Below are 272,608 nucleotides of genomic sequence, written 5' to 3' on the forward strand. Positions count from 1 at the left end.
GTACAATGTACAAATACTTAGTCCCATTTTGTGGGTTGCCTACTTACTCTTGATGGCGTCCTTTGGTACACAAAATTTCTAATTTTGATGAAGTCTGGTTTGGCTATTTGTGTTGTCGTTGTTGCCTGTGCTTTTTGTGTCCTATCCAAGAAAGCATTACCAAATCCATTGTTAGGAAGATCTTCCTATGTGTTTTCTTCTAAGAGTGGTTTTAGTTCTTTACATTTAGGTATTTGATCTATTTTGAGTTTTGTGCATGGTAAAAGGAAAGGATTCAGTTTTGTTGTTTGCTTTTGGATATCCAGTTTTCCCAGCACCATTTGTTTGAAAAGACATGCTCTTTCTCCATTGCATTGTCTTGGCCCTCTTATGTGAAATTAATTGACCATGTATGCAAGGGTTTATTTCTGGGCTCTGTATTCCATTGATCTATATATATGACTGTCCCTTTGCCAGTAGTACAGTTTCGATTACTGTAGCTTTGCTATAAGTTTTACATTATAATTTTAAATTCTTTGAACCTTTGAAGAAGATCATGTTTCCCTTGTACATTTTAGGAAATTGAGGTTCAGGATTCTGATTTGGATAACTAAACATGAAATAATTGAAATGCTAGATGAGAAAAGGTGTTTTTTTTAAATCCCTCATATTTCTACTTAGAAACACTTTTCTAAAAATAAAATAGAAGCATAGTTTTAAGAAAGGAATATTTGCGTGCAGTTGTTGTCACTATAAAAATTACTTCCTTGAGAATGCTTCTGAATTAATGGAGTAAGGACCTCTGAAAAGCTGTTCTTCCATAAAAGTGATGAGAACACTGTAAAAGTTGTCAAAATCAAGTTTTTCAAAACTAAAACTGAACTAAGGGCTTTCAATAATCTAAATATTTACCAGTAATAACTATAATACAACTTCCATAGCATTATCGATTGCCCTACCCCCTTCCCCCTAGTTCCTGGATAGCCTTGAAAAGGAATAGCCTTGCAACTATGGTAGCAGTGAAAATCAGCAGCCTTGTAACCACTGGAAGGAGCTTAAAGCTCCCTAAAAAGCCCATCCCAGAGAATAATCACTATTTGACTTGTCTGTCCTTCACTGAATAGCTCTATTCCCAGAGCTTGTCTTTACTTGATCTGACTCTCCCCATGTGTTTAGAGCCCCATCTAGAGCCTGTTTGTTTAAAAACCGCTTCAGTTGTTTAACGTAGCAGGTTTTTTTGAGGCAATGATACCAATTGGGACTAAAAAGAAGGTGGCCAAAAAATAAAAGGAAAAGCTGAGGAATGACATGTCCATGTAGGATTTGAAAAGCGTCAGCATATTCCTGTGAATATCGAAGGCAGATGCATGTGCAAGGCTGTATGTGTTCCCAAGTGGAAAAAAACAGGAAGTCACTAATAGCACTTGTGGCACAACGTGAGCCTCTAAGCAAGCAGGAAGTGAAGGCTAAGGTAGAGTTGAAAAACAAAACATAAAACTACATGTTGTGGTGTTGAAGGCTTATCCCAGCACATTTACAGAGTACTTCAAAAAGGCCGAGGGAATTATGTCATTGTTTCAAGGCATTTAAGCATTAGCATTAGCTGACCTCTAAGTCAATGAATTAGAATATAGTGGTCACACATGGCAAAGAATGCAGTGTCTTATTAGAATTAGTCCAAGAAGGTCACTCAGCAAACCACAAACACAACAGACCTTGAGGTGAAAGGGTTCTGTTGTCCAGAGTTGCCTGTATTATTTTAAATGGCTAGTTTCAACAAAAATTTACAATACATGTGAAGAAGCAGGGAAGTGTGAAGATACCCACATGTTGGACTTACTAAACAAAGACTTTGTTAATCTTCTAAAATTGTGTCCAAAGAACTAAAAGAAACCATATCTTAAAAACTAAATATGAGAACAATTTTTCACCAAATAGAGAATAACATTAAAGAGGTAGAAATTATGGTAAAAGAACCATATAGAACTGGATTGAAATAGTACAGTGAAATAAATTCATAAAAAAAATCCTGGGATGCCTGGCTGGCTTAACCAGTAAAGCATGTGATCTTGATCTCGGGTTTGTGAGTTCAAGCCCCACATTGTGCCTAGAGCTTACTTAAAAAAATTAAAAATAGAGGAGCTAACAGATGTGAACTGGTAGAAATATTCAACAAATGTGAACACAGTCCAATTGAGAGTATCCTGTCAGAAAAAGAAATGAAAAAGTGCTGCAGAGACCTGTGGGACACCATCAAGTGTATTAACTTGCATAATGGGAGTCCCAGAAGGAGAGGAAGAAAAGGGGCTCAAAGAGTATTTTAAGAAATAATTGCTAAAAAATTTTAAAATTTGATGAAAACCGTGAACCTGCACATCCAAGAAGCTCAACAAATGCTAAATAAATAAGACGCTTGGAAGCAGCAAGAGGAAAGTAATTCATCACAAGGGATTTTTAATATGATTAATAGCTTCCTTATGTGAAGTCACAGAGGCTAGAAGGTAGTCAATGACAGACATTTAGAGTCATGAAAGAAAAAGTCAACTAAGGGGGGGCGCCTGGGTGGCTCAGTCGGTTAAACATCTGCCTTCGCTCCGTTCATGATCCCAGAGTTTGGGATTGAGCCTGAAGTCAGGCTCCCCACTCAGCAGGGAGACTGCTTCTCCCTCTCCCTCTGTCCCTTCCTCTGCTCTTCTTTCTCTCTCTCTCTCTCTAATAATAATAATAAAAAAAAATCAACCAAGAAATAATCTATATGCAGCACAATTATTCTTTGGAAATGAAAGAAATTGAGGTATTCCCACATGAAAACAACAAATTTGTCTTAAGCATACCTGCTCTTTAAGAAGTACTAAAGGGAGTCACTTAGACAAAAGTGAAAGGACATTAGATAGTAACATGAATCCACACAAGTAAGTAGAACTGGTAAAGTTAACTATGTAATTAAATAAAAAGGAAGGTATAAATGTATTAGCTTGGGTCACAATAACAGAATACCATAGTTTGGATGGCTTAAACATCAGACTTTGTCATAGTTCTGAAGGCTGGGAAGTCCAAGAACAAGGTGTGGATAGGTTGGTTCCAGGAGGTAAGGGCCCTCTACCTGGCTTGCAGATAGATGCCTTCTCACTGTTTCCTCACATGGTAGAGGGAGGAAGAGAGGTCTGGTTTCTTCCTGTTCTTACAAGGACACTAAGGAGGCCCACCTTTATGATTCCATCTAAAACAAATTACCTTCCATAGGCGCATCTTCCAAATGCTACCACATTAGGGTTAGGGCTCACGGGGATTCAAACGTTCAATTATAACTGCTTGTTTACACCTCCGATTTAGAAAGAAAACTATAAAGTAATAAATGTAGAACTGTTGAATGCCTTATGTATAAAGCTGTAATCTGTATGGCATAAAACATCAAGGAGGGAATGGGGCAATATTGGAGCAAAGGTTTTCTAGACTATTGAAATTAAGTTAGTATTAATCTGAACTAGAATATTTCAAATTAAGACGTTAATTGTCATCCCTAACACAACCACTAAGAAAATAAATCCCCCCAAAATATAGTAAAAGAAACAAAATGGCATAGAAAATAACATTTAACACAAAAGAAGGCTGTTGTGGAAGAATAGAGAAATAAGACATAACAAACTCTCAAGATTGTAGGTCTTGTTACCCTTAACTATGTTAGATGTGATTAGACTGTATACTCCATTAAAAGGCAGATATGGCAGATTAAAAACACACATACTTTAGTTTCAGAGAAACAGATTGGTTGAAAGTAATAGAACATAAAACAGTAACCAAAAGAACCCAAGTAGCTATACTAATATCAGACAAAATAGACTTTCAGACAAAAATTGTTAGAGACAGATTGTATTTTATAATGATCCAAGAGTTCGTCAGGAAAATGTAATAATTATAAACATGTATTCAAACAACAGGACCTTAAGATATATTGATGAGGCAAAAACTGGAATAATTGAAGGGAGAAATCAACAATGATAGTTGAAGATGTTAATACGTCTTGTCATAAGGGACAGTTCAACTGGGCAGAATACCAGCAAGGAAATAGAAGACTTGAACAACACACAGTAAAACCAAGTAGACCTAACATACCTGTAGCAAATTTTACACAATAGCAGAACACATGGAATGATCTCCAGGGTGGGCAGGTTTACATCAAACAAGTCTTGGTAAACTTTAAAAAATAACACATGCAGATATGCACAAACACAGCAGCATACTCTGGGTATAATGGAGTAAATTTAGAAATGAATAGAAGGAAATTTGGTTAACTCACAAATGGAAATTAAACAGTAAACCTAGAAAAATAATGTCAGAAAAAGTAAAAAATAAACTAGAAAATACTTTGAAGTGAATGAAAATGATGCAACATTGTCAAATTTACAGAATGAAGCCTAAAGCAGTGCTTAGAGGGAAATTTAGCTGTGGATATGTATATGAACAGAAGATCTCAACATAACCTTCTACCTTAAGACACCGTGAAGAGCAACCGCAAAGCAAAAAGGACTTAAAAAAAAAAAGGTGAAATGGGTAATAGGAAAGCAATAGAGAAGATAAAACTAAAAGCTGGTTCTTTGAAAACAATAAAATTGATAAACTTTTAGACTGATCAAAAACCCAAATACTAAAATCATGAATGAGTAATTACTATCAACATTATAGGAAAAATGATTATAAGGGAATAATAACATCTGTATGCCACAAATTAGATAATCTTGATCAAATGGACAAATTCCTAGAAAGACACAAACTCTAAAATTGGCTCAAGAACAAGTTGAAAATCTGAATAGACCTAGAATAAGAAATTGAATTAGTAATAAGACTTGCCACAAAGAAAAATGCTCAAGCCCAAATATTATACTGGTGAATTCTACCAAATATTTACAGAAAAATTAAAAACCTTTCCTTCATAAGTTCTTCCAAAAAATAAATGAGGCTCATTTTATGAGGCTAGTATTAACTCTGGTACCAAAACCAGACAAGCATCACAAGAAAACTACAGATCATTATCTCGTGAATGCAGAGATTCTGTATTGTCTTTTTACATATAAAAACAAACCCCCCTAACATGCCAAATCCAATAACATAAAAGTTAATATAGGACTTCTTCCAGGAATATGGAGTAGTGTTCTCCCCGAATAGGCTACGGAAAGTAGTCATTGCCAGTGGTTGGGGAAGGAGTGAATAGGGAGTGACTGGTTGCTAATGGGTATGGGTTTCTTTTTGGGGTAATGAAAATTAGTAATTCTAAAATGAGTGGTGATACTTCCACAACTCTATATATTCTAAAATCTCAGAAACCATTCCTTAATACTTTAAAAGGGTGCATTTTATGGTAGGTGCCTTCTCCCTCAGTGAGGTTATTTTTTATTTTTATTTTTTTTCCTTTAAATTTGTTTATTGTTATGTTAATCACCATACATCATTAGTTCTTGATGTAGTGTTCCATGATTCATTGTTTGTGCATAACACCCAGTGCTCCACGCAGAACGTGCCCTCTTTAATACCCACCACCAGGCTAACCCATCCCCCCACCCTCCTCCCCTCAAGAACCCTCAGTTTGTTTTTCAGAGTCCATCTTCTCTCATGGTTCATCTCCCCCTCCGACTTACTCCCCTTCATTCTTCCCCTCCTATCTTCTTCTTTTTCTTTTTTCTTAACATATGTTGCATTATTTGTTTCAGAGGTACATGTCTATGATTCATCAGTCTTACACAATTCACAGCGCTCACCATAGCCCATACCCTCCCCAATGTCTATCACCCAGCCACCCTATCCCTCCCATCCCCCACCACTCCAGCAACCCTCAGTTTGTTTCCTGAGATGAAGAATTCCTCATTGAGGGTATTTTTTAAAACGTAGAAGACAAATGGGTCTTCTGTTAAACTTTTTCTGTCATTTAGCATACTCTGGTCTAACCAGCCTAGCCCTTTGGGCCCAATAAGTACTAGTGTCTAAAGTTGCTTCCAGTTTAAACATTTAATGATGCACTCTAATGCTTATAAATAGAATGTCTTCATATCACAGATTTATTTGGTGTAAAACTATGACCTTTTTGAATATGGCTATATATTTCCTTCGTATTAAAGAAATTCTCCCCAAGTTGCTATACTTTTGGAAATTTAAAGCTAGAAATCACAAATTTCCTTTTCTAATTATAATTAGGAGTTGACTTCAGAAATAAATTAGTTGTATAGCTAAACTGTGGTTATTTTAGCAGATTGTAATTGGAGAGTTCAGTGTTAAGTTACACTAAATTTCAAAGGAACCCCTCAAAATCTTAAGTGATTTTTTTTTCATTATATATATAACATTCACTACCAATTTCCACTTTAGATGGCTGTATTAGTTTGCTAGAGCTGCCGTAACAAGTATCACATAACAAGAGATATTTATTTTCTTACAGTTCTGGAGGCTGGAAATCCAAGATCAAAGGTGGTGGTGTTTCTTTAGAAGCCTCTCTCCTTGGCTTGTAGATGGCATTTTCTCCTTTTGTGTTCAGATGTTGTTCCCCTGTGCATGTGTATGTCTGAGAACACCAGTCATATCAGATCAGGGCCCAACCTCAGTGACCTCATTTAATTCAGATTAACTTTTTAAATACCCTACTTCCAAATACAGCCACATTCTGAGGTACTCAGGGTAGGGCTTAAACATGAGTTTCGGGGAGACAAAAATACCTATTATGGGCCTAGACAAAATTTAGCAGGCAACTCCTAAGGTAAAGATGAAAGTATGCTACTCTGTTACACTAAATTAATCTCTTAGCAAAAAATAAGATGGCTAAATTTTATTTGGTGACCAGTAATAAAAATACACTGAAGGAGGTACTATTGAATTGGCAAAAGATATTTGCTAAAAATGTACTTTTTCTCTTTAGTCTTTGGATTAAAATGTAAACGGCCCAGTTTAAACCAAACCCCATTAAGATGATGCCAAAGGAATAATTTTATTTTTTCAATGAATAAATTTGACAGGTCAAAGGCAAGGATTGTTGAGATAGATAATAGATGTTAGTTGTCAACACCTTGGGAAGGTAGGTGTTTACACACAGATGATGAACAGTTGATGGTAACTGATTTAGGATGAAACAAGATCAAAAACATCACAAAAGCCTTAACAACTGGAGACTTTGACTTACTGGAAAGACGAGTGTGTAAAATGGGTGTGAAAATGAGATAGGTTAATGGTGTGTCTAAGGAGTATTTGGACCCACAGAAACATTCCTTTACCACCAGATCACTATCCACTGATCCAGCAGGAGAGGGGCAGTGAGTTTTCTACAGAAAATGAACCAGAGCTGTGTGAGACTTGGGATACCAGGCATAGTGGAGGGGGCCCCATAATTATGGTGAGATGACTGGTCCCTTCCAACATAAAGTCCCCAGAATGCTGGTGGTGTAGTTTGCAATGATTTTGCTATCAGTCAAAAACTGTGTTCTGGGAAATTCTTGGTGGTAGAAAATGGAAATGAAGCTGGAAGTACTTTCTGCATCTGCATAGATAATTATCGAGTATAAAGTATACTGGTTCAAAGGGTTTCAGATAGAAAATGTATGGTAGACCAGTGGTTAACCATAATTTTGTAATCTGTACCAGAATTTTCTCTGGGACTGCCTTTGGTCAAGTTTACAATTAAACTTTTTTTTTTAAGATTTTATTTATTAGAGCAGAGGGAGAGGGAGAAGCAGACTCCCTGCTGAGCAGAGAGCCTGATGTGGGGCTCCATCCCAGGACGCTGGGATCATGACCTGAGCTGAAGGCAGCCGCTTAACTGACGGAGCCACCCAGGCGCCCTAAACTTTTATGTATGCATTTCCTTTACTAAAGACAGATCACCAAGTGGCTAAAAGCAAGGGCACTGAGGTGAGCCTGATATGGATCCTGGCTCTTTCACTTGCCAGTTTTAGAATGGCATTGGATAAATTAATCTTGCTTAGCCTTGCTATAAATTATAGGATATAATCTATGTGAAAACAACACTGTGTTGTTCTAAGTCTCATATAAATAATGTTATTGCAATTAATATGCCACTACCTAGGAAATGTTTTAATTTGGCAAATTTTATTCTCTGGCCTACCTGATCTAAAATTCTCATTCCATTTCAATCGCATAAAATAGGTTGAAGAGGTTTGCAGTTTGGGGATTTCAAATATACAGTTTACTCACATTTTAAAGTTAACAGTTTTGTCTCTTCAGAGCTGGTAAAGGATCTTTGGACTAGAAGAGGGGTTCTTTCTGGGTGGGGAAAGGATGACAGCAAAGAAAGGGATCATATGGCTGTGGATGACAAGGCCTTATAGATAAATGTATAAATGTAGACACTTTTTTTTTTTTTAAGATGTTGAGCCTTTGTAACCTCTTGTGGGCTTTGTGAATTCCCTAATGAGGGAAAGTCATTCTGTGTGGAGACTAAAATTGTGAGATGTTCACTTTTCAACCTCCCCTGTAGCTTTTTTTTTTTTTTTTTAAGATTTTATTTGAGAGAGAATGAGAGAGGGAGAACACGAGAGGGGGGGAGGGTCCGAGGGAGAAGCAGACTCCCCGCTGAGCGGGGAGCGGGATGTGGAACTCGATCCCGGGACTCTGGGATTATGACCCGAGCCAAAGGCAGTCGCTTAACCAACTGAGCCACCCAGGCGCCCCCCTCCCCTGTAGCTTTAAGGCCGAGATACTGGATAAGAAAGTTTGCTCCTGTGAATTGGCTGAATTTGCTATGTTGCTGTCTTTCAAGCAAGAGTAGAGACGCTGGTCAGGAAACAGGAGCATTCTTTCTTTTCTTTTTTAAGATTTTATTTGAGAGAGAGCGAGCACAAGCAGAGTGAACAGCAGAGGGAGAGGGAGAAGCAGGGAGCCTGATGCGGGGCTCCACCTCAGGACCCTGGGATCATGACCTGAGCTGAAGGCAGACGCTTAACGACTGAGCCACCCAGGCGCCCCAAACAGGAGTACTTTGAAAATTGGAATAAGAATTTTGGAAAGGTTTAGATGAATGACTATCCTAAATCTTAAACTCCACTGAGCCTCACTTAAAATGGAAGAAAGCTCTTAGATGTCTGCTGCTTTGGCATATGACCTCTAACCTCACTAATTTACAGAATTCCCTTGGAAAAAGCAGCCCATCTGCTGTACCCTTACAGTCCTTTACTGCCTGCAGGATATAATTAGAGTCAGATCCCAGCATGTCCTTGGGAACAAGTACAGAGTGTGACCTGAAAAAATGCTGTTTTGATCAAATATACTAATGGTATGTGGAGTATACCTGTGTAATAGGTTATGTTGGATCTTGTAGGAACGTAATTTTAAATTGGGTTAAATTATTGATAAGAATACACTTGTACCAGAAATTTTGGCTCAGTTTGTCAGCTTGAACAGCAGGATGTCACTCTGTTTACTTGGTTGAAAGAAAAACTCAGCATTGGCTCATCTAAATTGAAGGTAAGATGCTAGAAATTCTTTGATATAATGTAGAGAAAGGAAATCAAAGACTTAGAGGAATGTTGGAGAGAATGGAGAGGTGATCTCACTGTCTCACTATATATCCTATGAGAGCCTGGTTAACTCTTTACATAGGCGTTGGGAAATACGGTGGTGAGCAGAGCATCCTTGAAGAGCTTTATAGGATGTCGATTGGCCAGGGATGCTGTGGAAGATGCTTCTGTTGCAGTGGCCCTTTTTCAGTGGGCATTGCCCAGGCAGCACTTTGTCAGAAACCTAGTTCCCTTAACTGCTAGACCAGAAAGGTGGACATAATTTTAGTTGCTGTAATAGGCAGTAAGACTGACAGGATGATCAGTATAGTCCAACAGGGATTTTTTTGGTCTTGGCTAATTGGTCATGTGAGTCAAAGGGCCAGTATGGTCCTATTTGATTTATATAACTGAAAACTACAGGTCTAACCTGAGCCACTATGTTTTTAAATTATTTTTAAAAAATATTTAAATTCAGTTAAAATATAATGTATTATTAGTTTCAGAGGTAGAGTTCAGTGACTCATCAGTCTTTTGTAATACCCAGTGGTCATTACATCACGTGCCTTTTTTTTTAAAAGATTTTATTTATTTGAGAGAATGAGATAGAATGAGCATGAGAGGGGGGAGGGTCAGAGGGAGAAGCAGACTCCCTGCTGAGCAGGGAGCCCGATGCGGGACTCGATCCCAGGACTCCAGGATCATGACCTGAGCCGAAGGCAGTCGCTTAACGAACTGAGCCACCCAGGCTCCCCTTCTTAATGTCATCACCCAGTTACCCCATCCCCCACCCACCTCCCCCTCCAGCAACCGTTTGTTTCCTATGATTAAGAGTCTCTTAAGGTTTGTCTCCGTCTTTGATTTTGTCTTATTTTTTCCTCTCTTCCCCTATGATCCTGGTTTGTTTCTTAAATTTCACAAGTGAGATCATATGATCATTGTCTTTCTCTGACTTATTTTGCTTAGCATAATACCCTCTAGTTCCATCCATGTCATTGCAAATGGCAAGATTTCATTTTTTTGATGGCTGAGTAGTATTCCATTGTGTGTATGTGTGTGTGTGTATATATATACACACACACCCCCATCTTTTTTTTTTTTTAAGATTTATTTGTCAGAAGAAGAGAGAGCAAGCACAAGCAGGGGGAGCGGCAGGCAGAGGGAGAAGCAGCTCCCTGTGTAGCAAGGAGCCCGATGCTGGACTTAATCCCAGGATACTGGGATCGTGACCTGAGCCACCCAGGCGTCCCCATACCACATCTTCTTTATCCATTTATCTGTCGATGGAGATCTGGAACCATTGTATTAGTCATGATCCCTTAGCAATTCCCAGGGCTGATTTAATTCATATTCCCAGAGCACTTTGGTGTAAAGGACCCTGCCATAACATCACAAAGATGTAATATGTATCTTCCTCTTAGCCTTCTCCAAAGTAACTTGTGGCCATTTAGCAGAACAATAATGCACTGAGGAAAGAGATTCCTAGGCCTTTGGGATTACTAAACTGGTCTCCAGTTCTTTCTGGAAACCAGAACATCATCATACATTTGTTCAGAGTGGAGTCTTGACTGAACTCAAGTGATAAATGGAGTTTTAATGCAATTCTACCACACTGGCTCCCAAACCAATTTCTTCTTTCCTTCTCCTACTATATCCCAAGTGTATGGTTAGAGTAGTAATGTAAGCGACTAGCAGAGTCAACACACTGGTTTCCTGATGGTAGAGTAAAAACTGGTTTCTTGTGTTAATCAAATTTTAATGGAGGGATACATTCATGTTACTTTACAATGCAGTCAACATTTGTGTGTCCTAAGCTAATACAGTTGTTATGGAAAGGAATAAGGTGCTAATGTGGCATTTGGAATTTTAAAATTATTTCCTCTGTAGGTTGATATGTTACCTTAACAGAGTTCTTAAAACTACTTCCCACCATACCTTCTTTGGAAAATATGTGTATGTGAAATTAATAGATGTATTTTAAATAACAGTAATTAATATATCAAATTAGGCTCCTGGCATAAAACCCAACTTTATCACTGATCAAAATGTTATGCTGATAAGCATTTAGCAAACTTTGATAATTCAATTTAACAATATGTACTAAATCAGATGGTCCACGTGCTGGTTTGAATTCTGGATTTATAGTAATTTTTAACTACATAAACCAAAGTAACTAGTAACTTTTATTTCTTTTTGTGCTCATTTGTGAGTAATAATTTGAATTGGCAGGAATTAGTTGTTTTTTTAAGAATTAATTTGCGAGAGAGAGAATGAGAGAGAGCATGAGAGGGAGGAGGGTCAGAGGGAGAAGAAGCAGACTCCCTGCTGAGCAGGGAGCCTGATGTGGGACTCGATTCCAGGACTCCAGGATCATGACCTGAGCCGAAGGCAGTTGCTTAACCAACTGAGCCACCCAGGCGCCCAGGAACTAGTTTTTTTATGGTCATTATAGAAACTAACTTGCATTTCACCTATTCCTTTAAATAAAACATGATTCTGTTAATGGGAGAAAAGAAATATTCTGCTAGAACTATGCTGTAATAACAGATTTTTTTTATTTCTGCTAATATACTGTGTTAACCTCACTCCCTGGATTTTTGTGTATGTCATGGGTGTTTTTTTTTTTTTAAGATTTTATTTTATCTGAGAGAGAGAGCAAGCATGAGCGGGAGGGCACGGAGAGGGAGAGGGAGGGGCAGGTTCCCAGCTGAGCAGGGACCATGATGTGGGGCTCGGTCCCAGGACCCTGGGATCATGACCTGAGCCAAAGGCAGACGCTTAACTGACTGAGTCACCCAGGCGTCCTTGCTTTTTTTCTTATATAGTGTTTTAAGATCTTTGTTCTAACTCCCTCTTCCATCCCCCCAGCCAATAATACTTGTAAAAAGTTACTTCCTCTAAGAAATACTTAAGGGGAAACAGGGATTAAGTCCTTGAGAAAAACCTAAACTTTATACCAAGTCCTTTTATCCAAACTCTTACATTCAAATGAAGCAAAAACAATATTTATTAATGGAGTTTCTACCAATTTTCATAGTCATGTTAGCCTGGGCTACTTATACAAAAAAAAAAAAAAGCACATACACACACCGAAAACAAATCTATCCCTCCCCACCCCCCCAAAAATCCTCACTTCAAAAGTTCATACGCTGACAAGTTTTACTTCTGAGAGGTAGCACAACCAAATGAATATTGTACGTGCATTAACTGAGGCACTTGAGATCACCCAATTTTACAGTAAAAACTCTCTTCAGAATTTCAGTGCTTATGAACAATTATATTAGAACAGTGGTCTCAATTTACTTTGACAAAATCATACTCTGACTTGAGTCATCTAGACCTAACTTATAAGAAAAATGTATTTCTATCTCAGGCAAGTACTTAAATTCTCAAAAGCTAGTAGTAAGTTAAAAAATGGAAAGAAGTATGATTTCTTAAAATTGGGAACACATTTTAGCTTTGTAATTGTGAGATAGCATTAGTGATGTGAAAGGACATTGTTCTATTCAGGGTAATTTTATATGTAAAAGGCTTCTGGCTTCATTTTGTGTGCTACAAACAAAAACAAAGATGAATCACCTTAAGTAGACGTGTGATTAAGAACAGTCAAGGATGGCTTCCATAACAGACCTAAAATTCCAAACACTTTGCAAGGGCAAGTTTTCTGCATTACTAAATGGTGGGGTGATCTCAGTCATAAACCTGGCTTCATATGAAATGTTTTCATTAAAATTTTTAAGTTTTCTTTACAGTAAGAAAAACCTGGAAAGCGTAGCTCCCAAACTAAGTTAGAAACTGCTAATTTTCTGAATGAAAACAGCACTGTTTTTTATTTTTACACCACTGAATTAAAAGAATAGAAAAAGAACTACAGTTGGTATAGAGAACTATGAGGGCATCTATACGGACATCTGAATAACTCCTCTCCATTTACCATCTTCCGCAACTGTCTGCCTCTGCTTTGTCATTCACTGACATTTCAACCCTGTCAGCTACTGTATCTTCGGACGCTGACTGGACATGGCCCTCCGACTGTCCTCCAGTGTAGGTAGGGGTGCTGTACTTTAAAAGGATTGATTTAAACTGCATCAGGGGTGCATCTGTACGAACACCCATTGGGTCAAAATGAGTTCGGCTTACTCGAAAGCCTGCTTGAGAAAGATAGCACAAAAACTTTTTTAACCTGCAGCAAGGAAAGGGAAAAAAAAATGAGATTCTGTATCTTATTTAAATCATAATGTCATTAAAATATGAAATATATATTTTGCCATTCACTGGCTGTCTTACTTTGGCATATTCATTCCTTTAATGCTGTGTCTGTGGATGTTGTAATAAAAGGGAGGATGTTCAGTACTGACATCAGTCTTTTGCCTTTTGGCTAAAGTTGTGATTGTTTCATTACCTTTTCTCTTTCCTGAAACACATATACACAAAATCAGATATAATACCTTTATAATGACTATTTTTAGCCTGATATTTTTTATCATGAAAGGTTTAAATGTTGGTCAGTCTTAGAATAATAATTTTAGAGCTATAGAACTCACAGAGATTAGTCTAATTCCCTTAATCTATATATAAAAAAGGCTCAGAGACTTTAAAGATTTTAAAACTTACGTTTTACCTTACTCTAAAGAGGATTTAAGACACTTTTGCTGAAGGTGAGTGGCCTGGCTGAAGTTATACAATAAACAGAAGTAAAATGATGCTCTTAAATCTAACGCTTTTTGCAATGTACCATAACCTTTTCCCTCCAACAGAGAAATTAAGTAGAAGAATCATTTTAGGTAATTTGAATGTTAGAAAACTAGTTGAAGATGCCAACTGAACATGACTCTTGGAAAGAGCATATAGTAGTTATTAAACCATATATATTTTTTTAAAGATTTACTGGAGAGAGAGCAGGGGGAGGGGCTGAGAGAATCTCAAGCAGACTTCATGCTGAATGTGGAGCCTGACATGGGGCTCGATCTCATGACCCTGAGATGATGACCTAAGCCAAAACCAAGAGTCAGACACTCAACCCACTGAGCCACCCAGGCGCCCCCTAAGTTGTCTTTTAAAAAGCAAAACAAAACCTTAGACATTAAGGCACTGACATTTTATATAAATCTTAAAATCCTTTTGAAAGGAAATCTGCAGTGCCTCATATAACCGTATTTTAAAGTGTACATGCACACATCTGAAATTATAAGGCCATACAGTAAATTCTTATGGCTAGGGAACAGGGTTGTCTAGTTAATTAATGGAATTATTATAAATCATATGTTGAGGGATGCTTGGTTTGCTCAGTTAAGCGTCTGCCTTTGGCTCAGGTCATGATCTCCAGGTATTGGGATAGAGCCCAGCATCAGGTTTCCTGCTCAGCGGGGAGTCTGCTGCTCTCTTTCTCCCTCTGCTTGTTCTCTGAACAAACAACTAAATACATACATAAAATCTTAAAAATAATAAATCATATGCTGATGAGAAAGTTTAAAGAATTAGAATAATTAATCTTTATAGCTATCAAATATAATTTGGTCTCAGTTTGGTTCACATGGTTCTTCAAGGTCCTACAGTTCTTTCAAGGGGATCACCATATATTAGAGATGTGAACAAGTACATGTTAATAGAAATTGTGAACAGTGCAAATGCCAGATAAACAAGTTTTACTATAATTAGATTGTCCGTATAACGAAAAAGCATTTTAGAGTAGGCCACCAAAGCAATCTCTTCTCTTCCTGCCCTTTTACTGTGTTTTTGTACTGATAGATACATATTTACATATATACACACACATACATACATACCTTGTGCAGTGTAATTATCTGTTGTGGTATCATCTGTAGTTTTAATAAACACACCATATTCTTCTAAAATAAAACAAATGGGAATAACAAAATATTTTACAGGATAACATTAAGCAACAATTCAAAGTTTAAATAAAAGCTTATTAAATTCTATAAATTCTATCCATATTGCTTTTATGAAATATGAGACTGTGTAAAAAAATTGTAAGAATTTTTTTTTAACCATCTAACAATAACTGCTGCTTCTAACGACTTAGGAGAATACTAGAATGTCTAATAGTTCCACCCTTTTATCAACAGCCCAATAAAACTACAAAAGCCTATTTATACTAAAGAGAAAATAAAGGACAAAAAACAGCTTTAATGAGTAGTAAGTGTAAACAGCCTCCGTGTCTCAGTGGATATTATGAAATTTTGGCCACACTACTCTCAGAATTACCTATGGTTTCTCTTTCTAGAAAGCAGATACAGGGTAATAAAATCACAACAGACTTTTAGTTTTTTTAATCTACTAAAATTAGGGGAAAAGTATGTATATACACGTATCAATAAAATTGTTAATTCATTCAGGCCTTGAATATAAGTTAATCACCTTGCTTGTTGAGATTTGAAGGTGCATGAACTGAAAACTGACTTTGAGGAGTACACTCTGATTCAAAGATTAATGTCTTTATTAGGGTCTGAATGTCATCTAAACCATGGTGAAAAGATTCAAATAGCATTCTTTTGAGGAATCCAGTATTGAAAAGGGAACTTGACCTGAAAAAAAGAAAATATAGAGAACTGAGTATGAGAAATGTCTATTAAAAAAGTATAATTTAACTACAACTAAGATATTAATTACAGGATGGAGTAAATACTGAAATTAAAAAAATTTCTATTTTCCCACTCCTTTTATCATGTTAGTTCTCTAAATTAATGGGATTATTCATGGAAATTTCATTCAAAGTAAATCAACAAAGAATTTATTGAACTCTCATATACAGTGTAAGGTATATATAGCCCTGTGGTACATGGGGACGTGTGGGATATACCAAAGTATAAAATAGTGTTTGCCCTATAAAAGCCTATGAATCTAGACAGGCACATAGTGTGATACAGAAGTTTTCATAAAGCATATTCCTTTCAGTAAAATCTTAATCCATTGTGTACATGTAGGGTGGGGTGGGCAGGAGTAGATATAGGAGAATGAGATGTTGTAATGGTGATTTTGTTAAAAACATGGCACAAGGGTAAGTCTGATAAAACCTTGATTCTCGGGGCGCCTGGGTGGCTCAGATGGTTAAACGTCTGCCTTTGGCTCAGGTCATGATCCCAGGGTCATGGGATCGAGCCCCACATCGGGCTCCTGGCTCAGCAAGGAGCCTGGTTCTCCCTCTGCCTCTCTCCCTGCTCTTGCTTTCTCTCTATCTCTGTGTCTCAAATGAATAAATAAAATCTTTAAAAAAAAAAAAAAAAACCTTGATTCTCATCCTGGCTCCACCACTTCTACCTATGTAATCTTGAGTAATTAGTGCTTTTGAGTCTTATTCCTCATCATAAAATAGAAAAACGTCTCAGAATTGTTATGGGAATTAATGAGATAGCACACATAAAATCATTAGTCCAAAGTATATCCTCAATGAAAGATATTAGGCTAGCAAATATATAGAAAAGGATATACGATTTTAAAGTGTCAAACGAATGATCAATGTAAGATTTACTAAAATGGAATTTTGAGATAATTTTGGGTTAAAGCATTGAAGAGAGACTTCATGAAGAACACACTTTTTTTTAAAGATTTTATTTATTTATTTGACAGAGACCGAGTGGAAGAGGAAGAAGCAGGCTTCCTGTGGAGCAGGGAGCCCGATGCGGGGCTTGATCCCAGGGCCCTGGGATCATGACCTGAGCCAAAGGCAGATGCTTAACGACTGAGACACCCAGGTGCCCCAAGGAACACAATTTTAATTGGAACTGGAGAAAGGGGAAGAGACTGCATGAGAGTAAAGACATGAACAGTGGTTTTGAGTGAGGAAATCCTATGACATGGCTTACAACTCGGTGCTGGAATCAAAAAACCTGAGTTCTGGCCTTGCCTGTACTAATTTTGGGGGGTCAGTTTCAGCCAGCACTTAAAAACTGCCATAATCTTCTCATCTGTAAAATGAGGGAGGTGGGCTAGATCTTCCATCTGGATCCAGCAACTTGCTAATTTCCCCAGTTCTGAGATCAGGAGATTAAGAACAACATATAGCAGGTGCTATAGGAAAGGTTAAGTCATTCTTAGTTTAAGAATATGTACATGAGATAAAGATAAAATAATGGGCATCAGTACAAACATTTACCATTTGAGTTAATTTTTAGGTTTAGTGGATGACTAAACCTTGAACTTATAAACAAGGTAGAAATCTGCAATGATTCTTGTCACGGTATTGTTAGGAATTCCAAATTTCTATCGGAATCTCTAGTAACAACCTGAAAGTAAGGATTCTGATTAAAAACAATTCAACTTTAAGTCACTAAAAACACAACAGCTAGTTTACTAATGATGCAAAAACACAAATATTTGCAGCTGAGTCCCATCTAAATAGCTTTACCTAAAACAAAGGCAGACATTTACTTTCACAAGCCCTTCTCACTTAAAACTACTTTCTTGAAGACCTCTCTTATTAGTTGACTCTTCTATAAAAAGTTATGGTGATTACTTCATAATCACACCCTAGTTCTACAAACTCAACTGAAAAAAGCCTCATTCTTATCATTCAGAAATGAATTATCTACTTTGCAGATCAGCCAGGCTTCTCTCTTTGATCCCACTGTCTCTTAGCACTATTGCAAACTTGTGAGAATAATGGTATAGAAAAATCTGAAAACAAAAAACACCTCAGGTTCATAGGGGTAGAAGAGTCCTAATTATTTGACTAGACTTAAAAATTAAATTGAAATTTGCTTGTCTTTTACTACACATAATCAAAAATCAATCAAATCAATATATAAATCAATTTTGGATACAGATCTTCCTCAACCTACGATGGAATTATGTAAACCCAGGTAAGCTGAAAATGTCTTAAATTGAAAATGCATTTAATAGGGCGCCTGGGTGGCTCCGTCAGTTAAGCATCTGCCTTCGGCTTGGGTCATGATCCCAGCCAGACTCCTGGGATGGAGTCCCGCATTGGGCTCCTTGCTCAGCCGGGAGCCTGCTTCTCCCTCTCCCTCTGCCCCTCCTCCCTGCTTGTGCGCTCGCTCTCTCAAATAAAATCTTAAAAATATTTAATAGACTAACTGAACATCACAGCCTAGCCTAATCCACCTTAAACGTGCTCAGAAAACACTTTAATTAGCAAACAGTTGGGCAAAATCATCTAGCACAAAGCCCATTTTATAAAAAAATATTGACTAGTTCATGTAATTTACTGAATATTATACTGAAAGTGAAAAACTAAATGGTTGTAAGTGTACTGGTTGTTGACCCTCATGACTTGACTGGCTTCCTGTTACTGCCCAATATCATGAGAGAAGACTATCGCATTTTGCTAAGCTTAGGAAAATTTCAAAATTTGAAATCCACTTTCTGTTGAATGTGTACTGCCTCTGCACCACTATAAAGTCGAAAAATCCCAAGTTGGGGACCATCTGTATATTACTATGCTTAAGCACATACCATAGTGGTCCAAGTTCTATCGCTGTCTTTCCAGGCATGCTTCCATGACAGTTACAGGGCAGCTGTCTATATGGGTTTTCTGTGAAAATATTATAAAAAGAGAAATCAAAGGAGAAATGACAATGTAAACAGTAATTGTTATATTTATAATAATTTGCAGCCACTACATAATGAGGATCTACTATGTGCCAGGTATTATGCTAAGTATTTTATATGCAGTTAAAAAATTTAATCCTTACAACTCTCTGAAGCAGACACTGTTAAAATCTCAATTATCCAGACCAGACAATTAAAGCTTAAGAGAAGTCACAGAAATCCATGTCAAATGGCTTATTAGTGGCATAATTTTACTAGCTTTTAGTCACTATGCTACATGAAGTAATTTAAGTAGGAGAAAATCTTCAAAAGTCCACAAGATATCCATTTAAAATCACCTGATGGGGGTATAATTTACATGCAATAAAATGTATGCATGTTATGTGAAAAGGTTGATGAGTTTTAAGAAATGTATAAAGCCATGTAACCAACATCCCATCAAAATAAAGACATTTCTCATTAGTTACTTCTTCTGCAAAGGGGAAGAAAACAAATGACTCCCTAGGCTTGATTCATATTCAGCCTAGATATATAAATATATCTAATACAGGCTAGAAGAATCTTAATTCAGTTTAAAAGATCAGTGAGAGGCCTGATATAATCCCAAGGAAATTGAGTAAGTATTACCATTATTCTTAGTTTCCAAAATGGGGCAATATCCTACTATGGACTGTTTGGTTCACTAAGCCCTAGAACAGTTATTTTAAATCACACTCTCCCACTAATTTCCCTCAGGCCATTCTTGGGTTATTATTCACTTTCTTGAAATGGCCTGATATGATCAATCAGTCCTAGATATATCCAGAACTCAGAATTATGGTGGTAGGGATAAAGGTCTATATAGCCTACTGCTATTGGACATCACTGTTATTCAATGTAATTAAATGGGATAATGCACAGATGTGAGATCTTATTTTTGATTTACTTGAAGGCTTCTTCCTTCACTGTTTTTACGAGATCTACTTTTCAGTATTATTTAACTCTAAGCCTTAAAGAAGGGTGTGGCTATCATTAATATTAGATTTGTTAAGAACTATGTTCCTCCAACATTATGTGAATATATTCAAGAAGTCTTCCCTGGAACCATTAAATAAGTAAATTATAATACTATAGTATTACCCAAATTAGGGCAATTTATATTTATAGTTCTGTCAGTTACACCCACTTACCACAGGTAGGCAGCACACACATGAATTTTTATTAGTCGGTTTGTTTCTTGATGTATTTACAAAATGCTCCCATCATATCATTGTCTTTTCCCAAGCCCCTTGCCTAGGATTTCTCAGTGGTAGGCCAGCAATAGCAAATTCCCTCTTTGACAGGTCAGGACTATCAAGTTACCAGTAGCAAAAAATCAAGGGGTAAAGAAAGAAAACTAGTATGTCCATGTCATCGGTATATATGCTACAAAGACAATTCCAGATGAGGAATTAAAAAATAATTCGGAGACTTCTATTTAAATGCAATGGATTGAACATGTACTTTACCTCTGCTATCTCTTAAAGCATTACAATGAGAACAAAGGAATAAAAGTCAAACCCAAGGATAAATAAAATGGGAGCAGAGGTAACAGAAGATAAGAGATGTCAATAAAATTTTAGAAGTGGAAATAAGGTACACAAGGGATAACTGATTTAGCAGGCCAGACAATGCTAAAGCTAAGCCTGAAATGGGCAGACAGGCTACCAATAAAACAGCAAGCCCAGGAGTTCTGGGACCCCAGAAAGACCTGAGAATGGAAGGTACTGATCATCTTAAAAGATGGGTATAGGGTAGTTGTGCAAAAAAGAAGTCTGGCTAAAAATTTTTAAGAGGTCTGATTAAGACCCCTAGATTTCCTTCTTTAATACCCACAATCAGACTTCTGTTCTTCCTCATTCCAAAAAATGAAGTTAATCTTGGGTGAGGCTGAACCATGGAGGACCTGGAACCAGAAGCATCAGTCACAGCTAAGAATAAGATTATGAAAAGACAGGGATTAAGTAAAAGACATCATAAATGGTAAGTAAGACCTTCCAAGTCTCCTTCTGCAACACGGTTTCTAGAAAGCTGATGGAAGATTCAAAGATTTCTCTAGAAAAACTTACCAATCCAAGAGAAAAGACCTAATAAAACATTTCAATTTCATCTGGGGGATCCCCTAGTTGAAAAGGCAGATTGGTGCCTTCTCATTACAGTAAAATCTATCCGTCTATAAGCCCTGACTCCAGTGCTTCCAAAAAACTCAGTGTGGACAACCAAAGGCCATTAGCCATTTGAGATCTGCCATGACAGAGAACAAAATTACAACACAGAAAGAGAAATTGTTAGGAAACAGAAGAACTAAAACAACAAAATAACAGTAACAATACAAAAAACTAAAAAAAATCTATCCTCCCTTAAATAAAAATATACCCAACTATAACCAATATTCTTAGAGCTAAGACTAGATTTTGTATCTCTGAAACAAGAATAGGACACTATTAAAAAAAGAATGAGAAAATATGAAGTAACTTAAAAACAGGCAAAATATGACAAATCTAAAAAGGAAAGTTGGAAAATCAGCGAAATCTATAAAGTAGAACCAAACACCAAAGAAATGAAAAGACTGTCCAAATCGGGGCCATATTCCACTATGGACTGTTCAGTAAACTTAAGCCCCAGAACAGTTATTTTAAATCACACTCTCCCACTAACTTCCCTCAGGCCATTCTTGGGTTATCATTCACTTTCTTCGAATTCCACTGCTGGGTATTTGCCCAAAGAATATAAACACACTAATTCGAAAAGATACATGCACCCTTATACTTATTGCAGCACTACTTACAATAGACAAGATATGGAAGCAACCTAAGTGTCTATCAGTAGATGGATGGGTAAGGAAAATGTGGTATTTATATATACCCACACATAATGGAACATTATGCAGCCATAAAAAGGATTAGATTGTATCATTTAAGACAACAAGAATGGACCTAGAGGGTATTATACTAAGTGAAATAAGTCAGACTGAGAAAGACAAATACCATATGATTCCACTCAAGTGGAATCTAAAAAAAAAACAACCCCACAAATGAATAAACAAACAAAAAGTAGAGTCAGACCTATAAATACAGAGAAAAACTGACGTTTGCCAGAGGGAAGGGGAGATGGGTGAAGGGGAGAGGGAGATACAGGCCTCCAGTTATGGAATGAATAAGGGGAATAAAAGGCACAGCATAAGAAATACAATCAATGATATTGTTTTGTTTTGTTTTTTTTAAAGATTTTATTTATTTGACAGAGAGAGACACAGTGAGAGAGGGAACACAAGCAGGGGGAGTGGGAGCAGGAGAGGGAGAAGCAGGCTCCCTCTGAGCAGGGAGCCCAATGTGGGGCTCAATCCCAGGACCCCAGGATCATGACCTGAGCCGAAGGCAGACGCTTAACGACTGAGCCACCCAGATGCCCCAACGATCAATGATATTGTAATAGTGATGTAATGGGACAGATGGTAGCTATACTTGTGGCATAATGTATAAATTTGTCAGAATCACTAAGTTGTACACCTAAAACTAATGTAACATTGTGTGTCAACTATACTCAAAAAGAAAAATTGAAAAAAAAAGTGGTACATATATAATAGAATATTATTCAGCCATGAAAAGAGGGAAACCCTGCAAATTTGTGACAACATGAATGAACCTTAAGGGCATTATACTAACCAAATAAATCAGATAGAGAAAGAGATACTTTATCTCACTTATATGTGAAGTCTAAAAAAGCTGAACTCATAGAAACAGAGTAAATTGGTATTTGCCCAGACCTGGGGGTGGGGGAAATGAAGAGATGTTGGTAAAAGGCTATAAACTTTCAGTTACGATGATGTGGGGATCTAATAATGTACAGTGCGGTGACTATAACTAACAATGTTAGACTGTATAATTGAAATTTACTAAGAGAGTAGATCTTAAATATTCTCATCACACACACACACACACACAGGTAACTGTGAGGTGATGAAAGTGTTAACTAATCTTATTGTGGTAGTCAGTTCACTATACATGTACATGAAATCAATGATATGCATTGTACACCTTAAAGTTATGCAGTTTTTGTCCATTATATCTGAATAAACCTGGTAAAAAAAAGTAAGTTCCAAAGGAAGGACCTTACCTCTGAAAGAAAAGATAGAAGAGTTAAGAGAAAAACTTTCCCAGGTTGGGAAGGTGGAAATAAGAGGACCCTAAGCTCGCCTCGTCCCACGGATATAATTAGGTAACACTCATCATCATAAATAACCCAGAAAACAACCTAAAGACTGGCAGAACAAACTCCACAACTAAAGGTAGAGCAGCGACCACACTGAAGAGGGTAGGAAGGGCAGACATGCGGTGGAAAGCAAAACAGACAGCATCCTCATCTGCCGTAGGGAGGGAGCCACTGGGGTGGAAACGGGAGAGAAACAGATTAACATAGCTGGGAGCCCACAGGGCGAAGACAGATACCCATAAGTTTGGCTTTGAAAGGGAGAGGGGCTGAATTTCATGAGTTCTTACAACCAGTGGGGCTGAAAGCCTGGCATTTTAAAAATCAGTAGGCTCAGTTCCGGGAGAGCCTGGAGGGCAACAGGAAGCTAAGACCCTGCCCTTAAAGAGACAGCCTGACAAAGAGCCCACACCTATTCAGCAGAGAGGCAGCAATTTGAAAAATGCCTGGGACAGAGGGGACGGAGAGTAGTTTCCTCATTTCAGCTCATGTCCTAGAGGGACAGGGATGGCCGAGGGACTTCTCTAGAAACCAATGAGCTGGCAGGCGCCATCTCCCTGCCCCCCAGCGTAAACACATGGCCACCCGTGGAAACCAGTGACATTCACCACCTAACTTGCTTACACCAAACCCCACCCCCTCCAGCGGAGCCTGCCTCAATCCCAGGGCTGCAGGCACCCTCCCCCAGAAGACCACACAAACCTTGCCAACACCTGGTCTCCTGACCTGTGTGTTTTGCAGGGCCTCAGTCTAAGCGGCAGTGGCTGCGGCAGGCCCTCTGGAAGCCTGGTGTACCTTGTTAAAACTGTGTCCCACCCACACAGCCCCCAGTCTCTGCAGGTCTCATTCTGCAAGCAGACTGCCGCACATCTTATTAAAACCTCACAGCCCACCCTGGCTGGGGATGAAACACTGCCCATAACAGACAAAGAGAACCTCTGCAGACAACTGGACTGAAGGAAAAAGCGGCCAGGACACAACAGCAGGGCACACAACACACACAGGTGTGTGCCAGGTTCTGGTGAACAGGGGACACTACACTGCAGGGCACTATAGGACCTCTTCTTCATAAGTCCATTACTTTCAAGAGCAGGAGATGTCGCTGACTTTCCTAATACACACAAACAGACACAGAGCGCTACACGAAATGAGAAGACAGAGGAGTATGTCCCAAATAAGAGGACAAAACCACAGCAAGACATCTGCACAAAACAGATATAACTGCTCCACAGAGAATGAAAAATAATGATCAAGATATTCACTGGTATTGAGAAAAGAGTGAAGGACATCAGTGAGATCCTTAACAAAGAGATAAAAAAAGAACCAGAGATGAGGGACACAATAAGTGAAATAAAAAATACACTGGATGGCTAGACTAAACAAAGGAAGGAATCAGTGACTTGGAAAACAGAGTAATGGAAAGTAATCAAGCTCAGTCAAGCTGGTGAGAAAAAAAATTATGCAAATGAGAACAGACTTAGGGAACTCAGCAACTCTATCAAGTGTAAAAACATTCACATTATAGGGATCCCAGAAGAAGGAGAGAATAAGGGGCAGGAAATTTATTTGAGAAATAATAGCTGAAAATTTCCCTAATCTGGAGAAGGTACCAGATATCCAGATCCAGGAGGCACAGAGATTCGCCCAAGAAAATCAACTCAAGGAGGTCCACGCAAATACACATAGTAGTGATAAAGAGAGAATTTTAAAAGCAGTAAGAGCAGAGAAGAAAGTTACATACAAAGGAAACCCCATAAGGTTATCAGTGGCTTTTTCAGCACAAACTCTGCAGGCCAGAAGAGAGTGGCACGACATATTCAAAGTACTGAAAGGAAAAAAATCTGCAGCCATGAAGACTCTATTCAGCAAGGCTATCATTCAGTATAGAAGGACCGATAGTGTTTCTCAGATAAACAAAAGCTGAAGGAGTACATGACTACTGAGCCAGCCCTTCAAGAAATGTTCAAGGGGACTCTTTGAGAAGAAAGGACTGTAAGAATAAGAGATGTAGGAAACACAAAAGCAGTAAAAATAAGTATATCTGTAAAAATCAGTCAAGGGATTCACAAAATAAAAGAACATAAAATACGACACTATATACCTAAAATAGTGGAGGGAGAGGAGTAAAGAATGGGTTCAAACTTAAATGACCATCAACTTAATATAGACTGCTCTATGCAGAAGATGTTATATACAAATCTAATGGTAACCACAAATCAAAAACCACTAATAGATATGGACAGAATAAAGAGAAAGGAATCCAAATATATCACTAAAGAAAGACAGCACACTATGAAAAAGATCAAGAGAAGGACCAGAGAAGTACAAAACAACCACAAAAGAAGTACCAAAATGGCAATAAATAATCTATCAATAATTACTTTCAATGTAAATGGACTGAATTTTCCAATCAAAAGAAACAGGGTAATGGAATAGGTTAAGAAAAAAAAAACAAGATCCATCTACATGCTGCCTACAGGAGACTCATTTCAGAACTAAAGATGCATGCCAATTGAAAGTGAGGGGATGGAGCAACATTTATCATATAAATGGATGTCAAAAGAAAGCTGGTGTAGCAATACTGTACTCAACAAAACAGACTTGAAAACAAAGACTGTAACAAGAAACAAAGAATACTATATAATAATAAAGGGGACAATCCAAAAAGAAGATACAATTGTTTTATGCACCCAACATGGGAGTACCCAAATATATAAAACAGTTAATAACAAACATAAAGGAACTAATTGACAGTAATACCATAATAGTTAAGAGACTTCAACATCCCACTTACATCAATGGGCAGATCATACAAACAAAGTATTAGGAAACCGAATCCAAATCCAACAATACATTCAAAACATCATTCATGATGATCAAGTGGGATTTATTCCCATTATTGCAAGGGTGATTCAATATTCACAAATCAATCAATATGATACATTACACCAACAAAAGATAAAAACCATATGATTATTTCAATAGGTGCAGAAAAAGCAAGTGACAAAGTATAGCATCCATTCATGATAAAAACCTGCAACACAGTAGCTTTAGAGGGAATGTGCCTCAACATAATAAAGGCCTTATATGAAAAACCCATAGCTAACACCATAGCCAGTGGGGAAAAACTGACAGCTTTCCCCTAAGGTCAAGAACAAAACAAGGATATAAACTCTTGCCACCTTCATTCAACAGAGTACTGGAATTCCTAGCCACAGCAATCAGACAACAAAAAGAAATAAAAGATACCAGAATTGGTAAAGAAGAAGTCAAACTTTCACTGTTTGCAGATGAGATAATGCTATATATAGAAAACCCTAAAAATTCCACGAAAACCTGATAGAACTGATAAATGAATTCAGTAAGGTTACAGGATACAAAATCGATGTACAGAAATCTGTTGCATTTCTATACACTAATAATGCAGCAGAAAGGGAAATTAAGAAAACGATCCCATTGGGGCACCTGGGTGGCTCAGTGGGTTAAGTGTCCAACTCTTGATTTTGGCTCAGGTCATGATCCTCAGGGTCATGAAATTGAGCCCTGTCTCAGGCTCTGTACTGGGCATGGAGCCTACTTAAGAGTCTCTCTTTCTCTCCCTCTGTCCTTCCCCTGCTCTCTCTCTCTAAAAAAAAGAAAGAGAGAGAGAGAGAGAGAAAGAAAGAAAGAAAGAAAGAGAAAGAAAGAAAGAAAGAAAGAAAGAAAGAAAGAAAGAAAGAAAGAAAGAAAGAAAGAAAAAAACAATCCCATTTACAGTTGCACTAAAAGTAATAAAATACCTAGGAATAAACTTAACCAAAAAAGTGAAGAACCTGTACTCTGAAAAATATAAAAGACTGATGAAAGAAATTGAAGATGACATAAAGAAGTGGAAAGGCATTCCATGCTCATGGACTGAAAGAACAAATATTGTTAAAATGTCCATACTATCCAAAGCAATCTACAGATTAAATGCAATCCCTATCAAAATTCCAACATTTTTTACAGAACTAGAACAATCCTAAAATTTGTATGGAACCACAAAAGATCCTGAGTAGCCAAAGCAATCTTGAAAAAGAAAAACAAAACCAGAGGTATCACAATTCCAGATTTCAAAGCTGTAGTAATCAAAACAGTATGGTATTGACACAAAAACAGACACACAGATCAATGGAACAGAACAGAAAGCCGAGAAATAAACCCACAATTACAGAGTCAATTAATCTTTGACAAAGGAGGCAAGAATATGTAATGGGAAAAAGACAGTCTCTTCAACAAATGGTGCTGGGAAAACTGGAGAGCTACACAGAAAAGAATGAAACTGGTCCACCTTCTTACATCACACACAAAATAAACTTAAAATGGATTAAGGACTTAAATGTGAGACAGGAAACCATAAAAATCCTAGAAGAGAGCACAGGCAGTAATTTCTCTGAAATTGGTCATAACAACATTCTTCTAGATATGTCTGTCTCCTGAGGCAAGGGAAACAAAAGCAAAAATAAACTCCTGAGACTACATCAAAATAAAAAGCGTCAAACAGGGTTGCTGGAGTGGTGGCAAGTGGGAGGGATGGGGTGGCTGGGTGACAGACATTGGGGAGGGTATGTGCTATGGTGAGCGCTGTGAATTGTGTAAGACTGTTGAATCACGGACCTGTACCTCTGAAACAAATAATACATTATATGTTAAAAAAAAAAAAGATAGTAGGAAGGGTAAAATGAAGGGGGGGAAATTGGAGGGGGAGACAAACCATGAGAGACTATGGACTTGAGAGGGGAAGGGGGTGGGGAGATGGGTTAGCCTGGTGATGGGTATTAAAGAGGGCACATATTGAATGGAGCACTGGGTGTTATATGCAAACAATGAATAATGGAACACTACATCAAAAACTAATAATGTAATGTATGGTGACTAACATAACATAATAAAATTTAAAAAATTAAAAATTAAAAAAAATAAAAAGTTTGTGCACAGCAAAGGAAACAACCAATAAAACAAAAAGATAATCTGAGTGGGGGAAGATATTTGCAAATGATAAATCCAATAAAGGGTTAGTAACCAAAATATAGAAAGAACTTATATAACTCAATACCAAAACCCCCCAAATAACTCCCCAAAAATTAGCGGAAGACTTGACAGACATTCTCCAAAGAAGACATGCATGGACAATAGACACATGAAAAGATGCTCAATGTCACTCAGGGAAATGCAGATCAAAACCACAATGAGATAACACCTCACACCTGTTAGAAGGGCTAAAATCAAAAACTCAAGAAACAGCAAGTGTGGGTGAGGATGTGGAGAAAAAGGAACCCTTGTGCACTGTTGGTGGGAATGCAAACTGGTACAGCCACTGTGGAAAATAGTATGGAGGTTCCTCAAAAAACTAAAAATAGAGGAAGACTGGGTGGCTCAGCTGGTTAAGCGACTGCCTTTGGCTCAGGTCATGATCCTGGAGTCCCGGGATCAAGTCCCGCATTGGGCTCCCTGCTCAGCGGGGAGTCTGCTCCTCCGACTCCCCCCTCTCGTGCTCTATCTCATTCTCTCTCTCAAATAAAATCTTTAAAAAAAAATTAAAAATAGAGCTACCCTATGTTCACCCTATAATCCATTAATCGCACTACTGGGCATGTACCCAAAGGATATGAAAACACTAATTTGAAGGGATATATGCACCCCTATGTTTACTGCAGCATTATTTATAATAGTCAAACTATGGAAACAGCCCAAGTGTCCAATGACAGATGAATGGATAAAGATGTGGTAAACACACAAACACATGCAAGAATATTATGCAATCTCACTATTTGCAACCTGTATGGATTTAGAGAGTACAATTCTGAAGGAAATAAGGCAGTCAGAGAAAGACAAATATCGTATGATTTCACTCATATGTGGAATTTAAGAAACAAATGAACAAAGGAAGAAAAAAAGACCAACCAAAAAAACAGAATCTTAACTATAGAGAACAAACAGATGGTTTACCAGAGAGAAGGGGGGACAGGAGATGTATGAAATAAGTGAAGGGGATTAGGGGTGCACTTGTCTTAGTGAGCACAGAGTAATGTATGGAACTGTTGGATCACTATATTGTACACCTGAAACTAAGATAGCACTGTATGTTAACTACGCTGGAATTAAAAAAAAAAAAAATTTTCCCAGAACTGAAGAACTCAAGTTTCTTAAAGGTCTCACAGATTACCCAGGGACAGTGAACTAAAAAAGATGAATTAATACACATATTATCACAAAATTTTAGAATACTGGGTAAACAAAGGATATGTTAAGACCATTCATAGGAGAAAAAAAATCACAAAGGATTAGATATAAGAACAATAGCAAGGGGGTGCCTGGGTGGCTCAGTCAGCTGAGCGTCAGTCAGACTCTTGGTTTCAGCTCAGGTCATTATCTCGGGGTCATGAGATGGAGCCCCAAGTTGGGCTCCATGCTCAGTGCTGAGTCTGCTTCAGATTCTTCCCAGCCGCTCCACCCCTCACTCCATCATCTGCTCCTGTGCACTCTCTCTCTCAAATAAATAAATAAAATCTTAAAAAAAAAGAATAGTAGACTTCTCAATATCAATACTGGAGGCTAGAAGACATGAAATAATAATACCTTAAGCATTCTGAAGAAAAACGATTTACAACCTACAATTCTATACTTGGCCACACAATCCTTCTCAGGAAGCTAAGGGAAAAAGTGCTCATTCAAAACAAGAAAACAGAAAAAGATAATGGAAAAATATATAAGGTCCAGATACAGGAGATTCATCAGGAGGAGAAAGCCAAAGCACATTTCCAGGATGCCGGCTAAAGGCCTTCAGTGGACTTAAAAATAAACCACCCAACAGAGAGCAGGAGCACTGTCTCCAGGGTGAAACTGGAACCCAAGGTTACCTGATGTACTTACCCCATATAGAAAGAAGCACTGAAACTGTAGCAAAGAGTTTAGGAATGGATTATGAAAAGTGAACATATACAAAAAAGGAAACAAAAACAGTAATTATTAATTCCAGAGTTATCAAAGAGTTGCATGCAAAAAGAAACATTACGGCGGCATATTAACTGGTTCATCTGTGTTGAAGCAGCCTTCTAAGATAGCAGCAAATGACTTCTGTCGCCTGGTATTCGTATGCTTGTGTAGTCCCCTTCTTCCCCTTCTTCTCAAGTGTGAGATCACTAGATCTAGAGTTCATTGCTAATTACTAAAATATGGCAAAAATGATGGATAGTATTAGATTAGGTTATGAAAGACCATGACTTCTGTCTTGCTTTCTCTCTGGTTCTTGCTGGATCATTCTGATGAAGGAAGCTGCCATGTTGTGAGCTGCTGGATGAAGAGGAATGTATAATTAGGAACTGAGGAAGCCTCTGAGCAGCCAGCAAAGTGGTGAGGTCTTCAGTCTAACAACCTACAAGGATGTGAATCTAGGCCACAGCCACGTGAATAAGCTTGCAAGGAGCTCCTTGCCCAGTCAGGCTTCGATCGCAGCCTTGGCAAACACCGTAACTGCAGCCTTGTGAGGGACCCTGAGCTAGCGGACCCAGCTAAGCCATGCCCAGATTCTTAATTCAGCAAAACTATGAGATAGTACTGTTGTTTTAAGTCATTAAATGTTGGAGTATTTTTTTACACAGCAATAGATAACTAATACAACTTTTGAATAATTTTGTATTTATAAAAATATAAACACTGAATATTGATTTAGCTAACACTGGAGAGGGGAAGCACGTGCATGTAACTGGGTTGGTTTAAGAAGCTGAATACTCTTCTTCCATGGAAGGAAGTTATATATAAGCATGCCATTTAGAAACAGGGATGTAAATAGAAGAAACAGCTGTGAGATTTTAGCTGGCAACTTTAGGGAGTATGGCAGGGATCTTTATTTCATTAAGACTATGGAACTGAGGCACCTGGGTGGCTCAGTTAAGTGTCTGCCTTCGGCTCAGGTCAAGATTCTGGGGTCCTGAGATCGAGCCCCACATCAGGCTCCCTGCTCAGCAGGGAATCTGCTTCCCCTCTCCCTCTGTGCTCTCTCTCTCTCAAATAAATAAATAAAATATTTAAAAAGAACACTAGGGAACTAGTTGACTTTTAAAAGATGTGTTACAAGTTGATAAAATTATAGAAATTTCTACGTGAGCTTCTTTGAAAGACATACTCATTTACACTCTTTAAGTCCTATATGATTGCAAGCAAAATGCAGAAAATAAATCATTTCCTTACAGCAATTTATTAAGTCAAAAATCCTTGGGGTGCCTGGGTAGCTCAGCTGGTTTCTGCCTTCGGCTTGGGTCATGATCCCAGGGTCCTAGGATCAGGCCCTGCATCGGAGTCTTCCTGCTTAGCAGGGAGCCTACTTCTCCCTCTTCCTCTGCCACTCTCCCTCTCTCTCAAATAAATAAAAATCTTTAAAAAAATCCTTTAAAATGTTTGTTTAAAAAAAAACTACTGTAGGTGAAAGTATAAAGCAAAATGAAAGATTTCTGTCAGAGAAGGAAAAGGGTTAGATTTTTATGGATTCGGGATCAAATTTGAGCAGAGTGTATTTGACTTTAGCTACTTGTTGATAATGTAAAACACAATACAGTGAGAGATGAAAGATAAAAAATTCAATGTAAGAACTAATTCATCATTTCTAAGGCAAGAATACCATCAGTAACACTGAGTATGAGGTAAAATGAAACACTGAGATTCTTTTTTTAGTGTGAGGTGAAATCCACATGACTGCTATCCTTTTAAACACTTAGGATGTCTATTATTTTTTATATGAAGGAAACCTGAATTAGGAAAAATGAAAAAAGAAACCACAGGCCACTAAACCATTTTCTTAGTTATCCAAGAGAACCAAAACTTTCCAAAGTTTCATCAAAGATATTTCTGAAAACCAGCATTTTATTTTATTCATTTATTTTTAAATATTTTATTATTTTTTTTAAAGATTTATTTTGGAGAGAGAGAGAGCACACACCCACGTGCACAAGTGGGAGAGGGAACCCCAAACCTGCTGGACTCGATCTTACAACCCTGAGATCATGACCTGAGCTGAAACCAAGAGTTGGATGGTCAACCAACTGAGCCACCCAGGCGCCCCTTTTATTTTTAAGCAATCCTTACGCCGAACATGGGGCTCGAACTTATAACCCTGAGATCAAGAGTTGCAAGCTCCACTGACTGAGCCAGCCAGGCACCCCAAAAACCTGTATTTTAAAAAGCGAGAGTGGATTCTTTAACTCTTCTGATTCTGTTGTATTAAAAACAAGATTAGGATGGTGGGCTGAGCATTGAAACCCAACTTCTTTTTTTTTTCCCAACTTCTCTTCTTATTCTAAATCTCTAGATATGACAGAAAAGATTTTTTTTTTAAAGATTTTATTTATTTGACAGAGAGAGGGAGTGCGAGCACAAGCAGGGGGAGTGGCAGTGAGAGGGAGAAGCAGACCCTACCCCCCCCCCCCCCGGAGCACACAGCCTGATGACATGGGGCTCGATCCCAGGACCCTAGGGTCATGACCTGAGCTGAAGGCATCTTAACCGACTGGGCCACCCAGGTGACCCAGAAAAGATATTTTTATGAATAATTCCTAGATAGGGCCAGCACACATCCCAAATTGTTCCGTACTTTCTGAAAGCCTAAAAGCTGAGAGATCATACTACTGGAAAGAAAACCACACTGGAGAGAATAGCTATTAGAGGCAGAAAGAGCCTTAGGAGGGCACTCGAATTTATAAGGAAAAGATGAATGCAACTGGAGTAGCTCTAGAGCAACAGCTGCAGGGGTCGTTTAGAAAACTGTACTTGAAACAGCTGATTATATTACTCTAATTCATGATTAGTACATTACAGACAATATCTGCCTCCAGTTTGAGGTGATGAAGATGGGTTTAGGTTGGAGAAGCAAGACAGTGCCCTACATCTGATGAAAAATACTTATCTACAGACTCAGAAAGCTCAATGAATTCCAATTAGGATAAAAATAAAGAGATCCACTCAGACATATTGTAACTAAACTGCTGAAAGCCACAAAGAGAAAATCTTGAAAGCAGTAAGAGAAAAATAATTTATCAAGTACAAGGGAACAAAAATACAAGGACTGAATGACTTTTCATCAGAAATAATGGAGGCCAAAGGGCACTGGAATGCTATATTCAAAGTGCTGAAAGAAAGACTCCTGTCAACCAGTAATTCTACATTCAGAAAAAATATCCTTTAAAAAGGAAGGTGAAATAAAGACACCACCAGATAAATAAAAACTGGGAGAGTCTGTTGCAAAAATAGTAAAGGAGGTTCTTCAGATTGAAAAGAAATTAAATAGAGTAACTTTAATAAAATAGGACTAAAGAGCACTGGAAAGGTAATTATGTGGATAACTATAAAAGATGTGTGTGTGTGTGTGTGTGTGTGTGTGTGTGTGTGTATTCTCTCTTTTCCTGTCTTAATTTCTTTGAAAATCATAGTATTTAAAAAATAAATATAATACTATATTGTTTGATTGGATCACCACAGATGTAATTAATATAAGACAAAAATAGCCTACAAGGGGAGAGGAACATAAAATTACATGAGAGCAAAGTTGCTCGCTTTTGCCAGTCTTCGGTCAATATTAACCTGAGGTAGCTCAAGATAAGTTAAAGGTGTATACTGTTAATCCCTGGAGAAACCATTAAGAAAATAACTGAAAAATATATAGCAAAAAAATCAGAGGAAAAATCAGCAGAGGAATTAAGAGGACACACTAAAAATATGTCTAACATTAAAAAAGGCAACAAAGGTAAAACAGAACAAAAAGACATAAAAGACATAAAAACAAAGAGCAAAAGAGCAGACATAAAGCCAACCATTTCAATAATGACATTTAGTAGGAACTGTCTAAAACTCTCATCAAGGGGCGCCTGGGTGGCTCAGTGGTTAAGCATCCGCCTTCGGCTCGGGTCATGATCCCAAGGTCCTGGGATCAAGCCCCACATGGGGCTCCCTGCTCAGCGGGAAGCCTGCTTCTCCCTCTCCCACTCCCCCCCCCCGCTTGTGTTCCCTCTCTCGCTGTGTGTCTCTGTCAAATAAATAAAATCTTAAAAAAATAAAATAAAATAAAACTCTCATTAAAAGGCAGAAATGAGACTGGATAAAAAAGTAAGATCCAAGATGACACTTATGGATTGGAAGTAAAAGGATGAGAAAAATATATATGTCAATAATAACTACAAGGTCGTGTTTATATTAATATCATATAATATAAGCTTTCAGACAAATACCACAGAGATAAAGATGGACATTTCATAATGGTAAAAGGGCCATACATGAAGAATATAAAACAATTACAAATCTGAACATTTCTAGAGATAAAATGATAGTTCAAGACAGGCTAAGGAGATCTAGCATAGACATAATAATACAAAGGTAAGACAAATATTAGAATTAAATAAATATTAAAAAAAACTCTCTTAAAATGAAAGATTTGAAACTCTGAAGGGGTACACCATGATTTAGGAACACTTATCCCAAAAAGATATACCCTAGTGAAGTTACTGGACTTCAAAAATAAATATTCCTTTGGGCAGCCAGGCAAAATAATCATGTCACATAAAAGAAGGAAAAGTTACTTATATTTAGTGACAGACGACAATACACAACTTTTACAAGGCACTCAAAGAAACTCTAAACTCTTTTAAGTATAAAAGCTATGGGTAGTGAGCTTTAAACATGCAAGAAATTGAGGAGTATTCTGCCCACTCTTGACTAAACTCAGAAAGTTAGATTTAGTAAATTAAGAGATGGTTAGAGAAATTACGGCAAAAAGAGTGATGATGAGTATTAAACACGTTTAATGTACAGATTTTATTGGCAAAATAGAATATAAATGTTACATATTCTAATAACATATAAATGGTATAATGAGCACAAACTGGAAAGGGAAAATGGAAAATGCGAGGGTGATTACCTCATTTATGATGCCAAGAAGCCAAACTATATTACTTAAAACCAAAACAATTCAAATTTTGGAATACATATTTACTACTACAAAAGTAAAACATTAAGATAATAAATGAACAACAATAGGACTGATAAACCAGTATCTAAGGTAGTGAAAAGGCAGAAAGAACATTAAAAATTAAAAAAAGAGAATATAACCACAGAAACCAAGAAAATTAAAAAGGACCATTAGATACCACTTGGCTCAACTCTATGTAAATAATTCAGAAAAGCTAAAGCTATCCTGTTCCCAACAACTGAAAAGAAAAAAAAAGGGCAAAGTTGCAAATTCTTTCCAAGTTTAAACAGATTCCAAAGCCCAATCAAAATTATGCTAAAAAGGAAAACTATACACCATCTCATTTATGAATATTAAAACAAAGTTTAAAAAATTAACAAAAGAGAATCTATCTTAAGAAAATACTTCCTGACCGAGTAGTTTATTCTAGAAGGGCAGAATGGTTCAATACTGGGAAATTTTATTAAAACTAATCAAATCAATAGACCTAAGAAGAAACACCACATAATCATCTCCACAGGTGCTGAAATACATGACAAAATTCAGCATCTTTGCTAAAATACAATAAAACTGGAAATGAAGAATACTTTCTTACCATGAAAAACGATAGGTATCTCAGATCCATGCTTGAATCAGAAAGGACCAGAGAGAACTAAAGGAACATGACAGGATGCCTTCCATTCTCACTAACAATTAACACTGTAGCAAAAGTACTTGCACAAATGAAAAGCATACAAGGTTATTAGGAAATCTGAAAACCACAACAGTATCTATCCTCCTTAATAAAATCAAAATAAAATACTAGCTGTCTATTCATTTACTCTTTTATTAAGAAAAAAGGAAGATCCCTTATCAGGAACACTCCAAAAACAGAGCTTTGAAGAGGTACTGTGGTAATAGACACTAAACACTAAAGATCCTCTGTAATCAAAATAGTGCAGTAGAGGTGTATGAATAGATATTCAACCACTGGAAGAGAACAGAAAATCCAGAAACAAATTCAAATATATTCTTTAGTATAAGAAAGAGATGGTATTCTCACATTGGTGGAGAAAGGTGAATTATTCAATAGAACATAACCTACCCTGAATATAGAAACATGAAAATTCTTTCTAAATACAGACAAAATCCAGAATACATAAAATTCAATTAACTTTATAACAGCAACAAACTTCTGCATATGAAAGATTAAAAAAATAGATTTCAACAGAAGTCACAAAATGAGAAAAAATATTTGCAACTCATATCACAAGGGTTAAACTCTAATATCTAAGGAGTTCTTAAAACTCCATACTAAAACATGCCAAGAATCTAACAGAAAACAATGGGCATCTGTTTCTATGCCCCAGAAAAGCAAAACAGAAACAGCTTTATAAGGGCATAAGCTTCATCTTTTTCTTTGATCCCCATGCCTGGCATATAGTAGAGGCTCAGCAAATGTTTACTGAAGGAATTTTATATGGATGATTTTTATATTAAGCCAGAAACATAATTATTTTTTATAAAATTAGTGATTTGAAACACCCTAGACAAAGAAGTAATCTGACTTATGTTCCTAAAATTAGTGACAGTGGAAACTAAGTTATTTCTAGATGTTTCAAAAGAGGGCAGAGCTAGAGAGCATAAATCGTAGAGCATGAGTAAATAATTTTAATAAACTCACACGAATGTCTTGTCTGTTGATGAAAGGAAATCCAGTATAGGAAATAAAGTTAGCACTGTAATCTTTAAAATCAAAGGACAATAATATGTGTAATTAGGGATGTGATAAGGACTTATTCATTGGAGGCTTATATATAAACACAATATACAGTCAAGAGAAATTTGAATTTACCTTCTACCATATTACCAGCCTTCTGAAAAATTCTCTCTTCACACCACTGACAATGGATCAGGTACTGGATCTTCTTGGCTGTCTCATCTGCAGAGGTAGGCCCCCTCAAAACTCTCACAACAACCAACACAAAATGTTCCAGAGCCACTGCAAACAGTACCTCAATGCCTTTGTTACATCGGGCTGCAGCTCTGGAAAGAAATTTTTCAAATTATTTTGGGGGCTTATCATTTTTCTTTGTTTGGCATTATATTGACAATACTAACCTGGACAGGAAACCATGGATGGGTTATGGGAAAATAAGGAAAGTTCAGTTCTTAGTAGCAGTGTTTTTAAAAGATCATTACTGTAACTTTTACATAAACTGGAACACAGGTAATAAAGGATGCTTGGCAGAATCTTTAGCAACTAGACATTCTCCATTATGGTATCCTCTCAGTGAGACTACATCCTCTGATTTTCAATGTCATTTTGTTTCTTGTCATCACCACCACCCTTCTTCCTTTTTATCTACTTTTTTCTATAAAAGCTTCTTCCAAACAATGATTATTGAGGACTAACTACATGCAGGCTGGTATGTGCTGAATGTTCAGTGAAAAATATATAGGCAAAGTTTTTGCTATTAATTTTATAGACTTTTGGATTAAATTCTAATTGATATACCATTTATGTACTTAGTTTTCCCTCTGCAGTTGTATGTACTTAGTTCATATGTATTAATTTCAACTTGTTGATATTACATCATAAACAGTTTTAAGTATATACAATAGGTCCTTGGTGTGTATACATACTAGATATCAGAGTTTTCAGATAATTAGGAATAACACCAAAGGTATATGAAGTCTACTATAATCCATATTATGTTGAGGTAGGAATTTCAATCTAAATGCTGGGAATCCAGTGTTGGGGCTAGTGAATGAACTGGCTAATCATGCATTATCTATACTCTCAGGGTCAATTTATATAATATTATTCTTCTAGCAGAATATTCTGAATAAAGTGGGTGCTCAAAAAAAGAAAAAGCCTTTCTTTAACTGTTTAGAAATCCTGATGAAAAACAGAACTTTTTGTTTTGTAGGTAAGATCATTTTGCAGAATCAAGTTTATAAGCCATCATTTTAAAAGTTTACTTATGTTTATTTTTATTTTTGTTTTAGTAATCTCTACACCCAATATGGGGTTTGAACTCACAACCCTGAGATCAAGAGTTACATGCTCCATCGGTTGAGCCAGCCAGGCACCCCTATAAGCCATCATCTTATTCAAACTATGTAAATAAAGGAAATGAAACAGACATAAAACAATTTTTGGGGTGCTGGGGTGGCTTAGTCGGTTGAGCTCCAACTCTTGATTTCGGGTCAGGTCCTAATCTCAGGGTTGTGGGAGCGTGCCCCGCATTGGGCTCCATGCTCGGTGCAAAATCTGCTTGAGATTTTTCTCTCCCTCTGCTCGAGCTCTCTCCCTCCCCTCACTCTAAAATAAACAAACAAACAAATAAAATCTTAAAAAAACAAAAACAAATTTTTCTGGGCACTTAGGTGACTCAGTTAAGTGTTCGACTCTTGAGTTCAGCTCAGGTCTTAATCTCAGGGTCATGAGTTCAAGCCCTGTGTTGTGCTCCATGTTGGGCATGGCACCTACTTAAAAAATGAATAAATAAATATAAAACAAATCCCACCCAAAAACCCCGAATTTTTCTCAATCTAAAAACAACGTTTGCATTTTCTTTTCATGGTGCTATCCCCCATCTACCCTACATTGTTAAAATAACTGATTTGACATTAACTTTCATTTTTATCTCTTCTTTCTTAAAACTAATTTTTTTATTAACTTTTTTTTTCAATTAACATGTAACGTATTATTTGTTTCAGGGGTACAGGTCTGTGTACAGCTTACACAACTCACAGCACTCACCATAGCACATACCCTCCCCTACGTCCATCACCCAGCCTTACACAACTCACAGCACTCACCATAGCACATACCCTCCCCTACGTCAATCACCCAGCCACCCCATCCCTCCAGCAACCCTCAGTTTGTTTCCTGAGATTAAGAGTCTCTTATGGTTTGTCTCCCTCTCTTAAACTAATTTTAATAAAACTTTTCATTGCAGAGTAAACTATTTTAGGCACAAAACTTTTAAATCAAAGTATAACAAAAACAACCTAAGATTACCAAACAAATCAAGATTATGGACACAAATACAGAATTTGGACTTTGTGCATATTTTGAAAAATGCAACTGGCACTTTTTGTAATATTATCTCTATCATATACCCAAACATACTAGGTACGTTGTTGTTAATCTGGTACCTTGCCACTGCAGCTACAACGATTCTGGCTGCTAGTTCCTTGTAATATTCAGTTCGGACAATATTACAGCCGTAGTGACGCCGGGCAACATGCTGTGCCTTGGCATATAAAGAACTAATATCTGTAGAAGTCACTGAAACTATGCCAAGGTTTCTTATATTTCTGAATGCAGAATCTAGATAGTTCACAGATGTTCCAAAAGGGTCTAGGTGTCTAAAATCAGAAAGAATACAGACATATTTAAAATCATACTAGTAATCAAAATGATACCACTATCATTATGTCTAATGATAAAATTCCATGGATTCAAAAGTACTTTACAAATCAATTTTAAATATATAATTCTGTTTTTAAATTAAGTAATAAAATGATCATATGATATGTCAGACATATAAAAGTGAAATCAGGCTTAGAAGAAAACTGTCATGCCTGGGAATTTTATTTCAAATGCTAGAAAATGTTCTTATTGCATTCCTTAGGCCAATGGAAAAAACTGTATTAATGCAAATAAACAAACTACAGCCTTATAGCCCCCCACCAAAAATCCAGCCAAGTTTAGAAAGTGACAAACACATGCACACATACACAAGTGACACAGCAAATTTCTTTCACTTACATGAAATCAAAGGATCTCAAATGCATCAGTACATTGGCATCCATTTTGGTCACCTGAATATTACCAAGGTTTTCCTCTCCTTCTTCAAGAATATCATCACTCTCTTCCTTTTCCTTACTGTCCACCACCACTTTCAGTTTGTTTAAATGGCAGTTTTCCTGAATCAGTGTCACAGAGTTCTCATTCAAGTCATTAATTGTAACCTTAACTGCACTTCCAAGATGTTTTGCCCATTGTAATCCCATTATCCCTTAAGAGAAATGTGAAGGAAAATGAATTTTAAATTATAGTAATTAAAGAATAAAAACAATATATAATATTTTATAAAAACAAAACCAAATTGTTTCAAAATCTTAGTGTTTTTGTAATCTTTTTTACTTTCTCACTACAAAGCCTCTGAAGAAAAGTTACCACACACACACACGCACACACAAAATGTGTCTAACAGATTTTCATTAATACTTTTTCTAAAGCTTTTCTGTAACACATATTCAAATACAATAACCATGTTTGTTCTGATTATTTTGGGGACTAGGTTTTCTTTGTAAAAATTTCTTAAAATGGAATGCTTTTTTCAAACAAAATCTTACGGAGAAACCCAATATACAATATGAGTAAGAGTGGAGTTACTCTGCTTGGGGGATGGGAAGTTGAAACTCCTCTTGCTGAAGTTCACCTAATGCACCCAAATACGAAAACAACTTTAGTGGACCACCATTTTTTCAAACACTATACAACAGCATCATTGTGAATTAAACAGAACTACTCTGTATATGTAAGCAAATGATCAAGAATTCAGACAAAGAAAGCCTCTCCTCACAGGCTCCCTACACCTCCTGGATTAGTGCCGTAAGGGCCATTCGTTGCAATACAGGAGATGGTGGCACAGGCCCAGCCGCTGCGGATTAGAATCCTCTCTGTGCTACAAGTCTTGGCCAAAGTCTTCACTCACGTGGCTCATAAATGTAAACATTTAACATCTACTATGTGCCACGGTCTTTACAAATATTTTCAAGTTCTCATAACAAGCCTGTGATCAGTTCTAATATTCACATTTTTAGAGATGGGGAAGCATGCAAACTGACTGTTATGAACTGATTTAAGTTTACAAAGGAACATTACAAGAAAGGACTGAATAGCTCAGACATTAGCTTTAATGATTTCAGGTGACAAAAGAGTAGTTCATTGCAGCATTATTCACAATAGCCAAGACACGGAAACAACGTTAAGTGTCCACTGATGGATAAAGAAAATGTGATATAAGCACACACACACAATAAAATTACTATTCAGTCATAAAAAAGAAGAAAATCCTGCCCCTTATGACATCATGGATGGACCACTGGGGCACTATGTTCAGTAAAATGTCTGAGAAAGACAAATACTATATGATTGCACTTATATGTGGAATCTAAAAAAAACCAAACTCATAGAAACAAAGATCAGATTTGTAGGTTGCCAGAGGTGGGGGTGGGGGGGATCGAGGGTGGAAGAATTGGGTGAAGATGGTCAAGAGTCCAAAGAAGATATACAGATGGCCAACAGACATATGAAAAGATGCTTGATATCACTAATGATGAGTAAAAGGTAAATAAAAATGAGATATCATCCTTACACCTGTGAGAACAGCTGGAATCAAAAAGACAACTGTTGGAGGGAGGAGCAAGATGGCAGAGGAGTAGGAGACCTAAATTTCATCTGGTCCCAGAAATTCAGCTAGATAGTTATCAAACCATTCAGAACACCTACAAACTCAACAGATCGAAGAAAAGAAAAGCAGCAATTCTACCAACAGAAAAGCGACCACTTTCTGGAAGGTAGGACGTGCGGAGAAGTGAATCTGAGGCGATATACGGGAAGATAGACCGCGGGGGAGGGAGCCTCCGTCAGCCACTACTGGCAAGTGACAGAGCAGCGGGGCACTAAATTGGAACTTTTAGAAGTGCACTCCACTGAGGGACGTTGCTCCACTGGCTAAGCAGGGGGTGAAACCCTTGCTGGGACAGTGTGGTCTCAGGACCCTCGGGGTCACAGAAAGACCAGGGGTGCCTGACTGCAGCAGAGCTCCCAGGTATTGGAGCGGGGAAGCCGGCTGCAGAGACGGAGCCGAGGAGTGGGCTCTCAGCTTGGGGTTGCCATAAACCGTGATCCGCGGCACAGTCGGGCCACTGGTCCTCCAGCAGGGACCCAACAAGCGGTAGATCCGGGGAGACTCCCCTTCCTCCCCCCAGGAGAGCGGCGCAGGGAGCACACCACAGGGATCTGCTGGGTTTGGAGACTCCATATGGGGTTGGGTGCCAGAGATAGAGGGGTCGGGTGCCAGAGATAGAAACGCTTGGTCACAGGCCGGGGGAGCATGGAGTGCAGCCGGAGACCAGGGAGACAGGAGTGAATGACTGCTTTTCTCTGGGGGCGCACTGAGTGGGGCCCCAAGTTCCCAGCTCCTCCCAGACCAGAGATTGGGAGGCCGCCATTCTCACTCTCATCCTCCAAAGCTGTTCGGAAAGCTTGAAGGGAACAAAAGCTCCTGAGAGCAAACCCGAGCAGATCACTTAGCCAGACTCGACAAGGGCGGGGCAATTCCACCTCCCGCAAAGACATTTGGGAACCATGGCAAAAGGCCCCTCCCCCAGAAGATCAGCTAGAACAGCCAGCCAAGACCAAGTTTACCGATCAATGAGAATGGCAGAACTCCAGCCCTAGGGGAATACAGCACATAAAACTCATGGATTTTTTCCCATGATCCTTTAGTCTTTCAAAGTTAATATTTTTAAATTTTTTTTTCTTTTTCTATTTTTTTAGTTGGCTTTTTCTTCTTTCCTTTTTCAACCAACATCTTATCAATTCCTTTTTTAAAACCTTTTTTAATTTTCATTTTTACAGTCATATTCTATCCCTTCATTGTAGTTAACCTTATTTTTTGTATATATATATATGTTTTTGTTTCTTTAAAATTTTGGGATACAGTTTCCTCTAACAGACCAAAATATATCCTAAATCTAGTGTAAGACGTTGTCCTAGTCTCCTGCCTGATCATATTCTCTTTCTTCAACCAATTTCTTAACAATTCCTTTTTAAAAATTTTTAATTTTCAACTTTACAGTCATATTCCATCCCTTCCTCGTACGTACCCTTATTTTTATATATATATATGTTTTTCTTTCTTTAAAATTTTGGGAAGCAATTTCTTCTAACAGACCAAAACACACCCGAAATCTAGTATGTGGCTCTGTTCTATTAACCAGCCTGATCATATTCATTTTCTTTCTTTTTTTTTTTTTCCCTTTCTTTTCCCCCAGTTTCGGGTCTCTTCTGACTTGTTTAGTGTGTATTTTTCTGGGGTCGTTGTTACCCTGTTAGCATTTTGTTCTCTTATCCATCTATTCTCTGGACAAAATGACAACACGGAAAAACTCACCTCTAAAAAAAGAACAGGAGGCAGTACCGACTGCCAGGGACCTAATCAATATGGACATTAGTAAGATGTCTGAACTAGAGTTCAGAATGACCATTATAAAGATACCAGCTGGGCTTGAAAAAAGCATACAAGAGGAGCATTTGGGTGGCTCAGTCAGTTAAATGTCTGCCTTTGGTTCAGGTCATGATCCTGGGGTCCTGGGATTGAGCCCCGCATCATCCTCCTTGCTCAGCAGGAGTCTGCTTCTCCCTCTCCTTTTGCCCCTCCCCCTGCTTGTGCTCTCTGTCAAAGAAATAAACTAAATCTTTAGGGGAAAAAAAAAAGAAAAAGAAAAAAGCATAGAAGATACTAGAGAATCCCTTTCTGGAGAAATAAAAGAACTAAAATCCAACCAAGTCGAAATCAAAAAGGCTATTAATGAGGTGCAATGAAAAAATGGAGGCTTAACTGCTAGGATAAATGAGGCAGAAGAGAGAATTAGTGATACAGAAGACCAAACGATGGAGAATGAAGAAGCTGAGAAAAAGACAAACTACTGGATCACCAGGGCAGAATTCTAGAGATAAGTGATCCATAAGACGAAACAGTATTAGAATAATTGGGATCCCAGAAGAAGAAAGAGAGAGAGGGGCAGAAGGTATATTGGAGCAAATTATAGCAGAGATCTTCCCTAACGTGGGGAAGGAAACAGGCATTAAAATCCAGGAGGCACAGAGAACCCTTCTCAAAATCAATAAAAATAGGTCAACACCCCAACATCTAATAGTAAAACCTACAAGTCTCAGAGACGAAGAGAAAATCCTGAAAGCAGCTCGGGACAAAAGGTCTGTAACCTACAATGGTAGAAACATTAGAAGGGCAACAGACCTATCCCCAGAGACCTGGCAGGCCAGAAAGGACTGGCATGATACATTCAGAGCACTAAATGAGAAAAATATGCAGCCAAGTATACTATATCCAGCTAGGCTGCCACTGAAAATAGGGGAGGTAAAAAGCTTCCAGGACAAACAAAAACTAAAAGAACTCACAAACACGAAACCAGCCCTACAAGAAATATTGAAAGGGGCCGTAAAAGCAAAGAGAGAGCCTAAAAGTAACATAGACCAGAAAGGAACAGAGACAATATACAGTAACAATTACCTTACAGCAATAAAATGGCACTAAATTCATATCTTTCCATAGTTACCCTGAATGTAAGTGGGCTAAATGCCCTAATCAAAAGACACAGGCTATCAGACTAGATAAAAAAACAAGACCCATTGATACACTGTCTGCAAAAGACTCATTTTAGACCCAAAGACACCTCCAGATTGGAAGTGAGGGGGTGGCAAACCATTTACCATGATAATGGACACTAACAGAAAGCTGGGGTGGCAATCCTTGTATCAGACAAATTAGATTTTTAAACCAAAGACTATAATAAGAGATGAGGAAGGACACTGTATCATACTTAGATGGTCTATTCAACAAGAAGATCTAACAACTGTAAATATTTATGCACCTAACATAGCAGCCATTATATAAGCCTATTATAACAAAATCAAAGAAACACATAGACAACAATACAGTAATAGTAAGGAACTTTAACACCCTCTTCGCTGAAATGGACAGATCATCATCTAAGCAAAAGATCAACAAGGAAATAAAGACTTTAAATGACACACTGGACCGAATGGACTTCAGGGATATATTCAGACCATTCCATCCCAAAGCAACAGAATACACATTCTTCTCTAGTGCCCATGGAACTTTCTCCAGAATAGATCACATCCTAGGTCACAAATCAGATCTCAACCAGTACCAAAAGACTGGGATCATTCCCTGCATATTTTCAGAACACAATACTTTGAAACTAGAACGCAATCACAAGAGGAAAGTTGGAAAGAACTCAAATACATGGAGGCTAAAGAGCATTCTACTAAAGAATGAATGAATCAACCAGGAAATTAAAAAAGAATTTAAAAAAATTCATGGAAACCAATGAAAATGAAAACACAACTGTTCAAAATCTTTGGGATGCAGCAAAGGCAGTCCTAAGAGGAACATATATAGCAATACAAGCCTTTCTCAAGAAGAAAGATCCCAAATACACAACCTAACCCCACACCTAAAGGAGCTGGAGAAAGAACAGCAAATAAAGCCTAAACCCAGCAGGAGAAGAGAAATAATAAAGATCAGAGCAGAAATCAATGAACTAGAAACCAAAAGAACAGTAAAACAGATCAATGAAATTGGGAACTGGTTCTTTGAAAGAATTAATGAGATTGATAACCCCCTGGCCAGACTTATCAAAAAGAAAGGAGAAAGGACCCAAATCAATAAAATCATGAATGAGAGAGGAGAGATCACAACCAACACCAAAAGAATACAAACAATTATAGGAACATATTATGAGCAACTATATGCCAGCAAATTAGACAATCTGAAAGAAATGGATGCATTCCTAGAGACGTATCAACTACCAAAACTGAACCAGGAAGAAACAGAAAACCTGAACAGACCCATAACCAGCAAGGAAATTGAAGCAGTCATTAAAAATCTCCCAACAAACAAGAGCCCAAGGCCAGATGGCTTCCCAGGGGAATTCTACCAAACATTTAAAGAATTAAGTACCTATTCATCTGAAACTGTTCCAAAAATTAGAAATGGAAGGAAAACTTCCAAACTCATTTTATGAGGCCAGCATTACCCTGATCCCAAAACCAAAGACCCCATCAAAAAGGAGAAGTACAGACCAATATCCCTGATGAACATGGATGCAAAAATTCTCATCAAGATACTAGCCAATAGAATCCAACAGCACATTAAAATTATTCACCATGACCAAGTGGGATTTATTCCTGGACTGCAAGGTTGGTTCAACATCTGCAAATCAATCAACGTGATACAATATATTAATAAAAGAAAGAACAAGAACCATATGATCCTCTCAATAGATGCAGAAAAAGCATTTGACAAAGTACAGCATCCAATCTTGATTAAAACTCTTCACAGTGTAGGGATAGAGGGTACATACCTTAATATCATAAAAGCCATCTATCAAAAACCCACAGTGAATATCATACTCAATGGGGAAAAACTGAGAGCTATTCCCCTAAAGTCAGGAATGCGGCAGGGATGTCCATTATCACCGCTGCTATTCAACATAGTACTAGAAGTCCTAGCCTCAGCAATCAGACAATAAAAAGAAATAAAAGGCATCTGAATCGGCAAAGAAGTCAAACTCTCACTCTTTGCAGATGATATGGTATCATATCATCTGCAAAGAGAGTAAGAATCCTAAAATTTGTACGGAACCAGAAAAGACCCCAAATAGCCAGAGGAATGTTGAAAAAGAAAAGCAAAGCTGGTGGCATCACAGTTCCGGACTTCAAGCTCTATTAAAAGCTGTAATCATTAAGACAGTATGGTACTGGCACAAAAACAGACACACAGATCAATGGAACAGAATAGAGAGCCCAGAAATGGACCCTCAACTCTATGGTCAACTAATCTTTGACAAAGCAGGAAAGAATGTACAATGGAAAAAAAACAGTCTCTTCAACAAATGGTGCTGGGGAACTGGACAGCCACATGCAGAAGAATGAAACTGGACCATTTCTTTACACCACACACAAAAATAGACTCAAAATGGATGAAAGACCTAAATGTGAGATAGGAATCCATCAAAATCCTTGAAGAGAACACAGGCAGCAACCTCTTCGACCTCAGCCGCAGCAACTTCTTCCTAGAAACATGACCAAAGGCAAGGGAAGCAAGGGCAAAAATGAACTACTGGGACTTCAAGATAAAAAGGTTTTGCACAGCAAAGGAAACAGTCCACAAAACCAAAAGACAACCGACAGAATGGGAGAAGATAATTGCAAATAACATATCAGCTAAAGGGCTAGTATCCAAAATCTATAAAGAACTTATCAAACTCAACACTCAAAGAATAATCCAATCAAGAAATGGGCAGAAGACATGAACAGACATTTCTGCAAAGAAATCCAAATGGCCAACAGAAACATGAAAAAGTGCTCAACATCACTCGGCATCAAGGAAATACAAATCAAAACCACCTCACACCAGTCAGAATGGCTAAAATTAACAAGTCAGGGAAGGACAGATGTTGGTGAGGATGTGGAGAAAAGGGAACCCTCCTACACTGTTGGTGGGAATACAAGCTGGTGCAACCACCCTGGAAAACAGTATGAAGGGTCCTCTAAAGTTGAAAATAGAGCTACCCTATGACCCAGCAATTGCACTATTGGGGATTTACCCCAAAGATACAAATGTAGTGATCCGAAGGGGCCCGTGCACCCCAGTGTTTATAGCAGCAATGTCCACAATAGCCAAACTATGGAAAGAGCCTAGATGTCCATCAACAGATGAATGGATAAAGAAGAGGTGGTAGTATGTGTGTGTGTATACACACACACACACACACACACACACACACACACACACACACACACACACAATGGAATATTATGCAGCCATCAAAAATCTGAAATCTTGCCATTTGCAACGATGTGGAAGGAACTAGAGGGTATTATGGTAAGCAAAATAAGTCAATTAGAGAAAGACAATTATCATATGATCTCACTGATATGAGGAACTGAGAAACAAGACAGAGGATCATAGGTGAAAGAAGGGAAAAATGAAATAAGATGAAACCAGAGAGGAAGACAAACCATAAGAGACAATCTCAGGAAACAAACTGAAGGTTGCTGGAGTGGAGGGAGGCAGGAGGGATGGGGGGACTGGATGATGGACATTGGGGAGGGTATGTGCTATGGTGAGCACTGTGAATTGTGTAAGACTGTTGAATCACAGACCTGTACCCCTGAAACAAATAATACATTATATGTTAATAGAAATAATTAAGAAAGAAAAAAGACAACAGTTGGTGAGGATGCAAAGAAAAACGAACCCTCATTCGCTGTTGGTGAGAATGTAAATTGCTGCAGCCACTGTGGGAACCAGTATGGAGTTTCCTCAAAGAAAAAAAAATTGAATATGATCCAGTGATTCCACTACTGGGTATTTACCCAAAGAAAATGAAAACACTAATTCAAAAAGATATATGCATCCTTATGTTTACTGCAGCATTATTTACAACGGCTAAGATATAGAAGCAACCCAAGTATCCACTGATAGATGAATAAAGAAGACAGTATACATACACAATGGAACATTATTCAGCCATAAAAAAAGAATGAGATCTTGTCAGTTGCAACAACATGGACAGACCTGGAGAGTATAATGCTAAGTGAAATAGATAGGGAAAGGCAAATACAATGATTCCACTCATATGTGGAATTTAAGAAACAAAATACACAGAAAAAAGCAGACTCTTAAATAAAGAGAACAAATTGGTTGCCAGAAGGGAGGTGGGTCGCGGGATGGGTGAAATAGATGAAATGTAAAAATAAAATAAAAGAAAATAAAGAAAAAGGGTGTGTAAGAGAAAATGCTGGGAATTAAATTTGGAAAAGTAGGTTGGGATCAAATTATGCAAGATATTAAATTGCTTTTAACCACTACTTTTCCCTGCAAAGAGGAACTTAAAAAGCACAGTTAACTCCTGTTTTCATCCTTTTGTTACAAAATTCCCCAAAATATACTCTTAAAACCTGTAAGAATGACTTGGATTACATACAGATGGCTTCTTAGAAATTTTCTACCCTTCCTGTTACCTTTACTGTTAAGTTCTTTTGGGAAAAATGTTCTTAGTCTTTAAAATTCCCTCTCACCCCACAGCCGAATGACTAGGCAGTTTACTGCATCACAAAAAAAGAAAGACAACCAAACATCAATACTTCCTGATTGCAGGGAACAAGTATTCTTGAATAAAAGAAAATCTTATCTGAAACTGATCAAACCTGAAAATCCAATTACCAATTTACAGAAATACAGGAGACAGAGGAACATGTTATAAGAATCATGGAGATACCATCAGCAAAAATCTAGACTCTGGAAAAGTCTTCAAGGCAAACAAGCTGTATGTCAATAAATAATTATCACACATACAAACAAAATGATGGAAGTGAATATAGATTAAGAAGAGATTTAGACATATCAAACAATGAAATACAGTCTTTATTTGAATTCCTACTTGATTTTTTAAAACTGTTGAGATAATTGGGCATATTTAACATTTGATGATATTAAGAGTATTCTTAATTTTTTTAGATGTGATAATAGTATCATGGTTTTTTTTAAATCCTAAAAAAGATAAATAAAAATGCTTATCTTTTAGAGATCCAACTGAAATATTTACAGATCAAATAACATATCAGTGATTCGTATCAAAATAAGGGGGATAAAGGATGGTGGAAGAAATTATGAGGGAAAGTGTATGGGATACAGCTACAAGAACAAGCATAAGTTGATAATTTTTGGAGTTGAGTGATAGCAAAGGATTCATTTATTATGGTCTACTTTTGTATATATTCAAAATTTTTCCACAAAATTTCAAATATATGGGTCTTTAAGTTTTGGTTCTTAATCAAAATATTCTGCCAGATAGAATACCCATATAAATTTCTAAGAAAAAATACTGCATAAATCTGATAATTAAAGTGGGGTTCCAAAAAAAGCATTACTTACCAGTGGCTCCAAAGGCATCTAGACATTCCAAAGGTTTTCGTTCCTCAGCCAAAGCAGCCAATGTACAGAATATTAGCTGCCTAGAAGAAAGTATAATGATTTGAAACAATTTTACTGTACCATGGCTTCATCACTGTAGATTTTATTTTATTTAAGAATAGTGAGATGGGGAGCCTGGATGGCTCAGTCGGTTAAGCGTCCTAACTCTTGATTTTGGCTCAGGTCATGATCTCAGGGTTGTGAGATCAAGCCCCACACTGGGCTCAGAGGAGCATGTGAAGTCTGCTTAGGATTCTCTCTCCCTCTCCCTCTGCCCGTCCCCGACCTCGTGCTCATACATTCTCTCAAAAAAAAAAAAAAAAAAGAATAGTGAGAATTGGGGCTCCTATTTACTGTACGACCTGTTTTAAAAGAAGACCGAGTAATATATTCCTTTCCTAGTAGTACAAGAACTAAACATTTGTGAAATTAAACTATCAATCTAATTGGGTTTTATAAACAAGCATTCACCATGAATAATGATTTCATAAATAAAACTGCCTACAAAAGCACCAGCCTGTTCATTAATTATATAAAGTTAGGCCTATTTTACTCTGAGAAAGAAATTAGTTTGGTAGGAAAAAAGAAAACAATCATTCTGAGAAAATACTAAAACAGATGATTTTCACTCTGTACCTAGTTTTAAATTTCACTATATTAGAACATAAAGATTAAGGTAAGGTAATCTGTAATAATTTGAAACATCCCATAACCCTTTTTCCAATTTATCTTACCGATTTAGTTTCATTTTGGGATTAAAATAGGAATCTGTTTTTTGAGGTATAGAATAGTTAGGACAAACTTGTACATCTGTGTCTGCCTCTTTCAAAATTTCATTAGGTGGTTTTGCAGCAGAAGCTAAAATGAAAAAAAAAAAAGATTTCCAGTGAAATACAATAATTCTAAATATCTAAAACAATACACATTAAAAGAAATAACTTTCCTTTATAATACTTTGTTAATGTAATCAATTACGTAAATAACGAAAAAAGAAAAACAACCCAAAACTGATTTATTCAGTACTGTCTCTAGGAAAGAGTCGCACTCAAGTATTTGGTGAATTAAAGTTTATTAAGTTAAAATCTTATCTGCCAAGAACATCAATATATCTGTATTACGAAACCTAGTTAAGAACAATAAGCCTAAAATAACAAAATCTGGGACTCCTACTCCTGGGTGGGTCAGTCGGTTAAGCGTTTGCCTTCGGCTTAGGTCATGATCCTAGGGTCCTGGGACTGAGTCCCACATTGGGCTCCTTGCTCATCATGGAGCCTGCTTCTCCCTCTGCCTGACACTCTCCCCTGCTTGTGCGTGCGCTCTCTGACAAATAAATAAAATCTTAAAAAAAAAAAATAAAACAAAATCCTAAAATACCTTTATTGTTCATCAACCACTATACTGTGTTTACATAGGTTGGCTGCTAAATATATCTTACTGTGATATAATGGTTATAAAGTTAGGATCTCAGTTTCATTCCATAGGCCATCACGGATGACTAAGAATCACTATACTTCCTGAACATGCTTGATTTCAGAACACTTTCATATAACTACAATTATAAAACACAAATTATATTCAAATGGGTATGAAGTAATGGGGAAAAAAAAAGACTCTACATTTAGTATACATTAGAATCATTTAGATATGAACCCAAATGAAATACTGATGTGTTTGTGTGTGTATATTTTAAATATTTAAGAAATGAGACATATATATCTCTGTGGGGAAAAATAGATTCTTAATGTATGGATTTCTTGATAATATTATAATCAGAATGTTAACTACATGGCAACCATATTTCCCTTTTTACAGTGCCAATCAGTTAACATTCCCTAGCATTCTATTTTATATTCTTCTACACCTACCAAAGTGGCATGTGACGTATCTCAAAAGATCAGCCTTTCTCAAACCAGATTCTATGAAAATATTAAGCTCTATAGAAAATTATTTCAGTATTTTTTTCAATTCTTGAAAGAAAGTTACATAATACCATTCTAGATGTATATGAGAGAAATTAATTCATTACATACAATGGATACCTTAGGGCATGAGGTCTTATTTTTTTTTTAAAGATTTTATTTGTCAGAGAGAGAGAGTACACGCATAAGCAGGGGGAGCAGCAGGCAGGAGAGGTAGACTGCCTGCTGAGCAAGAAGCCCAATGTGGGACTCGATCCCAGGACCCTGAGATCATGACCTGAGCCGAAGGCAGATGCTTAACCAACTGAGCCACCCAGGCATCCCGTTAATTCTTAAGAGGGGCTGCTTCAGTAATAATAAGCTATTAATAACCTGATTATCACTTCAGGATAATAAATGGTCTTTATATAACTCTACTTCCTTTTTCGAGTGTTTTTCAACAGTAAGTATAACATAGCTATATATAATCTTTCATTAAGATACCTATGTTTACTTTGGCATCAATTACTTTTTTTACCCACATTAAATATATCTGTTAAACTGAGGACAGTTGAATGTTGTTGGGAGCCTCACAGAAAGAAAACGAAACCTGAAGTAATGGATTAGTAGTTAACTAAATGATTTGGTTAAGTTCCTATATTTTATCTACCTGATGTCTGAGAAGAATAACTGGACCACTGTTTAAGGATTTACTTATCAACATATGTTAATGAGATTGATCAACTTACCAGCAATATACCTGGATTTCGTCTCTCCTTTATTCACATGTCGCCTAACATGTCCCAGCATATCGGTCCTTCTGGTGATTGTTGCTGAACAAATGATACAATGATAATGGGCGCCCATTTTACTGGATATCTATCAAACAGAGTATTTAATTTAAATGTACAGATAAGTTACTAAGACAATGAAACAGAAATTTAAGATTGCAAATTTAAGTATTTTAGTCTATCTTGGGCTTAATGGTGTAGAAGATAGTATTAATACTGCCATCCGACTTTGAAGGGATCTTCACTTCCTTATCTATATTTATGCATGCTTTTTACTTACTTTATAATTGACCAAAACTTTAATTTGTTTTTCCCATTCATTCTAGTCAGCACCTAACTGTACTCTATTTTCTATAAGTAGCACCTATAAAAATGGCATAAAATTAGCAGCACTGTGTAACAATTTTCTCCAGGAAAATAACGTCCGTCCTGATTTATAACGTTTGCAGCTTTCTGTGGTATGTGTACTCTACCATGTTCAACTTTAAGTTACAATTGTGTCAGATTTCAAGCTACTGATGTGACATCACTGAATGTGAGTCTGGGAAGAGAAGTGTAATATCCTACTAGAGAGCATGGTTACCATGCAGATATAATATATTTATAAAGAACGCAGACAATAGTAAAATAAATATCAGGAAGTAATGAGATTTGAGTACTACCTTTGTTTGTAATATAATTTATGCACTTTGAAATTTATACAATTTAATTTTTAATGATGGCCATTTTTAACAACCAGCTTTCAAGGTTTCTAGAAATACGAGCTAGTTTCACCATACCACTGAATGTTAGAAATGTAATAAAAAGTCTAATAGTCCAAGTAAAAAATTTTCACTTTATAATTTCTCATTTAGCTGAGAATAAAAAGACTACTCCAATGGCTTTTTCCTACTTTTGATGCCTTTTACCCTTAGAGCTTCTACCTCCTATTTACTTGGGCTCAAACAGGAAATAGAGAATAGTCGAGAACATTGCATAGGGTTCCTTGTAGTACTGTCATTATGAGATTCAAAATGTCCTGGATAGGGTTGATGGACCAACCATTGTCCTGACTACTGCTTAAGAAATGCTTGGGTTTTTTTCTCCCAGCACTTTACTCTTTTTAGTGACCTGAAAAAAAATTAATAACGAGGACTTCTTAAGCTAATATGCATTCAGGATAGTATTACTAAAAAATATTTTGTAATTTGTATCCCCCCAAAGTTAAATGTATCCTAAAAATGAACATAAGTACTTTTAAAGATATTATTAAGATTTCAGAAAGTTTCTTGATTCTGTCCACTGACAGATTAAAAGAAAGAGCATAAAGAAGGTAAATACGAATTGACATACTAAGATATTTACTAAATCGCAGATATTGAAGGCTCTTACTCCATAATCAAAATTTATTTTAAAAGAAAAATATTACTTTTTATTTAAATTCTCCATTCCAAAATTAGTAAACAGGGTAACTTTCCTTTTGAACACAAGGGAAAAATTTATCTGAAAATTAAAAACTATAAAATGAAAAGTTCAACACAGCAACTTTTTTTCATATATCTCATATTTTTTATGCTATGATATTCTGAAAGCACTCAAGATACAAAATCTTAAAGTAAACCTCATTGCCAAATATACCCACAGCCTTAAAGCCAAGTAAAAATTGTGCTTTCTTTAAAGAGGGCTAAATTTAAAAAGAAATCTAACATCTGATTACCTGTTCTCCAATAATGTTTGGTTTCACTGGTCGACAAGGTAAGTGACAGATGCACATCCTGTAACCTAAAGTGAAGAATTGATGGTTGTCATATCATTGTTCATTAAATATTCAATTATCAGTAAAAATTATTAGCAAATTTTATTTTGTAAGAATAACTGGATTCTTCTTTTATTTATAAGGTCATAATTTATTTGAATGAGACTTAGTTTTATATATTTGTTATACAACATATAGTACAAAAACAAATATATGAGATCCAGGTTTGAATTCTGGTTCTGCCAAGACTGTGTTATCTTGGATTTGTCATTTAGCTTCTCTGGGACTCAACTTTATCATCTATTCTCTGACATTGTGACTTTTTCTTAGGCTTCACCTTCTTTGCCTCATACTACCTTTGCCCATTACACAGCCTCTTTATGATATGGCACTTAGTTCTCTCCCATCTTCCTCATATGTCCTCTTGTCTCTCTTCTACTCTAAAAGGTAGATTTTCTATAGGCTTGATCTGCTACATGACTTTTCCTCATTTCCTTGGTAACTTTAATGCCTTTTATGGTTGCAACTATCTCCCCTGGGGGAAGGAATTCCAAATTCTAGCTCTAGTTACTAACTCCTTCCTGAGGACTGGATCTCTATTTCTGATTGCCTGTTGAGGATGTACCACTGGGTTATCGGGTCAGTATTTCAAAATCAGTCAAGGACTAAATATATCATTTCGTCTTGAACCAGGTCTCTTTTTCATTTTTTAAATAAATGATAATGCCTTCCAGTTGTCCTAACTGTTAAGTGATCTCTAACTCCTTTCTTCTCATACCTTGCATCTAATTGTTTCTCTTACTTGTACGTATGGAAGTATCCCAGGACGCAGCAACCTTTTTTTTTTCTTCCCATTGATATGTACTCCTATGGTTATCCCATCCCATCTTTTTTTCTCAAGATTTTATTTTATTTATTTGAGAGCAAGAAAGTGAGAAAGAGAGAGAAGCATGAGAGGGGGAAGGGTCATAATGAGAAGCAGGCACCCTGCTGAGGAGGGAGCCCAATGTAGGACTAGATCCCAGGACTCCGGGATCATGACCTGAGCTGAAGGCAGTCGCTTAACCAACTGAGCCACCCAGGTGCCCTATCCCATCCAGTCTTATGGCTTTAAATACCATCTATATTCTAAGAATTCCCAAACGTATATCTCTAGTCCCAACCTTTCCCCCAAACTCAAGATTCTACAGGCTACGTGACATCTCCAGGAGATGCATCTAAACCTTTGCACGCCTAAATCTGCAGGCCTGGCCTTTTCCCCCATACCTGGTCCTGATGCAGTCTTCTCTGCTCAGCAAAGGATACCACCATTTTTATAGCTGCTCAAGTCTCAAGCTCAAGCATTATTAGCTTATTTCCCCTCACATCTCACTTTTTCTATTCCTTCAGCAGGTCTTATTGCTTCTACCTTAAACATATTTGCCAACTACTTGAGACTTGCTTGCTAAAACAAAAACTATGATACTTGCCATCTACCAGATCACCACCATGCGAAAAAACCCAACAATGTAATGTACTTAAGAAAGTAAAGAAATGCCATGAACCATTTAAGAGATGAGAATAACTCAGAAGACAAAGACTAACCTAAAGGTTAAACAATGGCTTAAATAAAGATACAAAAAGAACTTTTTGATAAAAAGACATAATTTACTACACTTTCTTATAAATAATTAAACATAAAAGACAGGATGGCCTCTGATTTAGTCTCTAATTCCCCTTTCCCTAAGTAACTAGTGGTAACGTTTTACCAGTACTACTAAGAAAATAGTTCTGACTTCTTTTCTGGGTGTCTCATACCGGCTATTTCATCCAGTTTGGTTAAAACTCCAGGTAACCACACTTAGCAACACCTATGCTCACAAAATCATATACAACTATAAGTATGCATATGCTTAACATGGATATTTAGGGCATTTTTTTTTATCTAAATGTAGTATCATAAAATCTTACACACACACACACACACACACACACACACACACACACACACGCTGTTTTCAATAGCAGTTTATAGTGGAAATCCTTCCAAGTAAGCTAGTATAGATCTAATATATACTCCTTACAATGGCAGCATAATATTTCATGGTATGTACACACCATAATACAGTCAACCAACCCTCTTTTATTTTAGTTTCAAGTTTCTGTCACTAAGTAAATGCTGCAGTGAATATTCTTGTACATCTATCCTTATCAACTGATTCTTTTACTCCCAAAAGAGGGAGTACCTGGTGGAGAGATAAGCGTTTTTTAAACTTTAAAAATGTTGCGAGATCTCTTTCCAAAAATGCTATAATAATTCACATAATTCACTCTCAGAATCTAATACCTGATTTTATCTAGGAAGTCTTTTAACTTGGCATGATCTCATTTTTTTTTAATTTTATTCTTTATGAGACCTCTTATTAAATTTAGTCCCCCAAATTGTGTCATTTTTGTCACTACTATAATTGGTGCTTTTTTCTAATTTCCATTTATATAGAGTAGAGAAAGGTTATGATTTCAAATATTTATCTTATATCCCACTACTCTTACTAACTCTAATCTTTTTCAGCCATCAGCAGAAAAAAAGACATTGTCTTTTTTCCAATATCCATACCATATATTTTATTTTGTTTTGCATTTATTACTCTTTCAAAATTATGTGTCAGATGGTAGTTATTCTAACATAAAAGAAAAAGTATAACTTTTTAAAACATAGTTCAGGGACGCCTGGGTGGCTCAGTTGGTTAAGCTCTGCTTTGGCTCAGGTTATGATCCCAGGGTCCTGGGATCAAGTCCTGCATCAGGCTCCTTGCTCCGTGGGGAACCTGCTTCTCCCTCTGCTTGTGCTTGCTCTCTCTCTCTCTCTCTCTCTCTAATAAAGAAATAAAAATCTTAAAAAAATAAAACATAGTACAAAAAGTTATGGGGACCCCCAGGACCAAGCAAAGTACCCAGTATGGAACAGAACCTTAAAAATGTTTGCTAGAGTAAACTACACTTGCAACATCCATCTACTGCCTAGAGAGTTACATGGTCATTTACTAAGAAATACATTAAAAGGACATTAAATCCCTCATAATTTTAAATGGAAAATATTTATGTTCACAATAAAATTCCAAAACTTCTATCAAATCTTGACTCATTTACTTTTTAGCAAGCACAAAAATACTAACCTTCAAATTCAACTGAGACTTTCCAGTGTAAATTTTGAAGGTGACGACGAAGCTTATGGCTATTACAAGCTCTGAATTTCTCCTTAGGGCACAATGGACAAGACTGTTTGTTTCCTGATGGGGGGGGGGGGGGGAAAGAACCAATAAAACACAGAATAGACTATTAATGCCTCGATTTAACTACAAAAGAAGTAGCAGGGGACTCTCTCCACCCAACACACACACTTCTCAGATAATGTCTATGTTAACATTAGGGAGAGTCACCTCTGCCTCAACAGGTAGTAGTTAATAATCAGCACATGGTCAGTGATTGATTTTTTTTACCCTAAAACTCTCCTCTCTGGGGCTAGCTGATATCTTTTTTGGGGGGGGGAGGGAGGCTAGCTGATATCTCTGTTGCCACTGGGAACAGAGAAAATGAGAAAGTGATAAAGTACATGATATCCCTCCAGCCAAAATGCCTGCAAGAGAGAGCATCACTGTGTACTTTGGACAGGGGAGAAGGCAGTACCGGTCACGTTCCCAGAGAGGCAGGAGCAGGGCAGACAGTGTAAGCACCTGCTCTGCAGCAACAAAAACAGTGAACATGCAGAGTAAGAAAAATGGAAGGAGTGAAAGGAGTAAGTGGGATCCCAGATAACTGCTATTCTGGGCCAGGGAGCATGGTTAGAGCCACCGTACCCTATTACTGAATTTCTAAGTTCTTCCTTCTTTATTAATGAAAAGATTATGGATTGTAAAAATAGAAGTCTTAATCAGAAATGTAATATATCTCAAATAAAAACTTTGATAGTAACAAAAAAATTAAAATCTCACATTCAGGTTTAAAATGATAAAAATATACAAAAATAATCAGCAACTCACTTAATTTTTAATCTAACAAATATCTTTAATATATAGCACACTGCAAGTATAGTCAAAATTAATTTTTCAATATACTCTGCTTACTTCAAAAAACCATGAAGTGATACTGAGGATGGAATTCAAGCACTAAGGATGGCAAGACAGTAAGAGAGGAGCTGGAGGAGCTTGAGGCCTGACAACAATGAGGAACTCTTGTTCCAGCCTTAAATTGCCCACCTGGGGACTTTGTTTACATGACCGAATATAAGCCTCTTGTTATTAAAGGCACTGTTTTTTGGATGTTACTTATAGCTAAATGCAATTCCTAACTTATAGAAGACACAGTCCTTATATATCCATGAAATTGTAATTTCCTTGAGGAACTGTGAAACAACTTGTCCCCACAGCACCTGTGAATGTAGAAGGCTACCAAATTCCTGAATGAAAAAGTTTTATTATTGCTCTAGTTCAGTGGCAATAAACAAGTCTACTCAGCAAATTTTCATGAGTTGAAAGATAAAAAGCCAACAGAAATTAAGGGGGAAAAAAACCTTAAAAATATGGAAATACCTGCATCAAGATTATCTGAGTTCAATGAACTGGCAGAGTCAAAATCTTCAGCTACGAAGGCTAACTTCTCTAGATCAGCAAGCTGCCTCTGGATTGAGATGTGTCTCTCTGAAAGGAAATTTTAAGAGTTAGAAGATTATGTGTTAACAGTCTGAATTCCAGTTCTATTTTTATTTGATCACGTCACAGACACTCCACTTTTATTTCCTGTAGCATTGTGCCCTAGTGCCTAGATGGGGTATACTGCTGCAATTCTGCCTATAAAATGACAAGCGTGTCTCAGAATGCAAAAAGTTGGGGAACAAACTCCACTGTGTAACTTCACACCTTTAAAGTTTTATCTAATTATTCAATATAATTCTACAAAAAAATGTTTTTACTCTGTACAAAATGCTGAAGTAAGAAACATAAGCCACATTTCCTATCTTTAAAGAACTTTCAACAGGGGCACCTGGGTGGCTCAGGCGTTAAGCATCTGCCTTCGGCTCAGGTCATGATCCCAGGGTCCAAGGATTGAGACCCGCATTGGGCTTTCTGCTCAGCAGGAAGCCTGCTTCTCCCTCTCCCACTCCCCCTGCTTGTGTTCCTTCTCTCGTTTTGTCTCTCTCTGTCAAAAAATAACTTTCAACAGGCGAGAGAGATATTGATATGTTACCTACTAATTGTAATACAATGCAGGATGAAATGAATACCAGGGGTAAAGTAATATGCTGTGGGCATACAGAGGAAGGAGGAATTAATCCCAACAAGTGTCTTTGAGAATGTCTTCACTAAAAAAGTGGCATTTGACTGTGATATAAGGTATGAATAGAATTTCAATACGCAGAGACTTGGTGGCTGGCCTTATAAACTGAAGTAATCTCATGAAAAGCATAAGGTGTAGAAAAAAATACAGCCACTTCTATCCCACCCCTGTTGGAATGTAGTATATCTGGAGAATGGAAGTGGTAGAAGAACAAGCAGCCAAAAATGTACAGATCATGAAAGGCTTAAATTCTATGTAAGTTAGTCTGGACTGTCCTCTTCCGCCAATGTGAAGTCTTTGTAGGTTTTTGAGGGAGTGAATGGTAGGATCTGAATGCATTTCAGGTTATGTCTGGCTATAGAACCAAAGATCAATAACTGAGGTGAGAAGTCAGGAATACAAAGGTACCGAACAGATGGTTTAAAAAAAAAAAAAAGAACTTTGGGTGTGAGAAATAACCATGAATGAAGAGTGCGTTCAAGAATGATTCTACGATTTCAAGTTTATACGGTTGAGAGTAATGGTACCATTAACCAATAAAGGAAGAGGAAAACACTTTTGGCAGAAAAAAAGAGGAAAGGAGAAAAAGGAATTTAGTTTTTGACATAGTGTGTTTGATGTACTACTAGTACTCATCCTCAAGTTCAGTATGCAGTTGAGTTGTTTTTGGAGTTCAGGAGGGATATAAATCATAAATACATGGTAGGTGAAACTAGGAGTTGAAGAAAGCCTAAGGAAAAAAACATTGTGAAAAAAAGAGAAGAAAAAGGCCAAAATTCAGTCCCAGTAACATATTTTTAGGTCTCTCAAACATTACACGTTCTTCAAATGACACATTTGTAAACTTTGGAATATATGAATAAATCTTTCCAAAGTATATTTAACATACTCTTGATTATGGGCATGGAGGATGCATTCCCTAATGCCACTAAACCCACTACTGATTAATATAAATGGTTACAATTCAGAAATGACATATGGAGGGATGTAGGTAATGTAAGAGACACTGAGGAAAAATAATGAGGGTAGATTCAAAAACAATAAAAGGTAAGGAGAATCAAGATAAGGCAGAAGCCAAGAAAAAAGAGAACATAAAAGATAACTGTTCAACATTAAGTATCACAAATAGTTGTAGAAATCAACAGAAAACTACTGGATTTAGTATTTATCAGGTCTCCAGTGACCTTTAAGAAAAAAGGTTCAGGGGCGCCTGGGTGGCTCAGTCGGTTAAGCGTCTGCCTTTGGCTCAGGTCATGATCCCAGGGTCCTGGGATCGAGCCCCACATCAGGCTCCCTGCTCAGCGGGAAGTCTGCTTCTCCCTCTCCCACTCCCCCTGCTTGTGTTCCCTCTCTCGCTGTGTCTGTCAAATAAATAAATAAAATCTTTAAAAAAAAAAGAAAAAAAGGTTCAGTGAGGTGTTCCAGAATACAAATGGGATTGGAAGAAGAAATAAAGTATAGAAAATCATAGATTTCAAAAAGTGTGGCAGTATAAAAAAGCAGATAGATCGTCCTTTTCTTTCTTTTTAAGGAGAGACGTGAATATCCATAACCCAAAGGAAAGTAATGTTTACAAAGTAGGAGCTTGAATATACAAATACAAGACTAGGAGCTGAAAATTGGCAGGAAAAGATCCCCAACCAGAGAGATGATGGTAAACCAAAGGGCTCTCTAGTACTCATTATTCAATTAGGTTATACAGTTTAGAACCTTAAAAACCTTTTAAATTCTGTTCTTGGTATTGCTACCTTCATGCCTATTCCTTTCCAAGCTTCGCTCCCAGTTCCTTTTTTTCACCCTTCTATATAATTTGTGTCCTTGTTTGTTTCCCGCACAAATAAACAGTAAGCGGCAGGCGATATGACTTCCTCATTTTTGTAATGGCTAAGTGCCTAGTACAGTATCTTGCACACAGCCGGCACTATGGTTTGTTAAATAATTAAAAAAAAAATCATTGGTCTTTTGGATGCAGCAGCACACGGAGCCAATAATTTTGGAATTCAGCACTATCGGACATTACTGCTGAAATTTATTAAAAGACAAATTTTTACCTCATTTTTAAATGAGAAAAACAAAGAGCAACAAATCTTGTTTAACTTGTCATACTAGGTATTATTCAAATAACTTTATAATAAGATATAATTTCTATAATAGGCAAACTTTTCCCTTATGAGCAAAAACTTAATTGCTAGGTGAGACCGCAAGATTCAGGCAATGAACCCATGTGTACAAATCAATCCTTTGAATTTGTAATCATAAAGGCTTTTGGCTTCCAGAGTTCAAAGTTCTGTTTATGTGAAATTATATAGTACTATATAAGCCTGTGCTTACTGAAATCATTCTAAGTTGTACAAAATAAGAGACAGGGGCCTTGTAAGTTAGAAGAGAACAATGAAAATCCTGTGGTCCACTATTAAAACTCTCAAAGATCTAAGGATTCATGATATGCCTATGTATGTATACCTCTCAAATCACCTTCTGTTTCAAGATAGTAGATATCAGACAATATGTACTTTTATCACTCAAACTTTTTGTAACATACTAATAATCCCGAAGTCAATAGGCAAACCTTTTGTTAAATCAGATGAATCCAAGATGCTAGAAGGTTCTTTTACAACTTCTGATACTTTTTCCTCATTTTTCAGTTCTATTTCAGATATGCCATCTTCATCTTGCCTAGTTAAGACTGATTTCAAAGGACTAACTAGACCACATAAAAATAATTTTTAAAAATGTGATTAATACATATTTCTAATGCATTTCAGATTTCTCAATCATTACATATTTGCCCCAGTAATGCATTTTTCAGGTTTCTCAAACATCATACATTCTTCAAATTACATACTTTAAATTTTGGAATATATATCTTCCCAAACTATGTTTAACATTCTTGCTGGTGGGGAGGTGGAGAAAGCACACATTCCCTAAAGCTGCTGAACTAATTCTGATTAATACAAACAAATTCAATCTAGAGGTGAGGAGGGCAGGCGAGTGTACCACTGCCCCCCCCCCCCCCCCCGTTGTTGTGGGTGAAGAAACTACTGTCCTTATTTTGCACCTACTAGCTCTGATCTTATATGAGGAGAGGCATACCTGAGGCATGCCTTCTTTGTCTTTTCTGTGATCAGCTCTACTCTTTTTTTAAAAAGGACTTAAATCATTTAATTAATTTCCCCATAATTTACAGATGAGGAAACTGAGACCCAGTCAGCTCTACTCTTTAATCTACTATAACAATTTTTATGTGGCTTTAAAATTTCAAAGTAACTCTATCAGACTACAACTACCCAAGTGTTGTATAAATATTAAATTCGCAACTGTCCCAGAAGTAGGAAAGAAAATGAACTAATTTATTTTGTTATAATTCAGAAAGAGCATAAGGGTCAATTTATGGACCACAAAATAATTAAAAAAAAAACTTTCTTAGACTTTACACTTAAAAGTGTTCAGAAGATTTTTAAGGGTTTCTCTTTATGGTCCAATAAATCACCACTTAGAAAACATGCAAACACATACATTAGCACAGTAACACGGGCTATTAATTTTCAACAGTCCACTTCTGATGGAACGGAGTGCAAAACTCCATTGATATTTATGACTAAGGGAAGACATCCATAATTTAGTCGATCTTTTCTTAAACTACTTATCAGCCTCAAATTCTTTTTGGAAGCAAGCTGCTAAAGAAAATTAAATAATAAGAAAAACCCATCTATTTGTGTATATCGAGCATAAAAACTAGTTGATAGCAATGGTTTCTAAGTCTTGGCAGCTAGGATCTACTATAGTAAACAGGCTGCCTTAGTTACCATGTCACATTTTGAAGGATTTTAGTGAACCATGGCAGACGGGGCTGAGAGGGAAACTACCAAATTAGTGTAATTTCTATCTTCGTAGCACAAAAAGACCCCCTTTAACGAAGAAGCCCTCAACCTCATTATTTCCTTTTATCTGCAGCACTCCTGGCCTCCACAAATCCCTCACCATGATGTCCTCGAGGTTTGTGCCTTCTCCCATTCTGTACCCGCTTTACCCACTACACGGGTCCCTCCTTCCTCCCCCCACATCCCTAAACCTGCCTTTCCCCATTAAACCATCCCAGTGAAGAAGGGCCTCCCCTACTCCCCAGCAAGGCGCACTTTCTCGCTTCTTTTGCGGCAGAAAGATCTAGGCCTCCTGCACTTACTGCTTTCAGCCTCGTCAGGGGCAGAGGCTAGGGACGGGGACAGGGCCGGAGCCTGGGCCAGGGCAGGGGCTGGGGCTGGAGCCGAGGCCGGAGTCGGAGCCGAGTCCGGGGCCGGGGCCGAATCCGGGGCGGGAGCTGGGACCCGAGCCGAGTCCGGGGCCGGGGTCGGGACCTGGACCTGGGCCACCTCCACCTCCTCCTTCTCCTGCGTTAGCAGCTCCTCCTCCGCCATATTCTCCATAGTTACCGCCTCCGTGCCAGGCCCGCCCGGGGACCAGGAGGGGCTCACGGCGGGGTGAGAGAACTGGCGTGAATGCCCAGAGGGCTGGATCCAAGGAGTGGGAAAGCAAATGGGAAGGGCTGGATGCGTGCAACAGACAAAAGATGAAGAACCAGTGACCAAATCCTGTCAGCAGAAAAATAAAAAGCCAGAGGCAGCGATTCGCAGTCCCATCCGCTTCCCTTTCCCCGAGGCGTTACGACGCCACCACAGCCTGCGCAGAAACGTAGTCGGGACGGCGTCCAATGAGATAAGAGAGTTCTGCTTCCGCGGTGCGTCTCCGTTCCAGCCGTCAACCAAGGAAGCGAATCAAGACTACAGTACCCAGGGTGCAGCGCGCCAGCTGGGGCGGAGCCGGAGTTCCAATCCTTGGAGGAAGTAAATGCAAAGCTAAACAAACGCTCGGAGCGTCGGAGTAGTAGTCTGGGTCCGAGTGCAGGACTACATTTCCCAGCGAGGATCGGGTCGGGGGGGGACCCTTTTTCTTGGTCTGGGCCTCCGGAGTCGCCACCGCTGCGGGCGCTGGTAAGGTAACTGGGGCGCTAGTTGACGTTTTGCTGGGCAGGTTCCCAACCTCTCCCTCCAGTATCCTAGCGGGGGGCCAGCCGGCCAGAGGATTCCAGAGGCCCCTCAAGCCTGGGCGGGGCGACTCTGTAGGCGGATCCGGGGTTGAGTCCGCTCAGTGAAGGGTGTGGTTCTGGTCGGCTCTGCCTCTGGAGTTGCCCCTCGCTCCGAGCGAGAGTCTGGTTCTTCCTGCGGAGCCTCGGCCGCTGTGGCTTACGAGCAGCTAACTAGCTTCCTCGCTAGTCTGGTTGATTTGGAATCGGGCTCCGCGCTTCCTTTCGCACCCTCATCCACACCGTGACCTGAACACGTCTCCTTTTGTCTTTATTTTGCTTTAACTTACATATTCCTGTTATCATCAGCACTGCCCTGTGGTTGTAGGGGTTCTGTGGGTAGAGAAGAGTCTGTGTTTGTGCGCGCGCCCTACGCTTGTAGTTAGACTTAATAACCAGAGCTCTGAGTGTGTTGAGCTTTGCGGCATCTGGTTGATGCGATTCAGATTCCACACGGCGTTTGCCAGTGAGTCCTCTGGCCCGCGTACTTCTCTTCCCTTTACTCTCCGGCCTGCTTGAACTTAAGTCTCACGCATTCACGCCCCTGGCGCAGGCAGAGGAAAACTTGAGTTTTCTGGCTGCTCTTTCTTCCCGGACTGGTCCGAATGTTATATGTTATAGGCAGCAGGGAAGGATGAGGGAAGCCCCTTTTAGTCTTAGGAGACTCACACTTCCAGCTGGGTTTTTCCTAGTTCATAAAGCTGATATTTAATGCCTACCTATATCATTGGTCTATTTCCTACTTGTTTCGGAGCCCAGGTGAGAGCAAGTGTGATTATTTGGCACTTTGAAAATGTAACAGAATTAGTTACCACCTCCCAACCCCCCAGTAGTTAGGAAGTGTACCTGTAGGCTTTCCCCCCTCCTTCCCTGGTGAGTTATAGTTCTAAAGTCCTCAATGCCTTCAACCTCAACTTTAAAAAAATATTTATTTATTTTAAGAGATAGCACGCGAGTGGGGGTAGGGGGCAGAGGGAGAAGGAGAGAGAGACTCCCAAGCCGCCTCCTGGACAAGTGCTGAGTTAGAGGCGGGGCTGATCCCACCTGCCCGAGATTAGGACCCCAGCAGAAACTAAGTGCCATGCTCAGCCCACCCCAACTTTTAACTAGTTTTCCTGAATGTATAACAGCCTCATTGCTCTTAACAGTCAGTTAAAAATGGAAAATGACACGTTATAATCTACGGGAATGAGTAGTGGCTAATAATATTTGTACATCATCAAAGCGTCATTGATTTTTTTTCTATTTCCAAAAGGCTAGATGGTTAATTGAAAGCTTGATTCACTGTATCACTCTCATTATTTAACGCCAGCTGGAAACCGGAAGATGAAAAGGGTTAGATTTTAGCGTGTGGATTCTATGGGAATTTTAATAAGAATTTTTAAGCATGGTCTATGCTCTTGAGACATTCTAAAAAAAGGAATCTTCAAAGTTTGAAGATTATGTTAAGTGACTGTATTACTCATCTATTGCTGCCTAAGGTATCCTAAAACTTAGTGGTTTAAAGCAACAATAAACATTACCTCACAGTTTCTGTGCCTTAGGAATTCAGAAGTGGCTTTCTGGGTGGACCTGGTTCTGAGTCTCAGGAGGTTGCAGTGAAGATATCAGCCAGGGATGCTTCCACTCAAAGGCTTGATTAGGGCTGCAGGATTAGCTTCAAAGCTGGCCCGCTCACATGCTTGGCAGTTGGTTCTTTTTTGGCAGTGGGCTTCAGTTCCATGGGCTACTTGATTGTCCTCATGATATGGTGGCTGGCTTTCCCTAGAGTGAGAGAAAAACACAAGCCACAGTGTCTTATATGACCTAGCCACATACTGCCATATGGCAGTTCCTATTGGTGTCACAGGCCAGCACTATTTAGTATGAGAGGACTCACCTGAGTGTAATTGGCAGCAGAGATCATCAGGAGCCACTTCGGAGGCTGGCCGACTCAGGAAGTCTCCCTTTTGAGTTGATACTTTGATTTTCATGAAATCACGAATTTCACACTGTTACAAAACATTTGTCATGGTAAACATATATGTGTTTTTCCTCTGATAGTCCACTATCTGCAGAGATTTTTTTTCAATTGGCTTATGGCTGAGAGGTTGAAATTTAGCCTTATTTTGTATTCAAAGCAACAACGTAAGATGAACGTGGATCAGTTTAAATTGTAGTAGTTAACATAAGTAGTCCATTGCCTCTAAACAGTTCATTTCATAGAATTTATTATTATTTTTATTGTACCTTTCCCCAACATGGAATAGAATCTTTGGAAGAAGAAGGAGAAAAGATTATTCCTCTAATCTGGAAGCTGAGCTGTGAATTCAGTTGTTGCCATACATTATCTTACAAAGCAAAATTTTGGGGTAAATTGGGATCGTTCTTAGAAGTGTATATTAAATATTCTTTAATTTTTATTAGATTTTCTCTTAGCTGTCAGCATTTTCTTTATATTCATCGAACCATTCTAAAAGTTTGATTTGATCATTCTTTTATAGGACTTCACTTACTGTGGTCACGACTGACCATGAGTTCTTGAAATTGCCTGTTTTCTAGCCTTTCTTACATTCCTAGTTTCCATATGTGTCACTATCAGCAATAAACTCTCCTTTGGGCTTTGCTGCTAGACTCCTTTTATATCTTCCCGTCCCAGCAGACCTGATGAGGTTCCCATTCTCTGGCCTTTCGATTCCAGCACAGTATTCTTCTGTAACACACTAAGTTGAATGGAGGGTGTGTCAGGAAAATAAAGACTTAGAATGAATTGGTTTTGGGGCGCCTGGGTGGCTCAGTTGGTTGAGCGGCTGCCTTCGGCTCAGGTCATGATCCCAGGGTCCTGGGATCGAGTCTTGCATTGGGCTCCCTGCTCGGCGGAGAGCCTGCTTCTCCCTCTGCCTCTCTGCCTACTTGTGCTCTATCTCTGTTAAATAAATAAATAAAATCTTTAAAAAAAAAAAAGAACGAATTGGTTTTGAGGCATAGGCTGGGCAAAATACAGCAGTCCTATAGGCAGTTGAAAATGGTGATCTGAAGCTTGAGAGAGAAGGTCAGGGCTAAAGGCACAGTTTTGAGAGGTCATTCCTAAAAAGGTGGTAGATGAAATTGAAGGAGAGGAAGAGATCATTATGAGGGAGACTGTAAGTGAAATAAAGTGGAACAATGAGAGAATCCTGTTGTCTTTGGAATGGTTATAAGATGGAAATCATTTTGTAAAACTCCAGTCTTTATAAAACTGAAAGAAGACTAATTTCTGATGTATTTTGTTGTGATGGTGGTTAAAACAAAAAACCCCTAATGTGTTTTTTTTATTTTAGCTTTTCAAAATGTCCAACAGAGAATCTTGTGGCGAAAAAGAGAAGTCTTGGAGAAAAGGCACCCCTGCATCACCCAACTTTGACTTAGAAGTAAGCATTTTGATTTACTGACCCAAAGATACCTTTTTTTGAGGTTCATTTTTATGTAATGAAAAAAAACCCCTCAGTTTTATGCAGATGTGTATGAGATATGTAAATGAGATACGTGAATGTTTTGTTTTGCCCTTCTGACCCAGGGGAAGTAATTTGTTTTTCCCATTCTCCCTCCCCCATTCTTTACTTGCATTTTATTGATTGCTCACAACTGTATGAGGTAGGTACCATTATTATCCCAATTATTACAAATGCCAGAACTGAGGCTTACGTAAGTAATTTGCCTAGGCATTCCTGACTTGACTCTAAGTCCCCCAGATTCTCCTTTACATAGAAATGACTCACCAGTAGACCTTTCTGCACATCACCTTTGTCATTTACTCAGCATTGAATAAGATTATATGCTCATCAGTCAGAATGGGCTATCCTGTTCAGGGGAGGCTAAGGGTAGGGAATGCATGCTTACACTGCTTTAAGAAGTATTTTACTAGATGAAATTTAGGATATTCAATTAATTGAGCTGAGTGTTGTCTCCAGGACGCAAGAGTGCAATGTGACTGATGTAACAAAACAAAAAAAACCCTGCAATTAGTTTTTTTTAAGGATTTTTAAACAAGTTTTTATTTATTTGACAGAGACAGCGAGAGAGTGGGAGAGGGAGAAGCAGGCTTCCCGCTGAGCAGGAAGCCTGATGTGGGGCTCAATCCGAGGACCCTGGGATCATGACTTGAGCCGAAGGCAGACGCTTAACTGACTGAGCCACCCAGGCGCCCCACCCCCTGCAATTAGTTTTATTATAAACTCTCTGAATAGTCTGTATAGTGCATCATCAGAATTAGACAATGTTCATGCTGTAATACCATCCACAATGAGAGACTAAAGTCTAGCAAAGGTGAATATTCCCTATGGAAGTAGGGAATGATTTCTTTGCTAGCAGATGAGTTCATGAGGCCTTTAGATGACCTGGATAAAGTATTCTAGGGATCATTACACTTTTTGGTGTTTGTTCTTTGCTTACTAACTTTCTGATTCTAATTTGGCCTCCCGGGTATAGAGATAATTGGAATGGTGACCCTTGGGGCGCCTGGGTGGCTCAGATGGTTAAGCGTCTGCCTTCAGCTCAGGTCATGATCCCAGCGTCCTGGGATCGAGTCCCGCATCGGGCTCCTAGCTCAGTGGGGAGCCTGCTTCTCCCTCTCCCTCTGTTCATGCTCTCTCTGTATCTCTGTGTCTCAAATAAATAAATAAAATCTTTAAAAAAAAAAAAAGGAAAGGGGACCCTGGAGTATGGCCATACAGTATCATGGTGTCTCTGATTTATATATTCCCCAGTTTGGCACTAATAATTGGCATGCCGTTTGCAGTTCGCCTCCGATTCTCTCCTAACCTACTTGAATAAGACTTTTTCAGGCCATCACTCCTCCACATATGCTTTCATCAAGGCCAGCAGCGGTTTCCATGTTGCTAAATCCATCGGTCAATTTTCAGACTTCCTCTGACTTGACCCATCAGCAGTATTTGACATAGCCAATTGCACCTTCTCCTTGAAACATTTTCTTCACTTTGCTTTTGAGATACCATATTCTCCTGATTTTCCTTTACATTTCCTTTACATTTACAGTGACTGCTTTGAAATGTCCTTTGCTGATTCCTCTTCATCTTCTTAAACTATAACCTTTCAAGTGCCCAGCTTCATTTACCCTATTTAGAAATTGCAATTCCATTCTTTCATTTGGTTGGGCCAAAATCTTGGTTGTCATCCCCTACCTGCATCCAGTCTATCAGCAAATTCTATCAGCTTTCTCTTAATAATGTAGAGTCCGACTACCTCCTCTGCTATCACAACGATCCAGACAATCAGCTTGCTTCCCCAGATTATTCCAGTAGTTTCCAAATTTATCTCCCTGCCTCCACCTTTGCCTCTCATTGTTCTCTTCTCAGCAAGCCCCCAGAATGATCCTATTAAAATGTAAGTCAGATCATGTCACTCCTCTGCTCAGTACTTTCTGGTACTTTCCCACTTCACCCAGAGTAACAGCTGAAGTCCTAGCTGGGGCCAGCAAAACAACTGGCCCTCCCCATCTGGCCTCCTTCTCATTCTCCCATTGCTTTCTCCATTTTGTGGTTCCTTGCTACTATTCCAGCAATAAATCCTGGCACATTCCTGCCTCAGGGGCTTTGCCCTTGAATGGAAAACTCTTTCCCTAGATAGTCACATGGCTTCTTCAGTTCTTCAGGTCTCCAGTTAGATGTCAGCTTATCAGTGGGGCCTTTTCTGATTACCCTGTTTAAAAGTGCAGCTGCCTCCATGCCCACCTCCGAGCCCTTCCTGTCCTCTTTCTCTGCTTTATTTTTTTCCAGCACATTGTCTGACTCACTAAATATATTACTTGTTTATTTGTAAATTCCTGCCCGATATTTTAGCCTCCATGAGGGCAGGGACTTTTGTTTTCATTAATCTGTCCCCACCGTCTAGAATGTCTTTGATACACGGTAGGTCCTCAAAATAAGTTTGTCCTGGGTCTACTGAAGCTTGGATCCCCTGGGAAATGACTGGATATATGGTTTTGCTTTGTAGAAGACTGAGTTCCACCACGGCAATGCCTCCTCCCAACGCCTTTATCTGAGCTGTCAGCTGGCCCTCTGCTGTAGCACCTGTGTCCTGTCTCCTCTCTAATTCAGGAGCGCCTAGATCTTCTGATTTCTACTTGAGTCTTCCTTCTAGTTGAGTTTCCCTCCCTCTTACCAAAGTTTGTGTGCCTTTAAACATTTCCCCCCACCCTTGAAGTTTATTATGAATGTAGAATGTTAGTTTATGATAACAATGGTTAAATAACACTGTCTTATGTGCTTTATTTTGTGCTTTTCTTTTTTCCAAATGACATTCTTAGGATAAGACAGAGAAAAAAACTTCAAGTTCTACTAGTTCAGCTTGTTGTGTAAGGTCTGTTTCATCAGAGAAGAGAAGACTGGTGAGTGTTTGTATACTATAACTAACTACATATTATTTATATTAGAGTTTTAATGTGTAATTAGAAGGTTTATGATATAAATTCCCCCATTACTTTTCTACTCGTCTTTTCTTTTTTTTTTTTTTAAAGATTTTACTTATTTATTTGACAGAGAGAGACACAGCAAGAGAAGGAACATAAGCAGGGGGAGTGGGAGAGGGAGAAGGAGGCTTCCCGCCGAGCAGGGAGCCCAACGCAGGGCTTGATCCCAGGACCCTGGGACCATGACCCAAGCCGAAGGCAGATGCTTAATGACTGAGCCACCCAGGCGCCCCTCTTTCTTTTTATACTTTGTGATAGCCAACAGAAAGAAAACCAGTGTTTGGTTTCTTCCTTCCTTCTACTCACCAAAAAGCATTTATCAAGTTATTTCTTTGTGCTGGTAGACCCTATCATGCGGGGTTAGACAACATGGATATAAATTAAGAGAGGTTTTTTTTTTAATTCAGTTAGCCAACATATAGTACATCATTAGTTTCAGATGTAGAGTTCATTAGTTGCATATAACACCCAATGCTCATCACATCACGTGCCCTCCATAATGCCTATCACCCAATTACGTCATCCCCCATTCCACCTCCCTCCAGCAACCCTCAGTTTGTTTCCTATAGTTAAGAGTTTCTCATGGTTTGTCTCCTTCTCTGATTTCTTCCGATTCAGTTTTCCTTCCCTTTCCCTATGATCCTCTGCACTATTTCTTATATTCCACATATGAGTGAAACCGTATGATAATTGTCTTTCTTTGATTGACTTATTTCGCTCAGCATAATACCCTTCAGTTCCATCTACGTTGATGTAAATGGTAAATATTCATCCTTTTTGATGGCTGAGTAATATTCCTGTGTGTGTGTGTGTGTGTGTGTGTGTGTGTGTGTGTGTGTGTGTGTGTGTATACACACACCACATCTTCTTTATCCATTCATCTGTTGATGGATACCTGGGCTCCCTCCACAGTTTGGCTACTGTGGACATTGCTGCTATGCATATTGGGTGCAGGTGCCCCTTCGGGTCACTACATTTGTATCTTTGGGGTAGATCCCTAGTAGTACAATTGCTGGGTCGTAGGGTAGCTCTGTTTTCAACTTTTTGAGGAACCTCCATACTGTTTTTCAGAGTGGCTGCACCAGCTTGCATTCCCACCAACAGTGGGAAATTGGAAAGGGTTTCCTTTTCTCCACATCCTTGCCAACATTTGTTGTTTCCTGACTTGTTAATTCAGCCATTCTGACTGGTGTGAGGTGGTATCTCATTGCACAATTTTCAGTGCAATCAGATACCATATCTCATTGCACAATGTCACTGCACAATTTCTGTTTCCTAAAGGATACATTTTTTTTTCTTTCTTTGATTTGTTTACTTGATGCCAAGTGTTGTTGAGCATTTTTTCAGGTGTCTGTTGGTCATTTGTGTATCTTCTTTGGAGAAATGTCTGTTCGTGTCTTCTGCCCATATCTTGACTGGATTATTTGTTTTTTGGGTGTTGAGTTTGATAAGTTCTTTATAGATCTTGGATATTAGCCCTTTATATGATATGTCATTTGCAAGTATTAAGAGAGTTTTTAAGTCTTTTCCCATATATGGTTATATTTGGCTTTATAATATCTTTTGCAGGTAGCCAAGGCAGATATGTAGTGTTTGTGCTTTCAGATTCAGAAATTAAGGTCCAGGAGGTTAAGTGACTTGTCCAAGGACACCAAATTGTTAATAGCAACAGAACCAAGTCCGGAGTCATGCAAATAATTAAAAAAGACATTAAGCTGGTGCAAGCTAGGGTGATTGGTGAAGAACTCACGACATTCAAGTTGAAGTTAGGTGTATGTCAGGATAGCTACATGGTCGGGGGTAATAAGAGAAAGTAGTTGTGAAGGTTGTGTGAATGCAGAATTCGGTTTTTTAAGGATTTGTTTTTGTATTTGTATAATGACACTGCTGTTTCAATTTATTGTTTCTGTATTAACCTTCTTAAAACACAGGTTTCAATATATTTCTCTCCGGTTGAAAAATCACTTTTTAGTCTGTCATTCCAGACGCTCTTAAATTTGGTCACACCTTAACTAGCCAGTTTTCTTTTTTCTTCCTGAAAACGGCCCTTCTGCTTCTAACTAGGCTGGTTTATTTTCTCTCTGCTGAATTTACACCAGTCATCTCCAGTATCTTAGAATGCCTAAGCTTTCTTAGCTGAGAAAAACTTTTTCTTTTACTTATTAATCTGTATTCAATCTTTAGCATATATTTTGTCCATCTTTTTTCCTAAGTGTGTTCCAACTTTTGGTGCTTGGTGTTTTGAACTCTTTTACAACTTATTGTTATTGCTTTGACACTTAGGTATGTCCTTTCATTAGATTATTCATACATATCCGTCTTCTCTCTATTCTTTAAGTCTTTAGGACAGGGGCTATATCCTGTTTCTCTCTTACTTCTTTTGTGCCTAGGCCTGTATCTCCAGAGCACATGGAGAGACAGACTGGGAGAGTAGAGATAGTAGAGAGAACTTGTTTCAATCCTGGCTCTGCTGCTGACTTGCTGTGTGTAACGTTGAGGAAGATAACTTTTCTCTGTTTGAGCCTTGAGTACTTTATAAAATGGGGATGATGATAATACCTGTCTCAGGGTTATTAAAAGATTAAATAAATAAATGTGTCAGTCTATTCAGTAACACATAGATGTGGAAAAATATATTGTCTCCCAGTCTCTTTCTCCTGTAACTATAGTGTCAGTGCACAATTTCTATTTCCTAAATGATACATTTTTTTTTTCTTTCAGAAATTGGATCATACAGACATTTTGTACTGTGATGTAAAAAGAAGACAAGAACTGAAAAGGTAAATTCCTCCTTTTTGTTGATATCTTTTACTTTGGGGGGCTTAGAATTGTGAGACTAAATATTTTGATTTGCAAAATTTTTTGTTTACTTTGACTAGTACTGATTTCATGCCAGTATTTCTAGCTCTAGCACAGGTTATGATCACTGAATTTTTTTTTTTTGAAGATTTTATTATTTGAGAGAGAGAGACAGCAAGAGAGCACAAGCAGTGGTGGGGGGGTAGCAGCAGAGGGAGATGTAGACTCCTTGCTGAGCAGGGAGCCCAACTCGACTCAGGGTACGATCCCAGGACCCCCGAGATCATGACCTGAGCCAAAGGCAGACACTTAACAGACTGACACCCAGTGCCCCTGACTATTGAATTTCCTTAATATTAGTGTAAATTTAATAAAAAGTTGAGTGAAATAAAAAGTCTATCACAATTCTGTGCTATGTAAATGACACTTTCAAGTAAAATGCAGATTTTTATCTCTGGTGATTTGATTTTGACACACCCTTATAAGATACATAACTCTGTTACAGATAATAATAGAAGAAGTTATGTGGCTGGCTTAAAAATGTTACAAAGATAAATTATCTTTATATATCACCTGTGAAGAGAATATGTCAATTATGGAATTGTTATGGTTTTAAAACTGTGTTATTTAAATAGGATATGGCTACAACTAGAGAACTTGGGGAAAAATGGTAGGAATAATGGGGATTATTTTTCTTTAGTTTCTGTGTTCTTGGATAAAAATTTCAGAGAACTTTGTGGTGAAGGCATTTCTTGCCACTAATGGGGTAAATATAAAGTATAACATATGATGAAAGTTGATGAGATGATAGTTTCTCTAAAAATAAAGAGTTATGAGAAAATGATACAGATGGCATTAAATATATACATAAAAGTTCTGCTTCCCAGGCAAGCTTAGTTAATATTTGCTAAAAACAAAAAATTCAGCTTGCCTCTGGCTTTTCTTTTGGTTTTTCTTTGTTTTTGTTTTTGAATCATCTCCTCCTCTTTCTTTGTGCTACTTTGCTCCTATATTATTACCTGTTGAAGTATATTCTGTTATATATTTCACATTACACTGACTATTAGTTTCTAAACTTTTTCAAAATGGATTTTTAATGCCTTTTTTCCTAGTATTTTTTTTTTTAAGTTCTAAAACACTGTGTGGTTTTTCACTTTAGCCTTATTAAGGGCACATTTTTTAGCCCTTGATTTTATATATACGAATAAGGGAATGAATAGACTTCTGATCTATATATACTACTCCCCTAGACTTGTCCACATAGTCTTTGGGAGGAAGAAATAGCAATATTGTTGAATTATTTTGAGAATAGGATCTAAACTATTCCAAGGATGCAATGAAATGCACCTTGGCTTCAGTATTTACTCCAAATCTGCTATTTGGCTTCATCTCTTGCAACACTGAATAGTCAAATGCCTACTGCAGCATTTTTGCATTCCTGAACCCATGTGTGATCAATGACCATGCCATTGTGTGGGTTATCATCATATCTACTGAGAGTAAGGACGTCAGTGATGTGAACAAGGCGTGGCATTTGGATTTATTGTTACTATCTGAATATTTGCTTTCAGCTATTGGTAAGCTCTCTAGATAAAACTTGTAGTGAAATTTTCTCTTGTCAAAGACAAACTATATGGCATACAAGATATTTTAAAACTGCTTTGTCATGTGTTTTAACAATATGGGATAGGAGCTATTATATACTGAAAAGGTTGCTTGGACAAAAGAAAGCTGTCCTACTGTGCTTTGCAAACATCAGTGTCAACAGTGCAGAACTTCTAACAACCATTGGTTGCCTGCATTGAATGTGGTTCATTTGCTGTTGTTGTTTATTCATTGGAGAAGTAAACAAACTTATTTGCCTAAAGGTTATAAGTATTTCTTTATGGTATATGGCATCTTCTGTAAAAATCTCCCTATTCAGCTCTAGGGATGGTTCCAAAATTGGTGTGCAGTGAAAGCTGAGGGTGCAGATGAAAAATCAGAATTTTGTCACCCTGAAAGCTACTTACATCGTTCCATTACCACAATTCTCAATCCGTGGTTTGAATACATACAGATGTATTAGCAATGAAAATATCAGCAAGGGCAACAATCTTTTTTTTTTAATTTAAAATCAACTTATATTATTAGTTTCAGGGGTAGAGTTCAGTGATTCATCAGTTGCATATAACACCCAGTGTTCATCACATCATGTGCTCTCCTCAATGCCCATCACCCAGTTACCCCATCCCCGACCCACCTCCCCTCCAGCAAACCTCAGTTTGTTTCCTATAGTTAAGAGTCTCTTTGGTTTGTCTCCCCCTCTGTTTTCATCTTATTTTTCCTTCTTCCCCTGGGTTCATCTGTTTTGTTTCTTAAATTAAGGGCAACAATCTTAAGTATGCTTTTGAAAATATTCAGAAAGCATTTCCCTGAGCAGTGCACTTTCAGTTTGTGGTATTTCTTCACTAAGTTGCATCATCACTGTTGATGATTGACCAGTGATGATTGACCACTTGATGATTAAAAAGACTGGCCAAATCTTTTTAAGCCCAGGAATTGAAGAGGTGAGAAGTTTTGCTTCAGTTACCGTTAGATAGTTGGCAACATTGCCACCAGCAAGACCCATTATTGGCAGAATTAGCCAAAAAGTAATTTATTCTTCAATTGAGCTAAGTTGAAACTAAGTATATAATTCAGTATCCTAAGTGAACATTATGATGACCAACAGAGCAGTCTAACAGCTGATAGTGTTGAGAAATTGTTCCTGAAGTATATCATATTTTAAAATGGCTACTAAATTTTTACATAGTCTAAGTATAATAATAAAGTTTTGACAAAATTTCACATTATTATATGACAAGAGTTCATCTAGGATGGTGTTTCAACTTCAGCTGAATATTGATTTTATACTGTCATTCATAAAAGATAAGTATTTAAAAAAATAAGTATTTGCTCCATGTCTAACTTACATCTAAAAAGATATCAGAACTTTAGTATTTTGGGTTACAAATATAAAACTGCTTTATCACAATCTAGTATTTTGCAAGACTAGTTGATAAGAGGTAGTTTTAAGATTTAATTTTGTTGGTCTTTTAAAAGGTATTGTATTACTGAGTTTTCATTAATTATGACCATACAGACCGTGGCGCATAGATGGCTATAAAACATGCAGCACAGCGTTGCTGTGAAGAACAAATAAAAAGGAATATGAAGGGGCACCTAGGTGGCTCCGTCAGTTAAGCGTCTGCCTTCGGCTCAGGTCATGATCCCAGGGTCCTGGGATCGAGTTCTGCATTGGGCTCTTTGCTCAGCGGCGAGTCCGCTTCTCCCTCTGCCCCTCCCCCACTTGTTCATTCTCTCTCTCACAAAAATAAATAAATAAAATCTTAAAAAAGAATATGAAAATGCTCAGAGAACTACAGGGTCCCATTAATATTTTTGAGTTACGTTTTGTGTGTTGTTCTCCTGGTTTTTCTTTAATACAGTTGACATCTTAAACGTGGTATACTATTAGAAGCCAGAGCCCTATTAAAATTTCAAGTTTTGTTTTATCATCATTTACTAACAGATAAATAATAATGGAAAGAAAATAAAATCCAATGAAGACTCAGGTAAAACCCTATAAAAACTCTGAGGTGTTTATAGTTTGCTCATATAATTATTTGAGAAATCAACTGTTTAGTGTCTCTTTCTCCCCTACCAGACTGTAAGCTAATTGGGTCAGAACTCTATTGGATGTGTCCTCCACGGCCTTCAGGTCCTAGCAGAGTGACAGGCACTTAGAAGGCCCTCAAGGATTTATTGATATAAATTAATGCATTGTGTTTCATTGAAATTTTTTCACCTTTCTTTCTGACTACAAAGTAGTATCTACTTTTATGAAGCAGGAAAATATCACCTCTAGCTATTGCTACTTCTAACATTTTAGCATATTCCTTTCTAAACTTTTTACTGTATTTGTTTAAATTGTTGAGACCACATTATATATACAGGTTTGTGCCCTGCTTGATTTTTGCTTAATATTATAACATGTTTTGTTAGATCATTGAAAACTTTCATAAACATCATTTAAAATGACCATGATATTCTATCATTTTGGTAGAATGGCATATTTCTTAGTCATTTCCAAAATTTTAGAATTTACCCTGTTATCTTACTTTTTGCTATTATAAATAATCCTAAATTTTAAAAAAGATTTTAGTCCATTTTTAATTTTTTTCACCTTGGTGTAGATTTCTAAAATGGGAATTACTAGGAAGTCAAAGAATATGAACATTTTTAGAATTCTTAATTATCAAATTCCTTTTTTTTTTGTTTTATTTATTCATAAGAGTCAGAGAGAGAGAGGGAGAAGCAGAGAGAGAAGCAGGCTCCCCGCCCAGCAGGGAGCCCAATGCAGGACTTGATCCCAGGACTCTGGGATCACAACCTGAGCCGAAGGCGGATGCCCAACCATCTGAGCCACCCAGGCACCCCTCAAATTCCTTTGTAGAACTCTTTTTTTTTTTTTTTTAGAGAGAGAGAGTGTACAAGCAGGGGAGTGGGGGCGAAGGGCAGAAGGGGAGGGAGAGAGAATTAAGCAGGCTCCATGCTGAGCCTGATGCAGGGCTCAATCTCACCACCCTGAGATCAATGACCTGAGCCGAAATCAAGACACTTCACCACCTGATCCACCCAGGTGCCCCACCTTTGTGGAACTCATATCATTTTGCATTTCTACCATGAAAGGGTCCATTTTTCAACCCCTCGCCAGTATTTAATGTTATTTTAAAATCTTTGCTAATTTGATAGAAGAAAATGGTATGCTGTTATAATTAGAAAGTCTGTGATTACTAGGGAAGTCAAACTTTTTCCCCCAAATATCTGTTAGCCAATCCCTTTTCCTCATTAGCAATTTTCTGTTTATGTCCTGTTCTAGAGTCAGTACTTTTTGATGAGCTTTTCATTTACTAAGGCAAATAAACCTTATAATATATATATGTACACACATATATATAACATAACATGATATATATACACATATATAACAACCATTTCCTAGTTTAAAAAATTTTATTTTTTAATACGCTAAAGTTTTAAAGTAAATAGTCATTTATTTATTTTTAAAATTTTATTTAAGTAATCTCTACACCCAACCTAGGGCTCAAACTCATGACCCCAAGATCAAGAGTCACATGCTCTTTCGACTGAGCCAGCCAGGCTTCCCCATAAATAGTCATTTATATTTATTTTCCTTTGTGATTTTTCCCACCACTCTTAAGTTTAGGAAGCTCCTTACTAAGAAATCAGGTAAATATTCCCTTTTTTCCCCTATGGTTTTTAAGGAATTAATATGAAGTATAGCAATTTTGGTAATTATTTTGCACTTAAGTATTTAATCTATATGGAATTTATGTTGCATGGTATTATATAAAGCTGTAAATTTGGTTTTTGTCCAAATAGACCAGTTATGCCAACACCATTTGTAATTCTTTCACTTCTTTCTTAACGTAGCCATTTCTTATTTTTTATGAAGTTGAATCAGACCAGTTCTGTCATTTCCTAACTGAAATAATACAGTGCAATATTATGTATAATTACGTATAATTGCAATGATAATATTTAATATAATAATTGGGTTTCTGTGCTGCTTTACAGATTGAATGTAGAAACCGACCCTCCAGGAAGGAGACCAAAAATCAATTCTTCATCCCAAGGCCCTGTTAAGCTCCAAGAAGTATCATATTCAAATGCTAATCAAATTATTTCACAGAGTCCTTGTTCACATGGAACTAAAAAAGACCTAAGTAAATGTGTAGATATTAAAGATATTAAATTGACAAATGTTAGGAGTAAGCCTGACCATGGAATTAAAAACCTTAGCAGTCCTAAGATGGCCAAAGATGTAAAACCTAAAACTGAAGTCCAGGCAAGTGAAAAACAATGGCCTCATGTACTCGCTCAGCGGGAGAAGGTGAAAGAACTCAAGAAAGAAAGGCACAAGAAATTTAGGGACAGTTCTGAAAAATGTGTTTCAGAGAAATTCAAGAGAATCCGTTTTCCTCAGGATTATAATTCCAACAAGATAATTAAGGAACCCCTTGAATCTAGAAGAAGGAAGATCAGTTTCAAAATCCCAGTAAAATCCCATGATACCCTCCAGAAGCTTGTAGAAGAAAATGTCTTCAGTTTAGAGTCTAACAAGTCAAAGTCTAAGCAGGAGAAAAAAGGCCTCGAAGGCTCCCAAGTTTCATTAAATTTGACCAGGCACAAAAGTGAACGTTTATTTTCAGATTCCACGTCTAAGCAGGCTGTTCATGAGTGGAAAGGAAAAAACCATCATGAGCATCAAGAAAGTGATTCAAATTCCAGGGAAAACTTAATCCAGGTAAGGTGGTGCAAAATGAGAATGTAGGTTTTAGGAAAGAATTTTAATAGTCAGGTTTGAGTTGTTTCTATTATGAGTAAGATCAGAGAGCTGACCAGTTTAGTCAGGAAGCTATATGTTAGTTCCTTTATTTTACCCCTTTAATGCCAAACCTCCTTAGGAAGATATCCTGGCAAGTATCAAGGATCTGTAATAGAAGATGATGTGTGAAAAGGTAGCCAGAAGCAGTTACAGACAGTCCTTTCAGAAAAGCACTGTGGCCGGGTGCCTGGGTGGCTCGGTTGGTTAAGCGACTGCCTTCGGCTCAGGTCATGATCCTGGAGTCCCGGGATCGAGTCCCACATCGGGCTTCCTGCTCAGCAGGGAGTCTGCTTCTCCCTCTGACCCTCTTCCCTCTCATGCTTTCTCTCATTCTCTCTCTTTCTCAAATAAATAAATAAAATCTTTAAAAAAAAAAAAAAGAAAAGCACTGTGACCATCTCTTAGGCTCTTCTGTAACCCTGGGTACTATAGAACATCCAGGGGTCAATATTCTGAATAGCTATTCCTTTGACAATTATTTTTGGAGTGCTACAGTATGCCAGGTACTGCATTCACGGTCTCTGCTTCCAGGGACTTCTTCATGTGAGGAGACACACAAGCAGTCGATCACCTTAAGTCTGATAAGTACCTATCACTTAACATGGGAATACAGAGCCGGGAGTAATGGCTTTGGTACGCTGTAGAAGGAATCCTTAAGAAAGGTTTACTGGAGGGGGTAACATTGAACCTGAGAGCTAAAGAATGAAAAGGAGTTAATCAGATGAAGGCCAGGTGGGGTGGGATGGGAGAAGCAAGAATGCTTCTGGCAAAGGGAACTGCATATACAGAGATCCAGGTTGGAAAACTTGTCACATCTATTTTGCTTTTAAGTTATGTAGTAAATCAGCATGTGGACTAATTTGAGAACCTCATCTCTAAAGCCTTGTTTGTGTGGCAAATAACATTATTTACCTTTAAGAGAACTTTTGAACCTTTGGAACTTCAGAACTTTTGACAGACTGAAATTTAGAGCCTGCTCTTAAACAGGGCTGGTTGAGGGGCGCCTGGGTGGCTCAGTAGGTTAAGTGGCCGACTTTTGATTTCGGCTTAGGTTATGATCTCAGGGTCGTGGGATTGAGCCCTGCATTGGACTCTGCGCTCAGTGTGGAGTCTGTCTCTCCCCCTCCTCTCCTCCCCTGCTGCTCGTGCTCTGTCTCTAAGATAAACAAAATCTTAAAACAAAACAAGGCTGGTTGAGCCCACCTCCTTTTAGGAATGAAGACTATAGATTGCAGTGTAAGATACTCTTAGGAAAAACAGAGGGATTGTAGCTAGGGAGGCTGGAAGAGCTGGAGAGAGTACTTCTTATTCAGTGAACTTGAAGGAGTCCAAAGAAGGAAACAATTGAGTTTGTTCTTTTTATTGCTTTCTTAAAGCTCCAGTTTTTCTGAGTTATAAGCAGTTCTCTAGTGTAAAATGTGAGAATAGAATTTGAAGTTGGGAGTATGTTCGTTGAACATCTTTGTGTCATTGCTTGATGTTCGTTACCCTGTACTATGTATCTAAAGAACAGCATGAGCAGTCCCCTGCAGTATACCATGCAGTTTCTTTCCTTTTTTTTTTTTTAAGATTTTATTTATTTATTTGACAGAGGGAGCACAAGCAGGGGAAGCAGCAGGCAGAGGGAGAAGCAGACTCCCCACTGCAGGTAGCCTGATGCGGGGCTCGATCCCAGGACCCCCAGATCATGACCCAAACGGAAGGCAGACGCCTAACTGACTGAGCCACCCAGGTGCCCCTACCTTACAGTTTTCTTTTAGTCTCTAAATAGAATTACCACATAAATCAAAAGAGGTACATAGCATGAATATTAAGTTGTAGGAGAAGCAATTTTTGCATGATTACTTTCCAGTTACTGGAATTAAAACTCCTTATCAACTGTTCCTTTGATACCAGTCTTATCGGACTTAAAGTCATTTAGACACAGGAACAGCAAATAAATATTGTTCTTATCTTGAATATATTCTCTTTAGCATATTATTGACAGTAGCTAATCTTCTTAATATTACATTTGTTGTTTTCCCCACGAGTTCCTCAATAGATAATTATCTTCCTAAAATGATGAGTGTACTTTATAAGGAAATAATAGTTATTTTCTGGATTTGGTAATCCTGTTATTTAGTAATCCTGTTATGCTTTCCTAAGAGAAAATAGCTTCTTTTGTTTCTTAAGTTTTATAGTCCTCTGTAGAGACCCCTTTGCACCCTCCCTTCACCGTTGCAAACTAATGTTCTAAGATTTATGGTTTATAGGACACTTTTATAAACAGCATCCCACTAAATCCTTACAGACCTATGAGGTAGCAATTCAACAGTTCATCATACATTAAAGCTACTTGTTATGTATTAGGTACATTTCTAGGTTCTAGGGATTTAGAGATGAATAAGATGATCTTTACCCTTAGGAAGTGCCCAGGGAGGCAGATTAGTAGACAAATACAGTTGCAATTCAGTGAAATAAAAGAGCACTAAGAATTGGGCTGGTGTTAGTATAAATTTGGGAGTGAGTTCAGGAAAGGCTCACCAAGGTGGAGATTCTTGCGCTTGGTAGTGAAGGGTGTGTAGAGCAAGGAATAAGAGTCCTACCAGGATAAAGGGCCAGCATCCTAATGGTACAGTCGTGAGGTTGCATGACAAGAGTGTACATGGGCACTTAAGTTGTTCCGTATGACTAGAGTTGAGATGTGTAGGAAATCTGTGTATAGGAGAGGAAGTGGAAGAGGAAGCCAGGGTTCAGACAATGGATTACTTTGTATCCCATGGGAAAGGTTTTGTTTCGTTTTGTATCCTGCAGAGGGTATGGAAAGCCACTGAAACATAATCAGGGAAGCAGGGTAATCTGGTTTTCAGGTCAGAATCACTCCAGTAGATAAAACCATTGTCACTCTCATTATTGATACTCCCATTTGCCATCCCCAGGGAGGGCTGTATCCCAATTCATTTATTTACTAAAGCATGGTAGGAGGAGGCAAACAGTTAAATAAATGCCCACTGAGACTTTCTCTTTTAATAGGGAGAGGTCTTCAGGAGCAACTGACAAGAACTTTCCTGGTTTGGAGGAGTGATAGAAAATTTACTGACGTCCCTGGAAGTGGCCTGTGGTCAAAGACAGTGAAGGGTAGTAATGACCTAAGTAAACAATAAGACTTCAAATATCAGGAGTACTGTAGGAAATTCTGATAATAATCTCTAGCTTGTTTGGCACTTCTTAGCCGGAGAGGACCTTAGGGATCTGGTGAGATTTAAAGTCAGAGGGAGAAGGGATTGTAAAATCCAGGGTCATGGGGACAGTAAAGCTATTAGGAACTTTTGTGTGTGATGTATATGGTGTTATATATACCATGCGAGGACTGATGTTGGGAAGTTAGGATGGCAGCCGAATTCCCAGGAAAGCAACGTATGATACACTTTTTTAAAGAGCGTATGTAATTTATACCATGTATAGCTGCCTGTAAAATATGTGTGAGTTTGGTGTTATGTTGGAGAATTCTTAGAAGATGATATGGTTTAGTAGTGGCTTTTTCTGAGTTCCCTATTACCTGTACAGAGGGTCAGGTAAGTCCCATCTTCTTAGCAAAAGTGCCAGTGAAAACTTGGAATTAGTAGATTTTCAACCTCTGCTAAAAGAGAAAATTAAAACACAAACCTCTGGCCCTCTACCCTTGTAGAATACAACTCTTGCAGTTTTCAGCTTTTTCCCTGCAGCCATCTCCTAATCTTCAGGTTCCCTTTTTTTTTGTCATGTCACTTTTAGAAATGGGTCAGCTACTTCTGGGTGAAAATTTCCCATTGAAGGTCAGCTTGTTTATCTTGGCCATGGTTCTTTCTGTTTCTCAGGGTGGCATGTAGTTCTATTCTTAGAACATGAATATTTTCAGGAATGTATATATGAATGAGTAAACTTTAAAGACTTTCCACCTTGTTTCATTGACTTAATAGAATGAGGCTTTTCTATTCTAGGGGCAGTTTCTCTTCTAGGGGCAATTTACCCGAGAGGGAGCATTTGGCTGTTGACTTGATGGAGACATTTTTGATTGTCAAGATTGGGAAGGAGTCGTGTTACTGGTATTTAGTGGGTAGAGGCAAGGGATACTGTTTAAACAGCATAATGCACATCGTATTCTCTAAAACAGAGAATTATCCAATGCCAAATGTCAGTAGTGCCAATGTTGAAAACCCTACTCTAGGTATATGCTTCATTCTTTTTTAACCCCCAAGGTTTTTTTGTTTGTTTTATACTGTTTTTTTTTTATGTTCAATTAGCCAACATATGGTACATCATTAGTTTTTGATGTATTCAATGATTCATTTAGTTGTGTATAACACCCAGTGCTCATCACCACATGTGCCCTCCTTAATACCCATCACCCGGTTACCCCATCCCTCCACCCCCCTCCCTTTTGTAACCCTCAGTTTGGTCCCTGAAGTCCAGAGCCTCTCATGGTTTGTCTCCCTCTCTGATTTCTTTTTTATTTTTTTTTAAAGATTTTATTTATTTGAGAGAGAGAGAATGAGAGATAGCACGAGAGGGAAGAGGGTCAGAAGGAGAAGCAGACTTCCTGCTGAGCAGGGAGCCCGATGTGGGACTCGATCCCGGGACTCCAGGATCATGACCTGAGCCGAAGGCAGTCGCTCAACCAACTGAGCCACCCAGGCGCCCCACCCCCTCTCTGATTTCTTCCCATTCAGTTCTCCCTCCCTTCCCCTGTTGTCCTCTGTGCTATTCCTTATGTTCCACATATAAGTGAAACCATATGATAATTGTCTTTATCTGCTTGACTTAATTTCACTTAGCATAATCTCCTCTGTTTCCATCCATGTTGATGCAAATGGTGGGTATTCATCGTTTCTGATGGCTGAGTACAGCCACTCTGGAAAACAGTATGGAGGGTCCTCAAGACGTTAAAAATAGAGCTACCCTACAACCCAGCAATTGCACTACTAGGTATTTATCCCAAAGATACAGATGTAGAGAAAAGAAGGGGCACATGCACCCCAATGTTCATAGCAGCAATGTCCACAATAGCCAAACTGTGGAAGGAGCCAAGATGCCCTTCAGCAGATGAATGGATAAAGACTATGTGGTTCATATGTACAATGGAGTATATGCTTCATTCTTAACTAATAAAATTACTTTTCATTTCAGAGTTTTGAAGCTCCATGTTCTTCAGCATCACTTGCATCTATTCAAGATACAGATCAAGAGGTTACTGATATACTTACTTACTTTGAATATTTCAATGAAATTAAGTCAAACAGTTCCTGTATAAATAATAAATAATGACTATATAAACCTTGGTAATATGAAAGTAGCAGTGATATCTCTATTTAAATCAATATGTAAGTTTTACAGAGTTATGGAAAATTACTTGGAAGATATTTACATTTAATTGATCACCTTTTTGTCTTTGTTTTTAGTAAGCTCTAAACTGTTTTGAATAAAGAGCGTGGAGCCTATAGCCTACAAGTTACATGAATTCTGATATAATGTTATCATAACTTCTGCATGCTTACGCCTAGGCTTACTAAAATTCAGTATGATAATAATCTGTTGGCCTTATTTTTCTAATCAGCAATAAGATGAAAATGTTATTCAGTGAAAATGAGAGTGCATGCATTTTTTTTTTTTTTTTTTTTTTTTTACCTGTTGCTTCATTTCCCAGCTAGAATCTCCTGATTGACCCTCTTGGAATTATTGCATAGACTTTTATGTTTCTTGGTCCTAAATTAAAATTAGATTCATGAAACACTTTGTAGTTTTTTATTTAAAGAAGACTTTAAAACCATATTGATTACTTTTTATTTGTGATAGTTGTATTTTTCTGTTCTGTGGGTCAGTGCTCCTTGATAGAAGAAAGATTTCTCATCCCTCCTCCAAATCTAGATTAGATATACAATTCTTCACATCAAAATATATCAGGGAACTACTTCCCTGATGTGAGAAGGGTCTTAAAATCTAGATTTCAGTTTTTGATGGCTCATAAACAATCTTAGAAATCTCAAGAAGAGGTTCATCATCCAGATAAAAAGTTGGCTCCCAAAGTACATTGAAGTGAAAATGGGATGTGAATGAACTTATTTTGAAGGTCTACTATGTACTAGGCTCTGTGCAGGGAACTTCATATTATTTCATTTAATCCTCACAAAAATACTAACAGGCAATAGTTATTTAACATTCCTATTTTGTGGATGAACAGATGGAGACCCAAGGTAGTTAAATAATTTCCTTGCCTAAGGTTACAGAGGTAGTAAGAGAAGAGCTACTTTTAAACCCTGTGTATGGGGGCACCTGGGTGGCTCAGTCGTTAAGCATCTGCCTTTAGCTCAGGTCATGATCCCAGAGTCCTGGGATCAAGCCCCACATCAGGCTGCCTGCTCTGCAGGAAGCCTGCTTCTCCCTCTCCCACAGCCCCTGCTTGTGTTCCCTCTCTCACTGCATCTCTCTCTGTCAAATAAAATCTTTAAAACAAAACAAAAAAACCTGTGTATGTTTATAAATCTGTATTCTTTCACCATTCTGCCTCTATATTTTTGTGACTTTTTTCCCCACAAACCATCTCAAGTGAATTTATTAGAATTAATTGCTTTCTAATCTTACTAATCTGCAAGTAGATAATCCAAAATATTTTATTATGGGTCTTTTATAATTTAGATGCAGATAGTGGAAGAGCTCCATGCTGCACGTGTGGGAAAAAGTGTGGATTTACCTGTGGTTTTATCTTCCGGAGAGTTAATGAGCATGGAGATTGACTTGGTGGAAGATGATGTACATTCCTCTGCTGGTATACCCTATCTGTAGATGATGATGTTTCTGATCTGCTATGCTTTCTCAGGAGTTAATGAGCCAACATTCAGTTTTTATAATATTTAGATGAAAAATGTTAAAATGTGCTCATTTGAAACAATAAGGTATGGTATATGTCTTCTAGTGACAAGAGTCAGGTCTAATATTTGTCTTACTGTTTGTTTTATACGTCTCACAGTATTAGGCAGTTAGACATATTTTCTCTTTCTCTTTTTTTGCCAAGGGTCAGTAATCAGGGTTATCTTTTATTCTGCTGTCAACTGTCAGAGCTGTCTTTTATTCTTGCCCTTAATCATAATTTTTGACAATTTCAACTATGTAAAGCCCTGATCAGAAATAGAGAACAAATTGAGACTTACTGGAGGGAAGGTGGGCAGAGGGATGGGTTAAATGGATGATGGGTTAAGGAGGGCCCTTATAGTGAGGAGCACTAGGTGTTGTATGTAAGTGATGAATCACTAAATTCTACATCTGAAACTGATATCATACTGTATGTTAACTGGAATTTAAATAAAAAAATAATGCCAATTGCTCAAAGGTATTATATTCATGGATTTCTTATTTATGTAGTAAAGTTTTGATCATTCTTCCTACTTGGAGAAGGTGATAGATATTACCCAAAGTCTGTTAGCATACAGTTTTGAATTGTATTTATAAAAATGTAATGCTACATTAACATTCATATTGCACTTTTCAGTTTACTAAGTGTTTTCCTGTGCATTAACTTATCTTATCCTCACAATGGCCCTATGAAATAATCTGATCTTACCTGTTTTTTTCATTTACACATTTATTTTTTCAATTATATTTCACTCACAGTGTATTAAAATTAGCTTATAAATCCTAAGTGTACCACTACTAGTGATGCAGAACAAGGTTTGGCAAACGTAGTTACTAGTGGGGCAAATTAGTTTGTGATTTAAAATCCACTCAAACAATTCAGGATGTTTTACTTGTAGATAGTTAAACATTGATTACTGTTCTTTAAAGGATTAGAGTAAACACAGTTTTGTTTTGGTTGTCTAAATGACTGCCTTCTTTTAAGAATACCATCAAAGTTCTATGATATCAAAACCTTTAGTTATTATACAAGTCTGTTATCAAGTGTCATGAAATGCTAACTTTGCTCTTTTTCTCTAGCAAATACAGCTTCAGGTAAAAAGCTTCTGATTGTTATTGACACAAATATTCTGATGAATCACCTCAATTTTGTTAGAATTTTGAAGACAACAGAAATTCCAGGTATTTATAAAGCATGATTCTGATTTTCTTAAGTTTTTTTTATATTAACGTTGATATGGGGTGGTTTTTTTCCCCCACAGATACATTTCCATTTAGATATGTTATAAAGTATATATCTTAAAATATATATATTAATAATCAGCATAAGTAAAAAGAAAAAAGCACCTTCATAGGTTAACTTAACAATCCAAAGTTACTCTTCTTTGAGCTCCTATAGTATCTATTTTTGTAACATTCATTTGATACTTATATGTTTTTGTTTTTCTTTTAAAGATTTAATTATTTGAGAGAGAGAGAGAGAGCGCAAGTGTGCACGGGGGGCTGGGGCAGAGGGAGAGAGTCCTAAACTGACTCCGCCCTCAGAGCTGGACGTGGGGCTGGATTCCTAACCCTGAGATCAGGACCTGCGCCGAAACCAAGAGTCAGACGCCTAACCCACCATGCCACCCAGGCGCCCCATACTTACATCTATTTTTAGTTACCATTTTTTATGTATTATCTCTTCATTTAGACTGTGAATTTCTTACTTAAAAACTTCCAGTGCTCCTACAACAGTTCAATTTAGGAGCTCAATAAATATTTGTTGACTTCTAAGAACTCTTTTTTATTTTTCAGGCTTTGACAGACTTGTGTTAATAATTCCCTGGGTGGTTATACAAGAGCTAGATCGTATGAAGGCAGGAAAACTGCTAAAACATGCTCAGCACAAAGCTGTGCCTGCAGTTCATTTCATCAATGACAGTCTCAAAAATCACGACAGAAAGCTATGGGGTCAGTCACTACAGCTTGCATCTCAAAAACTCTGTAAGTATTGTTCTCTCAGGGTGTTTCCTGATTCAGATTTGTTTGGGTGCTGACTCATTATTGGGGGGAAATGGTGCAAAACTTTAAAAAAATTTATAATCATTGGAATGTGAAATGGCCAGACATAGTGATGATTAGGGGTATTCTACTGGGCTTGGTTTAGGTGTTCTTGGATTTTTATTTTTCTGCTTCTAGACCTTCTTAGGTTATGTCTTTATTTCACAGATAGTGACTGTATAGTTCTGTATGCATAGTTTTCTATATTATAGTATTTTGGATTCTTTTTTTTTTTTAATACCATTGTTGAGTGACGAAGCCAGTAAGTAATTGAGGTTTCTAATCTGTCACTGATTAGAATCTGTCACTGTGCAGTTTGTATAACGCAGAGAGAGGCATTGTTTTCCTCTGGTTTGTCAGGATCTGTAATAAGGAGGTGTTTGTATAATAAAGGTCTATAGAGTTTCTCTTGATTTATTTTTTTTCATATTAGTTTCTTTTCAGTCATTTTTAAATCACTTTAGTTTTAGAACCTAAGTATGCTCTTTATGTTATATATATGTAGCACCTTGTGAAAAAAAAAATCCATGTGTAAAGCAACACTGTTGCCTCTGCAGAGTTTGTACATATATTTAGAGGATTTATTTCATTCTTTAAAACCTTGTTTTCTTCCAACTCAGTCATTTATATACGTACATTTACACTAACTTAAATATCATGGATTTATGTTGTCTACTCTACTCACATACAGTAAGATATGAAAGAATTCATCCTGTGATGAATCTAATCACGGTATTAACCCTGAGAAGGCTTTTGGCACAGTTGTTTAGTCTTAAATCTTTGAAGAAAAAGGACCTCCATAATTCATTCATTCATTCCCTTTACAAATATTTATTAGCTCTTAGTATGTTTTATATACAATCCTTATGCATTTTGAGCAGCTTTGTGTGGTATGTTTAAAAGCTTTTAAAGGAGAACCACAAATATTAAAGTTAAGAAAATACTAAAATGTTTGAACATTTATATTGAACATCTTAGGTGGTCCTTTTTTTTTTTTAACTACTCATTATGAAAAATTTCAAATGCAGAGGTCGAATAACGTACGACTCCTTGTGTACCTCTCACTCTTTTTCAGTAATTATCAACATTTTGCCATTCTTGTTTATTCTCTCATTTCCTCTTCTCCTCTTTCTACTCTTGGAACTCCTGCAGTAGTTTGAAGCAAGTCCCAGATACTGTATCATATCATTTTTACTCATAAATACTTTGGTATATGTTGCTAACTAAAAAGTATGTGATACTTTTTTTTTTTTTAACAGCTACACAATTAACAAAATTAACCCCTGATCTAAACCATCATGTCAGTAAAACCCCAAACCTTAAAAGGAGAGGAGAATTTTTTTTTACTCTTCTACTTTTTTTAGTTTGTTGATATAAACTATATTTTACTACTTAATAGTATGGATAAGGATAATAATAATGGATAACACTTATATAGTCATTATTCTCCAGACCCTTTTCCAAGTGCTTTGCCAGCTAGTATCTCATTCAAACCATACAGTACTTGTGGAAGTTATTAGCCCCATTTTATAAATGAGGAAATTGAGACAGAGAGGTTAAGAACTTGTCCTAAATAGCATGTCTATTTCTTCAACAGATTTGCTTTGAAAATTATTTTAGAGCTCATTTTAGAATAGATATTTTGGCCACATTTATTATTTATAGATGCTTGGTATATTTCCTTTGACTTTTCCATGTTCATATGCTTTTTTGATGCTTTGACTTCCTCAGTCCCTGCTTTTTTTGATGATTGAAGAGGATAAATCATAGTAGTGGTCTCAGATGTCTGTGTTGTTTCAATTTCTGGGTGTCTTCCTCGAAATCCATATTTTACTTTAATGTTTGAATGGTATTTGATTGTAGTTTTTATTAAATTGCTGAAATTGCTTTTAGTTATAAGGTCGTAGATAATAGATTATTTGTAATTGTCTATGTCAGGTAAGTCCTTTATGTGTTTCTCTGTATCACTGTTTACGTCATTGATCATTAAAAACATTCTTTATATAAAGTACAATGTATTTAATAGGTTTATTCTGTTGATAAGAATAATATGATATATTATTGATATAATAATATATATATGATATCCATTAGAAATTTTTATCATAAAATTACATTTTATATTCTAATGATAAACTAATATTCTTATGAGAAAATTCAAGATTACTGAGTAAAATTAAAGTTCCTGTTTGGAAAAAGGCAAAAACAAATGGACTTTTATTACACTTTACAAATGTCAAGCACATTTGCAACTAGCTCTTAATAATTGCTAATTTTGTGTGTATTATTTTCCTTTTACATAATCATTGAGTATTGTAACAATGTATTTTTTAAACAGGCATTTTTTCCATTAAAAAAAGAAATGTAGATAGTTCATGTTAAATTGCCTTTGTTGACTATAATTTTAGCCTTGTCCTTAACTCTTTTCAAAATTATATTTATTTGACGTAGTATTTAATATGGTGAGAGGAGAATAAGATTTGAAATCTGATTGATCTGGGTTTATAACCTGACCTGGGGAAAGTTAAAGATGAGGAAACTAAGTCAATGAAATGGGGGAAAATAACCTCCAGCTCAAAAAATGATTGTGAAGATTGGTTGAGTTAAATTAAAGTACTTGATGGTTTATGGCCTAGAATAGGCAATAATTCTCTTGTGTCCTTGTTATATGAAAAGCTTATACAGATTGACTAGAAAAACAAAAAATCCCTTTTCCCTAAATGGACAAAGATTATTAATAGGTAATTCACAAAAGAAGTACAACTAAGCAGCCCCTTGTTCACTGCATATATCCTCCTGTTTGCCATTTTTAATGTTAATTTCTGATGTATAGATATTTTTAGTTTAGATCTTTCACTTTTCCTTTCTTCTTTTTATTGCTTCTAAGTTTAGAAAGTTATTCTTTTGCATCATACCAGTGCTTTGAGAATATGAATTAGTAACTTCTCAGGAGAGCAATTTATCAGTGTGTTTCAAGAAACCTAAAGATACAATTTTCTTTCTAGAAATGTTTTCTAAGACATAAGCAGCGATGCTGACAGTGATTTATATAAATAAGGTTCATAACAGTATTATTAATACAGCAAAAAATTTGAAACAACCTGAGTGTCTAACACTTGGAGAAGTTGTATACAATACTATAGCTATGTGAGAAAATACTACTGTATTTCAAAAAATGTTAATGACAAAATAGGATTTAAAAGAATAAAAAAATCATCCCAAATTTGTTAGATCATGCATTATATACTTACAGATGGTGAATGTTGGGTATATTTAGCTGATGGAATTATGAGTTATTTTAATTTTCTTTATGTTTTCTGTATTTTCCAGATTTTCTAAATTATTTTTATAATAAGGGCAAAATAAAGTTATCTGCCACGCCCACACACACCATTTTTATATTTTACTGTATTTTTGTTGATTCATGTATTTGCCAAATACCTATACCAGACACTGTTCTGGAGCCTCATCAGTGAGAAGCTGTTGAGAAGCTTAAATTCTTAAATATTAAATATCATATTAACTATAATTTATACAGAATTTTGTGGGGTTTTTGGTGTTGTGAGTAGAGATCATGCTGTTGTGCCATTTAAGCTGAGTTTTAATTAATAAATATATATTACTTAAAAAGTAATTGCTATTACCTCTTATTGAGCCAACTGTTTCCTATAAATTTTCTTATTTCATTTTCCTGGTTAAGCAGTTTGCCCAAGATTACATGTCTAGTAGGAAAGCAGGGATTCAAACCCAGATTAATCTGTTTCCAGAGTCTTTGTTTTGTTCGCTTTTGAACAGTACCTGAGCAGGTGCTCAGAAATATTTGTTGAATAAATATTTCATGAATATTCTTGCAGTTTTAGGTGTGTTTTCAAGCCCCGCATATTCTAGAAAAAGTGACAGAACAGATAATCTTGAACTTTCATAACTTTAGAGCAGTACACTGTAACCTTTAACTTCATCTGCTGAGTTGTTTAAAGCTAATAATTTTTTGCTGCCCATTTTGCCTTATGGTGTGGTATTTACTCTGTGGACTAAAAGAAGGAAAATCGGCTACTGTAGTATATGTCTGCTTGGTTTACTGGTTGTCTGATAAAGAACTGAATCATATCTTTGGGCTTATGCTCTGAGATCAATTCAGTTCTGTCTAGACTTCACTGGAGATTGTGAGCTCCTCAAGAGTTTGTCCTTGTATATCCAGTTACTTAGCACAGGGGCTTGGGTACAAATTCAGCCCTATATAAAAATTTATTCCTTGAATGAATGAGTTTTCTAATTTGAATGTTTAGAGGACTAATTAATATAGGCTAAAAGTTGAGTTATAGTCTGGGAACAGAGTTGAGGCTCCTTGTCTAGTATATCGTGAATTTTAGTGTGTAAGAGACTCACCAAGGAGTTTCAATTCGTGTTTGGGTGCAGACTCCAAAGATTCTTATCCAGAAATGGGTCTGGGGTGTGGCCCTGAAATCTTATTATTAAGTACCCGAGGGAGTTTTGAGGCAGGCAGTGTAAGGACTTAGGAAAAACACTGTCTTTGGTCTTGTTTCTACACATTACATCATTTTCACAAAATCCAGACTTTTACATCATGCTTTAAGGCTTGCAGAATGCCAGAGGACGCTCTGTCAGCCATTTGTTAACACTTGGTAGAAATTTTTGTGTTTCCTACCTAGGGCCCATATTGCCTTTTCCTATGCATCTCTAAATGTTAATTGTTTAGAGATTAGGGAAAAGCAGACACATGAAAATGGTTCTGTTGCTGGTAGAAGAGTTACTCATTATTTTATAGACCTCTTTTAGGTGGAGGTCATTTTAAGCATGATATAATCCTATAATTTATAATCTCTAAGTGACTGAATTGAGACTAGAATTCATAGCTTTAGGTTTCTAGTATGGCATTTAACTTACTGATCACTTTCTTTTGTGTTTATTAATAGTCATATCCTATTTCATTTTAGTGGTAAACTAACTACTTTGGTAATTCTACCTGAATTCTACCTTCTTTGGAATTCTGCATGAACTCTAGATCCTGAATTTTTAAGGCATTGTTTTGCTGTGTCTTATTTTTCTCTTGATTTAAGAAGTGTTCTTTCTTTTAGATTTTTTTTGACTTGTAAATACTGTCCAGATTTTTAGTATGCTTATTAATTACCGCTTTTGGTAAATTTGCAGATGGACTGAGTGACGAGAACAATGATGATCGAGTATTAAAATGCTGTCTTCAGTACCAGGAATTATTCCCTTGTTCTATTGTTATTCTGTGCACGTGAGTTCCATAGTCATTTTACTCTTTTTTTTTTTTTTCTAAATAGCAACTATACCAGAGAATTTTTAGAAGTCATATTATACCCACCAGACTAAGGATCAAAAACGCACATGATTTTCGAAAACTGCCAGTAAGCATATTCAATTTTGTGTCACATTCTTATAATGTGTAAACTATAGAAGAATGAGATCTGAAACTTATGAATTCTTCAGTTTTATTTATATGACATTCAGAAACCTTTTATAAAAGCTGAGAATAGCCAATTTAATCTGTCCACAAAATAGTTCAGAAATAAAAGTCTGACAAATTTTTGGTCAAGAGGCAAGAAGGTTAATTAATTAATTTGTGGGGAAGAGGCAGTTTGTGTTGGTGGTACGCCTGTGGTGCCTGTTCATAGAGTGAGGGCTGGAGTCATGGGTCTCCCATTTACCAGCCTTGTGACCTGGGAAAGTTGCTTACCTTAGTTTCCTCACATGTAAAATATAGGGGGATACTAATACCTGCCTCCTGGAGTTATTGAGAGCACTTAGATAATGTACACATAAAGCACTTAGCGTAGTGCCCGGGACATAAAATGATCTCAGTAGGAGCCCTCTCGCCCTCTTCCCTTTCTCCTCCTTCCCCTCCATTCCCAACTAGTATTTTCATAACTTAGTTCTAAGGTAAAACTAACGTAACGTTAAGCAAAATTGAACCCGCCGTGTATGAGAAAAGGCTCTGAAGGAACCAAGAAGAGCAATTGTAAACTGTTTTAATCTGAGTTTTATTCACTGAAAAGTGGAGTTTTTTTACAGTTTCACAATCATGCCAAATTTTGTATGAAATGCAGCGATTAAAGAAATGAATAGCCCTAAGGTTTTTCTTGTAAGGCGGTTTGGTCAGTTATCATTTTAAATATATGGAAGCACTGAATCACTGTGTTATATACCTGGAACTAATATAATGCTGTATATTAACTAGAGTGGAATTAAAATAAAACTTAAAAAATATTTAAAAAATTCTCATTTTAGCTGTCTTCAAAGATGATGGTATGGTGTTCTATTGGGGATTAAAGGAAATATTAAAGATTTCTGTCTCTAGGTTATTTAAAATTATTTTTTGATCTAGGGCATAACATATCATCTTGGAGTTTGTTGAAGGCTGATACAGCATAATTAATATGTTATCATTTTGAATTTGATATAAGCTAAATTTGAGAGATAATTGCTATGTAATGGTTGCTTTTTTAGTTCAACTTAGAATGAAAATTGGTGAGACTTTATCAATTCTCCATTATTTCTGCAGTCACTGTTTTGGGATTAACGGATGTAACATTTTTAGTGAAATGAAAATTTGTAGTCGGACTTTACTTTTAATTCTAGCATTATGTTCTAGAGGAGTCTGTTTTTTATTTTTATTTTTTCCTTTAAAAGGCCGGAATCGTGTCTACTGCATAAGTCCCACCTACTTATTATGAAGATGCTGTTAAATGGATGATGATGATAATAGTGATAATGACAGGGCTAGGAGAACCCTTCTCCAACACTATGTGCTGTACCTAATTCTAAGTGCATTACTTAAATTTACAATCCTGAGTGTGGGCCAGCAACCCTTAGTTCATATCTCTATCTCTCTTCTGAATTCTAGACTAGTATATTCATCTATTTGTTTGCTTTTTCTACTTGGATACGTCATAGACATCTGGGACATACCATCTCCAAAAATGAACTCTTGATTTTTCTTTCTGCACTGTTCTCCATCTGAATAAAAAGTGCCACTTTCTACCCATTTGCTAGAGCCAGAAACCTAGGAGTCATTTTTGATAACCGCTCCTCCCTCATAATCTACATCTGGTCAGTTAACAGGTCCTGTGCGCTCTTTTCTTTATCTCCCCTGCCACCATCCTTGGTCCGCCATGCTGTTTTTCCACTTCCTTTTCGACTCTAAGACTAATTTAGTCTCTCTACTTCCACACTTGCTCTCCTCCATTTATTCTTCAATAAGTAATAATGGTAATTTTTTATTTTTAATTAAAAAAAGTTTCATTGTGGAGAATTTCAATGATAGTCAAAGTGAAGAAGAATTAATAAACTCCTAACTATTCAGCTACAATTATCAAAATTCTCCCATTCTTCTGTTATCTATATCTGTTTACTCCCTGTCCCCCCACATGATTATTTTTATAAGGTTTTTTGTTTGGAGGGAAAATGTACAATATTGAAATGCACAAATCTTAACTATATGTGACGATGGATATACTGGTATAGCCCACATCCCTCTCGATATACAGAACACTTCCAGGACACGTGGGTGGCTCAGTTGGTTAAACGACTGCCTTCGGCTCAGGTCATGATCCTAGAGTCCTGGGATCGGGTCCCACATCTGGCTCCCTGCTCAGCAGGGAGTCTGCTTCTCCCTCTGACCCTCACCCCTCTCATGTGCGCTCTCTCTCACTCATATAAATAAAATCTTTAAAAAAATAAAAATAAAAAAAAGATATATAGAACACTTCCATCACCCCAGAAAATACTCTTATGCCCCTTTGTGCCCTTTTTCTAGTTTCTTAAGTGGAAGCTGAGATCACTTGTTTGAGACTGCTATAAATTTACCTGTCAGCACTGTTTCAGTTGGATCCCACAAATTTTGATGTTCTATTTTTATTTTCATTCAGTTCAATATAACGTCCCTTTGACATTTAGATATTTGTTGTTTAATTCCAAATATTTGCACATTTTCCAGTTTTCTTCTTGCTATCAATTTGTATTTTAGTTCCACTTTGATTTGAGAACATTATATGATTTCTTTTAAATTTGTTTTATTGCCAAGAATATGGTCTTTCTTGGTGAATGTTTTACATGCAATTAAAAGAATTTATATTCTGCTTTTGTGGGTGGAGCATTCTATAAATTTCAGTTAAGTTGGTTGATAGTATTTTGTTCAGGTTTTCTATAACCTTACCAATTGTCTGCTTATTCTGTGATTATTGAGAGAGAAGTATTGAAATCTCTAACTATAATTCTGGGTTTGTTTAATTCTCCTTTCGGTTCTGTTTGTTTTACTTTATGTGTTATAAAAACTTTGTACTAAGATGCATACATTTTTAGGATTGTTTAGGATTGTCTTCGGGGAACTGACCCCTTTCTCATCTGTTCCTGAAAGTCTCCTTTGTTTAGTATTAATGCTACCATTCCAGTGGTAATGGTAATACTACCATTTGTTTTGGTTAGTATTTATATGGTATATCTTTTCCCATCCATTTACTTTTAACCTGTGTCTTTATATGAAGGTAAGTATTTCGTGGGTAGCATGTAGTTGGTACTTTATTTTTTGTCCAGTCTGACTTGTCTTTTTTTTTTTTTTGAGAGAGAGCACAAGCACGGAGGGGCAGAGAAAGAGAGAGAGAGAATCAAGTAGGCTCCACACTCAGTGTGGAGCCCGACACGGGGCTCGATCTCACCACCCTGAGATCATGACCTGAGCCAAAATCAAGAGTGAGACACTTAAACCCACTCAGCCGTCCAGGTGCCCCACAACTTCTGTCTTTTAAGTGATGAGTTTATACCACTTACATTTAATTGGTTGGATCAGATCTGCCTTTTTGCTATTTTCTATTTGTTTCATCTGTTCTTTTTCTTTCTTGAGTTAATTGTGTATTTTTTATGGTGCCATTTTATCTCCATTATTGAATATTTATACCTTTTTGAAAAAAAACATTTTAATGATTGCCCTGGCATTTATAGTATACATCTTACTTGATCAAAGTCTACCTTCAGATAGTATTATATTGCTTCATGTTAGGTGTAAGGATCTTATAACAGTTTCTTTCTCCCATCCTTAGTGCTCTCATTGTCATATATGTTACCTTTACAAAAATGATGATAAGCACGTGTTTTACTATATTTGCTTCCATCATTTGACATTTAAAGCAATTAAAAATAAGTGAATATTTTAAGTGAATATTTTATTTCCATTTTGTGCACTCTTAATTATTTTTATAGATTCAAGTTTCTGCCTGGTGTTATATTCCTTCTGCCTAAACAAATTTATTTGACATGTGTCTATTGGCAGTGAAATTTTTGGTGTTGTTTGTCTGATAATGTCTTTATTTCTTAATTTATTTTTGAAAGAATTTTTTGCTGGATATACAGTTCTGGGTTTTTTTTTCCTTTCAGTATTTTAAAGAGATCACTCCATTTTTTTCTAGTTTGTATGGTTTCTGATGAGAAGTCTGATGTAAAAGTTATCTTTGTTCCTCTATATGTAATGTGTCTTTTTTTTTTTTACTTTCTGCTTTCAAGGGTTTTTCTTTGTCTTTTGCTTTTTTAGCAGTTTATTTTAGCAGTTTTTAGCAGGTATGTCCAGGTGTTTGTGTGTGTGTGGTGCGGGGGTAGGGGGATGGGTAGAGAAGGATTTATTCTGCTTGATGTTCTCTGGGCTTCTCAGATCTCTGGTTTCCTGTCTTCAGTTTTAGATAATTCTCAGCCACCATTTCTTCAAATATTTCTTCTGCCCATTCCCTCTTCTCTCCTTCTCATATTACAATTATACTAGAGTAGCCAGTTTCCAAGATGACCCCAATGATTCCTGCCTCCTAGTATTAATGCCCTTGTGTAGTCCCCTCCCACATTTTACCAGGGTTGGTTGTACCAGTGACATACTATCACTATCAGATTAGGTTATAAAAAATTAGAATATTGAAGACTGAAACTTCCTTCTCGGGCACTCTCTTGCTTTCTCCTCTCTAATATCACTTGTTTTGTGGAAGCAAGCTGCCATGCTGTGAACAGCCCTATGGAATAGACCCGCATGGTGAGAAAGTGAAGCCTCCAGCCAAGAGCCAGTGATGGGCTAAGGCCTGCCAACAGCCACATAAATGAGCCAATTAGACCTTGAGATGGCTACAACCCTAGGCAACAGCATGTTCCAACTTTGTGAGAGACCCTGAACCAGAACCAACCAGTCTAGCTGCTCCCAGATTTCTGACTCTTAGAAGCTGTGTGAGATAATAAGTGTTTGTTTTAAGGTGCTAAGTTTTGGGATAATTATGCTGTATAACTACAGCAATAGATAACTAATACAGGCATGTATGTTGGACTGTTTGATGTCCCACAGCTGCTGGATTTTCTAAAAAAACTTTTATTCTCTTTTTATTTCAGTTTGGGTAATTTCTTTTGACCTGTCTTCAATTTTATAATTTCTTTCCTTGCCTATGTCAAGTCTGCTGAGGAGCCTGTTGAAGACATTCTTCATTTCTGTAACTGTGGCTTTTTTTTTTTATTGCTAGCAGTTACATTTAATTTTCATGCTTTTCATCTGTGCTGAAATTCCCTATCTGATTTTGCATGCTATTCACCTTTTCTATTAGAGCCTTTAATAAATTAATAAAAATTATTTAAAATTCCCTATCAGATAGCTTCAACATCTGTGTCCTATCGAAGTCCGGTTCTGTTGATTGCTTTGTCTCTTGGTAGCATGTTGTTTTTTTTCTGGGCAGAATTTATATGCAGATTTTAGGGTTCACCTGTTCTGTGGTTTCCTCCCTTCTTCAGTTCCCCCCTTAACTTTTTGTCTGCTCTGGCCAGCTCTGAACATTGTCTTCTTACATTCCAAGTTACCCTGGCTGTGCTTTCTGTTGTAGCCATTGATGAATTAGAGAATGCCCTTGAGCAAGCAGATAGACTCTTGTAGCTCTTACCAGAGCAGTACCTCTGTGTCAAGGGTGGACTTCCCTCCAGCTCCTACCTTCATTTTATTGCTCCCTAGTGCCTTCAGATAGCTTTTTTTTTCTTTTTTTGTCCAAATTTTCTAATCCTCATCTGTGGGAAGATTAGTCTGACCAGGCTACTCTACCATTAACAAAAGCTGGAAGCCTGTTGGATTCGAGAACAGCAATCTGATAAACACAGATGTGATCATGTCACTTACTCACTGCAGCCCTTAAATGTCTTTCCGTTGGGTACCTGGGTGGCTCAGTTGGTTAAGCGACTGCCTTTGGCTCAGGTCATGATCCTGGAGTCCGGGATCGAGTCCCACATCGGGCTCCCTGTTCAGCAGGGAGTCTGCTTCTCCCTCTGACCCTCTTCCCTCTCGTGCTCTCTATCTCTCATTCTCTCTCTCTCAAATAAATAAATAAAATCTTTTAAAAAAAAAGTCTTTCCATTTATTAATGCACTTCGCTTTCTCTATAGCCACATAAACTGGTCCCATGTACTATGCTCTAATCATACTTTCTTCTTTCAGCAAATAGCAAATTCTAACCATTTGTCTTGTGCTGTGAGTAAATTTGTAATTTCCTACCACGTGGAAATTATTTCTCTTACTATGGCTTTCTGTTTATTTCTCTTTGGATGATCATATTCCTGTGTTCAAATCCAGCTCCCCCTTACCAGGTACAGTTTTGGGCAAATTACTTAACCTCTTTACACCTCAGTTTTTCATTTGTGAAAAGGTGATAAAAATAGTACTACTCCTAACTACAAGGTTTACTGTGAGAATTGAATGGATTATATATATATATGTAAGTGCTTAGAACAGTGCCTGGTACCAGGAAAACACTCAATATATAATACTTATTATTTTCAAAAGCTCATATGCTATGACTCTACTGTGTATTAATTCCTTTGTCTTCCCTGTTTAAAAAAAAGCTGTTATCCTTTGTTAATATAAATGTTGAGAATCACCCACCTCTGATTAGATCCCATGTGTTTTGAGTTGTCATGTGATTTATCTTATAAAAAATAAAATATTTTTTCCTCCTCACCCCAACCTTAGGGATGATAGAAATTTAAGAAACAAAGGCCTAATAAGTGGTGTGAAGTCACTCAGTAAAGAAGAATTGAGTGCAGAGTTATTAAACTTATCTATGAACACAGATGTATGTCAGCAGCCTTGTATATCTAAGCAACAATTGAAAGCAGGTAGTATTCTTACTACAAATAATTAGAAATATATCTTTTATGTACTGACATTATTGATAACATTTGGAATTAATAGTAAATTTTCATCTTGTACATTTAAAATAACATTGAAATATTTGTCAGCACACAAATGGTTAGAAATAAATGAAAATTGAAAGAAAGAGAAAAAGAAAGAAGATTATAATGGTAATCCAAAAGACAACACAGTTAACATTATTGTCTTCTACATACGCTTTTACAAAATAATTTGAATTTTTGTCCATACACTCGCATACATTTTTACATGTTTATAATCACCATGCACATGCTATTTTGTATCTTTAAGAATAGCTACAGGATATATACAGGAAATATTCATTCAAGATAGAAATTTTTAGTTTCAATATTAGTTTACTATTCATAACCTTCTATTAATGCAATAAAAACGAGTAATAAGAGTTTGAAAGATTCTAATAATAGTTTTAATTTTAAACTAATCCTTAAGTAAAGGTAGTACAATTGTTTTGTCTTTTTTTTTTACCAGAATGATCTGTCCTATAGCTTGATATTTGATGGAATGTTATATTAAATTTAACATAATTTAAAAATACATTCCAAGCCTTCTCCCTGAGTTGGAAAAAAATAAATATTGAAATTTTTAATATTGTATGTATTTTTTATGTATAATTATATAAAAATTCATGTATATACTATTACTACTTTTTTGACCTTTTTGGCAATAAAATTTCTTTTGTCATAATATTTAAAATGACATTTAGATGGAGGAAGAGGATTTTTATGGTTTTTCAGAGGTCACATGCTTTCAGTTTGTCCATTCTGTTACTATCACTTTTGTCCATTCTGTGACTATCACTTTAAGTCCTTAGTTGGTATTTGTAGAGATAAGCCACTTAATATTTTGCATTTTGCCGTAAAGAAATTGCAGTTGTCTTCAGGTATCAAAATATTAATGTTAATGAGATGATATCAATTGAAATAATAAAAAATCACTTTAAAAGGGAGGGCATTAAAGGTAGTTAAACTAGAGATTTTGGTCCTTTCAAAACAATTTACTGATCTGAGCTGCAATTGGAAGAATATATTATTTTTGGAAGAAAACACACTTTGATCCATAATTCTTCATTTTCTATTATAAATTGATGCAAAGCATTCTTTTAATTTTTCCCTTTTTTGAGAATAATAAAACTAAAATTATGGTTAAAATAGTATACATTTCCTGAATTTCTCTTTTAGTAAAAATATTCTGTTGCCTTTCAAAAAGAAAGCATTTGCTAATGTGATATATTTATGTTGCTTCTAGAACAACTTTTCTATAGATACGTGTTTCTAAATACTGTTTAAAAAGTAAAGTATTGGTTTGGTTTCTGTGTAATTAAAGTACTAATTATATACATAAAATGTTTATTATTTATGGCCAAATACCAATTATATATGTAAAATGTTTACTATTCTATTGGTGTCTTAAATAAAGCCTATAACTATTTGTTTTAAAGAAACAACACTGTTAGAAGAGAGCTTTGAGGAAGAATCTGCACATTCTGGACTACCCATTATACTTGAAAGCATTGTATCTGATCTTGAAAAATCTCTTGGCACAGCTTTATCTTCAATATTAGAAACAGAAATGAAAATTGCTTTTGGAAATCTTTGGATGGAGGTGATTATTTCAACTCTGTTAGTTGAAAATTTCTGTTTCACTGCTAAAGATTTATGACCTTATCTTCGGAAATGTGACTTGTATAAAATCTGTAAGCTTCATTGTGATAATCTATATCCCATTTACTTTTTTTCTTATAGTTTTTGAAAGAACTTCTTGAACATTAAATGGTGGACATTTCCTAAAGATTAGAAATGATATTTTATCATTCATTTTTTTTCAGTGAACAAGTATTTATTAGGTATTTACTGTGTGTCAGACACATTGCCCCCATGGAGCTCAATTTGAATTCAGAGAAACTTCTGTCTTCTGTAGTTTATTTGAATTAGAATGTTTAGTATAGGGAATTCCCATAGCAATATATAGTTAGAAAAAGAAGTGTATATATTTGGCTCATATAAATATGAGAAAGTATAAAAATGATCATTATTAGCAAGACAGTTTATATTTTGTAGATTAATATCTTTTTTAAAAAATATTTATTTGACAGAGAGAAAGAGACAGCGAGAGCAGGAACACAAGCAGGGGGAGTGGGAGAGGGAGAAGCAGGCTTCCCACGGAGCAGGGAGCCCGATGTGGGGCTTGATCCCAGGACCCTGGGACTATGACCCGGGCGGAAGGCAGACGCCCAGTGATTGAGCCACCCAGGCACCCCCTAGATTCATATCTTTTCTACAATCAGTAAAATACCACATTTGGCAATAGTGGTCTTTTTAGTTTAATGTTTGTTTGCTGTTCATATCTATAGCCAGGAGAAATATTATATCCCCCTCAACTGTAGACTGTATTTATACCAGATATTCAGTGAGATTCTAATACTTGTCAATATGATGTATTTGCTGCTTGATTATATTATTAAGTACTGAACCAAGATGATGAGAAATGATCAGAAGATTCTAGGAGGGTTGACTTAAATTGGATATTTTATAATAGAGTCTAGGAAAGTCATTGCATATGAATGATTCAAAACAGGATGTGCTGACATCTTGTAGTACTAACTGATTAATTTCCTTTATAAACATGTCTTTGTAAGAGTGTAGCCAGTGTTATGGTAGTTCACATCTTTTTTCTATATAGATTTTCCTGCAGCTATATGAAATAATTAGATTGATTTCTTCCTAGAATTGACTACGTTGGGAAGTAAATTGACCACCTTTCCTGATTAAAACTATGCTCTTCTGATTAAAACAGTGCTTTTGCTTTGTGTATATAGTTTCAGAAATTATAAGGATTAATACTAATATGAATTTTACAAAAATAATTTGCAGTGATTTAAGATTATGATTGGCTTTTAATAAAACATCTTTTAATTTAAAAAGAATTCAGCTAACTGTATTTTGCCCAGAAATAAATGTAGGAATGCCTAAATAGGTACTTTTTAATAATAGGAATAATAAATAAATTAGTAGGTGGTAATTTTTTCTAAATACTTTTTAGATGCTGTACTTGAAACCACCATGGACTCTAATTCATTTATTACAGTGCTTTAGAAAACATTGGTTGGCTGTATTTGGATTAGTTATGGAGAAGAACTTGCTTTTAACCGTTGAGAGCCTATATGAAAATCTCTGTAAAGGTATGGATTTTTTATTTTGTCTTTAGCAATGTTGTGTTAAAGTCAGGCTAGCTGATATATTCCATGGAATGTGAAGATGAATTAATAAGCAATTGGTCAATTATTTTTTAATCATTTACACTTCTGATTTTTAAAGGGAGTTTGTAACAACTGCATGAAGGGATGCAGTTCACAGAGCTTATGACCATTAATGGTATCACTGTTGATGTTCCTGGACATAGTGAATATCTCATGTTTTATAATGTTTGAAAACTTTTAAAACCACATTTTATAGTTTATCAGGTGTATAATAAAATTTAGATTTTTAAAAATTTCTTGTGTTTAACACACAAACTTTGACCACATTTCATGTACTAATTTTAGAAATAGCATATCAAAGTATCTATCTAAAATATATGGTTAGGGAATAGGAAATGTTTGTCTTTGGGGCATAGTGCATTCTAAAGAACTGGAAGAGACTATAGTCAACCACTTAGTTGGTGATTTTTAATAAAGTCATGTTGCACAGAACCTTCTTGAAGTGCCTCTGGAGCTGCCATGGATTGGAAATGGAAGGATTGATGGGGAGCCTGGAAAGTTGGTGGGCCTACCTATGGAACCTCAAAACCACCATTAGCTGTGCAGTTTTCTTTTATCATTTTATGTATGGTGATTCTATGTAGGCTTTGGAAAAAAAGTTTCTCTATAAGAAGAAAAAGATGGGAAAAGCACTGATCGAATGTTATGAAAGCCCATGTTTTATGATTAGACTAGCCCTGAGAGGGTAAGGGATTTGTCCAAAGTCAGACAAGTAGATTTTTCTTGCTGTACCTTTAAAAGGCAAAGTATATGTAACAATTATTAGGATGTTCAGTTGGTCCTTGACTTTTTTGAACTTCTAACATCAAATGATCTGTTTATTATTTTATGTATTAGTTATATCCTGTCTACTTTTGAAAAATAACTGTGAGTATGAGAGGACCAATAAGTAAGAACCTGAGCACAAGATGGTTTAAGCCAAGTTTAAAGTCACAAGAGCCAGGTAATGAAGACTAAGAAAGATAATTTTACCATAAAACGTGCAAACAATTATTATAAAACTTGAACACGGATTTTAACACTAAGCATCCTGGAAGCTAAAACAAAACAAAAATAGAAACATATTCTATGGGAGGTATACCATAACTCTCTATCTTTCTCTTGAAATGTAAACTTTCGGAAAATGTTTTATATCTTTGAAAATTACCTCAGGATTTAAAGCACCTTGTTCGGTGCCTTATGACTTTTAAAAAGTTGCCAATTTTTAAAATAAAGACATTTTCCAGGCATTATCTTTAACTATAGAAGTTTATTTGTAAGTGGTATTATAGGAGGCGTGGAACAACCTGTGGGATACGTCTTCAAAGCACTTTTACAAGGTATATAGAAACATTTTCCATATCTTGAAGCATAATTTAGTTGGTTCTATCAAAAGAGAAAGTCCATAAATCATGTATGATCTTGAACAAGATTTAGTTTTAAAAATGGCGTATCTAGTTGCCATCTTCCATTTTTCTCTTTTTCCAGGGGTGGGCAGTGTTTGTCTTTTGCAAACGGCTTAAGAGGTCATAGGCAGCAGCTCTAACTGGGAATAGGACAGAAGTGAAGAGATGGTGACTCTTCCTTTTGCTAAAAAATCATTTTTGGAATCATTGTGTACATAGTTCATTGATCCTTGGTCTAGAAGAATCTGATGCCTAATGTTTACTGACTTGTAAAGAATATATAATAGAATTATAAAAGTGCCTTCTGCCCTAAAGTAATTTCAAATTAGAAAAATCAGTTTATGATTTTGTTTACTGTCTTTTAATAGTATCCTCAGCTGTTGAATTATGCATATGTGTTTAACTTCACTATCCCAAAGAATAGATTCTTAGATCAATTCATAGAAAATTGTGTGGAAAAATGATTAGTAGCTTTTTTTGATTTTGTTATCCATATTAACTTTAAGTGATTATTGATCTTATATAAGCATTAAAGTATTTCAACCATGTAGATTTCTTTTTATGTTGTGTCTAGGTACTGAATTTATCGTTATTTCCCTTTAGCACGTAATCTTAGTAAAGACTTCTTGTAAGACAGAAATCAGATGATTAATTCAAGGATATAAGCCCTATTGAACATTGACTGCAGTGGAGAAGCACCTTAAGAGAAGTTGTGCTCAATTTCTCCTCCTTAGGATATTTACTGGGTTTCATCAAATCTACATTCTGTCCTGTGTGTAGCATCTCTTACCTGTCTTTTTCCACAGGAATTTAGTCATTTAATTTAAAAATAAGTGCTTCATAAGGAAATACACTTTTCTCTGTTTGTTTGTTAAAGGGGAAGCCAGAATCCTGACTATAGCCATCACATTAGATTAGAATTTCTGAATATTATATAATTAATTACTAAAATCTACTTTTTATTTTCATTTGAGCTTTCAGTATTTCTAAGCAAATACTTGTATGAGTGATAGAGTTTTTTAAACTCTACCAGTGAAAAACCATGCTGGTGTTTTAGAATATGACAGAGTCTCTGAAACTGAACATTAAAAGAAAATAAAACAGGGCACCTGGGTGGCTCAGTGGTTATGTGTTTACTTTTGGCTCAGGTCATGATCCTGGGGTCCTGGGATCGAGCCCCATGTGGGGCTCCCCGCTCAGCAGGGAGCCTGCTTCTCCCTCTGCCTGCCCCTCTCCCTGTTTGTGCATGTGCTCTCTCTCTGACAAATAAATAAATAAATAAAATCTTAAAAAAAAATAAACACATTGTAGCACGGTTATTTTAAATGCCTTTGAAAACTATTATATGGCACTCTATCCTAATAATGGGAAGATTTCTTCTGTTCTGAGCTTTGGTGACATTAGAAATTTGCTTAACTTCATTGTTCATAACTTTTAAAATCTTTGAAATCATTATCACCACCTCTCCTAATTGGTTTGAGAATTTAATGTAATTTTTTTTATTGTTTATTTTTTTTAAAGATTTTATTTATTTGAGAGAGAGAGTGAGAGATAGAGAGCACGAGAGGGAAGAGGGTCAGAGGGAGAAGCAGACTCCCTGCTGAGCAGGGAGCCCGATGTGGGACTCGATCCCGGGACTCCAGGATCATGACCTGAGCTGAAGGCAGTCGCTTAACCAACTGAGCCACCCAGGCGCCTGAGAATTTAATGTAATTTTAGTTGAAAGAAAATTGTTACACCTTTAAATTATTTTTTGTAGATTAACTCACTTTGCTAATTTATAAGGAAAACATTCTCCTAGCTTGCCTTGCCCACAGCTCACTGTTACCCAAATTATTTATATTTTTGCTAAGTTGTGTTCAGAGAGAGGAAACATTATTTTCAACAAATCTAGTATTACATTTGATGTGATGGAATTTGAAGGCAAATCACTACACGATTAACTGAGTTGGTTATGGGAGGTACTGCATGTAACTTATGTGCTTCCCACCAAATGACTTTTCTCATGCCTCCATAGTCATCTGTATATAAAACAAAATCAGTCTTGAAAATCTGTTGTTTAACTTGTTTGGTAATTCTCTCTTTTCTGAAGAATACAGAGTACCTGAATCCACCCCAAGAGCATTGTCTTTAGCTAAATTTAACTGTAATGCTTTTTACACCACAGAGAAAAATGAGGAGTGGTGTGTAGGTATAAATGTGTACTTTTCTTAAATTTCATAATTAACATTAGATTGTTTTCCAAAGACATTTTTGTGTTGAATACTCATTCTTACCAGTTTTTTCCTTCTTAATTTCTCTTACCAGCTAACAGTGCAGTGGATTTTACAACAGTGAAATTTCTGCTTCAGGATTCTAAAAGTTTGTTACATGCTTTCAGTACGCGGTCAAATTATGATGGTGTTCTTCCACAGGCCTTTGCTCAAGTCAACGAACTACTCCAAACCTTTGCAGAGGTAAGATACCTTTGGAATGCCATTTAGAGGAGCTAATCACATATGTTCTAAAAATATATTAGCAGACAAGAGAGGTAAAGGATATTTTAATTCTAAACTTATTTTAACACATGAATGGCATTAAGTGATTATTAAGTGAATTGAAGGGAAAGTAAGCAATTCTTATTGCAAGTTATAAAACACATCCTTTTATGGAAGCACTGTCACAGAAGTTGTTGGAATTTTATATCGTTTCATTTATGGATGGAAGCAAGCTATGCCTTGTCGTTTGACTACTTATTTCCCAGTGCCCGAGAGCAGTGGATCACAACATCCATCAGAATACTTGGGAAGTTTTTTTTTTTTTAAAGATGCAGATGCCAAGCCCCTCTCAAACCTTATTGAATCAAACTTCTGGCCCAGTAATATTATTCTTTTTCACTTTTTATTTTGAAATAATTTCAAATTTACAGAAAAGTTGCTAGAAGAGTTCAAACAATTCTGATATATATCCTTTACCCAGAGTCCCCAGTGTTACCATTTGTTCACATTTGATTTATTGTTTTCCCTGCCTACCTATCTACCTACTTACCTGTCCACATTTTTTTTCTGTACTATTTAAGAGTATGTTGCAGGTACGATCCCCCTTTACCCCTAAAGACTTCCATATATATTTCCTAAAGAACAAGGATATCTTATGTAACTAATATTATTAATCAGGGATTTAGTATTGGTATAATACAATTATTTAATCTGTAGACCTTATTCAGACTTTGGCAATTGATGTACCAGTTTTTTAACAATCTCCCCCATGTGACCCTTATGCAGTCAGCCCAGCACTGATGCCTTTTGACCTCTTTTAACTGTGTAAGTTTTGTCTGTGGTAATACTCTATTTCTGCAGGCTTCTAATTTCAAATCTAGAAAATTCTGGGAGTTTTACGTGTCAGAAACAGCTCAAAAAATTCAGTATCACAATTACTAGATAAGACATTAATGGTACTTTCATCTGATATATATCTATATCATATTCTTTTTTTTTTCTTTCTAAGTTATGGAGTTGACCAGATTTTTCTCAGTGTTGTTTTGTGGTCACATAGGTCCTACTACCTGTGAAGTAATGAAAGGATTAGATGATACTAAACTTCGTCATAGCTGGTAGGGAAAGAACTTATTTGCTTAAGAGAGAATCTCATGAAGTAAAAGAAGCATCTCTTTTTATAAACTATTAAGAAATATGTGATAACTCCCGCTGAAAGAATTGATTTAAGGGGTGAAATGATCTTTTGGGTTAAGATGACTAAAACCTTGGTAGTTGTATTTTTCCATGGCAAATGTGACTTTGAGAACTATCTGTAGGATAGAATGGACCTGGGTATTTAGGGGATTGCAGCTTGGGTTTGTACTTGAATTGTGTAGGGAACAATATATAATCCTTTCCCATCACAGAATTGAGCCCTAAACCCTATCTTTAGTGAAACAAACATAGTAAACAAGATGGAAAATTCAGGTTACTCACAGCTTATCAGTCTTTGAATTAAGATTATTGAAAATAAAAAAAATTAGGATTGATTGTGATTAATAATGAATGTCCAGTTTTAAGGTCCTTTCATCAATTGGAAATGAAGAGATAGGAGTTACCATGAAAATGTGGCATTAAAATTTAGTGTTACCAGATAATGGTATGCCTACTATATGTTGTCCTCAGAGTATTTAAAAATATGAATTGTTGGGGCGCCTGGGTGGCTCAGTCGTTAAGTGTCTGCCTTCGGCTCAGGTCATGATCCCAGGTCCTGGGATCAAGCCCTGCGTCCGGCTCCCCGCTCTGCAGGAAGCCTGCTTCTCCCTCTCCCACTCCCCTGCTTGTGTTCCTGCTCTTGCTATGTCTCTCTGTCAAAAAAAATCTTTAAAAAAATAAATAAAAATAAAAATATGAATTGTTATTTATTCCTGGATCCTAATTTTCCAGTTGCTACATTAGCAATAGATTCATTAAGGCCATTGATGAATCTGCATCCTCATTAGTGCTTCTCCCTCAATACCTGGCATTAGTGTGATTGCTGGAAACAACCTGTGTTGTTTTCACAATTAGACCTCTGAAGTGTTGCTCCTTTATTTTCATATTAGAAGCAGTTCATTGTCTAAGTCAGCCAGGAACTTTGAGATTTAGCTTGGGCTTTTAAAATACACTTTCAGGGGCGCCTGGGTGGCTCAGATGTTTAAGCGTCTGCCTTTGGCTCAGGTCATGATCCCAGGGTCCTGGGATCGAGCCCCATGTCGGGCTCTCTGCTCAGTGGGGAGCCTGCTTCTCCCTCTCCCTCTGCTGCTGCTCCCCCTGCTTGTGCTCTCTCTCTGTCTGTATCTCTGTGTCTCAAATGAATAAATAAAATCTAAAAAAAATAAAATTCACTTTCAGTAGGAGTTGTTTTGTAGAATGCATTAGATATGGTATATGACCTAAATACTTAGTCCTGTCTTAGTAACTTGAGCAACAAATAGATTACCTCTAGGATAGGGTATCTAAATATGGTAACTTAAAAAAAAAAAAAGCCCCCAAACTTAATTTACCAAGTGTAGAAAATCAGGAAAAGAGGAATATTCACTTGTTTACTTCTGAAAAGGCTTGTGAGAAAACAAAATGGAGAATTAACCAAAATGATCATTTTCCAGATTTTTATATAAAATGGGTTAGGAACAGAAAAAGGATACATACATTTTTCTTTAATAAGCCTTCCAACCAAAAAAATAAGACTTGCTCTGTCAGGATGATAGAATAATTAAAGTCCATCTTATTAATAAACTTTAGACCTATATGCCCCAGGATCCCCATCCTGACTAGTTGTTTTATTTTTTTTAAGTTTTTTGTTTTGGTTTGGTTTTAGAGACAGAATGGGGTAAGGGAGCAGAGGGAGAGGGAGAGAATCTTTTCTTTTTTTTTTTTTAAAGATTTTATTTATTTGACAGAGAGAGAGAGCGAGAGAGGGAACACAAGCAGGGGTAGTGGGAGAGGGAGAAGCAGGCTTCCCGCTGAGCAGGGAGCCCGATGCGGAGCTCAATCTCAGGACCCTGGGATCATGACCTGAGCCGAAGGCAGACACTTAACGACTGAGCTACCCAGGTGCCCCAAGAGGGAGAGAATCTTAAACAGACTCCTCGCTCGCATGGAGCCTGACATGGGCTTGATCTCACGATCCTGAGATCATGACCTGAGCGGAAATCAAGAGTCAGATGCTCAACCAACAGAGCCACCCAGGTGCCCCTCACTAGCTGTGTTTTTAACCTCTGGTTGTTTAACCTCTCTGAGCCTAATTTCTTCTTTTGTAAAATGAGTATAATAATCTGTGCCTCAGAACTGTCCTGAGAATTAAATAAATTAACATTTATAAAGCACTTAGTACCTGGCACCAGTACGTGCTATGTAGGTGTTCGATAAAGAAGTCCATCTGCATAGTTGCATACACCGATATTTGAGAGCTGAGGAAAAGAGGCAGTATGTGGTGATTAAAAAATATATCTCAGAACAAAATATGTCTTTCCATCCATGTATATTTATTAATAGGCAAAAACAGGAGCAGGAGGAATAACTTTTTCTTCCTGCCCCCAAAGATAGAAAAGGGTAATATTTACTTTTATTGTTGGAGAGAGATCATAACCCCATTCAGAATCAGATTGCTGAAGGTCAAGGTCTGTTTATGAGTCTTACCAGCTATGTGACCTTGCATGAGTTATTTGCCCTTTCTATGTCTGTTATAAAATATGGATAATCATAGTAACTGTTTCATAGGGCAGTTGTGAGGATTAAATGAGCTAATAGATACAAAGTTCTTAGAAAGTTCCTATGAGTTAAGAAATGCTTAATAAATATTAACTGTTGCTACTAATAGTGTTGGAAATTTTTTATTTTTTAATAAACCTGAAACTAACAACCCATGAGCTAACTTGAAATCATACTGTTATCAACTGTTATCAACAAGGAAGCCTAGAGAAATGGGATGATTTTATTTAAGTTCACAAAGAAGTTACAGTAGAGCCAAGACAAAAAAAACCCCAAGGTTTTAAAGTCATAGTTAAAGTTTTTTTTCGTTCTATCAGACCTTTTTTTTCCACTTAAGTTAATATTTTCCCCCAAGGTGATTTAAAAAAAAATTATTTGAATCAATAGTATAGCTCTTATACTCTGCTGAGTATTTTTGTTTATCAATATTTAAAATATGCTCAGGTCCATATTCTTAAATACTTGTTACTGGCCGTAGTATTTACTGCACTAACTCCTTCCAGCAACTACCAAACTTCTTAAAGAGCAGTCTATAACCCTTGTTTCCATTTCTTCACTCACTTCTTCCTTAATCCTTTACAAGTAGAATTCTACTTCCACACGTTGTTAAGTGAATTAGGTTATCATTGATCAAATCCATGATCAAATCCACTCTTTTTCTCCCTCTTTCTAATTTCTTAGCCTTTTTCAACCCGATGTTGTCCACTCTTTCTTTCCTGAAACTTACCTCTTTTGGCTTCTCTTGGGTTCGAATACTTCTGACTCTTCTCATGTCTTGTTGGTCTCTTTCTTCTTGCTCCTTCCCTCCCTTCCTCCTTCAATTTGTCTACCCTTTAAGTTCCTTTTTTTTGCTATTTTCTTTCCTAACAGTCTCCTCTGCCTCTGAGGTTTGTCTGCATGGGAATGATTCCCAGCTGTATCTTTTAAGCTACAGCTCTGCATATCCAGTTACCTGCTAGATATCTTTACCTAAATACCTTTTTATTCTTTACAGTCGACATTCTAAACACAAACTTGTGGTCTGTTTCTCCTCTCTTCCGTAACCAGCCTTTCTTCTTGGCTTTTACTACAGGTGGCCGTAAAATCCAGGAATGTAGATAAATATACATTAAATGCCTTACCGCTATTACATTATAATACGTGATACGTTCAGTGTGTTGCTTCTCATCAGCAAGGCAGCATAATATGAAGTGCTGTTTAAGATTGCAGTGAATGTGGCACATTTTAAAAAGCATTTTCATCACTTTCTGCACATGTATCGGAGATGTGATGCTTTTAAGTGTTTGTGTTTATGTGTTTGACTATTACCAAATAAAACTGTGTCTTTACTTTCCTTTGGAGAAGTAAATCAAGGGGGTTTGATCTATTTTTACCTTATGGACACTGTATATTTCTATTATTTGTGCCGTTATTCTTCTAGGCATCCAGATTAAAAAAATCTTAGAGTCTCCCTCATTCCCTGAATCTAGACTTTGGCTAAGTCTTTAAAAAATTTCTTGCATACATTTTTTTCTTTTTCTTTTTATTCTACTGCCTTTTCCTACCTAATTCAAGTTCTCAGGACTACTCTCCTGGATTATTTCAGTAGCCTTCTAGACATCTTGCCTCTCTTGTTCTGGTTTGTCTTAGAGTACGGTTCTGGATCTATCACTTCCCAAGTTAGAAACCTTCAGTGGTTTCTTCAATGGCAAAAGGTTTACATTCTGTCTTGTTGGTTTTTTTTTTTTTAATAATCCTTTGCAATCTCATTCTTGTTAATGGATTGTAGGGTACTTGGAGGCTTGATTCCACATATTTATCATTGTATCCTAGGTGTACTCTGTCTTGTTTAATACCATATGTGGAGAAGTGTCCATACAGTATTCTTAAATTGATATTGGCATGTTAGCTAAGAAAGATCACTATAATAAATACATTGGAAATATTTTTTGATATAAATGAGAAGGAAAATATTTTTTTTAGCTCTGATGCTTTTCTGGGAATATTCTGTACATAATCAAGGACAAAGAGTAGTCAGCACTTCTTAGGAAGCTAGAACATTGTAAGCACAATTGGTATTGTTTCTCTCACTAGTGAAGGACTAGCTGAAATTTGTGTAATTCTTATTTTCCCAGGTCAAGGCAAAACTTAAGCAAAATCCTTCAGAAACTACAGTGGATAAAAAGCAAGAAGATATTTCTTTAATGAAGTCTAATAACCAAGAAATCACCATTTTCTCAGGTTCTCATCTTCCCCAACCCAGCAGACATCAAGAAATCTGGTCTATCCTAGAGAATGTTTGGATTACATTATATCAGAACAGGTACTAAGTTTCCAAGAATTTTTGAATTTTAGGCTTTTCTATCATTACTGTTATTCATTAAACAGTGTTTGGGTTGTGAGTTTCATGTATTAGATTATCTTACTGAGGGCCTTTTATCAAATTGGTGCCTTAGGAACAGTGATGCTTAAACAAGGGTGTAATCAGATTTATCTCGAGTGTTTTAAAAATATATTTGCCTAGGCTCTGTCCCTAGAAATTCTGATTCAATAGATCTGAGGTGACACTGAGATGGTGCATAAAAAAAAAAACTCTCCAGGTGATTCAGATGTGAAACCTTCATGAGCAGTATTTCCCATGTATGTCAAAACCAATGAAAGCCACCTAAATTGGCTAAACAAATTAGCAGGAGTCAAAGCCTTAATAAAATTTAAAATAATCTAAGAAAAGGTCATTTTGGATTAAGGAAAATTCATGTAAGACTTTTTAAAAAGAGATAAATACTTTTATTTAAAAGGAAGAAATGTTTTTATTCCTTTGATACACATGAAAGTACTACATTCCTGGTAAAATGAAAAGATAGAGACTATTTGTGAGTAGTTCTTTAAATGCTGCTGGAGTAACTTAAAAAAATAATTTAAGATAACTAATTTTAAAGTAGGCCAACCCTCCCTCCTGTACTTTTTCCCAAGCCCATAATCTTTATATAATTTTAAATATATATTTGCGGGTCATGATAGATGCTTTTTAGTATGATTTTGGTTCAAGGGCCCAGTATCACTGTTATTTTGGATTAAGATCATCTGTCCTAGCAGCAAAGAAATATGAGCACTCTTCTTAAACATCTCTTCTCTATTAGAATACTGTAGATTTTGGGCCCATTTTTAGCCCTTGGCTAAATTATATTTTCTTTCATACAATTATAATTTCTTTCAAACAAATGTGTAGTTTGTCATGCTAAAGAAATACCAATAGCTAAAGAAAACAATACTTAAAAATTTGTGTTTTCATATAAAGCATTTGTATTTTCATATCTTTTTGTCCAGTCTTAACGTATTTGAAATGTTTTGGCTAATCAGATATTCTTTTTTTTTTTTAAAGATTTTATTTATTTGACAGAGAGAGACACAGCGAGAGAGGGAACACAAGGAGAGGCAGTGGGAGAGGGAGAAGCAGGCTTCCCACTGAGTAGGGAGCCCTATGCTGGGCTCAATCCCAGGACCCTGGGATCATGACCTGAGCCGAAGGCAGACGCTTAACGACTGAGCCACCCAGGCGCCCCCCAGATATTCTTGTTAGCAGAAATTACCACATATACTAGTCAGAGATTATCACTTTCAAAATAAAATAGATTAAAGCCATTTCTAAGATATTTTAATCTTTTCTTTTAAAAAATATTTGAATACTTTATCTTAGAATTGACCTATAATATACATACATTTGTGTTGGATGTTAGAGTTCCATGTAATTTCTGTATAATAGATAGACTTTACTTTGTTGTATTTCAGTACATGAAAAATGCTTATATTGCTTTATCAATGCATAGTTATTAAGGCTTACTTCATTGCTTCTCATGCCTGATTGTATACCAGAGTCACTGTATAACTTTTCAATATATTCATGCTTGAACCCTTCATGTAGAGATCCTCATTTGAAGGTCTAGTAGGCCCTGTGTATTTTAGGTTTCAAAATACTTTTTCTTTTAGAAAAGTGAAACTATACTTATGAACCATTGTATTTCTTCAGATTCCCTAGTTTTCCCTTTTGCAGGCTTGTCAAAATGCTTTACCCCTTTCATATATTACTTGTAGGAATGTGGAAAAACAGTTTTATGGTTCCTCAACACATTAAACATGTTATCACCATATGACCCAGCAGTTCCACTCCTAGATTTATACCAAAAAGAACTGAACACAAGTGTTCCAACAAAAACGTGCATGAATGTTCACAACTATGTTCACAGTAGCCAAAGTGGAAACAATCCAATGTTCATCAATAGATGAATGGATACATGAAATGTGGTGTGTCATAAAACATGTATATCCATAAAATGGAATGTTACTCAGCCATAATGAAGTATCCACACACACTATGGCGTGAATAAACGTTGAAAACATGCTAAGTGAAGGAAGCCAGACACAAAAGGTCACATGGTATATGATTCCATTTATATGAAATATCCATAATAGGTAAATATGTAGAGATAGAAAACACATTAGTGGTTACCAGGAACTGCGGGGAGGGAGGAATGGTGAGTGACTGCTTAATGAATACAGGGTTTCCTTTTGGCATGATGAAAATGTTCTGTGACTAGATAGTGGTGATGGTTGCAGACATTGTGGATGTATCAAATGCCACTGAGTTGTACACTTTAAAATGTTAAAATGGTAATTTTTATTTCACCACAATTATTTTAAAAAAGCTTTGGAAAATACTGTGAAGTGAGAAACTTCCCTTGAATGCTACTACCTAAAGGTAACCAGTAGTTACATGGTTATTATTATGTACCCCCAGCTGTGGGTTTTTTTTTTTTTAAGATTTTATTTATATGACAAGAGAGAGAATATAAGCAGGGGTAGTGGCGAGCAGAGGGAGAAGCAGGTTCCCCACCGAGCAGGGAGCCCAATGTGGGGCTCGATCCCAGGAACCTGGGATCATGACCTGAGCCAAAGGCCGACACTTAACTGACTGAGTCACGCAGGCGCCCCCCCCCCCCTCGCCAAGCTGTCTTTTAAGGCATGCTTATTAGTTTCCTAGGGCTGCCATAGCAAATTACCACAAACTAGATGGTTTAAAATAACAGATTTATTCACTCATGGTTCTGGAGGCTGTAAGGTCTGAAATCCAGGTGTCTGTCTGCAGAGTTGGTTCTTTTGGGAAGTTCTGCAAAGATCCTATTCCAAATAAAGTCACATTCTGGGGTTCTGAAGGCACATGAATTTCAAGGGCATACTGTTCAACCCAATACAGCATATGTTTTGATTTTTTTATATGGTGGTTGTTATGTTATATAAATAAATATTGTATACCTTTATTTTTCCATCTTCTCGATGGCATAAGCATTATTTTAATAGTTCTTAGGTATTTCATCAGGTGGCTAAGTCACTATTAACACTTTTTACATTGTTGAACATGTAGGTGGTTACCAATTGTTGACCAATTGCAAATTATTAATAAGTGCTAGATTTCTGAAATTGGAATTACCAGAGTAAGATGTATGAACATTTATTCCAGTTTCAGCAAACACGTAAATCTGATGTCTTTTTTTTTTTCTTCATCTTTATGTACTGGAGTACTGTTAGTATTTTTGTACTGACTTGAATGTAGATTAGTAATATTCTGTGCCTTTATGGTCTCTTGATAAGAAAATTTATTCCCACAGCTTGTACAGTATTACTTTAGATTAGATGCACATAGTTGTTGCCCTAGATCCTTTGCATGAATGGTAGCCTGGATATTCACAAGTCACTGTCTCTTATTTCTAATTTAAATAAATCAGGATTATGAGAGAGGAGTTATAAATATTACCTCATTTTATATATTAGAAATGGAAATGCTTGAATTACAATAAATGTGCATGAGTATCTTTTCTTTTTCTCTCTTTTAGCATGGATGTATTTCAAAGATTGGGCCCAAATGCAGCTTTGACTTCTTCAAAAATAGCATCATTTGAAGAAGCATTTGTATCTCTTCAAAAGTTAATGGCAGCTGTGAAGGATATTCTTGAAGGAATTCAAAGGTAAACACTAATTTTAAATTTTCATTTATTACTTTTCTCTTTTTTCCAGGTTTATCAGCCTTTCCAGAGGTTCTGGGAGCCTTCCAACAAGTTTTATAAACTGATGACTTTTATACTTACCTTTTCCCTCTCCCTTGTAAAGAATCCCTGTTTGGAGTTTGGACCCCTAGAATGTTTCTAGTTTTTTCCTTTCTAGAAAAAATATACCAGGTTGTAAGCTTCATAAGGAGCTTTATTTTCTTTATTGTGCAACTCTAGCTCCCAAAACAGTGCCTGGCAGATAATGGGCACTCAGTAATTACTTGATGAATAAAATATATATTTAGGTAATTATCACTGCTCCTTTAAAAACAGATATATGTTAATATTTAGTTAACATGATTAATTTCCTCAAATACAGTCTCATTGGACCGCAAACTGAAAAAGTTTGAGAGGAAGCATATAGTCCTATGGTGCTTTGAGACTTCTACATATGTGTTTATTTTAAATATTTGTGGAGCACATAGAAACCACAGAGCCAGAAAGCTGTAGAATGGACCAGACAGCACCTTTGTAAGATAAAGTCAGATGTTTTCTTTTGTGGTGGTAAAGGAGAATACCAAACTTAATCTTGCGAGTGTTTGGCTACATACCAAAATTGCTTGACCTGAGTTAAATATGCAGCTTGCTCATGGAATACTATGCCTTATAAATTAAAAAGCAAAAACCAAAGAATCAAAATTGATTTGATTTTAGTATGTCCAAACTTTAAAAACTTGGATTTTTGAAACAACAGTAGTTTTTGAGCTTTTTTTCCCTTTCCTCTTAAGGATTTTTGGAAACTTCATCTCATTGTTAATACACAAAGCCTTTGTACTTCTTTTTGGATCACAGTTGGCTAGATGATTCTTAGAATAGCTTTTTGGTACTCTTAAGTTACTAATGAATTGAAGATGTGGCAGATTCCAAGGCAAGTGAAATTTATCATCTCTAAGTGCAAATAATCCCTTTTTTACTTACAGCAATACTAAATAAGAGTAGCTTTATGAGGGAGAAATATTCAGTTTTTTATTTTCATTATGCAAAATCTGTTTTCACATTCTAGGTTGCATACAAGCCATTCTTGACACTACCTTTTCTACAGAAAGTAGGGATAGCAATCTGTATTCAGTCAACAAATGTTCATTGAGCACCGCTTATGCTTGGCATCATACTAGGCTCTGGGGAATCAAGATAAATTAGGTGCAATCTCTGACTCCAAAGAGCTTGTAGGAAGAGTGTAAACAGCCATGTTACAACAGATAATTGCAATAGAGTTGTTAATATTTTAATAGGAACATATGCAGTGGAGGGAGGAAGCGTTTGGCAATAGATGAGGTTGGAGGGGAATGTCTTGTAGGCTACTCAAAGTCGTTTCTATTTTATCCCATAGGGTAGTGTTTCACACATTTATGTCTGTTAATTATGTGCCTGGACAGAAGTGTTTCTGATCCAAAAAGTTTTGGAGATAACAGCATACTATGCCATGCTCTTGGAAGATCACCCTATACCCATTTACATATTGATGGGTTTTATAAACCTTTTTAATTTTAGGAGCTTTAAACATATAGATGCCTGGGTCCCCCACACCGGAGACTCTGATGTAATTGGTCTAAGCGTGTACCTGGCTATCAGGATTTAAAAAAATTTCTCCAGGTGATCCTAATGTGTAGCCAAGGTTGAGAACCACTAGTCAACATTTCTTAATCAGTGGTTCTCAAAGTGTAGTCACAGAATCGCATCCTCATCTCCACCTGGAACTTGTTACAAATGCAAATTCTCAAACCCTGCCAGACCTTACTGAATCAGAAACTCTGGGAGTGGGCCCAGTAGTCTTTGTCCTCCAGGTGATTCTCTGCACATCATAGGCTGAGCACTACTGGTTTAAATGATGCTCAGCCTTGGTGGCTGATTATAATCATCTGGGAGCTTTGAAGAAAGAACAATGTCCAGGCTGACTCTGTACCTATTAAATCTGTATTTCTGAATGTGGGACCTGCGTATAAGCATTTTTACAAACTCCCCAGGTGATTATCATGTCAAGCCAGAATTGAGAAGTTATAGCATGTACTGCTTACATAAGCTGTATTTAAAGAAATAAATATTTGAATTTTAAGGCTGATAGAATTTTGTTATTCTTTCCTCTAAGGACACAATACCTCCAGGAATAAGAAAATACTAGTGGTTCTACTTTTTTGCATGTTACCTGGGGCAGTAAATTGTCTTGAGCCTCCATATTCATCTATAAACCCAGTATAATAATACCTTTCCAGAGTTTTTCACAAAGTTACTGTGCTTTAAAAGTCAGGTGTTGATATAACTAACCAAACCAGTGATTCTCCACTTACTTATTGGGGGACTTGTTAAAAATGCAGAGTTCTAGTTGTAGTGAAATCACAATATCTGTAGATATTTCACAGAGAGAGGGAAGTTGTATTTTTAACAAGCATCCAGAGGATTTATATGCAGGTGGTGGGGGACCACAGTGAGGAAATGAATCCAACTTCCTGTCATAAATATATATTAGAACCACTTTTGCCACCAGTAGGGGGCATTGTGAATAAAAAAGTTGCTCATTTCAGCATTCATTAATCTACAGGAAATTACTAACATCACAAGGTTTTTCTTTTTTAAGCCCTTCAGACAATAGACATTTAAATCAAAATGTAATAGAAGTTAATAATTATATTATTTTGTCAAGTGTTTATGTAGTCTTAAAATCTTTTAAGAGACAGTCATGTTCAATTCAGTTAAATTTTTTTGGGTGGCTAAATATGGGTAGATTTTTAAATTTTTTAAACACTGAAAAATACACTCAAACTTTGTAGTGACTGCATATCATTAGCGTTTTCTGATGCTTGTTAAAATGGAGTAGTTTCATTTGATTTTGAGATACATATTCACTGAATATAGCTCAACTCTATTTTATCATAGCAGATCATGTATGATATTACATTGGGAATCAGTAACAAGGTGACTTGCTAATCCAGTCCTTCCATTAAAGAAGCGAATGAAAATGTATTTATTAAACTAAGAGTTTGGGCTTCTAGTTCCAGATTTATCCCTTTGACTTTAGGCTTGTTACCTACCCTCCTTAAGCCAGTCTCTTTCCTTATGAAATGAGAATCCTGATGCCTTCTTCAGAATAAATGAGATAATGTATGTGAAAATACTTTGTAATCTGCAACATAACTGTTAGTCTTTGGTTTCTCCTTAAAGCTGATATGTTAAATTTGAAACGTTTAAAAATGTGTATTTCAATTTTAATAATGCTCTAAACATGATTGTGACAAATCAGGGTAGAAAATGTTGGTGGAGCGGTTGTCCACACAGTTATACAATTGGGAGAATACCTGAGCTTGCAAAAGTTGAAAAAGAGGTGGGACTATTGCTGATTCTTATACTTTCTACACACTTTCTTCCTGGGTGGGAGAGTGAACTTAATTTATTTGCTATTGGTCTAGAAATTGCTTTTCTCTTTCTCATCTCTCCTTTTTTGTGTGTGTGTATATAGGAATAATCTGAGCACTTTTGTTAATGGCCTCTTTATCTAAACACTGGAGAACCAGAGTCAGCACTCTTTCCATGTAGACAAAAGGACATTAAGGGTTTTGTTTTGTTCTGTTTTAGGTCTGTACTATCTAGTCTCATTTTATACTTTAGTAAACATGATCAAGTTACCCTCAAGATCACAAAAACCTTTTGCTTAGTAATTAAAGATTATAAAGTTTCATTTGGAGTGAAAAATTAATTGGGGAGTCATATGGAAAATTCTAAAGAGAAATTCTACTTGTACAGTAATAAAAAAAATTGTTATAAATCTTTGTGCTTCCACTGGCATCTCTACAAAGTTAAATAAACAGGTCATATAATCCAACTCCAAAGCATGCTGTAAATGTGTGTGTGCAGCTTTGACTTGAAAACTAATACTCAAAACAACAATGAAAATGTTTTAAGGATGGTTTTGTGTCTATGAAGTAGATCATGAGCTGCCTGGTTTGGAAGCAGAGAGGAGAGTGGAGAGTGAACGTAGGAAATTGCACTCTGCCTAGATTTTATAATCATGTTTATGTGTTTCATTTTATAAAATAAGCTTGAAATTATTTTTTAAAAAACAGAAAAATGGTAGTGTTTTGAATCCAAAAATATAAGTAGGTCATGCCTAAATATGCATATTCATTTTAACACTTGATTTAACACGTTAAACTACTTCTGCGTTAATTTAATGAACTCTAGATTTCTTGCTCAGGTAGCTTTAGATGAAGTTTGAAATAATGAATGTTCTCTTAGTTTCGTATTTGGAATCATATGCAGAGGTGGGAGAGGAATGTAAGTTCCTTGTAAGTAAGTTCCTTGTAAGTAACTTGCCACATTTTAGAGGGGGTATGTTTTTATATGAAAGTGTATCTCTTGTTTAGATAACATTTTCTTTCTAGCGGTGGTATTTGGTTTGGTTGTTTTTAAATGAAGATTAATTGAGTGCTAACTGATTTATTGGGCTTGGTCATATTCAGGCTCCATGCCTCATCATAGAGTATGATTTTGCAAGATGAGACTTGTGCTTAGGAAAGGAAGGTGATTAATTTTTATCATCTCCAAATGCTTTAATGATCTTCAAAACTTTAGTAACCTCTGTTAGAACCCTGTGGCTTTGATTTGAAATACTTTATAGAGCTGTTTTTCTAAAGCACAATAATATTCATGAAGTTTGGGATTTTTTTTGTGTGTTCTTTACATGTGTTTTTATCTTATTAAGCCTCTAAAAATGAATCTTCCCGTTACTCTCTTATGGCATGTTAGCATAAGAGGAAAACCTATACTGGTGTAACCATACCTGATTCTTGTGAAAAGGAATCCTATAATCACAGCAGCTTTTCAGATCTGCTCATGATTTAGTCACTTCAAAGAAGGTGGAGTTTGCATCTGTGAGAATATTTTTTTGACTTCATAGTGTATGTTTTGGTAGTCGACCTCTTGAGGTTTTTTAGAAAGGTTATTTAGAAAAGCTCATCCTTCGGTTGACACAAAGACAAACACTCTTTAGGCTGTTTTACAGATCAAGCTCATTGCTGAAACAAAAGTTTCTAATAGAGACATGTGTAGATTATAAAAACATTAAGAAGTGACTTTTCAACATCTCAACTCATTGCAGTATGCAAGTAGTTCAGCCATTGATAAAAATTGTCCTTATCTAGAGTGAAGAGGTTTGTTCATGCTTAGGTCTGACCTACTTTCTTTGAGGCTTGACCTTTCTGCCCTTCGATAATTGGACTGTACCTCCCCTCCCCCACTGGAGTTCTTACAACTCCCCAGATATCACTACACCTCTTTATCAAACTCTTCACACACCCCTTGTCCTGTCCAACACCAAGTGTATCAGTTGCTAAGTTGAATAAGAGAAAATAATACAAGCTATTAATTAAAAATGAAAGGACTTACTTTGCTTCACCCTCCATGCCATCATTTTGTACACAACTTTCTTATAATTTATTTCATAATCAGCTCCCTGAGATTTTGAACAGCTTTAGAGCAGAAACTTTACCTACTTTTCTTTGTCTTACTTTTGTATATCTAGATCTATACCCACATCACAACTACACATAATAGATGGTGGGGGGGAGTATCAAATGAGTTTTTATAGTCTTTCTGGTGGAGGGAAACTTTTTTAGGGCTAAATACTACTAACAGTACTACATTGTGACATTAGATGAATAGGTAAGGTCGAAGATTTAAAAGTGATACAGAGAAGAGTGCAAGCTAAGGAAGGGTAAAGAATAAAATCAGGAGGAAGGAGAACTGGAAGAAGGAGATTGAGGAGATAAAAAAGGTATTTATGTCTAGAACAGATGATGGAACCCTCAGTAATTTGCCCAAATGGTTGGTGGGGTCACATGTTATCCTTGATTGCTTAGTCCTGGTTTCTCTACCTACACTTTATAAATTAGGGTTAGTAGAAGGTAAGATGGGATCTAATGGGAGGGATTGAGATTCAGGGAATATAAGCAGGTATTTCTTATATAAGACATATAATGTCTTATATAAAACATAGATGGGGGCATCCGGGTGGCTCATTTGGTTAAGACTTGGACTTTTGATTTCCACTTAGGTCATGATCTCAGGGTTGTGAGATTGAGCCCCAGGTTGGGCTCTGCATTGGGTGTGGACCTGTTTAAGATTCTCTCTCTAACCACTCCCTCTGCCCGTCCCCCTGTGTGCTCTCTTAAATAAAAAATAAAAATAAAAAAATAAAACAGATGGTTATTTAATAAGTAAAAACTTTTTATGGTAACTATATTGCAGTTTGATAAACACCGCTCTAACTTAACATTTATATCAAATGTTATATATGATACATAATAAAATTTACATTTGCTGACAAAATATGTGGCATCCACATATAAATTTGACGGAATTATCCAGCATTAGCAGGTATTTTTTTAACCTGGCTCATTAAAGCTACTGAGGCTAACAGATTGTTCAGGACTTAATTTTTAGAATAACTAGATTTTATTTTACATATCTGAAGCTCTTACCTATGCTTCCCAGGATTTGTAATTCAATAATAGGGCATAGGGACCTTTATTTTTATTCTGAATACCAGTGGGTTGATTGTCACAGTTACTCCTTCCATCCCTGAAGCATTTCTAAGTGCCGGCGTTCCCTTGTTTTAGTCAATAAAATCCAGGTTTGGGTAAGAGAGTTAAATATTTCCCATCATAAAGTCCTTGATCACAGCAGAATTAAGCAATCAAGTATAAAGATTACTTCTTGAAGATAACAAATATTTTAGTTTGTTTATGGAGTTGTTTTTATTTAAAATCAATATTCTTTTAAATTGGACTTTTCTTTGTAGCTGGTTATTTCTACCTGATTTATTGATCTGATATTTGATTAAAATTCCCTGCTATTTAAGTCTTATGTTAAGAAATGCTAAACCCAGTTAAAACTACATTTTTCAATGAAGCAGATAGAGTAAATTGACTAAATCAGTGGGGTTAAACATTAGTGGGATAAATGAAATGGGGAAATTAATTAAAGGTGCTGAATAAGGGCTATTATAGTAATTTTAACTTAAATAGTAAATATATGGGATAAAGCCAGATGATCAGTTCTGTTTCCTTCTTACAGAGTAGTTGTACAACAGGTTTAAAGTTAGAAACTCTTAAGATTATTTCCATCTATTTTGAGAAATAGCTTCTTGTGCTTCTAAGTATCTTTTTACACGGTGGTAGGCCAACCATCTGCCTGTTTTAAGAAGTGATGCAATCAATATCCTCAAGGCTATTTCTCAATAATATAAAAGGTTGAGTCCACCTTAGGACAGTGTTTTCTACTTAGAAGACAATAAATATTTACTGTTTTTTTTTTTAAAGATTTTATTTTTTGTCAGAGAGAGAGAGCACAAGCAGGGAGAGTGGCAGGCAGAGAGAGAAGCAGTCTCTCCACTGAGCAGGGAGCCTGATGTGGGACTTGATCCCAGGACCCTGAGATCATAACCTGAGCCGAAGGCAGTCGCTTATCCGACTGAGCCACCCAGGCCTCCCTCAATAAATATTTATTGTATGTCAGAAACCCCTGGAATTATCTAACATTGTGATGTGCCAGTTCCTATTAATAAGGCATAATAAACCTTCTAGAGTCAACATATACTTGCCCTTAATAATAATGTAACTGGAAATATAAGTTGTAAATTTTCCAATTAATCTTTTTGCCAACATTAAGCTAATTTACTTTTTGACAGCATGAGCTATATTTTCCCCAACTTAATTGTTGAGCTAAGACAAATTATGAAAATCATAAAAATTATATATTCTATATTAAAGATGGTAATTTATGCAGATTTTATTTTAAACCCTTTTGATAATATAGATTAAAAAGTGTGAGTACTTTGGTACACTAGTGGAGCATAAAATAGTATAAAGAATGTACCCATCAGCCTTTTTCAAAGGATTTGCATTCATTTACTAGGGTGACTGCTGTAGAAAAAGTGAAATACTACGACCTTTTGGGGGATTGCTAGATACCAGCTCTGAGTTAATGCTAATTCCCGTGACCTGAAATTCCACTGTAGTTGGATAAATGGTCAGAGAGAGACTAATCCACCTTGACTAATAAACGATAACTACTGGTTTGTTTGAAAACTTGGGAAAAACCAGTATTGGAAGTTTGGTGACCGGGATGTCTGGAGAAGAGGTGGATAGATGGGCATCTTGGAATGGGCACAGAGTAGGAAGGTATTTGTGTCCCATGTGAATACTCATCAAAGGCTACCCAATGCAGAGGAGACTCAGTAATCAGATGGGCAAGACCAACCGTCCTATAGATGTCAGTCTCTCCCTAGCCATCCCAGTGTTTGGTCAGTGAGCTCTTATACAAAGGGACAACGGCAGCTTCTATAAGATGAGCTCAAAAGTGGGACTTCCCCTCCTGAAGGTTGCTCTGGCTACTATCTGTGCTGAGAGCCCAAACTGTCACCAGCAGAGGCAAATGCTAAGCATTCAATAAGGCACCATTCCCTTGGAGACCAGGAAGCCACTTAGTGGCAGAGATTTGCCCTCACCAGGAATAGGTACTTCTTTTGGGTACGTATTTGCTTTCCCTCACTGTAGTGATTCTGCCAGCAACTCCATCAATTGCTTTAAGGGATGTCTTGGCCACTGTCATGGTATGCCATACAACTAAGAAACGAATTTTATAGCAGAAGCTCATCTATGGCTACATGGAATTCATTGTCTTGATCATACACTAATCTAAGGAGCTGGCTTTGCAAAACACTGGAGTGACCTCTAAGAATGTTATTTACCATAGCGTGGTGAAGTTCGAGTGCTGTTTTCCCCTTGGTCAGGATGTGTAGAATTCAAGAATCAAGGGGAGCAAGTGGTAATGGTTTCTCTGTTACTATACTAAATAATCCTTCTCCTGGTAACAGGTATGTTTCAGTCATTGCTTGGTCAGGAAAACAGAAATGACTCCAGGTCTTTCAAACATAAAATTTAATATACATACTTAGTATTGTTGGAAGGACTGGAAGAGAAAAAGGGAGAAAGTGATCTTGTATCCTGGTGCCCTTTGTACCATAGGAACACAATGCATGATTACTATGACTTTTTAAAAAGTCGACAGTGAGCCTATGCAGTATTTTCTGTGCAGAAAAAGAGGCATTCAGTTCAGTGTGTTCCATTAAATGAAGCTTTGTTATTTTTGCTTTACATATTTAAGCTTAGGGCAGCCATCTGTCCTCAAAACAAAACAAAGACAACTTATTTTCAATACCATTAATCAGGAATTAGTTCTTTTCATAAATGTATAGATTTCCAGAGAAGTTCCAGAGAGATAATTGTATTATAACCTGAGCCAACATACTTTTTATACCCATGCATTTTCAACTTTCTATTCAAAGTCATTTTAAAGATTTTATCTATTTTATTTGAGAGAGAGAGAGAGAGAGTGTGTGCGAGCAGGGGAAGGGAGAGAGGAAGAGAATCTTTTTTTTTTTTAAGATTTTATTTATTTGACAGAGAGGGACACAGCAAGAGAAGGAACACAAGCAGGGGGGAGTGGGAGAGGGAGAAGCAGGCCTCCCACCGAGCAGGGAGCCCGATGTGGGGCTCAATCCTAGAACCCTGGGACCCTGACCCAAGCCGAAGGCAGACGCCCAATAACTGAGCCATCCAGGTGCCCCGAGAGGAAGAGAATCTTAAGCAGACTCCACGCTGAGCCCAACACGGGGCTCGATCTCACAACCCTGAGGGCATAACCTGAGCCAAAACCAAGAGTTGGAGGCTTAACCGACTGAGCCACCCAGGCGTCCCGAAAGTCATTTTAAATAGAATTCCATGTTCAGGAATGTATTGCCAGTTCTTGAACTTAGATACTTCTGTGATAATGACTCATGGGAAGGGACCATTGTTTATACACCTATTCCTTATAGATTTCTACCCACTGCCTCAGCTCTGTGTTTTACCTGGTCTCTAGGGTGATTGGTTCCTGCTGCCACTACCCTCTCTGTCTACCACCAACAGAACCACTGATCTCTCTTTTCTCTACATGCTGAGATATGAAAAATATTCTTTGTTCGACTAAGATACAATAGGACTTTATCGAGGGAACCTTCACTAAAAAGCTGATGAATATATGACTAAACAAAGAAAAAGACAAAAACAGTTTAACAATTCTTTGTGCTGAACCAATCAAAAGATTAACTGAAAAAGAAATTGTATGCTTTACAGTTTATCTACTTGATGGTTAATTTCCTCTACCTCACTCATGTTCTGGTACATGACAAATCTCAAAACTTACTGGCTTGAAACAGTGGCAATCAATTATTTTCTCTAATGGTTCTGGGGGTTGACTGAACTCAGCTGGGCAGTTCTCACTTGGGATCTCTTGTACAGTTGCAGTTCAGATGGTGTCTGGTGTCATCTCAAAGGCTGGCTGATACAGGGTGTTGACTAGAACACCACCATGTAGCATCTCCATGTAGCTTCAACGTCCTCACAGGCTGGTTTCCAAGAGTGTCCAAAAATATCAGGTGAAAACTATATTGCCTTTAATGACATTGCCTCAAATCCTATAGTGTCATTTTCCCTGTAGTCACAGACCTGCCTAGATCTAGGGGAAGGGAACATAGATGCTATCTGTTGATAGAAGGAGGAATGTCAATTATTACATTGTAAGAAAAACTTGTGGATGAGAGATCTTAGAACACAATGGTTTACATTCTACTAGCCAAATATACTCATCCCTCTTCTCAAGACCACCGTGTTTTATCCCATTATGACATTAGCTTAAAATCTAGGATCTTATCATTTAAATCAGGTCCACGTGTGGTTGAAGCAAGGCTTCTTTGGTGTGACTCCTTGGGTACCATTCCTCTCTATCTGTACTGTGAACTAAAGAGACAAGTTAGCTGCCCCCATCTCCCAACATATATAATATCAAAACAGGCAAGGATACATGTTACATACCTTCACATTCAAAATGAGGGGGTGGAGAAGAGGCACACAGAATTCCTAGCAGTTATAAAATCCAGCTATGCATGTGCTGCCACTCCCTTCATTAGGGCTCAGTCCTGCTGCCTGCAGATTATTTACAGCTGCTCTTGACTCTGTTCTCTGGGCTCTTGGTTTTGGCCTCTGAACTTTTAACATAAGAAAAGTAAGCTGCAACTGAGGAGCCTTCTCAGCCTGTCTCCTGTTCATTAAAGGTAGGGGAGTCCAAAACCTCTTTTCATTTTATATTGACTCTAGCCCATTTAGTCCAAGTAGTGGTACTTCTACTAGAACAATCCTCTAAAAAACTGTTTTCTTTGAATCTTCCTGGGGTTCACTCCATTAGGCAAAAATCATAACCAGTTTCTTTTGAAATAAACACTTGCACTTAAACCCTACCTTGGGCTCCCCGTGAAGCTGCTTCAGGGCAATGTCCTTAATATTTTTGGAAGTCCTGCTGTTGAACAGAATTTGTGAGGCACACTCTTAAGACCCTCAAAGGGCCTTTTGTCTATCTGAAAAATTCTCCAGGGCACCTTAGGTCTTTCTGAGGTCTCAGCAAAAGGTTTTACAGTAATGCTATTATTGTTTTCATCTTTAAACCATGTTTTCCTGCCAAACCTATTAAAGGTAAATATTGAATAATACAGTTCTAGCCTACTGATAAATTTGGTTGTTACTTTAGGAACTTTTGATACACTCTGTGCTTTGGCAACACATTTCCTAAGACTCACCACTAGATCCTTTCACCACCACCCTCCCCTCTGTATGTGCTCTTCTTTTGTGATCACATCTACTCCCAACCCCTTCATGAACATTATTTCAATCGTACTGTCCCCTTGGTTCAGTTGTGAGCTTTCCACTCCAACTCTAAATGTCTAAAACTGAGCTCATCATTTAAACTAGTGTCACCTGACTCCTTTCTGTTTTCTTCCTCTGTTTCTTAAGGTAGAGGATTCTCTGTCCATTAGCTCAAATTTGTTCATTGTATGTTGTTCATATTAGTATATGGTTACGGATTTTTGTCTGAGCAGTTCTATGATTTTTGTTAAAAATTTCCAACTGTAATTGTGAGCTTCTCAATTGTGAGGTTATGGTATATCTTCCTGGCGAATTGGTTTTCTTTGGTCTAATTTTTCCCTTCAAGTTTATTTTGTCATATGTTAATAATGCCAGACCAGCTTTCTATTTTCTTTTTTGCTAGTATTTTCTCTTTATTTCCAACCATTCTGGGTCATTATTCCTTTGATTTTTTAAAAAAATTTTTATTTAAATTCAATTTAGTTAACATATATTATTAGTTTCAAGGGTAGAATTCAGTGATTCATCAGTTGCATTTAACACCCCGTGCTTATTACCACCTTAATGTCCATCCCCCAGTTACCCAATCCTCCTTAATTTTTTTTTACATGAACTAAAGCTACACTTGTTTTTTTGATGGATAATAAGTAAAATCTATTTACATAAATATTATTGCTGGTATATTTGGACTTATTTCTACCATCTTTTATTTTTTAAGTTTCAGACAGGTTTATTAATCCAGAAATACCACCCTACATTTGCAAATGTTTAGATCTTTAAGGATAAACAATTGTTAGAGAAGCTATAAGAAAGCAGCACAGAAGGGCTTACTCATTGGGGTAGCAGACGTAAACCCACAGAATGAATGAACTAAAACAACAACAAAAAAACCTTTCTGAGTGCTATACCAATGGATATTTTATTTTATTTTTAAAGATTTTATTTTTTGAGAGAGAGAGCACAAGCAGAGCGAGTGGCAGGCAGAGGGAGAGGGAGAAGCAGGCTCCCTGATGAGCAAGAAACCCAATGTGGGACTTGATTCCAGGACCCTGGGATCACAACTCGAGCTGAAGGCAGACGCTTAACCGACGGAGCCACCCAGGCACCCACAAATGGATATTTTAGATGAAGGGAAACTTCTTGCTTATCATTGAACTGAAATCTTGGCTTGTGTTCATCTTATTAAACAAAAACTGTGTTCCCCAAACATTTACAAGTTCAGCTACTAAAATTCCTTTAAAGATCTTTGTGGGTGGTTCCATAGTAAGGGCCAGCCTGAAGTGCGCCATTGTGGGGCTGCACACTCTCACTTTACCTTTTGTATTCGTCATACTTTCCTTTGTTCTTGCTTGTCTTTTATTGGATTGAACAAGGTGTAATGTTAGTTTTTCCAGTCCTTCTTTTATTCCACTACTCGTTTGGAAGTTGCACATTTTATTTCTATTTTATATTGTTACCCTTAAACTAATAAATGCATACTTGAATATCTAAATATCATACTAAAATATCAGGATTGGGGCACCTGGCTGGCTCGCTCAATCGTTAAGCATCTGACTCTTGATTTCAGCTCAGGTCATGGTCGTGAGATCGAGCCCTACCTCAGGCTTGCCCTGGGCATGGAGCCTGCTTGGGATTCACTCTCTCCCTCTCTCTCTGCTCCTCCTCCCTATAAAAAAAAATCAGAATTATCCATATGCCGAGTAAAACAAGGATGTTAAAAACACTTAAATTCTGATCTCCCTCCTTTTGTCTTCTTTATCCTTATTTTCTAACATTATAGTTTCACATTGTTTTAAACCACTCCCCAGACTATTGTTATTATATAAAATAGTTTTTGTTTTTAGCCCCATCATATTTATTAGGTGTTTGGAACTTTGCTTCCTTGATCCTACTCTTTCTTTTAGGTTAAGTTTCCTATTTAATGAAGCAAATTTTTGAGTCGTTCTTTTAGCAAAGATCTAGTCATGGTAAATGTTCACCTTCTGACTCACAGTGTTGTTTTGCGTTCATTCTTAATTGATACTTAGCTGAGTGTAGATTCTATCTGTATCTTTGTGGTAGATACCTACTAGTGCAATTGCTGGGTAGCTCTATTTTCAACTTTTTGGGGAACCTCCATACTTGTTTTCCAAAGTGGCTGCACCAGCTTGTATTCCCACCAACAGTGTAAGAGGGTCCCCTTTTCTCCATGTCCCTGCCAACATCTGTCGTGTCCTGACTTGTTAATTTTAGCCATTCTGACCGGTGCAAGGTGATATCTTATTGGGGTTTTGATTTGTATTTCCCTGAAGCCAAGTGATGTTGATCATTTTTTCATGTGTCTGTTGTCCATCTCTATGTCTTCTTTGGAAAAATGTCTATTTTTGTCTTCTGCCCATTTTTCAACTGGATTATTTGTTTTTTGGGTGTTGTGAGTTTTATAAGTTCTTTATGGATTTTGGGTACTAGCCCTTTATCTGATAAGACATTTGCAAATATCTGACAAGACGTTTGGTTTTGTCAACTGTTTCCTTTGCTGTGCAAAAGCTTTTTATCTTGATGAAGTCCCAATAGTTCATTTTTGCCCTTGTTTCCCTTGCCTTTGGAGATGTGTTTAGCAAGAAGTTGCTGCAGCCAAGGTCATAGAGGTTGCTGCCTATGTTCTCCTCTAGGATTTTGATGGATTCCTATCTCACATTTAGGTCTTTCATCCATTTTGAGTCTATTTTTGTGTATGGTGTAAGGAAATGGTCCAGTTTCATTCTTCTGCGTGTGGCTGTCCAATTTTCCCAACACCATTGTTGAAGAGACTGTCTTTTTTCCATTGGATATTCTTTCCTGCTTTGTGAAAGATCAGTTGACCATAGAGTTGAGGGTCCATCTCTGGGTTCTCTATTCAGTTCCATTGATCTATGTGTCTGTTTTTGTGCCAGTACCATACTGTCTTGATGATTACAGCTTTGTAATAGAGCTTGAAGTCCAGAATGGTTGAGTCCAGCTTTGGTTTTCTTTTTCAGTAATCCTCTGGCTATTCGGGGTCTTTTCTGGTTCCATACAAATTTTAGGATTATTCCAGTTCTGTGAAAAAAGTTGATGGTATTTTGATAGAGATTGCACTGAATGTATAGATTGCCGTAGGTAGCATAGACATTTTAACCATATTTGTTCTTCCAATCCATGAGCATGGAACATCTTTCTATTATATCTTCCTCAGTTTCTCTCATGAGTGTTCTATGGTTTTCTAAGTACAGATCCTTTACCTCTTGGTTAGGTTTATTCCTAGGTATCTTATGGTTTTGGGTGCAGTTGTAAATGGGATCAGCTCCTTGATTTCTCTTTCTTCTGTCTCATTGTTAGTGTATAGAAGTGCTACTGACTTCTGTGCATTGATTTTATATCCTGCCACTTTGCTGAATTCCTGTATGAGTTCTAGAAATTTTGAGGTGGAGTCTTTTGGGTTTTCCACATAGAGTATTGTGTCATCTGTGAAGAGTAAGAGTTTGACTTCTTTGCTGATTCGGTTGCCTTTTATTTCTTTTTGTTGTCTGATTGCTGAGGCTAGGACTTCTAGTACTATGTTGAACAGCACTGGTGATAGTGGACATCCCTGTCGTGTTCCTGACATTAGGGGAAAAGCTCTCAGTTTTTCCCCATTGAGATGATATTCTCTGTGGGTGTTTCTTAGATGGCTTTTATGATATTGAGGTATGTACCCTCTATCCCTACACTGTGAAGAGTTTTAATCAAGAAAGGATGCTGTACTTTGTCAAATGCTTTTTCTGCATCTATTGAGAGGATCATATAGTTCTTGTCCTTTCTTTTATTTTGTAGTGTATCACATTAATTGATTTGCAGATGTTAAACCACCCTTGCAAGCCCAGGAATGGTCATGGTGAATAATCCTTTTAATGTACTGTTGGATCCTAATGGCTAGTACCTTGATGAGAATTTTTGCATCCATGTTCATCAGGGATATTGGTCTGTAATTCTCCTTTTTGGTGGGGTCTTTATCTGGTTTTGGGATCAAGGTAATGTTGGCCTCATAAAGAGTTTGGAAGTTTTCCTTCCATTTAGATTTTTTGAAACTGTTCAGGATGAATAGGTATTAATTCTTCTTTAAATGTTTGGTAGAATTCCCCTGGGAAGCCATCCGGCCCTGGACTCTTGTTTGTTGGGAGATTTTTGATTACTACTTCAATTTCCTTGCTGGTTATGGGTCTGTTCAGGTTTTCTATTTCTTCCTGGTTCAATTTTGGTAGTTTATATGTGTCTAGGGATGCATCCATTTCTTCCACATTGCCTAATTTGTTAGCATATAGTTGCTCATAGTATGTTCTTAAATTGTTTGTATTTCTTTGGTGTTGGTTGTGATCTCTCCTCTTTCATTCACAATTTATTTATAATTATAAATTTATTATTTTATTTATTTGGTTGTGATCTCTGCTCTTTCGTTCATGATTTTATTTACTTATCCTTTCTCTTTTCATTTGGTTAAGTCTGGCTAAGGGGTTATCGATCTTATTAATTCTTTCAAGGAACCAGGTCCTAGCTTCGTTGTTCTACTGTTCTTTTGGTTTCTATTTCATTGATTTCTGCTCTGATCTTTATTAATTCTCTTCTCCTCCTGGGTTTAGGTTTTATTTGCTATTTCTGTATCTCCTTTAGGTATAAGGTTATGTTGTGTGTCTGAGAACTTTCTTCTTTCTTGAGAAAGCCTTGTATTGCTATATACTTCCCTCTTAGGACTGCCTTTGCTGCATCCCAAAGGTTTTGAACAGTTGTGTTTTCATTTTCATTTGTTTCCTTGAGTTTTTAAGTTCATCTTTAATTGCCTGGTTGACCCATTCATTCTTTAATAGTATGCTCTTTAGCCTCTGTGTATTTGAGTCCTTTCCAAATTTCCTCTTGTGATTGAGTTCTAGTTTCAAAGCATTGTGGTCTGAAAATATGCAGGGAATGATCCCAATCCTTTGGTACTGTTTGAGACCTGATTTGTGACCCAGTTGTGATCTCTTTTGGAGAATGTTCCATGTACACTCTAGAAGAATGTGTATTCTGTTGCTTTAGGAGGGAATGTTCTGAATATATCTGTTAAGTCCATCTGGTCCAGTATGTCATTCAAAGCCCTTGTTTCCTTGTTGATCTTCTGCTTAGATGATCTGTCCATTGCAGTGAGGGGGGGGCTGTTAAAGTCCCCTACTGTTATTATTATCAATGTGCTTCTTTAATTTTGTTATTAATTGGCTTATATAATTGGCTGCTCCCATATTAGGGGCATAAATATTTATAATTGTTAGATCTTCTCGTTGGATAGACTGTCTAAGTATGATACAGTGTCCTGCCTCATCTCTTATTATAGTCTTTGGCTTAAAATTTAATTTGTCTGATATAAGGATTGCCACCCCAGCTTTCTTTTGATGTCCATTAGCATGATAAATGGTTTTTCACCCCCCTCACTTTCCATGTGGAGGTGTCTTTGGGCCTAAAATGAGTCTCTTGCAGACAGCATATCGATGGGTCTTGTTTTTTTAATCCAGTCTGATGTCTTGTGTCTTTTGATTGGGGCATTTAGCCTATTTACATTCAGAGTTAACTATTGAAAGATATGTGTTTAGTGCCATTGTGTTACCTGTATATTGTCTCTGTTCCTTTCTGGTCTATGTTACTTTGGGGCTCTCTCTTCTTTAAAGGATTCCCTTTAATATTTCTTGCAGGGCTGGTTAAGTGATCACAAATTCTTTTAGTTTCTGTTTGTTCTGGAAGCTTTTTATCTCTCCTTCTATTTTGAATGACAGCCTTGCTCGATAAAGTATTCTTGCATATTTTTCTCATTTAGCACCCTGAATATATCATGCCAGTCCTTTCTGGCCTGCCAGGTCTCTGTGATTAGGTCTGCTGCCAGTCCAATGTTTCCACCATTATAGGTTAAAGAGCTCTTGTCCTAAGCTGCTTTCAGATTTTCTCTTTGTCTCTGAGATTTGCAAGCTTCACTATTATATGTCGAGGTGTTGACCTATTTTTATTGATTTGGGGCAGGGTGGAGTTCTTTGTGCCTCCTGGACTTGAATGCCTGTTTCCTTCCCCAGATTAGGGAAGTTCCCCACTGTAATTTGCTCTAGTATACCTTCTGCCCCTCTCTCTCTTTCCTCTTCTTCTGGGATCCCAATTATTCTAATATTGTTTTGCTTTATGGTATACTTATCTCTTGAATTTTCCCCTTATGATCCAGTAGTTTCTCTCTCTTTTGCTCAGCTTCTTTATTCTCCATCATTCTGTCTTCTGTATCACTAATTCTCTCTTCTGCCTCTTATCCTAGCAGTTAGAGCCTTCATTTTTTTATTGCATCTCATTAATAGCCTTTTTGATTTTGACTTGATTGATTTTAGTTCTTTTATTTCTCCAGAAAGGGATTCTCTAGTAACTTCTATGCTTTTGGCAAACCCAGCTAGGATCTTTATACTCGTTATTCTGAACTCTAGTTCTGACGTCTTACTTATATCCATACTGATTAGGTCTCTGGCAGTCAGTACTGCCTTTTGTTCTCTTTTTTGAGGTGAGTTTTTCCATCTTGTCATTCTTGCAGAATGTGGTCACTTTTCTATTTGTAGAATTGCTGCAATTCCTTTCTTAGAGCTCTGTTTGAGTTCACAGGTGTTCAGCTATCATAGCTATCTAGCTGAATTCCAGGGACCAGACAAAACTAAAGTCTCCTACTCCTCTACCATCTTGGAAAAGTGTTTAATTTTTCTTGAGATGTGGTATGTTTTCTTCAGTCTGAAGACTCCTACCTTCGGTTCTAGAAATTCTCTTTCATTCTGTCTTCCATTATTGCCTGTCCCCCATTCTCCTTCTCTTATTTTGGAATTTCTATTTCTGCCTCTCCTCATTCTCTCAGCCATATCTCTTAACTCTTTTTCTTTTTGCCATCTCTTTCATCCTTCTGTGCCATATTCAGAATAATTTCCTCAGATTTTATTTTCACCAATTCTTTTTTTCCCAATTTTAAATAATTTTATTTAATCATTTAAAAATACAGAATATCTTCACATTGCTTAAAAATAATTCAAACGGCAAAAAAGGATATACAGTGAGTGAAAATTCTTCTTCCCATCCCTTTTACCTCAGCTACTTTGTTCTCTTCTTCAAGGACAACCAACATTAGTCACTGTAGATTCTCTCATTTATACTTTGTTTGTACTACCCAATTTAAAGCGAGACTAGATGGTAAGCTGTTTAAGGGCAGCAACTCTTTTGATTTTTAGTATATCCCCATCCCACATAAGGATTAACATGTGATAATAAGTACAGATATAAATAATTAGGAAGAAACTACCCAGCCACTTGGATCTTAATGCCATGATCGTGTAGTTACAGGGTACAGAATTCGATCCCCAAATTTGCAAGGTTAGGAATTTTATCAGTTTACTGAAACCTTCTCAGACTTAAGTAATCAAATTGAGAACAAAGTAAGCTGATATATCAGAATTCCCGTTTATTTATTTACATTGAAATTAGTAACAGAACCAAAATGTTTATAAACTGGATGACTCGTAGAGGAAAGTTTACACTGCAAACTAGATTATTACCAAGTTTTGTTGCTGACTCCTGAGGGTGTGGGCCTCAAGCTAAAGTAATCTCTCTTCTACTCTAGAGCTTCATCTGCCATGGTGGGGGTCAGCAGTGCCCCTATGCGGGGAAATTCTTTTCCTTTAATCTCTTTTTCCAAGTTCTATACTGACTACTACTTTTCGTTGACTATATCAATTCTGATAGTTATCTCAAAATTTTGAAACACAACTGGACAGACATCAGTGTTGTTTACATTGCTTTCATTACATTCCTGTTTCCTAAGGATATATCTTGATGATTTTGATTAGAATGTGATGATCGTTAAGGTTCTATCAGCTGTATATTTGCAAACCATATCTTAGGATGACTATTCATCATACAGGTTCTATATATCTAGAGTCATTTTGGGTGGGAATATAGACACTGGAGCCATCTTCCTTAGGTTTAAATCACTGCTCTTTTACTTCACAGACTGACTCCAAAGAGACTGAGATTATGACCATTATATTATTATGCTTAAATGCCAATGTAGAAAATACACTGGAGGTAGAGGCTAATGACCCAGATAAAAGGATGAGTGAAAAGTATATGGATATATAGTATTGTAACCTTCCTACAAAATTAACAGAAAGCTGTAGTTTTTGTCAGTATATTTTTATTGTATGCATATATACATCTAGCACATATGTAAGTCATATCTGTTCCTGTAACTATTGGAATTATATTTTCCTTCTGTAGAATTGTTTTTATAATTAAATTACAAATGTAGTCATTAAAATTACCTATAAACTCTTCTTGTCCTACCACCAGCTTTAGAAAAAAAGATTTCCAGTAGATCAAATTTTAATTATTAATTTTGGCCAAACTACTCAAAAGTTCCTATATTTAATACTTATATCTAATTAGTGTAATCAACTTGCAAAGTTCTTTGTCCCCTGAAGGGAAAACAGGAACATAAAATTTAATTTGTTTAAATTGTTTAATTTTTTTCTTTTTACCAGTTTTAATTATATACAGTGTTCTTTCAAAATTTAGGTCTCATGTATATCTCCCATTTGCATAGCTGATTTCACCAAATTAACTATAGAAAACATATCATTTTAATTTTACTTAAGTGGCCCAAAAAATTAAAAAGGTACCCTAGGATCTAAGACTTTTTTTCCCAGAGAGTGTTTCCTCATTGTTGATTTGATAAATTTTCACCCAGTTAATCAGTAATACATTTTAAACTCTCATCAGCAAAATCCAGTTTGGTAGTATTGATTGTCCAGGTATATCACTGTATTAAAATCAGAAGAGCAGAGCTTTGGGGGGTCAGAATAATAGGAAGTTGAATCCTAGTTCCATCCATTTGCTAACTCTGTCACCAAGATAGGTTAACCTTTTTGTATCTGTTTCCTGGTCTAGAAAATGGAGTTTGTAATAGTTGCTTTATTAAATTGCAGAGATTAGAGGTAGCATTTGCTCAGTCCCTGGCACTGGTTAGATGCTGAATAAATTATATTATCCCCAGTAATGGTGTAACAGCAGCTCATTATAATAACAACTAAGCCTTGAGTCAGTTCTTAGTTTTAGAGAACGTAAAATGAGTTTTTCAAATACTGCTGTAAACAAACATTTTCACTTCATATAATTACTTTTCTTAATCTAATTTTTTTCTTGTAAAATATACCATAAAATTTACCATTTTAAGTGTACTTAAAAGTATATTCATGTGGTATTAAATGCATTCATAGTGCACAGCTAAAGCACATTATCCATCTCTATAACTTTCATCCATCTCTGTAATTGAAACTGTATTCCCATTAACTCCTCATCTCCCCCTCCCTAGCCTTTGACAGCCAACATTTTACTGTCTATAATTTTGACTGCTCTAAGTATATACACAAAAGAATTGAAAACAGGGTCTCAAAGACGTATTTGCATACCCATGTTCATAGCAGCACTATTCATAATACATAAAACATGGAAACAACCCAAGTGTCCATCAGCTAATGAGTAGATAGGCATTATGGTATAATACATACAATGGAATATTAGTCAGCCTTAAAAAGGAAGGAAATTCTGGCATATGCCTCAGCATGGATAAACCATTGTGCTCAGTGAAAGACGTTATAAGTGAAATAAGCCATATAATTACTTTTTAAACTTATTAATTTTTTCCCCATTCTCAAAAACTATTTTAAATATGATATTAATGTAAAACTGTCTTGCCAGCAGGGAACATAATATATTCAGTTCTGTGGGATGTAAGTTATGATTTATAAATATCCAAGAACATGCTCTCCCTTCTTTTGAATTTCTAGAATTAGATATTAAACTTGAATATTCTAGACATCTTTTCCTGCTCCTAAGTCTGTTGCATTTTTTTTCCTAAATAGGAGAAAAGCTTTGTTTGAATTTTTAAAATTCTAATTTAAAAATGAGTCCATTTTAGTGCATTGATTTTTAATTTTAGATTATTCTATTAATTTTTGTCTTTTTAAAAAATTTGAGTGGCGAGGCTCCTGGGAGGCTCAGTCAGTTAAGCATCTGCCTTCGGCTCGGGTCATGATCCCAGGGTCGTTAAGCGTCTGCCTGTGGCTCGGGTCATGATCCCAGGGTCCTGGGACCGAGCACCACATCGGGATCCCTGCTCAGCGGGAAGCCTGCTTCTCCCTCTCCCACTCTTCTTGCTTGTGTTCCCTCTCTCGCTCGCTCTGTCTCTGTCAAATAAATAAATAAAATCTTTATAAAAAAAAAAAAGTTTGGATAGGGGCGCCTGGGTGGCTCAGGTGGTTAAGCGTCCGACTCTTGGTTTCAGCTCAGGTCATGATCTCAGAGTTTTGAGATTGAGCCCCAAGTTTGGGCTCCTTGCTGGGCATGGGGCCTGCTTAGGATTCTCTCTCTTCCTTTCCCTCTGCCCCTTCCACCCCTTCCTTAAAAAAAAAAAAAAAAACTGAGTGGATGGTCTTTTTTTTAAGGAGATCTACTGTTACAGGATGAGATGGAAATGAAATTTGTGTGATTCAGATTAACGTGTTGCTTACTTAATGCTAATTGCTCATAGATAAAAAAGAAAACTCAAAGTGCTTATGTGGTTAAGTGTCAGGACTTCTAGTGAGTGTTGGTTCTGCTACTAACTTCCTCTGTGGCTTTGAGAAAGCTGTAACAACTACAAAGATGGAGTGTTTGAACATACACAAAACAGTTCACTAGAAGCATTTGATGGAAGGCAAATTAAAGAGTTTCTTTCCTTACATTTAGAATTTTTTAACTATTTTATTTTTTAAAGATTTTATCCATTTATTTGAGAGAGCGAGAGAGAGAGAGAGAGCATGAGCAGGGGGAGGGAAAGAGGGAGAAGGAGAAGCAGGCTCCCCACTGAGCAGGGAGCCTGACTGGGGACTCAGTCCCAGGACCCTGAGATCATGACCTGAGCTGAAGGCAGACGCTCAGCCAACTGAGCTGAGAGGCACCCAGGTGCCTCTAAAATTCTTTAAAAGAACCTTATTTCATTTGACTTTGTAAAATCATTTAGAGGCAAGAAGATGGTGGTAGTTATCCTCTCTATTAGTGGAAAAAGCATGGGCTCCAGAGTTAAATCAATTGAGATTTAGATACCTACCACCACTATATGTGATCTTGGGCAAGTATTATATAACTCTGACCCTTGGTTTCTACATCTGAAAACTGGTTTTCATAGCAGCTAATATTTTTTGACATGTGCCAGGCATTGTGCTAAACATCTTAGATATATTTTATGTAGTTCATATAATAACCTTACACGGTAAATCCTACTCTCTCCTCATTTCACAGGTGAGGAGTGGAAGTGCAGAAAAGCAGGTAATTTGATCAAGGTCACATAACTAAATTTGTGGTGTTAAAAGAATGAGAGATGATGTATGTAATATGTGTGTAAAGCAGTGTCAGACTCTGAGTAAGTATTCAGCAAGACATTGTATGTTATTGTTGATGCTGTTCTAAAAGAAACCAAAGTGCATTTGCATCAGACTTGGTTTATAAATAATCTATACCTGAGGATTAAATACTATTTCAGATGTCTATTCCCAAATTCTGCTTCCAGAATTCTAAAGTGAAATTTCCAGATTATAAACAACATGAAGAGAGGCAACCATGTCTTTTAATTTTCTCTTAAGTTCCGTAGCTCTTAGTATAATACACATTTGAGAAAATAGTATGCATTAGATAAATACTTATTGATGATTATAAATTTCTCTCGAAAGGACAAATGTGGATGTATTTATAAATTAAAAATGGCCATTTTCTGAAAAGCATTTCATTTCCTTTAAGGGCTAATTCTTTCATTCTATTATTTAAAAAAGTTGCCATTGGAGGGTAATTTTAGGACTTTCATTATAAGAGTCTTTTGTTTTCACATTGGTATAAGAAAAAAAAATGAGAAAGCTATAGAGAAGGCTGACCTCTCAAGAATTTCTGTGTGGGGAATTACTAAGGCATGGAAGTCCATAAACCATTTTTCTCCATCTCTTTGTTTTGTATATTTTCAACAAACTGTACTTCTAGTTAGTGAAAGTTGGCAGTTTTTTTAGTATCAGGCCAAATTCCATTTTCATCAGCTCAGAGTTCACAGGACATAATGAAGTCTAAATTCAACCCTAAATTGAGTGTATTTTAATAAAGATGGCCTAGTCTATTTGGGGCTCAGTTTACCTCAAAACTGTCTTTTTTTTTAAGATTTTATTTATTTATTTGACAGAGAAAGACACAGCGAGAGAGGGAACACAAGCAGGGGGAGTGGGAGAGGGAGAAGCAGGCTTCCCACGGAGAGGGGAGCCCGATGCGGGACTCGATCCCAAGACCTTGGGATCATGACCTGAGCCGAAGGCAGACACTTAACGACTGAGCCACACAGGCACCCCAAAACAACCTTTAAGAATAGTAAATTTTATAACAAATCCTATAATGTATATCCTAGTTTTATTTTTTTTTAATTTTAAAGATTTTATTTATTTATTAGAGAGAGTGAGAAACAGCATGAGAGGGGAGAGGGTCAGAGGGAGAAGCAGGCTCCCTGCTGAGCAGGGAGCCCGATGTGGGACTCGATCCCAGGACTCCAGGATCATGACCTGAGCCGAAGGCAGTCGCTTAACCAACTGAGCCACCCAGGCGCCCTGTATATCCTAGTTTTAAAAAATAGCTTGTATATTTTTAGTATGATTATAACAGTACTATATCTGTGAATGATGCTGGCATACCAATATGCCTTTCTTCATTAGAATATAATTTTGTGGGGGCACCTGGGTGGCTCAGTTGGTTAAGTGACTGCCTTCGGCTCAGGTCATGATCCTGGAGTCCCGGGATCGAGTCCCACATTGGGCTCCCTGCTCAGCGGGGAGTCTGCTTCTCCCTCTGACCCTCTTCCCTCTCGTGCTCTCTCTCATTCTCTCTCTCTCAAATAAATAAAAATCTTAAAAAAAAAAAAGAATATAATTTTGTGATACTTTGTCAAATAATCAGATCTTTACATTTGGAGCAAATGCCTTCTTCCTTAGAAACTTAAAATTCTTGTGTTTCATCACTGGAATAACTTGTAAACTGGTTTGTTTACAAGTAGCAATTGACAAGTGGGAGGAGATTGTCAAATGGGTAACAATGAGATATTTTTCTTCCTTCATTATCTTCCTGTGCTTGGTCAGGATTTTTTTTTCTTTCACAAGCTCTTTAGAATTATGATGCTTTGGTCTACTATACATCTTCGTCTTTTTGTTCACTGATGTATCCAAGGGCCTGGAACAGTGCTTGGCTCATAGTAGGTCCCAAATATTTGTTGAATGAGAGAATAAAGGGTCTCTTGTTATGCTCTTGGGCATCTTTAGTATGCATCTTGCTTTTTTACTTACCAGATCCGTTCTGAGGTTTAGCCACTATCCGCTAGATTTTGAGTCATCCACTGGACTCTGTATTATAGTAGGATATTATTTATAGTGACAACTGTGCTTTGTGATGATAAGAGGGAAAGAACTTACAGACTGACAGCACTATAGAGACAGAAAGTAGATTAGTGGTTGCCTGGAGCTGGGATTGGAGGTGAGAACAGAAAGTGACTCAGATGGGCAGTAGGGATCTGTTTTGGGTGAAGGAAATGCTCTGAAACTGGATTGTGGTAATCGTTGTACAACTCTGTAAACTTATTAAATCACTGTGTTGTTAAAAGGAGTGAATTTACAGTATGTAAACTGTACCTCAGTAAAATTGTTAAAAGAATAAATAAAACCAGGTTGGGAGTTTAAAATTTTTAGAAAAATTGGGAAACTAGGATGTAATTATTTTCTTTATTTCTCACTTTAAGTATGACTTGTTGCTATAGATAAATGACTACCTCAAACCAATTTTCTCTGTGAAGTAATTCAGGACAGAGAGATGTTCATTTTATTCTCTGGAAAAGTACTTTTGTGATATTAGCGTGGAATTTATAAGGCTTCTGATATATAAAACATCTTGTTACATCTAATTTCCTAATCCTCTTTTATGGAAATAATCCAAAAGTAGAAAAGTGAATAGATGTAAATTTTTCCACATTGCTGATAGTTTGTTTACATTTGGTTAAAAATTAGGACACCCAATTTTTTTCCATTGCGTTTCTGAAAGATTAGTTTAACCTGCCTAGATTGCTTTCTTTTCATTTTCTTAAGCGAATTATTTATGGACTCTCTCTAATGTATTATCCTTCCACCTTTTTTTTTTTTGGTTGGGAGATTATTTATATTTTAAAATTACTTGTTGGTTGAAAGAAGTTTTTCCATGAAACTAGTATTTTTTGCGTTCTGTATGTGTCTCCTCCCAAGGAGTACAGCCCCCTAAAAAATCTGACTATGTCCTGAAAAATTATTTATAAAAGATTTCCCACAAGTCCAATAAATGCCAAATAGTTTAAAGATCTAATTAAGGTTATTGAGATTAGTTGACTCTCAAGTCCGAAGGAGTGAAGCATTGGCAAGGATGTGAGGACCTAGAGATATTGTAATTAAAAGGCACTTGTATTTTAAGAATGAATTGAGGTGGCTTGATTTCTCATTAGTTAAATCATTGTGCAGTTATTCTGTACTTTGAAACTATTAGATGATAATAGTTATTGTTAATATCATAATTGATAATGTATTTAGTGCTGACTGTATGTCAGACACTCTTCTAAAGACTTTTCTTAAGGAACTCATTTCATTCTGGTAAGAATCCTATGAAGTAAGCATTACTACCATCCTCATTTAACAGATAAAGGGAAATAAGTTACACAGAACTCACCCAGGGTCGCACAGCTAGAAAACCCAGGCAGGCAGGCAGGCAGGCATGGCTCATCATCACTATACCAAAATAAAAAGACCATTTTTCTTTTTCTTTTTCAAAAGCAAAAAAAAAAGATTCATCCTGAAAAGACCAAGAAATCCTTAGTATAAGAAAATAAGAACTAATACTCTACTGCTAGATGGAGAAATATGTTCTTCCATTTCCTTCTTTATTTTTATTTTTTTCCTTGTTTCCATTTGTATTTTTATGTTTTTGTTAATTATATATTTATATTTTTATGTCGTTTATGTTAGTTTCCATTGTTACTGTTTTTTTTTTTTTAATATTTTATTTATTTATTTGACAGAGAGACAGTGAAAGAGGGAACACAAGCAGGGGGAGCGGGAGAGGGAGAAGCAGGCTTCCTGCAGAGCAAGGAGCCCGATGTGGGGCTCAATCCCAGGACCCCGAGATCATGACCTGAGCCAAAGGCAGATGCCCAACGACTGAGCCACCCAGGCGCCCCTCCATTGTTACTTTTATGACTCAGTGTTATTCGCAATGATGGACATGCTCTGTTTACTCATGCTTTTTCATACTATGCTAGGCTGAAAGTTCAAACAGTATTATTTGACTTTAGTCAGAAATCTCTTATTAGGATTTCTTTTATGTGTCTGGTAGTTTAATCACTTGTCCACTGGAATTGTTTGATCATTTCTGTGGGAACTCTTCAAGCGTTAACTGCTGCTTAAAAGGTATGAACTGTAAATGCACCTCACATTTCTATCTACCTTTTGAGAAATCTGTATTATTGTAACTCAAAAGGTGAATTTCATGTAAGAATGCTTATGGTTGTTAAACAGTGATGTAAGTATCAATATAAATAAGCAAAGTTGAATTAAACTGTACAATAAATAATCTCACAGTTTGGATATGTTTTGAGGAAAAGTTCAAGGTATTATTATTTTTTTAAATCATTCATTCCCATTCCTTTGTTTTTATTTTATTTTTTAGGATTTTGGCCCCTAACAGTAATTATCAAGATGTTGAGACCCTCTATAACTTCCTAATCAAGTATGAGGTATGAGAAATATTTTAAAATGCTTATCATATTTCCACTGTAAACAAGTTTTACTATAAATAAACATGATAGAGGTCTAAAACCATCAGAATGCTATTTAACTGGCATTTGTTTTAAATTTTTAAAGGCCACAGAAGTTTGTCAAAGACAGATTAAGCTTTTTCTTTCATTCATAAAATAAAAACATGGAGTCCTATAACACACTTTCTCCAACACAGAGTTGTTTCTCACTAGGGGTGCGGTTGGCATTTCGGGACGGGTCATTTCTCCATTGTGTGGAACACTGCAGGGTGTTCAGCATTGCTGCTTCTCACATACTAAATCCCAATATCTGAGTCACTGTGACAACCAAAAATATTCTACCGCCCCACTGGAGCTCACGGAGCCAGATGGCCCCCAGGGAGAAAGAGCCACCTCTGTTTGAGAGCCCACGATTCATGAAAGGAAAGCTATAATTCTGTTTCCTCTGTAGCGGCAGCACACACCATTGGTGTGAGAGCTGAGGGCTGTGGTGAGGCTCTGGTGTGTTTTGTGACTTAACTTGCAAGCTTTCCTCACCAGCGCTGAGCCAGGAAAAATACTCTGTTGATCTTCAGTTTCTCTGCCCATGTTCCTGTATGTTCTTTCTTTTCAAGTGTGTGTGTGTGTGTCTTAAGTTTTCAAATGCTCCAAATGAAAGAATGTGACATATATTCACGTCTCACATTTCTTATGGAGTCCAACTTTTTAAAATATATTCACTTTTATTTCTGGTTTCCTCTTTATTTAACTCTTTGTGTGTATCATCTTACATTAGGAACACAGCCTGGGGGGGCGCCTGGGTGGCTCAGTTTGTTAAGCAACTGCCTTCGGCTCAGGTCATGATCCTGGAGTCCCGGGATCGAGTCCCACATCGGACTCCCTGCTCAGCAGAGAGTCTGCTTCTCCCTCCGACCTCCCCCCCTCTCATGTACTCTCTCTCTCAAATAAATAAATAAAATCTTTAAAAAAAAAACCCACACAGACTGGGGTCAAACTACCTGTGTTCAAATGTTGGTCCTACCCATTATCAACTCTATGCTTAGAAGAGTTATTTAATTATCTTTGTCTCAGGTTCTTCATCTGTAAAATGGGAATAACATCAGTAGATAAATTATAGATATTCTTTTTTTTAATTTATTATTGTTATGTTAATCACCATATATTACATCATTAGTTTTTGATGTAGTGTTCCATGATTCATTGTTTGTGCATAACACCCAGTGCTCCATGCAGAATGTGCCCTCTTTAATACCCATCACCAGGCTAACCCATCCCCCTACCCTCCTCCCCTCTAGAACCCTCAGTTTGTTTTTCAGAGTCCATCATCTCTCATGGTTCGTCTCCCCCTCCGACTTACTCCCCTTCATTCTTCCCCTCCTGCTATCTTCTTCTTTTTCTTTTTTCTTAACATATGTTGCATTGTTTCAGAAGTACAGATCTGTGATTCAACAGTCTTGCACAATTCACAGCGCTCACCATAGCACATACCCTACCCAATGTCTATCACCCAGCCACCCTATCCCTCCCACCCCCCACCACTCCAGCAACACTCATTTGTTTCCTGAGATTAAGAATTCCTCATATCAGTGAGGTCATATGACACATGTCTTTCTCTGATTGACTTATTTCACTCAGCATAACACCCTCCAGTTCCATCCACGTCATTGCAAACGGCAAGATCTCATTCCTTTTGATGGCTGCATAATATTTCATAGTGTATATATACCACTTCTTTATCCATTCATCTGTCGATGGACATCTTGGCTCTTTCCACAGTTTGGCTATTGTGGACATTGCTGCTATAAACATTGGGGTGCACGTACCCCTTCGGATCCCTACATTTGTATCTTTGTGGTAAATACCCAGTAGTGCAATTGCTGGATCGTATGGTAGCTCTATTTTCACCTGTTTGAGGAACCTCCATACTGTTTTCCAGAGTGGTTGCACCAGCTTGCATTCCCACCAACAGTGTAGGAGGGTTCCCCTTTCTCCACAACCCCGCCAACATCTGTCGTTTCCTGACTTGTTAATTTTAGCCATTCTGACTGGTGTGAGGTGGTATCTCATTGAGGTTTTGATTTGGATTTCCCTCATGCCGAGCAATGTTGAACACTTTTTCATGTGTCTGTTGGCCATTTGGATGTCTTCTTTGGAAAAATGTCTGTTCATGTCTTCTGCCCATTTCTTGATTGGATTATTTCTTCTTTGGGTGTTGAGTTGGATAAATTCTTTATAGATTTTGGAGACTAGCCCTTTATCTGATATGTCATTTGCAAATATTTTCTCCCATTCTGTCGGTTGTCTTTTGGTTTTGTGGACTGTTTCTTTTGCTGTGCAAAAGCTTTTTATCTTGATGAAATCCCAATAGTTCATTTTTGCCCTTGCTTCCCTTGCCTTTGGCGATGTTTCTAGGAAGAAGTTGCTGCGGCTGAGGTCGAAGAGGTTGCTGCCTGTGTTCTCCTTTAGGATTTTGATGGACTCCTGTCTCACGTTTAGGTCTTTCAACCATTTGGAGTCTATTTTTGTGTGTGGTGTAAGGGAATGGTCCAGTTTCATTCTTCTGCATGTGGCTGTCCAATTTTCCCAACACCATTTGTTGAAGAGACTGTCTTTTTTCCATTGGACATTCTTTCCTGCTTTGTCAAAGATAAGTTGACCATAGAGTTGAGGGTCCATTTCTGGGCTCTCAATTCTGTTCCATTGATCTATGTGTCTGTTTTTGTGCCAGTACCATACTGTCTTGAGGATGACAGCTTTGTAATAGAGCTGGAAATCCGGAATTGTGATGCCACCAGCTGTGCTTTTCTTTTTCAATATTCCCCTGGCTATTCGGGGTCTCTTCTGGTTCCATATAAATTTTAGGATTATTTGTTCCATTTCTTTGAAAAAAGTGGATGTTATTTTGATGGGGATTGCATTGAATGTGTAGATTGCTCTAGGTAGCATTGACATCTTCACAATGTTGGTTTTCCCAATCCATGAGCATGGAACATTTTTCCATTTCTTTGTGTCTTCTTCAATTTCTTTCAGGAGTATTTTATAGTTTTCTGAGTACAGATCCTTTGTCACTTTGGTTAAATTTATTCCTAGGTATCTTACGGTTTTGGGTGCAATTGTAAATGGGATTGACTCCTTGATTTGTCTCTCTTCTGTCTTGTTGGTGTATAGGAATGCCACTGATTTCTGTGCATTGATTTTATATCCTGCTACTTGACTGAATTCCTGTATGAGTTCTAGCAGTTTTGGGGTGGAGTCTTTTGGGTTTTCCACATACAGTATCATATCATCTGCAAAGAGTGAGAGTTTGACTTCCTCTTTGCCGATTTGGATGCCTTTGATTTCTTTTTGTTGTCTGATTGCTGTGGCTAGGACTTCTGATACTATGTTGAATAGCAGTGGTGATAGTGGACATCCCTACTGCGTTCCTGACCTTAGGGGAAAAGCTGAACCATTGAGAATGATATTCGCTGTAGGTTTTTCATAGATGGCTTTTATGATATTATTGAGGTATGTACCCTCTATCCCTATACTCTGAAGAGTTTTGATCAAGAAAGGATGCTGTACTTTGTCAAATGCTTTTTCTGCATCTATTGAGAGGATCATATGATTCTTGTTCTTTCTTTTGTTAATGTATTGTATCACGTTGATTGATTTGCGGATGTTGAACCATCCTTGCAGCCCAGGGATAAATCCCACTTGGTCGTGGTGAATAATCCTTTTAATGTACTGTTGGATCCTATTGGCTAGTATTTTGGTGAGAATTTTTGCATCCATGTTCATCAAGGATATTGGTCTGTAATTCTCCTTTTTGATGGGGTCTTTGTCTGGTTTGGGGATCAAGGTAATGCTGGCCTCATAAAGTGAGTTTGGAAGTTTTCCTTCCATTTCTATTTTTTGGAACAGTTTCAGGAGAATAGGTATTAATTCTTCTTTAAATGTTTGGTAGAATTCCCCTGGGAAGCCATCTGGCCCTGGGCTTTTGTTTCTTGGGAGATTTTTGATGACTGCTTCAATTTCCTTAGTGGCAATAGGTCTGTTCAGGTTTTCTATTTCTTCCTGGTTCAGTTTTGGTAGTTGATACATCTCTAGGAATGCACCCATTTCTTCCAGGTTATCTAATTTGCTCATATATAGAGTTGCTCATAATATGTTCTTATAATTGTATTTCTTTGGTGTTGGTTGTGGTCTCTCCTCTTTCATTCATGATTTTGTTGATTTGGGTCATTTCTCTTTTCTTTTTGATAAGTCTGGCCAGGAATTTATCAATCTTGTTAATTCTTTCAAAGAACCAGCTCCTAGTTTCGTTGATCTGTTCTACTGTTCTTTTGGTTTCTAGTTCATTGATTTCTGCTCTGATCTTTATGATTTCTCTTCTCCTGCTTGGTTTAGGCTTTATTTGCTGTTCTTTCTCCAGCTCCTTTAGGTGTAGGGTTAGGTTGTGTATTTGAGACCTTTCTTGTTTCTTGAGAAAGGCTTGTATTGCTATAGACTTTCCTCTCAGGACTGCCTTTGCTGTATCCCAAAGATTTTGAACAGTTGTGTTTTCATTTTCATTGGTTTCCATGAATTTTTTTAATTCTTCTTTAATTTCCTGGTTGACCCATTCATTCTTTAGTAGGATGCTCTTTAGCCTCCATGTATTTGAGTTCTTTCTGACTTTCCTCTTGTGACTGAGTTCTAGTTTCAAAGCATTGTGGTCTGAAAATATGCAGGGAATAATCCCAGTCTTTTGGTACCGGTTGAGACCTATTTGTGACCTAGGATGTGATCTATTCTGGAGAATGTTCCATGGGCACTAGAGAAGAATGTGTATTCCGTTGCTTTGGGATGGCATGTTCTGAATATGTCTGTGAAGTCCATTTGGTCCAATGTGTCATTTAAAATCTTTATTTCCTTGTTGATCTTTTGCTTAGATGATCTGTCCATTTCAGTGAGGGGGGTGTTAAAGCCCCCCACTATTATTGTATTGTTGTCAATGTGTTTCTTCGCTTTTGTTATTAATTGCCTTGTATAATTGGCTGCTCCCATGTTAGGGGCATAGATATTTACAGTTGTTAGATCTTCTTGTTGGATAGACCCTTTAAGTAGGATATAGTGTCCTTCCTCATCGCTTATTACAGTCTTTGATTTAAAATCTAATTTGTCTGTCATAAGGATTGCCACCCCAGCTTTCTTTTGGTGTCCGTTAGCATGGTAAATGGTTTTCCACCCCCTCACTTTCAATGTGGGGGTGTCTTTGGGTCTAAAATGAGTCTCTTGCAGACAGCATATTGATGGGTCTTGTTTTTTAATCCAATCTGATAGCCTGTGTCTTTTGATTGGGGCATTTAGCCCATTTACATTCAGGGTAACTATTTAAAGGTATGAATTTAGTGCCATTGTATTGCCTGTAAGGTGACTGTTACTGTATGTTGTCTGTGTTCCTTTCTGATCTATGCTGCTTTTAGGCTCTCTCTTTGCTTAGAGGACCCCTTTCAATATTTCTTGGAGGGCTGGTTTCGTGTTTGCAAATTCCTTTAGTTTTTGTTTGTCCTGGAAGCTTTTTATCTCTCCTTCAATTTTCAATGACAGCCTAGCTGGATATAGTATTCTTGGCTGCATATTTTTCTCGTTTAGTGCTCTGAAGATATCTTGCCAGTCCTTTCTGGCCTGCCAGGTCTCTGTGGATAGGTCTGTTGCCAATCTAATATTTCTACCATTGTAGGTTACATATCTCTTCTCCCGAGCTGCTTTCAGGATTTTCTCTTTGTCTCTGAGACTCATAAGTTTTACTATTAGATGTCGGGGTGTTGACCTATTTTTATTGATTTTGAGAGGGGTTCTCTGTGCCTCCTGGATTTTGATGCCTGTTTCCTTCCTCACATTAGGGAAGTTCTCTGCTATTATTTGCTCCAATATACCTTCTGCCCCTCTCTCTCTTTCTTCTTCTTCTGGGATCCCAATTATTCTAATGTTGTTTCATCTTATCGTATCCCTTATCTCTCGAATTCTGCCCTCGTGATCCTGTAGTTTATCTCTCTTTTTCTCAGCCTCTTTATTTTCCATCATTTGGTCTTCTATATCACTGATTCTCTCTTCTGCCTCATTTATCCTAGCAGTTAGTGCCCCCATTTTTGATTGCACCTCATCAATAACCTTTTTGATTTTGACTTGGTTAGATTTTAGTTCTTTTATTTCTCCAGAAAGGGTTTCTCTAATAACTTCCACGCTTTTTTCAAGCCCAGCTAGTATCTTTAAAGTCATGATTCTGAGCTCTAGGTCCGACATCGTACTGATGTCCGTATTGAGTAGGTCCCTGGCTGACGGTACTACCTCTTGGTCTTTTTGCTGAGGTGATTTTTTTCATCTTGTCATTTTGTCCAGAGGAGAATAGATGAATGAGAGAACAAAATGCTAACAGGTTAACAATGTCCCCAGCAAATATACTGTATACAAATCAGAAAAGACCTGAAACCAGGGGAAAAGAAAGGGAAAGAAAGAAAAAAGAAGGAGAAAAAAAAAAGATAAAAACAAAAACAGAACAATACAAAAAAAGCAGAATATGATCAAATATGATCAGGCTAGTGCATAGATCAGTGCCACACACTAGATTTTGGGCGTATTTTGGTCTGTTAGAAAAAAGTGCCTCCTAAAATTTTAAAGGAAGAAAGACAAATATGTACTAAACAAGGGATGGAAGATGACTGTAAAGATGAAAATTATGAAAGATTTTATAAAAGGAATTGATAAGATAAGTTGTTTGAAAAAAGAAAGAAGATTAAAAAAAAAAAGGGAGAGAATGTGATCAGGCAGGAGACTAGAACAAAGCCATACACTAGTGATTTAGGGTACATTTTGATCTGTTAGAAGAAACTGTATCTCAAAATTTTAAAGAGAGAACAACTTATATATATATGCCAAAAATAAGGGTAACTACTATGAAGGGATAAAATATGACTCTAAAAATGAAAAATAAAAAATGTTTTTTTTTAAAAAAGGGATTGATAAGATGTTGGTTGAAAAGGAAAAAGAAAAATTAAAAAAAAAACAGTTAAAAAAATTAACTTTGATGAACTAATGAATCATGGTAAAAAAAAGCCATGAATTCTGTGTGCAGTATTCCCCTAGCGCTGGAGTTCTCCCGTTCTCCTTGATCGGTAAACTTGGTCTTGGCTTGCTGGCTGTTCGTGCTGATCTTCTGGGTGAGGGGCCTGTTGCTGTGGTTTCCAAATGTCTTTGCCGGAGGCTGAATTGCCCCTCCCTTGTTGGTCTGGGCTAAGCAAGCTGCTCGGGTTTGCTCTCAGGAGCTTTTGTTCCCAGCAAGCTCTCGGTACAGCTTTGGAGGACCAGGGTGAACATGGTGGCCTCCCAATCTCCACCCGGAGGAGCTGAGAACTCGGGGCCCCGCTCCTCAGTGCACCCCCAGAGAAAAGCAGTCAGTCACTCCCGTCTCCCTGGTCTCCGGCCGCACTCTGTGCTCACCGGGCCTGTGACTGAGCGTTTGTATCTCTGGCACCCGACCCCGTGTGGAGTCTCCAAACCCAGCAGATCCCTGCAGTGCATTCCCGCACAGCTCCTCCCCGGGGGAGAAAGGGGAGTCTCCCCGGCTCTGCCGCTTGTTGGGTCCCTGTTGGAGGAGCAGTGGCCCGAGAGGGCTGCGGATCACAGTTTATGGCAACCCCGAGCTGAGAGCCCATGACATGCCTCGGCTCCATCTCTGCAGCCGGCTTCCCCGCTCCGATACCTGGGAGCTCTGTTGCACTCAGGCACCCCTGGTCTTTCTGTGACCTCGGGGGTCCTGAGACCACATTGTCCCGGGAGGATTCCACCCCCCGCTTAGCCACTGCAGCGACGTCCCTCAGCGGAGCCAACTTCTAAAAGTTCCGATTTTGTGCTCTGCGGCTCTATCACTTGCCAGAAGCGGCCGACGGAGGCCCCCTCCCCCGTCATCTGTTCTCCCGAATATCGCCTCGGATTCATTTCTCCGCACATCCTACCTTCCAGTAAGTGGTCGCTTCTCTGTTCAGAGAGTTGTTGCTACTCTCCTCTTCGATCTCCTGTTGAGTTCGTAGGTGTTCAGAATGGTTTGATCCCTATTCAGCTGAATTCCTGAGACCAGAGGAAATCTAGGTCTCCTACTCCTCCACCATCTTGCTCCGCCCCCTAGATATTCTTTAAAGACTAAATAGCTTCATGTATATGAAGTGTTCCAAACAGTACCAGACACAGAGTTAAAGGTTCAATAGCGTTACCTGTTTTGTGGAAGGAGTAGTGTTTATGTATGCTTTTGGAAAATCAGACTTAATACTGATGTGCTTATTAAGAGGATTTCTTCCTTGGGGGTGATTTGTATAATTATTTCATCATACTTTTTAAATTTCAAATGGAGTCATTGATTCTAACAATAAAAGTTTATTTGTGGAAACAATAGGGCAACTTTAAGATCACATATCCTGGAAAAGTCTGGGACATAGGTCTTTTTTGAGTTTAGCACTTCCTATTGCTGAGAGTATTGGGAGAAAATGCCAAACTCATTATGTATAAGATGATATGGATCTGATTCCCAGATTTTTAAAATCCTTTCTCTCAGCAGCACTTTCCCCGCCACACCAGTGACTACATTCGAGGTATTTCTCACATCATAAACATCACATTTGAGACCATCTAAATCTTTTAAGATGTTTAGCTATTTTAATACTTAACCTTAGCCTTTTGTTCTTGAATTTTTAAGAATTCAAAATAGTATAGCCATTTCTAGTACTTGGCATCCATTATAAACACTACAACAAAGAATTGAGGACACCAATTCCACAGTCGACTCTATAGTCATACCTCCATTTACTGACAAAGGCATCTTTGTAGCTCTTTTTCCCTTGGGAGTTAAAATTGTGCACTTGAGCGAGAAATGATATTTAACGGTGTAATTCAAAATGTCCTAATATGAGTAATTAAAAATGTATCAAAATTGATGAATATGATGAAAAGAGATACTTCAGGCTAGAACCTGTGATATATGTCATGAATTTGTACTGCAGTTTTTCTTTATTAGTAGTAAATTAGCTGCCTACTTTTTAAGTCATCTGTGACCTGGAGCCACACCACCCTTATACCTCAACTGTGGTCTGGATAAGTATCTAAATGTATGTGGTGATTGCTTTTATTCATTTATTTATTTTTAAAGATTTTTTTTATTTATTTGACAGAGAGAGAGAGAGAGAGCACAAATAGGCAGAGTGGCAGGCAGATGGAGAGGGAGAAACAGGCTCTCCGCTGAGCAGGGAGCTAGATGTGGGACTCAATCCCAAGACCCCAGGATCATGACCTGAGCCGAAGGCAGCCGCTTAACGTACTGAGCCACCCAGGCGCCCCTGGTGATTGCTTTTGAAACTAAAGTTACATCTAGATACTTTTGTCTTCTAAAAACCTAAAGGCTTAAGGATTTTGTATTCATATTTTTTATTCACATCAGGTTCAAAACCACTTCTTTAGCTGATTTTTCTCAACAGTTGATAGAGAACAGGTATTTCCCTCATCCTTTGATCAAACATCTGCAAGGTTGTTGACATTTGCCGGCCTTAAGTTTGCATACATTATAGGTCCTGGCATATTGGGACAATAATAGTGAAAATATCAGAGTCTTGTTGACATGAAAGTAGAACACGTAAAGAAAAAGGAATTGGACTGGTTAACAGTCTAACTGTAAATGTACATCTTAAACATTTTTAGAAGATCTTTTAATAAAAATTATAAAGTACCTAAAAATTAATTATAATTATATACCAATTTACACAGTCATTAAATATATTAAATATTATATATAATTAAATAGCGTAAACATATAATCCTAATTGTAAGCAAAAATTTAGGATTATATAGATTTAAACTATTGTAGTTACAAGCTATGGGGGGATGGGATGCCTGGGTGGCTTAGTTGGTTAAGCATCTGCCTTTAATTCAGGTCATGATCCCAGGGTCCTGGGCTCGAGTCCCGCATCTCCCTCTGCCTGCTGCTCCCCCTGCTTTGTGTGCTCTCTCTGACAAATAAAAATAAAATATTTAAAAAAAATAATAAAAAATAAAAACTGTGGGGGCACCTGGGTGGCTCAGTTGGTTGAATGTACATCCAGCTCTTGCTTTTGGCTCGGGTCATGATCTTGGGGTCATGAGATCAAGCCCTGCATTGGGCTTCACACTCAGTATGGAGTCTGCTTAGGATTCTCTCTCTCCCTCTCCCTCTGCCCTTTCTTCCTGCTTGCACAGGCATGTGTGCTCTCCCCCTCTCTCTCTCTAAATAAATAATCCTTAAAAAAAATAAAAACTGTATTTTTAACCTTTAGTGAATGAAACATTTTCTACACAATATAATTTCCTCACCAAAAAATGTATACCAACTATTTAAATATGTTTTTAAGTAAATTGAACAGAAGATAGTCTCATTTAGTTTTCCATCACTAATTAGAATTTCTGAAAATTTAGGCACTGTTTGTTATCTGATAAGAATTTATTAATATCCAGATTTTTCCCTGCACATAAGTACAATATAGCCTAAATCAATAGGAAGCCTCAAGAAATACAGGATTCCATCACTGTGTCTTCCACATGTGTGCCATGATGAGTCTTTGTATGATCAAGGACTTTTATATTTATAGTAGTATAAATTATATCTCTGAATTATATTATGAACTTACACATATTAGTTAAAATATTTAGACCTTGACAGTTTGAAAAAGACAATTCTTTAGAAAATGTCTGTAAGTCAAACTTTTTTTATAAACTTATTATTTAAATGAAAGTGAAAATTCTTCAGTACTAGTTTTTGCAATGGTCAGCTGTAGTATTCAAATGTTGTTAAAGTTGAATGCTTAATTTTTTCTTTCAGCTTGAATTATTTCTAATGTTCAGAATATAAACAAGATATGGCTGCTTCTGCTTTTAAAATGGCCTCCCTAGGGCTGCCTGGGCAGCTCGGTGGTTAAGCGTCTGCCTTCGGCTCAGGTCGTGATCCCAGGGTCCTGGGATCGAGCCCCACATCTGGCTCCCTGCTAGGCGGGGAGCCTGCTTCTCCCTCTCCTTCTGCCTGCCACTCCGCCTGCTTGTGCTCTCTCTCTGTCTCTCTGTTAAAAAAATAAATAAAAAAATCTTAAAAAAAAAAAAAGGGTCTATCTATATGACCCCAACTCTACTCCAATCCTTTAAATATAGAGTTATTTTAACCTTTTAACGTTTGCTTTTTTTAGAAAAATATTGAATATGTGCTTTAGAAATCTTCTAAAACTCTAAGCTAATTGAAGCTTGAATCTATTGATAAGAGCCAGTAGGAGTAAAATTTAGTGTTGCCTGGAGTACACATTTTTTTCTTTCCACTTGATCTACAAAGTGATTATCTGCTTCGTTGAGATTCCCACTAACCCCAGAACCCTTGATTACTTCTTCTGGTTCTATGAACGGATGAAGTTGTAACAATAGGACTAGTATTTTTACACACAGTTCAGTGTTGTGTAGAACATTGTGAGCACTGATTGTGATCTTTTTATGTGTTGTGATCACTGAACTTGTGATTGTTCTTTTTATGCAAACACTAGAAACTTGACATTCTCTTCCCTCAGAATATGGGTCACTCTACTTGTGCTCTTACTGCTCTTTTGACTTCATATGTATTTTTATTAACTACATCTTGGTTCTTTTCAGGTAAATAGAAATGTCCAGTTCACTGCCCAGGAACTTTATGATTGTGTTTCACAGTCTGAGTATCGGTAAGTCCCATCTGTAGTATAGATAATGCCGTTGTCATAAGCTCTTACCACATACAGCACCACTTGGAGTGCCGGAGAAGGATTCGTTTTATGTCTGCACTACACTATGATTTTTTTTTATCTTTATTAATATGAAATAGTTCATACATACCAAAAGAGTTCTGTGTGTGTGTACGCACACACACGTGTATAAACCCAAGTATAAGGTTTAAAGTGGTTCTCAATTTTTTTGTCCTCAAGACTCCTTTATACTTTACAAAATTGTTGAGGACCCTAAAGACCTTTTGTTTGTGTAGGTTGTATCTATCTATATTTGCTATATTAGAAATTAGAATTGAAAAATTTTAAAATACTCCTTTCAAAATAATAACTAATTACATGTTAAGATAAGGAACATATAATTATGACAATAATTTTTCCCAAACAAAAAGAGTGAAAGTCTACATTTTTGCAAATCTCTTAATGTCTGGCTTCATGGAAGACAGATGGGTTCTGATAACTGCTTTTGAATTTAGTCTGTTTTGATAATCACATGTCATGTATCACTGGAAAACTGTTGCTCGTTCTGGCAAGAATGAGAATGCAAAAGGCAAATCATGTCTTAGTCTTATTATTGAAAATAGCTTTGACCTCTTTGACCTCATAGACCCTTTGAAAGACTTATTTTCCCCAGACCATGTTTTGAAGACAAACTAGTACAAAGAATACTCATGCCTATCATTCAGCTGACAAAATAGACCTTTACCCATCCCTGTGCATACCCGCCCTTGCAGCCTCTCCGTAGAGATTTTGTGTTTATAATTTTCATCTTTATGGGTGTATGTACCAATAAAAATATGTTGATTAATTTCACCTGCTTTTGTACTCAATGGTATCATATATATTCTTTTAAAAAATAATTTAGTGTATAGCATTCATATGTAACAAGAAAGGAGAAGCAGTATAAATCGGATTCTTTAATATACAGGGTCTCTGTGTGAAGCCCTCCAGTCCTGAGCCCAGGCAAACAAATTCATGAGGAACAAAAACCCACTTAACGCTGTCATTGTTGCCCTCCAGTCTCATATCCCCCCTTCCCGCCATTCTTTTTTGACTCAGTGTCCAGATATACCCATGTTGTGGCATGGAGCAGTAGTTGGTTTACAGCCAGTCCTACATACTGTGACATGACCTATTCATTCCTAAATATCACCTCGTGCTATGCCAAATCATGCCAGAAAAAGGCTCTTGGGAAAAATGGGTCTGAGGCACATCACTCAAAAACTTAATAAGAGATACAGGGGCACCTGGGTGGCTCAGTTGGTTAAGCATCTGCCTTCAGCTCAGGTCATGATCCCACAGTCCTGGGATCGAACCCCACATCAGGCTCCTGGCTCAGCAGGGAGCCTGCTTCTCCCTTTCCCTCTGCCTCTCCCCCTGCTCATGCTCGCTCGCTCTCTCTCTGTATCTCTGTGTCTCAAATGAATAAATAAAATCTTAAAAAAATACTTAGATACATTAAAAAAGAAGATAGGAACCTAATCAAAATGGCACCAGTTTACACATGTTAAATGGTTAAGAAATATATCAACGTGATGAGAAATCTGACCCTTTCTGTTGAAATAGAGCCTAAGTGGAAGTGGTTCTTGGAAGGCTTGCAGCTTGTGGGTCACTGGGATTTGGTGGAAGGAAGGTTATCTGAAACTGAATGTAAAGTTTCAACACCCGATGTGAATGAGGTTCTGGTACATGTTTATAGTGTGTGCATATGTGTGTTTCAGCAAGCTAAGTAGCTTGCTTCAGCTGGGTAGTTTTCTCTGTTCCTCCGAAATTACATATATGAAAATGTGAAATTTGCACCATGCTCTGGTTGTTCTTTAATGGATCAGTGGTGTTGGAACAAGTTCATGCTGTAGCAGGACTGACCGTACTTTCACTCTGTGTGAGTTGCCACTGCTGTCACGGATCCACAGCTCAGCTGCGAGTTTTAACTTGCATACCAATCTGCGTTGCTCTAAAATTTTGAGCAGGTACAGCGAGTGTTAACAAGGTGCTTCTCTTAAACTCTAGATTGATAACTTTATTTGATATCAAGACACAAGGATTGATAATTATGCACAAATGTTACTAAGTACAGCTATGAAAGCTCATTTACTCATTAGATTAAGTTTTCCAGGAAAATCTAAAACCATTGGGCATGCGTAGTCTGTAGTGGCTGGGGGCAAAAATGATTTTTTCACCTTAATCTTCAGCCTGTCAATCAGTTACACTCTTCTTATAGATCTTTACAGATAGGCCACATTTAAAGGTTTGTGTAGATGAGATTTGTGTCAAAAATATAACATCTGTTGGGGCGCCTGGGTGGCTCGGTCAGTTAAGCATCCAGCTCTTGATTTCTGCTCAAGTCATGATCTCAGGGTCATGAGATCAAGTCCCACGTTGGGCTCTGCACTGGGCGTGGAGCCTGCTTAAGATTCTCTCTCTCCCTCTGCTCCCCACCCCTCCACTGCACCCCCTCCCCCACTCCCTCTCACCCTCCCATAAATAAATATATAAATAAATAAAATAACATCTGTCAAACTAAACAATACATTAAAAAAAATCATTCACCACGATCATGGATTTATTCCTGGGTTGTGAGAGTGGTTCAATATTCGCAAATCAACTTTTACTACATCACATCAATAAGAGAAAGGATAAGAACCATATGATTATTTCAACAGACACAGAAAAAGCAATTGACAAAGTACAACATTCATTCATGATAAAAACCCTCAACAAAGTAGGTTTAGAGGGAACATACCTCAACATAAGAAAGGCTATGAAAAACCCACAGCTAACATCCTCCTCAATGGGGGAGAAACTGAGAGCTTTACCCCTAAGGTTGGGAACAAGACACTTTTTTTTTTCTTAAAGATTTTATTTATTTGGGGGATGGAGAGAGCACGCACTGGAAGATGAGCAGGCAGAGGGGGAGGGAGAAGCAGGTTCCCAGGGAGCCAGATGCAGAGCTCGATCCCAGGACCCCAAGATCATTACCTGAGCTGAAGTCAGCTGCTTAACCAACTGAGCCACCCAGGCACCCCAGGAAAAAGACAGTTTTATTAAACATAGTATTGGAAGTCCTAGCCACAGCAGTCAGACGACAAAAAGAAATAAAAGGCATCCAAATCGGCAAGGAAGAAGTCAAACTTTGACTATTTGTGGATGACATGATACTATATATATAGAAAACCCTAAGGAATCTACCAAAAAACTGCTAGAACTGACAAATGAATTCAGTATAGTCACAGGATACAAAATCAATATACAGAAATCTGTTGCATTTCTGTACACTAATAAGCAGCAGCAAGAGACATTTAGAAAACAATCCCATTTATGGTTGCACCCAAAACCATAAGGTACCTAGGAATAAACCTAACCAAAGAGGTGAAAGACCTGGACTCTGAAAACTATAAAACACTGATGAAAGAAATTAAAGATGACAGAAAGAAATGGAAAGACATTCTATGCTCATGGACTGGAAGAACAAATACTGTTCAAATGTCTGTATTACCCAAAGCAGTCTACACATTTAATACAATGCCTATCAAAATACCAACAGCATTTTTCACAGAGCTAGAACAAACAAAATTTGTACGGAACCACAAAAGACTGAATAACAAAGCATCTTGAAAAAGAAAAGCAAAGCTGGAGAAATCACAGTTTCAGACTTCAAGTTATATCAAAAAGCTGTAATCGTCAAGGCAGTATGGTACTGGGACAGAAACAGACACAGAAATCACTGGAACAGAACAGAAAACCCAGAAATGAAGTAATATATGGTCAATTACTCTTTGACAAAGCAGGAAAGAATGTCCAATGGGAAAAAGTCTCATCAACAAATGGTGTTGGGAAAACTGGACCACTTTCTTACACCATACATAAAAATAAACTCAAAATGTGAGACAGGAAATCATAAAAATCCTAGAAGAGAGCATAGGCAGTAATTTCTCTGACATTGGCCTTAGCAATGTTTTCTAGATATGTCTCCTGAGGCAAGGGAAACAAAAGCAAAAATGAATTATTGGGACTACATCAAAATAAGATTCTGACAGGAAAAGAAACAACAAACCTGAAAGCCTACTGAATAGGGTAAGATATTTGCAAATGACATATCTGATAAAGTGTTAATATCCAAAATATATAAAGAACTTATAAAACTTAATACCCAAAAAACAAATAATCCAATTAAAAGATGGGCAGAAGACATGAACAAACATTTCTCCAAAGAAGACATACAGATGGCCAATAGACACATGAAAAGATGCTCAGTATCACTCAGGGAAATGCAAATCAAAATGACGAGATACCACCTCACAGCTGTCAGAATGGCTAAAATCAAAAATACAAGAAAAAAATCAGGTGTTGAGGATAGGGAGAAAAAGCAACCACGTGTACTGTTGGTGGGAATGGAAACTGGGTGCGGCCACTGTGGAAAACAGTATGGAGATTTCTCATAGAACTACCCTATGATCCGGTAATTGCACTACTGGGTATTTACCCAAAGAATACAAGGTCACTAATTCAAAGGAGGGATACATGCACCACCCCTATGTTTATTGCAACATTATTTAAAATAGCCAAGATATGGAAACAGCCTCAGTGTCCATCAACAGATGAATGGATAAAGAAGATATGTATATATATATATATATATATATTACTGAGGCATCAAAAAGAGTGAAATCTTGTCATTTGCAATGCCATGGATGGAGCTAGAGAGTATAATGCTAAGTGAAATAAGTCAGAGAAAGACAAATAACGTATGATTTCACTCATGTGGATTTAAGAAACAAATGAGCAAAGGGAAAAAGAGACAAATCAAGAGACAGACTCTTAACTATAGAGAACAAACTTGATGGTCACCAGAGGGGAGGTGGGTGGGGGAATGGGTTAAATATGTGATGGGGATGAAGGAGTGCACTTGTGATGAGCACTGGGTGATGTATGGAAGTGTTGAATCACTGAATTGTTCATCTGAAATTAATATTACACTGTATGTTAACTAACTGGAATTAAAATTAAAACTTAAAATATATAATGTCTGTAAAGCATGGCCAGTATTTCTGAGTTGGGCACTTAACCAACCGAGCCACCCAGACACTCCAACCTTGGCCATATTTGTGAAGGTATAGAAAGCTCACTGTGGATAACTTGGAGGGCAGAGTCCCTTGCAGGACTGTTCCAATCAGATGTCTAAAATTATTTTGACTTCACTTTACTGTTGGAATAGTTGGGAGTTTTTTTTTTTTTTTGTGGGGGTGGTACTGGGGTCAAAGTTGAATATTCAGAGTTCAAGTAATTGTACCTGGTTTTTTCTTCTTTGTTTTCTTGTCACTTATTTTGCCAGGGATTTGACCTATGATGTCAATTAATAAGCTCCCTCTTACACCCAAAAGGATGATTTTGAAGAGAAATGAAATGTATCTAATATCTTGAATGCACAGAAAAATGGCGATTGCTACTTAGCAGGCTTTTGGTGAAGACCTTTTAGATTTGTTACTCTGTTGTGTGTTTTGAAATTATGTGCTGTCTCCATAGTGACCAATAGCTCTCAGACTCGCCTCAGGTGTGCTCCAAGACTCGTGGTTTTCAAATAAGCTGCCAAAAGAGAGAGGTTCTTTTGGTTTCTGTGGCTCATACTAAATATAGGGCCAGATGCACCAGATGAAAGGTGGCAGAGTTTTCCTGGGACATGGAGGTGAAAACAGAAAAATGATTAACTTGCAGACAGCTGACCGCTTTGGGGGAATGCTGAGGAAGATGATTACTCACACATCGTCTGAATTTACTAATCTGTTTTTTTTTTTTTTATTTATAAAGTGTTTGTTGTGAAGGAGGAAACTGTTTTGATGTGCCCAACACCACATTTATTGCAACAGAGAACGAATTAAATAGCTCAAGAACAGAAAACTATCTCATAGGTTCAGATGAAGCAAGGAAATAAGGTTTCGGATTGCAAGTAGCTTTGATCAAATGTTGAATTCCATGACCCAGCAGATAGAACCTTGGTGTTTATATCTATAAATAAGTTTGTGTTTTGTCTTCTGTAGTTTGTAGAGGCTTCCACAGAGCTTTTATGCTTGTGCTGCTGCTTACCCTGAGCAGATGAGGAGCTGGCCTAGAAAATCCAGGATGGTAAATTAACAAGACTATCAAGTAGATGACCAAACAAGGATCCTGGGTGATAGATAGCTTTTATATATATGAGAAATAAGTTAGCTGCAGTATGTAATTCGCTTTGTTTGCCTTGAGAGCTCCTAAGCTGTGTGCTCTAGCATGTTGGTGAGGCAAGCCTCAAAGGTAATTTTTTCCTGTATGAAATGCCGGTTAGTTTGTGACATCAGTGTTTAAAGTAACTGGCGTAGGCAAACAGTATGCCACCTAACCCAGCCTGTGAGTCAGAAGCTGCTTGCTTTTCCTTGTGGCAGGTGCTTTTGGGAATGACTGCTTTCTGATGCCAGGAATCAACTCTATGGTAGTATCTTCTAGATTACAGTAGAGTAGTAGTGCACTTACATGCGGTTCCTGCACCTGAGTATCAGCATCACCTGGGAACTTGCAAGAAATGCAGACTTGACGGCTCCATCCTGGACCTTCTGCATCAGAAACTCTGGAGGGGGGGGAGCCCAGCCGTTTGTGTTGTCTGTCCCTCCAGGAAACGTTCAGGTTTGAGAACCCCTGCATTAAATTAATGACCTGGTCTGTCCAAGAAGCCTTAGAAAAAAGCCTTGGCCAAGAGCTTTTAGGTTTGTTACTGCATTTAGTGCGTTCACTCTCTTGTGCAGTGGTCACCTGTCCTGAGACATTCCTGTCGCCCCAGAGGGAAGTTCCTTGCCCAGCAAGCCGTCATCCCGTGTTCCTCCCTTCCCCCAGACCCTGGCAGCCTCTCGTGGACTTGTCTATTTGAATGTCTCTTACAAATAGAATCATACAACACATGACCTTTTGTATCTGGTGTCTTTGACTTAGCCTCATACGTTTTGAGGTTCATCTACCTCGTAGCCTGTGTATTTCGCTGCTGCTTCTGGCTGAGCGAAACTCTGTTGTACGCGCAGGCCACGTTTTGTTTATCCGCTCCTCTGTTGATGGACATCAGGATTGTTTCCACTTTGGGGCTCTTATGAATAGTGTTGCTATTTGTCTACAAGTATTTGTTTGAATTCTTTCAATTCCTTCACATTTGGGGGGTAGATCCCTGAGAGTGGAATTCTGTGTTTAACTTTTTGAGGAGCTGCTGCCTTTTTTCCACAGCAGTATTTTGCCTCCCCACCAGCAGTAGATGAGGGTTGCAGTTTTTCTGGATGCTTGACAAAATTTATTTTCCTTTTTTTTTTTTTTTTGGTTGCCAGCTGGCCAAATGAGTGTGAAATGTGACCTCGTTGTGATTTTGATTTGTAGTTCCTTAAATACTGATGATGTGGAGCGCCTTTCCATGTGCTTATTATTGGCTCTTTGTCTTTCTTTGGAGAAATGTCTCTATAAGTCCTTTCCCCATTTTTCAGTGGGTTGTTTTCTTGCTGTTGTTGAGTTATAAGAAGTCTTTATGAGGAATCTGGCTCCACGCCAAAATCCTATGTGTGATCTTCCAGGCCTGACCCTAGGCAGTTTAAAGGCTTTGTCTGGCAGGCTCCCCTGGGGAAAGCCGCCTTCCCCATAGCAGATTTGGCACACAGCCAATGTGTTGCTCTCTTCTGGAGGGGGTTGCAGGCAATGCTTAGGCCCCCTACCCCTGAGCTTACGTGCATATCCGCATTCCTAGCTCAGGCTTCCATTTGGTGGCCTCCTTATTGGGGGCTCTGGCTGAGGCACCTCTTGGGCACTTCTGCTGAGAATTTTTTGGAGGCCTTGGCTGAGGTATCTTTCTCCACTCTGACCCAATGCTTTTCTACTCCTAGCTCTTTTCCTTTGCTATTTTCTGAATGTTTGTATCCCTCCCAAATTCATATGTTGAAATCCTGTTGCCCAATGCCATGGTCTTAGAAGGTGGGGCCTTTGGGAGGTGATTAGGTCATGAGGGTAGAGCTGTCATGAATGGAGAATGCTTATAAAAGAGGGTGCTCACCAGAATGTGACCATGATGGAGCCTTGATCTTGGGCTTCCAGTCTCCAGAACTGTAGGAGAAATAAATTTCTGTTGTTTATAAGCCACCCCGTCTTAATATTTTGTTCTAGCAGCCTGAATGAACTACAACCCCCACCGCTTAGTCCCCTGGGTCCATGAAGAGATAAGAGCCTTAGCTTAGGGATCCTCAGCAATGAGTTGATGTCCCCCGCACTGCATATCATCTCGCCCTAACTCTGTGCCGTTCTATAAGGAAAAATGGAGCAAGAGGGAACTGGCACCTTTAATTTTTGTCTCTCTCTCTCTTTTTAAGGTTTTATTTATTTATTTGACACAGAGACAGAGAGACAGCACAAGCAGGGGGAGCGGCAGGCAGAGGGAGAGGGAGAAGCAGTCTCCCCAGTGAGCAGGGAACCCAATGCGGGGGCTCGATCCCAGGACCCCGGTTATTGCCTTACTAACCACCGTGGTACCTGGCAGCTTGACATGTTATATGTTAGGCCCCATCAGATTTATAATTTGCAAATATTTTCTTTCTGTACATTCTCTTTTCACTTCTTTGATAGCATCCTTTGACATACACGAGTTTTTAATTTTGATGAAGTCTAATTTATGTGTTTTTTTCTTGTATTGCTTGGGCTTTTGGCATAATGTCTAAGATTCCACTACCAAAGCTAAGTTCATGAGTGTTTTTTTCTTAGAATTTTATAGTTTTAGCTCTTACAGTTAGGTCATTGATGCATTTTTGAGCTAATTTTTGTATATGAGGTGAGGTAGGGGTCTGACTTCATTCATTTGCTTGTGGATATCAAGTTGTCCTAGCACTAAGTGTTGAAGAGACTGTTTTTTTTTTTCCATTGAGTGATCTTGGCACCCTTGTTGAAAATCAGTCGGTCATGTATGTGAGATTTATTTCTGGACTTTGTTTGTTCCATTGGTCTGTATGTCTGTCTGTATGCCAGTACCACTGTTTTGATTAAAGTTGCTTTGTATTTTTGAGTTTTCCAAAATTGGGAAGTTTGAGTCCTCTGAACATTGTTTTTCTTTTTCAAGATTTGACTATTTGGGGTTCCTTGCAATTCTTTGTGAATATTAGGATCAGTTTTTATAAAAAAAGATTGGGACTTTGATAAGGATTTCATTGACTGTGTAGATTGCTTTAGGGAGTATTATTGTCTTCCAGTCCCTAAGCATGGTATGCCACTAATTTAGGTCTTTCAATTTCTTTTGGCAGTGTTTTATGGTTTTTAGTGTACAAGTCTTGTGCCTCTTTAGTTAAACTTATTTCTAAGTATTTTAATTTTTTCATGCTATTGTAAATGGAATTGTTTTCTTCATTTCCTTTTCTAATTGTTCATTTCTAGTGTATAGAAATGCAGTTGGGGTGCCTGGGTGGCTCAGTCAGTTAAGCATCTGATTCTTGGTTTTGGTTCAGGTGATGATCTCAAGGTCCTGAGATTGAGCCCTGCGTGGGGCTCTGCACTCAGCACAGAGTCTGCTTGAGATTTTCTCTCTCTCTCCCTCTCCCCCTCCCCTACTTGCTCTTGCTCTCAGTAAAATAAATCTTTAAAAAAAGATGCAATTGATTTTTTTGTGTGTTGATCTTATATTTTGCAACTTCATTGAATTAGGTTTATTCTAACAGGTATTTTGTGGATTCTTTAGGATCTATAGAGATAATTTTACTCCTTTGTTTATAATTTGTATGCTTATTATTTGTTTTTTGTGCCTAATTGCTCTGGCTAAAATTTCCAGTACAGTGTTGAATAGAAGTGGTGATATGTGGGCATCCTTGTCTTGTTCCCGATTTTAGGGGGAAAGCTTTTAGTCTTTACCATTGAATATGATGTTAGCTATTATATACTATTTTTATATTAGCATTACATTGTATTCCATTTTTCTTTCATCTCAGATACACACTGCCAATAAATAGAAAAGTTCAGAGAGTTGTAAAACAAATATCCATTGTAGACTCTCTTCTTGTACCTAGAAAGAGTTTTGGAAAAACTGCATCAAATATTGTCATTAGATCACTTAAGGTCACTATTGCCATGCCATTTTGACAAAATTAGCCATGAAAAAGAATCAAATAACCACTAAAATTATTTTTAAATTGATCAAATTTCCAGTTTATTTTGACCTGAGATTTGGTCAAAGTGAGTTTGATACCCATGATAGGACGGACAATTTAGAGAAACTGGCAGTTTTGTAGAAATCTCATGAGTAACATAGAATTACAGAACTAGAAGTAACCTCTAGTCTTGAGCTCTGTTCAAGGACAGATTAGGAGTTGGGATTGTTTAGTTTGCAAAAGAGAAATAGGATCACTGTAAGAGAGAAAATATTTGTAGTATTAGAGAATGACTTTTTTTGTTTTAAATTTAGGCTACTCATGTCAGAAAATTTTTTTTTTTAGGTCCAAGGAAGAACTTTCTAGAAATTAAGAGATATGAAATGGGCTACCTCTCACAGTTGTGTTTGCTCTCACAACTTGGTGAAAGCCAACATGATATGACTCACCAGAAATGGTGCAGAGGGATTAAGGTGCCCCCACATCTAATATTCTGCCATTCTACATATAAGCCCTGGCGATAAGGAACTTAAGAATTCCTGTCATAATACAGTAGAGACCAAACATACGCGATGAAAAACACGTGATACTTTACTCAGTCAGCAATGACAACTTGCTGCAGGAGAGAGAATCTGGAGGTGATAATCCCCTGTGAGAATGCTGACTCACACAGATGAAGAAACAAGACGCCAGTTGGATGAAAAGAGAGATCACCTCTTAACTCTGAGGGGAGGGGAAGAAAGAAGACAAGACACAGAAATAGATTCAAGTCTAGTTACTAAAGGAGTTGTTTGTTTTTTGTTTTTTTTTTCCCCCCACACTGGAGTAAATCACCAAGAGCAGGAATGGGCCCTTTTTGTTTCATTTTTAAGTTTTTGAGAAAACTTATGTTAGATAAGTTATGAGAAAACTAATGACAATATTTGTTGCAGTTTTTCTAAAATTCTTTTAGGTACAAGAAGAAAATCTACAATGGTTATTTGTTTTACAACATCTCTCCTATTTGGGGATCTCTTAGGGTCTTCCAAAAATCATTTTCTGAGTAGTTAGGAAGAATTGACAGCAACAGAACACTAATTTTAAGCACTGTAAATATAGGAAACAGGACTAGAGCAACACAAAACCACAAGTCAGATTTTAATTAATGTCAAAGAAACCACACATCTTGAGGAAGTGAGGCTGCTCAAAATATGGTGTATTTCCTTTTGCTGTCACTACCACCTCTCATCCTAATCCCTGAGTTCTGAAGGGGGCATCAGTGGAGAGAAGTGACCAGTGGTCCTCCCCAACACCGGAGAGATGGCCCAGAGCACCTTAGAAGCCAAGGAAGTAATACAGTGTAATTTACATTTAAAAACCTGCCATTTTTCCAACACCTAATGTGCCAGGTGCTTCAACTGGCTATTCTTCGTGAGCTTATGTAGACCATCTCCCGGTAGATTTAAATAGGCTTCCATGAGATTTGGACTCCAGACACCAGATATAATGGGTTGGTGCTCTGAAGACTTACAGATCCCACAGTTTGTAGGCCCAAGTCAGCTTTTGAGAGACAGGGTAGGCTTAGGCTTAGGTAAAACTCTGAGTAGGCAAGGCGTATAATAGGCATCGCTCCCTGCTTCCCTACCTCTGGCTCAGAGTAATTAGCTAGTATTCATTTGTTAATTTAGCAGTTCTTTTTTAAGAATTGAAGCTCTGTCAACTTGCCATCTCCTCTCCATTATCTGCTCCGGTCAGGAGGTGCATTCTGTTAGTATCCTCCAGGCTACCTGTTCTTTAGTTAAGACAAAAACCTGTGATCTAGGCTACAGCATTGCTTATGCTTTGGATTAGAACACTGTGACATCAGCCCATCTCCTGCTGGGAGAAGTCCTTCAGAGACCATACAAAGGACTTTTTAAGCATCCAACCTGGCTTGTTTGCAGCAGGTCTGCCATGGGAACTCCTGAATTCTAGGAATTGCACCTAGATCTTCTCCATGTTGACTGTCTGAGAATCTGTGCTACTAAGTGCTTGTCTCCCCATGTTGTTTTGTCTGTGCTAAGAAACTACAACTCTCAACTATCAAAGAATGTATTTCAAATCCCAGTGTTCAAATCCCAGTGTTATCCTGTTAAGATTTTTTCATTTATCTGACTAGCTGTCTTGCAGTGATTTAACATTTCTTTATCCCCTAGGGAAAAGTTAACCATTGGATGCCGCCAACTGGTTGAGATGGAATATTCCATGCAGCAGTGCAATGCATCTGTCTATTTGGAGGCCCAAAACAGGGGATGGTGTGAAGACATGCTCAACTATAGAACCTAAATGCTGATCTATAACTTAAAAGGAATTGCATTTGTCTTCAAGAACAACAAGAGTAGCCTTCAACCTTTTGAGTCAAACCCAAGAGACTTGTAAAAAATGTCTTAATAGGTGCAAGAAGGTGATTGCCTATTGCTGAAAATCTCATTGAGGTTCTGAAAAGCCAAATGCATCCATTGTGGGATAAACTGTGGACTCAACTCACTGGAGTTAACAATACCTCCCTACCTCTACTCCTGACACTGAGCCAGTCTGTCTAGAAAGGAGAGCCATCTTTTTAATCATCTTAGGCCAGGAGCCACGTTGGCATCTGTGGATGGCCTGGGGGCACAGCATTTGCATCTCTCTCAACCCTAAGCATGGGTCCGTGACCAGAGACACTTCCAAACCTCAAGAAAGAATTAGGACATGGCCATGCTCACCCTGCTGCACAAATGAAATCTTACCCTGGTCTGTTTTATGATCAAACTGTCTTCCCTATCGACCTGATGAACTAAAACAGATCCCTTCCACTTCCCCTAAGGTAATGTAAGTAGAATTTTGACTTCAGCTCCTACTTGCTATATAGTTTCTTCTCTTCCCTGGGTTTGTCACTGTTCGGTGCATTTCTAATGGGAAGAGCAGGGGCGACCTCTATACTGATTTTTCCCTTACATGTGAAGCAGCATGGATTTATGGGATTAGGTGGCAGGGATTCATATTTGCCCCTAGCTAAACCAAGTGTTTAATTGATTTATTTAGTTGGAAATAAGTTGGAAATCCTTGTTTACTAGAGTATATTATGCTTTTGTTAATACATTAGATTAAATCTAATTTGCTATTCTATGATAAATGTTAATTTATTTTTTACAAAACAATAAATTTTATTTTTAGTAAGATTTTGCTTTTTCATTTTACTTCCAAATTGTGTTTCTGAACTGTGTACAAGGTATGATGATAAAAGCAACTCTCTCCAATAAAAGAGAATCTACCCAGTATTCTCAGAGTCAATCTGTGCAGGGCCCCCTGAGCTGTATGTTTGCAAGGGAAGCCACACCTCTACCTGGGGCTCCAATGACATCAGGGATATGAGCCCCGTGGGAGAAGCTTCCAGAGGATCTCTGCTTTCTGCAAAAAACATCCCCCCCACCACCCCGAAGTTTTTTCAGTCTTTATCCCTCAGCTGCTTCTGGTGGTTGTTACTGGGTTTTGGTTCCGCTCGTGCTTCCCTCTCCTCTTTCCTCTTATCTTTTTAATATAGGTTGTGATTTTTAGGAAATTTCACTCTTGCACACTTTCACATATGCATATAGATATTTTACCTTAGTCTATGTATCTTTTTGTTTATTTGACAGAGACACAGCGAGAGAGGGAACACAAGCAGGGGGAGTGGGAGAGGGAGAAACAGGCTTCTTGCTGAGCAGGGAGCCGGATGCGGGGCTCGATCCCAGGACCTTGGGATCCTGACCTGAGCCGAAGGCAGACGCTTAACGACTGAGCCAGCCAGGTGCCCCAAAATGACAGGTTTCTTTGTTGCTTTTTTTCTAATTGTAATCTTTTAAGATTTTTAATCTATCTTAATTTTATACTTTTATACTATTCTTTTCTTTTTTTTTTTTAATTTTTTATTGTTATGTTAATCACCATATATTACATCATTAGTTTTTGGTGCAGTGTTCCATGATTCATTGTTTGTTCATAACACCCAGTGCTCCATGCAGAACGTGCCCTCCTCAATACCCCTCACCAGGCTATACTTTTCTATTATACGATAGTATAATGCAGGACTTGGGGGTTCCCTCCCCCTCCCTCTTTCTTTCCTGGATCCCTCCTCCGGATTGAGATAACTCAGTTGACCCAAGGCTCATAAGCTCCACCTTTGCAAAACACACATTTGTTTTGATAGAGATCCTTGGGAGAGGAACTTAAGAGTTCTAAAGTCTCCATTCTTCAGTATGTATGCCTATTGTATTTTGGGCAGAAGCCATCATGGCTTCTGGCATGTATGCCAGTAGGGACAGATAAGGAAAGTCACACAGGGGAAGGGCTCTCTACATAATGCTCTTGGCCTTGTCTTAGTGAGGAGTCATGAGGGGCATCCATGAGGATTATCCCAGCAAAGTTTCTGGCACCGTTTTACACTAGCATTTTCCAATTTACTTTTACACAAAAGATCATCCACTTCCTTCCTGAGGACTAGGGAGGATCCTTTGGGTGTAGCCACCCCAGCAATTCCAGCATTCTGGGCCAAGGGAATGCTGGTTTAAGAATTGGGGTGTTGTGCCCTACTAGGATTTTGTTAGGCCCTGTAGCAGGCAATTGGGACTGCACAGATTAGAACCTCACAGATGATGGTGAATTTCACTTTCCTGTTGTGGTGTTGCCTGTCACCTGAAAGACAAACTTGAAGCTCATTTCCTTTATCTTTTGACCATCACCTTGAGGGAGAACAGAAATCTTTTCACTCTATGAGTGTTGACCCAGATTTCTTCAGATGGTGTCTTGATCTACCTTCACTCGATCACTTTGTTCCTACTTTCTGACAACTCTCCCTAGCCCATCCATCTGTTGGAACACTTTTCAAGCATCCTTTTTCATCCCATGAGTCAGGATTTACTACTTCTTCAGAGGGAATATCCCTATTGAAGAATCAAATACATCTTCCACTCTCAGTGATGCCACAGGCAAAGCCCTTTTCTGATTTAGATTGAACTGACAGGCCAGTCAGCCTCCCAGCTGATGGTTCTTTGGCTGTTTTACCAGTAAAACCCACTCCAGTGAAAACCCCATGAACTTGAACAGTTACCAGCTGTGAAACTGTAAGGTGAGGTGGCTCAGTGCCCCTACCTACAGACTGATGTCAGCATGCTGTTCTTTAGTTCTAATCTTTCCTTAGCTTTTGCAGTTCTACTGTAGGCTGATGGTATGGGCTAAACTACATTAGCTCAGTATATAATACTTGCAAGGCCAGTGGGAATCAGTGGTTCCCTGCTGGGATTTCCACCAAGGTAAAATATGGGTATGTCCTAGTCCCCCTTTTAGAGCCTTTTCCTTTAAAGGTTTGATACCCTTTGGGGGCACCTGGGTGGCTCAATTAAGTGACTGACTCTTGGTTTCAGCTCAGGTTGTGATTTCAGGGTCCTGGTATTGAGCCCCGTGTTGGGCACATGCTCAGCACCGAGCCTGCTTTTCCCTCTCCCTCTGCTCCTCCTCCTATGTGCTAATAAAAAAAAAAAAAAAAAAAAAAAGTTTTTTAAAGGTTTGGTACCCTTTTGGTTAAGCTAGAAGGACAAAACTGTTTTTAGGTGTAGTTTTGAGTTTTGTCAAAACACAATCACATTATCACCAGTGTGATCAAGGTATGAATTCCATTGCTCTGCAAAACTTCATCCTTTTTATTCCTAAGTAGTATTCCACTGTGTGGATGCACCAATTTACCATTCACCAGGTGGAAGGCTATTTGAGTTGACTTGGTAACTGAATAAAGCTGCTATATTCACATACAGGTTTCAGTGTTAACAGGTTTTCATTTCACTTGTATCAATACCTAGGAAAGTGATTATGGTGTCATAGGTTATTTTGTCAGAAACTGCCAGTTTTCCAAAGTGACCTTACAATTTTGTGATTTCTCCAGCAATTTGAGTTTCGTTGACTTACATCCCAACCAGAATTTAGTTAAGTGTGTAATCTTAAATTTTCCTAATGATTTAGGATAGTGAACATCTTTTCATGTGCTTATTGGAATCCATTAATTTTCTTTGGTAAAGGGTCTTGTTCCAATCTTTTGCCCATTTACTTTTTTTTTTTTTAGTTGAGTTCTGGGTACCAATTATCAGGCATTTTCTTTCAAGCCTGGACCTTTAAAGATGGTACCACCTTTGAGACAAAACACTTGGCTTAATGCAGGAGGTACCTACTTCAATTTTAAGAATTCTAAGATCTAGAGATCTTTTGATCTGGGAGTAGCCTTAATGGATAGCTGGCCTTGCTAATTACTGGACTAGTTACATTTGGTAGGTGCCTTTCAACCTTTTAATACAGCGACTCCTATTCCTAACGCTGTATATTTCAGTTCATCTTGTGTCATTCCCTCATTTCTCTTTCCTTCATCCAGGTTTGGTACTGTGTGTGCCTTTTTCCCAGGCTAAAATTACTCCCTTTGCTCACTTTGAGCAAATGTATTCAGATGTACACCCTTTATGGGTTCTTAAATTTCCACAAGATATCAACCCTATACACAGTAACTGAGCTTTTTGCTTCTCGCTCTTATTCAACCCTCAGTAAGGCATGGAGCTATTAATAGCAAAGTTTCAATATTCTGTTGGCCTTCGTGCTCGTACTTGTTGCTCAGTGCATCATTTTACAACTGAGAACCTTCTGGTTTTTACTATGAAAGAAACTGGTGCTTCAAAGAATTCCTTGTTAACCTACATATGATTCCACTATTTCTTGATTTTTTTAAAAATGAATAAATGTGGCATGTAACACTGTTAAGTTTAAGGTGTATAGCTTACTGTGATGCATTTATATATTGCAACATGACTGCGATGGAGTGATATCACATTACATAATTATAGCGTAACATTATTATCTATATTCATCATACCACACATTAGATCTCAGGTTTATTTATTACTCATTACAAGTCTGTACCCTTAAACACCACCACTCTTATCCAACACCCTGGTAACCACCATTATATTACATACATTGGTGTTTCCTTGTTTTTCTTTTTTTTTTTTTCCCCACCCAGTTAATTCATCCAGTCATTCAATGATAGACTCTTCAAATCCTTTTTTGGAACCAAGTAGGATACAAATAAATGACTAACAGAGACAAAACTTTCTGTGATCTCATATTCTTCCAAAGGCAACTTTGAAGTTGCAGAAATATCCTCCAGAGACTCTTTCTCTTACCTACTTCAGTTTTAAGTATTCAAAGATCTGGAGAAATCATAGGGTGCACACCTAGAGTAATAAGCAAGGATCCTAGGACTGTATCAAACTCCCAGATCCAGATTTTTCCCCTAAAATATAAGGAATTCTAAAACATGTTGAATGGGAAAGCATGTATGACATACTAGAAGCCAAAAATCAAAACCCTACATTGAATGTCACAATAAACGAAAATTCATGTGTGAGTATAACCAATTATTAATTCAAGCAGGTATTTTATAGTTTTGCTACTGTTTTAGGCATCTGTATGTTTTATGCATTACTACAATTGATCACAAGGGTGGTTATTACCAATGTTATTTCTAAACTACCCCAAACCCATACTGGTGGTAAAAACATTTTTAATTATGTTGAGGCTATGCCACATTTTCTCCTTCCCTCAAGAAAAACGTGTACCTTTTAGATGGAGATAAATATAAACAACTGGTCAATGAGCACTGTTTTTTTTTTCTCCCTTTATGGGAGGCTGCTGCTTATATTCAAAACATACTTAAAAAACATACTTTTAACCATCAAAACTACCTGTTTGGCATCCATAATACAGAAAACTCTGACCCAGAGTATTCACACCTATTATTTGCTTAATGCTACTTGGGAATTAGGTTACTTAGAAATTGAGAAGTAATTTCAAATATTTTATTGCTGAATCCCCAACTAAAATTTTATTTCCTTGGGCTAAATAAGACATATACGGATCCATTTAAAAAAAATAGTCATCCTATTAGGCAAATTCAAATCTGCCAACCTAGTTTTAGTCCATAACCAAACCAGCAATAAATAGAGTCAGCAACTACATAGCCACCATGTGAGCTTTCTTGATGGTTCTTCGTGGAATGAGAGAGGAGGTGTCTAGGTACCAGTGGAACAATTTTCTTCCTGATCCAAGTGAGCCACTGGTAGTCACCTTGTCCTAGTTGGCTCATTTAGCTTCCTGTGTTTGTCTTCTCTGAGAAAAAAATCTTACCATCAGTTCTTATTTCAGACATGTTATGTGACTATTTTCCCACAAATATTATTACTGGGGGAAAAAATTGTCCCCAAAGCTTTTAGTCATGAATGAGTACACAAACAACACTTGGATATTAATTCCATGGTGCAAGGATTTCCTGCAAGTACCTTTAATATGTTTGCATTGGCAGCAAGCATTAGGATGTGCTAATTTGGCACCGTAAGTTATATGTGTAGCACAACACATTTGATAAAGTCACCCCAACCAGTATTTATCCATATGAAGAGAAAAACCGAACAAAAACATAGTTCTGATAAAGGCTGCATTCATAAACCCAATACAGTTTAATTTTTTTTTTTTTCACAATTGAGGGCGCTATTTAGGACTGTTTTGTTAATGATAAATAAAGACAAGAATTATTTAGAAAATAAAGTACTTCACTGTTCTTTACTGTTATATATTAAGTGTCTTGCTATATAAAATATACCCTCAGGAAGTCAAAATATTTGAAATCACTGTTTCAAATAAAAATCATAGCTATGTTACTGTTCAGCAACTCCAAATAAACATTGGTACTGCATTCTCAAAAAAAAAAAAAAAAAGTAGCTGAGGCAAAAGCTTAGAAGTTTGCATTCTGGGCGTATAAAACACCTCACTCCGCATCCTTTTAAGACTGCCACTCTGCTCCATAATTTGAATCTGCCATATCTTCAATAGGTAAAGCACTGTGCTGAGAATATAAAAAGTTATAAAAAGGCAATCATAAAAGATTAAATCTTGGTAGGCATGTCAGTTTTTTTAATAAAAACAAAAATAGTCATTGTTATCTAGTTAAATAAGTCTCTTTTGTATAGAGTGTTCCAGTTATTGAAAAAGGGCCCTTAAAAAACCCAACTGCCTAGATCTTAAACCCTACCCCCTCTTGCCCCATAATACATGTTTGAGGGAAGAGTCATTCAATGTGCAAATTGGCAAGAACAAATGTGGAGGAGAGGGGACTTCTTGAAATGACATGCCCGATCAAGTCTTGGTTTATTCTTTTACAATATCAACTTCCAAAAAGTAAAATAACCAAAGTAGTCCTAAAAATACACAAAACAGACCTTCATCTTTGCATTCCTTTCCCAATAAACACAAAAAGTATGTACAGCATGTTTAATATGCAATATGCAAAAGCTTTGTGTTGCTGTTAGCAACATCTATACCCACCCACCCTCCTTATTCACAAGTGTACCTCTACTAAACACAATTACATCACTAAGCCTGTTAGTTTGAAAGGGCCTTAAATTTGTTAAAACTGGAAAATCTTTGTATAGGGGCTCCACTCATTTGACTCAAGGTTATAGACTTCCACCGTATTCAGAAATTCATTGCCATCAAATCCTCCCACTGCATAAATGGTGTTCCCTACAGTTGCAATCCCAGCATTGCTCCTTGGTGAAGTCATGTTTCGCATCATCTTCCATTCATTTCTAGTTGGGTCATACATCTCCACACAACTGATGGCATGAGAACCATCGAAGCCCCCACCTACAAACAATTTTCCTAAAAGAGAAAGGAAACAAGGTAAAGCTAGAGAGAATAAGAAAAAAACTAATCTGTTTTCTGGTAAAATCAGTGGTTCTTAGTAGAAATGCCTGCTCATTCTATCAGAAAATACTCTCTTAAATGCCTCACTAATGTGGCAAGCGCTCTCTAGGAACTATGGATACAAATAGAATAAAACTGATAAAAACCCATTCATACCTGGAACTCAGGCAATTTGAAAGGAGAGGGGTAGCATCTAACTCAAGTGTAATTCCCACAATTCTTTGTGGTAGCTACTATTATTGCCATTTTACAGATGAAATGAGGCACAAAGAAGGTGGACAATTCACCTAAAAATGCAGCTAACTAGTGGCAAACCAGAGTAGTTCTGTGCACTGGAAATTTTGTATTAGTCCTTCAAAAGAAGTTAAAGAAAAGCAGATTTCAGGTAACTGAATGTTTTCTTGAGCTTTCCAACTATATAAAATTATTTTGGTACAAAAACTCTTGGAAACAGACCAGGAGTTATCACTTGTTTTCAAATATATATGCAGAGCAGTTAATAAGTTATTTTCAAACAGATAAAAGGTTAGCATTAAAAAAAAATTCATGGGGGGCGCCTGAGTGGCTCAGTTGGTTAAGCGACTGCCTTCCGCTCAGGTCATGATCCTGGAGTCCCGGGATCGAGTCCCGCATCGGGCTCCCTGCTCGGCGGGGAGTCTGCTTCTCCCTCTGACCCTCTTACCTCTCGTGCTCTCTATCTCTCATTCTCTCTCTCTCAAATAAATAAAACCTTAAAAAAAAAAAATTCATGGGGCGCCTGGGTGGCTAAGTTGTTAGGCATCTGCCTTCGGCTTAGGTCGTGGTCCCAGGGTCCTGGGATCGAGCCCCACATCAGGCTCCCTGCTCAGTGGGAAGCCTGCTTCTCCCTCTCTCACTCCCCCTGCTTGTGTTCCCTTTCTCGCTGTGTCTCTCTCTGTCAAATAAATAAAATCTTTAAAAAAAAAAATTCATTATTTTCTCATCTGTCACTTAAACCTGTCTGCATCTATATATTTAGAGAAGAACTGACAAGGCTCGGGGAGTGCTGCAGGCTACAGGCCAGTAGGCTACTTGCTGGAATGTCTACACATCTGTGCTTTCAGCAGTTGAGCCACAGCTTAACTAAGATTCTGCTTTATTCCCAAGACAATGTTAACTAAACTCATTATTATAATTACATAATTAAACATGTAAATCAGTAAAATGGATGTGAAAAGAAAGCTGTGTCTATATAAAACCAAGTTTAATGTTTTGGACAGACTTTTTAAAATAGTCTTAAGTATTGCTTCCAATTAGGTATGGAGTAGATAATTAGAAAAGACTAGATCTAGATGATCTGCACTTATTTTTGCTTTTTGCAAATCAAATTCTTTGAATTCTTGCTCTAAAGGAACAAACTCCAAGATGATACATTTTGCATATGGTTTATGGAAGGAAAAGACTTAGACCTTCATTTAGTGAACTCACCAAAAGACTAGTGTTGATATATTAAGTACTGAGTCTCTATTAGAAAAAACTTCTAAAAGACAAACCATCAATCCCTACTGCATCAGAAAAGATGGCTGCTTCTGAATTCTAATTATACAAGTATATATAAAGTATCACTGACATTCTCTTGGAGTTTCAGAAGAAACTCATCACTCCCCATTCCTCACTTTTCCAAATCCCAACACTCACCATCAAGAACAGCTACTCCAGCTCCTCGTCTAGCCACATTCATGGGAGCGATTAAAGTCCAGGTGTTATTTTCAGGATTGTAACGTTCTACCGTGTTCAGGCAATTCCAAGACTCTGCGCCTCCAATTATGTACAAATAACCACCAAGCTCACAGACTGCAGCCTGGTGTCTACCTATAAAATCAAGTCGAACCAAATTACTTTATCTCCCAAAACTCTTAAGTTGTATACTATATATACTGCTGATTCAGAAGTTAACACACACACACACCCCCAAAGCAAAAAACATGACACAAAAAAACTCACGAATGTTAAGAGGAGCACAGCTTGTCCACGACTTTGTTACAGGATCAAATACATCACAATTTTTCAGTCCTTTTTGACCATATGGATCAGAGCCACCAACGATGTATAATTTCCCATTCAGAGCGCATACTCCTATGTGAGCATAAAATAAGATTATATATTGATAATTTAATTGTCATACTTAAATACTGATTATCCCAGAAGAAAAGTAATTTTACCTGCATTACAACGGTTAGTTCTCAATTCTGGAACAGGAGTCCAGTCATCTATGCTTGGATCATACATCTCTCCACAACTCAGGTCATCTGAGTGGCCATTTGATCCACCTACCACATAGAGTTGGCCCTATATCAAAAGTGAGAGATTAGAATTTCTGCCATTCCGAAGTATGAGAAACAGTTAAATATGGATTGCTTCTTCCTGCAACATAATGCACTTACCATGAGTACAGCCATTTGAAATCGAGCCCTTGGTGTTCTCATGGGAGCAAGAAAGGACCAGTGATCTGTATGTGGATCATAGCATTCAACTGTTCGAAGACACTCCTCTCTGTTATAGCCACCTGGTAAAAGAACCATCAAGATTTACATTTAAGATTATTAAACTGGACCAGGGTTTCTGGTCCAGAATGATTTAAGTAGTCTGCACGAGAAAAGGAATTTTTATCCATAAACTTAGTAAGGCCCCATTAGTTGATGTTTTAACTAACTGCTTACAGTAGCCAAACAACATTATCAGTATGAGTAAACTGCTTAGTCTTGGCTTGAAAATAAGGACAGAATATATTCAGCTACGTTATAGTTTAAGAATTAGAAACAAACATTTACTTAAAGGTTAGGAAACACAATAGTATTTACTTTTTATTTCTTAGTCTTTTTAGAACGTGGTAAAGTAGAATGCCAAGGAAGAAGGCACATTGAACCCTGTCTTCCAAAGTTCACATGTCACTAGCAAGCACAGACGTCCATTTAAGAGGCTCAGCCAGTTGAAAGTTTCCAGTAAGAAAACACTCATCCTTCTGTTCTCACCTGCTGCTATGAGCTTGCCGTTCATCTCTGCTGTCCCCAGACCAGATCGTGCATACTGCATGGGCGACATGGGCTTTTCTATGAGCTCATCTGGTTGCATCTCAAAGCTTAAACTTTTAATTAGTTTTGGAGTACTCGTTGGTGAGCTCTGTGGGCTGTTTCGCCCGTGAAGGAAAATTACACAGAATACACCATCCAGCACAGCCAGGCACAAGTAAGTGTTATCTGTAAGCACAAAAGTTCTATGTTTAAGATGCAATTATTATTACTTTTGGTTGCTGCGTGATCCTGAACTGGACTCCAGATTCCAGAGTGGAATGATCTGCTACTCTTTTCCAATTTAGTTGTTTCTCAGTTTTTTCTCCACAAACTGTCACTTTCCAAGTTATTAAATGGTTCCACTCAACACTCCTTCTTTAAAAATAAAAGACAATCTGACAAATGTAATGCACTTACTTGAAGTCTTTTCCGAAGCAATGATTTTCCACTCATGCTTAGGGCTTTGTACTGTAGCATTTGGAGAAGAGAGACATCCAGTGGAACTGCTACTTATCATCGGCTTATGGCCATTCTCACGTGGTGGCTTTTTCTGCAAAATCAAAAGGCAGCTACAGAAACCTAGCCAAAGACCATACCTGGTGTACCTTTGTTCCTGAGCTATTCCACAACACTGAAAAAACGGTATCTTTCACCTATGTATGACGTTTATAGCATACCTAAATTTAAAACCAACTTTCCAATTGACACAAATTACTGGCATGCTTCCATCTCCACTTGTAAAGAAACCACTATACCTACATAAGTAGCCTGGTCAGGAAAAGCTCCATTTAAACAATTAAAAAAACATGTTGTAGATCAAATATCAGATACCTCAATGGAGGGGGGGGAAAAGGAACCCCCCCAAATCTACATAAGCTCACATACTCTTTATACTAAGTATAGAATCATCTTCCAAAAGAGCTCATTAATTTAAAAGGGTGAATTATCTGAAATAATACATTTAACCCACTGTCTCCAAGGAATGGTCAAATGTAATTAAATCATATGTACTCTGATACCCTTCATACAATGCCAGCAAAAAGTGAGCAGACATTTATCCAATCCAGTCCCTCTGAGAAGTATTTTTCAGGACAAAAGTGGCAGTTACAAGAAACACTGAAAGGTATATTTCTTCAGGACCATCTTATAGGTATTATAGAGTGCTTTTCTAGACAAATCAAACTACATCAAAACACAAAAAATAGTAACCAGAAATGGAACAGTAACACTAAAAGAACCAAACATTCACAAAAGTAGAATACACAGGACCACTAAAAGAAGGAGAAATGGGCAAAGCTACAAATTTTCCAAATGACTGTTAAGAGAATTGCATTATGTTCTGGTGTATGAGTTCCCTTTGATGGTTTTCTTCCAATTACTTTAGCCCTTGACACTTTTAAAGGCTATGATCATATGGAATTAGAGGAGGCAAAGACACCCTAAGAGGAACTACCAAATGAACAGGTGCCACGCTGAGTACCTGACCAAGTCTGCTTATCCACTTATTTCAGTCCCCAGGGCCAGAGACACATGGGTGGGAAAGATTTATAGTAGAAATTTGTTTCTTGTGGAAACAAAAATCCATGTAACAACTCTCAGAGGAGAAGATTTTGGTAGCTACTTGAAGCTGTGAAAAGTTTGGTCTGGGCCGTTCAACAAGCGTGGTTCCAGCATATGGAGCCTATTTTGAGAAGAGGCAGAGAATGCACCATGTCAATGGTCACCATAAATTCTACTTAGACATTTATCATATACCTAGGTATTATTAGGCACTTCATTCACATCATCTCTTTTAATCCAGTAAGGGCAGTACTGCCCTTTTATCCATTTTATAGGTAACAATACTCAGAGAAGATATGCATTGCCTAATGCAATACAACTAAAAGAAAGATTAGAAGTTCTGAGTATAAAACCACTCTTTTTATACTATGACAGACTTGCGTCCTCTGCTACTAGAAATTACAAGTTACATAAAACGCCATCCCAACCTGTGGGAAGAAGGGATCCAAAGTATCACAAGTTGATGATGCTTACATTAAGAGCTTTTATCACAGTGAGAAAACTGTTCTAACATATGGACTATAATTGAGAAAAAGAAAAATCAACGTGAAAGAGAAAAGCATGGTAACAATGAAAACTATTTGGGTTTTTTTTTTAACAAGTCATACAGAAGTGCTGGTTAACTCCTTTATACTCCTTCTGGAACATTTTCAAACACCATCCTTTCCTCTCCTTTATCTTCAAACTTTCCTGTATCAACTCCTCCCACCCAGCCACCAACTGGCTCCACTTTCTTTGCCTCTGGCTTGCCAGGGGGTAATCTCTGGTGGCTGTTTCTTTTTCAACCACTATTACTTCTCACACTAAGGGATTCTTGACCTTAATACTCTTTGGAACTTACACCCACTAAAGGTTATGAAGTGGCCTCCCAAAACTAATGCAGAAGAGATGGTTATCTCTAACCTTCTTTTACATGACCTCCCGAAGAATGATTTGACACAATTAACAATTTATTGTCCTCCTTCAACCTTTACCGATGTTAGCTAGCTTTTTAACATATTTTGATTCTAATTTCTTCCTTCCTTTCTAATGGCTTCTTCTCAAACTCTTTTCCTATTCCTCAAGCCTGATGTGTCCCCTCATCCTGTTTTACTTCATGATTTTTATCCAGGGAACCACCTTCTAATGAGTCACATATGTCAGAATCCCATTTTCTCAAATTCCTTTTCCTTAACTTTCTTATTCTAAATGATTACTAAGAACTCACTCAACCTTTGAAACTATAAGTGTCTAGAGTCCACTCTTCCTCATGCCCTTGGATCAAGTCCTCGTCATTTTTTGTGTAAATTGGTCTCAAACTTTAATCTACCTTCTGTACTTGGGTCATAAAAATTGAAGGGTTTAATGCAATCATTTACTAGAATAAGAAAAACAAAAGGAAACAAACCACAGATCAGTCGAAGTCCCATGACCTAGAGACTGCCCATCTGATAAACACTTGTCTTAAATATGACTAATGTGTGGATTTTTGCTGTACAGAAATACAGTTAATTTAACCAATCCCCCTATTGTTGGACTATTGCCCCAGTTTTACACTATTACTGAATTTGTGAAATATCTCTCTTCATAGCACTCTCCTCCCTGGTCTAAAAATCTTTGGAAGTTCCTTATTACCTGTAGGATCAAGTGTAAGCCCCCATCAGGTGGCATTTCCCTATTTTCCCAATCTTGTGACCTGCCATTCTAAGCCTATCATCCTTGCACAGGTATTGTTACTTGTTTAAAGAGTAACTTTTAAAAAAAAATGTTAACACTGGGGCGCCTGGGGCGTTAAGCGTCTGCCTTCCGCTCAGGTCACGATCTCAGGATCCTGGGATCGAGCCCCGCGTCGAGCTCCCTGCTCGGCGGGAAGCCTGCTTCTCCCTCTCCCACTCCCCCTGCTTGTGTTCCCTCTACCGCTGTCTCTCTCTGTCAAATAAATAAAATCTTAAAAAAAATAAAAAAAATAAAAAATAATGTTAACATCTTTAGAGTTATGAGGAAAAATATTCTAAATGTTCAAAATGTACAACTATGAACAAAATTCTCAACTAACTCAAACCCTGACACTTTTTGTGAAAGTAAAGATATTTGGCCACTACTGCCACAGAATACCTGAGAATTTCACCAATCAGGTTTATCATTTACTTTCTATTAAAGAAAACCATCCCTTAAAACTCGGTTAACTCAGCCTACTCTATAGTTTATCCCTCAAAATACAACGTTCAGCTGAATGCCAAACAAAAAGAATGCATACTATATGACCATTTATGTCCACTTAAAACACAGGCAAACTAGTCTATTGTTTCAGAAGTTAGAATAATGGTTTCCCCTGGGGGATTGTGTAGGGAGGTGACTGGGAAGGGGCAAAGGAAGGCTTCCAGGATGGTAGAAATCTCTTCTTGACTCAAGTAGTGTTTAAATTAGTAGGTTCACTATTTGACACTTATGATTTGTATACTTTTCTCTAAATTATTTGTCCCTAGCCTAAAAAAGTTTATACCTGAGATTAAAAAAATAATAATAAAAAACAGAGTCTAACACTCTTCCTGTTGCAAACTATTTTTTTGTAATCTAACCCAAAAAAATCAGTTTCTACTTTGCTTCATCTTATTGTCCTTTCTTACTACCTGTAAATCCTATTTAATTGAGAAAAAAAAATCTAAAATGTGTTGAATTCATTTCTTTTTATGTGGCAAAAACAGCAGTAACTGTTAAGATAGGCTTGTTTTGTCCCCAAAATGTTTCTGTTCAGTTATACCAATGAAATTCTTCCACTTTCCTTTATTAAAGGAAAATTTCAGTATGCTATAAAATGCTCTAATCACATTTTAACCTGAGGTTACCTCAGATGTGCAATGTGTACCTGCACAAACTGAATGTGGTCATCATCACTGCCAAACACCTCAGCCTGTCCATCTAGTAGGTTCCCATCAAGCAGCTTGTGATCAGCTGAGTAGTACAAGGTTTGAACCTGCAAAACAGCAACAGAACACCCATGTGGCTACCGTCTCCATGGCTACTCCACTAGTATGCAGATCACACAAACGCCTCAAGGTAACCTCCAGTGTGCTTCTTGAACTTCTTGACATCTTGCTCTGGCAGGATCCCGAAGTAAAGAAAATACAGGTCATGGTTGTAAAAATTTAAAAAACAAAAATCAAATACAGAATCTTCTAATACTGGCCGGAAGAGTCCTTGGCTTGATTGGCTTGAAAGAAATCTTCATTTTCTCATAGCTTCTATTATATAGCATTAAGAAAAAAAAGCACTAGTACAATATATATAGGTAAAGAATATACATATTTACAATAAAATGTGGAGTATGGCTTACACCTTTGAAGTGGTCTGATTTGCATTAACATATTTCTGTCCTGTAGGTAATGTCAAGAAAAACAGATAAGCAAATGCAAAACGCAAACAAGCTGTAGAGATACCTCCCTTAGCAGATGCAAACACATGGTTAATGCACCTGATTTTCAAGTGGGAAACGATATAAAACTTAGGGATCACTTGTTGGCCTTCCTAGAACATGATAACAGTATGTTTCAAGGCCTAAAAGATCTGGTAAGCCTTCAGTGAGTGTGAAAGGCTCAAGTGGAATGACAGATGCAGCGTCACTCTACTGCTCCATCTGCATATGTTTTAATTCCCACCATTTCTCCATCCAGTTTTTCTTGTGTATTTTTAAAAAGTAGCCCAAGGTAAGTGAGTGACTATTATGTATGAACAACACCATTGAAAAACACAAAGCTTTAAAGAGAGAATCCTGTAAAGGAGTAAACACCATTAAATCATCATCGCTCTCTGCCCACAGCGGATTTTTCTTAGGAGAACTGGGGCAGGACTGCTGCTTCTTTACGTGTCAATACACTTGAGGTTTCTTCTTGTTTCTTCAGTCTTGGGTATCCTAGTTTTGTTAATAAACCTATGGGGAGATAAATCAATGGGGAGGAACAACCATTAGAAGCTTTTACCTACTTTCAAATTTAAAGCAAAAACCTGTGAAGAAAAATTTAGAATCTACAGAAAATTTCAGTACCACCTCCCATTTCTAAAGCAAATTACATGCTACTTTAAAGGAAGTTAACAGCACATAATAAGCGAAGAAATAAAAAAAGAAAAGCAGAAGACCAAACTGAACGGTTCATTCAGCTCACCTGGACACCCCCCCTGTTTCTCAGCTTAGGGGTACCTATAGCAAAATTTAAATTCTTTAGGGTCATGGTTATAAAATAAAAGTGAGAGGGAATCCTTCATGTTATAGCAAAATAAATGTTAAGAATTGTTGAATCCCATTTACTTTAAAACTAACCTCTTCCATCAGCTCTTCCAGACTGTCTCCATTCTCCCAGATGCTACGCTGCACCCAGTTGATTACCTTTGTATACAATTTGCCATTGCTGGGCAAGCAAACATTATCTTCAAGCATTACCTCCAACTAGAGTTAGGAAAAAAACAGTGACACACAGATCAGTGTTGAGCCTCTAATCCTCAGCTTAATGCTCAATTTCATAATACAACGGTCACAGATGCCCAAATCACATTCCATATATTTACTCTAAATATTTATAAGAAATAAGAAAATCAGTAGCCAAAAAATACACAAACGGGTAGGCAGAAAACTGTTACACTGCTAAAAATAACAGTATCATTTCGATGTACTGTCTTTTTCCCAACCATTACTTACATGCTTGAAACATGGACAGCGATTCCGTGCCTGGAACTAAGTAGTATATATCTCTCAATAGATTTTTACTCCTTACCTTTAGCCGTGGAAGTTTAAGAAACTCTTCCTCTTCTGAAATTTGTAACAAATGCTCCTGAATATAAGCATCAACCTTATTCAACAAACGGGAGTCTCCCATACAACTTGCAAAATTTCGGTAAGAGATGCAGCTGGTAACATCCATTCTAGATAGTAAATAATCACCACAAACCTTGGAAAAGAAATACACAAGCACCAACACTTACATATATTTTATTTAACGAATATTTAATACTCAATGCGTAAGCATTATGTGAAGATATAAAGATGAATCAAAAATCACTGCCTTAATCAAACAACTTTAACATTGGGAAGAACATATGTATACAAATAATAAACATCGAAGGATGCCATTCAAATGTCTAAGTTGTTTAAGGAAAGATGCAACAAACTGAAATGCTGTGATAATGCATATGAAATGTTCAAATAAGTATTTCCAACCAGAATAATTAGGTAAGACTTCAACGTGAAGGCAGTATCTGAACTGGGATCTACACAGAGATGATGCTGAATGCAGAACAGAGGAAGCAGGGAAGAGAGATGTTGTGAACGATTTAGTTTGGTTGGAGCAAAAGACAAGACAGGTAGGAAATAATTTTGGAAAAAGAGCAATGACATTAGGGAAAACCTGCAGTACAAACTTGAGGAATATGTGCTACAAATCATTGAAGGACGCAGAGACGGGACATTATAGGAGGGGCCAGGAAACTTCCTCTTAAGGCGAAATAGTATTTTAGGCTTTTGGACCACACTTTGTCACAACTACTCCACTCCATCACTACAGGTGGAAAGCAGCCAGAGACCATATGTAAATGAAAGCTGTGTTCTGATAAAACTTTATAACAGGCAGCTGGCTTACAGTTTACTGACGCCCAAATTAGAATTAAATGTTGCTTTAAAGATTTTATTTATTAGAGAGCGAGCATGTGAACGCACAAGCAGTGGGGAGTGGCAGAGGGAGAGGGAGAAGCAGGCTCCCCACTGGGCAAGGAGCCTGATGCGGGGCTCGATCCCAGGACCCTGGGATCATGACCTGAGCCGAAGGCAGACGCTTAACCAACTGAGCCACCGAGGTGCCCCGAAAATTAAATGCCTTTTATCCTATGAATTATTAAGCAGCTCTCAATGGCGTTAAATTCTAGGAGTCCTTTTAAAGAGGAACTCCAGAATGAAGAACAAATGAACTGAGAATATAAGTTATATGATTAACTCCTGAGAAAAATAGGAGTATTTTATTTTACATCCTGCTGTCGTGACTGATACAGCTACCTTGCCGAGAAGACTACTGGAAGAGCATGGGTTTAGCTCAAATTATCTGAGTGAAATATGACCTTTCTATGTAACTATAGCTAAATGGTTAATAAATGGTTAAAATAACATTCAGTTCTCTAGGGGAAGAAGGGGCCATTTTCAAGTTCTTGAAACTAAAAAGTGGCTTATGACAAATTATGCATTCTAACCATGTAAAAACAGACTTGCTAGTAATAGTCCTGCTGATATATGTTAACTTCTGGTACTCTACCTGCTTTACTCGGTCCATCTTCAGCTTTTTTGCCGCAGAATAAACATCTTTTACCAATTCTTTATCGGCTTTCAACCTATTAAAAAAAAAGTTCTTTATCACTTAGGATCAGAGGCCTTAAAACATAGATACTTAATTGAAATAAATTTAGACTTGGAATTTCCTGATGACATCCCCTAATTATACAATTTATAAAGTACTTACTGAGCAGTGTAGGCATAATTCAGTAAGACTTCAACAGCTTCTGGATTGAGATCATCAAATTTAACATGAGAAATTCCATGAGGATCACTATCACTATTAAAGATTTCAAATAAATAGGGACTGCAGCAAGCCAGGACTGCTCTGTGTGCTAACATCTCATGGCCACAGACCTGAAATTATGAGGAATTAAAATTAGAAGTACTGTGGACTATATACAGCTAATTACCACACCAGATTCTTTAATATTTATAAGTAAATCATTGTTTTTTAAAGTTATTTCATGAAATGCCTATCATGAAAAAGAAAATGAACAAATCTAAGAACTTACTGCTTTTAGTAACAAAATATCAGTTCTGTAGGTTTCCAATTAAGTTTTAAATACCTGAAGTCGAACATCACAGAACTGGCCGCTTTTCCTCAGGGCATTTAATTTGGCAACAGAAGACTCAATAAAATTTTCGTCTTCAAACATTAAATATCCATTGGGAATCATTTTTCCTTATAAATTTGGCTAAAGGGCAGAAAGAAAGCGGTGTTATTTTACTTGTGAATGAGGATTTTTATTATACCTTAAAGACTAATATGGTATATATTAGATATACCATATATATATATATACATGCTAGAAACTTAATGTTCTTTAAAAAAAAGCTCCATTTCACCTTTACTTGTGAACAATTGACTAATGGCTATACAAAATCTATCATTAAAAAGCAGTAATAGATTTCAGTTTGAGCTGATTTATTTAAATTCAAAATAGTTTATAGAAAGAAAAAGTAGAAAAATGTTTTTTTTTCTACAAATGATTACTGACTTCCCCTTTAAGAAAATTATGAAAGGCTGTTAGTAGACTGGACACAGTCTTCAGAAGAACAATGTGTCTTAATGTTGCACTGGGCACTGAATATTCACTTACCTACTGAACTGGTGAGAAATGGATTTCTAGGACGTCTTAAATAATCCAAGGACAAAGGAGTGTTAAAACTCAGCACTTCCTCAAGGTATGAAGACAGGTGGTTGAAGTGAAGGCAGAGGTGTCTTAAGCTCTAATGGTGATTCCAAAACTATCAGGCTTGAAATGATGTAATCAAGTCCTTAAAAGCTATAGACACGAATTTCTTCTGTGATAATCATGCATCATAATCTGTAATAATGACAAATTTTAGATACTCAGACTGATCAAAGACTGTCATTGATCTAAGTAGATTAGATCAAAGTTTTATCTTGTTTTATCTTATTGTCAATGACACAAGTACAGAAAATAACACAAATGCAATTATACATAAACATTTTTCATTTAACCTACAACTATTCAGGTGATTAAAACAAACAAACAAAAAAACACTTTCCCTGGAAGACAGGAGCTAATAACGTGTATCATTTAAGTGAGATATACAAGCACAAGATTAGAGAACAAATACAAATATTGGTTAACTCTAATACTCTTTACTATTAGGTTACAACTAACAAACAAACATATGATCTGTCCGTTTTCACCAGCCAGCAAACAACCTTTGGGCATTATTCCCAGACATGTATACAATGTTATAGTCAAACCCGACACACTGTTCCCCAAAATGTGGTCTGCTCTTCCTAGCCTCTGTACCTTTGTTCAAGTTCTCTCTTCTTAGAATACCCTTAATGCAACCTCTGCCAGATGAAATCTTACCTCCATAGAGCCCCTGCCAAATCCCCTCGGTTGAGAGAAGTTTCTCCCTATCTTCCACATACTGAACACTCTCTGAAAGCCATGTGTAATCTTCCAGCTGGTCTGCTGAGCTGGGCTTCTGTGGACCTCATCTTCTTTGATTCAAGGCCCTGGAAGGCAGAGCCTCTGTCTTGTTCATCTTTGTATCCATCCCATCTCCCCACTACCAAAACAACTAGTGTAGAAACTTAAATATAAAGATGAGTACTAAGAAGTGAACTAAATAAACAAAAAGGGAAAATAGTGATGCCTGTTCTTTGTGTGGTCCTTTTACTTATATACAGTAATAAACTACCAATGGAATAATTCTAGTTCAGACCATATCTTAAAGTAATCATATTCAGTCCTCCTACCTCCATTTCCCCCTTCATTTTCACGTGTCATCAACTCCAAGTGTCAAATTCAGATGGTACTTATTTTTTAATCACCTGAACTATGACACCACTGTCATTATAATTCAGGAAACAAGAACTAAATAAATAATTTGAAAGATGTACATACTTTAAAAAATGGACATCTTAAAATTACCTGGATTTACCTTATACATCAATCAAACCCAGAATTCTAACAGTTATGTTCAGGTGAATGAATAATCACTTTACCCAGAACCTACTGAAGGCTGGTCCAGCTCCAATTGAACACACTGTTAAGTTCAACACAAGCACAATCTGTAATGGAGCTGGATCCCAAATGCCCTAACTGGTTTCTCTATAACTTAAGTTCTATTCTATTTCAAGGACCTCCTGAATAAATGTGACTCAGGTTGGGGCTGTGGTCAATGCTTACCCCTGCAACAAAACTGTATCATACTATTATGTAATACTGATTTCCTCTGCTCTAGAGTTCCATCTAGGCCAGTTAGTTCAGCCTTTAAGAAATCAGTTCTGGGGCGCCTGGGTGACTCAGTTGTCTGGTGTCTGCCTTCCGTTCAGGTCCTGATCCCAGGGTCCTGGGATACAGCCCCAATCCGGCTCCCTGCTCGGCGGCGGGCCTGCTTCTCCCTCTCCCACTCCCTCTGCTTGTGTTCCCTCTCTTGCCGTGTCTCTCTCTGTCAAATAAATAAATAAATCTTAAAAAAAAAAATTAAGTTCTAACAAATGATTTCCAAATACCACACAATTCTTTGTACACAGAGAGAACACACCATCGTAAGAAAACCTTCAGACATTTTCAGCCAAGACCCAGTTCAAATTAAGAAAATCTTTGTATATATGATATATACTTGGGTTGCCAATCCACAGACGTAGTTGGTAACTCCTCACTTCGGTTTCATAAGCTGTTCTTAAAAGGGTTAGGGGGGAGGGAGAATCCCTCCATGCAAATTAGACTGATATAATTAAAATGTGCTTTTTGAAAAACTGTACCAATTTTAATCATTATTCAGTGTTTCTCTGTAAACTAGTCTTGATCTAACCAAAAATAAAAATGACATTTATATTTGATAAATTGGAAGTTCTACCTTAAATTTTTTTGGGGGGGGGAGGTGGTTAAAATCACTTGGAGCAACTCTAGGTATACAACTTTGTACAATATTATTAGTTTTGCAATAAAATGAGTTCTTCTACATTTAGAACTTGAAGACTTTCTAGTACATCAAGGTCTTAATATGAACCTCATCTCTTCAATGATCAGTACAACCCTACCTGATTTTAAGAGCTAGCCCAAGTCCACTTGACGTTTAAGTTAATGCAACAAACTTACTTCACTCAATTACTGTCCTCATATTCTGTAGGTCCCTACTCTCAAAGCACCCCCCCACCACCACCAAGTTGGAGGAGGTTATATCAACTCCTGCCTGCATAACCATGTCTTTGAAAGTTCACAGTCACTTTCACTCAAGCAAGCATTGCGCAAATTGAGTTTCAAATGATTCTAAAAATTTGTAGATCCTAGTTTGGTCTGTGAAACTCAAAACTCAGTAACTGGTGGAACAAAAATGTGGGGAGAATTTTTTTTCCTTGAAAAGCCAAACCAAAAGCCCCAACACCCTAGAGTTATACAAAAGTATAAAACTTAAAATTTTCTTTGGTATTTAAAGAATACGAAAACACTAATCCAAAGGGATATATGCACCCCTATGTTTATTGCAGCATTATTTACAAGAGTCAAACTATGGAAGCAGCCCAAGTATCCACCCATAGATGAATGGATAAAGAAGATGTGGCGCATATACACATACACACACACACACACACACACACACACACACACACACACATACACAGGATATTACTCAGCCATAAAAAAGAATGAAATCCTGCCATTTGCAACAAGATGGATGGATCTAGAGAGTATAATGCTAAGCAGAATATACCAGAGGAAGACCAATACCACATTTCACTCATATGTGAAATTTAAGAAACAAATGAACAAAAGAAAAAATAGACAAACCAAAAAACAGACTCTTAACTATAGAGAACAAAGAGATGGTTACTAGAGGGGAGGTGGGTAGAGAAACGAGTGAACTGGGTGAAGGGGATTAAATGTACACTTGTCTTAATGAGCACTGAGTAATATATGGAACTGTCAAATCATGATATTGTACACCTGAAACTAATATAACGCTGTATGTTAACTACACAGGAATTAAAATCTAAAAAAAAAAATTTCTTTGCTATTTAAAATATACATTTGACTAATCCACTTTAAAAATTAAAACTGGGGTCAAATACAATATATTCTGGTAAATACACTTCAGTTCCTTAGTATGGCCAGTGCAAGAAAATGGAGACAGAAGACTCATAAATGAGTAATTAAACTGCTTTACTAACACCCAGAAGTTCACACGTTATGTTACCACAGGCCCCCAAAAGATTAGCTTAACTGAAATACAGTTCAACAGGTCTTATCCAAGAGTTGTAAAAAAAGGTAGGCACAATATGGCCTCCCCTCCAAATTCTTCTCGGGCCTTCAGTAAGTGCAAGATAAAATGTTATCATCAAACTTTCAAAGCATCCTTAAAACCTCAAGGCAAATGACAAATATTATTTAAGTTTCAAGGCAATCTTTTGAGGGCGGCCAACTCACAAAATAGCAATGAATTCTATTTTTAAAGGACAGGTTTTATAATTATACAAAGTAAGTCAATCTTTGTAAAACCAGAAGTTATACATTCCCAATGTCACCTTTCAAACTACCATCTGAAAACTCACCAAACTCATTCACTTCCTCCATCCTCATTGTTCTGAAATTCTTATGTCCCCATTTATGGCACCAAACATATGGCAGGCACAATTTGGAATGGGATGCTCATAATACCAATGGAGTTAACTCCATTCCCCAGCCCTGAACACTTCACAGACCAACCAGAAAGACAGATAAATCAAGCAGTGAAAACAGTTCAAAAGAGGAAAGGGGTATGACAGCATACATATTCCAGAAACTGCAGCTATTTGTTTCAATGGATTATAGTCTGCAGGATGCATATGGTAAATAGTGGGAGAGGAAGTAAGAAAGATCAATGTTAAGGTTTAAACAATGCTGGAGAGCAGAAAACGATTATTAGCAAGAACACTCTAACAGAACTGTGGGGGATGGTCTGGAGGAATAGATAAAATATGGAAGCAGGAACATTAAGATATTATATACCCTTGCTTATCCTATATTTTAGCTTGGATATGTGTGGCATCATTATCAAAATCAGTATCAAAATTAGAATTCCAAAAAGCTTAACAGTTATTTTGAGTTTGCCGCATGCTCAAAGAAGGAAATGAGGAATTTGCTTTGGGACATTATAATGCTGAGGTACCTGCTGGGTGTATTCAGGTTGATACCAGAAGTGTTAGAATACTGATCTGACAAAAAAAAAAAAAAAAAAATAGAATACTGATCTGATAGGAAAATACTGATAGGTTTAGAAATCACAAGGTGGTAATTCAAGTTTACAAGTGAAGATAAGCATGTATTTTCTGTGCTTCTAACAAAAACCCAGAGATCACGCCCTTGTTCATAATTCTTCCATTTACACTCTCTGAAGATAGGAGGATCTCTGACCTTTTAGAATTCCTTCATTGAGATTTTTGACTATAAAATCATATTGCTGAAAAGTCAATGAAATGATTTTCAGGAGTACTTTATCTTAATATCAGTGATTAAGACATTTCCCTAATGAGAAAACATTTTACATAAAAAAACCACATTTGCAAAACTACATTCAATTGCCATCTAAAATATACCTCAACCAAGAAAAAGCCCCCACTCCAAAGTAAGTAGCCCAAAAGATACCAATTTAAAACTAAAACCAAAACCTGGGATCCTCTGGGTTTTTTTGGGGGGGGTCAGACTAAGATAAATCAAGATATAATTAGTATCTATAACTATAGAGATTTCATGTATTAGAAAAATTCAAAGGAAAACCATTCTAGATCTCTTTTAGGTCAGTGGTTCTAGTCCGGTTTTACCACCAACTACCAAATTATAGACATTTGATAAGTAGCCTGCCAGCTAGCATTAAATGATACTATTGTTAATCCAATTTTAAATAGTGTTTGCCTCATGTCCAGATATACAACTGCTCTCCTCAGCATCTTTAAGATGGAAGTTTCAGCACGATTATACCTAAAACTATTCCTCAGTATTTTGTTATCCTTAAATCAACTGCCAGTGCTAGAATTATTAAACGAAAATATGGATTCTGGTAGTTTAGTCCATGCTGTACTTGTTCAACTGTTAAAGAGTAGTACTAGGCTTCCAAAGTTGTTACTTATTACTAGACCGAAGATCACCACATAAAGTCCTCAAAGAACAGTTTGATACCAGGGTATTCTAATCCTCCATCACCGGTAACAGACATTAGGAAACAAAACTGCGCTCTTGAGGCATATTTCTAGTTGTTATAAGTTTTGAAACGTCAGCTGTTTCAAACAATAGCTCTGTCTACTATGTATTGAGCAACAATCTATTTCTAAAATATTTGTGGTCCAAATCTTCTTACCTTCAACTCTCAATCTGATATTGCCTGATACTCTGCTACCATCAAGAACTTATAACCAAACACCGTTTTGCAAGATGCGTTTAAGAATGGAAAAAGAGCAAACCTCTCCGCCGATTTCTTTTGTAAAAAGGAAAGTGGCGACCGCCCCAGAGTGACCGAAGAGCCCCGTAGCCCCAGGACTTCCTCCCCGCGCGGCCGGGAGGGCGCCCACTCCCAAGGCTGGAAGGCAAGGCGCCCAGCGCCCGCACACCCCCGGCTGGGATTGGCCGGCCACGCAGTCATTCAGCGCCGACACGTCAGGGCAGCTGCTCCCTCCCTCCTCCCGCCCCCTTCTCCCTGCGCTTGGCAAGAAAAGCGGGCAACGTGGAGCGGGAACAAAGGACCCCGCGGCCCACGGCGATCCGGGACGCGGTGCCACCCCACCCCAGGCCCGAAGCACCGATGCAGCCTGGGGCCGGCTCCCCGCCCACACGCGCCGGGTCCTGGGAGGTCCCAGGGAGGAGAGTCCAGACCTCGGTTAGACCCAGACACTAGGAGTCGGTTCGTGACAGCGGGAAAGGAGATTCCCGCGTCCTCCTTCCGTCAGTCATCCCTGCCCCGTGGCGCCCTGACCCAGGCCCCCGAGGATCCCACGGGCAAAAACTGCCGCCCTACTTCCTCCGCCCCAGCTCTCTCTGAGGCGGCCAGCACCCGCCTCGGCCGCCAACGCGACCCGGCAACCATGGCAGCGCCAGGAGCGTCCTTCCCCGGGACCAGGACGCTGCTCCGCGCCTCGCACGGTCTCCCCAGCCGCCCGCGCCATCCCTCTGCTGGGATTCCGGGCGCCCTCTTCCTCCTCCACCGTCTAGGTCCTGCGCGTATTACCTGGTTCATCTCTGAAGAGATGGAAAAACTCATGTCTGGAGCTTCGATGGGGAGCAGGAGGAAGCGGGCGGGAATCGGCCCAACAGAAAGCGCCTCGAGGCCGCGGAGGGGGGGAGCGGTCGAGCGGGAAGACGAGTGGTCAGTCCGCGGAGGCTGCGAGGAGGGGGCCGGGCCACCGAGGGTTCGCGGGGACTCGCTCGCTCGCTAGCACTGCCGCGCCGAAGCAGCAGGCGGGGAAACTGTGCCGAGCAGCTCGGAGCTCCCGACCTCCACGCGCGTCCCGGAGACACTGCCGCCGCCGCCGCCCGTTCGCGCCGCACCCCCTCGCACGTCACCACGTGCGCCGCCGCTGTCGCCGCCGCCGCCGCCAGTGCCTTCTGGCAGCTTCCGGCCCGAATCCGTCGGCGAATCACAAGCGAGCACGAGAAAGCTCCCGCTCGCGGCCCCGCCCATCGCTCGCCCAAGCCTCTCCTTCGCCCTCTTGGGTTCCTTCCTGCTCGGCTCAACTAGGTCAAGGCAAGGTGATCCCAGGGAGAGAGGCAGTGTTTAGGGAGCGCCTCTTTTTATTTATCGCGTTGTCGTCTCCTTCCCTAGCCTCGCAACCTCGCTTCGCCCTTTCGGACTGTGCCGGAACTGGTTTCCTCCAGCCGCCCTCACCTGTTTTGCTTCCCCCTAGAGGCACAATAGGCGGAGATCAGACTTGGGAGATTAGATTTCTCGACGTCAAATTTACATCTAGGCAACTGCCCTGGACTGGAGCTGGCCGCCGTGGACCTTAGAGTCTGCAGTTGGCCGTGGGCCCTCACCTTTGTTGAAGGGTGCGGGGAAGGGGTGTGAGGGTTGTGAGTGAGAAGAGAGGCACGCTGGGGAAAGGGGTGAAAGTATTCAGTAACTGAAAAAACCATTGGAGAGGTCAGAGAAGGCCTTCTATTAGTGTTGCTATAAAAACCTGTTTACTTCTGCTTTTGGTCCCCCGGATTTGTGTTTTGTCTGAGCGCGGCTCTCCTTTCGGAGACAGTCTTTTCTTTGCTGGTCTTGCCCTCTTTGGGAAAAAGGAAAAAGCCTGGAGAATCAGCAGTCCCTATCCTAACCTTCTGGGGCCTCTTGGACCACATGCCAAACTTAGTTATCCACCCTGCCACCTTGCCCCCAAGAGGCAAACCTGTTCCGGGGACACATGAGGTATATTGGGCTCTGACGGCAACTTCATGTGACTGAAGGGCATGCTGGAAAGTTTCCTAGATTAAAGGTGAGGGGATTTACTGAGGTAAAGTTGTTTAGAGTTTGGCAGAGGGTTCGAGGCTAACGTCTTGTTCGTTTATCCTGATTTGGGGAGGGTACTTAAGCGGTCTAGGCCCAACCTTGTTTGTATTTGACCACGCAAGTTAGTTTATAGACATTTCTAGGAGCCTACGATTCTTTATCATGAACTATTTATGCTTATGGGAGCGGGAAAAGATGAATGTTGGGGCCCTTCATCTGCAATAGAAGCTTTACAACTTTTCTTCCTAAAATCTTGAGGCAAAGAGGCTTGTTTTTACACCCCTGTTTAATTGTGGGAGGAAACAGGAACTAAGATATCTATTAGTATGACTGTTCTATCTTGAGGAGAAAAAGACTGACATTTGCCACTGGGCTCTTGTTTTTGTCTTCTGATAATTAATAACCGACAGCAGTGTTCACTCTAATTGCAGATGAAACTATTAGAGTACATGCCTCTTAAGTTTTTTTTTAATATCATGGGCTTCATTCTTTCAGTGAGAGAGTATGAATTGCCTACTTTGGAGAGACACATGACTGTGTGGCCTGCTGGACTCATGGTCCCTCTTGCTGTACTCTAAATAGTGCCTTTGTGACCTGAAACAGTCAACACTTTTCTTAAAGCTACAGCATGATCAGTCAATGCATTTTTGCCTTGTATGGAATTTCACATTTACATATTAGCTTTCCTATAGATAATGGCATAGTTAATTAATTCCATTTGTCTTCTAGTCAACTCCAGACTCAAACCTATCTATTCAAGTGCTATATAATCCAGATGAAAACTTGAAAATGGAACATTGGCAATTTCAACCTTGTAAAGTCACAAATTATAAGATGATATTCTTAATATTTAACTTAGACAAGATATATGTGGAGAGTGCTTAATAAAAATAAAAACTATCAACTTCTGTTTTATTTCAAGCACTGAGAAAGGTAAATCGGGAATTGGTGCCCATCTGTAATCTTTCCATTTTTCTCTCCGATCCTGCTTCAAATGTTCCAGTGCTAAACTCTGACTTGTGTTTTATTCTTTATATATTAGTTTGCTACAGCTTCCCTAACAAAGTACCACAAACTGGGTGGCTTAAACAACAGAAATTTATTGTCTCACAGTTCTGGAGGCTAGAAGTATTAGGTCAAGGTGTCTGTAGGGCCATGCTCCCGCCATGGGAGCTAGGGAAGAATCTGTTCCAGCCCTTTCTCCTGGCTTCTGGTAGTTCTTTGACTTGCATGTCATTTTCCCTGTGTGCCCATCTCTTGGGTCCACATTTTTGCTTTTTATAAGGATGCCAGTCATATTGGATTTGGGGCCCATTCTAACCAAGTATGACCTCATCTTAACTAAATCTCAATGACTGTTTCCAAATAGGATCACATTTTGAGGTATTGAAGGTTAGAACTCTTAACATATTAATTTTGGAGGGGACATAATTCAACACATTAGTTCAGTGTTTCTCAAGTGTGGTCCACTGACCAAAACCACCTGGATATTCTTATTAGAAATGCAGTCCATAAGCTTCACCCAAACAAGTGATTCCCAAAGGAGGAGAGTGATTTGTGGCCCCAGGGGACATTTAGCAACATCTGAAAACAAGCCCAGGGGAAGGATGCTATGGTATCTAGTGGACCTGGAATGCTGCTCAACCACCTGCAAGGCACAGGGCGTCCCCACAGCAAGAAAATCATCTCTTAATATATTAATAGTGCCAAGATTGAGAAACCCTCCTGTAGAACTTCTAGATCAGAATCTCTGGGAAAGGGGCCTGGAAATCTACATTTTGATAAGCATCCCAACAACTTGTGCCCATACTAAAGTTTGAAAACCACCACAGATACAAAAGCCTTTTCTAGGCGGACGAGCATGAACCATTTTGTTCCAGATATTAGTCACCCCTCTTCTTGTTTAGCCATGTGAACTGTGATAAGTGAATCTAAGTAAACTACTTAGCAATTCACACAATTTACAAGTCTCACCCTAACATTAATCTTAAACTGGAAATGTGTTTACATTTTAATACTTCTATACCACGTTGCATTCTTTTTGATCAATTGTCTCCATATTCTGGATGTCCTTTGCCAAATGAAAAAAACCATTGCAAATTTATGGTTTGGCAAGGCAATGCTTTGCCTCCTCTGGTCCACTAATTTCTGTCGTACTCTGAGTGACCGACTGACTTGTCTATTTCATATATTGCTGTCATCCCTTGCAGTCTATGTTTGCTGTTCCTTCCATTTTTTTTTTCTCTATTGGCATTTGAAAATATTTTTGTGGTGCATTAGTGGTGCCTTAACAGCACAAACAAGAAAATGGTAGTGTCATAAAAAGGCACAAGAAGCACAGGGAAAAATCCTAAAACTTCCATTAAAATAGGTCATTGGAAACTTATGTATTGCAGTATATAACAAATGGAGAACTTGATGCCTTTCTAAAAAATTGTTTTAAGTATTCCCTTTTAGAATCTTCCATTTTCCTGGTAAGACTTCCATAGAGAGTTTGCATCAGAACAGATTATATAATCAGAATATTTTGATCCTGCATTAGCCTTGTTGACTATTATCCAGCCAACTGTTTTACTAATGACCTTTTGCTGGTTTTCTAAAGTCATCACTGATAAAATTTTGAGAGCAACTCTAGCCTCCTCCTCCAGTAACGAAAACCCCCTAATAGTTTCTTTCTCTTTCAACAATTTCTTAGGAATTAAAACTTCTCATGTCATTCAAGTGTTCTTCCCGTGACATTATATGACCTTCAAGCCTGCTACCTTTTTGGAGTATGCGGCCAACAACTGTATGTTCAGCTCTTGAATTCTAATGTGTAACCTAAGCTTTACTAAGCCTTCATCCAAAACACCATTTTTTTAAAAAAAATTTTTAACTTGGGCGCCTGGGTGGCTCAGTTGGTTAAGCGACTGCCTTCGGCTCAGGTCATGATCCTGGAGTCCCGGGATCGAGTCCCACGTCGGGCTCCCTGCTTGGCGAGGAGTCTGCTTCTCCCTCTGACCCTCTTCCCTCTTGTGCTCTCTATCTCTCATTCTCTCTCTCTAATAAATAAATAAAAATCTTTAAAAAAATTTTTTAACTTAATTGTTGAAAATAATCAAGGCATGGAATAAGCAGCCTTTATACTAAGCTGAGTTTTTAATGTAAACATTATAATCAAATGTATAAACAAAACTGTGGTAACATAAGCACAATCTATACAGTTCAATCCAGGAGAGATCTTTTGTTGTGTTCACATCCAAAACTTGATACCTAAATGGATGGAAGTTACACACTATAGTTCAGTTGGACTAGCAGCCAACTGTTGCTAGTGTAAACTGATCACTTAACAAATGAAGTCAGGAGACTTCTTTAGAGAAAGAAACAGACAAGACAGAACAGTGGTGTTGTTAACATCACTTCTCCCTTTTTCTATAATGTGTCCTACTTTCTGGAGGAGACCAGAATGAAGGACAATGAGATAATGATGAAATTTTACAAGATTCTAATGAACTGCGCTTTCTAAACTACTGAAGAAAGTCATAAACTTGTTATCTAAGAGTTCCCACCCTTGAGAGTGATCCCTCGAGGCTATGGTCCTCCTAAATTGGTACCCTCAGGAACAGAACTGTCAAGTAAGAGGTTTTCTTTCTCAGTTGTCTCTTCTCTAATGTCTTACTGGAGAGAAAAATGTGAAAGAAAATCTAGTGGCAATGTGTTCTACCAATACCCTTAAGGGCGACCAGGCCTGAGACATAACTTCTCTTCCTTCTGTACTTGAGTCTTCTCAATACCTTGCTCCTATCTATCTTTCAAGACCCAGTTAGCACCTCGCCACTTCCAAGAAGTGGGCTAGTGTTATGGAAAGAGTGATGGACTGGAAGGTCTAGGCCCATATCTTAACTATTTAAGGAAAATCTCGTCTTAATGATTGTGTTTTCTAATAAAATGGGAATGATAATACCTGCTTCACAGAATTATATACTTGGCGCATGGTGAGTGATAAGTAAATATGTATATATGTATTTATTTAAATGCCTCCCCCAGTTACTCCAGCATACATAATTTCTCTTCTATCTTCCTGAGCCTGGGCACATCACTTGTAACATGCACTTAATTCGCCACAGGATACTTTTATACTTGCAGACCTAAGAGATGAGTGAATTGAATTTTTGAATACATAATAGCAACTCAGGTTCTTAAGTAGGTTGCTCTTCTGCCCCCAGGTATCTTTGAAGTGTTGGAAGAATGAATGTCAAAATCACATGTACCTTTCATGGCTCTTTCTGTCAAATGGATGTGTCCAGATAATGATGGTGTGGAGGGCCAGGGTGTGCTACAGGAGTAGGGCCATGAGAAAGGGGGTGGTTATTGAGGCATATCACCTCACAGAGGGAGTAAATGTACTGCAAATGACTTAGAACGAGGACATTGGATCTCCTTACCTAATATCCCTTCCTCTTCTCAAAGAGGTCTCAACTATGCTGAAGGGGATGGGGTGTAAGATTGTCAACTCCACTTCTTCACCTAGGTTTCTTGTGGTCCAGACTCAAGAAATGTTCTATTCCATTAGTGGTGGGAACCTGAAAATCCATACTGTTGTGGAGAGAGGGTAATCTGTTCCACTTTGTGCTTAGTTCTATGGGGATCAGGACCATGGTTCATTTTTTGTCTGATCGTAGCACCTAACCTAGTATTTTTGTGAATGATTTTTGTCTTCTAAAAATATCTATTGAAATTTTGGAAATCGTTTTCTTTGTGTCAGTGGAATAGGAAATTTGAGAATTTTCCCTCTGCAAAGTACTAACATTTTCTTTGCTGTTAAGGGGATTTTTGTCAATTTATAAGCTTCTTTCTTCAATAACTTAAATTATAGTGTTGTAAATGATTTAAAGTCTGCCAAATCATAAAAATTTTATTGCTTTTACTCTATCTGGAATGAATTTATGGATATCTGATTTGCATATTAACCGTAAATGAAAGAGAAAAATCCTTTAGTTATATGCATTTTTTTAAAGGTACTAGATTGCCTACTGAGAAATTAGCTTCATTAATTGCCACAGTGTCACTCTGCAGAAATTTCTGGATAATCTTTTAGTGCTGCATCAATTCTTATTCATCCCATTAAGTTTATGAAATGTGATGGGCTCTCTCACCTAAAGGGATAGTAATATAGACATACCTTATAGTTAGCCTAAACTTCTTTGAGGGTCTACATCAAGGAGACAAGTTAAATATGGATTTTAAAAAAATTTCAAAGACACTGCAGAATCACGGTCATTTCTTTACTGCGTTATTATTTTTTTCTTAAAGATTTTATTTATTTATTAGATAGCGAGAGAGAGAGAGAGAGAGAGAGAGAGCAAGCGCACAAGCGGAGGGGAGGGGCAGAGGGAGAGACAGAGAGAGAAGCAGACTCCCTACTGTACAGGGAGCCCAGGACCCTGAGATCATGACCCAAGCTGAAGGCAGATGCTTAACTGACTGAGCCACCCAGGCACCCCTAACAGGTTATTTTTGAAGTGGTATAAAGAATGAGACCCAAGTTACTAAAAGGTTGAGCACTTGTAATGAATTGAAAAGCTGTTTAGAATATATGTACACAAACAGTATACTGCTTTTCCTGTGTTTCTTCTACGTGGAAAAGTGACATTATGTAGCTGTTTCTCAGATTTTTACATAAAATTATTTTCTGCCATAACAAAATGAATCCTGTTTTGTTTGTTTGTTTTTTCTCTGCATTTCCTAGAAAATTAGGAGAAGCCTATGAACTGAATCATCACAGTGGGGATCAAGGTTCTTCACAGTATGTGTCTATGCCAGGACTGAATCCCTCCCTTCCTTAATATACCATGCCCTTTGCACTGACTGAAGCACCCTTCGCTTGGTTAATTTCTACTCATCTTCTAGGCCTCAGTGTAGAACTCACTTCCTCCAGTTAACATTCCCTCACTGGCCAAGGCGAGGTGGGCTGTCCCCTCCTATGAACTTACATAGCACTCCGGGATATCTCTCCTCTTCATAGCACTAATCACACGGTAATGAAAATTCCACTTGTCTGTGCCCCTTCTGTATGCTACACTGTGGGAGGACAGATGCCATCCTGTTCATCTTTGCAACCCCAGTGCCCACCCTAGGCCAGGCATGTAGAGATCTTCCACACACATCTCTATAAAGGAAGTGGGGACTAGATAGTGCATCATTCCTATTGCCTTGAGCTTTGAAGACATATCAATGTAAAGAAAGTGACTTTTTCCTGAATTTTTGTAGTGTGATGATCAATTTGTTTTAGCTTTCAAATTCTAACCTAAAGTAATATGTGATGTTCACAAAGTAGTCAAAAGAGTACCATGTAGGTACTTCTCTGTCACTTGTCAGAAAAATGTCCCAGTGGGACCATTGCAAGGCTTTCATGTGACCCTATTTACCTACATGGGGTGGCCCACATGTCAGTGCTTGTTACCAAACAGCAGATCAAGCACATGGATTCTTAACAGATTGAATCATCCCATTTTCTGGAAGATAATGTATCTACCATTTTGATATCAGTCAAGGGAGGTGTCATTCTAATGTTGCACGTATGTAAAACCTTTCCTACTCTGCAGAGCTTGTTTCTAGGTGTCTTAAGCTCCTGCATTACATCACAAGCTTCCTGCATGTCTTCTTTAGGCTTTAAGAACCACAGTGTCAAGTGTGGCACCTAGCACATTGCAGGTGCTCCGGGAACAATGAACGAATTACAGAATGATAATTTTGAGTGCTATAGGTGCATATGGTCACTTTTCATGTTATTTAATTCATTCCTTATAGCAGCTTCAAGAGGTATTTATTATCATCCCTGTCTTATGAAGAAGGAAATGGGAATTTAGAGATGCTGGAAGCTTACCCAAAGTTGTTACTTGAATGTTGGAGGCAGGAGTTCAATCCAGGAGAGTCTGATCTGAAGCCCACCCTGTTCCACCACCACACTCTGCCTTTCATTACATGCTTACTGTCTCAATTTATTAATAATTTCCATAGGAGACCAGTGAATCATCAGGCACAGCCAATTCATTGGTGGAGGGCTGGACAGGGAGGATGTTGATAGGTTATATAACTGAACTTTTGTCTTTGGAACTAGTAGAATTAGCTATTAAGGATAATCAGAAGCACAACATAACCAGTAAATAGAGCTGTGAACACACTAACCTAACATGCAGCCGTAAGAAAGGGGGTAACCCTTCTTGATAAAAAGCATCCAATCTAATTTCACCCACAGGTCTTTAAGAGAAACAAGATGAGGCAGAAATGGCTAGTTGACTATGTCTTCCATCCATTCTCCTTTTTCTCCTTAGAAATACAATACTAAAGGTCATGGTTCCTAACCTCCCTTGCAGCTAGTTTTGGTAAACTGAATTTTGTGAGGACTTCATAGAAATATCCTTCAAAGGAAAGAGGAATACCCTTCTTCCTTCTTTTTTCTGCCTGGCTGGGATGCAGATGTGATGGGTTGAAATCAAGTAGCCATTGTGGATCAGGAGGTGACAGGCCCAGGACTGACCAAGGCAGTGCCATAGGAAGAGTCTAGCTTCTGCGGACCTTGGACCTGCCATTTCTGCTCTGGACTGCCAAATTCTGGACTTCTTCTATGTGAAAAGGTAACAAACTGTCATCTTTTTTAAGCCCAAAAATGGAAGTGGATATAGCCAATTTAGTGATTTCTGTCATTTAAAAAAGTGTCGCTTCTGTGTGTTATTCTGTTTCTGTTCAATTTATCTCATCTTACAATACTGCAGCTGTTTCTACTTCCTGGACCCTACACTGTACATTAAAACTAGCAAGCAGCAAATATCATTTCTGTGTCATAGGCTGTTTGGGTATTGATCCTCTCTAACAAGTTCACAGTGAGTCCTTTGTAGGTGACTCTGATTAAAGGTCCAGAAGCCACATGTAAACCTTACAAATAATCTCAAGTTTTGAATTATACAATTTATAAAATTAGGCCCTACCTCAGCTTTCCCTGATCTGACCATTATCTAGTGCCACATTGTTCCCCCCTCCCCACAAAATGGAATATTATACTACTCGATACTAAGCAAATGTTTACTGAGTTTGCACATAATAATGTGTAAAACATTGTGTTGTATACGGTGAATTCACAGATGGATTGTAAGCATTTTATTCTTTTAGAAAGTAATCAATTTATTGAATAAGGTAAACTCTGTGAGGTACACATAGGGAACAGCTTTTATTTTTCTCTAATCCTCAAACATACCCTTACCTTCTCATTCCTGCCCTAGAGATAACCCTTCACATAGATCTCATGGCTTTCCAGCCACTTTAATACCTGAAAAGTAAGGGTTGCTTTTCTTTATTTTTTTACTTTACTTTCAGGTACTAAAAGACAAATACAGGTCAGTCTAAATCCAAACCTAATATCTAATTTTATAATCCAATTACATCTAATCTCACATATAATTCAAAGTTTCCCTGGCCTCCTCCAGCCCCAGCCCAGGCCTGAGCCAAAGCTCAGGTGCTCACAGCATGCAGGGTGTGGTGTGTGGTCTCTCACACTCCTCCATTACTCTCCACCCATTGTAGTAAATGCAACTCTGTTCTAATCTCCACCCTTTATTCCTGCCACATTCCCTCTTGCTCACTTCTCTCCAGTCCTGTTGGATCCTTTCCACCCCAGAAAATACTAAACATGTTCTTGCTAAGGGCCTTCCGGTTTTCTATTCTCTCTGCATGGCTTTTTCTCTCACTTTTAGGCCTCAGCCCCAATGTCCTCTTATCAGTGACGTCTTCCCTGATCTCTCCGTCTCAAGCAACACACAGCCACACCCATCACTTACTCTGCTTTGTTTTTGTCATCTCACCATCTGAGAAGTTACACTTCTGCTAAGAAGCAAGGTGCCTGTCTGCCCTTCTGCAGATTCCTTGCATCTTCATGGGAGAGGTTGGGAGGTAACTTAAACTTTCTCTCTATGTGAGAAAAGAAGGAAAAAGAGCCCAAACACTCTCCACTCTGAATTCCTACTCTCCTTGAACTTCTGCAATGATCTTTCACAATTTGGCCATGTCCTATAAAAACTGGAAGTGAGGGTTTCATAGATACTGGACTGATTTTTTTTTTAAGATTAATTTATTTTATTTTATTTTATTTAAGATTTTATTTATTTATTTGACAGAGAGAGACGCAGCGAGAGAGGGAACACAAGCAGGGCAAATGGGAGAGGGAGGAGCAGGCTTCCCGCAGAGCAGGGAGCCCAAGGCTGGGCTCGATCCCAGGATTCTGGGATCATGACCTGAGCTGAAGGCAGACACTTAATGACTGAGCCACCCAGGCGCCCCAAAATTTATTTATTTTAGAGAGAGAGAGAGAGAGTGTGGGTGAGTGGGGGGAGGGGCCGAGGGAGAAGGCGAGAGAATCCCAAGCAGACTCCCCGTTGAGTGCGGAGCCCACACAGGACTCAGTCCCACGACCCGTGAGATCATGACCTGAGCTGAAATCAAGAGATGAACGCTCAACTGACTGAGCCACCCAGGCACCCCTGATATGTTTTCTTTTATTAAGTCTGGCCTGGATGTTTCAGGCACTCTTTAGAATGGGACAGGGGATGGGGTGGTGGAATTGTCTCTTCTTATTCTCAGCTTTGGGCCTTCAGCTACAATATAGAGGCAACATGCTGAGTAGATAGGAACCTTCTCACAAACTAGTGTGCTCTATTCCAAAAAGAACATTTGAATTTGAGGTAATCTTATGATATGAACAGATGGCTCCAAGAATTCAAGATGTCCAAATTTTAGGAAACAGGAACCTAGGCATTTACACAGCTGAAAAGCAATATAAACTTGGTTATGCCTTACTAGGGTAGAAAGCTACTGGTTCTGTCTGTGTAGCATTCACTCTTCTTTCTGCTTGGACCAACACCCTTTGGCTGCAGTGAATGTTCATGGATGGGTGTGTGACCAAATTTGGTCCAATGAGAACAAATACTTGTGCATTGGCTGGATAGGAATCTGGAAGATACATGCCTAGTGCTGTTTGGGCTGTCACAGGGAGAGAACTTGCCTTAGAGTGAAGACAATAAAAAGGACAGTGGATGTGAGAGATGGAAAGAGATCAAGGTGCGGTGAGGTTGCACTGGATCCAGCCATGCCTGAAGTCAATGCCTAGACATTTTATATGAGTCAGTTAATTTCCTTATTTCCCCCCATAGGCCAAGTGATTTGGCTTTTCATCACCTATAGCCCAACAGTGCTGGTTGTTATGCCATCTATCAACTTAAATCTTTGCCTGTACATTGTCATCAGAGCTGGTATGTCCCTGGCATATTTTCTCAAGATGGACTTTTTCCAGGAAGTGATGATAATTAAAAGGACCTATTAATGTTCTGCTCTGAGATTCTTCTGGCCACGGGGCACACTAGAAGAACTATTGTTAATAACTGTTTTGACAACTACAATAATTTATATTTGGATGCATAGTTGTGTTTGTGATTTGAATTTCACTGTTCTACGTATGGCTGAGGAAATTTTCTTTCCATAATAATTCAACAGGGAAGGCTTATATTTTTATTCATCATTTTATTAATCTTTAGAGAAACTATCTAAATATCTTTAGGTTACTAATCTTTTATGTTCAGGTATAAAGCATATAATTAACTCCGAAGGTACCAAAACTCTTTAAGGAAACTAAAATTCTTTAACATTCAAAAAAATGTATTCTCTCTAGTGCCTGAGACATTCTTCTAATAAAGAGATTCAAAAGTAATATATAACACAGGCAAAGTGGTTTCATCTTTGAGAACTCTTAGCAATGTTATTGTTGGGAGAATTAATTTTTTGGACGAAATCAGAAATTATTCCTATTACTGTGATTTTATACACACTAAAGTTCTTTTTTTTTTTTTAAGATTTTATTTATTTGAGAGAGAGAGAGAGCACGGACAGGGGAAGGGGCAGGGGGAGAGGGAGAAGCAGGCTCCCCACTGAGCAGGGAGCCTGGTGTGGGGCTTAATACCAGGACCCTGGGATCATGACCTGAGCTGCAGGCAGACGCTCAACCAACTGAGCCACCTGAGAGCTCCAAGTCTGCCAATATTAAATAACAACCAGGCAATGATTAGTTTTCAGGGTCCTTATTTTAAGAATGGATAAATCAGATAAAATATGAACATATTTGTTGGCCTTAAACACAAATCAAACTAGAATCCTAAGGGTCAACTTAGTAGACAATCTGGGAAACCAAAGCTCTACTCATTTCAAAGAAATAAAATAGGGAATAGATAATCTGTTCCTTATCTCTCCACCTGAAGTTATTTCCTGATACAACTGAAAACTCAGAATGGGAGTTAAAATTCTAATGTGTAAAAACAGAGATGGAACTTTTGAGTCATCTAAAGAACATTACCACTAGGAATGTGACATTAGGTGGCCAGACATAAGATTTGGGATATTCAAAGAAATCTCTCAAGAACAGTTAGATTTTCTAGTGATTTAATTTAATCCTGGGATTGCTAATAGATTTCCATTTAGATGTCAAGTCCAATGTTGACAGTGTTGTTTGCAGTGTTGGGCTGTGAAGAATTAAGACTAAGTCTCAATACAGTGGAATAAGTGGGGCAATTGATGAGCAATATCTGCCTTGTATGGGGAAAGAGAGAGTGAAGCTCCTCTTCTTCATGGTTGCCAGCCCCCTTTTAAGTTATTTTTGGAGGTATGTTAAGTCACAAAGGGAGCTGGTGAGCTGGATTGGGTCGGAAACAACTATTTGGGAAATATAGGTTATTAAAAAATGATTCACGGGGCACCTCGGTGGCTCAGTCAGTTAAACGTTTGCCTTCAGCTCAGGTCATGATCCCGGGGTCCTGAGATTGAGCCCCAGTTCAGGCTCCCTGCTCAGCAGGGAGCCCGCTTCTCTCTCTCCTCCCCACTCATGCTCTCTCCCACTGTCTCTGTCTCTCACTCAAATAAATAAAATATTTTAAAAAATGATCAGAAGATCTTGTCAAATCACCCAGTGTATATAACCATATGGGTCTGAAAGGGAACCATATTACACTGATTTGGGTTAGAAATGTGAACTTTTCAGAAATATGGTACAACACCTGACCCCATAGACAAAGGTCCTTGACAAAGAAGTCTACAAATCTCTCTTAACACATAAAGTGTAAGTCTTCAAATTTAGTAAAGTGTGAGAATTTCTGTGGGGAGACTGCATAGTTGATCTTTTCTGTGAGTACATCAAATTCATGTTCATTACCTATTTTGTCACTCGGCACTGTAAATCTTTAATGGAATTCTAAATATAAAGAGGAAAGAAGTTTCTTTCCTTTAGCAAATGGGGCCTCTGTTATTCACAGGGAACCCAAAGTCCCTCCAATGGGTGACACTGTCAAAGCGAGGGATACTTCACTGAAAATGAAGAAGGAAAATAGTGATGTGTCCTTGTTGATCACACTGCATCCAGACAAATCCCAGGGCACATCTCTCAGTGGGGCTCGTCCTGTTGGTGCATGAGCTGCCACCCAATGAAGGTGACACACCTGGTGAGTCAGGACAGTGACAACTTCTTACCCAGCTTCCTGCCCAAACCCAAGCCAATTTTGTTTCTTAGCCAAATGACATAAAAAACAACTTGAGGAAAATACAAAGTTATGTCCTTCTGAGACAGTCAGTTTCCAGTAGTGTCTGGTCTGTGGCTAAAATTCTAGGCTTGAAATTAGGAGAGCTCAGAACCTTTGACAATTCAGCTTCCTTGTGCCTTAGTTTTCTCTTATTTTTAATTGGGAAGAGGGGGAGGCTAGAGGTAGAGACAGTGAAGAAAGGGATTTCGTATTTAACGAGTTCTAGACGTTTTATTTAAAGAGTTCCCTGCTTTCCCCAGACCACACCCACGCCTTCCTGAGAACAGCAGTGAGATGCTGATCCTACAGATCAGAGGAAATAGAAGGAGCCCCTCCTCACCCTCCCACCCACTGCAGGAAGTCTCAAAGGTTTGTTGCACAAGCGATTTGACCGTGGTCTCCCTGGCTACCTTGTGGTTTCAGATATTTCCGTGGCCCTGTGGCTCTTGAGATGGGCACAGTCATGAAGATAGTACCTCATTCCTCACTTGTGTTATAGTCTGTCTTCCAACAGTGCCTCTTTGAGCGGTTTCCCACATATGTCTGGGTAATGTGGCCCCAAGTTATAATTTACCAGCACTATCGTGTCTTCTCCCTGGGAATGAGCAGAAGTTCCTGAGAATCGGGCTGAGAACAATCCAGCTGCATTCAAACTCACCTTTCTTATAGAAGGCCTGTGCTTGTCGCTTTATCGTGCATATAAGCTAGCATAGACCTTCTTTCATTGGGTTAAATTCTTTAAACCAGTGGTCTTCAAAATTCTGTAAAACTCTATGCTTTTGCACAATTGCAAGTTAACATCTGAACACGTACAAATAATATATTTTACATTATCTTCATGCTTTAAAATCTTTTCCTCAAAATCTGGTAGTTGATTTCCCTTATTCCGATCAGACATTGTTCCTAAAGTGAGAGAGCAAATTATTTTTTCTCCACATCCTTGCCAACACTTGTTTCTTGTATTTTTTTATTTTAGCCATTCTGACAGGTATGAGGTGATATCTCATTGTAGTTTTGATTTACATTTCCCTGATGCTGAGTGATGTTGAGCATCTTTTCATGTGTCAGCCATCTGTTGGTCTTCTTTGGAGAAATGTCTGTTCACGTCTTCTGCCCATTTTTAAATTGGATTATTAATTTTTTTGGTGTTGAGTTGCATAAGTTCTTTATGTATTTTGGATATTAACTCCTTACTAGATATGTCATTTGCAAATATCTTCTCCCATTCGATACATTTTTGTTTTGTTAATTGTTTCCTTTTCTGTGCAGAAGCTTTTTATTTTGATGTAGTCCCAATTGTTTATTTTTGCTTTTGTTTCCCTGGCTTCGGGAGACGTATCTAGAAAAATGTTGCTACAGCCCATGTCAGAGAAATTACTGCCTGTGTTCTTCTCTAGGATTTTTAGGGTTTCAAGTCTCACATTTAGGCCTTTAATCCATTTTGAGCTTATTTTTGTGTATGGTGTAAGAAAGTGGTCCAGTTTCATTCTTTTGCAGGTAGCTGTGCAGTTTTCCCAACACCATTTGTTGAAAAGACTGTCTTTTTCCCATTGCATATTCTTGAGTGCCTGGCAACGTATTGGTCCCCAGTAGACATTTGTTGAATGAATGAAAGAAATGAAGTGTCTTCATTTCTAACTAACCAAAGGTTACTGGGTTCCTTTCGACAAGTTTAAAAATGAAAACTTTGAAGAGTTTCAACATCCCTCTGAACATAATGCTTGGCTTGGTGGACTCTTCATCTTGCCCCCTTTTTGCAAACCGCATTGGCAAACAGAGCACAGGCTAGGATTCCTGCCCTCACTGAAGTTACATTAGAATCTGGGTGTTGAGGGGTACCTGAGTGGCCCAGTCGGTTAAGCATCTGACTCTTGATTTTGGCTCAGGTCATGATCTCAGGGTTAGAGATCGAGCCCCGAGTCAGGCTCCAGGCTCAGCGGGTAGTCTGGTTGGGATTCCTTCTCTCCCTCTCCCTCTGCCCCTCCCCCTGCTCTCTCTCACTCTCTCTCTTAAATAAATAATCTTTTTTAATATAAGATTTTGTTTATTTATTTGACAGAGAGAGACACAGCGAGAGAGGGAGCACAAGCAGGGGGAGTGGGAGAGGGAGAAGCAGGCTCCCTGCTCCACGGGGCTCGATCCCAGGATTCTGGGACCATGACCCAAGCCGAAGGCAGATGTTCAATGACTGAGCCAGCCAGGCGCCCCAATAAATAATCTTTTTTTTAAAAAAAAGAATCTCGGTGCTGAAATGTAATATGGTTAAGTAGCAGATGTCACTCATGTTTCTCTAGTCATATTTCTATTACACATCTCCTTGCAGGTTTTTAAGAATGCCTTTGCAATTATAGATATATATGGTCATAGAACCCAGGCCCACAAGAAACCAAGCAGCTGTCAGTGTGGGATCTGCCAATGTGCTTTGAGAACATGTATGTGTGTATATAATTTCTTTCTCCTTTCTTTCCGTGGAGCCCTCTGGAGTCAGAGCTCAGGGACAATGAGATTGCTGATAGATCAAGGCCAAGGAATTCAGTTTACAGTGTATAGTGTGTGAAACCTCAGGACAGCAGGAGCACAGCTGCCCTGAAAGAAGAAAATATTATGTATTTTGAAATAGTTTTGACGTGTTGGATTTATATTTATGTCATTTTTCATTGGCTCTTTTCAAAGCCTTATCACTCAAATCATTTCAATATATTGAAAATGTGTGTCGTTAAAAAAAAAAATTCTTTCCTGAAGGAAAAACTATATCCACAATAGCAGCCTTTCAGTTTTTGGTTTTGTGTCAAGTTCAGCACTATAAACAAGTTCTATGCAAGTGAAAATGCAGACCGAACTTTCCTCCCAATGGTTCGTCCCTAAAAACAAGTCCCTTTGGGACAGCCCAACTAGGTGCTAGCTCTTAGCTTCCTCTTTATGGGTATGTGCTCTGTAAGATCCTGGATCCCATAGCTGATCCATAGTAGATAGTGGGGTACACCAGGCGTCTGAGCCATGCAGGTGCATATCCTGAGCCCAAGGGAGGAGGATCTCTGCAGGACATCGTTGTCCTTGTAATTAATCAAAGTTAATGATTCAGTTTTACATTTCAAATTTGCATTTATACTAGTCAAGCAAAGAATCCCTCGTGAAACACTAACTTTAGGGCTCCTTACCTCTTTGCCTGGGTTGTTGTCATTGTGTCCTGACTGGTATATCTGCTTCTGTTCTCAGGGAACTTGAACACTGATTAGAATCACAGATAAAATACAGAAGGCCCTGTTAAATGTGATTTCCAGAGAAGCAAAATAATTTTTTTTTTGGTAAATGTTGTGTCCCAAAAGATGTAGTGTATTTTTCCCCCAAATATTACATGGGATCACTATGAGGTATGATGGGATTACTTGTCGTGAAATCTTTAACAATTTTTTTAAAATCTATCAGTGCTGACCAGTTCCAGATCTCAGTATCTGGTCTTACCATGTGCTCTAAACTAAGTATCTCCACTGTGACGGCTTGCAGGTAGTATGTCAAAATCTAAGCTCATTATCTTCTCTACCCATAATCTCAATTTCAGCCATCCATCCCATTGCTGAACTGCCCTGGACCATTCATTTGCCCCTAGAACCCATTAGGTAGGTCCACGAGAGCTTTCACAGGTCTCTTTGTTCCTCTCTCTCTCGTCTCAGTGACCAGAGATACCTTTAAAAAGATTCCAGCATATTCCCTCTACTGCTGTCCCTCTTTTTATGTCTTTCCTGCTAATCAAGTGACTTTCAAACTTTGGACAATGACAAACACACACATATACACACACGAATATATATATATATATATATATATATATATATACATACAGAATCAAAAAGTTCCCTGCCACTATCCTTACCCTTAAAACCTGAGGGGCATTCTGATGTTTTCTATTCTATTTCATTTTTAAAAAATTGCAATCTTGTGATCTCCTGAATTGGAGTCATGACCTGTGGTTTAAAAAACCACTACTGATTCCATTTTATGAATAACAATCTGACAGTTGTTATAAAATATTGAACGGGGGCACCTGGGTGGCTCAGTCTGTTAAGCATTTGCCTTCAGCTCAGGTCATGATCCTGGGGTCTTGGGATGGAGTCCCACATCGGGCTCCCTGCTCAGCGGGGAGTCTGCTTCTCCCTCTCCCTCTGCCTGCCACTCCCCCTGCTTGTGCTCTCTCTCTCTGTCAAATAAATTAAAAAAACAAAAACAAAACATTGAACAGATTGTGTCACTCCCTTGCTTAAAGTCTTCCAATAATTAGCCTTAAAAAAAAGTAGAAGATGCTCACTGTGGCATTAAAAGCTTTCCAACTGGCTGTTTTCTCTCATCAGCTGGTCCTCTTGTTGGGAGAGAGCTCCTCCCTTTTCCCTAGCGCTAACTCCCCACAGTAAACAAATTCTTCAGGCTCAAATGTTATTTGCTCAGGAGGCCTTCACTGACCTTTTAGCCTAAGTGAATCCCTTTACTAGATGGTCTTCCATACTTAACACTTTCATAGCAGAACCAACCTTTAAAAATATCGGTTAGTCTCTCAACTGCTCAAAATCCTTCAGAGACTCTTGATTTCATTCAGACTAAAATCCAAAGTCCTTACAGTGGCCTACACTATCCAACATGATCTCTCTTCCCACCTCCCTAGACTTCTACTACCTTTTCTCCTTATCTACTCCAGACATGCTGGCTTCATTATTATTCCCCCAGGTTGGCCAGGTACCCTCCTACCTCAGGACCTTTGCATTTACTGTTCCCTTCACTTGGAACACCTCCCACCCTGCAATATTTACTTGACACACTCTCATTTCTCAAATGATACATTGTAAATGAGGCCTTCTATGGTCACCTTATTTAAAATTGCATCTCCTATTCTGTCATTCTCTATTTTCTTCTGTTTTATATTAATTTATTTTACTTATTTATGTTGCTTGTTATAGATCTCTCTCCACTAGCATGTTAACTTTAAGATGATAGGGATTGTTTTTTCACTGCTAAAATCCCAGCCCTTAGTATAGTGTTTAGTTTGTAGTAGGTGCTCAATAAATTTATTTGTGGAATAAATGAATGAGTCAATCTGTACCTCTTGTATATCCACTTTCAAATTGTTTTCTTTTTTTAATCTTTTTTGTTTTGTTTTGTTTTTTGTTTTTAAGATTTTATTTATTTATTTGACAGAGAGAGATAGACTACAAGCAGGGGGAGCAGCAGAGGCAGAGGGAGAAGCAGGCTCCCTGCTGAGCAAGGAACCGGATGTGGGACTCAATCCCAAGACCCTTGGATCATGACCTGAGCCAAAGGCAGACACTTAACCAACTGAGCCACCCAGGCATCCTGTCAAACTGTTATTTTCTTATAGGAGAAGATACCTGTTCTGTTCACCAGTGTACCCACCTTATTGCCTGGCACATGGCAGAGTCCCAAAAAATGATTTCCTGAATCAAATTCATTATTTAAACTGGGTGTGATAACAATGGAGAGAGAATAGGGTGTGCCACTTTAAGAATAGTTACATTTGTATTCATAATGTTTGTAACCCAGACATTACTGCTTTGTACACAATCCTTAAAAGAGAAAACTGTTAGTACAATGTATTCACTTCTTTGCTGGAGCAAACGTTAGCCTCATACTGTTTGCAAACACTAAAATATTGGAGGAGCATTTTATGTGGGAACATGGTAGTAAAAGAAGTTTGCTGGCTTCAAAGTAGTGGCACCTGCAATCATAACTAAATGGAATGTAGGTCCTTAGTTCCTTGCTGAAAACCTTTAGGACCAGCTGGATTCAGGGTTCATGTTTCCCTGCCAGGTCTCAGAAGGTAGAATGTGATCATTTATTGCATACACAGCAGGCTCTGGGGCAGGGCCCCATACTCAACCATGTTAATACTTCAGAGAAAAGTACAGTTGACTCTTGAACAACATGGGTTTGAATTACATGGGTGCACGTATATGTGGATTTTTTTCGATAATTACAGTTCAGTACTGTAACTGTATTTTTCCTCTTATGATTTTCTTAACATTTTCTTTTCTCCAGTTCGGTTCATTGTAAAAACATAGTATATAATACATATGACATACAAAATAGTGTTAATCGACTACATTATCAGTAAGGCTTCTGGTCAACAATAAGCTATTAGTAGTTAAATTTGGGGGGAGTCAAAAGTTATACGTGGATTTTCCACTGTGCCGGGATTGGTATTTCTAACCCCCACGTTGGTCACGAGTCAACTATAGGACTAGTCACACTTGGTAGGATAAAGACCACAAATAGTTTACATCCATTCCATTTGAGTTATTCCACAGAAATGAGCTTTGATGCCAAAAGCATGGAAAAAATTGGTTTTCAGAACTTTCAAGTTGTTCTTCTGGCTTCGGGGTATTGTTTGTTGTTGCTGGGTGGTAACACGGCTTGTGGCCAGAGGGCTGTTGGCCTCAGGAAAGGTCCTGTTCCCTTCTCAGTTTCAACACCAGTGTTAGAACAAATGACACACGATTCTGATCGAATGACGGTTCAGTGTCATCCAATAAACCGATTGTCTAATAGTGAATGATTTCGTCTATAATAATTCAAGAAAAAGACAGAGGAAGGAAAATGTCCTTTTCTATTCGATATCCCAGAACCATTACTAGAGAGAAGAATGTGGTCACATCATTTGCTATGCAAAAACCAAGGTTTGGATCTGATTGCCCCTAGAATTTGAAATCCTTAAGGCAGAAGTTCTCAAAGGTCAGTGTTTAGACGCTATAGCAGGGGTCAGCAAACTTTTTCCATACAGGGACAGATAGTAATATTTTGACTTTGCAGTTTACTTATCTTCTTTGTTTGCGTGCATATTTTCAATACCTCCTCTGCCCCACCACCTCATTCCCCACCCAGAGAAGACAGCCTGACTTTGGAACCGTCAACATGTTTGGATAAAACTGTCAGAAGAAAATCCTGTTGGCATTCGGCATTTGGATTTATAAAGTGTTTTGTAGGAGTTAGTCTTGATCACATAAAGAGTTTTCTCACTCCAATAGACAGACGGTAACCAAATCATTTCCAGCTCTTGGGAAAACAGCTTCTCAATGAAAATGAAAAAGCCATTCCTTGGAAGAGATTTACCTCCCGCAGGAGGTGGCCTGAATGAAGATTGTGTTGCCATTGAAGGGCTGGCTGATATCATAATCTGCCTTGTGAGTTCTAGATTTTTTTTCCCTAGGATACTGTTTGGGTATCCCTTATTGGATTCATATCATCTAACAAAATTCTGATTTTTTGCTTATTATAAATTAACTGCCTGCCTGGTATATTATTATTATTATTATTATTATTATTATTATTATTATTAAAAGGTGCTTTTAACACCTAAGCACTTTACATCCATTCTTCTGGGTAATCCCTTATCACAACCCTTGGAGTAAGTACTGTTAGGAAACAAGACTTAGATCTAATGACTTGTCCATGGTCACCCAGGTAGTGTCAGGGTTGAGTTTCTAGTCCAGGTCTTGCAGAGTCAACCTCTGTACTTTTGAGTATTCTAGAGTATGACCTCATAAATATATATAATTTTTTGCATGAGAAGAGGAAAGTCATATTGGTTATGTCTTGATGTTTGTATAGATGACCCTACCATGAGAAATATTTAAAAAATTGTTTATGCATATAGTATAGTGGATGCCATTCTTTTTGCCTGAAGGATGGAGACATGGACATTTTTTTTTTAGGGATATTGGCTCTTTTTAACATAATCTTCTGGCAGGTGGTTGTTGAGATTTTCCAAATGCGGTTTTGAAAAATTTAGTTTGAATTTTGTCATGAAGATGTTATTTCCAAGGGACTGTTAAAACCCTTGTGACATTTTTCCATTTAAGTAATTAAAATGGTTTTAATAAAGTTTGAAACTTCCCTAACATGCATGAAAACAGTGAAGAAATAAAAAAATTGTTAATTTAGCACCTGTGGTATGACTAAAGTCTTTTTTCAATTAACTTCTGATGAAAGTCTTTACATTTCTTGTTCCCTATGTTTTCTGTATCTAGAGAAGCTATATCAGTACTGATTATTTTAAGCTCATTAAAGTCTTTAGGAGTCTGTATTTTTCATTAGTGCATGGGCTGAAGACTGTTTTTCTCATTATATGAGTGAAGCCTGACTGTACCTAGAAAAGCAATAAACATCCCTTTGGAGACTTTCTCCTAAGAGAGGAGGTAAGAAGCTGTATCATAAAGGTAATGCAGTACTAAATACCCTGTTGGAGAAAGTGATGAAAGAGAAAGAAAGAACATCTATGCTCCTTTTGTCTTTTGTGTCAAATACAGGGAATTCCAAGTATCAAAACCAAGGAAAATATTTTCCACCCAAGTCTCCTTCTGCAGAAGCAACTATTTGAAACTCTGCTTCTAATTTCTATTCTTGATATATCAATTCTGGGCAATATGTACTGACTACTTACTGTAAAGAATGGGAAGAATTCTCATGGAAACTTCTGTTTAAATTACTATCTTTTGCCTCCTGATATTTGTTGCCTCTAGTAATATATTCAGTTCTAGAGGCTGCCTTTAATGACTGGATGATATAGATGGTCTCTATTTTCTGACTGATTTTTAGATGTATCTGTTGACTCCTAGCTATGAAAGTTGAGGAAATTAGCATAGGTATCCACTGTTTTACTCTTTTCCTCCCAATTTTCCTTAGTTATGTTTTTATTTTTATATTGCCATGGTTTATAACATTCATATTTATCACATACTTCCTTGTTTTCTAGCAGCTCTATCAGGTCCTGGGTGGTCTCAGGATAAAGTCCAAATTCTCTACCATAAATAAAATCCGTAACCACATGGCCCGTCCTATCTCCCTAGCCTAAACTGCAGTTCAGGGTTCTCTCACTGTTTTGTTTTTTTTTTTTTAAAGATTTTATTTATTTATTTGACAGAGAGACAGACAGCAAAAGAGGGAACACAAGCAGGGGGGAGTGGGAGAGGGAGAAGCAGGCTTCCCATCAAGCAGGGAGCCCGATGCGGGGCTCGATCCTAAGACTCTAGGATCAGGACCTGATCTGAAGGCAGAAGCCCAACGACTGAGCCATCCAGGTGCCTCCCTCACTGTTTTTATTACACCACGAACTTTTATCTTGCTGGGACCGTGCACATTGATTAACTCTAACTCTGGAAATCCAACTGCTTTCCTTTCTGGCAAATTCCTGCTCATGCATGCATCCCATGTACCCTTTGACGGAAGCCTTCTGGATTCACAGTTTGTTAGGTGGTCAACTCCATGGACTCCCGCCATCCTTCTCCTACTTCCATTACAGCATTTGCCTATTAACCTAGGATTTTGGGTTTATGTATCTGTGTCCTGTCCTTGCAGGTAAACATTAGATTGGGCATTTCATTTCTGTGTCCCTAGCATTCAGTGTCATGTAACATATAACATACAGTTATATTAGTTTCAGGTCTAAAATATCGTGATTCAACAATTCTATACATTATTCAGTGCTCATAGTGATAAGTGTACTCTTAATTCACCTATTTCATCCATCCCCCACCCCACCTCCCAGCTGGTAACCATCTCTTTGTTCTCTATAACTAGGAGTCTGTTTGGGGGGTTGTCTCTTTTTTTAATTTGTTCATTTGCTTTGTTCCTTAAGTTCCACATATGAGTCAAATCATATGGTATTTGTCTTTCTTTGACTTATTTCACTTAGCATTATACCCTCTAGATGTATGTTGCAAATGGCAAGATCTCATTCATTTTTGTGACTGAAAAATATTCCATTATATATATATATCTTCTTTATCCATTCATCTATTGATGGACACTTGGGCTGCTTCCATAATTTGGCTATTGTAAATAATACTGTAATAAACATAGGGCTGCATATATCCTTTCAAATTAGTGTTTTTGTATTCCTTGGGTAACTACCCAGTAGTGGAATTACTGGAACATATGGTAATTCTATGTTTAATTTTTTTGAGGAACCTCCATACTGTTTTCCATAGTGGCTGCACCAGTTTGCATTCCCACCAACAGTCAGGAGTGTTTCTTTTTCTCCACATCCTCGCCAACACTTTTTGTTTCTAGTGTTTTTGATTTTAACCTCTTATTCTGACAAGTGTGAGGTGATACCTCAGCTTGGTTTTGATTTGAATTTCCCTGATGATTAGTGATGTTGAGCATCTTTTCATCTGTCTGTTGGCCATCTGTATGCCTTCTTTGGAGAAATGTGTGTTCATGTCTTCTGCCCATTTTTAAATTGGATTATTTATTTTTTTGGTATAAGTGCTTTATGTATTTTGGATACTAACCCTTTACTAGACATGCCATTTGCAAATATCCCCTCCCATTCAGTAGATTGTTTGTTTTATTGGTTGTTTCCTTTGCTGTGCAGAAGCTTTTTATTTTGATGTAGTCCCAATAGTTGATTTTTTACTTTTGTTTTCCTTGCCTCAGGAGACATATCCAGAAAAATCTTGCTATGGCTGATGTCAGAAAAATTACTGCCTGTGTTCTCTTCTAGGATTTTTATGGTTTCAGGTTTCATGTGTAGGTCCTTGATGCATTTTGAGTTTATTTTTGTGTGTGGTATAAGAAAGTGGTCCAGTTTCATTCTTTTCCATGTAGCTCTCCAGTTTTCCCAACATCATTTGTTGGAGAGATTATCTTTTTCTCAGTATATATTTATTCCTCATTTGTTGAAGATTAATTGACCATATAATCATGGTTTATTTCTGGGCTCTGTTCTGTTCTATTGATCTATGTGTCTATCACTGTGTCGGTACTACTTTTGATTACTACAGTTTTGATTACTACAGTTTTATAGTATATCTTGAAATCTGGGATGGTGATGCCTCTAGTTTTGTTCTTCTTTTTCAAGATTACTCTGGGTATTCGGGGTCTTTGTGGTTCCATACAAATTTTAGGATTATTTGTTCTAGTTCTGTGAAGAATGCTGTTGGTATTTTGATAGGGATCATATTAAATCTGTAGATTGCTCTGAGTAGTATGGACAATATAACTATATTCTTCCAATCCATGGGCATGGGATGTCTCTCCATTTCTTTGTGACTTTTCAATTTCTTTCATCGATGTTTTATAGTTTTCAGAGTACAGGTCTCTCACCTCCTTGGTTAAGTTTATTCCTAGGTATTTTATTATTTTTGGTGCAACTGTAAATGGGATTGTTTTCTTAATTTCTATTTCTGCTACGCCATTATTAGTTTATAGAAATGCAGTGGATTCCTGTATATTGATTTTGTAACCTGCGACCTTACTGAATTCCTTTATTAGTTCTAGTAGTTTTTTGGTGTAGTCTTTAGGGTTTTCTATATATAGTATCATGTCATCTGCAGATAGTGAGTTTTGCCTCTTCTTTACCAATCTGGATGCCTTTTCTTTCTTTTTCTTGTCTGATTGCTGTGGCTAGGACTTCCAGTATTATGTTGAATAAAAGTGTTGAGAGTGGACATCCTCATCTTCTTCTTTTTTTTTTTAAAGATTTATCCATTTACTTGTCAGAGAAAGAGAGAGCACACAAGCAGGGGGAATAGCCGGCAGAGGGAGAAGCAGGCTCCCTGCCGAGCAAGGAGCCTGACATGAGACTCAATCCCAGAACCCTGGGATCATGACCCAAGCCGAAGGCAGACGCTTAACTGACTGAGCCACCCAGGCGTCCCTTTATCCTCAGCTTCTTCTTAACCTTAAAGGAAAAGCTCTCAGTTTTTCACCATTGAGTATGATGTAGCTATGGGTTTTTCATATATTATGTTGAGGTATGTTCCTTCTAAACCTATTTGTTGAAGGTTTTTACATGAATGGATGTTGTACTTTGTCAAATGCTTTTTCTGCATCTTGAACAGATGGTTATTATCAAGTACTCTAAATGAAAATAATTTGTCTTTTATTTTTGCTTTTTTTTGTCTACTAAGTCCATCTTTTTAAAAGTTACTAAGTATACATTTGAGAAGAAAACCAATTCCCAGAAGTAGTATTTATTTAAAGTGATTCCTTAGAAAGTTCTGTAAGTGCATGATCTACTTTGAGTAAACACTGCCTGAAGCCCTAGGTTCAGTTGAACTGGCACAATTTCAGTTCTCTGTTGACTAAAATCAGCCCACATGTTGCTCCTCATACACTTATTAGATTTGTTATGCTCTTAACTCCTACTGATGTGAAACTGATTCAAGCCATAGGAGGGAAGCTGCTAATGAATTGAGTACCCAGATATAATTCTGTGTGTCCTAAGATAATATAATTAAAAAAAAATGGTATTACATGAACCACCTTATAAAAGGAAGAATAAGTGAAGTGGTGAGGACCTGGAGTCTCTCTGCCTGAATTAGAATCCTGGCTCTCTATCGCTTTCTACAAGCACGGCCTTGAGAAAGTTACACAACTTCTTTTGAGCTCCTTTCCTTATCTGCCAAAAGGGGAATACCAATGTAACAATACATAGAATGAGGTTAAACAGTGCCCAGCATTTCATAAACACCCAGCAACTACTAGCAGTTATTATTTTCATTATAAAGGATACATAAACGAAAAAGCAAATGGTTATTTCCCTCTGATAATCACTATTAGCTGGTTAGAGTATATACTCCCAGAGAATTAAATATGTAGTTTTTTTTTTAAGATTTTATTTATTTATTTGACAGAGGGAAAGAGAGAGAGAGAGAGCACAAGCAGGGGGAATGGCAGAGGGAGAGGAGAAGCAGACTCTCTGCTGAGCAGGGAGCCCAGTTGCGGGGTTCGATCCCAGGAGCCTGAGATCATGACCTGAGCCAAAGGCAGATGCTTAACTGACTGAGCTATTCAGGTGCCCCAAAATATGTAGTTTTTTAAAAAAGGTTCATTTATTTATTTTAGAGAGAGACAGAGACAGAGAGAATATGAATGGGGGGAAGGGCAGAGGGAGAGGGAGAGAGAGAGAGAATCTCCAGCAGACTACCCGCTGAGTGCAGAGCCAGATGTGGAGCTCGATCTCACAACCCTGAGATCATGACCTGAGTCAAAATCAAGAGTCGGACACTTAACTGAATGAGCCACCCAGGCACCCCTAAATATATAGTTTTAACCAAAAAAAGCAGTATTGCGACAGGAATGTTAATGTTATGTTAGCAATGACTTGGTTCAACAAAACCTAAGTGTACAGTTTACAAATAGTTTTTCTAAGGAAATTTGCTTCAAAACCTGATTTCTGTATTACTTCATGGTTTCTCAGTAGTAAGAAAGATACTGGAAGAAAATACAAAATGATATTGTTACTGAAGAATTCACGATCAAATATATTCAGAATTCACACACTGTCAGTATGAATTCAATGTTCATGACAATCATTCTGAGTGAACAACCAAACTATGGGGCCGAGTTTCTCTTTAACTCCATACATATATATGTATATTGTATTTTAGAGATTGCCCTTCTATGTTCTGGTCATTGAGAGGAAAGCTGTTGCTTAGCAACCAGTGGTTTCTGTTTGGCTGATGTGTAAAATGGAAAGCCATGCAAATAAGAGGCAAATAATTCTGTCCATTAGGAGTGCTGGGTTACTGGTTTTAACAATTAAGTTGGCCCCCAACTTAGTTTATGGTTCCTTGTGTGGAAAATATAAACTATGAGATGGAAGTTGTATCATGATATTTACTAATTATTCTTAAAGAACACAGATTGATTCACAAGATGTAAATTAGTGTATAAAAAAGGAATAATTCAAAGTTAGTAAAATTACCTAAGTTTTGAAGTATATGTTTAATGTTTCAAACAGAAAATATTTACATCTTAAAACAAAAAGGAAGAAAACTAAAATATTTACACTGACTTCTCAAATTGCAGCCAACAAAAAAATGTTTATACTCTTAAAAAACTTTCAGCATGATTTTATATTATTTTCTCTCTTTCTTTCTAAATATTTTATTTATTTATTTGGGAGAGAGAGAGAGCCAGACAGAGAGAGCATGAGCAGAGGGGAGGGGCAGAGGGAGAAGCAGACTCCCCACTGAGCAAGGAGCCCAATGTGGGGCTTGATCCCAGGACCCGGGGATCATGACCTGAACTGAAGGCAGATGCTTAACCGACTGAGCCACCCAGGTGTCCCTCCTTCATTTATTTAGGTTTTTAGCATAGATTATGCACTAGGAAAAGAGAGGTCACGTCATATGGTGGTTAAGACATTATATGGTGGTGAGAGTCCCTTGTCTACTGCTAACAAACACTGACTCTAAAGCTAAAGAATATTTATTGGAATAAAAGGATTTGGTGGTGTGGATGGTAAACTCAGGATTGATAGGATATTGGGGAATAAGGTTTGGAAATGTCCTTAAATTTTAGCCACTTCAGAATACTTCTTTTGGTGATTGCTGTTTCCTTCTGTCTTAATGTTTTAAAAGCCCAGGTGAGAGCACCTGCTGGCTAATTCCTCATATGCCTGCTCTTTGGCTGGGCTGAGTGGGGGACCAGGAAGGATCTGGTCTTTTCAACTTCCATGGAGGTATGCAACTGGATTGATAGGACTGAATACTACTCAGGAGACTTCTCTTCCCCAAAATAAATCTGGGTGCTGTTAGAAATGAATGTTGGAGATATATATATGGCTATATACATACATATATTTATGGATATAAATATATATATGGCTATAAACATACACATATTATGGATATATATATATATATAGAGAGAGAGAGAGAGAGAGAGAGAGGAAAAATGTTGTGTAAGACTCACTTATAGTAAGTCGCTAGGGTCTACATATCAACTCATCTATGACCTAATTGCTTCTGTCTTTTGATGTTACTCACCTCTAAAGTGATATAAAAATCATCAGCTTCATATATTTACTAGGTACTATAAAGTGTCATCGAGTTAGTGGTATCTAGGTCATTTTAGAGAGGTAATACATAAATACACTTAGAATTTATAAAACAGTAATGTTTGCATATTTTTGTATGCAATTTAAGTCATTAATTTTTATGATTTGAAGCCTTATTTATATTTATGCTATCGCTGAATATCAAGGACATTGAAGAAATCTGTAGAATCACAGAAATTAAAACAAGAATTAATTAAATCAAGAATAAAATAAACCAAGGTTATTGGGTGCAACTTTTTATACAATGTAGAAGTAAACTAAGAGGCAATATGCCAAATAATCCCTTTACATAACTGGATTTTTGATTCAAAGAAAAAACTCATTAGATGGTGAAAGAGTTTGCACATATTTCTCTGGTAAAATATTTTGGCTTTCACTTACTTGACTATTAACAATATTCCTTGTCCCTTAACCTAAAAAAGCCTCTATTACAATTTGATCTCTCAATTGGATTATTTTGGTAGTGGCCAGTGAAAATAGTCAAGCTCCCCAAATCTTCCCTATGTGTTAGGATACCAGGTCAGCTCCTAAAACAAAGGTCCAAACAATGGTCTCAAACAAAATAGAACTTTGTTTCTTTCCCACAAAATAATCAAGCTTAGGTAGACTAGGGCTGATTTGGCAGTTTCATGGTGCAAGGAACTAGGCTTTTTCTATTTAGTTGCTCTGTCATCTTCAACATAAAATTTCCATCTTGTGGTCTAATATGGCTGCCCTTGCAATGCCATATCTGCATTCCAACAAGTGGGAAGTAGAGAAGGGCAGAGGGGAGGGCACATATCCCTTTAGCTTACATATCATTGGCCAGAACCTAGTCACATGGCCATACGTACAGAGCTGAGAAACAGAGCTCTTAGTTGGTGGGTAAGTTCTATTGTTGTAGAACTTACTATAGGGTGGAGTGGAGGTTTTCTGCCATATCATCTCATCACGAGCTTATTACTATCTTATTGTGCTAAAACAGAAAATGTCTACTTATTAAAAAAATAACAGTAGCAACCCAAATGTCTACTCAAAGAAGCAAGCCCTAGAGGAAATTAAGTAATGTTATAAAATGATAAGTAAAATTCCTATGGAGTGTATTATCTACACATAAATTAAACTGTTGTCTTTCAAACTATTAGGATAATGTATATTGTACCAAAGAATTAGTTAACCTACTGGCACCCCAGACAGAGTTCTAATATTCTTAGAGAGCAAGTGATTAAGGGCATCTTAGGTATAGTTCTGCTACTTTCAGACTCCTCATATCATTGGCTTGTTCCTGAAACTCTATATAAATGTTTCAAATGGTCCTCAGAAAAACACATGGTCTTATATCAAAACCCTTAAAAATATATATTCCCTGTGATCCAGAAATTCTACTTTTAGGAGTTTACCCTAAAGAGAACATTGAGGATGCAGAAAAAGATTCATCTATAAGGATATTTATTGCAAAACTTTTTGTTGTAAAAAAAAAATCAGAATAACCTAAATGTCCCCAAAAAGGAAAGTGTGTACACAAATTGTTATGTCCATACAATAGAATAGCACACCACCTTTGCAAATGATAGATGAGAAAAAAAATGATAGATGAGAAATATGTTTATTGACATGGAAATTTGCTCACAACAAATTGTTAAGTGAAATATGCAAATTAGAAAACAATATGTACAGTGCTATCCAAATTAAAGGTATACATTCTTATAAAGTGTTACAAATTAAAACTGTACATATTCTTTTTTTTTAAAGATTTTATTTATTTATTTGACAGAGAGAGACACAGTGAGAGAGGGAACACAAGGAGGGAGAGCGGGAGAAGGAGAAGCAGGCTTCCCGCTGAGCAGGGAGCCCAACGCGGGGCTCGATCCCAGGACCCTGAGATCATGACCTGAGCCAAAGGCAGACACTTAAGGACTAAGCCACCCAGGTGCCCCAAAACTGTAAATATTCTTGAAGAAGGCTCACCACAATACAAAAAATGGTTATTTCTAGGTGGTGGTATGATAGGTCATCGTTGTTTAATTCTTTTTGCTTCTTCATATTTTTGAAAATTAGAAAAAAAGAACACATATCATTTGTATAATCACATGTTTTGTTTTGTTCTGTTTTTAACATAGGAAGAAATTAAAAGCTGTGTTCTCTTAACTCTCAGCCAGACTCAGAATGGCACAGGAAGACAACCCTTCTCCCAGCCTGATCTCCAGGGAGGCTCTTGTTCTGGAAACAGTCCTTCCCCAAAGCCTCTTTGGCAGTTTGGTCACCCCAGGAACAATCACATGTCCCACAGACAGGGCCAGCTTTTAGATGACCTTAAAATCCAAGAGCATGGGTTTTATTCCATAAATAAATATACACTGAAAGTTTTTGATAAGGATATATTTCCTCCCTCTATCTGTCTCAAGATTTTCTACATCATAGGTACCTAGAAAACCATTGCTGAATGAATAAAGGAGTGATCAGATGGGTGAGATAATGAAGAGAAGAGAAACTATTTTGATGGCCTACAGCAGAAGATCCATGGAAGTACACTGGCAGGATATGGCCAAAGACAGTAAGGAAGAGAATTGGCATCTAAGGCAACTTGGATTTGGTGTTTAAGAGCCAGAAATGAATGACCAAAAGAAATTGGAAGTCAGAAGGATTAGCTTTTACTTCTTAAAGGTAATGTTATATGGTTATCTATGAATAAGGAGACATGGAGCATGGAGTTGGAAATGAGAGATTGGAAATCCAGTAAGAGGACTGAAATCTTTTATGGAGAATTAAGAATTATGCCACAGGCAGGCTGGTTGAAATTTGGGACTGGATGCTTAGAGAGAAGGATCTGGGGGATTAAGCTGACCTGCATTTAGGGGGGAAAGACCATAAAAGGGGAGCTGATGAAGCAAACAGGGAGACTGGCCAGTGAAAAGGACCCTTCTCTTCCTTCCTCCATGCCTGAAATGGCTGTGCTCAGGTGCTTCTACAGCATCTTGTACACACTCTATCACCAAATTCTCCCATAGAGAACTTAAAATACTAATGGGGAAAATTTCAAACATATCCAAAAAAATTGAGACTAAGATCTTGAACTCAATATACCAATTGCCCAGTATATCAGAGCTCAATAAATAAAGCAGAATCACCCGGGTGTGTGTGTGTGTGTGTGTGTGTGTGTGTGTGTGTGTGTGTGTGTGTGTGTAGTGTGAGTGTGTGTCTAAATAAAGGTTTCCCTAGCTATCCAAAAGTAGAGCATTCCTATGAAACGATTCACAAGCCGAAATGGTATAAAGCGACAAAGCAATTACCGTTCATTTATATGGAAAATTTTTTGAGTGTTCCCAGACCAAAAAAAAATAACCTCTCTTAGGCTTTTCTGATGATACCTTTGGCCGCATCTTGCCAAAGGATGCACAAAATAAATCAAGATAAATCACAGGTGCTCACAGACACAGTTCAAAGCTATGGCGGCTTGATGAGATGCTGAGTGTAGTTCCCCAGGGAAGGAGTTGGGGGCACCACTCTGGCTGCCTGGGGTGCGTACTGCCTCTGTCATTTCTCACTGCAAGACAAACCCCGGACGTTATTTTTGCTTTTTGCTTTTTTTTTTTGGTAAAAGCAAAAATCTTCTTAGGATTTCTTTCGGTTTAACCAAAACAGGTACTCTTGTAGGTCTTTTGTCAAAGCAAAGTGGCACAATGTGAACTTTCAAAAGTGGGGGATACCTGTATACATATATATGTGTGTGTGTGCTTCTACAGTATTGTAACTGTGGGACCACAGCGTCTGTAAGGCTGTTGTCCTTGCATCTGCTACTGGAATTTGAAGTGCTCGGGACGGTGCAAAGTGGAGGAGAGCAAGAGCAAGCTGGAGCTGGGAACTTGGAGTATGGACTGAAACTCGTCTTGTCTCTGACCTTGGTGGTGTGGGTGTCCTGCTGAACTCAGGTCCCTTCATCAAAGAGCTAGATACCCACACCTTGCCCTGGAGTTGGAGAAGCTGAAGAAAGTTCAAAGAGCAGTTGGAACAGATGTAGGCCTGTCCGCTGTCTCATGCCAAGTTGATGAGTGAGCAGATAAACAATATGTATGGCTATAAAAATAGCAGCAGCTTGACTTCTATGCCCCAAATTCCACATAAGAATGGCTCCGGTGGACCACCCTAACCAGAAACATAGAGGGAAGAGAGTTCTGGGAAGTAAAGTTCAGTCTAGCCAAGCTGACACATTGTGAAGCCACCACACCTCATTGCAACAATTATCATCCCACGGTGAGCCTTATTTCATCAGTTCCTCCACCGCCTTCCTGTCCCCCATCTATTTTTGCGGGGAGAAAATCCTAGGCACCATATCATTTTATCTTCTAATCATGTTGTGCTTTAAAAGTTGAGATTTTCTGCCTATAAACCATGAGCTTCTTGAGAAAAGGATCCTTGTCTTATTTAACTTGCACCTCACACGTATAGGTATCTTATAAATGCTTGTTGACTGAGTGATAAATGCTTTTCATGTGAATGAGTAGAAGTCTAGCAAGAACAAGTTTGATGTTGTAAGGCAGTCTTTGCCCTGAGGAATTGGATTCATGCGTTGCTACCTCCATAAAGTCGGTCCTTCTCTCTAATGCCTCCAGGTTGAAATACACACTCCTTTGTGCCCCATGGTGTGCCTTGTTCATACTTTTACCACAGTACTCATATACTTTGTTTTTAATTTGTTTACATGTCTTCCCCTTCTATTAGATCTAAGCTTCTTAAAAGAGAGAACCAGGCTATTTGACCTCTCTGGCTTTTATTTTTAAAAATTTTCAAACATTCAAACATTCTTGTGAACATTTCTCGTGAAGGGAAAGAGTTGGACTTTTCTGTTTTTATTTTTCTACTGCCTTGGGTTCATAACAATTACGTATATGTTATTTTCCATTATGCCTGGTATCTTCAAGGTCAGTGCATGGGGTAATATACATAGGGAGTTAGAAACTCTCATCAGGACAATGGAGGTGTTGCTTTTCTCACAAGAATTATGAAAGGATCATGAGTCCTTCTACCTTTCACAGTAGCCAGGGCTCTTGACTGCAAGTGACAGAATCTAACTTGAACCAGAGTAGACAAAATAGCAACCATATTAGCTCATATAATGAAACTGCCGGGAAGCAGGAACCACAGAGCCCGGGGATTTGATGCCTTAAGGACTCACGTCTCCCTTCTACTCATCCTTATATACCTTTGTATGCTAACCTCATTCTCTCAGGCCTGCTTTCCTCACAAGGTTGACATAGCCCTAGCTTCTCTATCTGAGAGGAAAAGCCTCATTTCTCTAGACCTTAGTTAAAAATCCTGAGAAAGGTGCTCATTTTTGTGGGAAAGATAGAGAGAGAAGTATGGGTTATATGAGAGGGTACTGTGATTAGCAATCATCATCAGAACCACCTAGTTGGGGTGAGGTTGGAGCAGTTCCCTCAAAGAAGTGTAGTATGGGGTCCCCAAAGCAAAAAACAGTTGCTACACCTGTACACCTTTTAAGTGCAGAGATATGAAGTGCTAAACAGCAAACAAAATTCTGTTGCTAATTTTACAAACATTTATCCCTGTGCTAGGTGCCACAAAATAAATGAAAGTGAACAAAAAATAATCTTTATCCCGAAGAAGTTTATAATACATGGAGGGATTAAAAATGCATAGGTAATCATGATTCAAAGGAGAATACTGTTATCGCCAAAAGCATATGAAGTGTTATAGAAAGTTCTGTGTAGAGGGAGAGACCATATTGACTTGAGCAAGGTAGTTGGTTTGGACTTCATGGAACATCAGAGTTCTGATAAGCAGAGATGGAACTTTGGACAGGTGATGAGCAGCTACTTCATCTAGCTGAAGCTGCATGTGGGAGTTTCCTACTTGGGAAAGGTGTGCAGGGGGTGTTTGGGGGACCTGCAGGGAATCCAGCTGCAAGCTGGAGGAATGATTTAAAGTCATATTATGGTGGCCCTTGACTGCCGAGCTAAGGAATGTGTACTAAAATATCCTATGCTTTCTCTCAGTGAAACCAGTGGGAGCACCGAATGAGTCCATGGAAGAAAAAATTTGATCTCTGGATATATCTCACTGCAGAGCTCTAATAGTGAGAAGAAAGCATGGCAGTAACTAAAGGAGAAACAGGTGGCAGCTGTACTGTTATTGTCAACATGTCTGATGTTAGAATATGTACAAAAGGCCTACAAAATTGGATGACCTATAGCTTGAGGTGGGAAAATTAAACAAGAAGGTAATTTTCAAAGCACGGGGTAACATAAGCTAGTGGTTCTCAGAGCGTGAGGTTGGGACCAGCCTCAGCAGTATCATCTGGGAATCTGCTAGTAATTCAAAATCTTAGGGCCCATTCCCCGCTTACTGAACAGAAACTCTGGGGAGTGAGTTTCAGCAATATGTATTTTAATAAGCCTTCCAGATGATTCTGATAAGTGTTGAAGTTTGAGAACTTCTGTGTACTAGGCTGAAAATAATACCCCAAAAGATCCACGTTCTAATCCCTAGGACCTGTAAATGTTACCTTATGTGGAAAAAAGGTCTTTGCAGATGTGATTAAAGATCTTGAGACAAGAGATTACCCTGGATTATCGGGGGGGGGGGGCGGGCGGAGGTGGGTGGTGCTAAATGCCCTCACAAGTGTCCTCGTAAGGGACAGGTAGATTATACAGAAGAGGAGGAGGTCCTGGGCCCAGGAGGCAGAGACTGGAGTGAAGCAGCCAGGAGCAAAGTAATGCCCACAACTACACAGAAGCTGTCAGAGGCAAGGAATGGATTTTCCCTTAGAGCCTGTGGATGGAGTGCCCGGTGGCCTTGCTGACACTTTGATTTCAGCTTAATAAAATAGATTTCAAACTTCTGGTGTCTAGAACAGTGAGACAACAGATTTCTGTTTTTTGGGCTACCAAGTTGTGGTAATTTGTTAAAGAGCAGCCACAGGAACTAATACACACCAAAATGAGAAAAAAACGGTAGGATAAAGTACTTTAAAAATTCACTGGATTCTTATAATAAGAAAATGTACTTGCTATTGCTTTAAAATTCTAAAAATAGTTAATTCTTTTGTGTTTAGTAAAATTTGCCACGTCTAAACCATTTTTCTAACACAGTTTGCTATTGATTGTTAAAGTGTAGTAATTTTCATAATGTTAGCATCAAAGATGGCCTTTATATACCTTGATTTCCCTGTGATAGCTAATCCTGCAGGAAACGAAACAAATTCTGTTGGGTTGAATTAAAAAAGAAAAACAAACAGGAGACATTTTGCTTATATGTAAGATTTGCATGAGTTACAGAGCTGTAATAAATCTTCCTTCATGGATAAGACAATGTTCTTGAAAAATAATGGTGACATTTATTTATGGAAAATGCTTCAGAATAAATACAAGAAGATTTTCTATCTATAATTATGCTACTTGATAAAATATTCAAGCTCTCTTTAAAATACCTGGAACATTGTAATACTTGTGATAACATTTTTCTTGTGCACAGTGCTTCTCAGATCACTTTCATATATATATGCAGAAATCCCCCCTTATCCACTGTTTCGCTTCCACAGTTTTGTTACCCACCATCAATCGCAGTCAGGAAGCAGATGATCCTCCTCCTGACAAATCATTGGAAGGTCAATAGTAGCCTAACTGTACATCACAACGCCTGTGTCATTCAGTCTTTTTGCTTCATCTCATCCCGTAGGCATTTTATCCCCTCACATCATCACAAGAAGGGTGAGTACAGTAAGGGTGAGTAAGATATTTTGAGAGAGAGAGAGTACTTTACATAACTTTTATTACATTTATTGTTATAATTGTTCTATTTTATTATTAGTTATTGTTAATCTCTCACTGTGCCTAATTTATAAATTAAACTTTATCATAGGTGTGTCCATATATAGGAAAACGTATCATATATAAGATTTGGTATGATCCATGGTTTCAGGCATCCACTAGGGGTCTTGGAATGTGTCCCCTGCAGATAAGCAGGGGACTACTGAATTCCCATTTAATCCTTGCAGCTACTAGGTGAGCAGTGCAGAGCAGGTCGTTTTATTTTTCTTATTTTACAAATAGGAAACAATGATGCTCACAAAAGTTAAATGACTGGCACAAGGTCACAAGAAAAGGTCGCTATTGGATTTGAGATTAGAAACTACCAAAATCTGTACAGTGCTATTTCTAGGGGTCCGGGTTTCCTTAGCTGCCCTCAACAAGGTATATTTGTATTTGTGATTAATTATGCTATGGCTAATTACACCGTGGTTCTTGTGGTCTGTTTAATTCCATCCGATAGGCATTTGCTGAGCATCTATTGCATGTCTAGAACTGTGCTAGTTAATATGGGGTCCTTTGTAGAAAGTGCTGGACACAGTCCTTGCTCTCAGAGAGTGCATGTTATTAGGGAGGAATACCTACGTAAGTGGAATGCATAGTCAGAGAAAGAATAAAATCAAAGGCCACAATCCGGGAGACTTTATACAGAAAACCTTAAAGAATGGATCTGATTCAGAGAGGTGAAAGGTGGAAAAGCATTCTGAGAGGCAACAAGATGTATGTGTGTGTGTGTGTGTGTGTGTGTGTATGTGTGGCAGGGGTGAGAGTGAATGAACAAAAGTGTAGAAGCTGAAACAGCACGTGGACCTGGGGAAAGTGATAACCTGAGCTGTCAGAAGCACAAGGTGTGTGTGCTGAATAATGGGAGTAGGCTTCGTGGTGCCCACCTGGCCTCAGAGTTACACAGCGGCTGAAATCTTTAATATTTCCAGTGAGCACTGCACCCTAGCAAAGTAAGGAAAAAGCCGTCCTCATATCTAAACATTAAAACACAACTTAAAAACCTTTCTTTCTTTCTGTTCAATTCTCTTATTCTAGTCCTGCGGACATAGCTCCTCAGAACTTACAGCTCTGCTTCTGTGTTTTCTGAGGATCACAGGTGTGTGTGTGTGTGTGTGTGTGTGTGTGTGTGTGTGTGTGCAGGCTCATCCATGTCTGTAGGTGTGTATAAATGTATTTGAATACCGGGTCATAAAGTTTCTCTTAGGGAAATGTTTTCAGAACGCAAGGTGAAGACACAGTCTGCAAATAGGGAAATCAGACTTACATAATAAAGTGACAATTTAGGAGACTGCGTGCGTTAGCAGGAGAAAGAAGGCAAGGGAGGAAGTAGAGAAGGGAAGGTAAGAGCAGAGGAGGGCGGAGCCTGAGTACAAAGGACAGCAGGTAAGAAACCTTCGGGGCCAGGGCAGTTCAAGGACTCTCAAGAACAGGGCTAAAAAAAAAAAAAAGAAAAAGAAAAAGAACAAGGCTATTTAATTTTTACTTTTAAATTATTTTTGATGCTTCCATGTAAATCTTTGCCATTGCCTTGAATCTTCCACAGAAGTTAGTTATACCCAGAGCCTTGAGTCAGGGATACTTGGGAAAGCACACAGCGGGAGGTGTGTGTGTGAAGGAATCAGGGTCCTGTCTAGCATGAGGCAGCAGGAGTGTAGCTCTCAGGCAAAGCCACAGTGGATGGCAGACCAAATTAAGTGGGAGCCATTGGTGCCGAAGAGAAATCTAGGTACATTGTCCTCCTTCCCCCCAGTCCCTGGAGAAACTGGGAAGGATATTGAGTTTTCCATTTCATGGAGCATGGGGTTCCAGCCAATTTCATCTGAACTATACAGGACTTGGTTACCCCTGCGTATATGTGGGTTACACCAGCTTGTGGTCAGTCACAGCGATGCTTCAGTCTCTGCTTCACTGGGCTCCTCTGTCACCAAGGAAAGGTGTTTCCTCTCTGTTTGCTGAAAATCACCAGGCGAGTTAGCCAGCTCCTGGAGCAGGAGGTAGAATTAAATTGGCTAAGGATAGAGTCTCCAGAGAGTGACTCAAGTTTGGCTTCTCTTGGCTCTACAGCCTATTTTCTGTTTACCATGGGATTAATCATGGTTTCCAAATTGGTCTGCCAGGACGTGAGCAGGACTGGTTAAAGAAAGCAGAGGTGCTGAGTTTGGGATTTTTCCATGCCCTGATCAGTGATTTTTAGCAGGAAAATGAAGGGATGAGATTTTTCCTTTCTAGCCTCACAATGAATTATTGAGGGTCCTGTAACTCATCTGATTCTGGTCACTTGTCCTAGAGTAAACTCACCAGATTTATAGCAACTGAGGTGAGATGCCTGACTTCTTTCTTTTTTGGTCAGCATAAGAGTGAATTTATAGTGTTTATTAACCAGATTTGGTAGATATTTGATTTAATTCACCCTAGCAACTATTTAATAAATAGCCAGCATGTGCTGGGCTATAGAAGCCTAAAGCTGGTATTTACAAGGATCAGGGAGGGTTTGGAAATACATAGAAAATAAAAAGATAAAAAGTAAATAAAGGAATGAATGAATGAATGAATGAACACTTACATACATACGTACATAAATCTATAGTCTTTAGAAGGGTTTGAGCCTTTTTGCTATATTCACTAGAACACTTTTAGGATATGCTTTTTCACATATTTATATATAAGCAATATGTCAACAGAACATCTTCTTGCACTTGACAGTGATATCATGGGAGAAGTCTTTTTAGAAGCAATAACGGTCTTTCTCTCATTTGTTGGGTTGTTTACCACGGGAGGTGGTTTGATTGCTTTGCACTGTTACTACTTCCACAGATACCAAGACAGATCCCATTTTCCCAACGAGGGCAAAGAAGCTCTTGAAAACACCAGAGATCATTTTTAAATGGAGAACTTATTTTTCAATTAGCTGAAATGACTTTAAGTAATTTGTGATAATGTGCTTCCAAATTTAGTATATAGGTGTTTATCCTTATATTGGCAAGAATAATCTCTAGCTGGGGAAATTTGTATTAATCTCACAAAAAGATTTATATTGTGAAGTAGATTGGTAAAAAGAAACCTGTGACAGATTCTCTTACGGTATTTTTTGCTTTATCAGTTTTTTCTTTCAAAGTAGTAAAAAAATTAGGATACAGAAACAGGTTACAGGGTTATAACATTGCTATTTGGGTCCTGATTAACCTGCATGCCTTTGACTGCTTGCTTTATATAAATTTGCATTTGCAACACATAGGTATTATGATATATATGCTGTGATTAGAACATAGACAGATAGATAGGTAGACAGATGGACAGACAACAAGGAAGTACTCTTGCTAACTTAGTCTCCAAACCCTACTGATGCCTAAAATCCCCCTTCCTCCATAATGTTGAGCATAGTCCCTTTCCCCAGTGTTTTTTGTGTGTGCTTCAGACACACACTTACGAAGCACTAATCATCAGGAAGTGTGGCATATTCAAGGAGCATGTTTTCACCTTTTCTGACACCTTTCCTCTGTGCCATTAATCTGGCACTTCTTATAAGGCAAGAATGGTGATAACTAAAAGTCTGTTCAATATTCCCAACTGACGAGATAGAGAAGAAAGAGCAACAACGGTAAATATCGGGATAACCATTCTCACACTCTCTTCCGGATCTGACTTATGCTTGCAGAGGTCAAGTACACAGAGCAAATGAAGACAAAAATGGCACAGCAACTTGAATTCCTGAATCTGGGGTTGAGAGTTAAGGAGTCTAGCTTCCAACTACTCTGTGGACTTGCTGAACCCTGGGGCTCTGTGATGACCAAGTGAAGGGGGGATGGGATGACATCAAAGTTAGAAGGCTCCTGGGATGCTTTCCTTAGGAACTGTAAACGGGGGTGTTTTAATCAGGCTGTTTGGAAAAGCTTCAAGAGTTGCCTGCTATAGCGACAGTGTCCATGGAAGCAATAGTTAAACAGGAGTATTCATTTAAGGCAAAACCTTTTAAAAATCATTTTGAAATCTAGAGTTGGAAGGGCTTTAAAAGTCATCTGATCTACTCCCCCCGCGTCTGCTGTAAGAATTCCTCTACAGCATCTCTCAAGAGTTATCATCCACTTTCTGCTTGAACACCTATCATGACATGGAATATACTTAAATACCCATTTTGGTAGTAGCCTTTCTAGGCATATTTACATATTCCCCTCACATAATTATAATCATCCAGAAACATCCCCTTCAGTGTGGTAGCCAAATAACCTTTTCCTTCTAGATTTCCCTATTTTTGTGAAAAAGCACATGCTAGATACTATGGAGAGTGGACAGGATTGAATAAGATAGAATAGAATCCTGGCTTTAAGGACCTTTCAGTCTAGTGGATGAATTTAGGCACAAGATGCACTTTGCCTGGGAGGAATAATCAGGGAAATTTCAAAGAAGAGATAGTATGTGAGCTTAGCCTTAAAGTGTGGGTAAAATTTGGAAAGACTTTTCCAAGAATGGCCTAGAAAATAAGCAAAATTTTATCATAAGGGAAAATAATGCAGTTAGAATTCAGATTACTTGCTTAAGGACTCTATTTCTCAGAAGACAACAGCGGGGAGCTTTCCATTAAAGGAACTTGCTTTTGGGAATGTAGATTATTGCACCCTTTGATTTTTCAAAGATGATGTTAGTTGTTCTCTTTTTCAACAGAAGGTTCCTACTAAACCATATTTCCTGTCCCTGGAGTGATCTTATACTGAATAGAAGAAAGGAAGTAAGTAGAGTTCCAGAAGGCAACTTTACACCATATTTATTTTGAAGAAATATCCAAAGGAGACATTTTTAAAGGTGCTTTTATTCAGAATTAAAAAAAAAAGGAACAAAAAGGCAAGTAGCCCAGATATTGTCCTATAGAATACAAATGCCAGCTAAGAGGGAGAGCCTTGGCATACTTACATGGCAGAAGTTTGAAGTCTGAGGTTTTTTGATTTGCATTCCCTGGATGTGCCATATGGGTTACTCATGGCCTGAGTGTAAACTCTTTTGTTCATTGCCCCCTTCCCTGGGCTAGTCCAGACCCAGATCTACTATGTCTCTTTGGGTTTGCTTACTGGGCACAGAGGAGGGATATGGTCAGTGGCTAAGCCACGGGATAGAATGCTGCCTCTTCCACCACTGACTCACAACGTGACTGGGCCAGCTCACTTCCCTTTCTGATGTTTCTGTTCCTTTGTGTATAATGGACGATCTTCACTTTACTTCATTCCACAGAAATAAATGTGTATATTTGTGAGTGTTTTTTGAGACAAGAATGGAAAGGAGAGTAGTAGCAAAGCACAGAATCACTTTCAATTCTATTACTGTCGCACCAGCAACAGCCGTGGGATATTCCATCAAAGATAAATAGCAGCTTTCTCAATGTTGGCTTGTTTATTGCAGGGTAAGAACGAAATCTTGGGCTAACCAACTTATATTCCCATGTTGACTCACTTCCTTACCTTCCTCCTAGCTGCTAGAGCAATAGGGCCAGTTGCCAAAGGACTTATTTTGCCTTCCCCAAACAGGGTTGGTGTTTCATCCTTGAGTTCAGTCCACAAGATAGAGTCTTATTCTTCTACAGATACAGAGGTACATTGCTTTCTGATGCGTTTCGTGAATAGTAAATATTTGCAAAGAAATCAAATCTCTCCCCTAGTTGAAGTTATTATTTCAGAAGAGTTTCTTCTTTGTTTTGGGTTGATTTCTCAGCCTGGTAAATGGGAAGAGCATAAGAATAAGAAGTAGATTAAGCTATCTATTCTGATTGTGCCCTTAAGTAACCATGTGACTTTGGGCAAATGGCACTGTAAAGTCACACTAGTTTATGACCTGGCCATGTAGGGCCTCAGTTTTGCCATGTCTAATATTTTGTATTCAGATTTTTTATAGTCTAAATATGGAATACTTCAGAAATTTCAGTCATCTATGTTACTGTTGCTTTGAATGTCTTGTTTTTAGTCTTAAGGAATTTGTAACGATAATTATTTACTTTTGAGAATTAAGTTGAAAGATGAACATATGAGGCGCCTGGGTGGCTCAGTTGGTTAAGCGACTGACTGCCTTCAGCTCAGGTCATGATCCTGGAGTCCCGGGATCGAGTCCCACATCGGGCTCCCTGCTCAGCAGGGAGTCTGCTTCTCCCTCTGACCCTCTTCCCTCTCGTGCTCTCTATCTCTCAAATAAATAAATAAAATCTTTAAAAAAAAGAAAGATGAACAAATGAAAGTTAAACAGCAGTAATACATTTTACAAGCAGGCTTCCTATTGAAAATTATAACTTGTTCTTTTTTTTAAGATTTTATGTATTTATTTTTTTTGACAGACGGAGAACGGGAGCATGAGCGGGGTTAGGGGCAGAGGGAGAGAGAGAATCAAAGACTCCGAGCTGAGCAGAGCTTGATCTCACAACCCCGAGATCATGACCTGAGCTGAAAGCAAGAGTGGGTCACTTAACCGACCGAGCCACCCAGGCGCCCTGTAACTTTTCTTTTCTTTTTTTTTTTTTAAAGATTTTATTTATTTATTTGAGAGAGAAAGAATGAGACAGAGAGAGCATGAGAGGGGGGAGGGTCAGAGGGAGAAGCAGACTCCCCGCCGAGCGGGGAGTCCAATGCAGGACTTGATCCTGGGACTCCAGGATCATGACGTGAGCTGAAGGCAGTCGCTTAACCAACTGAGCCACCCAGATGCCCTAACCTGTCTTTTCTAACAAAATATTTGACCATATATTTTTAGCAGTTTGATGCATGTTCTGCATAATGTGGGCCACCTGCTTAGCTCTCCAGACCTCAGACTTTTCTCCATACTCAGTTCCATAGTGATTTGTATACCTGTGGCTTTAGACACCAACTATTCATCGATTCCAATAGATTTACATATCCAGCCCAGGCTTCTCTTCTAAAATCCAGACTCATATTCTACCATCGGTGACATCCTCATTTGGATTTCTGGTAGGGATCTCAGACTGAACATGTCCAACACGGAATGCCTGATCTCCACTGCCTCCCAAATTGACCCCCACCCCCCAGCTTCTCCCCACCACGGTGCGTGGCAACTCAGACCTTCCACATGCTCACGCCACAGTTTGATTGTCATCCTTACCACCTCTCCTTCTCTCACAATCTACTAACTGTCTCCCAACTGGTCTTCCTGCTTTCTGCCCGCGTTCTTTTTATGAATCATTTTCCAAATAGCAGCCAGTGCATTCCATTTACAAACGAAGTCAGAAATTGTGTCACTGCGCTGCCCAAATCTCCTTAACTGATCTGAGTTAGTAATTGATTGTTGATCACTCAGAGCACAAGCAGACACTCTGGCCACGGTATCCTTTTCAATTTCATCTCTGCTCCTCTCCCCTTGCTCACTAGGCCCTGCCACATCACTCTCCCTGGAGCTTACCAGACACGTCCGTCCCTGAGGCCTTTCCATTTGCTGTTTCCTGTCCTGCAATGTTCTTCCTCTATATATCCTCATGGCCCACTGCCTTGCCTCATTCAGGTTTTTGTTCAAGTGTTATATTCTTACCGCGTTCTTCCCAGAGCTGCTTCCCTGCCCTGTCCCCATCCCCCCATGCCCTGCCGCTGTTTTCTCCTATCACCTTTCTCTACTTTTTTCTCCATAATTCTTGTCACCACAAAATGCTTGGTTTCTTCACCTTGGCACTGTTTCCCCCCTGCAAGATTTTATTTATTCATTTGAGAGGGAGAGAGAGCAGTAGGCAGAGGGAGAGGGAGAAGCTCCCTGCTGAGCAGGGAGCCCTATGAGGGACTTGATCCCAGGACCCTGGGATCATGACCTGAGCCGAAGGCAGACACTTAATCGATTGAATCACCCAGGCACCCCACCACTTTGGCACTATTATTTTGGAATAATTCTTTGTTGTTGGGGATTACTCTGTGCTTTGTAGGATGTTTAGAAGCATCCCTGTCTTCTTACCCACTAAATACTAGCAACTCTTTTCTTCTTCCCTGTTGTGACAACCACAGATATCTCCAGACATTGTTAAATGTCTCCTGGGAGAAAAATTATCCCTGGCTGAGGACCACTGATCTAATACAGTATGTTTTTTTACCTATTTATTTACCTCCCTTGCCCACTGCTAGAATATAACTTCAATGAGAACAGGAATTTTTGTCTGTTGTTCACTACTCTACTGCGAGTCCCCAGAATAGAGCCCAGTGCATAGTAAGTGCTTAGCAAATATCTAATGAATGAATGAATAAATGAAATGGGCTCCTACCTCGTGCCTCTGTCTTCATTAAGCTGTAGTCATACTAGGCTTTCTTCTGCCTCTTGTACATCCTGAACTCATTCTCACCTTCCTGTCGTTTTCTTTCAGTTCCTGCTTCTGGAAAGCTCTATCCACACGTCATCACATGGTGGACCCCAGCCTGTTACTCAGGTCCCTACTCAAATGTAACTTGCTCAGAGAGGCCTTCCCTGATGACTCTCCCTGCCTGCCAGAGATACTCTGTATCATGTTACTTCACTACATTTATCTCCGCAATTATTTGTTTCATGTATGTTGAATTATTCTTCGTTTACAGGGTGAATTTCTGTCTTTCTTAAAAGAATGCTCTCTGAGCTCTCAACCTTATCTGCTTTATTTATCATGGCAGCCCCATAATTAGAACAGTTCCAGGCCCATAGTTTGTGGGCTGATTGAATGAATAAGCCTATCTTCTAAGCAATTTCAATGTGGAAGAGATTCTCAGTAGTTAGGAGTTAAGGGTTCTATCTGTCAGGGTTCAGTTGCAACGAATAGAATCCATTTTAGCCGGCTTAAGCAGAAAGGGATTAACTATAGCATGTGGCTTACGGAATCCCTGAGATGTCTGAAGAAACAGCCTCCAGGTTGAGCTTTCAAGAACAACCTGGAAAGCCATACACTGACTGGACCACCAAGGGAGAGACTGCATTTTGTTCAGGAGACCTCTCTCCTGCTAAACCAGGAAGCTGAGGTGCCAGCTACTGGCTCTGAGACCAAACCACCACTGTTAGGATCACAAAGCTAGCATGAAAAGGTCAGCAGGGAACTGCCCCAGAAAAACCAGGTACCATCACCTCAGCATTGGCCAAAAGAAAGCAAAACAACCAAAGCTCATCCTTCAGCTTACTTATCTTTCAGCTCTCGTGCTTCTGATTAGTGGAACAAATTAAAACTAAAACCCTGGCTGCTAACAGGTCTGGGAGATGTGGCTTTTCGTTCTCTAGTCTCTGTAGCACAAGAAGGCACTTTGCAAGGATGTTAGAATGAACACTGAGGGCCAGTCCACCTAGAACACGGGTATGGTGGTAAGGCAAGATGGAGAGACGAGTGATAAAAAAGTAAATGAATTTTCAAGTTTATATCTGCCAGGCAATAAGTATTCATACTAAAACAACCAGTCAAATCGTCGAGAGTCTCTTGTACACAGTACTAATCGGTAGTATTCACACAACTTCAGAAATAATTGCTTTTCCTCAAAGATGGGGTAGCATGTCTGTGACCATGAGGAGCATCACGGCCCTAAAACATCAGTCTCAGACAAACCAAGCTCAATAAAACCATGATCTGAGGTCTCCTAGAGGGCAGAACTGTTTATATCTTACAGCTCGACAAGTGTGAGATTGCTCAGCCTGAACACTGTTTTTCATAGCTGGCCATGTACATTTATTTCCAGTTTAGAGCAGTGGTTAAAGGCAAGTCTTAGAAAAGGCTTATATTGCACAGAATCTCAGATTGGCAATTTTGATGTTGGCTAAGCAAGAAAGCCATTACTTGATTTCTTTTTTATTATTTGAAATCCATTAAGGTTTATTTATTTGAGTGAATCTATTTTTATTTTATTTATTTATTTTTTTAAAGATTTTATTTATTTATTTGACAGAGAGAGAGAGAGAGACAGCGATAGCAGGAGGAGTCGGAGGAAGGAGAAGCAGGCCTCCTGCCGAGCAGGGAGCCCGATGTGGGACTCCATCCCAGGACCCTGGGATCATGACCTGAGCTGAGGGCAGACGCTTAACAACTGAGACACCCAGGCACCCGAATGAATCTATTTTTATAAAATATATTGTGTACATCAGTCATCTTACACCACGTGGTGGATATATATGTATTATTTAATTCATTTTATTGGAAGAATAAAACCCACAAATTCTTTCTCATCTTAACTCTATATCTGCATGCTTTTCAGTATTTAAGACCTCATTGCAATGATAGATGTTGTTGGTTTTCACCTGTTTTACACACTTAAAAATCTAACTTTAAATAGAATTAGTATGAAGTCGGATAACTGGGGAGCCCTTGCTCAATTAAAAATACAGATACAGAAAAACCTGAGCAAGATTTTAGAATATGCTTTATCACATTTTATTTTATTTTATTTATCACATTTAGGAAACTTAAAACTCTCTACAACTTTTAAATTCTTCCTTTTAAGAATTTCACACTTAAAGATAGCTTAAGAATTTCTTCCATTCTTTCTCTCCAATTTTCCTTGTGAAGGACTTTTTAAACAGCTACTCTTTTTGAGTATGTGCTGTGAACTAGGCCTTGGACATTCTCTCATTTAATCCCCATGGCTTCCCTTTGAGGTGTAGATATTATTTCTGTTATGTGAACGTGGACCCTGAGGCTCAGAGAAATTGCTTGTTCAAAGACACCTGGCTACAAAGAGCCAGAGCTGGGATCACAAACTGGGATTTGACTGCATATCCTCCCAACTTCAAAGCTCATTCCTTCTTCTGCAACATTTCTTTATTTATTCGTGCATTTATTCATTTATTCAGTTAATGCTGCCCTAGTGCTTTCTATGGGCCAGACATGTACTGTTTGCTGGGATTAAAATGATGAACCCAAAAAAAGGGCACCATCCCTGCCTGTGTGAAGCCGAGAATCTCTACTCCCTCCAGGTTAGTTGCTCATTCAGGATTTATAGATGAGGATTAACTTCCTGCAAAAACAGTCAAGAATGTAAAGATTGCCCTTTTGGTTTTATGGAGGAGATGACCATTTTATAAAATATTCCCGTGTGAAAAAATATTAAAATTGATTGCAAACCCCAGGTTATATGTGTTTGCCTAGAGTCCTTGATGACTTCAAGGTTAATGAAGCACAGAAATTAATTAGAGAAGCTGAAACTCAAGAAACCCCTAGTGAGGAAAATAAGGTTTATCTGATTTTTATATGAGACAGAGCAATGACAGAAATTGAGTTCCTGTCACAATGGATCAAGTATTTAAGACGTGGTTTAGTAATGTTTCTGGGGTGCTAGTGGCCTGAGTGTGTAGGAAAACACTGCTGAATTCCTGAGTAAAAGTACTAAACTCACCAGCCATCAACTAGAAATGACAGAACCTATTATGCATGTCAGGACGTCAGCGCCTAGAGGATTCAGTTGGTCCTGTACTGGGTGTGGGGGGCCAGGTCTATTAACAGGTGGGAGTATTCTTCACTTCCACACACAAGAATGTGTTTTCTCCTATTGGGAGGTCTTTCATTTTGCCCCTTCTGAGAGAGACATAGATATAGGGAACATTTCACTTTCTACTTTACCATAAGAAAAGCAATGGCCCCAGGGCAGTGATGACTGGCTGGTGTTCAGCCTCTGCAGAAATAACATGGAGTGCCAATGCTTGTGGCACCCTGGAAATAACATGACTTATCTAATGGGCAGCAGTTACTCAGCTTCTGCTGATTGTTGCCATGGAAGAGGGCCCAATGGTGCCAGACATTTCATTTACTTAAAGAGAAGCCAGAAATCTGGATTTTTCTATGAAACCACCTGATAATTACATCTTGGCAACTAATTAAAAAAAAAAAACTTCTCAGGCAAACACTTTTATTTTTTATAAAGATTTTATTTATTTGTTTAGCGAGAGAGGGGGAGGAGGGGCAAAGGGAGAGGGAGAGAGAATCTCAAGCAGACTCCATGCTGAGCATTGAGCCCAATGGGCAGCTCAATCCCACAACCCTGAAATCATGATCCAAGCTGAAATCAAGAGTCAGACACTCAAATGACTGAGCCACCCAGGTGCCCCTTGGGCCAACATTTTTAATTACGTGATCAACCAGCCTGGTTTGTCGGGGACTGAGGGGGTCTCCTGGGATGTGGGTCTTTCAGTGCTAGAACAGGGAGTATTCTGGACAACCTGGGATGGTTGGTCCTTCTAGAATGTGGAGGTTAATGGAAACATCTTGTAGGCTGAACCAAGTCTGTAGGTGGTCAGTTTATAATCTCTGATGAATAGGACAGGGAGCTAGATAGGGTTAATACAGTCACAGTTTTCAAAGGAGGGGAAGATATTTGATGAACAGAGAAGGACCACATATACACGTGCCATTGTTCACTTCTGTTCTCATGACAGTTCATATAGGATGTCCATGGCCAGATGAGAAACTACTGTAATAAATGATTGCAGTGCTATAGTGTTCTCTTTTTTTTTTTTTTTCAGCTGTTCATCTTGAAATTTGTTCAACCAAGAAACCCACTGGGGAGAAAGCCCTTCCTTGGAGAGTGGGAGATCCAGAGGTTGGGAGGAAGAGGCTGTGTTCTCTGAAAGGATGCAATCAAAGGGCATGTTGGAAGGTTATCTATAGAAGTGTCTTGGGCTAGACTATTTTTATTCTACCTAAGTTTTGTAACTGTAACTGCAAGGGTTAATTTTTCACACGCTTTTCTTTAAAAAAACAAACAAACATTTTTTTGGGGGGGCAGATTCGAGAATATTACTGTGGAAAGGAAACTTAAACACCATGTAGTCCAAAACTTCCAATATTGGAGAAATTGAGGGACAGTGTCCCATAGCTAGTTAGTGGCAGAATGGTTCAACCTGGATCTGTTTGGAATGGTGTAAATGGGTGCCAGTAGCATGGTAAGGGGAAGCAACACAGTTTCTCTATGTTGCATTGCCAGCCGTTAAGAAAGTTCTATGGCACAAAGAAACATAACTATTAAAATCTAAAAACAACAAAAGTTATTTCATATTCTGCCTTTTGTTTAGGAAATTAAATGATAATGAATCACTAAATGCTCATATTTTTGAAACTCAGTGCAAATTGTTTAAGATGAAGGGCAGTAAATAGGAGAATCCCCCATCAAAAGAGCTACTAGGTTGTATCTGGGTCATTTCATGTGGGCAGCACACATTTCAAAGTGAAAACCTATGATTTGAAAAACACAGACAAGGAATTTAAAAAAAAAGGTCTTTCCAACTATCATTATATACTAGTATATATTTAGCTTCATTCTTCAGTTCCAAAGGCATCACTTCTTCACAACAGAATTTGCTTTGAAGTCTGAGAATGAACTCTGTGGTGAGGATATGCCCCCAGGCCCATATGGAGCAAGTGAAAACAAGACTGATTTTTATCTTATTACACTGGCATCCTGGACCAGCCAAAGAACTTACTGCTCATATTTAGAGTCACAAAGAGTTATCATTAAGGTCCAAAGATTCACAGATTTCTTGTTTGAATAATTAGAATCCTACTTGCTTCATTCTGGGCCAAAATGAAATACATGGTTCATCTTTGGCACCTGTTTGTGTAAATTCCTAGAAAACTTAACAGAGTAGGATATAAACAATGGCCTAATAACATGAATGACCATATAGGCCAACCTAAATTCCTTGCAGACTCTAAGAATCTTCTAGAGGCTAGAAATCAGGGGTCACACTGTCTTTATTGTGGGTAGATTCCATGTAGCTATAGGCCACTTTAATATAAGCTTGGTGAATAGAACAGGGTCAGAAGATTTGATTTGAGAGACCAACACTCAACAGTGAGTTTATGGTTAAAAACCAGACCCACAGCTGTCCCAGCACTTAGCACTTATCATTCCTCTCCTGATTAGATCTAGGAGGGCAGTGAGAAGGAAGAGGTATGTTAGTTCTTGATAACCATTTGGGGGTTGATGAAATAGGGACAGGAGTCAACAAGACACAACTATAAAACATTGTTTTAGTGTCCAGATCAGATTTCTTTCCAGGGCAAATCTCTGAGGGGGTGGTTTGGGCATTCATTCTATTTCAGGGGCAAGTCCTAGTAGTGTTATAGCTGGTGTGTGTGTGTGTGTGTGTGTGTGTGTGTGTGTGTGTGTGTGTGTTTAAGCTCAACACAACAAACATTACTATCTCACATGATTTTTGAGGGACAGGAATTTGTGAGTGGCTTAACTGGATATTTCTGGCCTAGGGTCTCTCATGAGGTTGTAGCCTAAGGCTCAGCCAGAGCTGCAATAATCTGAAGTCTTGACTGGGGACTCCAGGGTCTTCTTCCAAGATTGTGCATCATTGGCTCAAGGTGGCTCATACACAAGCTATTGGCTGGAGGTCTTAGTTCCTTCTGTTTCGCCTTCAAACTCTCTGTGGGCCTACTTGAGTGTCTTCATAATAAGGCAGCCAGCTTCCCTCAAAGCGAGCATCTGAGAGAGAAGGTAGGACTGTAATCCGTGTGGCTTTTGGAATTGGACTTTTGAGATTTACAGAGTCTTGGTACCACTAAGTTGCTTAATATCTTCACACCTCTAACAGCCACTATATAGTGGTTTTCCCAGGGTGGATTTTCCAGGGTGACTGTCTACCTTGCTTTAACTTGGGAAGAAAATGAGTCCACATTGGAAGATGCAGAAGGCGGGAGGTGGCTATGGCACTGAAATCAGAAGACTTTTAAATAAATGACCATTATGCATTGCTGAAAGCGGTGGTAAATTATCCTTTTTCAAATTTTAAACATTTGGGATAGAAGGATTTGAGCAACTGTTTAGCTCAAACCTTTCGTTTTGAAGATGAGGGCATGAGAAGTGAAATTCTACATAAATATTTGAGTGTTTTTATTTAAAAGAGTCATCTTCTTTAATTAACCTTTGTTTATGGGTAGATTATACAGGAGAGTATAGATAAACCATCTGTGGACTTTCCAAGCTCATAACAAAATGTTTACACACTATTAGGTAGTAATGTTATTAGTGCTTTAAAATGACGGAAGGAGATGATCATTCATAGTGAACAAAGACAAGATAGAGACTGGCAATGAAGACATGGAAATGTAGTTCTCAGCAACCTTTGAATCATGTGAATTTGAATGCAGAGAAAGGATCAAGATCATAAGCCTAATTGTCCCCCACACAGGTGGGACAGTGGGTTGTTGGGAAATTGTAAACAAAATTTCTTCTGCTAGGCCTCCAAACTTTCAGAAAAAGTAAAGGAGAATTTTGGGTAACTTGTTTAACCTTGTTGAGACGTATTTCCTCTCTGTCAAGTGAGACTGTTGATAGCAACCTTGTGAGAGTATTGTGATGATTATAAATAACCCTATGTTAAACTCAGTAAGTGGTAGCTGATTCTATTATTGTTACTATTATTGTTGTTGTCATTATAATTTTTCTTCAAGGCATTAAGCTCGCAATCAATGTGCACTTATTCCTACCTGGGAGAACTTTTATCCCCTTGGTTCTCAAAACTACATTGAAGTGGGCGCCTGAGTGGCTCAGTCGGTTAAGCGTCTGCCTTTGGCTCCAGTCATGATCCCGGAATCCCTGGATTAAGTCCTGCGTCATGCTCCCTGCTCAGCAGAGAGCGTGCTTCTCCCTCTCCCTCTGCACCTCACCCTGCTTGTGCTCTTTCTCTCTCACTCTCTCTTAAATAAATAAATAAATAAATAAATAAATAAATAAAAAAAATCTTTAAAAAAAAAAACTACATTGAAGTATCTGAAAGTTGATGGTTGGAGGAGGGGGCTATTCCCCAGTGCCCTGCAGCCTTGTGAGGTAGTGTTTCCCCTGAGACCACCTGCAGCCGAATTACCTGGTTGGTTGTTAAAAATGCAGATCCTGCCTCAGGTCTACTGAGTCAGCCTATCTAGGGATGAAACCCTGTAACCTGCATTCTTAACAAGCAATCCAAATGATTCTTATGCCCGCTAAAATTTGAGAACCACTATAGATAGGAGGTATTTTGGAGCCCTTTTGGGGCTCACAGAGGACAAGGCAACTGAACTGATCTTAACCAGAAGTTTCCAAAATTTTTTTATTATGTACCTCCATTACTAAAACCTTTTATATAATGTAATACTCATGTTTATGTGCTTATATTTATACATTTATTCATAAATTATTTACATGTACCACCATGTTAAATATCATATACATTATAATACAAAATAGAAATTTAAAAAAGATGATAAAAATTTTATGTAAAAATTTTAGTATTTGCTTCTCATAACCTACTGGATCATATGATATACCCTTTGGGATTCATACTCCCTAACCTGGAGACCATTGGCCTAACCATAAGTGGTCACTATGGTTGTGTTTATTCAATTACCTATTAAGCAAACATTTACAGAGTTCCTTGCAAAGACGCCAAGGCCTCACAGTGAATGATCATCTCCTCCTGTCATACTGAAGCACTAATAACATCACTACCTCATCGTGTGCAAACACTTTGTCACTTCTGGGTTCTGTGAGTAGGAGGGTTTAGTTCATCTCCTCCAGTCAGGAGAGTGGTGCTGCAGATGCAGTTCAAGGCTATATTCAAAGTCACAAAAATGTAACTTAACAGAATATTTGGGATTGGAAGGAAGTCCCAGATAGTCTTGGTACATCATTAAGAATCTAAGCAACAAACTAAAACAGGTAAATGGCCCTCCTGAATTAGATAGAGTACCCTGTTTGGCAAGGTTGTGTGGCGCTGTGTGAAGAACACTGGATTTGGTTTTGGAAAACCTACGATGGTGTCTGTGCTTCTTTCCTTACTGGCTGTGTGCCCTTCTATAAATTATTTACCCTCACTGAGCTTCTGTAAATACTCCCCCCCCCTTTTTTTTAAAGATTTTACTTATTTACTTGAGAGAGAGTGAGTGAGAGAGAGCACAAGCTGGCGGGGAGAGGGAGAGGGAGAAGAAGCAGACTTCCCGCTAAGCAGGGAGCCTGATGTGGGGCTCAATCCCAGGACCCCGGGATCGGGACCTGATCCGAAGGCAGATGCCTTTTTTTTTTTTTAAGATTTTATTTATTTGACAGAGAGAGAGAAAGAAACAGGGAGAGAGGGAACACAAGCAGGGGGAGTGGTAGAGGGAGAAGCAGGCTTCCAGCCAAGGGGGAGCCCAATGCGGGGCTTGATCCCAGCACCCTGGGATCACAACCTGAGCCAGAGGCAGTCACTTAACGACTGAGCCACCCAGGCACCCCTGTAAATGCTCCTTTGTAAGATAAGGATCATCACACCTTCTCTGCCTATCTGACCCAATTGCTATCACAACCAAACCCTCCTTCATCTTTGATGATGATCTCATAAATTCCAGGCTTGATCAGTCAGCTGTCAATCACTACACATGTATTGAGTGCCTGATGGATATTCCAAAGTGTCACCAGGTAAGTAGAATTTCACTGGTCTTGATTTTGCAAGAACAAGCAAGTTTTTATTCCCCTGAATTCAACAACTTCGCACCTTCTGTCTGTGACACTTCTACTCCCACAGAGTTTAAGAGAAGTGACTTCAGAGCCTGGCTTTGCCACTTTGACATTCCATTTCCTTAAGCCTTTGTTCCCTCATCTGTGAAATAAGGATAATGATATTTACCTCCCAAGTTACTGGGAGGATTATATGAGATATTTATGTGAAATTCTTAACGCAATTGAAACATAGTGAAAACTGAATGATGATTATTACTTAAATGGCAAATAGGGCGAGGTACTCTTTCAACATTTTGGTCAATGACAATGGCAACTTGATATATCTGTTCAGAACTGGATTTCACTTGGTGATGCCAAAAAACCAAGTGGTTTGACCTTACATCTTTCATATGATTAACCTTTTTATACTGGTCTTCAAGAATGAAGTTAAAAGATTTAACATTCAGGTAGGGAATGAATAATGACTGGCTTGATAGAATGGAACTTTTTACTAGACTGTTTTAGACAGCTGTAGATTTACAAACTGCCCCCAAATGAAGACTTAATATTTACCAGACATAAAAATAAAAGGAAAAATATTTTTAAGGTAATAACATATAATCATGAAGTAATGAGCTGGTAGTTTGCATGTGTCACAACAAAGTTGCGATCTTGACTTTTTTTAAACTATGTGGCACGAGTCTTACCTTAATATTTAACAACAACGGATTTTTTTTCTTGTTACACAAGCTATTGACATAGCTTAAGTGACTCACTTAATGACTCATGATGCAATGGACTGGCATTTCCTTCTTCCTTACTCGTACAAGGATGATTTGATTGTACAGGCACATTTCCGTTGACCATAGCTTACCTTCATAATAGCCCTGCAGCTTAAGAAAGGCCCTAAAGACTGACCAGTATTTGTTTCTGAGTGAACTTAAATGCAGTTTTCCTAAATGTCCTAAGTACAAACTTAATCTTTAAAATAGGGGCTCTTCTCCTGTTGCCTGAGTTTGAGGCTGATCTTCTGTGTTGTAATTTCTCTTGGTATCTTACTCTGCTTTTTCTATCATTGTAGATTCATAGTGGCCTAGGATATAACAGGAAAGAACCTTAGAGATCTTCTAACTCTACTGCCTCATTTTTTTACATGTGAAAACTATGATCCAGGCAAGTCAATCATTTTCATCAGCTTCAGAGTAGAGAATAGACTAGGTCACAACTCTGAGCTCTCTGTTCATGGTTTATATTTCTACCCAAATCAACTTCTTTCAATTTCTCTGACTCCTGATTAATTTTTTTTTGTTTCAGATGTATAAAAGTGTGGGAAAATTAGATTAATCTGAAACATTATGTTCAATCCTTTCTCTAGAACAAGTCTTGATGTGTGAGTGGAAACACTGGTATTTCAAGATTCTCACCACTGAGGTGTGGCAATTTGGCCATGGACATGCTGTTGGATTTGGCTGTACTCATCCTATTATATGTTTGGCATTGCAACTCTTATAAATTGTGTGCAAAACTGTCTCCAATTTTAGTGAATATTCACATTGAGAAATCATGTTTATTTCTCCTTTTGCATTGCAGTATGACTTAAAGTATTCCTTAGTGAATTAATTTACACTGTAGTTCCTGAGCCAAATTCAGGATTTATATATATTCTAAAAGGATTTTTAAAAACCTAAAATATTGATTAATAAATTAGATATTGGAGACCCAAACTCATTAGTTTTTTTAAATTTTTTATTGTTATGTTAATCACCATACATCACATCATTAGTTTTTGATGTAGTGTTCCATGATTCATTGTTTGTGCATAACACCCAGTGCTCCATGCAGAACGTGCCCTCTTTAATACCCATCACCAGGCTAACGCATCCTCCCAGCCCCCTCCCCTCTAGAACCCTCAGTTTGTTTTTCAGAGTCCATCGTCTCTCATGGTTCGTCTCCCCCTACGATTTCCCCCCCTTCATTCTTCCCCTACTGCTATCTTCTTTTTTTTTTCTTAACATATATTGCATTATTTGTTTCAGAGGTACAGATCTGTGATTCAACAGTCTTGCACAATTCACAGCGCTCACCATAACACATACCCTCCCCAATGTCTATCACCCAACCACCCCATCCCTCCCAACACCCCCCCAGCAACCCTCAGTTTGTTCCCTGAGATTAAGAATTCCTCATATCAGTGAGGTCATACGATACATGTCTTTCTCTGATTGACTTATTTTGCTCAGCACAACACCCTCCAGTTCCATCCACATCGTTGCAAATGGCAAGATCTCATCCCTTTTGATGGCTGCATAATATTCCATTGTGTGTGTGTGTGTGTGTGTGTGTGTGTATACACACACCACTTCTTCTTTATCCATTCATCTGTCGATGGACATCTTGGCTCTTTCCACAGTTTGGCTATTGTGGACATTGCTGCTATTAACATCAGGGTGCATGTACCCCTTCGAATCCCTACATTTGTATCTTTGGGGTAAATACCTAGTAGTGCAATTGCTGGATCGTATGGTAGCTCTATTTTCAACTTTTTGAGGAACCTCCATACTGTTTTCCAGAGTGGTTGCACCAGCTTGCATTCCCACCAACAGTGTAGGAGGGTTCCCCTTTCTCCGCATCCCCGCCGACATCTGTTGTTTCCTGACTTGTTAATTTTAGCCATTCTGACTGGTCTGAGGTGATATCTCATTGAGGTTTTGATCTGGATTTCCCTGATGCCGAGCGGTGCCAAACTCATTATTGAACTTCAGTTGAAGAGAACTAATCTGATATCCTGGGAGTTGTAAATATTTTATAGTAATGGCATATTTCATATTATTGAAACAGAAGATGATATTTAGCAAAAATAGAAGTAAAAAATTTAGCAAAAAAAGACAAAGTAGGTATATGAGCGTAGCATCAGCATGGCATAAGACAGGCTTCTAGAATTATGGGTTACAGAAAAATGGTATCATGGAGATTTGGATATACCAGATGAACACTGCCTAGATGTTGCAATTTCAGGGTAGATAGTTATGAATAAAGAAATCATCCCAGAACCAAATACACATTTTTATATATTAGGAGCAGTGTGAAGTGTGAGGATCTGAGGTTTCTAGAAAAATGTTGATTATATCCATTTCCTTATTTTTTTAGCCTCTGTACTTAAGTTTCTACTCCTTCACTCTCCTGAAACTGCTTTCAGGAAAGTCACTAATGAACTGCAATTTGCCAAACATCCTTTTTCGAGGAATTTGACATTTGGCACTATTGTCTACTTCCTCCTGTATACTATCTTCCTTTTAGTGTCTATGATATTGCTGTTGCTATGGAATAGTTTTCTGCTGCTTTTTTTCTTTCTTTCACTCCTATCATCAATAATGATATCCAGTATTCCATACTTGGTCCTTTTTTTCCTGCAAAAAGAAATCATGAACATACAGTATGAACCAAATCACACGTGCCCAATAGCAGACACTGCAAATTGATTTTGGCAATTTCCTCTCATCCCTGATGCTATCCTAGAATTCTCAAAAACCCTTCAGAAAACCACCAAATGATCAGAGTTCACATGAGAAGAAAATTTTTTCCCATGCCTGTTTTACATATCCATCTCGGAAAAGCTCATCTGTAGTCATGACTTTAATTCCAGAAATTCCGGGGCTTATTCAACAGGGTCTCCAGCACCTTGCCTAGTGCCTGGAGAGCATAGTTTGGGCTGGATAAATATTTGAAGAATAAATGATGCAATGTTTGATTAGTTAACAATGTCTAAGTATACTCTGACATATTTTCGGTGCTTGAATGCAATTAAAATCGAAATGTGGTGATCATAGAGAATATACAAAATAGTGACAATATTACAGTGATGTATGTGCATGTTGAGACATTTTATTTCTGAACAAAAATTACTTTCTATATGAGACTTTATAATTATTTTCAAATAAGTAAACTTAAGATCTGTTCAGTAATAAGAAATGCAGGGGAGCTGTGAAAGCTTGAATTGGGGGTTTAAAGAGATAGTAGTAGGCTAGTTCAGTGGGATGTTATCCTCAAATTTGTAAATTTCAATCCAATGGCCAGTGAGAATAAAATGTGCTATTTATTTCTAACCAAGGTTAAAGTAGTAACATATAATTTTGCACTGTACTTTATAACCTTTTGAAAGAATTCTAAATCTTCAATAATCAGCGTTGCAGCCTGATACCTTTTTCTGAACATTAATAATGTAAATGAATCACTAAAATGTTTACTACAAAGGTGCTTCCAATACAACATGTTTACAGAAGTAAAGTATTATAAACATGGAGCCTAATTTTTCTGCTTCCTCATTTTCTTATTTTTAGATTGATCAATAAAAGAGGATTATTATACAGTAGGGAGTATTATCCACTGAGGTAATACCACCTAAATTTTATTTATTTGTATTCCACCTTTATCATTTTTTTTTCTGTTTTAGTACCTAGCATATAGTGCTAAATAAATGTTGGATATTACAATTGCATATTATCAAAGATGTTTGGCTCAAGTTGGGGGTGGGAAGTGTACATTTTTCAAAGCACATAATAATATGGTAGTTCTTAGGGGCTGGGTTTGAAGGCCAGAAGTGTGAGCCACCAAATCATATTGCATTTACACTAGTGTGCCTTCAGTTTCAGGGTGTAACCAGAAAGCGGAAGCACAGAGGTGGGGTAGAAGAGCCCAGGACAGGAGGGCCAGCTTGTTTGTGATATATTAATTTTCTAATGCAGGTGTGGGCAAACTTTTTCTGTAAAGGGCCCCTTGGTAAATATTTGACACTGGTAGTCCATATGATTTCTGCTGTAATTACTCAATGCTGCTGTTGAGGCAATACATGTTCCAATAAAGTTTTATAAATATAAGTGGTGTCCTAGGTTTGTTCCAGGGGTCATAGTGTGTGGACTCCTATTCCAGTGGTGAGGTTTTGGTCCTCAATTAGTTTTCTTAACTCAACAAGTTATTTCTGAATCTTATTTTATTTTTTGATCCTGTGTGTGTGTGTATGTGTTTGTCATTGCTAAGTCGTGAATTTTTATCTTTCAATGAGGACTGAACTTTAGTTTGCTCTGATGTAGGTGCATTCTTCTGGACACTTTCCACCTCATCTGAGATTTGTTTCTCTTCATTCAGAATACAGTTTATGAGCTACATAATGAGATTAGAACTACATGCAGTTTTTATCGGAAGACCTGAGCCCCGTTCTCTCATCTGAGATTTTGTTAAATATTCTATACTAAAGATTAGTTAAACTGTTTGGGAGTGCATTTTATTCTTGGACAGATTCAGACATTAGTTCATTTTGGAGTCCTGGAAAATGGTAAAGCCTGGAGTGTTAACCAAGCCTATGCACTCCTTCGGTTTACATGTCTCTGAATTGGGGGGTGGGTGGGGTGGGGAGAGAGGAGAAAGGTGTTAGCAAGAATTTTCTGGATTTGTTTGACTCAAAATATTTAATATTGTTTCTGGTGACTAGAAACAGGACTACTAGACCCTCTGAATTCCTTTTATTTCTATTTCTTTTTAGATTTATCTTTTCACAGTTTATGACATAAGCTTAGACTCTTTCCTTGTCTGGTACCTGAGGGCTTTTTTTTTTCTCTTCTTGTTTTCACATTGCTTACATGCCTATTTTGTCTATTTGAGAGCAGAGTAGTATATAAGTTAAAAGATCTAAGCTCTGGATTTATATATATATAAGTAGTATATAAGTTAAAGATATAAGTTCTGGATTTAGACTGCTTGGGATCAAGTCTCAGGTCTACCAATTACTACACCTAGGGTCTGTGCTTCAGTTTCTACATCTGTAAATGGGGATGATGGTAGTATTGGTTTTCACAAAGATATTATATTATCAAATGAGTTAATCCGTATAAAGTCCTTAGAATAATGCCAGGTAATGCATAGTAAGCACTATTTCCATTTTAAGTATTATTGATGCATATTTTTGATTTTTGTTTTCTCAAATATTGAGATGGGTGATTGTGTGATTTGATTCCCTCTGCCATACTGGCCTTCAGATTTACTATTCTTGAAACTCTATTGTCATTCTTTAACAGAAATTAAACCTAAAAAGCTGATAACAAACTGTATCATAAGCACTTATGGACAGTAGAAGAAGCAGAAAGAAAAGAGGGCATTTAACATATTTAATAAATAAGTAAATTGGAAAGGGTTAGTCCTACAACTGTTTATAAATGAGATTGATTCCTTTTCAGCTCTGGGTTAGCCTTGATTTATTCTGCTGGCTTGGCTTGTATGTGACTTGACTCGCCACAGAGCATACACTTCCTACTTTGTTTTGTCTGTCTCACCTCAGGCTCTTTCAAATCCCCTCCCTTGACTTTTGTCTTTTGGCCACAAATGCCTTTTCTCATCTCTTGCCACCTGGAATGATGTTGGTTTCACTCTATCCATTACTTTCCATGTAAAGGAAGTGTTTGTATTCCTGGCTCTAAATGGCAGAGAGATTGGTCATTGCTTGCTATGTTTTCACCCAACATGTTAGTACAGACTGGGTTTTTCATTTAATTAGATTGTGGGGTTGAGGGTGAAAGGATCCTATCAAAACCAGGAACACTAGCTCCTTAGAAATCTCTTGGTATGTAAAGATTAGTGGAACTTTTTCAGCAGGTTGCACTAGGGACTTGGGATTTATGGATGGGTCTTTTTTTTTTTAAGTAATAGTAAAGATTTTAATTTTAATTTTTTAATTTGTATATAGTTGACACACAATGGATAGATCTAGTTCTGCCTAGAGTCTTTATAAGTTCTTCTCCCAATCCTCTTACAGTGTGAAATTTTTTAATCTTGGAATTATATTGCAGCAAAATTGAAATAAACAACTCTATTTTTTTCTTATAATTAACTTTATTCAAAAATTTTCAAAAAATTTACACCTGACAGAAGTCAATGCAGAAGTTCAAATCTTCCAGATACTTCTATTGGCTATAGGTGAACTCAGTCTTAATTTAGCTAAGCAATGCCCATGGTCAACTCTGAGGGCCTCACGTGCATTCTTTCATCGTCACCAAAACCCTCTTCCTTGTGATTCAGCAAATATGCCTGTCTGTGTGAAGCTTACATTCTAGCAAGAACCAGAGGGGAAAAAAAAAGAAAGAACAGAAAGAAACAAGTCTTTCAATAAAAGGAGCATGACCACATGGGATGCCCAGTGAAATTAATTTTTTGGTAAAATGATGATCAAATAGAAACCCATTTTTATCTCGGCCTTTGATGAAAATATTTCTCAGAAGTGTACTGCTACTCTCCTACCTCAATACTGAACATGAGAAGATTAGGTTGACTCAGTGCTGACGCTGGCACTTAATCTGAAAATCAAAGAATATCTTTGATAACATTTTGTCTTTGTTTCCTCTCAAAATAGATTTCTTTTTTCATGAAAGAAAATATGTGTCTTGAGTTTTGATTAACTGAGAGTTTGATATTTTTCTCATAGCTCGTGTTTATATGCCACCAGAGAATGAGATGTGACCATAATATTTAGTCAGTCTGAGTCATGGTGGCTCATGAGGTCAGGAACATAAGTCAAGGTTTAATATCTCCAAGTTTCTGTGTAGCTAAGTCAGATCTCAGTCATCACTGAGATCCCAGTGATGAAACAAATCTTGTAATCATGTCTTGTTCTACTCTTTTCATATGAATATGTCAAAAATTGAAAGAATAGTAACATGCTTCTTTAAACAAATTAGGCAACATTTCAAGCATTCAGAGTAATTCTGAAAATAATATAACAGACTCTCAAGTTACTGCCATCCAGATTTTACACAGGATTTGAGGATTTTAGATCCTTAAAAAATTCAGTGTAAAAGGTAAAGGTGTCTGCCTCTCCTTAATACTCTTTCCTTCCCTTTCTCCTAAGAGGTCATTGTTCTGAAGATGGTGTATGCAGCACTTAAGCTATTGCTGTGTGTAAAAATTACCACAAGCGCTTAGTGGCTTAAGACAACAATCAGTTATTATTGCTCATGAGTCTACAGCTCAGCTGGGTGGTTGGTTGTACTGATATGAGATAAGGGGGGCTGATCTTAGTGAGGCGTGCTCATGTGTCTATGGTCAACTGGCAGGTCAGCAGGGAGCTGGCTTGTTGTGATATGGTCTTAATCATGTGTCTAGTGGTTAGCTGATTGTCGGCTGAAGCGATCGGATCGGCTGGCCTTGGGTTGCTCATTATTCATCAGCCTAGCTCAGGCTTGTTTTAAGGTTCTAAGAGGGAAAGTGGAATGGAAATGTGTAGGGCCTCTGGCAACACATTGCTTCTGTTGCAATCTGTTGGTGAAGGTGAGTGTCAAAAAAGACACCAGAATGAAGAGATGGGAAAATAGACTTTGCTTCTTGGTGGAAGCAGTGGTAAATATTATAGGGGGGGGGGATTTCTAGAAGGGGAGGAAGATTGTGTCTGTTTCTGTAATCTACTACAAAGCATATGTATTTTTTCCATGTATGTGGGCTTACATTTTTAGATGTTTATATTTATAAGTGATATTTTGTATTATAAAAATTAGCAAATGTATATTTTATTCAATATATGGTTTTGCACATTGTTTTTTTAAATTCACAGTGATGTTTTTGAAATTTACTGTTATGATGAATTTAATGCATATCTCACATCACAATTTATCTATACATTCTCTTGTTGATGGCCATTTAAATTATTTCCCATTATTTTTTGCAATCACAAGCAAAGCTGCAATGAACATGCTTGTATGAAATTTTGTGTGTATACATTGAGAGTTTCTCCAGGTACATTTCTAAAAATGAACCTATTAGGTTGTACCTTACATACATTTTCAGCTTTATTAGATATTGCCAAATTATTCTCCAAAGTTGTTAGACCAATTTACGTACCCCATCATGGTGTATAAGTTTCACTTCCCCCTACATCTTTATGAATTATACTTTGCATTATTATTTTATTATTATTTTATTTTATGTGGAGCCAGTTAAATATCATTATCATTTTAATTACATATCATTTAGTAAGATTGAACATATTTCATATGTACACTGGCCAGATAAATTTCCTCTTTCTGTAAATTAATTGCTTATGCATATATATCAACATCTAAATTTTATTTATTTGTTTGTTTATTTAGAGAGAATGCATGAGCGTGGGGGGAGAGGGGCAGAGGGAGAGGGACAGAGAGAATCCCAAGCAGGCTCCATGTCCAGCATGGAGCCGGTCACGGGCTTGATCTTATGACCCTGAGATCATGATCTGAGCCAAAATCAAGAGATGGACACTTGACTGACTGGGCCACCCAGGTGCCCCTAAATTTTATTTTATTTTATTTAAATTCAATTAATTAACATATAGTGTGTTATTAGTGTAAGAGGTAGAGTTTAGTGATTCATCAGTTGCATATAACATCCAGTGCTCATTACATTAAGTGCCCTCCTTAATGTCCATCACCCAGTGACCCCATCCCCCTACCCACCTCCCCTCCAGTAACCCTCGGTTTGTTTCCTAGAGTTAAGAGTCTCTTATGGTTTGTTTCCCTCTCTGATTTCATCTTATTTTATTTTTCCCTTCTTCCCCTATGATCCTTTGTTTTGTTTCTTGAATTTCACATATGAATAACATCATATGGTATTTGTCTTTCTCTGACTGACTTATTTTGCTCCGCATTATACTCTCTAGCTCTATCCATGTCCTTACAAATGGCAAGATTTCATTCTTTTTTTATGGCTGAGTAATATTCCATTATATATATATGTCTCACCTCTATCTATCTATCTATCTATCTATCTATCTATCTATCTATCTATCATCTATCGTCTATCTATGGCACTTCTTTAGCCATTCATCAATCGATGGACACTTGAGCTGTTTCTGTATCTTGGCTATTGTAAATAATGCTGCTATAAACATAGGGGTGCATGTATCCCTTTGAATTAGTATTCTTGTATTCTTTGGGTAAATACACAGTAGTGCATAGTGATTATATGATAGTTCTATTTTTAACTTTTTAAAAAAGATTTTATTTATTTATTTGACAGAGAGAGACACAGTGAGAGAGGGAACACAAGCAGGGGGAGTGGGAGAGGGAGAAGCAGGCTTCTCGCTGAGCAGGGAGCCTGATGCGGGGCTCGATCCCAGGACCCTGGGATCACAACCTGAGCCGAAGGCAGACACTTAACAACTGAGCCACCCAGGCGCCCCTATTTTTAACTTTTTGAGGAACCTCTATACTGTTTTCCACAGTGGCTGTACAGTTTGCATTCCCATCAACAGTGCCTGAGTGTTCATTTTCTCCACATCCTCACCAAAACCTGTTGTTTCTTGTGCTTTGATTTTAGCCATTCTGACAAGTGTGAGGTGATATCTCATTGTAGTTTTGATTTGCATTTCCCCGAATTGAATGATGTTGACCATCTTTTCATGTGTCTATTGGCCATCTATATGTCTTCTTTGGAGTAATGTCTGCTCATGTCTTCTGTCCATCTTTTAATTGGAATTTTTTGTTCTTTTAGGTGTTGAGTGGTATAAGTTCTTTATATATTTTGGATACTAACCCTTTGTTGGATATGTCATTTGCAAATATCTTCTCCCATTCCATAGGTTGCCTTTTAGTTTTGATATGGTTGTGCATTTTTTGTCTTTTTGAGAAAACTTTCCCTACCAGGATGTCATAAATATATTTTCCTATATTTTATTCTAAGGTTTGAAAGTTTTTCTTTTTGTGTTTAGCCTCTTAATCCCTCTGGAATCTACTTTGTGTATGATGTAAAATAGACATCTAATTTTATCTTTTTCCAAATAGAAAGCCAATTGTCCTGGCAGAAGTTATTAAATAATTTTTCTTTCTCCATGATTTGTGATGATAAAATGTCATATCCCAAGTTCCTATGTAGACATGGGTTTATTTCTGGGCCCTTATCCTATTTGATTGGTCCTATTTTTTCGATCTTTGCACCATTGCTGTACCCTTTTAATGACTGAAGCTTTATAGTAAGTTTTATATCTGGCGGGGATAATATCCTTCCTCATTCTCCTTCAATATTATTGTGGCTCTTCTTTGCCCTTTGCTTTCTCCTATTAAATTTAAGAGCAGCTTATCAAGTTAAAGAGTGGAAAATGACATGCAATAAGAAAAAGTAGAATAAGGTAAGGGGGATTGAGAGTGCAGGGGTGAATCTAATCTAATCTAATCTAATCTAATCTAATCTAATCTAAATAGGGTGATGGAGGTAGGCTTCACTGAGAAGTAAGACTTGAGGAAAGGCTTCCAGGAGATAAAGAAATTAGGCAAACAGTTTCCTGGGGAAGAGTCTTGTAGGCAGAAGGAAACAATCGGTACTTAGGTTCTGAGCCAGGTGTATTTGAGGAAGAGCAAGGAGGCCAGTGAAACTGAAGCAGAGTGAACAAGGGGAATAGTACTTGGAATTGAGGTCTTATGGGGGCCACAAATGCTCCTGGGGAGCACATATGGGGACCAGTGAGCCACTGTCAGGATATTGGCTTTTGTTTTGAGTGAGATGGGAAGCCATTGCAGGGTTTTGAGTGGAGTCATGACGTAGTCTGGTTTAAAACGTAAAAGAATCACTCGGGCTCCTGTGTTGAGGACTGAAAGTAGGGAGGAAGTATAGGAGCAGGAGAGAAGTAATGGGGCTATGGCAGTTATCCAGGGGGCAGATGTGGTGGCTTGAACCCAGCTGTTAGCAGTGTCGGCAGGAGAAGTAGCTGGATTCTGGTCGTATTTTACAGGTAGGGCCAATAGGATTTCTTGGTGGATTGGGTGTTGCGGTGTGAAGAAAGAGAGGCGTCAGGATGGCTCCCAGGGTTTTGGCATGGGCAACTGGAATAAAGAATTACTATTAACTGGGTAGGATTGTGGGAGGAGCAGCTTTAGGAAAGATCAAAACTCAGTTTCGGGCATGCTGAGTTTGAGATGCCTATTATACATCTAAGAGGAGATGAGTCTAGAGTTTAGGGGAGAGGTTCAGCGTGGGGATATAGATTTGGGAGTCATAAGTATACATCTGGTATTTAAAATGTGGAGACCAGATGAGATCATTTACGATGTGACTATAAAGAGCAGTGGTCCAAGACTAAGCTCCTGGCTAAGAAAGAAATGCACACAAGGGACCTTTTTGGAGTGATGGAAATGTTCCAAAACTGGATTGTGGTAGTATGGAAAAATCACTGAATTGGACACTTAAAACATGTCAAGTTATGGTATGTAAATTATGTCTCAATTTAACAGCATTAGCTATTAAAAATACATTAAAAAAAGGAGTCAAAGAGAGGAACTAGTAAAGGATATTTGAGAAAAGGCCAGGATTAAGGGAAAAATAACAAAGAATCATGGAATTCCAGTAAATGACTCAGTATAATCTTCATTCTTTTTGTTAGTCCTTCCTGGTATTTTTCCTAGCTAAAGTTGGGTAAAAGAAATGAAAAATCATGTAACTTGCATTTGCTTGAATATGTTCTTAATCCAGGTTGACATCCTTGTTCTGAGAGCTCTTTTTGGAGCTAGTAAAAAATTGAAGTTTTGCTAGACACATTTCTCTCAGACTAAAAAAAAAGACGGATTAATATTGGAGAAGAGTGGTTATGAGAAGAAGAGGTGACTTCACCCAGAAGCCTCTTTGCTAAGATGCTCTCGCACAGGTGCGAAAGTAATAACCGAGGGTAGAGTGATCTGGGTCTGAGTCCTAGGGCCCCAGGAGATCTCTGTAGTGGTGGCGGGTGGCTTTGTAAGTAGAGGAGCAAAGTTGACAACAGTTTAAAATGGCATTAAATGTAGCTGATTCCATGGCAGTGGTCTTCCTGCATTTATAGAGAGCCCACAACATGTGGGTCATGCTTTGTGCCTTTGGGAACTGATAAGATAAGAGGCACTGGCAGATGCCTATCTTCTTCCTAATATAAGGGCTCGGGGAGCATTATGCAAAGAAGCGCAGGGTTTTAGTCAGCGCTCCAACGAAGCCTCCAATTTAAAGGGTGCGGTGTGTTGCAAGATGCATGAAGTCACTTCTTAGAAGTATACTTAATAAGGGAGGATTAAAGAGAAGCAAATACAATTCTCAGGATCAGAATAACCTGTGAGCAAGCATATATTTTAATTGTTATTTTTTTTTTCTCCATGCCAAGAAATTATGCCAAAATCTGAGGCCCAAATCGGGAAACTCAAAAATGAACTCCATATATTTGAACAGAAAATGTAACAGGTGAAGAAGCAACCATGTGGAAGCGACAAAGTCAATCAGAAAAATTCATGCCAACCTTCTGTATCTTTTACTAGGTAATGTGAATATGTTTCTTGAGGATGAACATAAAGGAGATCTAGAGAATAAAGATCTAGGGTGGGACCTGGATAAAATACCTATGTTTTAAGAGATCAGTGTTGGGAGCATTTCACCTTAGCTGCTGCATTAGCATGAAAGAGACTATTTATTTTAGCGCATCTCATCCAGGAACCTCAAAACTAATATGGGATGGATTATTTTGGTTAAAAAAACATTTATTGTTTTTGCTATTAGAAATCACTGTAAATCACAGAATCCTTTTAAAATTAATTTGAACATATTGCCATTTCCTTTTATCTGAAGAGGACCTGCTACTGCAGGGGAGTAGGAGAGCCGGCCTGCTGGCCTCTCACGCAGTGTTTGTCTGCATGGGGGGCAGGCCAGAAGGAGTGGACGGTTGAAAATGCTTGCAGGTGTTTCTAGTAGGGAGGTGGTAGTTGAAGGGTGGGGGAGGTTCCTTTTGAAGAGTAGTGCTTTATTCCTATTCTTGCGGTCCGGGGAGGGACAGTGGCATAGTGGCAACATAGGAACCCTCCGAGAGAAGTGGCTGCTTTGTTTCCTAGGGGAGTAGTCCTTCTGGGGGCACTCAGCTCCTAAGTAGATTTCTCCTCTGTGCCACGCCCTAGGGACAATAAACAAACCCGCCAATGGTACAGGCTGCACCTGACCATGAGTGGGTTGCCTGAGACCGTTAGCGGGGTCAGGCAGCCATTTGCTCATCCAACCATTTAAAATATGTTATTGAGTGCCATCTATGTGCCAAGAACAGTATTAGGAGCTACAATGTAGTAATGAACCCGGGAGACATGGATCTGGCCTCCATTACTCAGTAAACTAACATATAATTGGAACTTGTGCTAAGTTCTGTAAAGGAAAGACACAGGAGTCTGTGATAGAGCACATGGAGTTGGGTAAGGCAGGGCAGGAACCTGGCTAGGGAATAGGGGAAGAAAAAGGGCATAAAGGGGAAGGGGCATAAAGGGGAAGAAAAAAGGCACAGTGAAGGGGCCGTGGGGCCAGGCAGTTATGGTGGCATTGCCCAATTTCCCAAGAGGTGCTGAGGCCTGCTCTGAAGGAGCAGGAGTCTAAGAGGAAGGGCCACTGTGGGGGCGGAAACTTGCCTGGGTCCCTATCAGAAGGAACATGGCATGAGGGTGTCTTGCATTTTCTTATTTTTCATCATTTGTCTCAAATTCCTTTGATACCTCAGGCCACTGAGTCCTCTCAGCCATTCTTCTTCCTTTTTACGTTTTGAATTTCCACACGAGAGTTCACAACCCTCTCCTCCCTCCCCCACAGGCGGTTGTGGCCGAGCGGAGATTTTCATCACGGACTGGGAAGAATTTATCCGTGCCCGAGTCGCAGTCTTCTCATGGACGCCGGCCCTCTTGTGCGGTTCTCTTATCTCTGAAATGCAGGGTGAGGCCATAGTTTTTCCCATATTTTATTGACAGATAAATTAAAGTGATAAAGATTAAATAGCATTCCCAGGAGCAAACAGTGAGTCAAGGATAAGTGTTTCTCCAACTACCCACCCATTAGAAGTTGGGCCATTGACAATGTTCTTGTATAATAATTCTCAAACATAATAAATACTCTTCTAAACACAAATGACAGCTTCATGAAGACCCCAATACAGGTTCTCAGGAGGATTCCCTGCTTCTCTGCCCTCCAGGCCCCCAGAAGCATCCTCTTTTATCTCAACAGGCTCAGATGCTCAGCCTGCTCTCCTTTCTAAGCTGAGATCCTATGACCTACTTTCTCCTCCCCTTTAATAAAAGGAGTGTCAGACATTAGAGTTTCCCAAAGATTACTGAGCACTTAATTTGTTTATGTACACTTTGCTGATGGTCTCTATTATCTCCGATTTATACATGTTTAATATCCCACGTTTAAGGCCAGTATCAAGCCCCGGAATGGTATCTCTTGGTTCTCCCTGTTCCGTCTTTTAAAATCCCATAGAATACACCTCTGGGTTCACCTGTTCCTAGTTTAGATGTCTTGACTGTTCTGATGGTGCAATCAGTGTGGTTGTCTCTGGACGCTGGGTATTTCTGTGTGACCAGACAGGAGTGTTGCCTGCGGAATGGACAGGTCTGTTCTCCCCATCCCTGGCTAGTTCGTTGCTGTAAACGTTTCGCCCTTCCACTCCGAAAGTTTCACGAAGAACGGTCCCCTCTCTGTTCATGATGCAGGATCTATTTCCGCTGCCTGCGTGTCAGTGGAGGTTGTTTTATAAACTTAAAAATGGCCTCCACCTTTTATTCTCATCCTTCACTTACTCTAGCCCTTGACTCTGTTCATTCTCTTTTCCTCTCTTAGCAAGTTATTGTATTTGCTAAAGGATAGAGAAGTCCCAGCAGAGGGGGCGGTGAGGAGGTGAGACTATAAATTAGAAACACAGCAGCAGAATAGAGGGAGGTGAGGACAATGCTTTCCTCTAATTAAAAAAGCAAAACTGTTCCAAGTTTTCAAAACCGATCAGATAGCCATGCTGATTACTCATTATAATGATACTATTAGTTAGCAAACACCATGGGCTTTACATGTATTAAATCCTAGATTTAAGACATATCCTTCACTTTTTTAATCTCCATTTTATAGGTGAGAAAACTGAGGTTAGAGAATTTATATAGCTTGTCCAAAGCCACACAGCCAATAAAAGGTGCAGCAGGTTTCAGACCCAGATGAGGAGGCACCCAAGCCCATACCGCGCCACTTCTCTGCACTCAAATGTGGTCTGAGAGGTCCAATGGGAAGAACTTGTTGCTATAAAATAAAGCATATATAATAAATGCACAAAATCTATGCAATCTGAAGTGTACAATAAATGCATATGCAAGCACACAGATGTTTTCATTAATATTACTCTTACGCAGTCAAATAAATTTTTTACTGTTTCTTTTCTCATTTTGTTAGTTTTCAAATATCTTCAATCATTATTAAAGTGAATATTTTTCCTGAGGCCTGGAAGGTCATTTCAAGGTCTTCCACATAGGCATGTTGTGACAAGTCAAAGGCTTTTTTTTTTCCTGATGTTGCCAGGCAGTTCCCAGTTCATCCTTTCCAAGATCAAACTGCAAAAAAATCACCATTCCAATACAAACGTATTGAAGGTTTATCATGCTACTAGATTTTTACAGTGCATTGATTCAGAGGTTGAACTTTGGCATTTCATAGGTTGCTTGCAGTTCCTTCTCTGCCATTTTCTAGTTCTGGGAACTTAGCTGTCTGTGTTCTGAACTTTGTTTTTCCATCTGTAAAATGGGATAACTAAGGTACTTAGTAGAGTTATTAGGATTAAATGAGCTAAAGGTGAAAAGCACTTAGTACAATCCTTGATATAATAAGTGCTCAATAAATGTTAGCTGTTACTATCAAGAGTTAAATACTAATCTTGAACTTTCCTCTATTATATAATGAAAGAAGATAAGAAATAGCTGAATGAATTTCCTGAGTTGTGTGATATTAATTTAAATTTTTTTCAGGGACAATGTTATGTTCCATAAATCCCATAACGTAATATTCTGAATGGATCCTTCTGAATTGGGACATTGAAAATATCAGCAAATGGCTTTCAGATTCAATTCATTTTGTTTTCACTTTTATTTCTTTTTTCTCCTATTATTTATTTTTCCCCATCTATTGACATATAGTTGACAAATAGAATTGCATTATTTAAGTACACAGTAGGATGATTTCTTTATAACCATATATTCACTACCATTGGCAAATAAAATTGTAAGATAAAGTGCATGTTGTGATGATTTGATATAAGTACGTATTTTGAAATGATTACTACAATAAGGCTAATTAACACATCTGTCACTTCACATGGTTACCTGTTTTGTGTGTATGTGGTGAGAATGCTTACATAAGATCTGTTCTGTTAGCAACTTTTAAGTATACAATACAGTATTATCAACTATAGTCACCATGCTGTGCATTAGATCCCCAATACTTATAACTGAAGGCTTGTATCCTTTTACCAACGTCTCCCCATTTCCCCTTCCCCTCTAGGCCCTGGTAATCACCATTCTAGTCTCTGTAACTATGAGTTCAACTTTTTCTTTTTTTAGCTTCCTCATATCAGTGAGATCATACAGTGTCTGTCTTTGTCTGGCTTATTTCACTTGGCATAATGCCCTCTAGGTTCATCCATGTCAAGGGCAGGATTTCCTACCTTCTTATGGATGAATAATGTTCCATTGTATGTATATACCACATTTTCTCTCGCCTTCCATCTGTCAGTGGACATTCATGTTGTTTTCATGTCTTGGCTATCGTGAGTAATTTGCAATGAACATGGGGTGCACATAGCGTTTTGAAATCCTGATTTCATGTGGATAGATACTCAGAAGTGGCATTGCTGGATCATCTGGTAATTTTATTCTTAAATTTTTGAGGAGCCTCTATACTGTTTTCTGTAGTGGCTGCACCAATTTACGTACCCACCAACAGTGTACTTTTTTGTGTGTGTGAGTGCCAAGTATTTTGATGTGGATCTGAGAGGATTTCAAACTTAAGTTTTAAATCTTGCCGAGCACTGCTCTTTCTCCTCAGAGTTTAGGGTTAACATGAAGAGAAACTTTATTCTCTACTCTGGATAGTTTTTTGGGAAATGTTTCCAGGCTTGTTTATATGTTTCAGAACCAGCCACAAAGTTTGTCTTTCCATTCTCACAAACCAGCAGACGTCATCTCCAACGTCATCTCTAAACAGGGACCTAGGGGACAATTTTGGTGAACAGCTAAACCCAAATATGTATGAGAGGCATGTGGAAACATGCATGAAACTTTCAGGAAGCTATAGGAGGAACTTAAAACACAAGACTTGGATGTCTAATGCAATCAGAAGGCTGTGCCTTAAGCAGAAAAGAGAAATCTCTGTTTTAAAGTGAACTGACTGAGGGGCGCCTGGCTGGCTCCGTCTGTGGAGTGTGAGACTCTTGATCTTGGGGTTGTGGGTTTGAGCCCCACGTTGGATGCCAGAGATTGCTTAAAAATAAAATCTTTAAAAAATAATAAATAGATAAGTTGCACTGATTGTTTTCAGTGTTCTTTTAATTTTACCATCCCATTCCTTATGTTATCTGTTAAGTTCTGCCAGTCTGATATCTGAAAACAGTCGCTCTAGGGCTATTTGTGTCTGGTAAGAGATCATAAGGTTCTTGAAAGTATCAGGAGGGCCTTACTCATGATAAATCCTTTGGGATATTCATTCCGAATTCAATTGATTACTTTAAAGATTTTTTTTTAAGGGAACATGGGCAAAAGTACCCTGTAAACTGTAGAGTTATGAATAACCCTTAAAATAAACGATAGAAGGGTCTTAGCCTTAAAGGAGTGATTAAACTTATTCTGAATCACCAGACTAATGGGAGAGCAAAGGGAGGGTGCCAGAGGGAGGATCTTTCCAATCCCGGTGATGTTTTGGGGGAGTGGTAGGATTTCTGGGGAACTAGGAGTTTCTAGTCACTTGGCATGCTCACATGTGACCTGAGCATCTACTAGTCATGGGTGTTGTAGAGAGACTTGATGAGATCAGTGACCTTTTTCACTCTGTTTTACAAGTCTATCATGGAGTTTCTCAGAAGCTACCTGATTTGTGATTTCACAAGTGATTAAATGCAGACATATATATGAGAATCCATTTATCCACCATTAAATTAGGCATTAAAAAGATTTGTAAAAATATACAATGATACCATTCTTGTAACTAATTTTTGTTTCGCAAAGTTGTGATTTTTCATAAACATGTTATCTACCTTAACACGTACTATATATGTTTATCACTGTTGTTTTCAGTGAGCTAATACACAAATATTTTTAACATTCTTCAGTTTTAATTTCTAATAGGGTAGATACAAACAGTTATCATTCCCATCAATGCAAATTGTTTGAGGCCTCCTATTTATTATCTATTGCTGTATAACAAACCACCCCCAAATTTAGTGGCTTAAAACAACAAACATTTATTATCTTACAGTTTCTGTTTGTGTGGAATTCTGGGTCTCCTGAGGTTGCAGCCAAGATGTTGACTCCGGAGGGCCCAACTGGGCTGGAGAATCTATCTCTAGAAAGGCTCACTGGCTGTGGGCAAGAGGCCTCTGACTTTTCCTTGTGTGTCCTCACAAACTGGCTTCCTTTAGAATGAGTGATCCGAGAGAGAGAAGTGGAAGCCACATTTTTATGACCTTTCATGACCTAGCCTCAGAGGTCACACCTCACCATTTTGCCACATTCTCTTGGTTAGAAATGAGTCACTAAGTACAGCCCACACTCAGGGGGAGGGGATTTAGGCTCCACTGAAGGGATGAGTATCAGAGAATTTGTGGACATCTTTCAAAAATGTAAAGTCCTCCTTAAGAACCATTGAACTAGATGATCTTCAAGGGTATTTTTAACCCTGAGTTTCCATGGGGAAGGGAAATGAGGTCAATGTTTAGGTCAGAATAGAGATCCAAGAGGCCCTCTTGAAAGGATTTCCTTCATTACCTACCTGGCAGATTTCCACTAATTCTTTGAAACTAAGTTCAGAAATCACTTCCTTCAGAAAATGTCTAGGTCCCTTCCTCTGTACCATCTCTTTTCCTACATATACATCTATGATTATGCTTTTCACACTGTATTGCAATTCTTTTGTTGTTGTTTTTTTTTTTCCTCTCTTCTTATTAGACTGCGAGCTTTGGAGGTCAGGGATGTTTTTTCTTTCTCCAGTACCTCGTGCTGTGTCATACTTATCCATCTTCTGTAGCCACATTTAGTCTACGTTCATTTATTCTTTCACACTGTTCCATCTTTAGTGTCTGTCACACACTGTGTTAGCATTGGGCAAGATTCCTGCTCTCATGGTGGATTTTAGTAGGAAGATGCACAATAAGCAAGTAAACCAACAAAAAAGGTCATTTCAGAAAGGGATCCACGCCATGGAGCAAATAAACCCACAGTACTGAGTTATGTGATTTGTGGTAAGTGCTCGGTATCGTCACCTTCAGGCAGCCAGAAACTGTTACATCACAGGTGCCATGTCCAAGTGAGAAACAGATCTGAGGTGAAGAATCTGTAGGTCAGTGTGGCCAGAAGTGGTGCATCTGTCACTTGCCTGTGACCATATCTATAGACACAGAGAGAGTCGGGTTGTTTGGGTAGAAGTGTGTCCACGAAAGAGGCTGGGAATTACCCAGGGTCATACAGAACCCACAGTCAGTAATGGAGCTGGGCCTCAAACCCAGGCCAGGGGTTCACTAGTTATATCATGGTTCTCCACTGAACTCCAGAACTTGTTGGAGGGAGATGAAGCACGCCTATTTTAAAGAACCAGAGAGCACAGGTAGTAGGTGTCCCTGTGGTGCACGTGGGACATGGAAATGCAAAGCAAGGCATTGGTGAGTGTGGGAGTAGCAGAGCTCATTCTGGCCTTTCAGGTTTGCACTTGTTCCTGGCTTCCTTGTTGTCCCATCCCTTCAGGCCCAAGTGCCCTCATGCAATACCCAACCCCCCCGCCCCCCGACCCCAATCCAGATCTGCTCTCAGGGAAATGTCCCCAGTCCTGGAAACCCTCAGCTGGTGCATAATAAAGGCAAAGTCCAGCTGATTTCCACAGAACAGAGGTGCTGTGGTCGGGAAATCTAGTTGGGGAAAGATTCCTGTAGGTTTCTCTTGACTTGGCAAACATTTGCAAAATTAAGTCTTAATATCGTAAAAATAAGCAATTGACAAACAATAAAAGCCCCCAAATCCTCAAATGTTGACTCCTCCATGAAATCTTCTCTCTCTGTTATATATTGTGCAGTTGTTTACAGGTCTCTCTCTTTTGAGGGCAGGAACTGACTTTTATTCATTTTTAATATATTTTACATGGATAGATGCTCAATAAAGTTTTTTAAAAAAGAATCTAAAACCATGTACACTGGGGTATAAGGGGCTGGTATTTGCTTGAGATACTGGCCCTTCCCCAGATAATATAAATATTATATATATATTTATATATATATATATAAATATAATATATAGTAATAGGAGGGTGGTTGAGTACATGATGACATATCTTTCTTACAAAGAGTTTCTAATAAGGGAAATGCTTATGTTATAATGTTAAGTAGAAATAGAGCTGATCAAATATAATGTAATATATAATCATACATAGAAAGATCTGGAAGGAAATGAACTAAATGTTTAAATGATGATCTCTAATTATAGCATTTCAATTATTTTAATTTTTACCTTATTTTCTGTATTGTCTGAAATTTCTAGAATGAGCCTTTATTAACATATATCAGATAAGGAAATTTGGTTTTCTCCCAAAATATTTCCCTCAGAAAGGGGGAATTGCCTTACATTCTGATCCTTCCAGGGTGTTCTGCGTTATGGGATGCTCTCTGACTTTTTTTGAACTGCAAACTACTATTTGGAGAAAACACATTAGCTTAAAATGACATCAAGAAATCATGAACTTTTGGGGTGCCTGTGTGGCTCAGGCAGTTAAGTGTCTAACTCTTGATTTCGGCTCAGGTCATGATCTCAGGGTTGTGAGATCAAGCCCTGTGTCGGGCTGAGTGTGGAGCCTGCTTAAGATTCTCTCTCTCCTTCTCCCTCTGCCCTTCCCCACCCCTGTCTTTCCCTCTCTAAAAAAAAAAAGAAAAAAAAAAGAAATCATGAACTTTTAGATGATTATGGTGGCCTTTTGGTTAAAAAAAAAAAGAGCAAAGAAATATAACATGAATTTAATGAATTTGTTCTTTGGAATAAGATCCCTAAATTGCAAGCCTTAGATGTCATCATAAACCAGCTTTCTGAAAGTCCCTTACATAGTGATACTGTAAGTGATTCCCCTGTGAAGATCATGAATATACACTTGTAGGGTGAATAAGACAAATCACTGTCTTAGTGTTTTTTGAATGGGTACTTGTGGCTTGTGATAAAAACTTCAGTGGCAGCATTATAGTTTTAAAAAAGTACAAATTAGATGTGAGGGAGGATGATGTTTTCCAACTGGAAAACTCAGATGGCTCAAAAAGTGTCTCCAGTGATATGGAG

General features: G+C 38.0%; 3 protein-coding genes and 1 long non-coding RNA gene across 9 annotated transcripts; 1 reads left to right on the plus strand and 3 right to left on the minus strand.

Moving 5' to 3' along the window:
* Nucleotides 1-12,459: 12,459 nt before the first annotated feature.
* TRMT1L (tRNA methyltransferase 1L) lies at nucleotides 12,460-64,406 on the minus strand. 2 transcript variants are annotated; one of them, XM_028121547.1, is made up of 16 exons: nucleotides 63,930-64,406; nucleotides 62,316-62,450; nucleotides 59,002-59,109; nucleotides 57,589-57,702; nucleotides 54,395-54,459; nucleotides 52,657-52,786; nucleotides 50,744-50,867; nucleotides 49,971-50,050; nucleotides 39,959-40,208; nucleotides 39,343-39,555; nucleotides 37,031-37,221; nucleotides 18,903-18,981; nucleotides 15,849-16,015; nucleotides 15,257-15,319; nucleotides 13,758-13,884; nucleotides 12,460-13,653 (listed from the first exon to the last, which is right to left on the minus strand). In XM_028121547.1, the coding sequence occupies exons 1-16, from the start codon at nucleotides 64,168-64,170 to the stop codon at nucleotides 13,401-13,403; spliced, it is 2,340 nt and encodes a 779-aa protein (XP_027977348.1). In that variant the 5' UTR covers nucleotides 64,171-64,406; the 3' UTR covers nucleotides 12,460-13,400. The 2 variants fall into 2 exon arrangements, with proteins under 2 accessions (XP_027977348.1, XP_027977349.1); XM_028121548.1 differs by lacking the exon at nucleotides 62,316-62,450.
* Nucleotides 64,407-64,599: 193 nt separating this feature from the next.
* On the plus strand, nucleotides 64,600-171,244 carry SWT1 (SWT1 RNA endoribonuclease homolog). Of its 4 annotated transcripts, none has more exons than XM_028121534.2 (19): nucleotides 64,600-64,739; nucleotides 68,126-68,215; nucleotides 71,110-71,190; nucleotides 73,993-74,051; nucleotides 79,693-80,422; nucleotides 85,649-85,708; nucleotides 87,155-87,284; nucleotides 88,448-88,549; nucleotides 89,165-89,353; nucleotides 94,580-94,673; nucleotides 101,424-101,569; nucleotides 103,063-103,226; nucleotides 104,664-104,802; nucleotides 108,573-108,721; nucleotides 114,589-114,776; nucleotides 118,342-118,473; nucleotides 146,091-146,157; nucleotides 157,846-157,910; nucleotides 170,242-171,244. In XM_028121534.2, exons 2-19 carry the CDS (start codon nucleotides 68,135-68,137, stop codon nucleotides 170,369-170,371), a joined length of 2,706 nt encoding a protein of 901 aa, XP_027977335.1. In that variant the 5' UTR covers nucleotides 64,600-64,739; nucleotides 68,126-68,134; the 3' UTR covers nucleotides 170,372-171,244. The 4 variants fall into 4 exon arrangements, 3 of the variants coding, with proteins under 3 accessions (XP_027977335.1, XP_027977334.1, XP_087872987.1); XM_028121533.2 differs by having other exon boundaries at nucleotides 64,600-64,734; XM_088016861.1 differs by lacking the exon at nucleotides 170,242-171,244 and adding an exon at nucleotides 168,413-170,233 and having other exon boundaries at nucleotides 64,600-64,734.
* A 3,715-nt stretch (nucleotides 171,245-174,959) lies between these two features.
* Nucleotides 174,960-196,705, minus strand: IVNS1ABP (influenza virus NS1A binding protein). 2 transcript variants are annotated; one of them, XM_028121474.2, is made up of 15 exons: nucleotides 196,409-196,705; nucleotides 189,820-190,047; nucleotides 189,286-189,414; nucleotides 188,904-189,073; nucleotides 188,700-188,775; nucleotides 187,176-187,349; nucleotides 186,725-186,850; nucleotides 185,276-185,383; nucleotides 181,288-181,420; nucleotides 180,832-181,056; nucleotides 180,244-180,365; nucleotides 180,022-180,148; nucleotides 179,804-179,935; nucleotides 179,498-179,671; nucleotides 174,960-177,796 (listed from the first exon to the last, which is right to left on the minus strand). In XM_028121474.2, exons 3-15 carry the CDS (start codon nucleotides 189,394-189,396, stop codon nucleotides 177,543-177,545), a joined length of 1,932 nt encoding a protein of 643 aa, XP_027977275.1. In that variant the 5' UTR covers nucleotides 189,397-189,414; nucleotides 189,820-190,047; nucleotides 196,409-196,705; the 3' UTR covers nucleotides 174,960-177,542. The 2 variants fall into 2 exon arrangements, with proteins under 2 accessions (XP_027977275.1, XP_087872990.1); XM_088016864.1 differs by lacking the exon at nucleotides 196,409-196,705 and adding an exon at nucleotides 190,573-190,778.
* Nucleotides 196,706-263,416: 66,711 nt separating this feature from the next.
* LOC114222878 (uncharacterized) lies at nucleotides 263,417-269,696 on the minus strand. Its single transcript, XR_003612029.2, has 3 exons — nucleotides 269,557-269,696; nucleotides 266,282-266,339; nucleotides 263,417-264,977 (listed from the first exon to the last, which is right to left on the minus strand). It is a non-coding gene; the product is annotated as an uncharacterized LOC114222878 (long non-coding RNA).
* Nucleotides 269,697-272,608: the final 2,912 nt, after the last annotated feature.

The sequence above is a fragment of the Eumetopias jubatus genome, unplaced genomic scaffold, assembly GCF_037043125.1.
Source record: "Eumetopias jubatus isolate StellerSeaLion01/CBP00866 unplaced genomic scaffold, mEumJub1_p1.0 scaffold_12, whole genome shotgun sequence".
Taxonomy (NCBI): Eukaryota; Metazoa; Chordata; class Mammalia; order Carnivora; family Otariidae; genus Eumetopias; species Eumetopias jubatus.

What these genes read in the sequence shown, in the direction of transcription:
- IVNS1ABP (XM_028121474.2), bottom strand. Translation starts at nt 189,396, where the DNA reads ATGATTCCCAATGGATATTTAATGTTTGAAGACGAAAATTTTATTGAG. An exon ending in TCTGTGATGTTCGACTTCAG is followed by an intron (nt 189,074 to 189,285) that starts GTATTTAAAACT and finishes TCATAATTTCAG; the next exon opens with GTCTGTGGCCATGAGATGTT. An exon ending in AATTATGCCTACACTGCTCA is followed by an intron (nt 188,776 to 188,903) that starts GTAAGTACTTTA and finishes TTTTTTTAATAG; the next exon opens with GTTGAAAGCCGATAAAGAAT.
- TRMT1L (XM_028121547.1), bottom strand. Translation starts at nt 64,170, where the DNA reads ATGGAGAATATGGCGGAGGAGGAGCTGCTAACGCAGGAGAAGGAGGAG. An exon ending in GAAATCCAGGTATATTGCTG is followed by an intron (nt 50,868 to 52,656) that starts GTAAGTTGATCA and finishes TTTTCATTTTAG; the next exon opens with CTTCTGCTGCAAAACCACCT. An exon ending in GGCTGGTAATATGGTAGAAG is followed by an intron (nt 18,982 to 37,030) that starts GTAAATTCAAAT and finishes ATATTTTCACAG; the next exon opens with AAAACCCATATAGACAGCTG.
- SWT1 (XM_028121534.2), top strand. Translation starts at nt 68,135, where the DNA reads ATGTCCAACAGAGAATCTTGTGGCGAAAAAGAGAAGTCTTGGAGAAAA. An exon ending in TACTCCAAACCTTTGCAGAG is followed by an intron (nt 108,722 to 114,588) that starts GTAAGATACCTT and finishes TTATTTTCCCAG; the next exon opens with GTCAAGGCAAAACTTAAGCA. An exon ending in GTTTCACAGTCTGAGTATCG is followed by an intron (nt 157,911 to 170,241) that starts GTAAGTCCCATC and finishes TTTATCCCCTAG; the next exon opens with GGAAAAGTTAACCATTGGAT.